Raw genomic sequence first — 288,358 nt, forward strand, 5'->3', positions numbered from 1 at the left:
GGAGAATATGGAATAAATATCTCTCCCAAGAGAAACTCAAGAAGTTTTACCAGAAGGAAGCGTGGCTTCTCAAATGAAGTCTACTGGGTTATAAAAGTCAACATAAAACTTTCTCAGAGATGCAAGATATTTCATGTGAACTGGAGATTGATAAAATTCATATGGTTCATGTTATGGTTTTGGTGTGAGGTTCCCCCTCACCCCACCACCTCAAATAGCTCACATGTGAGACAATGCAAGAAGGTTCAGAGAAGAAATGATTGGGTTGTGAAAGTCTTAACCCAATCAGTGAATTAATCCCTTGGTAGGGATTAACTGAGTAGTAATTGAAGGCAGGTAGGGTGTGACTGGAGGAGGTGGGCACTGGGGCCGTGTCTTTGGGGTATATATTTATATCTGGCCGGTGGAGATTCTCTCTCTCTCTCTCTCTCTCTCTCTCTCTCTCTCTCTGTTTTCTGATCATCACGTGAGCTAACTCCTTCCACCACTTTCTTCTGCCATAGTGCTCGGCCTCATCTCAAGCCCCAAAGATTGGAGCCTCCTATTCATGAACTGAGACCTCTGAAACCATGAGCCCTCAAATAAACTCTTCCCCTCTTCAATTGTGCTGGTTGGGTCTTTTAGTCACAACAGCAAAAAAGCTGACTAAAACAGTCCACAGTTGAGTGCCACATGTGAAATGGTCTATGAAAGATAACTAAGATTTAAACAAAGATTAGGGGAAGATGGGGAATGACAGTAAAGAAACATGGAACAGAAGAGTACAGAGTTTGCAGGAGTGTTGTAGCAGTAGTTGACTAAGATCGTAAACAAAGAGGGAGCTGCACTGGAAAAGTCTTCAAATATTTCTTTGGTAGCAAGAAGAGACACTGAAAAGTTTAAGAAGGGAGTAACATTACTGATATTTGATATAGGAAGGTTAAACTTACCAGTGCACAGAATTCGTCCAGAGGAAACAGGAAACCTATTGCAATGGACGAGGTAACACTTGTGAGCGTCTGAAATACATTGTCAGGATCAAGGAAGATAGAATCAAATATGTTTCTGAAGTTTCAAATCTTTTTCACTAGGAGAATGTTACTGACACTATTAGAATACAAAAAGCAGAGGAAAGAACAGAATTGAACAAAGGGATTGGCAGGAAATTAGCCACATATTATGTGGAGTTAGAGATTTGGTCAAAACCAAGGTATGGTGTTGTGCATTTTACCAATCTCCAAGATTGAAACATTCAGTTAGGATTTTATAACTCTTCTTGTTTCTGGAGATTTCATTAAGTCTTAAGATACAATATTATCTTTCTGTTATTAAGTCCAGCTCACTCCCCTAAATACCAGACCAGTATATCAAGCCACCTCCCCTCTCCTTGAGCATCAAGAGCTTTCAAATTCAACATCTCTAAAACTGAGTTCTAGATCTTCCCCTAAACCCACACCTCTTGTAATCATCCTGGTCTCAACAAACACAAACTCCATTCCTCCAGTTGCTCAGAGGAAAAAAAAAAATGGAGTTATTCTTCACTTTCCTTTTTTCTTTTTCTTCCTTTCTTTTTTTTTTTTTTTTAACTTTCTTTTTTAGTACTTTTAGTGCCCTATATGCTGACACAGAGGCAAAAGAAAATGATGAAACTTCAACATAAAAACTCTTTAGAATTCAATCCCACAATTTTATACATCTACTTTATTCACATGTCAATGAAAAACCACCAACTACTATGAAAACAGAACAACTTATATCACGGATGAAAGTTCATTAAGAACACATTCAGCCAGGTGTGGTGGCATGTGCCTGTAATCCCAGTGGCTCGGAGGTTGAGGCAGGAGGATTGCGAGTTCAAACCCAGTCTCAGCAATTTAGTGAGGCCCTAAGCAACTCAGCGAGACCTCGTCTCTAATAAACTATGAAAAAGGTTGGGAATGTGGCTCAGTGGTTAAGCACCCCTGGGTTCAATTCCTGGTACCAAATGTAAAAGCAAAAACAAAAACAAAACACACACACATCCAACTATAAAAACAATGGCTTCCTTGGTATCTTCACATCCTTCTCTTCTGTGTACTTATATACAATACATCATATCCATAGACAAATACACCCCCATATTTATTCTTCAGTTGTCCATTTTTATACTTTTCTGCCTGATCCAGGGCTATATTTATGTAGCCATCCAGGCAAGCCAAGACCTCTTGATAATGTACTCCAGAATTTAATTTTACCACAACTGGCCATCCAAAACTTTGTTAAGAAGTCAATTGGTGTTTGCTTCTGCAGGGCTCATTTTAACAATCTTGAGAGGCAGGAAACCTGAATTCTAATCCCAGCTGATACTTAGCCAGGTGACTTGAGTAACTCATTATTCCATCTCTCATGGGTCCAGGTTCCTCGTGTCTCTGTAGGGATACAGAGCTATCTCTCCTGGTGCCCCATGAGCCCACCCTCCGTGGGCAATTACAGTCCTTCATTCTTTTTTCTCTAACACAGTACAGATAATCCATTATCATATTCTATTACATATTCTATTGTCTATTCTGATTATTGCATATAAATTGAACAATAAAATATGTGTTTTTTTGTGTCTAGTTTCTTGGCATTTTTTTCAAGGTTCATACCTAGTGTAGCATGTATCAGGAATTTGCTCCTTATTATGGCTGAATAATAGCCCAGTGAACTGATAGAACACATTTTCTTTACCATTCGCCCACTGATGGACATTTGGGTTGCTTCTACATTTTGGCTGTCATGAATAGTGCTGCTATGAACATTCATATGCAACTTTTTGTTTGAACACTTGTTTTCATTTTGAGGGGATATTCACCTCAGAAAGGAATTTCTGGATCATTTAGTAATTCTATGTTTAATTTTTTAGGGAATTGCCAAACTGCTTTCCACAATGGCCAAACAATTTTACAATACTACCACCAATAAATGAAGGTGTACATTTCTTCACAACCATGTCAACATTTATTATTTTTCCTCTTCTTTTCTGTTGTAGCTATTCAAGTATCCTGGTAGGAATAAGACGATACCTTGTGATGTTTTATGTGATATCCTTTTTTTTTTTTTTTTTCCAATTTTTTTTATTTTTATTTATTTTTTTTAATTTTTTTTTATGTTTACATAGGATAATGATGTTTATTTTATTTTTCCCCTCCCCCCCAACCCTCTCAACCCTCTTTTCCCTCTACACAGTCCTTCTTTCCTTCATTCTTACCGCTCTCCTTAGCCTAACTCTAAACCTAACCCTAAACCTAATGCTAGCCCCTCCCACCCCCCATTATATGTCCTCATCCGCTTATCAGCGAGATCATTCGTCCTTTAGTTTTTTGAGATTGGCTTATCTCACTTAGCATGATATTCTCCAGTTTCGACCATTTGCCTACAAATGCCATAATTTTATCATTCTTCATTGCGGAGTAATATTCCAGTGTATAAATATGCCACAGTTTCTTTATCCATTCATCAACTGAAGGGCATCTAGGTTGGTTCCACAATCTGGCTATGGTGAATTGAGCAGCAATGAACATTGATGTGGCTGTATCTCTGTAGTATGCTGATTTTAAGTCCTTTGGGTATAGGCCAAGGAGTGGGATAGCTGGGTCAAATGGTGTTTCCATTCCAAGCTTTCTGAGGAATCTCCACACTGCTTTCCAGAGTGGCTGCACTAATTTGCAACCCCACCAGCAATGTATGAGTGTTCCTTTTTCACCACATCCTCGCCAACACCTATTGTTGCTTGTATTCTTGATAATCGCCATTCTAATTGGGGTGAGATGAAATCTTAGGGTAGTTTTGATTTGCATTTCCCTTATTACTAGGGATGTTGAACATTTTTTCATATATCTGGTGATTACTTGTACATCTTCTTCTGTGAAGTGTCTGTTCATTTCCTTAGCCCATTTGTTGATTGGATTATTTGTATTCTTCGTGTAGAGTTTTTTGAGTTCTTTATAGATTCTGGAAATTAGCGCTCTATCTGAGGTATGGTTGGCAAAGATATTCTCCCACTCTGTAGGCTCTCTCTTCACATTTCTGATAGTTTCCTTTGCTGAGAGAAAGCTTTTTAGTTTGAATCTATCCCAGTTGTTGATTCTTGCTTTTATTTCTTGTGCTATGGGAGTCCTGTTAAGGAAAGTCTGATCCTAAGCCAACAAGTTGAAGATTTGGACCTACTTTTTCTTCTATAAGATGCAGGGTCTCTGATCTGATTCCGAAGTCCTTGATCCATTTTGAGTTGAGTTTTGTGTAGGGTGAGAGATAGGGGTTGAATTTCATTCTATTGCATATAGTTTTCCAGTTTTCCCAGCACCATTTGTTGAAGAGGCTATCTTTTCTCCATTGCATATTGTTGGAACCTTTGTCTAGTGTGAGAAAATTGTATTTATTTGGGTTTGTGTCTGTGTCCTCTATTCTGTACCATTGATCTACCTGTCTATTTTGGTACCAATACCATGCCGTTTTTGTTACTATTGCTTTGTAGTAGAGTTGAAGATCTGGTATTGCAATACCCCCTGCTTCGCTCTTGCTACTGAGGATTGCTTTAGCTATTCTAGGTTTTTTATTCTTCCAGATGAATTTCATAATTGCTTGCTCTATTTCTGCAAGGTACATCATTGGGATTTTAATTGGAATTGCATTGAATCTGTATAGCACTTTAGGTAATATAGCCATTTTGACGATATTAATTCTGCCTATCCAGGAACATGGGAGATCTTTCCATCTTCTAAGGTTTTCTTTAATTTCTTTCCTTAGTGTTCTGTAGTTCTCATTGTAGAGGTCTTTCACCTCTTTTGTGAGATTGATTCCCAAGTATTTTATTTTTTTCGATGCTATTGTGAATGGGGTAGTTTTCCTAATTTCTCTTTCTGAAGATTCATCACTTATGTATAAAAATGCATTGGATTTATGAGCATTGATCTTGTAACCTGCTACTTTACTGAATTCACTTATGAGTTCTAAAAGTTTTCTGGTGGAATTTCCAGTTTCCTCTAAATATATAATCATGTCATCAGCGAACAGGGATAGTTTGAGTTCTTTTTTCCCAATTCGTATCCTTTTAATTTCTTTGGTTTGTCTGATTGCTCTGGCTAGCGTCTCAAGGACGATGTTGAATAGAAGCGGTGAAAGAGGGCATCCCTGCCTTGTTCCAGTTTTTAGGGGGAACGCTTTCAGTTTTTCACCATTTAGAATGATATTAGCCATGGGCTTAGCGTAGATTGCCTTTATAATGTTTAGGAATGTTCCCACTACCTCAATTTTTTCTAGTGTTTTGAGCATGAAGGGATGCTGTATTTTATCAAATGCTTTTTCTACATCTATTGAAATAATCATGTGATTCTTAACTTTAAGTCTGTTGATATGGTGAATGACATTTATTGATTTCCGAATGTTGAACCAACCTTGCATCCCTGGGATAAAACCCACTTGATCGTGGTGCACTATCTTTTTAATATATATTTGTATGCGATTTGCTAAAATTTTGTTGAGAATTTTTGCATCGATGTTCATTAAGGATATTGGTCTGAAATTTTCTTTCCTCGATGTGTCTCTGTCTGGTTTAGGTATCAGGGTGATATTGGCTTCATAGAACGAGTTTGGGAGGGTTCCCTCCTCTTCCATTTCATGGAATAGTTTGAGGAGTATTGGAATGAGCTCTTCTTTAAAGGTTTTGTAGAACTCGGCTGAGAACCCATCTGGTCCTGGACTTTTCTTTGTTGGTAGGCTTTTGATGACCTCTTCTATTTCATTGCTTGAAATTGGTTTATTTAAGTTGTGTATGTCCTCCTCGTTCAGTTTAGGTAGTTCATATGTCTCTAGAAATTTGTTGATGTCTTCGAGGTTTTCTGTTTTGTTGGAGTATAGATTTTCGAAATAGCTTCTAATTATGTTTTGTATTTCACTCGTGTCTGTTGTGATGTTTCCTTGTTCATTCCGAATTTTAGTAATTTGAGTTTTCTCCCTCTTTCTCTTTGTTAGTGTGGCTAAGGGTTTATCAATTTTATTTATTTTTTCAAAGAACCAACTATTTATTTTGTTAATTTTTCCAATTGTTTCTTTTGTTTCGATTTCGTTGATTTCGGCTCTGATTTTAACTATTTCCTGTCTTCTACTACTTTTGGTATTGGTCTGCTCTTCTTTTTCTAGCGCTTTGAGCTGTAGTGTTAAGTCGTTTATTTGTTGATTTCTACTTCTTTTTTTGAATGCACCCCATGAAATAAATCTTCCTCTAAGTACTGCTTTCATAGTGTCCCAGAGATTTTGATATGATGTGTCTTTGTTCTCGTTTACTTCTAAGAATTTTTTTATTTCCCTCCTGATGTCTTCTGTTATCCATTCATCATATAATAGTGTATTATTTAATCTCCAGGTATTGGAGAAGTTTCCGTTTTTTATTCTGTCATTTATTTCTAATTTCAATCCATTATGATCTGAAAGAGTACAAGGTAGTATCTCTATCTTCTTGTATTTGCTAACAGTAGCTTTGTGGCATAAAATATGGTCTATTTTAGACAAGGATCCATGTGCTGCTGAGAAGAAAGTGTATTCGTTCTTTGTTGGATGGTATATTCTATATATGTCCGTTAAGTCTAAATTGCTGATTGTGTTGTTGAGATCTATAGTTTCCTTATTCAATTTTTGTTTGGACGATCTATCCAGTGGTGAGAGAGGTGTGTTAAAATCGCCTAGTATTATTGTGTTGTGGTCTATTTGATTTCTGTAATTGAGAAGGATTTGTTTGACATACGTGGATGAGCCAATGTTCGGGGCATAGATATTTATGATTGTTATGTCTTGCTGATTTATGCTTCCCTTAAGCAGCATGTAATGTCCTTCTTTATCCCTTCTGACTAGTTTTGGTTTGAAGTCCACATTATCTGAGATGAGGATGGATACTCCAGCTTTTTTGCTGTGTCCGTGTGCATGCTATGTTTTTCCCCATCCTTCACCTTTAGTCCATGGGTGTCTCTTTCTATGAGATGAGTCTCTTGCAGGCAGCATATTGTTGGATTTTTCTTTTTAATCCAATCTGCCAGTCTGTGTCTTTTGATTGATGAATTCAGGCCATTAACATTCAGGGTTATTATTGTGATAGGATTTGTATTCCCAGTCAATTGACTCATATTTGTTTTTGACATGATTTGGCTTCTCCTTTATTTGGCTATTCCTTTAGGCTAGTGCCTCCTGTTGCTGATTTGCATCGTTGTTTTTCATCTCTTCCTCATGGAATATTTTGCTGAGAATGTTCTGTAATGCTGGCTTTCTTTTTGTAAATTCCTTTAGCTTTGGTTTATCATGGAAGGATCTTATTTCATCGTCAAATTTGAAGGTAAGTTTTGCTGGGTATAAGATTCTTGGTTGACATCCGTTTTCTTTCAGGGCTTGGTATATGTTGTTCCAGGCCCTTCTAGCTTTTAGGGTCTGGTTTGAAAAATCTGCTGATATTCTTATTGGTTTCCCCCTGAATGTAATTTGATTCTTTTTCTCTTGCGGCCTTTAAAATTCTGTCTTTATTTTGTATGTTAGGTATTTTCATAATAATGTGCCTTGGTGTGGGTCTGTTGTAATTTTGTATGTTTGGAGTCCTATAAGCCTCTTGTACTTGGTTTTCCATTTCATTCTTCATATTTGGGAAATTTTCTGTTATTATTTCATTGAATAGATTGTTCATTCCTTTGGTTTGTTTCTCTAAGCCTTCCTCAATCCCAATAATTCTTAAATTTGGCCTTTTCATGATATCCCATAATTCTTGTAGATTCTGTTCATGATTTCTTACCATCTTTTCTGTTTGGCCAACTTTGCTTTCAAGATTAAATAATTTGTCTTCAATGTCTGAGGTTCTGTCTTCCAGGTGTTCTATCCTATTGGTTATGCTTTCTATGGAGTTTTTAACTTGGTTTATTGTTTCCTTCATTTCAAGGATTTCAGTTTGGTTATTTTTCTGTATCTCTAACTCTTTATTGAAATGATCTCTTGCTTCCCGTATTTGGTCTTTTAACTGTTGATTGGTGCGATCATGTAATGCCTGCATTTGCTCTTTCATCTCCTCCTTCAATGCCTGCATTTGCTCTTTCATCTCCTCATTAGCTTCCCTGATCGTTTTAATTATGTACATTCTGAACTCCCTTTCTGACATTTCTTCTGCTGTGCTGTCATTGGGTTTTATTGATGTAGTATCTAGGTTTGTTTGGCACATTTTCTTCCCTTGTTTTCTCATATTGTCAGTTGTCAGTGGGACCCTGAGATATTGCAGTTTTCTGCTATTGGCTTATCGTGTCCCAGTAGATTTCCAGTGTATCACCTCCCAGCCTTCAGTAGCCTGATTTCTTGGAGGAATCTGATAAAGCAGCTCATCCGAAGAAAACTGCCCCTAGCCCCCTACTGGTTCCACGGTTTGGAACTGGCTCTCTGCGGAAATGCTCTCACTGTGGGCCTGCACCGTGCAGCTGGCCGTGTGGGAAGAGCCCACTGCCGGAGTGTGGAAGGCTACCTTGGGAAGACTCTAGCTGCCCTGTCCGGCTCCAATAAGCCACCTCTATCTGGGCCTGCCACCTGGGCTGAGCTTTACCCAGTGGGCAGACTCACCCGTGGCTCTATTTCAGTCCGAGTCTCTCAATGCCTCCCCCTCTTAACTCCTGGGTTCTGGAGCGACCGGGGGTGCAGTCTCCCTCTAGGCCACCATCTTGGATCGCCCTGTGAAGAGAGCCCGCAGCCGGAGTGGGCAGAGCCGCCTGAAGAGGTCTCTGGCTGCCCTGCCCTGATCCCTGAGGCTGCTTGCAGATCGAGGCTCTCCGCTGGTTCGTTGCTGGAGTACACTGCGCTGCAGCGGCTCCGGGACTCGGAGCCTGCTCTGGTCAGAAAGGCTCTCACTAGCGGGCCAGTTCCGTTCCGAGAACCTGGAGAAGCTGGCTGTGTGGGCGGGGCCCACCGCCGGAGTGCGCAGGGCTGCCTGTGGATGACTCTAGCTGCCCTGCCTGGCTCCAATAAGCCACCTCTATCTGGGCCTGCCACTGGGGCCGAGCTTTACCCAGTGGGCAGACTCACCCGTGGCTCCACTTCAGTCCGAGTCTCTCAATGCCTCCCCTTCTTAACTCCTGGGTTCTGGAGCGACTGGGGGTGCAGTCTCCCTCTAGGCCGCCATCTTGGATCACTGTGATATCCTTAATGTCTAATATTTTCGTGTGCTTGTTGGCCATAGATATATCTTCTTTGGAGATATAGCTATAAAAATACTTTGCCCAAACCGAGTTGTTTGTCAGTCTTGTGGTTGAGTTGTAAGAATTCTTATATATTCCAAATACTAGACTCTTATCAGATATATAAATTTGAAATATTTTCTCCCATTCTTTCCATCATTTTTTTCACTTTCTTGATGGTGTTCCCTGATGCGTGGAATTTTTTAAATTTTGGTGAAATTCAACTTATCTGTTCTACTCTTTTCACTTGTACTTTTGACGTCCATTGTGAAAAGGTTAGAAAGATCTACTCCTATGTTTTCCAACACTTCAACAGTTTTAACTCTTTAATTTTAGTTCTATGATCTCTTTTGAGTTAAATTTTTGTAAATACTGTAAGGTAGAAGTAAAGATGCTATATATTATAAGTAAGCAATTGTGTCTTCCACCAGAATATAAGCTCCACCAAGTCAAAAAAGAATTTGTTTCACTACTCTATTGCTAGTCTGATCAATAGTTACTTGTACATAACAGAGGCACACCATTTGTGAAATGTGTTAATCACTTGGCTAGATAATGTTTCAAAAGAAAAGGTGACTGAGGTGGTATTTAATTAATATACTATTTGTATCATTATTCATAGATCATATTCTACCTCTGGCAACAAATGCTCAATAAATTTCACTACAGTTCTATAGCAATGTCCCATTAAAAAAAAAAAAAAGCCATTTGGCTTTTGTTCTATGATAAGCTAGGACACTATATTTTTTCAAGTTCCTTTTTCTTTACAAATTGAAAAAAAAATCTTAAAATGTGTGGAGTTTACTTTTAAAGAGACTTTCACTAAATTACATCTTGATCATTTTGGAACTTAAAGTCTCCTAAGGGATCAACTGACCAATAACTAAATCAAAACCTGATGAATAGTAATGAAAAAATAATGTAATTTTGGAATTTCGCTCACTGTAGTTTCTTTATTTACTGAATATATGTCAAATACTGTGCCAGACACTAATGACAAAAAGCAAAATATGAGAATAAAAATACACCATCCATTATACCAAACATTGCTATTAGACAATCAAGCACGCAGAGTAACTCACATATGGTGCAAAATGGTCATTCCTGACAGCAGCTAGCATCAGAGACACTGAATTCATTTCCTATGGACATTAAGGAGCACTACCCTCTCCTCCCCTTTTTCTCCAAAATCTCTCCACACTTTATTCTGTCTCTACTCCACACGAATATGAAGTGTTCCTCTACTATGCTTTTGCCATGTAGTTCATCTTTCAGTAAAATTGGAGAAGGCGGAAGACTTCCAGATTCTGGTGGGAAAGATGAAGGGAAAGTATCCTTCCCAGTTCAGTCTCCATGAAAGTAGTTTATAACACAAACCAAATCCTTTACCAGTGAGATTGATTATCTTTGTTGCAGAACTCTTCTGCTATTAATGTTACCAAAATATCTTCTCTTTTCTTTCCCTTCCTAAACTAAGCAAAGAAAAAAGAATCAAAATAGCTCATTCTGGTTGTGAATGACACAGGACCTCTGAAATAGGAACACATGCTCTTTCCTAGAAAAGTAAGTTAAGATATCAGAAAATCAGAAAATCTCATTTTGATAATAATGCCTTTTATTACTAATAGTGTCTGCCATAATAAATGATAAATCAAGCTATAGTTTTTTAACCAAATCAGGGCTGACAATCTGGTGGCACAGGTTCAAAGAGTCATATTAGTTGGTCATAATCCATGTTGGCCCTGATGCATTGGGGACAAGATATAGAAGTTGATAAACATTTTAAATAACCCATGTGTCTAAACTCAGGAGCACAATTTTTGGAGAAGATTTTTCTGGGGTCAATAAGAAACAGAGGATGAAACCAAAACCTTACCAGATGGAACTGACTTTTTAAATTATTACTCCAAATTAAATTTGAGTTTAATGTAAATACCTATAAAAGATCTCATTTACCCCCATTTTCTGAGGAAAACCCCAAGGCAATTTTGTTAGCCCTAGGTAACTAGTTTACTGAGTCAGTGAAAAAGCATCTTGGCTTCTACTTTTGTACACAATGGAGAAATATAATACATTTGGAAACAAAATGGACTCCCACGCAGAGCAATAAAACTAAGCCCTCTTTAATTACCAAAAGCACTATTATCCAAAATCCAAATGAATCCTGAACGTTGATCAATAAAATATAAAGAGCTCCAACTACACAAATGACTAAACTTCCATAGTGGGCAATCTTTTTTTTCAGAATTAAGAAAACAAAAGTGGCACATTAGTTTAATAAAACTAGGTTACTTCTAGGTATTAAGAATCTTGTTCTCTTCTGAACTCAAAAATCACTGTCTCTGAATTTTGCTTTATGTTTAGGCCCATATATGTGTACAGGTATATGGAGAAAACACACATACACACATACTCCTACTCTTACCAAATTATGAAATCATAATTGGTGAAGAATGGGGGGGATAGGTGTACTTTTCTTTAAAAAAGAAAAAAAAACACTAATGTTTTTATGAGGGAGAAACGGGAAAAAATTAATAGCCCTCCCAATCTTTTTTGTATAGTTCTTTTTAAAAATTTTTTCGTTTGCTCTTTTGAGTTATACATGACAATAAAATGTATTTTGACATATCATACATACATACATGGAGTGTAACTTCCATTTTTGTGGTTGTATGTGATGTGGAGTTACACTGGTCTGGTATTCATATGTGAACAGAGGAAAGGTATTTCCGATTCATTCTACTGTCTTTCTGATTCCCATCTCCTCTTCCTTCCCCCTACCCAATACAGTGAACCTCCCCCCAACTGCCTATTGTGAGTCAGCATCTGCATATCAGGGAGAACATTCAGCCTTTGGTTTTTTGGGATTGGTTTATTTCACTTATCATGATAGTCTCCAGTTCCATCCATTTACAAGAAAATACATAATATCATTCTTCTTTATTAGCCCTCCCAATCTTACCAAATAATAGTAACTCTGTCTCCTGTCATTGTAATCCTCTATTTCTGGTAATGGGCAGGCAATTCAAGGTTCGACTCCCTTTCAAGACATTCTTTTTTCTTCCGAAGATGTCAGTGTGAAGAGAAGCTGGCCACACTCCACTTTGGGGAAGCAGGTTGTGGTCCCTATGCTCTTCTTCCTTTTGGAGTCTAATTCCATTAACCTCAAGAAGCCAGCAGCCTCGGCCCTCACTAATGGGCTGTTATTTTACTCACAGTCTATTCTCCCCCAGAAAAGAATTGTGATTTCTCTCGGAAAACTTGTCTGCCCACGTCCTGTTCAGGACCCCTCTTATTTTCTCATGGGAGTTATACATCTCCTGTGGTTTTGCTATGATTCACACTTAATCCAGGATTAAGGGTCTTCTACCAGGTGCCTTGGAGGTGCTGGACCGTGAGAACAGTTTATGTGAATCACTTGACTGAACCAACTCGTGAAGTGGCAAAGGAGTGTGCATCACATGTATGTATAACTCAAAAATGTAACATCAGTGGAGTAGAGTCCAGTATGAGAACACCATACTAGACAGATCCTGATTGTTAAATGTAATGATGATAATAACAAATAGAAGAAAGAGCAACTAAATGATTAAAATCCATGTCATTACTCAAATGTGACTAAATTCTGTTATCCCCAGAAGGATGGACAGAAGAGGGGAATGTTTATTTAAGGATTTCATTGAAAACATTCTTGTATTGGATGAGGAAAATTTAACTGGATAACTTAAGCAAACAGAAAATTTAATGGGAACAGTGTACCTTGAGTTGAAGTCAAAGTGGAGGAGTTTTTTTTCCAGATACTTATGAAAATACAGACAAGCAAGTTACTTTCCTGGACTCCGGCTGCAGGATCTCTTCACGGGGCGATCCAAGATGGTGGCCTAGAGGGAGACTGCACCCCCAGTCGCTCCAGAACCCAGGAGTTAAGAAGGGGAGGCTTTGAGAGACTCGGACTGAAATAGAGCCACGGGTGAGTCTGCCCACTGGGTAAAGCTCAGTCCGGGTGGCAGGCCCAGATAGAGGTGGCTTATCAGAGCCAGGCAGGGCAGCTAGAGTCATCCACAGGCAGCCCTGCGCACTCCGGCGGTGGGCCCCGCCCACACAGCCAGCTTCTCCAGGTTCTCGGAACGGAACTGGCCCACTAGTGAGAGCCTTTAGGACCAGAACAAGCTCCGAGTCCCGGAGCCACTGCAGCGCAGTGTACTCCGGCAACGAACCAGCGGAGAGCCTCGATCTGCAAGCAGCCTCTGGGATCAGGGCAGGGCAGCCAGAGACCTCTTCAGGCGGCTCTGCCCACTCCGGCTGCGGGCTCTCTTCACGGGGCGATCCAAGATGGCGGCCTAGAGGGAGACTGCACCCCCGGTCGCTCCAGAACCCAGGAGTTAAGAAGGGGAGGCATTGAGAGACTCGGACTGAAATAGAGCCACGGGTGAGTCTGCCCACTGGGTAAAGCTCGGTCCGGGTGGCAGGCCCAGATAGAGGTGGCTTATCGGAGCCAGGCAGGGCAGCTAGAGTCATCCACAGGCAGCCCTGCGCACTCCAGCGGTGGGCCCCGCCCACACAGCCAGCTTCTCCAGGTTCTCGGAACGGAACTGGCCCGCTAGTGAGAGCCTTTCTGACCAGAACAAGCTCCGAGTCCCGGAGCCACTGCAGCGCAGCGTACTCCGGCAACGAACCAGCGGAGAGCCTCGATCCGCAAGCAGCCTCTGGGATCAGGGCAGGGCAGCCAGAGACCTCTTCAGGCGGCTCTGCCCACTCTGGCTGCAGGCTCTCTTCACAGGGCGATCCAAGATGGCGGCCTAGAGGGAGACTGCACCCCCAGTCGCTCCAGAACCCTGGAGTTAAGAGGGGGAGGCATTGAGAGACTTGGACTGAAATAGAGCCACAGGTGAGTCTGCCCACTGGGTAAAGCTCAGCCCAGGTGGCAGGCCCAGATAGAGGTGGCTTATTGGAGCCGGACAGGGCAGCTAGAGTCTTCCCAAGGTAGCCTTCCACACTCCGGCAGTGGGCTCTTCCCACACGGCCAGCTGCACGGTGCAGGCCCACAGTGAGAGCATTTCCGCAGAGAGCCAGTTCCAAACCGTGGAACCAGTAGGGGGCTAGGGGCAGTTTTCTTCGGATGAGCTGCTTTATCAGATTCCTCCAAGAAATCAGGCTACTGAAGGCTGGGAGGTGATACACTGGAAATCTACTGGGACACTATAAGCCAATAGCGGAAAACTGCAATATCTCAGGGTCCCACTGACAACTGACAATATGAGAAAACAAGGGTAGAAAATGTCCCAAACAAACCTAGATACTACATCAATAAAACCCAATGACAGCACAGCAGAAGAAATGTCAGAAAGGGAGTTCAGAATGTACGTAATTAAAACGATCAGGGAAGCTAATGAGGAGATGAAAGAGCAAATGCAGGCATTGAAGGAGGAGATGAAAGAGCAAATGCAGGCATTACATGATCGCACCAATCAACAGTTAAAAGACCAAATACGGGAAGCAAGAGATCATTTCAATAAAGAGTTAGAGATACAGAAAAATAACCAAACTGAAATCCTTGAAATGAAGGAAACTATAAACCAAGTTAAAAACTCCATAGAAAGCATAACCAATAGGATAGAACACCTGGAAGACAGAACCTCAGACATTGAAGACAAATTATTTAATCTTGAAAGCAAAGTTGGCCAAACAGAAAAGATGGTAAGAAATCATGAACAGAATCTACAAGAATTATGGGATATCATGAAAAGGCCAAATTTAAGAATTATTGGGATTGAGGAAGGCTTAGAGAAACAAACCAAAGGAATGAACAATCTATTCAATGAAATAATAACAGAAAATTTCCCAAATCTGAAGAATGAAATGGAAAACCAAGTACAAGAGGCTTATAGAACTCCAAACATACAAAATTACAACAGACCCACACCAAGGCACATTATTATGAAAATACCTAACATACAAAATAAAGACAGAATTTTAAAGGCCGCAAGAGAAAAGAATCAAATTACATTCAGAGGGAAACCAATAAGAATATCAGCAGATTTTTCAATCCAGACCCTAAAAGCTAGAAGGGCCTGGAACAACATATACCAAGCCCTGAAAGAAAACGGATGTCAACCAAGAATCTTATACCCAGCAAAACTTACCTTCAAATTTGACGATGAAATAAGATCCTTCCATGATAAACAAAAGCTAAAGGAATTTACAAAAAGAAAGCCAGCATTACAGAACATTCTCAGCAAAATATTCCATGAGGAAGAGATGAAAAACAACGATGCAAATCAGCAACAGGAGGCACTAGCCTAAAGGAATAGCCAAATAAAGGAGAAACCAAATCATGTCAAAAACAAATATGAGTCAATTGACTGGGAATACAAATCATATCACAATAATAACCCTGAATGTTAATGGCCTGAATTCATCAATCAAAAGACACAGACTGGCAGATTGGATTAAAAAGAAAAATCCAACAATATGCTGCCTGCAAGAGACTCATCTCATAGAAAGAGACACCCATAGACTAAAGGTGAATGGATGGGGAAAAACATAGCATGCACACGGACACAGCAAAAAAGCTGGAGTATCCATCCTCATTTCAGATAATGTGGACTTCAAGCCAAAACTAGTCAGAAGGGATAAAAAAGGACATTACATGCTGCTTAAGGGAAGCATAAATCAGCAAGACATAACAATCATAAATATCTATGCCCCGAACATTGGCTCATCCACGTATGTCAAACAAATCCTTCTCAATTACAGAAATCAAATAGACCACAAAACAATAATACTAGGCGATGTTAACACACCTCTCTCACCACTGGATAGATCGTCCAAACATTAATGTCTAATATTTTCGTGTGCTTGTTGGCCATAGATATATCTTCTTTGGAGATATAGCTATAAAAATACTTTGCCCAAACCGAGTTGTTTGTCAGTCTTGTGGTTGAGTTGTAAGAATTCTTATATATTCCAAATACTAGACTCTTATCAGATATATAAATTTGAAATATTTTCTCCCATTCTTTCCATCATTTTTTCACTTTCTTGATGGTGTTCCCTGATGCGTGGAATTTTTTAAATTTTGGTGAAATTCAACTTATCTGTTCTACTCTTTTCACTTGTACTTTTGACGTCCATTGTGAAAAGGTTAGAAAGATCTACTCCTATGTTTTCCAACACTTCAACAGTTTAAACTCTTTAATTTTAGTTCTATGATCTCTTTTGAGTTAAATTTTTGTAAATACTGTAAGGTAGAAGTAAAGATGCTATATATTATAAGTAAGCAATTGTGTCTTCCACCAGAATATAAGCTCCACCAAGTCAAAAAAGAATTTGTTTCACTACTCTATTGCTAGTCTGATCAATAGTTACTTGTACATAACAGAGGCACACCATTTGTGAAATGTGTTAATCACTTGGCTAGATAATGTTTCAAAAGAAAAGGTGACTGAGGTGGTATTTAATTAATATACTATTTGTATCATTATTCATAGATCATATTCTACCTCTGGCAACAAATGCTCAATAATTTCACTACAGTTCTATAGCAATGTCCCATTAAAAAAAAAAAAAAGCCATTTGGCTTTGTTCTATGATAAGCTAGGACACTATATTTTTTCAAGTTCCTTTTTCTTTACAAATTGAAAAAAAAATCTTAAAATGTGTGGAGTTTACTTTTAAGAGACTTTCACTAAATTACATCTTGATCATTTTGGAACTTAAAGTCTCCTAAGGGATCAACTGACCAATAACTAAATCAAAACCTGATGAATAGTAATGAAAAAATAATGTAATTTTGGAATTTCGCTCACTGTAGTTTCTTATTTACTGAATATATGTCAAATACTGTGCCAGACACTAATGACAAAAAGCAAAATATGAGAATAAAAATACACCATCCATTATACCAAACATTGCTATTAGACAATCAAGCACGCAGAGTAACTCACATATGGTGCAAAATGGTCATTCCTGACAGCAGCTAGCATCAGAGACACTGAATTCATTCCTATGGACATTAAGGAGCACTACCCTCTCCTCCCCTTTTTCTCCAAAATCTCTCCACACTTTATTCTGTCTCTACTCCACACGAATATGAAGTGTTCCTCTACTATGCTTTTGCCATGTAGTTCATCTTTCAGTAAAATTGGAGAAGGCGGAAGACTTCCAGATTCTGGTGGGAAAGATGAAGGGAAAGTATCCTTCCCAGTTCAGTCTCCATGAAAGTAGTTTATAACACAAACCAAATCCTTTACCAGTGAGATTGATTATCTTTGTTGCAGAACTCTTCTGCTATTAATGTTACCAAAATATCTTCTCTTTTCTTTCCCTTCCTAAACTAAGCAAAGAAAAAGAATCAAAATAGCTCATTCTGGTTGTGAATGACACAGGACCTCTGAAATAGGAACACATGCTCTTTCCTAGAAAGTAAGTTAAGATATCAGAAAATCAGAAAATCTCATTTTGATAATAATGCCTTTTATTACTAATAGTGTCCTGCCATAATAAATGATAAATCAAGCTATAGTTTTTAAACCAAATCAGGGCTGACAATCTGGTGGCACAGGTTCAAAGAGTCATATTAGTTGGTCATAATCCATGTTGGCCCTGATGCATTGGGGACAAGATATAGAAGTTGATAAACATTTTAAATAACCCATGTGTCTAAACTCAGGAGCACAATTTTTGGAGAAGATTTTTCTGGGGTCAATAAGAACAGAGGATGAAACCAAACCTTACCAGATGGAACTGACTTTTTAAATTATTACTCCAATTAAATTTGAGTTTAATGTAAATACCTATAAAAGATCTCATTTACCCCCATTTTCTGAGGAAAACCCCAAGGCAATTTTGTTAGCCCTAGGAACTAGTTTACTGAGTCAGTGAAAAAGCATCTTGGCTTCTACTTTTGTACACAATGGAGAAATATAATACATTTGGAAACAAAATGGACTCCCACGCAGAGCAATAAAACTAAGCCCTCTTTAATTACCAAAAGCACTATTATCCAAAATCCAAATGAATCCTGAACGTTGATCAATAAAATATAAAGAGCTCCAACTACACAAATGACTAAACTTCCATAGTGGGCAATCTTTTTTTTCAGAATTAAGAAAACAAAAGTGGCACATTAGTTTAATAAAACTAGGTTACTTCTAGGTATTAAGAATCTTGTTCTCTTCTGAACTCAAAAATCACTGTCTCTGAATTTTGCTTTATGTTTAGGCCCATATATGTGTACAGGTATATGGAGAAAACACACATACACACATACTCCTACTCTTACCAAATTATGAAATCATAATTGGTGAAGAATGGGGGGGATAGGTGTACTTTTCTTTAAAAAAGAAAAAAAAACACTAATGTTTTTATGAGGGAGAAACGGGAAAAAATTAATAGCCCTCCCAATCTTTTTTGTATAGTTCTTTTAAAAATTTTTTCGTTTGCTCTTTTGAGTTATACATGACAATAAAATGTATTTTGACATATCATACATACATACATGGAGTGTAACTTCCATTTTTGTGGTTGTATGTGATGTGGAGTTACACTGGTCTGGTATTCATATGTGAACAGAGGAAAGGTATTTCCGATTCATTCTACTGTCTTTCTGATTCCCATCTCCTCTTCCTTCCCCCTACCCAATACAGTGAACCTCCCCCCAACTGCCTATTGTGAGTCAGCATCTGCATATCAGGGAGAACATTCAGCCTTTGGTTTTTTGGGATTGGTTTATTTCACTTATCATGATAGTCTCCAGTTCCATCCATTTACAAGAAAATACATAATATCATTCTTCTTTATTAGCCCTCCCAATCTTACCAAATAATAGTAACTCTGTCTCCTGTCATTGTAATCCTCTATTTCTGGTAAATGGGCAGGCAATTCAAGGTTCGACTCCCTTTCAAGACATTCTTTTTTCTTCCGAAGATGTCAGTGTGAAGAGAAGCTGGCCACACTCCACTTTGGGGAAGCAGGTTGTGGTCCCTATGCTCTTCTTCCTTTTGGAGTCTAATTCCATTAACCTCAAGAAGCCAGCAGCCTCGGCCCTCACTAATGGGCTGTTATTTTACTCACAGTCTATTCTCCCCCAGAAAAGAATTGTGATTTCTCTCGGAAAACTTGTCTGCCCACGTCCTGTTCAGGACCCCTCTTATTTTCTCATGGGAGTTATACATCTCCTGTGGTTTTGCTATGATTCACACTTAATCCAGGATTAAGGGTCTTCTACCAGGTGCCTTGGAGGTGCTGGACCGTGAGAACAGTTTATGTGAATCACTTGACTGAACCAACTCGTGAAGTGGCAAAGGAGTGTGCATCACATGTATGTATAACTCAAAAATGTAACATCAGTGGAGTAGAGTCCAGTATGAGAACACCATACTAGACAGATCCTGATTGTTAAATGTAATGATGATAATAACAAATAGAAGAAAGAGCAACTAAATGATTAAAATCCATGTCATTACTCAAATGTGACTAAATTCTGTTATCCCCAGAAGGATGGACAGAAGAGGGGAATGTTTATTTAAGGATTTCATTGAAAACATTCTTGTATTGGATGAGGAAAATTTAACTGGATAACTTAAGCAAACAGAAAATTTAATGGGAACAGTGTACCTTGAGTTGAAGTCAAAGTGGAGGAGTTTTTTTTCCAGATACTTATGAAAATACAGACAAGCAAGTTACTTTCCTGGACTCCGGCTGCAGGATCTCTTCACGGGGCGATCCAAGATGGTGGCCTAGAGGGAGACTGCACCCCCAGTCGCTCCAGAACCCAGGAGTTAAGAAGGGGAGGCTTTGAGAGACTCGGACTGAAATAGAGCCACGGGTGAGTCTGCCCACTGGGTAAAGCTCAGTCCGGGTGGCAGGCCCAGATAGAGGTGGCTTATCAGAGCCAGGCAGGGCAGCTAGAGTCATCCACAGGCAGCCCTGCGCACTCCGGCGGTGGGCCCCGCCCACACAGCCAGCTTCTCCAGGTTCTCGGAACGGAACTGGCCCACTAGTGAGAGCCTTTAGGACCAGAACAAGCTCCGAGTCCCGGAGCCACTGCAGCGCAGTGTACTCCGGCAACGAACCAGCGGAGAGCCTCGATCTGCAAGCAGCCTCTGGGATCAGGGCAGGGCAGCCAGAGACCTCTTCAGGCGGCTCTGCCCACTCCGGCTGCGGGCTCTCTTCACGGGGCGATCCAAGATGGCGGCCTAGAGGGAGACTGCACCCCAGTCGCTCCAGAACCCAGGAGTTAAGAAGGGGAGGCATTGAGAGACTCGGACTGAAATAGAGCCACGGGTGAGTCTGCCCACTGGGTAAAGCTCGGTCCGGGTGGCAGGCCCAGATAGAGGTGGCTTATCGGAGCCAGGCAGGGCAGCTAGAGTCATCCACAGGCAGCCCTGCGCACTCCAGCGGTGGGCCCCGCCCACACAGCCAGCTTCTCCAGGTTCTCGGAACGGAACTGGCCCGCTAGTGAGAGCCTTTCTGACCAGAACAAGCTCCGAGTCCCGGAGCCACTGCAGCGCAGCGTACTCCGGCAACGAACCAGCGGAGAGCCTCGATCCGCAAGCAGCCTCTGGGATCAGGGCAGGGCAGCCAGAGACCTCTTCAGGCGGCTCTGCCCACTCTGGCTGCAGGCTCTCTTCACAGGGGCGATCCAAGATGGCGGCCTAGAGGGAGACTGCACCCCCAGTCGCTCCAGAACCCATGGAGTTAAGAAGGGGGAGGCATTGAGAGACTCGGACTGAAATAGAGCCACAGGTGAGTCTGCCCACTGGGTAAAGCTCAGCCCGGGTGGCAGGCCCAGATAGAGGTGGCTTATTGGAGCCGGACAGGGCAGCTAGAGTCTTCCCAAGGTAGCCTTCCACACTCCGGCAGTGGGCTCTTCCCACACGGCCAGCTGCACGGTGCAGGCCCACAGTGAGAGCATTTCCGCAGAGAGCCAGTTCCAAACCGTGGAACCAGTAGGGGGCTAGGGGCAGTTTTCTTCGGATGAGCTGCTTTATCAGATTCCTCCAAGACATCAGGCTACTGAAGGCTGGGAGGTGATACACTGGAAATCTACTGGGACACTATAAGCCAATAGCGGAAAACTGCAATATCTCAGGGTCCCACTGACAACTGACCAATATGAGAAAACAAGGGAAGAAAATGTCCCAAACAAACCTAGATACTACATCAATAAAACCCAATGACAGCACAGCAGAAGAAATGTCAGAAAGGGAGTTCAGAATGTACGTAATTAAAACGATCAGGGAAGCTAATGAGGAGATGAAAGAGCAAATGCAGGCATTGAAGGAGGAGATGAAAGAGCAAATGCAGGCATTAAATGATCGCACCAATCAACAGTTAAAAGACCAAATACGGGAAGCAAGAGATCATTTCAATAAAGAGTTAGAGATACTGAAAAAATAACCAAACTGAAATCCTTGAAATGAAGGAAACTATAAACCAAGTTAAAAACTCCATAGAAAGCATAACCAATAGGATAGAACACCTGGAAGACAGAACCTCAGACATTGAAGACAAATTATTTAATCTTGAAAGCAAAGTTGGCCAAACAGAAAAGATGGTAAGAAATCATGAACAGAATCTACAAGAATTATGGGATATCATGAAAAGGCCAAATTTAAGAATTATTGGGATTGAGGAAGGCTTAGAGAAACAAACCAAAGGAATGAACAATCTATTCAATGAAATAATAACAGAAAATTTCCCAAATCTGAAGAATGAAATGGAAAACCAAGTACAAGAGGCTTATAGAACTCCAAACATACAAAATTACAACAGACCCACACCAAGGCACATTATTATGAAAATACCTAACATACAAAATAAAGACAGAATTTTAAAGGCCGCGAGAGAAAAGAATCAAATTACATTCAGAGGGAAACCAATAAGAATATCAGCAGATTTTTCAATCCAGACCCTAAAAGCTAGAAGGGCCTGGAACAACATATACCAAGCCCTGAAAGAAAACGGATGTCAACCAAGAATCTTATACCCAGCAAAACTTACCTTCAAATTTGACGATGAAATAAGATCCTTCCATGATAAACAAAAGCTAAAGGAATTTACAAAAAGAAAGCCAGCATTACAGAACATTCTCAGCAAAATATTCCATGAGGAAGAGATGAAAAACAACGATGCAAATCAGCAACAGGAGGCACTAGCCTAAAGGAATAGCCAAATAAAGGAGAAACCAAATCATGTCAAAAACAAATATGAGTCAATTGACTGGGAATACAAATCATATCACAATAATAACCCTGAATGTTAATGGCCTGAATTCATCAATCAAAAGACACAGACTGGCAGATTGGATTAAAAAGAAAAATCCAACAATATGCTGCCTGCAAGAGACTCATCTCATAGAAAGAGACACCCATAGACTAAAGGTGAAAGGATGGGGAAAAACATAGCATGCACACGGACACAGCAAAAAAGCTGGAGTATCCATCCTCATTCAGATAATGTGGACTTCAAGCCAAAACTAGTCAGAAGGGATAAAGAAGGACATTACATGCTGCTTAAGGGAAGCATAAATCAGCAAGACATAACAATCATAAATATCTATGCCCCGAACATTGGCTCATCCACGTACGTCAAACAAATCCTTCTCAATTACAGAAATCAAATAGACCACAACACAATAATACTAGGCGATGTTAACACACCTCTCTCACCACTGGATAGATCGTCCAAACAAAAATTGAATAAAGAAACTATAGATCTCAACAACACAATCAGCAATTTAGACTTAACGGACATATATAGAATATACCATCCAACAAAGAACGAATACACTTTCTTCTCAGCAGCACATGGATCCTTGCTCTAAAATAGACCATATTTTATGCCACAAAGCTACTGTTAGCAAATACAAGAAGATAGAGATACTACCTTGTACTCTTCAGATCATAATGGATTGAAATTAGAAATAAATGACAGAATAAAAAACGGAAACTTCTCCAATACCTGGAGATTAAATAATACACTATTATATGATGAATGGATAAAAGAAGACATCAGGAGGGAAATAAAAAAATTCTTAGAAGTAAACGAGAACAAAGACACATCATATCAAAATCTCTGGGACACTATGAAAGCAGTACTTAGAGGAAGATTTATTTCATGGGGTGCATTCAAAAAAAGAAGTAGAAATCAACAAATAAACGACTTAACACTACAAGCTCAAAGCGCTAGAAAAAGAAGAGCAGACCAATACCAAAAGTAGTAGAAGACAGGAAATAGTTAAAATCAGAGCCGAAATCAACGAAATCGAAACAAAAGAAACAATTGGAAAAATTAACAAAATAAATAGTTGGTTCTTTGAAAAAATAAATAAAATTGATAAACCCTTAGCCACACTAACAAAGAGAAAGAGGGAGAAAACTCAAATTACTAAAATTCGGAATGAACAAGGAAACATCACAACAGACACGAGTGAAATACAAAACATAATTAGAAGCTATTTCGAAAATCTATACTCCAACAAAACAGAAAACCTCGAAGACATCAACAAATTTCTAGAGACATATGAACTACCTAAACTGAACGAGGAGGACATACACAACTTAAATAAACCAATTTCAAGCAATGAAATAGAAGAGGTCATCAAAAGCCTACCAACAAAGAAAAGTCCAGGACCAGATGGGTTCTCAGCCGAGTTCTACAAAACCTTTAAAGAAGAGCTCATTCCAATACTCCTCAAACTATTCCATGAAATGAAGAGGAGGGAACCCTCCCAAACTCGTTCTATGAAGCCAATATCACCCTGATACCTAAACCAGACAGAGACACATCGAGGAAAGAAAATTTCAGACCAATATCCTTAATGAACATCGATGCAAAAATTCTCAACAAAATTTTAGCAAATCGCATACAAATATATATTAAAAAGATAGTGCACCACGATCAAGTGGGTTTTATCCCAGGGATGCAAGGTTGGTTCAACATTCGGAAATCAATAAATGTCATTCACCATATCAACAGACTTAAAGTTAAGAATCACATGATTATTTCAATAGATGCAGAAAAAGCATTCGATAAAATACAACATCCCTTCATGCTCAAAACACTAGAAAAAATTGGGGTAGTGGGAACATTCCTAAACATTATAAAGGCAATCTACGCTAAGCCCATGGCTAATATCATTCTAAATGGTGAAAAACTGAAAGCTGTTCCCCCTAAAAACTGGAACAAGGCAGGGATGCCCTCTTTCACCGCTTCTATTCAACATCGTCCTTGAGACTCTAGCCAGAGCAATCAGACAAACGAAAGAAATTAAAGGGATACGAATAGGAAAAGAAGAACTCAAACTATCCCTGTTCGCTGATGACATGATTATATATTTAGAAGAACCTGGAAATTCCACCAGAAAACTTTTAGAACTCATAAGTGAATTCAGTAAAGTAGCAGGTTACAAGATCAAATGCTCATAAATCCAATGCATTTTTATACATAAGTGATGAATCTTCAGAAAGAGAAATTAGGAAAACTACCCCATTCACAATAGCATCGAAAAAAATAAAATACTTGGGAATCAATCTCACAAAAGAGGTGAAAGACCTCTACAATGAGAACTACAGAACACTAAAGAAAGAAATTAAAGAAAACCTTAGAATGATGGAAAGATCTCCCATGTTCTGGATAGGCAGAATTAATATCGTCAAAATGGCTATACTACCTAAAGTGCTATACAGATTCAATGCAATTCCAATTAAAATCCCAATGATGTACCTTGCAGAAATAGAGCAAGCAATTATGAAATTCATCTGGAAGAATAAAAAACCTAGAATAGCTAAAGCAATCCTCAGTAGCAAGAGCGAAGCAGGGGGTATTGCAATACCAGATCTTCAACTCTACTACAAAGCAATAGTAACAAAAACGGCATGGTATTGGTACCAAAATAGACAGGTAGATCAATGGTACAGAATAGAGGACATGGACACAAACCCAAATAAATACAATTTTCTCATACTAGACAAAGGTTCCAAGAATATGCAATGGAGAAAAGATAGCCTCTTCAACAAATGGTGCTGGGAAAACTGGAAAACCATATGCAATAGAATGAAATTCAACCCCTATCTCTCACCCTACACAAAACTCAACTCAAAATGGATCAAGGATCTCGGAATCAGACCAGAGACCCTGCATCTTATAGAAGAAAAAGTAGGTCCAAATCTTCAACTTGTTGGCTTAGGATCAGACTTCCTTAACAGGACTCCCATAGCACAAGAAATAAAAGCAAGAATCAACAACTGGGATAGATTCAAACTAAAAAGCTTTCTCTCAGCAAAGGAAACTATCAGAAATGTGAAGAGAGAGCCTACAGAGTGGGAGAATATCTTTGCCAACCATACCTCAGATAGAGCGCTAATTTCCAGAATCTATAAAGAACTCAAAAAACTCTACACGAAGAATACAAATAATCCAATCAACAAATGGGCTAAGGAAATGAACAGACACTTCACAGAAGAAGATGTACAAGTAATCACCAGATATATGAAAAAATGTTCAACATCCCTAGTAATAAGGGAAATGCAAATCAAAACTACCCTAAGATTTCATCTCACCCCAATTAGAATGGCGATTATCAAGAATACAAGCAACAATAGGTGTTGGCGAGGATGTGGTGAAAAAGGAACACTCATACATTGCTGGTGGGGTTGCAAATTAGTGCAGCCACTCTGGAAAGCAGTGTGGAGATTCCTCAGAAAGCTTGGAATGGAAACACCATTTGACCCAGCTATCCCACTCCTTGGCCTATACCCAAAGGACTTAAAATCAGCATACTACAGAGATACAGCCACATCAATGTTCATTGCTACTCAATTCACCATAGCCAGATTGTGGAACCAACCTAGATGCCCTTCAGTTGATGAATGGATAAAGAAACTGTGGCATATTTATACAATGGAATATTACTCAGCCATAAAGAATGATAAAATTATGGCATTTGTAGGCAAATGGTCGAAATTGGAGAATATCATGCTAAGTGAGATAAGCCAATCTCAAAAAACTAAAGGACGAATGATCTCGCTGATAAGCGGATGAGGACATATAATGGGGGGTGGGAGGGGCTAGCATTAGGTTTAGGGTTAGGTTTAGAGTTAGGCTAAGGAGAGCGGTAAGAATGAAGGAAAGAAGGACTGTGTAGAGGGAAAAGAGGGTTGGGAGGGGTGGGGGCGAGGGGAAAAATAAATAAACATCATTACCCTATGTAAACGTAAAAAAAAAATATAAAAAATTTAAAAAGTTAAAAAAAAAAAAAATCCAGGATTAACATTCCTTCTACATTTTCCAACTAAAGACACATGGAAAGTTTTCAAATCTCTTCTAGCACACATTGAAAGAGGGAAACTCATGACATTCACCTCACACCTTTCTTTCCCTAAATATTCCATGCAGCCGCTTCTCTTCTGGGAGGAGTAGGGAGTCATGGATGCCATATTCAGACTTGCAGTTGAGCTGGTCAGAACATCAGGGGCACAAATGAGATAGAATATAATTTGACTCACATCCCTACAGTAGTATATTCACACACAGTGACCCATCCAGTATTCTTCCTAAAGTTCCTAAGAAGAAAGGAGATACAAAGCTGCACAGTTTTTGGCTTCCATCTCTAACACACATAGTTTTCATCACTTTCATCTTTTACAACCACCTTACAGGGCCAAAACCAAAAAGAGTGAATGCAGCCAGGCTTTGAGATACCTGGGTAATATCTTTCCTCCCCCGAGTTCCTTAACATTTCTACTTGTACCTCCAAAATAAAAGGGCTACTCCTTTAATACTTGGCAAAGATTATCACTTATACCATGATTTGTAATGACTATATATTATAGTTTATATTAAGACACTAAGTTTTACTCCCACTATCTAAGGAAAACTTTGAATCCTCAAAAGTCATTTTCTTTCTCAACAAAGCTTCATTTGAATATTCTGGTCTCTTTTTTATTGCTTTTTCTATTTCATTATACATGACAGTGGAATGCATTTTGATTCATTGTACACAAGTGGATTACAACTTTCATTTTTCTGGTTGTACACTATGTAGAGTCATACCATTTATGTAATACATGTACATAGTGTCATGATGTTTGTCTCATCCCACCATCTTTCCTTCTCCCGCACCTAGTGCCCTGTCTCATTTTCCTCCACACAATTCAAATTCCTCCATTCTTCCCTTACCCTCTCCCAACCCACATTATGTATCAACATTCACTTATCAGACAAAACATTCAACCTTAGGTTTTTTTAGATTAGCTTATATCACTTAGCATAATGTTCTCCAACTCCATTCATTTACCTGCAAAATGCCATAATTTTATTCTTCTTTATGGATGAGTAATATTCCATTGTGTATATATACCACATTTTCTTTATCCATTTATCTACTGAAGGGTATCTAGGTTGGTTCCACAATCTAGCTATTGTTAATTGAGCTGCTATAAACATTGTGGCTGCATCACTGTAGTATGCTGATTAAAGTCCTTTGGGTATAAACCGAGGAGTGGGATAGCTGGGTCAAATGATGGGTCCATTCCAAGTTTTCTAAAGGATCTTGATACTGCTTTCCAGAGTGACTGCACCAATTTTCAATGCCACCAGCAATGTATGAGCGTACCTTTTTCCCCACATCCTCGCCAACACCTATTGTTGCTTGTATTCTTGATGATGATCATTCTAATTGGAGTGAGATGAAATCTTAGGGTAGTTTTAATTTGCATTTTTCTAATTACTAGAGATATTGAACATTTTTTCATTTATTCGTTGATCACATATCTTCTTCTGTGAAGTTTCTGCTTAGTTCTTTAGCCAATTTATCGATGGGGTTATTTGCATTTTTGGTGTTTTTTTGAGATCTTTATAAATTCTGGAGATTAGTACTCTATCTGAAGTGTGTGGGGAAGATTTTCTCCCACTCTGTAGGCTCTCTCTTCACATTATTGATTGTTTCCCTTGCTGAGAGAAAGCTTTTTAGTTTGAATCCATTCCATTATTGATTCTTACTTTTATTTCTTGTGCTTTGGGAGTCTTCTCAGGGAAGTCTGGTCCTAAGACGACATTATGAAGATTTGGGTCTACTTTTTTTCTATTTGGTGCAGGGTTTCTGGTCTAATTCCTAGGTCCTTGATCCATTTTGAGTTGAGTTTTGTACAAGATGATAGATAGGGGTTTAATTTCATTTTGCTGCATATGGATTTTCCAGTTTTCCCAACACCATTTGTTGAAAAGGCTATCTTTTCTCCACTGTATGTTTTTGGCACCTTTGTCTAATATGAGATAACTGTATTTATGTGGGTTTGTCTCTGAGTCTTCTATTCTTTACCATTGGTCTACCTATTTTGGTGCCAATACCATGACATTTTTGTTACTATTACCCTGTAGTATAGTTTAAAGTCTGGTACTGTGATACTTCCTGCTTTACTCTTCCTGCTAAGGATTGTTTTGGCTATTCTGGGTCTCTTATTCTTCCAAACGGATTTCATGATTGCTTTCTTTATTTCTATGAGGTATGTCATTGGTATTTTAATTGGAGTTGCATTGAATCTATATAGTGTTTTTGGTAGTATGGCTATTTTGACAATATTAATTCTGCCTGTCCAGGATCATAGGAGATCTTTCCATCTTCTAAGATTTTCTTTAATTTCTTTCTTTAGTGTTCTGTAGTTTTCATTGTAGAGGTCTTTCACCTCTTTTGTGAGATTGATTCCAAAGTTTTTTATTTTATTTTTTTGAGACTATTGTGAATGGAGTAGTTTTCCCAATTTCTCTTTCAGAGGATTCAACACTTATGAATACAAATGCGTTAGATTTTGTGAGTGTTGATTTTTTATTCTGCTACTTTGCTGAATACATTTTTTAGTTCTAGAAGTTTCTGGTGGAATTTTTTTGAGTCCTCTAAATAAAGAATCATGTCATTGGCAAATAGTGATAGTTTGAGTTCTTTTCCTTTTCATATCCCTTAATTTCTTTGGTCTGTCTAATTGCTCTGGCTAGAGATTCAAGGATGATGCTAAATAGAAGTGGTGAAAAAGGGCATCCCTCCCTTGTTCCAGTTTATAGAGGGAATGCTTTCAGTTTTTCTCCATTTAGAATGATGTTGGCCTTGGGCTTAGCATAGATAGTCTTTACAATGTTGAGGTATGTTTCTACTATCCCTATTTTTTCTAGTGTTTGATCATGAAGAGGTGCTGTATTTTATCAAATGCTTTTTCCGCATCTATTGAAATAATTATATGATTCTTAACTTTAATTCTATTTATATGATGAATTACATTTATTGATTTCTGCATGTTAAACCAAACTTGCATCCCTCGGATGAACCCCACTTGATCATGATGCACTATCTTTTTAATATGTATTTGTATGCGATTTGCTAAATTTTTGTTAAGAATTTTTGCATCTATGTTCATCATGGATATTGGTCTGAAGTTTTCTTTCCTTGATGTGTCTTTGTCTACTTTGGTATTAGGGTGATACTAGCTTCATAGAATGAGTTAGAAGGGTTCCCTCTTTTTCTATTCCATGGAATACTTTGAGGAGTATTGATATTAGTTCTTCTCTGAAGGTCTTGTAGAACTTAGCTGAGAATCCATCTGGTCCTGACTTTTCTTAGTTGTTAAGTTTTTGATGGCTTCTTCTATTTCATTGCTTGAAATTGTTCTGTTAAAATTGTGATTGTTCTCCAGATTCAGTTTGTGTGGATCATGTCTCTAGAAGTTTGTTGATATCTTTGAGATTTTCTATTTTGTTGGAGTATAGATTTTCAAAATAGCTTCTAATTATGTTTTGTATTTTAATAGTGTCTGTCATGATATTTCCTTTCATCACAAATTTTAGTAATTTTAGTTTTCTATCTCCTCTTAGACTGGATAAGGGTTTATCAATTTTACTTTTTCAAAGAACCGACTTTTGTTCTGTCAATTTTTTGATTGTTTCTTTTGTTTCAATTCATTCAGCTCTGATTTTAATTATTTCCTGCATTTTACTACTTTTGGTATTGATCTGTTCTTCTTTTTCTAGAGCTTTGAGATGGATTGTTAGGTCATTTATTTGTTGGCTTTTATTCTTTTATTGAATGAAGTCCATGCAATGAATTTTCTTCTTAGTACTGCTTTTATAGTGACCCAGAGATTCTGATACGTTATATTATTGTTCTCATTTACCTCTAAGAATCTTTTTTTATCTCCTCCCTGATGCCTTCTGCTATCCATGCATCATTCAATAGCCTATTATTTAGTTTCCAGGTGTTGGAGTAGTTTCCATTTTTTTATTTTATCATTGATTTCTAATTACAATCCATTGTGATCGAATAGAATACAATGTAGTATCTCTATTTTTTTTGTATTTGCTAAGCATTGTTTGTGGCATAACATATGTTCTATTTTATAGAAAGATCCAGATGCTGCTGAGAAAAAAAGTGTATTCACTCACTGATGGATCAAATATTATATATATATATATCTGTTAAATCTAAATTATCAATTGTATCATTGAGTTCTATTGTTTCTTTGTTCAGTTTTTGTTTGGAAGATCCAAATCCAGTGGTGAGTGAGGTGTGTTAAAGTCACCCAGTATTATTGTGTTGTGGTCTATTTGATTCCTGAAATTGAGAAGGTTCATTTAATGTACATAGATGCTCCATCTTTTGGGCATAAATATTTATGATTGTTATGTTTTGTTGATTTATGTTTCCCTTAAGCACATATAGGGGGAAATGTTCTTCCTTTTCTCTTCTGACTAACTTTGGCTTGAAGTCCACTTTATCTGATATGAGGATGGAAACCCCTTCTTTTTTATTGAGTTCATGTGAATGATGTTTTTGCCCCATTCTTTCATCTTCAGTCTGTGAATGTCTTTTCCTATGAGATGAGACTTTTGAAGGCAGCTTATTGTTGGGTCTTTTTTTTTAAATTCAATCTGCCAGTCTATGTCTTTTGATTAATAAGATTAGGCCATTAACATTCAGGGTTATTATCGAGATGATTTGTATTCCAGTCATTTTGATTTACTTTTGGTTTTTAACTTGACTTGGTTTCTCCTTTGATTGGCTTTCCCCTTAGTGTAGTACCTCCCTTTTCTGACTTACATTGTTGTTTTCATTTCCTCCTCATGGAATATTTTGCTGAAAATGTTCTATAGTGCAAGCTTTCCATATGTAAATTCTTTCAACTTTTGTTTGTCATGGAAGGGTTTTATTTCATCATCAAATCTGAAGGTTAGTTTTGCTGGATATAAGATTCTTGGTTGGCATCTATGTTCTTTCAGAGTTTGAAATATGTTGTCCCAGGCCCTCCTAATTTGTAGGGTCTGGACTGAGAAATCTGCTGATATCTGTACTGGTTTCCCACTACATGTAATCAGATGCTTTTCTCTCACAGCCTTTAAAATTCTATCTTATTTTGTATGCTGGGCTTTTGCACTATAATATGCTTTGGTGTGGACTGTTGTAATTTTGTACATTTGGTGTCCTGTAAGCCTCTTGTATTTGATTTTCCATTTTATTCTTCAGGTTTGGGAAATTTTCTGATATTATTTCTTTTAATAGATTGTGCATTCTTTTGGTTTGTATCTCTGTGCCTTCCTCAATCTCAATAATTCTTAATTTGGTCTTTTCATGATATTCCATAATTATTGGAGGTTTTGTTCATGATTACTTACCATCTTCTCTGTGTGGTTAACTTTATTTTCAAGATTAAATGTTTTGTCTTCATTGTCTGATGTTCTGTCTTCCAAGTGATCTAGTCTGTTGGTGATACTTTCTATTGATCTTTTAATTTGGTTTATTGTTTCCTTCATTTCATGGATTTGTTTAGGTTTTTTTTTTAAGAGTCTCTATCTCAAAAAAAAAAAGGAGTCTCTATCTCTTCATTGAAATGATCTTTTGCTTCCTGCATTTGCTCTTTTAACTGTTTATTGAAGTGATCATTTGATGCCTGCATTTGCTCTCTTATGTTGTGCTCTACTCCGTGGATCATTTTAATTATGAACATTATGAACTGCTTTTCTGACATTTCTTCTACCATGCTGTCAATGGATTCTATTAATATAGTATCCTAGTTTGTTTGGGGGTACTTTCTTCCTTTCTTTTTTTTATCTTATTCATGTATCCTCCCCTCTAACAGTGCAGATTCAAGGTATTACCATTTCCCCCCTATAGGTTTATAGTGTCACTTCAGGTTTCCAATTCCTTGCCTTTTAAGGGGGAGATCAAAATTAAAAGCACCCAATACAAACAATATGCAGTCTTAAACCAAATAACCCCTATTAAAATGTTAACAATATTGTCATAATAAACAGAGATGATGAGTTTGAATATTATCTACAGCACAAACAATAGATTTGTAATAAGGTCTACAATTTATAATGGTGGACAAAGAGGAGGGAAAGGGGTGTAGAACATGTTAATGAGGTAAGAAGTGAGAATACAGAGGTACTAGATCATAGGAAGAGTGAAAGCAGAATCAAAAGATTGTTAGCATGAGAAAAGGGAGAAAGAGACTTCAAGGAAACAGATAAATAAGAGGAAAATAGAGAAAAATAAAGAAATAAAAAATAAAAATAAAACTTCAAAACAAACAAAAATCTACAACTGTAATATACTACTCAAACCTCCCAGTCTTCAGTAACCTGGTACATGAAAGTTACTTGATTTCAAAGATGATGGGGATATGAGAGCAGGAAATGAAAAAAGGAAAAGAAAATGAGTAAAAGAAAACAAAAAGAGGCTTGAAGGAAAATTGAACAACTCTTTATGTTGGAGTTCAATATCTTCTCTGCCTTTCTTCTCTTCGATAAGTGGGGTTTGTCTGGAGTTTTCTGGTAACTCCACCCTCAGAAGGATAACGGTTACTAAGTTGGGAGGATTAGACTTAGAGACAGGACTCCTGGAGGCAGGGTATAGCAATTGTCAATCCCTCTGGAAGACTGCACCCACTTTGGGGGCTCACTTTTATGACACAGGAGACTGGTCTTAGTTCCTTCCCTCACTTGTCTACCCCATAATTCCTGGTCTACAATTTAGTCTCTAAGTTGTATCTCTCCTGTCCCTGCCCTTTCGACTTACCAATCATGAACCTCTCTCCCTGGAAGTTCCAAGGGCTGAGCGCCGGGACCTGTGCACCTATCCTGGAAAGTGGTTCTGTACTGGGCAAATCAGGTCCAGGCATTGAAAGCTGTGTGCTAGCCCCATATCTGCATGTACTAGGCCAGTTGGTGGCCAGGGTATAGTTGGGAGACTGGGGATTGAGGAGTTGGAGGGTCCTGTTGGTTGCTAAATTGGCAGGACCAGGTTCTCAGTGAAGTTGTGGACCAGGCTGATGTCAGGTCCCAACATGTCCTCCTGAGTTGTCTCTGGGATCCCTGTGGGTGCTGGACTGGTTGGCTGTATGAGCCAGGATCAAGATGCCCTCACACCTTTCCCCACCTACTGACCGTTGCAAGTCTCTCTCCTCCTTCTGCAGTAAGATGGTGGCTATGAGCACACTTAGCAGGGATACTGCAGATGCAACCAAGCCTCAAAGGCCCTAGATGATCATCTTTCAGGATCTGCCTGATATCCCTGGATGTAAGTGCCACATCCCAAGTTTGTGGGCACAGCAGCAACTAACCTGTAGGTACCTCGACAATAAGCTTCTAGTCTTAGCAGGTGTCCCAGGATGGAAGCTTCCCTAACTAAAGATGGCGGTGTTTGCATCAGGAATAATCCAAGATGGTGGCAGAGGCATTCCAAGGCATTGGTAGAAGGGGAGCAACAGCATTGTGCTTCAGTTCCCTCAGGGCTGAACCAAGGTCAGCGCTGGAGATATGCATCTCTGGTCTTTTTAATATAACAAAATCATATTTGCAATTTAAGCCTAAAAAATGATTTCTTTCTTTTCTCTGAGTGGTCTGTGTACTGAAGTGTTGGTATAATCATAAATCAGAAAGATTGATGGGATATGAAAAATAAGGCACATATTTTTGAATTAATAATACATGCATACATATTTGGTGATTAAACCCAGGGCCTCATGCATGCTAAGCATATCCTCTAAGACCAAGCTCAACCACAGACTGCCATAGATGTATTTTTAAAAAAATATTTATTGTATCAGACTTTTATATTTTTCATGGTTCAACCTTTTATTGCATTTTTTAAATTTATTTTTATTGTAAAGAAATGGGAAACATCTTGTTTCTCTGTTTGTACATGAAGTAGAGGCATACCATTTGTGTAATCATACATTTACCTAGGGTAATAGTTTTTGATTCATTCTGTTATTTTTTTCCTTCCCTCCCACCCCTCCCACCCCTCTTTTCCCTCTATACAGTCCCTCCTTCCTCCATTCTTGCCCCCCCCCATTATGTGTCATCATTCACTTATCAGTGAGATCATTCTTCCTTTGGTTTTTTGAGATTGGCTTATCTCACTTAGCATGATATTCTCCAGTTTCATCCATTTGCCTGCAAATGCCATAATTTTATTGTTCTTTATGGCTGAGTAATATTCCATTGTATAAATATACCACAATTTCTTTTTCCATTTATCAACCGAAGGGCATCTAGATTGGTTCCACAATCTGGCTATTGTGAATTGAGCAGCTATGCGGTTGTATCTCTATAGTATGCTGATTTTAAGTACTTTGGGTATAGGCCAAGGAGTGGGATAGCTGGGTCAAATGGTGGTTCCATTCCAAGCTTTCTGAGGAATCTCCACACTGCTTTCCAGATTGGCTGCACTAATTTGCAGCCCCACCAGCAATGTATGAGTGTACCTTTTTCCCCACATCCTCGCCAATACCTGTTGTTGCTTGTGTTCTTGATAATCGCCATTCTAATTGGGGTGAGATGGAATTTTAGGGTAGTTTTGATTTGCATTTCTCTTATTACGAAAGTGTATCAGACTTTAAACTTCTTAAGGATATGTCCATGACAAATTGATTTTGGTATAAATCAAAGTATATAGAGTAGGCACCTAATTATCATTTGAGTGAGTCTGTAAATTAAAGTAACATTTTTTTTCTTAAGCAAGTCCAGATTCCAACTCTAATAAAGACTGAGTACAGAAATAAGCTGATCCTCAGTTAAATGCTATAGTGCTGCAATATGTGCTCCAATAAGGAAAGCATTTTCACTGGAAAGGCAAGAGAGAAAAAAATCCATATGAAATCCAAAAGAAGAAAAAGACACTTTGTGATGTTTAATTATATGTGTCAACATGACTGTGTGAAACAATATTCAGATAGTTGGTAAGACATTATTTCTGGGCATGTCTGTGAAGGTGTTTCCAGGAGATACTAGCATTTGAATCAGTGGGCTGAGTCAAGAAGATCTACTCTCACCAAGTGGGTGGGCATCGTTCAATTCATTGAAGGCCCATATAGAACAACAAAAAGGTAGAAGAAAGGTAAATTCATATTCATATTCTCTCTCTCTCTCTCTCTCTCTCTCTCTCTCTCTCTCTCTCTCTCTCTCTCTCTCTCTCTGTCTCTCTCTCTCTCCTGTGATTTCATCTTCTCTTGCCCCCAGATATCAGAGCTCCTATTTTTGGGGACTTTGACCTTGGACTGGGAGAGTTACACCACTATTTCACCTGGTTCTTAGGGCTGCAAACTCAAACTGGATCACACCACTGGTTTTCCTGGTTCTCCAGTGTTCAGATAGCAGATGATGGGATTTTTCAATCTTCATAATCATGTGAGCCAATTCCCATAATTAACTCTCTCATACATATTCTATTGGTTCTGATCATCTGAAGAAGTCTAACTTATCCACACTCATACCTAAGATTTGCTGATTCCAGAGTAAAAGTTAAAAACTGAACAAAACTAAAAAAAAAAAAAAGACAACTATTTGTTCTTTCTCTCATCTTATAGATTCCTAATGTATCTGGCTTTGCAAAAGATCTATGCTCAAGATATAGCTAATAAGAATTCTCTTTTCTTTTCATCAAACACCAAGCTTCTTTCTGCTTTAGGGGATTTTTCAGTTGTAAGTTTTTGCATAGAACTCTGTTACTCATTCTATAGGTCTTTTCCTAAATGTTACCTCCTCCTAGATCCTTCTATAACCATCTGATACAATATAATTCCTTCCTTCTGTCCCCTGACCCCACCATTCTGCTTTATCATTCATTTGAACTGTTTTCACATGGTATAGTTTTTCTCATGTGTGTGTTACTTTTATGCTATGTTTCAACCCTCCCCCAACCACTACGTATATCATTTACTTAACAGTAATATGTCTGTTCCCACAAAAGTCAAATCAAATTAGATCAAAGCCTTAGGAATTAGACTATGAACCTTGCAACTGCTAGAAGAAAAGATAGGGTCAATGCTTCGTCATATTGGTGCAAGCACTGACTTCCTCAACAAGACCCCCAAAGCTCAAGAAATAAAACCAAGAATCAATAAGTGGGATGCCATCAAATTAAAAAGTTTCTGCACAATAAAGGAAACAAGAGTGTAAAGAGAGAGCCTACAGAATGGGAGAAAATCTTTGACAGCTACTCCTCTGACAGGAAATTAATATCCATAATATACAAAGAACTCAAAAAAAAAATAAAAAAGACCTACAAATAACTGGGGACTGGGATCATAGATCAGTGGTAAAGCACATGCCTAGCAAATGTGAGGCACTGAGTTTGATCTTCAGTACCACATAAAAATAAATATAATACAGGTATTGTGTCCATCTAAAAATAAAATAGCAAATAACCCAATCAATAATTGGACAAAAGAACTAAATAAGACATTTTTCAGAAGAAGAAACACAAATGGCCAAGAAATATATGAAAATATGTTAATCATTTCTAGTAATCAGTGAAATTCAAATCCAAACAACACTAATATTTCATCTCACTTCAGACAGAATGGAAATTATCAAGAGCATAAATAATAATAAATGCTGGTGAGGATGTGGGGGACAAGGTACATTTAAACATCATTGGTTGTGTGCAAAGTAGTACAATTGCTCTGGAAAGCAGTATGGCCGATTCCTTGGAACACTAGGAATGGAACCATATGACCCAGCTATCTCACTCCTTGGTATTTACCCAAAAGAACTAAAATCAGCATACTATTGCAATATAGTCACTTCAATAATGTTTATAGCAGCATAATTCACAATAGGCAAATTTGAAATCAAACCAGATTTTTTCAATAGATGAATGGATCAAGTAAATGCAGTGTGTATACCAATAGAATTTTACTCAGCCATAAAAAAGAAGGAAATTATGACATTTGCCAGTAAATAGATGGAGATGGAGAACATCATGCTAAGTGAAATAAGCCAGTCTCAGAAAATCAAGGATCAGATTTTTTTCTCATTTGCAGAATCTAGGAAAAAGTAAAGAATGCAGATGGGGGAATCAGCTATCACAAAGATATAAGGTAGATCAGTGGAGTAAAAGAAGACAAAGAGTGGGAAAGAAGGAGGAATGGAAAAGGGGAGGAAATATGGAATGAATTCAATGAAATCATGTTATATGCATATATGAACATATTATAGGAAATTTTATCTTTATGTATATATAGAAAGTACCCATCAAAAATAAACAAATGAGCCAAAGGAAGATTAGTAGAGGAAGAAGAATAGGGGGAGGGAGGAGGAAAGGGAAAGTTAGGGGGAACAGAGATTGAAAATCATATTCCACACATGTATGATTTTGTCAAAATGAACCCAACTATTATGTGTACATATCGTGCTCTTATTAAAAAGAATTTAAAATTACATCTGTGCCTAATTGTTTCATTCTGTAGAACATGATCATAACAGTATGTATCTCAGAGGGTTATTTGAAAAGTGAAAATGAGATAATACAATTAGGACAGTACCTAGCACATAGTAAACTTGAATAATATTAACTAGTGTTACATGAAAGAATGAATGGATAAACAAGAAGACATTGGACTATCTTCCAAAACCATATGTAGTAAATATTGTACAACACCTTGGTAGCTCCAGGCAATTTCTTTTTGATATCTCAGCTTGGAGTCCAGTCTTGACAAAATGATAAAGAAGACAAACTGAAAATCATTTCATTTGCTGCAATTAAACAGAATTTTCCTCTGCAACGCATAGGATTTGAAATCCATTTCTTCACCCTTTCTCTTGCTAACCCCCATACTTTTGCAGACTTCAAATGTTAATGGTTCTGGTAATGACCTAGATGTTATCCTCCTCCTCACAGAGCTTTCTAGGAATGATGAGTTATGTCAAGAAAGATTACTTGAGGGGATTACATGACTTGTTTCAAGAGATTAAGATGAGAGAAGTTGTAGTAGGACCTTTCAACTGCTCCTTAAACTATAGAACCTAGACACCTGTTCAGAAAGTCAGTCCAGACTAAACTACTTGGAAAATGTGAAAACAATTTATGATAAACTGAAATGTAATGCCTTATCTAAAACTCAACAGAAGCCCTGTCCTAGTGTCTTAATTCAACACACAAAATGCTCCAAAAGTATATCGATTTTGATACAAGATTATTTAGGAAGTTATTATAAAAGTGCTGTAAGCTACCTATTTGGCATCCTGTATGATTTGCTGGAAAAACAAAATGCTGAAAAAAAGATATTCGTTTGTGGTGGTAGAGAGAGAAGAAATTACAGAAAACCATTTATAAAACAGATTTATAATCCTGAATCTATTTAGTCAGGCCAAGATCATAAGGACTTCAATATTGTTCTAAACTCCAGAATTTAGAAATTTTGGCATTTAAACTAAAAAAGAACAGTGCTTAAAATTGGGATAAAAGAACATCTTTGGCTAGAAACAATAGAATGTAAATATAAACAATATTATTTAAAGAAGAGTTTCTTCCTTCAGTGGTAGCCAATAAAATACAGGGGAATGTTGAACAAGTCAAATGTACTAAACTAAAAAACACAAAATAAAGAGTTTTAGTCACAAATTAGGGTAAATTTATATTGATTTATTCTGGACAACAGAACCATTTCATGCTGTCTTTTACTCAATCCATTGATTGCATCATTTTAAGACTACGGAATACAATGTTGTTTAATGTTGTTGATAAAATCTACATATAAACATTAGCTCATCTACTGAAATTCAAGGTCACTTTTCTCCTCTTTCCATTCACATTCTATAAAGCAATTTGTATTCCTAACATTCCTAACTGTAAGGACAGTGGAACTCAGCATAGTGTGAGAAATTAGCATATCCCTCCAGTTGAAGAGCACCCAAAGTGGGAAAAATGAGCTAATTCTGCTCTTTTCCAGCTTAGATACTTAATAAAAGCAAGAATCAATAACTGGGATAGATTCAAACTAAAAAGCTTTCTCTCAGCAAAGGAAACTGTCAGTAATGTGAAGAGAGAGCCTACAGAGTGGAAGAAAATCTTTGCCACTCATACTTCAGATAGAGCACTAATTTCCAGAATCTATAAAGAACTCAAAACACTCTGCACCAAGAATACAAATAACCCAATCAACAAATGGCTAAGGAAATGAACAGACACTTCACAGAAGAAGATCTACAAGCAATCAACAGATATATAAAAAAAATGTTCAACATCTTTAGTAATAAGAGAAATGCAAATCAAAACTACCCTAAGATTCCATCTAACCCCAATTAGAATGGCGATTATCAAGAATACTAGCAACAATAGGTGTTGGCAAGGATGTGAGGAAAAAGGTACACTCATACATTGCTGGTGGGGTTGCAAATTGGTGCAGCCAATCTGGAAAGCAGTGTGGAGATTCCTCAGAAAGCTTGGAATGGAAACACCATTTGACCCAGCTATCCCACTCCTTGGCCTATACCCAAAGGACGTACAATCAGCATACTACAGAGATGCAGCCACATCAATATTAATAGCTGCTCAATTCACAGTAGCCAGATTGTGGAACCAACCTAGATGCCCTTCAATTGATGAATGGATAAAGAAACTGTGGTATATTTATACAATGGAATATTACTCAGCCATAAAGAACAATAAAATTATGGCATTTGCAGGCAAATGGATGAAACTGGAGAATATCATGCTAAGTGAGATAAGCCAATCTCAAAACACCAAAGGAAGAATGATCTTGCTTATAAGCGGATGATGACATATAATGGGAGGGAGGGGGGCAAGAATGGAGGAAGGAGGGACTATATAGAGGGAAAAGACGGGTGGGAGGAATGGGAGGGTAGGGGAAAAATAACGGAATGAATCAAACATCATTACCCTATGTAAATGTGTGATTACACAAATGGTATGCCTCTACTTCATGTACAAACAGAGAAACAACATGTATCCCATTTGTTTACAATAAAAATAAATTTAAAAAAAACAAATCAGAATAAATTAAAATCAATAAAGTGGTTTCTCCCCTAAGGTGACCAACCCCCAAAACACCTGGCCACATTTCTCAAGCACAGAATTCAATATATTCCAAAATATTTTAGCACACATGGATATTTGTTATCCTGTACAATTTTTGGCATGTCAATTAGGTACATTTTTTTTAGAAAACTTCAGTTATCATTTACTAGATAAAATTCAGAGCTTCTATTGTTTTTTCCTATTTCCATTATGCCATCTATACTTCTTACAATGTATATCTATTGTTCCTGTCCCTTTCCAATATCTATTCTCCTCCTTCTAGAAGAGTACCTTGATGTTTCCCAGGGAATCATCTTCCTTCCCATCCCATTCTTGGGATTCAGGTCATTTCGACCTTACTCCTGAATCCAAGAATAGGAATAGCACAGAGTTAAAACATCACATCCCACTGGCAACAAACTGATTTTGGGCATGTGAAGCTGATATGACAAACAGCATATTCCATTTGTCTGAACAGTGTTTGGGTCAAGTATGGGCATAGGACCAGAGCAAGACAATGATGCGCAAGTCTAGAACTTTTAGTGGGTATAATGGAATGGAGAGTCTCGGTCTATTGGACTGTTTACTTTTTTAAGTAACTTTTGTGCTGAGACCCAGCCAGCTTACTCTCTGTGTGAAAAGTTGTCTGAATAAAGTGTCAATGCAGAGAAAATCATAGTCAAATGATAAGCTTTGAATTCTGATGACAGCTTTAAGCTTCTGTTATCTACCTATGCCTCAAGATCTTCTGACAAGTTTTCATATAGATTGTATTAGTCAGCTTTTCGTTGCTGTTATAAAATACCTCAAAAAACAAAAAGAGGAACATAAGGGGGAAAGATTCCTTTCGACACATGCTTTCAGAAGTAGACCAGCTCCATTGCTTTGGGCCTGAAGCAAGGCAGAATATAATTCACCACGGAAGAGGGTGTGGTGGAGGAAAGCAACTCACTTCATTTCTGCCAGCAAACAATAGAGAGGAAGGGACTGGGGAAAAGATATAGTTCCCAAGGGCACACCCTCAAGGACCAACCCATTCCAACTAGATTCCACCTCCTAGTTTCCATCACCCCAGAACCCTAAGAGCTCTCCAATCATTTCCCAAAAGTCCCTCCTCTGAACATACCTGCATTGGGGACCAATGAGCCTTTTGGAACCATTTGAGACACAAACTATAACACAGATATAAGCTAGTAATTCTTTGTTCTTTTCCCTGTTTCAATTTGGTTTATATCACCTAGAACTTAAAAGATTTCTCTCAACATATAGCTCCATTTCTTCTCCAGAATGTTAGAATCTCATGTCACAATATTCAAGCAGATAAAATAAAAAATTATTGAATCATTTCAACAGAAAGTTATCCCAGAGATAACTGAGGACACTAACATAGTGTCCATGAAAGAAGGCTATTACGATCTTTCTGGGTAACAGGACATATATTGGTGACATTAATATAATTAAATAAGTGATCATACATGCCTAAGCAATGCACTTGTTCTTCAAAGATAGGCTTCCTATAAAGTGAACCAGAATAATTCAGTAAATTTCCATTGCATATTGCAATAATTTCCAGATTTAAAGATATAGTTTAGTTAACTCATAATTCACTTATACTTTCAAAACTCTGTTTATTCATCTGTTCATTTACTTAAGAAATATTTATTGGGTACCAATTCTGGGCTAGTCCTTTTGCTACCTGCTGAGGGCATAAATAATATCTACATGGACTAATAATGACTTATTTTGTATCTTGACCCAATGACTTATTTTACTATTCATTGGTACTTACTTTACAAGGTGGATAAGAGAGAAAAGAGAGATGAAAATCTTTTCAGCTAAATGTCATCACTTGTAAATGATTTTACTGGTGGCTGAGTGGAAAAGTACTTTTAAATGAATGAACAATGTGAAATTTGGAGATTATTTGTCATTTCCATTTCCTCCAATTTTCTTCTCATCCATTCTAATAAATCATTGATAATTGGCCATATTACAAGTGGATAGATTTGTCAGAAAGCCAGGTTATGATGTTCATTGTAAGTGTTCAAAAATCGTCACCTATCAAATATTTTTGTCTTCACAGGAATTGAAAGACTACAACTTATAAAATTATCTTTATAATTCAAGTCAAGTGTCCTAATTATTGATGCACAGAGAGGTTTTTGATGATCATAACAAGTTTTACTTTGGGAAATTCAATACAATCAATCTGAGTTTGAAGACGGCATTATAAACTATGGTTCCAAGAATCAAAAATATGAATCTTTGTAACTTTACCCCAAACCATGTGAAGGAGGGAATTATTTAGTAGTAATAGTTGCAATCACTATGTTTTAAAGGCAAAGAGAAAATACTGTAACAAAGCAGGAAAATATTTTTGGTGTGTAGTATAAACACGCAAACAATTATCTTAAAATGTAATCTTCATGTGACTTATTAAAGTAGATTACATTTTATGTGCATTGCAATTTGCACATTATAGAGAGCACTCTATATGCAGCGTTTAACTGTGTGACCAGCCTGACAACCTGCACAACTGAAGATATAAAAAAGAAAAAACCCTCTGCTATCTTTCCTCTAAATGGATGTATTTGGTGTTGATAGTCAGATACAGTTTTCACCTTTATCCCAGCTTGTTTCTGACCCAGTGGGTTAGTGTTAATCACCACTGTAGGCACCAATAATTTCCCCATATGTGGAATTTGATAAGTTAGAGCACCCACTTCAATTCAAGAAGATTCCAGCTGACTATCCAGTTATCGCTATGGACAGCTTCAAGCACATCCATGGCTGGCCTTGTATTCTTAGCTTTATCAAGCGCTTTGCACTTTTTGTCTTTTATCTCTTAATTGAGACCTGACTGCAAGAAATGCCTATCTCTTCAACTGGGTTGCATTAAGTATTAACTTTAACTGCTTTGGGTACTTGAGGTACAGAAGAGGGAAAAAAAAAAAAAAAAGCCTTAAGAAGCTGTGTAGAGTAGAAAATCTTCCCAAATCTCTATTTATAAATTGTGTAAATGCTACAGCAATTTTTTAAAAGTAAATAAATCTTTATCTCTTCTCCAGATTTAGAAAAAAAGTGTTTATGTTACCAACTGGAGGAAAGTTTATGAACCATCCATCATATTTGGCAGTAATAATAATCCTACAATTCTGGCCAAAGAGATAATATTTGGGATGAGCAAATAATTCAGTAACAATAGATGAGAAAGAACTCTGTCTTTATGTTTCTGGAATTTCTATGGACTGGCTCTTTTCTAAAGGATATGGAAATATGTTTTCATTTGAGTAGAGAATACATAAATCCAAGGATTTGCGATAACTTACAAAGGTTCTAAGTCTTGAAATTTTCTAAACAATTCCCATTTATATATATCACCCAATTTGTACTGTTTTCTAAAGTCCTTGAGAGTCCTGTCTGGGCCTTTTCCACCTTTTTATCCCAATTTCCTGCAGATAGTAGACATTCAACTAATGCTTACTGAATTAAATGGCACTCACTTGGGGTCTTTCTCAGCATCTATGAAACCTTCCTACGACTCCTTAATGTGCTTATCTGTGAAAGATGCCAAATTTTGCAATCATAGTGACTCCTATGTAGGGTGCTGTTCCATGATAATACAAAAGTGACACTTGGAAAATATGGGTCATGAACAAAACAATAGATTTAGACAGTAGCACTGACAAAAAGGAAAACTCTGGAGGAAAGGTAACTCACTGATGAGGAGCCTGAATATCACTCATTGAAATAGCACTGTTCCAATTTTATACCAATACCTAAAACTTGATGATAAATGCTTGGTACTACTGTTTAGGTATCCCTTCATTCAAAATATCTTCAGCTATATCTAAGTTTAGACAAGACTCATCTCCCTAAGAATCAGACTCAAGTAGCTCATGAACATCATGACAGATAAAGTTTAAGATAAACTTAAGCAAAGACAATTCAAGAAGTTATATAAAACACATGACTGCAAATAAACTTGCAATAGTTATTAAAAATTAATATTACTAGTAATGAAAATAAATTTTTCCTATTGTGTATAATCACAATTTAAAACTCAGCAAAGGATCATAAATTTGAAAATACCAGAATATGAGGCCAGATGTTCCAACCAGAACTGATGGCTGATTTCTAAGGAGTTATTACTAAGGAACTATCTTGACCTGAGAAAGGGATGAAAAGAACAAAACATCAGGATTCCAAAGACAAACAGAATATTCAGTATAAATGAGATGAAAAGCCATCCTCCATACCTTATATGGCACCAGAGCACCACAGAATGAACAGTTTAATGTTTCACTCACTCACTCATTCATTCATTTCATGAATAACTGAGAACTTTATATATGAAGTCATCAAGGTAGTGAAATGAACATGGTGCCTAGGCTATTCTCAAGGCATAGCTGTCAGAGCATGCTTATATTTAAAATTGAAAATCATTAAAATTTAAACCAAGATAGTTTTATGAACAGTGTTCATTGATGGCAAATAACATGTACTTACTATCGGTAGCACCTAAAATGGAATCTGAATTTTCCAGTAAGTTTTCTAATTCATTTATTGGTCAGATGCAATCATCCTCCCAGTACCCAGCACACCATGCCAAATCTCCACAAGAATTTTAGTGTAACATCACTAACATTTCCTAGTAAAACCTACACTTATTATGAGGATCAATAATACTACTAATAAGGATTTAATATTCTTTTTCTGTAGACTTGGAGAATATGAGAGCAATGCATTTTTCTCTTTGCTTTTAACTTTAAATTCTTAAATTCCCCCTCCCCACTTAAAAGTAAAGACAAAATACTCTCATTTTATTGTTTTCTTATAGGCTCATAAAATTTTAGCTTTGTGTTACTTTTTCAAAGACTCTATTAAACTTGATACATGAGACTAGGAGACGGCCACAAACTCATAAAAATCTTTTCAAGGAAATGCTGCCTAGCAGTAGAAATTGAATGGCAATTTCTAAGAATCAAGCTAATGGCTTAAACTATAGAAAATGTGAAGCCTACTAATAGATAATTTAGGATTTCCCCTCTCCACCCCTGCCCCCACCACCACTGGAGAGAATGAACATGAGCATGAATAAAATTGCACCAAGATCTTATTAATCTTCTGTCTGTAAAAGCTCAATTTTCCTAAGCAGTGGGCTGTGGTCCACATTAAAATCTATGCTTAAAATATTCTCTATACTTCGGAGCTAAAAGTTCTGCACCTTTTGACTATGTGGACACTTGTATTATTGTCAGTTTCAAGAGTTAAATATTCCTGCAGGAATTTGTTACTACGCAGCGGTACATAATGCCTGAAAACCCCCTGCACCAATATTGCTCTCAAATTGGCAGCAAGTGAACAAGGGACATGAAGGATGCTTCAGCACAGTAACCTATCCTTCCTTCTCTCCTGGGAGCCACTTGGCCAGCTTTCATCCTCATAATTATAATAAATTTGACATTTCATAGATAATATTGATTTCTGTATTTTAGCATTTCACCATAGGTGACAGTCTAGCGTCAAGAATGAAATTTCTATTGATCTCCTGCGCATTAATCTCTCATGTGTATGTGATCATTTTATAAGACCTTTTACTGCACATAAATCAATATTTCATATTTCCAGCTATGCCAGAGGAGATGTCATATTTGTAAACTGTGAGTTGACACCTGCAATTCCTTCCTGTTCAGCTTCAACTGTTCAGTAACAGTCGATTCAGGGCTGGGAAAGGATCAAGCTCAAGAAACAAGGTAGATGAAAGGCATGAATGTAGACTAGAGTAATTAGCTTAATGAACAAAGAAGCCGCGTAAGTGAAATAAAGCAAAATGAGGTTTCTTCTAAAAAAAAAAAAATGTTTCTGTGAACATAAGCTTCTATACAACATGTTGGATTTCCATGCTTACAGAGGAGATGATACTAGATTTAAATGCCTGTATTAATAAGGAATATTAAAAAATACTTTTAAATAATATCAGAAAGAACTATCAAATCTTGTTTGATAAGAAGGTCACCAGAATTTCAATGACATTTAACATACAAGCATTTGCTCTTCTTACCCACAACTCCGATAGTGTGCACATGCTGATTAAGTAGTTTACAGGACTGTGCTGTTTCCTTATTTAGCAAGCAATTTACAAAGTAAGGAAATTTTCATATTTATAATTTTCATATTTCAACAATAAGATTCAAATTTTATATGAATATCATGATTAATCAAAACAGAGCAGCCTTTTAAACTGAATGTGATTCTTTGTATAAATTTTATTCCAGAATGGGAGCTAACAATTAGTTTTAACAAGTAAATTTTTCACTCCTAAACAGGGATACTACCCCATTTAGGAAGCTACTAAATTATTTATTTTCCTAGTTTCAATGGCATTTAACAGATTATTATGCATTTGCATGTAATCTTTTAATCTGACAAATTTGTTTGTATGTTATTATTCTCAAAACTATTCCCACCTATTAAGTAATTAGAATATTTTAAGGCTTTTGGAATAAACCCAACCATTGGGCATAAACTGGTCTATTTGGATGTTTATATTTCTATCTGTAAAATCTCCATAAGTATTCTTACACTTTCTGATAGAGGTCATTAAATACAAAAGTCAATTTGGACATGGCCTAATATAAATGAAAAGGTACTGAGGGAAGAATGCTCTTTTGTATAGCATTAACATTTATTCTTTATAAAATTGCTATTCCACATATTTAGAGAAGTTCAGAACTCTAAACCTAGTGCAATAAACATTTCAGAATCTGACAAAGATGCTTTTAATTCAATAAAATGTTTGCTGGTGTAAAAAGAACTACTTTTCCCAGATAAAAGTGGACTTGGAAATGTCCACTTTCTAGCAATTTCCTATAGTCACTATTGACACTCTATTATTTCAAATTATATGTCGTTTCACTAGAAGGAAATGCTTCTCTTGCTTATTTTTTAAAGGCCAATCCTTTTTGCTGGTTTCTGAAACATGTTCATGGCCATAAAATATGTCAGCAAATGACTGTTTTAACATGATGACAGACATATTATCAGAGTGTGACTGACTAGTGTATGAGTGAGTGTATTTCAACAGTTGTGTCAGTTTTTGACTGAAGGAGCACAATTTAAAAAAAAAAGCTAGAATGAATAGTAAGGTGTTACTGAAGAAAAGTCAGCAGGTGAAATATATCTTTACAAATACTTTGGTTTCTTCAAGGGTCAGAAAAAATTAGTAGTGAGCATTAAGCATTATGAAATTTATTTTGCTGGAGAGAAAATTAATATTCCAAAATACTCAGCCATGGGTTCTTGAAACTTTAGAACTTAAACTTTAATATCCAAGTTGACTAGATCTTGTGCCTTCATTTCTACTTAATCAATTTTCATTGTCCGTTTTGACATTTTATTTCTTTTAGGTGAAGATTTCTAAGGCATAAAACCTCAAGGCTTGTATGACCACCTAAATTCCTGGCTAGTGTCTCTTCCTTAAACAGGTAGATAAAAGAACTAGAGATTCATCCTCTTAGTGAAAAACTATTCCTCCAATTTTATGAGCAAAGAAACTGTTAGCTAGACTAAAGTATATGAAGAAATTCTCGCAAATTTATAGAGGGCATTTCTAAAAGAGCGTTGTGATTTTTACTTGATAATTTTACTATTTCTTTCTATTACTTTCCCTCTGCACATTTGTTCGTTGCTTCTGTATTCCAGAATCCAAGACACAAGACTTCATTACAGCTGCTCTCATGCTTCTTCTCCCTATTGCCTGGGTATAACATGTACTATTCTTGGTAGGCCTGGTTTGCTCATCTATTTGGTTCCTATGGCCTGCAAGGATACTTTTACACTCAACTATCCTAGTGCTTTAAGCATTTACTTATATTTATTCATTTTCCATGAGTTGAGAAATCTTATTTTCCATGTCCATTTTCCCAAGACTTGAAGTCTGTGTTTAGTAACCGTTAGCCAAAATCTCTATGGAATAAATGCATGAACAACACAATCAGTGGCACATCAAAGTACGATGCCTTAAAATGAAAGAGGTCATTAATTCAACAACGTGGATTTTAGAAGAATTCACCTCTTTAACAATTCTCTTAACAATACTTTAATCTCCATAATGTCATTTTTCAAGTGAAAATATTCTTAGCAACTAGTATGAGCTCAGTAAATAATCTGGACAGCACAGTACATGGAAGTTTTTAAGTCTTAAATAATATTTTAAAATTTTCAGGTGCTCTGTAAATTCAGTATTTAAAAAATATACATGCTATTAGTGCTTTAGTGTAGGAAAAAAATGAAGATTCTAATGATTACATTTAAATTATATCTTTAAGAATGCATAATTCTAAAATAAGAATGTAGTTTTCTAGATCGTAATATGAAAAGTATCTATTTTCTTCATATTAATTTTCTAAAAAATGATGTTGAATAAACATATTTTTAGAGAAAATTTGGCTTCATATTAAAAATGAACTTCTATTAATTAAAATTTTACAATATATAAATCAAAACTTCAAGTTATACTAAAAGTTTGGAGAGAAAAGTACATAAAGAAATTATTTGAAGACAGATAAATTTCATGACAGAGTTAAAAATACCTAGAAAGTAAGCACAGCTCACAGAATTTCAGATATAAAATCATTTTTTTATTTAAAACCAAATAGTTGCCTCTAATAATTATACATTTAAAGCATTTCACAATCAACCAAATAATTAAATTTTAAAAATAAATGTGATGTCCTAAAATTAAGCAATTAGCATCAATTTCTATTATAAAAATTCCCAAAACATTTCCTACTAGTCATGAGAAATTATCTGCTCAATGACGACATGAACGTTGAAAGAACTGATATTTTCCAATGCCAAATTAGGAAAAATGAAATTAGTATTATGGGAGGCCTCATAATATATGAAAATAGGCATTTCAAAATTTATCTTTGAGAGTACTAAAATTAATTTGGCAGCTTGGATCTCAAGAATTTGATATGTTACAGAAATCAAAATTTCCAGCATCAATGCTATAATTTCATTATAGAATACCTGAAATTTTTTTCACTCCTTCCTATGAAAAGGCATGTATATTGAATAATGGGGTTTAAACATATATAAATATAAAAATATATACACACACACACACACACACATATCCTTTCAAAGATGAGTGGAAGTACATCTATATACTTACTGTGTAACTTTTTTTCTATAGGATTCTTATGGGATATATTTATCCAAATATTTTCCATTTTAATGATCACTTTCAAGGAAATACTAAGGAAAATAATTTGATTCATATTTCCAGGAAATTTTTAAAGTGTTTTAACATTTTAAAAAGTGTTGAAGCATGTTAGAATTAAAAATAATTGATTAAAGGAGTTCAACAGATGTTTTCGTTCTTTTTACCAAAAATAATATGGAAATTTCTTACAGTGCATTATCATAGAAAAAAATGAAAGTGATTCAGTTCCTTCAGTTACTTTATCAAAGCTAAAATTGTGAGTAAAAAGGAACGTTTATTTTTATTATAATCAGAGCACAGTGCAGAATGTTTTTTCATATCTTACTCATAGAATCTTTAAAGAAATTATTGTGTTGATTTTAGTCTCTCGAAATTTGAAAGAAAAAAGCTAGAGAACATGGAGAATTTACCCAAGTAAGGACTGAGCTTAAAAATAATTCTAGAATTTGACAAAGTATTATCATATAAATCCATATGCCAACATTTAAATAAAAGTGAGCATCAATACTAAAGAATGGATTATTAGAAAGAATTGTCATTCTTTTTAAGAATAATAAGAACTGATTTCTTCAGTTTAGCTTACCTTCCTCCTTTTTACTACATTTTCTTAGAAATTTGTTATCTATTCAAGTTCATATTAGAGACCTTACTCTTAAACTTTTGAGGAAAGTTTCAGATGAAGAATTATAAATATATTTATCTCATTTAACAGACCTGCTAAATAAAGTCCCTTCTTGTAAGACCAAAGTTCTAACTAAGAATGTTTTTAAAAAAGTAAAACATGGGGGCGATCCAAGATGGCGGCCTAGAGGGTGACTGCACCCCCAGTCGCTCCAGAACCCAGGAGTTAAGAAGGGGAGGCATTGAGAGACTCGGACTGAAATAGAGTGAGTCTGCCCACTGGGTAAAGCTCAGCCCGGGTGGCAGGCCCAGATAGAGGTGGCTTATCGGAGCCGGGCATGGCAGCTAGAGTCTTCCACAGGCAGCCCTGCGCACTCCAGCGGAGGGTCCCGCCCACACAGCCAGCTTCTCCAGGTTCTCGGAGCAGGCCCCCTAGTGAGAGCCTTTCTGACCAGAAAAAGCTCCAAGTCCCTGAGCCAGCGCAGCGTACTCCCAGAGTACTCCAGCACGCAAGCAGCTTCAGGGACCAGGATAGGGCAGCCAGAGACTTCCCCAAGTAGCCTGGACCCCTGCGGTAGGAGGTGCTTTTCAAGGCTAGCTTCTCGGAGCAGACCGCCCAGTGAGAGGCTTTCTACATAGAGCCAGCCACAAGTCCCCGAACCAACGGAGAGCTTCGATCCGCAAGCAGCCTCTGGGATCAGGGCAGGGCAGCTAGAGACCTCTTCAGGCAGCTCTGCCCACTCCGGCCGCAGGCTCTTTCCAGGGGGCGATCCAAGATTTTGGCCTAGAGGGTGACTGCATCCCCAGTCGCTCCGGAACCCAGGAGTTAAGAAGGGGAGGCATTGAGAGACTCGGACTGAAATAGAGCCACGGGTGAGTCTGCCCACTGGGTAAAGCTTGGCCTGGGTGGCAGGCACAGATAGGGGTGGCTTATCAGAGCAGGGCAGGGCAGTTAGAGTCTTCCCCAGGTAGCCTTCCACACTCTGGCGGTGGGCTCCTCCCACACAGCCAGCTGCACGGTGCAGGCCCCCAGTGAGAGCCTTTCTGCACAGAGCCAGCTCCAAACCCTGGAACCAGTAGGAGGCTAGGGGCAGCTTTCTTCGGATGCACTGCATTATCAAATTGCTCCAAGACATCAGGCTACTGAAGGCTGGGAGGTGATACACTGGAAATCCACCGGGACACTATAAGCCAATAGCGGAAACCTGCAATATCTCAGGGTCCCACTGACAGCTGACCAATATGAGAAAACAAGGGAAGAAAATGTCCCAAACAAACCTAGATACTACAACAATAAAACCCAATGACAGCAAAGCAGAAGAAATGTCAGAAAGGGAGTTCAGAATGTACATAATTAAAATGATCAGGGAAGAAATGAGGAGATGAAAGAGCAAATGCAGGCATTGAAGGAGGAGATGAAAGAGCAAATGCAGGCATTACATGATCGCACCAATCAACAGTTAAAAGACCAAATACGGGAAGCAAGAGATCATTTCAATAAAGAGTTAGAGATACTGAAAAAAAAAGCAAACTGAAATACTTGAAATGAAGGAAACAATAAACCAAGTTAAAAACTCCATAGAAAGCATAACCAATAGGATAGAACACCTGGAAGACAGAACCTCAGACATTGAACACAAATTATTTAATCTTGAAAACAAAGTTGGCCAAACAGAGAAGATGGTAAGAAACCATGAACAGAATCTACAAGAATTATGGGATATCATGAAAAGGCCAAATTTAAGAATTATTGGGTTTGAGGAAGGCTTAGAGAAACAAACCAAAGGAATGAACAATCTATTCAATGAAATAATATCAGAAAATTTCCCAAATCTGAAGAATGAAATGGAAAACCAAGTACAAGAGGCTTATAGAACTCCAAACATACAAAATTACAACACACCCACACCAAGGCACATTATTATGAAAATACCTAACATACAAAATAAAGACAGAATTTTAAAGGCCGCGAGAGAAAAGAATCAAATTACATTCAGAGGGAAACCAATAAGAATATCAGCAGATTTTTCAATCCAGACCCTAAAAGCTAGAAGGGCCTAGAACAACATATACCAAGCCCTGAAAGAAAACGGATGCCAACCAAGAATCGTATACCCAGCAAAACTTACCTTCAAATTTGACAATGAAATAAGATCCTTCCATGATAAACAAAAACTAAAGGAATTTACAAAAAGAAAGCCAGCATTACAGAACATTCTCAGCAAAATATTCCATGAGGAAGAGATGAAAAACAACGATGCAAATCAGCAACAGGAGGCGCTAGCCTAAAGGAATAGCCAAATAAAGGAGAAACCAAATCATGTCAAAAACAAATATGAGTCAATTGACTGGGAATACAAATCCTATCACAATAATAACCCTGAATGTTAATGGCCTGAACTCATCAATCAAAAGACATAGACTGGAAGATTGGATTAAAAAGAAAAATCCAACAATATGCTGCCTGCAAGAGACTCATCTCATAGAAAGAGACACCCATAAACTAAAGGTGAAAGGATGGGGAAAAACATACCATGCACACGGACACAGCAAAAAAGCTGGAGTATCCATCCTCATTTCAGATAATATGGACTTCAAACCAAAACTAGTCAGAAGGGATAAAGAAGGACATTACATGCTGCTTAAGGGAAGCATAAATCAGCAAGACATAACAATCATAAATATCTATACCCCGAACATTGGCTCATTCACGTACGTCAAACAAATCCTTCTCAATTCCAGAAATCAAATAGACCACAACACAATAATACTAGGCAATTTTAACACACCTCTCTCACCACTGGATAGCTCGTCCAAACAAAAATTGAATAAAGAAACTATAGATCTCAACAATACAATCAACAATTTAGACTTAACAGACATATATAGAATATAGCATCCAAAAAAGAATGAATACACTTTCTTCTCAGCAGCACATGGATCCTTCTCTAAAATAGACCATATTTTATGCCACAAAGCTACTGTTAGCAAATACAAGAAGATAGAGATACTACCTTGTACTCTATCAGATCATAATGGATTGAAATTAGAAATAAATGACAGAATAAAAAACAGAAACTTCTCCAATACCTGGAGATTAAATGATACACTATTATATGATGAATGGATAACAGAAGACATCAGGAGGGAAATAAAAAAATTCTTAGAAGTAAACGAGAACAAAGACACATCATATCAAAATCTCTGGGACGCTATGAAAGCAGTACTTAGAGGAAGATTTATTTCATGGGACGCATTCAAAAAAAGAAGTAGAAATCAACAAATAAACGACTTAACACTACAGCTCAAAGCGCTAGAAAAAGAAGAGCAGACCAATATACCAAAAGTAGTAGAAGACAGGAACTAGTTAAAATCAGAGCCGAAATCAACAAAATTGAAACAAAAGAAACAATTGGAAAAATTAACAAAATAAATAGTTGGTTCTTTGAAAAAATCAATAAAATTGATAAACCCTTAGCCACACTAACAAAGAGAAAGAGGGAGAAAACTCAAATTACTAATATTCGGAATGAACAAGGAAACATCACAACAGACACGAGTGAAATACAAAACATAATTAGAAGCTATTTCGAAAATCTATACTCCAACAAAACAGAAAACCTCGAAGACATCAACAAATTTCTAGAGACATATGAACTACCTAAACTGAACGAGGAGGACATACACAACTTAAATAAACCAATTTCAAGCAATGAAATAGAAGAGGTCATCAAAAGCCTACCAACAAAGAAAAGTCCAGGACCAGATGGGTTCTCAGCTGAGTTCTACAAAACCTTTAAATAAGAGCTCATTCCAATACTCCTCAAACTATTCCATGAAATAGAAGAGGAGGGAACCCTCCCAAACTCGTTCTATGAAGCCAATATCACCCTGATACCTAAACCAGACAGAGACACATCGAGGAAAGAAAATTTCAGACCAATATCCTTAATGAACATCGACGCAAAAATTCTCAACAAACTTTTAGCAAATCGCATACAAATATATATTAAAAAGATAGTGCACCACGATCAAGTGGGTTTTATCCCAGGGATGCAAGGTTGGTTCAACATTCGGAAATCAATAAATGTCATTCACCATATCAACAGACTTAAAGTTAAGAATCACATGATTATTTCAATAGATGCAGAAAAAGCATTCGATAAAATACAGCATCCCTTCATGCTCAAAACACTAGAAAAAATTGGGGTAGTGGGAACATTCCTTAACATTATAAAGGCCATCTACGCTAAGCCCATGGCTAATATCATTCTAAATGGTGAAAAACTGAAAGCGTTCCCCCTAAAAACTGGAACAAGGCAGGGATGCCCTCTTTCACCGCTTCTATTCAACATCGTCCTTGAGACTCTAGTCAGAGCAATCAGACAAACGAAAGAAATTAAAGGGATACGAATAGGAAAAGAAGAACTCAAACTATCCCTGTTCGCTGATGACATGATTATATATTTAGAGGAACCTGGAAATTCCACCAGAAAACTTTTAGAACTCATAAGTGAATTCAGTAAAGTAGCAGGTTACAAGATCAATGCTCATAAATCCAATGCATTTTTATACATAAGTGATGAATCTTCAGAAAGAGAAATTAGGAAAACTACCCCATTCACAATAGCATTGAAAAAAATAAAATACTTGGGAATCAATCTCACAAAAGAGGTGAAAGACCTCTACAATGAGAACTACAGAACACTAAAGAAAGAAATTAAAGAAAACCTTAGATGATGGAAAGATCTCCCATGTTCCTGGATAGGCAGAATTAATATCGTCAAAATGGCTATACTACCTAAAGTGCTATACAGATTCAATGCAATTCCAATTAAAATCCCAATGATGTACCTTGCAGAAATAGAGCAAGCAATTATGAAATTCATCTGGAAGAATAAAAACCCTAGAATAGCTAAAGCAATCCTCAGTAGCAAGAGCGAAGCAGGGGTTATTGCAATACCAGATCTTCAACTCTACTACAAAGCAATAGTAACAAAAACGGCATGGTATTGGTACCAAAATAGACAGGTAGATCAATGGTACAGAATAGAGGACATGGACACAAACCCAAATAAATACAATTTTCTCATACTAGACAAAGGTTCCAAGAATATGCAATGGAGAAAAGATAGCCTCTTCAACAAATGGTGCTGGGAAAACTGGAAAACCATATGCAATAGAATGAAATTAAACCCCTATCTCTCACCCTACACAAAACTCAACTCAAAATGGATCAAGGACCTCGGAATCAGACCAGGGACCCTGCATCTTATAGAAGAAAAAGTAGGTCCAAATCTTCAACTTGTTGGCTTAGGATCAGACTTCCTTAACAGGACTCCCATAGCACAAGAAATAAAAGCAAGAATCAACAACTGGGATAGATTCAAACTAAAAAGCTTTCTCTCAGCAAAGGAAACTATCAGCAATGTGAAGAGAGAGCCTACAGAGTGGGCCAACCACTCTGTATGCCAACCATACTTCAGATAGAGCGCTAATTTCCAGAATCTATAAAGAACTCAAAAAACTCTACACGAAGAATACAAATAATCCAATCAACAAATGGGCTAAGGAAATGAACAGACACTTCACAGAAGAAGATGTACAAGCAATCAACAGATATATGAAAAAATGTTCAACATCCCTAGTAATAAGGGAAATGCAAATCAAAACTACCCTAAGATTTCATCTCACCCCAATTAGAATGGCGATTATCAAGAACACAAGCAACAATAGGTGTTGGCGAGGATGTGGTGAAAAAGGAACACTCATACATTGCTGGTGGGGTTGCAAATTAGTGCAGCCACTCTGGAAAGCAGTGTGGAGATTCCTCAGAAAACTTGGAATGGAACCACCATTTGACCCAGCTATCCCACTCCTTGGCCTATACCCAAAGGACTTAAAATCAGCATACTACAGAAATACAGCCACATCAATGTTCATTGCTGCTCAATTCACCATAGCCAGATTGTGGAACCAACCTAGATGCCCTTCAGTTGATGAATGGATAAAGAAACTGTGGCATATATATACAATGGAATATTACTCCGCCATGAAGAATGATAACATTATGGCATTTACAGGCAAATGGATGAAATTGGAGAATATCATGCTAAGTGAGATAAGCCAATCTCAAAACACCAAAGGAAGAATGATCTTGCTGATAAGCGGATGAGGACATATAATGGGGGTGGGAGGGGTTAGCATTAGGTTTAGGGTTAGGGATAAGGAGAGCGGTAAGAATGAAGGAAAGAAGGACTGTATAGAGGGGAAAGAGGGGTGGGAGGGGTGGGGGGGAAGGAAAAATAATAATCAAACATCATTGCCCTATGTAAATGTATGATTACACAAATGGTATGCCTTGACTCTATGTACAAATAGAGAAACAACATGTATCCCATTTGTATACAATTAAAAATAAATAAATAAATATAAAAAAATAGAAAAGATAGCTTAAGTAATTCAATAAGACAATAACAAACAATCCAACCAAAATAAGCAAAAGAAAGGTTATTGAGAAAAAAACTAACAAACTTACAAGACTGATTCACATTTAAATAATAAAAATATAACACTAATTGTTGCCTAACAGATTGACGATTTATTTGTTTTTCTTTGTTTGTTTATAGGTTTTCAAATTTTTCATTTGTTCTTTTTAGATATACAGAGTATATTTTGACATGTTATATATATATGGAGTATGATTCATTCTAATTAGGATTGACTATTTCTAATTTATTTACAATTAGCATGTGGGAAAACAGGACTCCCATATTCTGCTGGGAACATCACCTTTTATGAGTAATTTAGGGATCTATCTCAAAATTCAAAATCTCTATACTGCTGGACTGAGGAAATCTACTATGAGAACTTGCAACACACATATGAAAATTTACACACATACTCACGTACACCCGCATACACACACACACACACACACACACACACAATTATAGCAATTAATTTGGTAAAATCAACCACCAAAGACAATTACAGTGTCAAACAATCAAATGTGGTATATGCACAATGAAATATTCTTCAATTGTTCTCTTAAGAATCACACTGAGAAACAATTTTGTAAACTTGTATTGCTTATAACAATTATTTCCAAATAAATTTTAAAATCCACTTAAATAAAGTATCTGGTTTACAAAAAAAAAAATGATAACTCTTGGTAAAGTAAACAAAGAAGTCTTTTCAGAGAAGTGTAACTTTGAGATTTCTGGGGAGACAGAGGGAGTTTTTCAATTTTTACCTTTTCTTTTCTGAACTGTTTTTAGTTTTTTAAATGTTTGGTTATTATTTTTAATAGTATTTAATAAAGCAATAGATTATTTGACCAGATATTATAGTTTTTCTCTCATCTTTTTAAATTTGTCTAAAACTTTTATAATCTAAAATATTTTATACACATATACACACACACAAAGAATAATTGAGATCCCAAATGATATACATATAGTCAAACATTTAATTTAATAAAATCATGCATATATGATAAAATCATGTGTATGAGCATATTGACATCCCTGAATCATGTACCAACAGATGGTGAGTTTATTAAAAAGCATCATCACAAAGTTACCTGATTTTCACATTTAAAAATGCCTATAACTGACATGTCCATTTCTCTATTAATATTTAGGTCAATATTGGCCACCCCTGATCCCTGACTGGAGAGGCACTACAGCACAGTGAGCAGAGAATGCAGATCTAGAACTAAATTATCTGGGTATGGATCAAATTTCTGCCCTTTACTAGATATGGGACGTTGGACAAGTCACCTAGTTTCTCTGTAGTTTGGGTTCTCTTCTGTAAAATGAAGAACATTTCCTACCTCTAGCTTTGTGTTATGAACATAACATGAGTTAGTATAAGTAAAACCCTTAGAGGAGTAAATTGCTATATAAAGATTAACTAAAATAGCATTCTTTCCAGACATTCCCCCTAAAACTCTCATAGTTGTTTCTTGAGTCTAACTCAGCCAATTCTTATTATCTATGGAGATTCTAGTTAGTCATGCAAAGGAACCTATTTTCTCAGCTTTGCTTCTGTCACTATGCCAGAGTATCACCATCAAATATGGGCAAAGAGAACCTAGAACAAAAATGGGTTTTTTTGGGTAAATATTTGTCAATATGTCAAGCATTCTAAGTAACAAGAATACAATAGTGAACACTACCCCACCCTCATGAAACTTACATTTTATTGACCAAGGTTATGTTCAACATTCCAAATTTATTAGTGTAAAAGTGAGTTCATAATAGAATTACTTTATATTAGGTAGAGGGGAGTGAAGGGAGGAGAAGGGGTATGGGGGAAAGAGTGAAACAGACATTATTACCACAGGTACATATATGACTGCATGACTGATGTGATCCTGCAATATGTATAATCAGAAAAATGAGAACTTGCACTCTATTTATGTATGATCTATCAAAATATATAAATGCATTCTACTGTCATGTACAACTAATTAGAACAAATAAAATAAAAAGATTTTAAAAACAAATTTATAAGATAATGAAAAATTATTTTAAAAGTGAGTTCACAGGGTAAGTTGATTTTTCTCAAAACATTTTTATTTTTGAATGCTCGTGAAATGAGAATAAACAGAAAGAAGCACCATACAGTTTTCTGAAAACTCTTCACCAGAATAATGCCTTATCTTGCTTTAATTTCTGTCGAAAGTTTTTCCTATTTCAAAACCAGGAAAAGAATATTACACGTACAACTGTATATATTTATGTACCATGGATGATAAAATGTAGGGTCACCATAATGTGTTAACTGAAATTGCTTATGCAAGAAAAAAGTGAACAAACTTGGCTTTTACATTTTTTATTTTAATTAGAATTCAAATTTAAATCCTCTAACTCTACATTTTCACTCACAAGAATCACCTTAAGAAACAAAAACACTGATATGCCTGTGTTACTGATTTTAAGTCCTTTGAATATAAACCAAGGAGTGGGATAACTGGGTCAAAAGGTGGGTCCATTCCAAGTTTTCTGAGGAATCTCCACACTGCTTTCCAGAGTGGCTGCACCAATTTACAACTCCATCAGCAATGTAAAAGTGTGCCTTTTTCCCCACATCCACGCCAACATCTATAATTGTTTGTGTTCTTGATAATAGTCATTTTAATTGGAGTAAGATGAAATCTTAGAGTTGTTTTGATTTGCATTTCTCTAATTACTAGAGATGTTGAACACTTTTTCATATATTTATTAATTACCCATGTGTCTTCTTCTGTAAAGTGTCTGTCCAGTTCCTTGGCCCATTTATTGATTGGGTTCTTTGTATTTTTGGTGTAAAATTTTGTAAGTTCTTTATAAATTTTGGAGATAAGTGCTCTATCTGAAGTGTGTGTGGAAAGATTTTCTCCCACTCTGTAGGCTCTGTCTTCATGTTCTTGATAATATCCTTTGCTGAGAAAAAGCTTTCACACATGAATGGATAAAGTAACTGTGGTAAATATACATAATGAAATATTATTCAGCCTTAAAGAATGATAACATTATGGCATTTGCAACTAAATGGATGGAATTGGAGAATACCATGCTAAGTGAAATAAGCCAATCCCAAAAAAACCAAAGGCCGAATGTTTTCCCTGATAAGTAGAGAACAATATATAATGGAGGTGGGGGGTGTGGAGAGTGAGAGAAGAATGGAGGAACTTTAGATTAAGTAGAAGGAATTGAGAGGGAGGGGGGGTATGAAAAATGGTGGAATGAGACAGACACCGTTACCCTATGTACATGTATGATTACATGAATGGTATGAATCTACATCATGTACAACCATAGGAATGAGATGATGTACCCCATTTGTTTACAATGAATCAAAATGCAGTCTGTAAAAAATTTTAAAATAAATAAATAATAAATTTTTTTTAAAAAGAAAAGAAACAAAAACACTTAAAAGTGCCCACATACCAATGTAAAAATTTAACTAAGGAAATATTTTGTCCCAAATTATGAAAGTCTTAAACTTGAGCACAAATGTATATACAGAGTTTTTCCCCCAAGAAAAGTAAGCATATTTCATTCTGTCCATGGAAGATATCCTTGAAAAACTGATTGCACAAGCCTATGATATAATTTTGCAAAATTTAAGAAAGCAATGCTGAGCAGCAAACCCACCAGTGCAAATCTAACCCAAACTGTTTCCTAATTTCATCATCGTAAAACAATGAAGAATACAAAACATCAATGCATAGCTATCTTTAATCAAGTTTTCATTCCTTGGAAAGAAAAGTTTAGGTTCCATAAGAGAAAATCCTAGCAATGGAATTGAAAAGTCTGCCTATTTGCTAAATTGGAAATTCTTTTTGAACTTAATCAGATAGAGATCACTCATGTACTGACACACCCTGAAATCTTTTCCCAAGTGAAGTTACATTTCTAATTCAAAAGAGGGGAAAGCACAAAACTTCATTTATCTGTCAAATGGTGTGCTATGTTGTGATTCAGTACACCCTCCTGCCTCAAAAGGGAGATACTTCAACAAGCATTGTCTATCGAACACCCACTACATAGTAAATATGATACTACATATAGGAGAGTGTAAACACACGTGAGCCTTACCCTCCAGCAGCCTGCAGTACTATGGAATAAAATGTAAAGACATTAAGAAGGCCTCATTACAAACTCTGTTGGAGGCAATGAAAATAATAAATGTGAGGGAGGAGTCTCACTTCACATTTAGTGGTGAGGGAAAGTGTTTAGGAGGAGTGTTTGATGATTACACCAGAAAGGAAATGAAGAATGCAGCACACTAGAGGCCCAGAGCATATGTGAAGTCCTGGGGTTGGGAAATGATCTGACTTTTTTGTGGCACTAAAAGACTGAAGGTTGAAACTTAGTGAGAAATGACAAGAAGAATTCCAGATAAATGTGTGAAGAAAAAACTAGGAGCAATTATTTTCAGATCTTTGAGGCCATGTGTTTCAATTGCAGGAATAACATTTTCAAATTTATGATATGAAACAACCAAAACATCAGAAGGCGTTTGGATGAGGGCAAAAGTTGAAGAAAGGAGACAATTTGAAAATGATGCCAGCAATGCACAAAAATGCTACCAGAGTCTTGCTTATCATACTAACAACTTAAGACACTAGTTGCTCTTATGCCAGTCATAGAAATAAAATTAAATTTCTCTTTAGAAACCCTGTTCAGAATTGTTATGAACAATAAGACCTGCATCACTGTCTGACCATAATTCAAGTATGTTAGGATTTATACAGTTTGGATGGGATGGCATAGGAATTAATTGACATCAGTAATTCTTTCATATGGAAGATATGTCTTTTTAAAATCAAATAACTAATTTAGAAATTAATTTTTAAACACAAATCATTTAAAAATCACTCATGTGTCCATGGTCTCAGCTACTATAGGAGGTGGAACATTTACTTAAATTCATCATAGCTCCCACCTATCAATACTTGACACATAAAAAAGTGAAAGCCAGAGAGATTGTTTAAATCTTTTCAGAATGCAGTTTTCTGCTAACCCACCAACTAAGTGGTGATTTTGACTTTGTCCATGCACTAAACATTTGCACTCACCATTTTGCCAAGCTCTTGTTCGTGTTCTCCCATTATAACATGCAACTGATCTTGGGCTGGTTTGAGATTAACTTCTTGCTGTGGGCTAGCTACAGACAAAAAGATAACCAAAATGATATGAAAGGACGTACCCTATGGAGAAACAAGACCTTCCTCAGGATACATACAGAGTTGGGTTTTATGTCATCTTTGTACATAGATCTACTCTCATAGAGAATCAGTTCTGACTTTTGTACTAAGGACCTAATGAACTAAGGATTATTACAAATTCTGTTATTTGGAAAGCACACAGTCTTGTGAAAATAAAATCCTCCCAAATTTTTTTTTTTTTTAAAAAGGGACAAAAACACACAACTATCATCCCTTCATGGAGCCCTTCCCAAGATAATATGAATGACTTGAATTTCCATGCTAAAATTAAGGTACATAAAATTTTAGAAATATTAAATTCACAGATATGTGTGAACTCTTCAATCTCCTCTTCACTGAGATCTGCTTGTACTTTGTGTTAGAAACACCTATTTCTAGGCTCAAAGAGAATCAAGCAGACAACAAACAAGAAAGTGATTCTTCTTCCATTTTGCCATTAAGGGAAGGCTACCACATTGAAAGGATTCTTGAACATCTCAGGCTTCCAGAGACAAAGTGACCAAGATGGTGAAAATGTCTAACCAAGATCACATTTCTGAAATTTTACCATTTTACAGAACTTGCTGAACATTACATTTTATGTTATCCATTTATTCAAATAAGTTGATCAAGGCCTACCTGCTATATACCAGGCAATTCATCTCATTCCATGTAGAAACAGATTCTATCATATACCCATGTGCTTGTTACATGGTGAGGATTCATTAAAGATGTCTGCTCTGTGGTGATGATGGCTGTAGTTAGAATTTTCTAATCTATTGATTGTCCTTGGCCTACCACTTTTAGTGGCACCATCCACATGGCCTCATGGCTCTTCAATCTTCAGAGAATTTGCTACATCAAACTTCCCCAAACCACCACTAAATCACTGATTAAATACTGAACCATTTCTTGACTGGGCGTATAGCTCAGTGGCAGAGCACTTCCCTACCATGTGTCGGGCCCTGGGTTCAACCTCTAGTGTCATTAAAAAGTCTTAAATAAATAAATAAATATTAAACCATCTTTTCATCTTTTACTGCCATTTCCTATTTCCCACGAGTTATTTTTCTCCAGTAACCAACAAAAATCAAAGTTTCTTTCTTCCCTACTCAGCTTTCAGGCAGTAAGTTCTCTCTACCCACTACCATATAAAGACTTGCTAAGAGGTATCTCAGTGTCTATGACCATGGCAAGCATAGCAGATGTAGCTGCAAAACTAAACACTAAATTTGAATACCTCAGTTTTTACATCCAACCCACTTCACATGTTTCATTATCTACAAGACTCCAGGAACATTACATATTGCTTCTGTGTTACCCAGTTTTTTGTCTTTGTGACCAAAATATCTGATAAGAACAACCTAGAGAAAGAAGAGTTTATTTGGGGCTCATGGTTTCAGAGTTTCATTCCATGCCCAGACAATGCTATTGTTCTGGGCCTTGGGTTGGGACAGAACATCATGCTGGAAGGGCATGGCAAAGGAAAGCTGCCACCTCTAGGCGGCCAGGAAGAATGTGACAGTGTGTGTGCAAGAAGCCAGGGATAAGATATTATCTCCAAAGCCGGGCTCCCCATTACTTTCCACCTGTCAACAGTTACCACCCAGTAGTTCTTTCAAATTTGTTATCCGTAAAATGGTTTAATCCACCGATGCAGTTTCAGCTCTCATAATCTAATCATTTCACCTCTGAACATTCCTGCATTACCTAACATAGTTTTTTGGAGGACATTAAAGATCCAAACCAAGACAGTGGTTAATCAGGAACATGAGCTCCATCCAAAAGGTGAGTCATTTCCACCTAATTATTTATGTGAAGGAATGAGGACTCAGTTTTGATAAATTTCTGTTTTTCCAAGATAATCTGCAAATCTTGATTTTATGTAAAATCTTGCAATGTTACATGTTGACTCATTCAAAACAAAAAATTTATGCTAACTACCAGGTCTTCTCAGCAATTAAGTTCCCCATCATTATAATGTATGATGAGGTAGATAATGATGATTTCTAGAGGACACAAAGTACAAATATATAAAAGCAGAATTTGATTAAAAAACAAGATAAACCACAATATGCTTTCCATACTAAAATACCCTAAGAAAGTTTCAGCCTGTAATAGATTTGCCCTAATTAAGAAATATGATTTTCTTATGAACTCTGTGAATAGTTTGGCAAGTAAACATTCTCAAAAATGCTCACTGTGCTCAAACCCTTGAGATAGAGATTAAAAGATCTTAGCATATGGTAACAATCATTCACTCATTCATTTGACAAATGCTATGTGTCAGCCATTTTGTTTGACACTGGCAATAAGTGAGATACACTTGAGGCTTGCAGTTAGTGGGTGAGGGAGGTAAATCAACAGGCAGCTATGTGACACTTACCGGGTGCTTTCAAACAGGAGCAGGCAGTATGCTATGGAAGTAGAAAAGGAGTTCATAACCAAGCTTGGAAGTTGAGGATGGAGGAAAAGTCAGGAATGTTCCTTGCAGAAGTGTCTCTTTGTAAAAAGATAAATATTAATTGACTAAGTGTGTGTGTGTGAAGACTGAGCATCTATAAAGACACAGCAACTGGAGAGAGCATAATACTTCCAACAAATTAAGAAATAGCAAGCAGAAATCAGATCACTATAAGAAAGAGGAAAATAGAACCCAACACACACACACACACACACACACACACACAAACACACACACATACTTCACACACACACAAAATAGTAGCTTAAAACAACTCAACATTTTGACTTACTTTTGAAATAAGTAGTAGCTCTAATATACTTGAATTAATTAACCATGAGATATGAAGAATCTTTTTCCAAACCAATACTCAGGCAACCACATATTATAGAGTTAAGACAATACAAACAGCAGATTTTTCAGAGATTCCTGAAACCAAGTACCCGCTTCTCATGTATACAGTGTAGTAAAAAATATTCACCTTTTTAGTGATGCTTTGTATAGAAGTGCAGCATTTCGTTGAAAATGGACCATAATTTATATCATCAAGGAGGGCCTACACTCATCCTTATAAACCTTCATCTCCCCTTAATCAAACGTCTCAAAAATCCAAATTCCCCAATGGAAACTCATATAACTATGGTGGCTGGCTATATCTGGTTCTACTTTCTTTCTTCAGATAGTCTACAAAATCCTCCTCTCATCACTATAGGCAGAGAAAAGTGAAAGGCAATCATTCTTTTCTCCAATGGAGAAAATGATGTCAGAAATATAAAGATGCTATGGAAACATGGTTAGACAATACTGCAGAGGACTTGGATGCTGGTGTTCTGGAGAGGTAGGAAGAACAAGAATAACTAGCTAGATGCTGGGAAAGATAGCCAGGAAAGTAGTAAGAGGAGAAATGAAGAGCAAGTCTAGGTGGAACTGTGATGTGCAGTTGATTATAAGCAGTGATTTATATACCAGAATGTATCCATTAAGAGACTTTTTGCATATAAAGCCCAATTTAAACTGGCATAAGCAAAATAATTTATTGGTTCACATAACTGAAAGACTCAAGGGGGTATACTGGGCTTCAAACATAGCAGAAGTTCAGAAGTTCAAGCGATGCCATTGAAACCAAGTTCTCTTTTCACTACTCAGCGGCCGTCTAGTTTTCTGGTTTCAATCTATGGGCACAGCATGATGACTTTTGACAGCTTCAGACTTTCCCTGGTGGTAGAAAGATATTTAACTTTGATAGGAAAAAAGTAAGATTCTATCACATGATTTTCAGCAAACAATTCATTGTGTTTCACTGGCTCTGATTAGGTGCCGTCTGCAAATCTAAAGCAATCATTGGGACTAGAGGAAACGGATGGTCAGGTTACATCTCAGAGTGACCACAGCCAAGTGGGCTGGCAATGGAGAAAGAGAAGGACTGCTCAAAAGATGGTGAGGCCAGGAAGAATACCACCTTGAGTTTCACTGGTGTACAAGTAGAGTCTATACTCAGAAGGTACTCAGATGTAGGAATCATTAGAAAGAGAAAACTGGGGGGAAATGTCCTTTATCTGCAAAGTTATAAAATAGTAATAAACAATACTACAAAATTTCACAGACTTACCTCCAGGTCAGAGCATCAGCCTTTCATTTATACAGACCTCCTAATACTCATTATGCTATATCTGGCTTCACAGACAAGCATCAAGAGTTATTGAAACAAAACATATGTTGAACATTTCTCTGAAGTAGTATCTCTTCACCTGTGGATTATGTAATGGAAACAAAATAGTTTCAATGATCAATTAAATCACAAGTTGAAGTGGAAGAAAGAAATGAAACTAAAAGAATTATGCACTTTGTTTGGATAAGTGATGAGATAACTGAAGTACAGTCCTAGCAAAATCTAAATCATAAAACACATGAGAGCAAATGTAGATTTAGTAGGTAGAAAACATGGTGTTTGTTGAAAAACTGTAGGTAGCATAAGACAAGAAGTTCAAAGTCACTCTAATTTGAACAACTAGAGATGTTGTTGTTGGTAGAGATGAATTCAAAACTAGTGAGACAAGACATATCCTTTGATACTGGACTCCATTAAATTTAAAGCAAAATGAAGAGAAGTTATAGTTACTTCAGTCATAATAAATAAAAGGGACTCATAAAAAGCTCAAACGATAGTAAATCTGAAACCTAAATAAAGCCCAAAACATTTATTTTAAATTAGGAATTAATCACTGAATAAAAGTGATATGAGTAGAGCTTTAAGCATTTGAAAGATAGTACTCGTGCCCTCTGATCTCATGTCCAACAATGTTCTTTGTCATTATCTCCCTAGGCAGAATAATTCATTATAAAATAACCTCAATGGTAAGAAAGCACTTTTCTAAGGGGTTTAGGGTGTAGCTAAGTGATAGAGCATTTGCCTAGTATGAATGATACCCTGGGCTTGATCCCCGGCACTACAAAAGAAAAAAACAGAAAAAAGAAAAAAATGTAAAGAATTACTGCATACTTCCTTCTTACCTTTTAAAATAATTAAATGCACTAAAAGGGGAGGGGATCATGAACTAAAATCAATTTCCATGTATGTATGAGTTTGCCAGGATGGACCCAACAATTGTGTATAACTATGAAGCTCTAATAAAAAAAAAAAAAGTAGGAAATTTCTGATTATTTTCCTCAGAGCCTAAGATATCCAAGTGACTTACTTAGACAAATATATTTTTAAAATGAAAACCATATGAATCCAACAATAAAAATGACTTGTAATAAGTAAAAAAAGAAAAGAGAGAGAAAGAAAAGAAAAAGAATAATCTCTATGTGATCCAACCAACACAGATAGAACAGAGATATGGCCATGCCTCTTACGAACTCTGTACTGGATATTGTTTTATAACCAGCATTCATTTTTTTTTTTTTTTACTTTTTTTTTTTAAGCTCCTCGTATGTTCTTTCTTCCCTGTATTTCTGAACTAAAATCCGAAAAGAATTCAATTTTCAGAATCTTTTGCCAGGAGGGTTCAAAAATACATAATCTTCCATGTGCTCAGTTGGATAATATCCATCCCTTCCCCCCCTCCAAGATATTCAGTTTCTAATCCCTGGATGCTACCTTATATGACAATAGGCACTTTTTCCAATAGTAAATTAAGATTAGTGAGGTGAGAATTCTGGATTATCCAGGTTGACCCCAAATGTAGTTTATTCATATACTTATAAAAGAAAAGCAGAGGGACAGTTAAACAGAGGGAGAAAAAGCAGTGTGATGATAGAAACAGGAAGAGGAAGATGGTGACACATTACAGGGCTCTGAAGAAAGAGAAGGGATATTCTCCAGGGGCTGGAAAATGAAATGAAACAAATTGGCCCCAACAATCTCTGGAGCAGTTATGGCCCTGCCAAAACTTTGATCACATCCTAGTGGAACTCATTTCATACTTTGATTTTCAGAACTTCATAGTCCTGGAATAATGTTTATAGTTCATAATCATTTGTTTTTTGTTTGTTTGTTTTAAGCCACCAAGTGTGTGGTGATTTGTTATAGCAGCCACAAGAAACTAATACACCCTCTGTCAATTAGGGGCTGTCACATAAAATTTGGAAGTTGGAAGTGAATTCAAGTTATTTTTATTCTTCCAGCAGTTATGTACAGGCACAGGGAATTTTGCAATAGTTTCTAGGTTTTCTCCTGTGACTCACCCCCCTTCCATGCTGAGGGCATCTAAGTACTTTTGTGGACAAATCTTCCCTGCAGGCTTCTCTCCTACATCCAGACCTTTGAATTTCAAGAGAAAGGGGACCTCTGGCCTCAAACCAGCCATCTTGAGAAACCAGACATGAATTTCTGCAGCATGTACAAACTTCTCACACAGAGTAAGTTCCTCGCTTCTCCTTCTTCATACAGGTAAACGCAAACCTGGTTTGAAATTTTTGCAAAAGGGTAAATGGGAGTCTTACCTTTTCTTAATCCTTCTTAGCTCTTTCAACTCATAATGTGGAAGTAAAGAACCTGGAGTTTGTGAGGTTTACTCAGGAAATAATAGAAATGCACTAACACACCAATGCATTCATAGATATATTGGAGAAATGTGTATGACCTTTAATGCCTGGAAAGATTTTTGCCGAAGTCAAGGTCATCTAGAATTTCTTTCTTTAAAGTATTTCATACAGGTAATCTTGTTCTCCTCCTCTTTCCTTAACCTTTGCGAGACTTCACTATTTGGGTCATCTTTCTTAAGTGCTTGTCTCTTCCTTCAAGTTCCTAGAGAGGTAAGTGCATACATTGGTATGGGATAACTGAAATACCAGCATATTTCTCATTTCCTGAAGCCTAGGCAGAACTTTCCTTGACTTCCACCAAACCCCCACCTCTTCCAACTGATTTTAAGCTCTTAGATTTAAATCCTTCCTGTTTGAAATCCTTAGACCACTTGCTGTCTTCCTGATCAAACCTTGACAGACACCATTCATGTTCTAATCATCCAGCGGCTTACTTAGAATGAATCTAAAACATTTTGTTTCCAAAAGCTTTATAAGTTTATTTCTATATAATGAGAATTAAGAGGAACTAAATATTTTCCAAAGCTATATAATTAAATGTGCATTGAATTTTTTTTCTTTATTCCCTCATTCATTCAACAAATATTTAGGGAGCACCAACTCTGTGGGATATGCAATACACAAATTAGAAATAATGAGAAAGTTACATGTGATTCCTACCAACACAGTGTTGAGAGCACAGGGCATGAAAGGCTAAGACAGAGGCAATTGAATAGGATATGACATTTCATGAAAGGCTAAATACAAAGTGCTACAGAAGTCTACAAACAGCAGAATCAGAGAGTACTTCCTGGAGTACATCTATTCTAACATTAAGAGCATTATGTGTATCACTAAGGTATTATATGGACAAGGGAAGAAGGACTAATCCTTTCCTCCCTGACCTGCCACATCCACTCTTAATCCATCCATCTACATCTCTGAATTCTCACATGACTCAAGTAATCACCCTTTGCTTTCTGTACTTACACAGAAAATTCCACAGCAGACCAAAGAATATATTATTGAAATATGAATATTTCTCCATTTATGAGTTCCTGAAATAAAGATCTGGAAAGCAAGTACAATCATTTACAGGGATGGTTTAGCATAAAGCAAGGGACACCCCAAATGTGTAAACTTTATGCTCTTGCTGCTGCTGTTGTTTGAATTTTATTATTGGTTGGCACAGGATATTTCAGATTTCTGACACCAAATATCTTTATTCAGAATTTGCAATTTACCACAGTCCCTTGCCTTTCCTTTTGTTTAGAATGAGTACTTTGCACATCTACTTCATTTATCAGGCCTTTCAAAGAATTTCCTTATGTATCCTAGGATAAATGAAAGAGTACACACTAACATCAAATTAACCTATAAATGAGCATTTATTTCATGTGTAATCTTGGAAAAAGCACCTAAATTATCTGAGAATTTTTTCATGTTAAAGTGAATATAACATCTGCCTTGCATAGAAATGGTGCTATGAATTGCCCAGCTTGAGAACTGGCAGGTTTGCCCCTTCCTTCCTTCCTTCTTTCCTTCCTTCCTTCCTTCCTTCCTTCCTTCCTTCCTTCTTTCCTTTCTTCCTTCCTTCCTTTTTCTCTCTTTTTCTTTTCTTTCTTTGCTTTTTTTGCATATAGTACAAAATGTAATCATTATGTGGCATCATCTTATTTATATACTAAAACATGTTCCAAGACTTCAGATTTAAAACAATCCATCAAGTAGATCAAACAAGTCAACAACTCAGTCCTCTACTTCTCCCTCATCCCCCTTCATAGAAAAGTCTTCTTCTATAACATGTTCCTCTTTTTCCAATTATTAATGGTGAAAGAAAAGAATTCTTCCCAGTTAGGTCAGTAAACCTATTTCCCACTTCAAGTATTAAGTCAAGTTCCAAATAATACTAGCATTATATCAAAGTAATGGACAAAATAATCTATATCATAAAAAGTGAAATTAGAATTAATTTTCAAAGAAAAATATTTAAGTGATATTAGTTCTTACATTCTTACTGACTACTAGGAATGAGAAGAACTGTTCTCAAATCATCTGATGGATTGGTCCCCAAAGAAGCCATAATAGTTAATTCGATCAATAGGAAAATATTCGAGGAACTAGGTTAACGTGTCCAATGAAAGGAACATGGATCTCTGAAAAGAGGAGTAGGAAGAGAGGAAGGCAGAGGACACCAAATCACAAAACCATCTGTGCTGTCCACTGAAAAAATCATACATTGACTACAGAAATCAGTGGATTAATTCACTGTGTGACATTGAAGAGACACTTGCCTATGTTCCAAGGTCTGAAAAATAAAATACAACATGAGTGAGTCATCAGGAAAGGCACCAAGTACTCCAGGAGTTTGCTGATAATACTGAAAATAACAATCTGCATTTTCATAACCGACCATGTTTCAGAAGCATTTTCCTTACCAGATTTCAAGAACCTAAGGGGCAAGAATCGTCCCTCGTCAAACTTTGTGTCCTGACAGACATCCTAGAATAATGTTTTAATCAAAGTGTGCATAAGTAAAAGGAAATGGAACAAAGATTCAGAGACAATTGCATGACTCATAGCACATCATCAGTAAGTGACATAAAGTTTGTCAATTGTTCATGTATTTACGGCTTACTGATACAATGGAAGCAAGTTAAAAACACCACAACTCTTCAGTGTTGTGATAATTTTTTTGCAATGTGAGGCTGAGGGAAAAGAAGCTTGTTGAGTTCTTCAAATGCGCTTCTTTTTCTACTCAGTTCAACATGAAACATTCATCTCCTAAAATGAGTCAGAAAGTCCAGATGAACAATCAGCACCTTTTCTCCCCAGCTTAAAATCATTAAATTGTTTCCAATTTAGGAAAGGAGGTATAGATGCCAGGTTTTCATACAACTTTGACACTCTAGTTTACCACCATAATTTATTACTTTGAAAATGCATGGATTTTCAGGGCAGTGAAACTACTCTGTATACTATAATGGTAAATATATGTCCTTCTAAATCTGTCAAACCCATAGAAAGTACAAGACCAAAAGTGAAACCCAATGTAAACTATAGACGCTGAGTGTTAATGATGTGTCAGAGTGTGTTCATCAGTTGCAGCAAAAGAACCTCTTTGATGAAGGTGTAATAATGGGGGAGGCCATGAATACGTGTGGATGGGGAGGTATATGAGAAATCTCTCTACCTTCTGCTCAGTTTTGCTGTGAATCTAAAACTCCTCTAAATCTGCTTGAAAAAAAATAGGAAGTGATCCTAGTAAAAATTTATTGTTGTTACACACACACATATATATATGATGTGTGTGTGTGATTTATGTGATTATCTTTTTAATATGATTTAATGTGATTTTTCTCCTTTCCTATGGCAAGAATTCCTAGAAAGCAGAAACTTTCATATATTTATCTTCATTTTTTCATCTCTTAGCATGGTGTCTGACATATAGAAAATATTCAAGGTACATTACATTGGATGGGTGAGTAGGAAGATGAATAACAGGATATTCATAGATAAGCCGTGACAATGACAGGTACTTAGAAATATCCTGTAATTAAGAAAAATGACATGGTCTTAAGTTCCCAAGCTAACTTTCCTGCTCAAAGTATGGAATTCCTAAGGGATTTTCTTTATTTGGAAGATGGAGGGGTTTCTGATGTCCAGAGTAACCCACACCTTATAGCCAGAGTACAAACTAAATACCAGAACTTAAAGCACCAAAATGAAAGACGTAAGATAGAATGTGTACCATCTGTGCAAAAGAATGAGAAAGCAGTAAAGCACTGTTATCAAGGTTAAGTTCAAAGTAATGCAATTAAAAATTCCAAGTATAAATTCATTAGGAGCTCTGAGTTGGGGAGCCAACGTCATTCAAGCTGCCTTCATCAAAAGTCCTTATCAAAAATCTTACTTCCAGAGCTGGGAATATAGCTCAGTTGGTAGAGCACTTTCCTTGCATGCACAAGGCCCTGGGTTCAATCCCTAGCACCACCAAAAAAAAAAAAAAAAAAACCCGAAATCAACTCTTATTTCCCATGAAAAAAGCCCTTTTGTGTGTTGCTTTAATAATTGTCCTTATATGGGAGACACATGGTTTAGTTTCTATTTCAGATTTGGAAAAAGTCTCCCTAGAAGAATTAAGTTGATAGGAAACTAAATGCTCAACATCCTAGGTGTAAAAAGAATATCTGTAAATAAATGAACCCCTTAGATCTGATGAAATAAAATGGCAACATCAAACTTCAGACTTTCTTAAGCACGAAACTATCAAATCTTACCAGAGACTGTGTGTGTCTTCACATAAACTTAAATATTCTGTCACATGGTCACCACCCCTAACCAACGTGTAGTTGTCAGATCCATCCTGCTTAATCTTGTTAGCTAATTACAGTTAGGTACTACAGACAATGAGGGAAGGAAATTATTCTAAAGAGCTAATCAAACTATAAAAGCCACATGCCATTAAAAATGCAAAATGAACACATAAATACCTATTCTTAGAGTTGGAAAATTGTTCTAAAGATAGTCATTTCTTTGCTTCACATTTCAAACAAATAGTACTGTGACCATAGCAAGATCAGTAAAGAGATGTCTGTGACTGTAACAAATAACGTGAAACCATCCTTTTCTTCCTCATATGGAATGTATTGTGGAATAAGAGAACTATTTGAATGAATTTATTTCATATCAACTCGCAATGTATTTTTCCTTCCTTGAGAATACTACTATTCTATCCAGAAACTTTTTAGGAGTTCATCATTGTTTGTTGTTACAGAGTCATATTTTTAAGAATTATTTTCTCTTAATTTTGAACATAATCACTTTTCATCTTATTTCAATGATTGAAATATGTTCTTCTGATCGTAAATGTGGCTCAGGAAAATGACTGACCTTTTCAAACAAAATTTATAATTTTAAAATGTAAAACTTAACATTCTTTAGTAATCCAATATTAAAATACATTTAGGTTGATCTATAAAATGCTACGATTTCAACTATCCTTTTTTGAATGTGCAATAGAGAAACATTAACAATGCGTGTGGTTTAGAAAAATTCATTTATATAGCCGTTTGCCATGTCATGATATATTTTAAACAAAAGAGGTACAGACAAAGGTATTGATTTTAGAGACTTAACTAAATAAACAGTATGTAAATTGTGTCTTTTTCTATAAAATTAGATCAGGACACACATATTACACTGCCTTTTTCTATAAGAATGACAGCTATTGAATTTGGCAGACATTGGAATTTGGTTAAAGAGTTACAGACCTTTGATCTTTGGATTACAATTAAATGAAACCATTGTAAAAGGACAGTAGTGGGCCAGCCAATTTCTCAAGCACACTGCGACATCAGCCAGGAGGCGTTATCGCTCAGTGCTGTCTAAAACTGGGCCCTGCATTTGATTTTGTTTCTAAGTCCCATGTCTTCTGGTGATGACGAGGGTGGCAATGATGTCCTCATTAGTATGCATAGGAACATGCTGAGAGCATAGTTTGGTGATTTTCCTGTTTAGTTTTGACCACACATCAATGCTGATCTATTGCACTTCCAAGTAATAATGTAATATCATGGAAGCACTTGATTCATATCGTGTTCTCTCTCTCTATTTCTCCTCTCTATCTCTCCACACATACTTTTTTAAAGACCCTATGTGACACTATTTTTAGAAGGAATATAGAGAAAAACTAAATCTCAGATTCAAGTTCACTGAAATTTTAAGGAAAAGACACATAAAATATAAACTCAAGGTTAAAAATGCTCCAGCTCCTTCCTAATTTGTGGGAAATTTGGCATTGATTTTGGTTTTTCCTTTTCTTTTTCCTCTCTCTCTCTTTCTCTCTTACACTTTCTTAGTCAACTTGGCCATTAATAAATTGATGTTCACTGTAATACCCAAGAGAACCATTCCCTTCAAGTCTGCTTTTTACACTAAATTCTTCAAGTTATAAATAATGCCATCTCATTGCAATGACCATATTTGACCATCACTTTTAAAAAAGAGATTTCTGATAACCTTTTGAATAAGAGAAATGCTTGGTCCCCAAGTTCCCTATTAATGCATTTTCTTCTTATACAATTATTACTAATTCTAACAAGAATTGCCCTTATAAACTTCCAACAGTGACTTAGCAAGTTTTCTTAATTTAAAATTATGCATTCATAGCAACAAATAGGCAAGTTAGATCTCTCTTAGGCCTTTTTATCCAGCCCACCAGATCTGTGTTCTTTTTTTTAAAAACCTTCTTTGTTATGTCATTCTGCAGACAGAGCTCAGGCTGTTTCCTGTCACCCACTGGAGCAAACTGCTCAACAGAAAGCACAGTTGGACAGCCCTTAATTAGTGCTACTTGGGATAGTCAGTGTGTGAGCCTGTGTCAGCATCTCACTTAAACAGGAATAGAGCAGTGAGGATCAGCTGACAGTTTGAAATGCAGGACACCAGGTCTTTCACTTCCACCTACAGTCATACAATGCGTGCTGCACGCCTGTGAATGTTATGAGAAATGTTGGAAATAATGTTCTCTATGTAAATTGGAGTCAAATTATTCCATCACATTTTACAGGGTGTTTATTTCTTTTAGTTATCCAGGTACATGCTCCTCAATCAGACTCTAGTGTGCAAAAATAAATAAAATGAATCTCAAAATCACTTTACTGGTGATTATTTTTATAAAATTTACTAGACCCAGCATAATTTTTAACACTTTTGAAAGAACAGAGAATAGCCATTTTTAATTTGTTCAGAGGAAAAATAGAATATATTTTATATAAACTCAAGTGAAGTTGAATTTTACTTTGAATTGGTATTAAATGTGTTAAAAATAATTTCCGATCACTACAATTTTAAAAGCATATCTAAAATTTAAAAATAGAAACAAAATTATATACTGGAAGTTTACATTAGTAACATATTTAGCCAAAATTCGAGTTGGGGAGATGCTTTACAAACTTAAACTTTTTATATCACATGAACATAAAGGAAGATGCCTAGCTTGGTAGATCTGTTGCAAGATGAAAACCTGAACATGGACCTCTATGACCTACTTGCACCCCTAAAGTCAAGGTAACAAGCTATTGTGATATCATATTGCAATTCTGTCTCTACAGTCAAAAACGAAATGAGAATCCAGAGTTTGGTTCAGCTCTGAGGTGGTGGGATTTCCTTTGTTATAGGGCAGACAGTGTTTAGTCTGGGTAAAAAACAAGATCAATATATTCTAAACCTGTAACTTATTATAAACATAACCTCCCCCAAAAGTGTCTTAAATTAATATTTTTCTAGTGACTAAAGAGTCCCCTTAGGTTTAATGTGAAGGGAGCCTACAATGTGTGTTTTCAGAGAGTAAACAGCTACCACATCTTTTTTCTCTCTCTCTTTTTTGTCATTTATCTGGAAAGTAGGTACTGTACTTGATGTGGTAGACATCTTTAGAAACTGTTTTTGCTTTTCGTTTTGCAATTCAGAGGAAGGGTGGTGTTTCAGGGCTGGTGGCAGCACAGCCTTCTTTATAAGGATGAATGAAGATGAAAAGCAGGACAAATAGAAGCGAATGAGACACTGCTTTATGTGATTCATGATAGCTTGCCGTCAGCCTGTTAGCCTCTGCCTGGCTCTCCTCTCCGAGAGAATAATGGATAGTTACGATGTGTATAGTGACATTGTCAAACCATCAGGAATTGCTGATTATAGTGCTAAATATTGATCTCTGCTTCACATGTGTCAAAATTCTTTCTTCCCTTAATTAGAACTTCCCTAAGCACCATACAAGAACAAACTGAATATATCAGATCTCTGTGAAAGGGAGTGTGATACCAGCATATAATTGTGACCTCTTGTCTTCTCCTTTTCTCTTGAGTTCTGAGATGACTTGGGCTGTCTCTCCTGCCCTTCCCACTACATGTGATCATCATGCTCATTTTTCCCAGTCTAACCATAGGAAGATTTCTCCGAACCTCTGCTTTTCATCATTCTGAACCACTAGGGTAGTAGTCAGATGGCAGTGAGTCTTAGAGTGCCAGAAGGTGCCTTTTTCTATTTGTTTGTTTCATGGTACACCGCACCAGGCAATGACCTGTGGCAACAATGTCATACAAAACGGAGACAGGTTCACCCAATCAAAGGGAGGTTTAAAATTAATACGGATCCCTTCATTTCTTCATGCGAGATCTGGGAAGGGCAATTTCAGGGTGCCATAGGCTTCCTCGATATCAGTCACATTCACTTAAAAATTATTTTAAGAAACTTTTGCTATGGAAATAATTCCTTTTGGTTCCAAATTCTACCACAAAGTGAAGCAGAGTAAAGCTCCCTACTAATTTGATATTACCATTCAATCAACTTCCATATTCTGTACTCTAGCACTAATGTAATATAATGAAAGGTTGTGATATATGGTTTCAATTTGCACTACAAACTGAGAACTTAACTCATTTATCTTGGTTTACCTGTAATATATTGTTATTTTTTAATCATGACACCATGGTACATTTGCCTTTAGTTTGATGTGCTTGATAAAATCAATATTTCATTAAAAGATTTTCAAAAATTGTTTGTTTCAACCACAGAGGCAGAACAATTTGGCAGCCAGTTTCTCAGAAGCCACATGTTCCCTGACTGTGCATGAATATATCTCCATATTCACTCACCACCCCCACCAATAACTTGTGTGGGAGAATCTTGATCTGCAGTTACCTCCCTGGTAAATTCACACAGTCCTTATTCATAATACGTAGTTCTGAGGGGCTATAAATAGCAAATTTCAATTTTGACCTTTTCATGATAAATCTGGAAGAGGATGATGAAGGGAAGGCTATTAAGCTTCCCCACTTTTTTTTTTTTTTTTTTTTTAACAATTCAAGCTGGATTCTCTGTCCCCATACAGAGAAAGCTCCAAGTGTCCTGCATGAATGCATGAATGCAGGTCTCTTCCCAGAGCTGCCCAAGTCACCTGGCTACATTGCACTACAGGTGATCTGTGTCAGTGGTAATGATCAGGATAGCAAAGTGCAGAGAACTAAACTTTAAATTGGTCTGAAAAACTTCAAACTGCAATGGAAAGGTGCCAGCACTTCAAACATCCTGGTGAACAATCATGACACCAAATGCTTGTTTTAATGTGGCATAGTTTGCAAGTAGAACTACTTACATGAGAAGTGTTAACTAATGGCAACCGTCGACTTTTTCTTCTCTAGCATAGAGCTGTGGGAAGAAAAATGATCATTGGGCTGCCTACTTAAAACACACATTGCCCATTTTCTTGAAGCTATTCAGCTCACAGAAATAACGCTTTTGCGTGTTTTCTCCTACATGTTACACATAAAATATATATTTATCACTATAAATCAATATCTAGCTCACTTCACAGGCTACATTTATGCCCTTTAGAGATAAATGTAGACTATGATAACTGAAGCTGTCTCTGAATCGACATTTAACTAATATATAAATACAAGGAATGTGATGAAATATAAACTTATATTTGTAGATTCAAAGAATTTGTTCCATAAGATAATAAAAGAAGAAAATGGCTCATGATGTAACTATACATAATTATTGAATTATGTCCATTCTACTTTAAGATGACATAAATTTTGTAAAGATCAAAAAAATTGATGACTAGTATCAGTACATTGACAACTACATATAAAGCTTTCCATCAAAAGCAGTTATAGGTTGAAATGATTAAATTGCCTTCTCCTTCAGTAATAATTAGATGGTAGAGGATTTGCAAGAGCAGGTGTACATAACACTTTATTAGCCAATAGCATATAAGGATTTCTGGCTTTTCCTTAATATCATCACAACAATGTGTCACCCAAAATCTGGAATAAATTAGTCATTCTTCTATATATAAGAAATATTCATGACAATTCACAGCTGAGACAGATAGGATATGACCAATAAAAACCTACTACTCTTTAGTACTTATATCCTTCCCATGATTCTTAACCAAAAGAAGTAATAAATAAGTGGCACATATGAATAGTACCTTTAAATAAGCAAGTGAGCCTTCTTCAGCAACAAGCAACATTCTCTGGATATCAAAAATAATAAGTGGTTTTGCAGCAATGCGGCATGGAAACACGAGGGTATAAGATATACTGTACTTTAAGCTCTGTTTGATGAATCTGAGCACAGTTCCTGGGGGATAGATTACTTTAAACCATGCTCTTTTACTTTCTAATCCTGACTTGATTTGATTTGTACTTTAATACAGCTGCCTGGCAATTCAACAGCAAATAGAGACTATTTATGTAATCAGATTGTAAGTAGTGGGACAAGAAGAAACTCTCTAGAACCTTTTTGGAAAATAGTTTGTTGTACTTTTTATTTATTGAACAGCAGGGCTCCGGGCTTTCCAGTGCTCATTATAATTGGTTTTCTGCTTGAACTTTCAAAAACTGTCATGTCAATACTCAAACAGAATTTTTTTGCTTACTATATGGCTATGGGCTCTATTTTCTCATGTGCAACTTGACAAAGTTCTTGTAATACCTTAGAGGCAAAGTTCTAGAGTTTCTTTTGCTATTTATGAAAAGGCATCTGAGGTCTGTAGTGTATTCTCTACTCCTACTCTCCTTTTGCAATTAAATGCCTAAAACGAAGACATTGTTCCCATTGGAGACAACCTTTACCTATTCATAAGTCTCTATTGTTCTGTGGGAGGAGTTTCTCTGCTTCTGTTTTACCATCCAACAATATGCTCTTAATTCCACTACCCCAAGGCATGCCACTTGGAAGTAAGGTGGTTTTTCCACTGATATGTTCAGAATCACTATTTATATTCCAGTTACCATTGGATAAAGAATTTCCTCTCGCTAAAGATTTACTTTCTATTCTACTGCCAAAGTACAAATATAAATTTCATATTCTCCAAACCTTTCCTTTCAGAAACCCTAAAAATCCAACCAATCATTATGCACAACAAGAACCTCAAGTGAATTTAAGACAAAGTACCACATGTGTCCAAGTTGAAAATAAAATGTTAATTAAACTCTAGCCCTGAAAAGAACCTCTTTTGAGCAACACGAATATTTGTATTTTCAAAGATCATATTCTATTTTATAACTCGAGATAGATCACTTTTGCACCGCAAGATGATTTATAATTTTCTGTGGACAGAGCAGAGACAATTGAAGGAAAAAATATTAATACTAGAAATTAGTGCTTATATTTCATTTCCTACTCTTTTTAATTTCTACCTGGTTAAAGCAATCATCTCTTTGGAACTATGCAATGAGTGGGTATTTTCTCTGTATGTTAAAAATGCAGTACTAAAAATAAAGATCATTTAATAACATCAAAATATTAGTAGCAACTGTTATCTATAAAAGAAATCTTTGCTTCAACTGGGATGGTAGAGCACATTAGTTCTATAGAATTTTAGGTAGAAGTTGACTCCTTTCAATGTTGTGGTTGATTATTTGGTGTTCTTAACTGAAAAGAGACATGGTGCTATGAAGTTAAAACTGTGTATTTGATTTGATTTCATTTTATTACCATTCTAATTTTTCTGTAGTGAAGGCTAAATGTGATTATGAAGTGAAAAACAGTTTTTCACTCAAACCAACCCAGGTGCTGTACTTTCAAATCCAAGTATTCACTGACAAAGCAACCATCCACAGCACAAGTTTGGCTTTCAATTCAAAGAAATACATCTGCAAGGAAAAATAATATATCATTGAAATGCAGTAGCTGTTGATCAAATTTGCAATCACATTCTCAGGTCCAATCCTTATGAAACTGGCTGGATGAGGCAAGCTGCCAGTCACCTTCAGAACACATTTTGCACATTTATCTATATAGGAAAAAAAGGAGCACCTCTGGGGCTAGGTAAATCCTTATGCAGTGTGGAATTGTAGGTTCTATCTATTACCATACATTTAGAACTTCTCATGTTCAGCATCCCGAAAAATATTTCCAAAACGTTTATGGGAATGAGAATGTAACTAAGAATGAAAAGATAGTTCAACATAATGAGAGTGTGACTGGAAATGAAAAATGCTTTTAAAGTTCAAGAAATGGAAAAATACCTTACAATACTGACTTGAAACAATAATAGATGCAGAAGCTCTTGCTGGACTCTATTATTTATTTCAAATATTTAACTGCAGTGGATTTGTATATTTATACAATCATATCTGTGAGGGTAGTCATGTTTAACCACAGTATGACTTGCAGCTTGATCCTGGAAATATAAGTTTGCCGTGCTATAGTACAGGTTTAAGGTGACCATCAGAATCAAATAAAAATATGAAATCCATTAAATTCTTAGGGTAAAACTCATTCTCTGAATCTCAAATAGGAAATTGCTTGTGTGTGGCAGCTTTTTGCTTTCATAATTTTATGTCAATGCTGTTCCTTGTGTAATAAATATATAATTTCTATTGTATGCACACTGCAAATATCTAAATTTTTGGAAAATACATTGAAAGGCATATATACATGTTTTTATATATGTCTGCAATGATGAATATATGGAAACTAAAAAAAATGTGTTTTTTTGGTTATAAGAGAAGAATTTGTTTTGTTTTCCTTGTGGAATATGCTCATCTCTTTTAAGGAACTGAATTACTGTTCCATTCTATTACCTATTGTTTTATCAGACAGAGGATCTAGACTGGTATGTTTGTTTGATCACACAGAACAACTGGCAGAGATTCACTCCCCTTCTATGCTACACTCACAAGACAGATCTGATTCTGTGGCTTTAGCTCCCAAAACTACATTGAGGCTACTCTTTTAGCCAACTTGGAAATTTATATACTATACACCAACCCTCCTTTAATATCCTCTCTCTCTTTCCTCTGGGCATTTATTGCTGTTCTTTCTAGTTCAGTAACCAGTGAGCAGAAGGTTCATTAAAACTAATTGAATTGGAAACTTGTCTGCCCTGGGAAATGTTAACTCTTTGTTGTTATCTGTAGGAAATTCCTTTTGTTATGTTCCTTTGAGTTGAATTATCGGATCTTAATATTACAAACACTGTGTTAAAAGCAATTTCCATCTTTTTGATGGTCCAGACAACAAGTTTCAGGGAAATGTCCTTATATCAAATTGAATTTTACCAAAATAAAAGCAGCATTATATTCAATGACATTAATAGCGATATTGCACACAGTTGAAAAACCAGAATGATGTTGCCTATTAACTCTTTTAGTTCTCTAGTCACTGCTACACTGACTGGAAATTTCTTTTAAATAGAGAGGTTTCTATTATGCCTCTTTCTCACTTGGTAAAACAAATAACACAACTGCAGGTTAGTAAGTCAATGTTAGTGGAATATGGATTATCAAAGAACATCAATCCTGCAATTGCTGCCATTCTACCCATTTGAACAAATGTCAAAATGAAAGGATTATAATTATTCTTAATGATATAGGGAACTACACTTTACCTTGTCATTTGTAATCATTTGGAAATTGTGCTGAAAAAATTTTGAAATAAGGGTTTAGGAGACTGTGTGTGTTCTAGAATTGTTTAGAGCAAGGAAATATTGACGAAATTGAAAACATTTGATAATAGTCGCTGTGGTAGATTTTTGCCAGCTTTAAAAATCGATTGAAAATAACAGGCAACCCACTGTTGCTAATAAAAGTAAATATTTATGACTGATTTGACTGTGCTTCAATACCAGTCAATCACTTTCTAAAGGATCTTTGCAATTCATTAACCTCTTTTTACTGGTCTTGTCCCTGTTGGTATTAGCCATTAAAAAAGAATAAGGGAGGGGGTTTTGATTTTTCTGTTCTCATCATTCATAGCTTATTTGTTCTTTCCCTTCATTCCCATACATTGCCACTAAATTGATTGTCTATTTAGTCATATGAATGATAAAGTGGCAGTGCCAACAAGATGGAAAGCCTCCATTAATTTCTGAGGAAGGTGAGTTCCTTTGCTTCAACCACAGAGGAACTCTTAAACCAAACCTACTTCTTTTAGTGTCCTCTATCACTAGTAATTCTCGTGACAGAGTCCATGTAAGCATCTGACTTCCCTTTTAAACGTCTCCCTCGGTGAACTTTTAGAAAACAGATATTAATTCACATCATCTCAAAATCATCTGTTGTTCTGTGCTTTCAGCCTAGCCACAATCTTTATGTACCAAAAAACAACAGCTGCAAGTTTTGTTTAAATAACCTGAAAAGCAATGCTTAATATGCATGTTTTTAAATATGTTACAAAATTCTACTCATTCAGTAATCAGCACCCTCAAAGGTAAATCTTTCATGAAGCAAGAGTCAGCTTCCTTTATTAAAACAGTTTTTTAGAGCCTTTCTATGATGCAGTTTTAGATTTCTGAAATCTGTGTTTTAAAATACTTTATTATACATTGTACTTTACTGGTGTTTCCTTTTTACATCTTAAAATATTCATAAAATCATAACCATCTAAAATTATGTATAGCAACTGTGTTTCCTTACAGAGGTATTCTGTGATGTATTACAGTGGTACTTTAAGTTGCTTTAATTGCCTTTGTAAGTACATATTTTCTCACTGAATAACAGACTGAACAGACATGTAAAACCTGCATAACTTACCAGTATGTATAAGTTAAAGCTACCTCTGGGTAGCCTCAAATTATAATCCTCCATGGAGATAGGTTTTTTAACGCTTTCCATGGTAGGTGTGTTTCCTCTTCCTTGTTCTCCCTGTTCTCTGCTTATAATCATAGCCATCATTTATTGAGCTATAAAATCGTGTTGTGCAGCAGGCAGTGTTTTTAAACAACAAGAATAATCTTACATAATAAATTTTCTTATTTAGTCCTCCCATTGACTCTATGAAGTACATTCTATTATAATTGCAATTTCTCTAATGGGGAAACTGAGGCTGTTAGAGGTTAAGTAATTTGTACTGAATTTGCACAACAATCTGAAGCCAGATTCCACATTCTCCATGCTATACCTCACCTCAGTTGGATCATTCAACAGGGTCTCCCCTGTAGAATAAATACTTGCAAATTTGCCTACCTTCCCCCACCTTAGATCATGATATGCCCTTTGAACCCAAGTATGCCTTCACTTGACATTTTGCTTCTTAGTGAGGGCTTTTGAATCACCAGACTGTGCATATGCTACAGGGACAAATTTTTTTCCACATTTTTTATTAGTGCAATATAATTGTACACATTAATGTGATTTGTTCTTACATATTTTTACATGCTCACAATATAACAATGTAATTTGGCCAATATCACCAATCAGCACTTCCCCTCTCCCTCCTGACCTCCCACTTCCTGGTCCCTTTTCCCTACTGATCTTCCTTTGATTTTTAGGAGATTCACACCCACTTTTCTTTTTCTTTCTCCTCTCTTGCTTCTGTATATGAGAGAAAACATATGACCCTTAACCTTCTGAGTTTGACATTTCATTTAGCATGATGGGCTCTATCTAGTTCCATCCATTTTCCTGCCAATGACATAATCTCATTTTTCTTTACGGCTGAATAAAACTCCACTGTGTATATATACCACATTTTCTTTATCCATTCATCCTAGGCTGGTTCCATGATTTGGGTATTGTGAATTATGCTACTGTAAATGTGGATATGCACATATCACTCTATATGATGACTTTAATTTTTCAGGATAAATTTTGAAAAGTGATATAGTGTTTGGTCATATGGTATTCCATGCCTAGTCTTTTGAGGAACCTCTGTACTAATTTCCATAGCGGTTGTACTAATCTAAAGTCTCACTGATAGTGTAAAAATGTTATTTTACTCCAGCATTTATTATTATTTGTATTCTTGATGACTGCCATTCTGATTGTTGTGAGATGAAATCTCAGTGGCATTTTGATTTTCATTTCCCTAATTGCTAATGATGATGAGCATTTCTCATGTATTTGTTGGCCATTTGTATTTCTTCTTTTAAGAAGTGTCTGTTCATTCATTTGCTCATTTATTAATTGAACTGGTTTTAATTCACTTGTCCATTTATTAGTTGAGTTGGTTTTGTTGGTGTAAAATTTTCGAGCACTTTATATAATATAGATATTAATCCTCTGTCACAAGAGTAGATAGCAAAGATTTCCTCCCTTTCTGTGGATTCTCTTTTCACATTCCTAATTGTTTCCTTTGCTGTGCAGAAGATTTTTAGTTCAATTCCATCCCGTTTATTAACTCTTGGCATTATTTCCTGAGCTTAAGGGGTCCTATTGAGAATGTCATTGCCTGTGCCTAAAAGTTGAATTGTTGACCCTACGTTTTCTTCTAGGAGCTGTGTAGTTTCTGGTCTAATTCTGAGGTATTTGATTCATTTCAAGTTGATTTTTAATGCAGAAAGGTAAGGGTCTAATTTCATTCTTCTATATATGGATAACTAATTGTCCCAATGCCATTTGTTAAAATGGATATCTTTTCTCCAATGTATGTTTTTGGCACCTTTATCAAGGATCAGATGACTATAGGGGTGTGGATTTGTCTCTGTCTTTTCTATTCTGAGCCATTGGTCTATATGTCTGTTTTTATGCCAGTACCATGCAGTTTTTGTTACCATAGCTCTATAGTATAATATGAAGTCAGGTATTGTGATGCCCCCAGCATTGATTTTGTTTGTTTGTTTGTCTGGTTTAAAATTGTTTTGACTATTCTGGATCTTTTATTCTTCCAAATGAATTTTATGACTTTTTCTAATTCCATGAAGAATGTTATTGGTATTTTAATGAGGATTGCATTGAATCTGTATTTTGGCTTTTGGTAGTATGGCCTTTTTAACAATATTAATTCTGCTATCCATGAATATGGGAGGTCTTTCCAACTTCTTTTGTCAATGCTCTATATTTATCATTATAGAGATCTTTCACCTTCTTGTTAGGTGAAAACCTAGGTTTTTGTTTTTGTTTTTTTAAGGCAATTGTGAATGGAATTGGTTTCCTAATTTATTTCTCAGCAGATATGTTGTTGATATATGGGACAGTTATTGATGTTTGTATGTTGATTTTGTAACCTGCTACTTTGCCAAATTTGTTTATTAGGTCTAGCAGTCATTTGGTGGAGATTTTTGGATCTTTTCAGTAGAGGATCATATCATCTGCAAACAGAGCCTTTCCTATCTTAATCCCTTTTATTTCTTTCTCTTGACTCATTGCTCTGGTTAGAATCTCTACAACTATATTAAATAGAAGTGGTGAAAGTGTGTCTTGTACAGGGACAGAGTCTAATGATTTCAATTTCTGAGTTTTTTTTTTTTTTTTTCTTTTGTAAGAGCTCCAGGCACTATCCCAGAAAGCAATGTTACAGAAGTTCATTTTGCAGAAGCACATGTATACATGTAAGCAACGCACAGATAGGAAGTGATGAGTGTCTCACAGCCAGCAAAAGTATTAGCAATTGGAAGTCGGGTCCTTGCACCTACTCCTGCTACCTTCAGTCTGGGTGTGGTCCATGCTGTAAGACCTGATCTACTAGTACCACTTTTTTTTTTCTCTAAAAAGGAATTCTACACTTTTGATTTCACCCACACTGGCATCTTCACCTACCATGTGTACCAAGATTTCTCACAACTTCATCTTCAGCCTATGGAGGATTAGCACAATGAAGTGAACTAGAAATGGAAATAGGCTTAGTTTTTTAATCTTAAGTGGTAAAATTTCATCATTAGCAGTCCCAAGTTTGAAAACCTCCTTTCCATAGACTGGCATTTAAATTCACCTCTTCTGCTGTCCTCAATAAAGGATGCACATTGAACAATGTATTTTCTTGTTTCTACTGGAGGACCTCAAGTTCCTAAGTACAGCATTAGATCTAGCAATGACTCTATACACATAACAAGATATTGAGAAGAAGAGGATAACTTCAGAAGAACAATATGAATCTCAGTAACATAGGCACATCCAATTAGTGGTGGGAATGGAAAGAGGGAAGCTTTCTTGCTCACAGATCATGAACCTTAAGTCCATGGTCTGTTTTTGACAGGCTTAATTTTTTTCTCATTGTATGCACTTATCTTTCAAATATTATCAATTCCATAAAAAAGAAGTATTACTTCCTTACAGATGGGTTCTTAAAATAAGTATCAAATTACTCAAAAGATGAGACTCACAAATATGTACATATAAGGAGAAAAGAGTTCTACCATGAAATTACAAATTCAGAACCATGGGACCTTAGGGAAGAGAGAAGCACACTATGAGGAAGTAGAGTGATGTGAGAGATCTCAGTGTTCTGGCTCTCAACTAGGGATTATAATGTCTACCCACAGCTTATGAGGGTTATTTCCTTTAAAAAAAAAAAGTATTTTAAATGAATATAAAATAATCATTGAAATATAAAGAATCACATATTCAAATGATAATTTAATGTTTCCTTTATTATTTCTCATCATTTTAAGAATGTTTTCAATTATTTACTGAAAATACTTTAACGTTTTAAAAATTACTAATTTTTGGCAACTAAGAAAATATGTAATAAGTTCACAAAATTATGCTAATATTTATTTTAGCACCAAAATATTTTATTGGAAAATATATCTATTTTCCCATGTTTTATCTAAAAGAGTATCAATTCTTCAACATTAGAAATCTATCTTCTCTTTGATAAAGTTGATAAAATAAACTTGAGAAGACTAATTTAGCAGGTAGTAAAATATTTACATTTGAAATGAGGATGAATGGAAAAGAAGCCCAAAATAGTGATATAAATATGTTCACAGTAAAAAAATCTCACTGAGGTTACCTATTCATACAATTTCCTGTGCTAATGGTTAGATAGAAAAGCTGGGGTTCATTTGGCAAATGGAAACCTCTTGGGAACTGTTCTGCATCAAGCGCAATTATGAAAAATGTTGAGGCCATGATAATAGCTGTATTGAGCAAGATTTACAACCCTTCAGGATTCCTAGGTCAGATGCCCCTGCCTCTAGGTCTACTGTGCTGGCCTGAGAAGACGTACCCACATGCTTATCCCAAAATGATAGTAACCTTGATTTTCACGGAAGTCTCCTTTACACTTCTCTCCCGTGTTCCACAGTACTGGAATCACTAAAGTCTCATTAATATTGGTTTGCAGACTGATCATACTCTTACTCCTTTTTAAAGATGCAACATTATTTAAGTAGAAGCCTATTTTTAGTTTCATAGCTTAAATTTTTGAAAATACTGGCAAATAATTACTAAGTGGAAAAAATGAATAATAGGAGATGACATATACTTAAAGATACTTAATGATCTTGAAATAGACCTACATTGACACTTGAATATCTGAAAATGATTATTGGTATCAAATTGCAGTTTTTACCATCTACATGTGAAAACAATTAGCTGAGATATCCCCACCAAAGTTAGTCACTAACTCTGATGACTTATATTGAAATCACCAAGAAGATTTAAAAATACATCCTTAGGGAAGTCATCTAACCTCCTTAAATCGTAGTTTCCTTCCCTGAAAATGAAAAGGTTGAAGGATTTGATCTCTTTAAATCCCTCACAATCCCGAACACTTTGACATAAGTTTCCACAAAGCGGAAAGGAGGACAACTTGAGCTACCAAGGGGGCAGGTAAAAAGGGAGGACTGGAAAGGTCACAGAGACAAAATTCACAATTTGGTGCTAAGACATGGCCTGGTAAGCAGTGCTGAGAACTGGTAAATGTTCTGAGTTTATCTTCAAGATTAGGAAACAGAGTCAATCAAAAGGATTAATTTTTGTAAGTTTGAAGACCCCTCAAGAGAGGCAGGAAATTCAACCCACTGATCTTAAGACCCCCCATTGCCCTGTGATGGTATCTGTCTCAGATGAGGGGCCAACTCCGACCTTTTGTGGACAAATCTTCCCTGCATGCTTCTCTCCACATCCAGACCTTTGAATTTCAGGAGAAAGGGGACCTCTGGCCTGAAACCAGCCATCTTGAGAAACCAGACATGAATTTCTGCAGCATGCACAAACTTCTCACACAAAGAGTAAGCTCCTCACTTCTGCCTCTTTATACATGGTAAAGGCAAACCTGGTTTGAAATTTTTGCAAAAGGGTAAATGGGAGTCTTACTTTTTCTTAATCCTTCTTAGCTCTTTCAACTCATAATGTGGAAGTAAAGAACCTGGAGTTTGTGAGGTTTACTAAGGAAGTAATAGAAATGCACTAACACATCAATGCATCCATAGATATATTGGAGAAATGTGTATGACCTTTAATGCCTGGAAAGATTTTTGCCAAAGTCAAGGTCATCCAGAATTTCTTTCTTTAAAGTATTTCATACAGGTAATCTTGTTCTCCTCCTCTTTCCTTAACCTTCAAGAGACTTTGCTATTTGGATCATCCTTCTTTAGTGTTTGTCTCTTCCTTCAAATTCGTAGAGAGGAAAGTATGGACATTGCAATAAAAATTCACATGCAGGAGATTTCTTGTTTAATCGACCTTGGTGGGTTCTAGATAAAGTCCTCTCTCTCTTTAATATATTGCCAATTTCTCATTCTTAATGAATAGGTACAATTATTGTATAATTAAAAAGGAGAATTTTTAGTTTTTTCTTTCATATTCTATTACAGGGAAGAATTATCAATATTTATTAAATGTTAAGGTTGTAAAAGGCCTGAAATATCATAAATTATAACTTTAATTTTCAGATGAGACAAAATTCAGAGAAGTTAACTGACACCCAAGGTTGCTAATGAAGACTCCATCCTTTGACTCTGTCTGTTCTGTTCTGTTATGGTAAAATGCCCAATTTGAGATGACAGCATGAATTGCCAAAGGTAATTAGGACCATGCTCCTCTTGGTTTAGCAAAGAAGTAAGGTATAGTTAGTGTGCAGTTTCCTTAGCACCCTTTGCAATTTCCTTAGTGCCCTTTTCTGTTTTCAGGCAAGACTTAGCTAACTGGATGAGCTGATAAAGACCTGAGTAGAAGACACGCGAACAAACATTACAGAAGGACACATCAAGGCTAACATTCCCCAAACGCAACTCTCCCTAGAGATCTTCACTTTAAAAGGTGTATTTAATTGTGGGAATTCAGTCACAGTGAGAACCAATAGGGTAGAGATCTTTGAGGTAAGCAATGCTTTAGGATTCTTCCAACCACCTCCTGTAACTCAGAATTTGTTCCATCTTTGTGTGAGACTTACCAGTACACAGTCTCAACTGCTTTGCCAACCAGAGCCAGGTTAAACAAAATAATCAAAATCAATATTGTCAATGCTAGTACATAAATTGTGACTGCCTGCAGCTAAATGGCTAGAAACAAAACTTAACTGACATTCTATTAGCCATAGTGCATGCTTCCAAAGTGCCAATGATCTGTGGCATACAATGGATTGCTATTCATGAGTCCAGTCCTCTCATTTTTCCTTTTGTAGCTACAATTACTTTCCTTCATTTGTTAAGACAAGAAGTGTACATTAATTTCCCAAACTTTACTGAGCTCAGTGATAGGTCCTGCAGGACAGCTTTGAATGACACAGACAATACATTTGATATATCTGTTATAAGGGGAAATTTCAGGATAATGAGAAAGCTGTATTATAGGAAGATAAAATTATGGTGAAATCAAGAAAGCCACATTTAAACTGAAACTTTGAAAGAATTAATAAGCATTAATAAGTCATTAAGCTGGAGGAAAAGTGTTCTAGAAAAATGGAACAGCAAATGCAAGAGCCCAGAAGCCAAAGGAAATGTATTAAGGTTAAAGAAATACAAAATGTCAGTATGACTAAAATAGTAAGAATAGCAATTAAAATACTGTGAATTATGACTACTCAGGATAAATATTTTTAAGAAAGAAAGGGACACATATGTACAATTAGAATCAACTCTGTTGGGTATATAAAGTCCCAGAGGGACGAGTGCACAGATGTTGGTGCTACCAGAGGGCCTAGGTGAGTACCTTGAGTTAGCAGAGTTACACAGCTCATCCCTACTTCAGCTTGCCCTGGCTAAACCCCTCAGCTCCCTGGGAAGACTTCCTCCCCTCTTCCTGCAATGACCAACTGGATCAAGTCTTGCCAGACTGCAGGACTTCAGAGGAACAAGCCACATCTCTGTCAAACCAGGCCATCAGTCTGTGAGCCCTCTGCCTGACTGTCCTCTCTACCTCTCTTTTCTACAAATAATCACGGAGATCAGATTAGCACAAGTCTAACTAAGAACCAGAATGCTAATCTTTGTTTCTTGCTGGCAATCTTTACAAGTATTTCTATGGAAATACTCTCTCTCACTTAACTTGATAAAGAATAACTTTCTTCTCTCTCCTTTGCAAAGAGGTAGGGAAATTCAACTCTTCCTCAAATAAATGAATAATTCCTTTTCCATAGATTTCACTTGTACCCTGATCCCTGTCCCCTTGCTTCTGTCTTCCCACTCTTCCGAGTCTTCTGCTCATAAATTAGGAAAGCATCACAACATATACAATCCATAGAAGTCTAAGAAAGTTCTGCTTACAGAAATAGGTTTCCTTCCTACCACCATTTTCCACTGGTTTGTTACTGAAAGATGAATTTATCAAATGTGTGCCCTTAAATCTTCCACTCTGTACCCAACAATAGACTGCCCCTTTAAGATCTCTTGCATCAGGGCCCACAGAGATCAATGCCCATCCATTTTAAAGCAATCTTGATTCCAGAAGACATTGACCCCTGGAATTAGTTTCCTTTTTAACACCCCTTCTTCTGCCCCCTCATTTGCCTCAGATGTTTCCTGACTTTGATGTGTCTTCAGGATTCCAATTCTGGTATCCATGCCATTCTGCTCCTGGTGTCTTCTATCCTGACAGCCTGTAATTGAACTTGACTTAACCCTCCAACTTTCTCCTGCCTCCCAGGCTTCATGTTGATCTCTTTTCCTGATGCTGGTCCCCAGAATATCTCTGGTTTATACCTCAGTGTTACAGATTTCTGATATTCATCTTCAGAATTAGAATCCGAGAACATTTCTAGAATGTCTGAAACCCTATTATTCTGTATTTTTCATAACACCTTATGATTGAAATAAAAATGAGTAACCATAATAATAAACAGCAAGTCATTCTTTCTGATAGAATGTTCTATTAACCATTGAGAGGTTTTTCTATTATAAAAACATATAATAATAAATGCATGATTTGTTACATTTTGAAACTATATATATATTATAAAATTCAGCAACATAGATATGATCTCTAAATGACATAAACATTTGATAACTGAAGGTATTAAAACAAATCATTAGTACAAAAATAGCAATTACAACTGGGCTCAGTAGTACACACCTGTAATGTCAGCGGCTCAGGAGGCTGAGGCAGGAGAATCTTGAGTTCAAAGTCAGCCTCAGCAAAAGCAAGGTGCTAAGTAACTCAGTGAGATCCTGTCTTTAAATAACATACAGAACATGACTGGGGATGTGGCTTAGTGGCCTAGTGCCCCTGAGTTCAATCCCTGGCACCCCCAAAAATATATATCAATTAAAGAAAGATTAAAGACTTGAAAAAAATACCAAAAAATTTTAATTAAAAGTTGTCACTCTTAAAATTTTAAATCCACAAAGCATAAATTTCCCTATCCAATTGTCTTGACCTTTCCTGCCTGACAAATATTCCAGATGCAGAAAAGCTTTATTCCTTTTACATTGATTTGTGAAAAATACATTGGAGTTTGGTGACAGGATACAAGTTACTTCATCTGAACTAATCCCTTTTTTAATAATGAAACTATTTTGTCTGCCTCCTTTCATTTTAATTTTGCTATGGAAATTGATATTGCTTTTGCTAATTTAGATTTTAGCTTGGTTTTTTGACTTCTTCTCTGAGTACTGAATTTACTTCTTTGTAAAACTTTTTTTCTTTTTTTGTTAATACACTTACAAAGAATCATAGCCTCTGGAAAATATTCCTATACTGGAAAACTCCAGTGAACATGAATGTTTTTGATCAAAATAAGGTACCATTCAGATCTAGCAAAGTTAGCAGCCCTACACAGAATTATATTTGAAATTTGCCAACCTGAAAAGTTGTTTTTCTTCTAAAACTTGTTTTCTCTTGCAACACCATTCATAGGACTTGTATAAAATATACTATGTGGATAAGTTTTTAATATCTATTTTATTGGAAAATGGTTCAGCATCAGCTGTAGACTGGCAACAACTACAACTACTGCCTGATTACCTGGTGACCACTTCTCTCCTCCTTGCTTCTATTCTGGATTCTGGGCATGTGACTAACTTTCGATTCCCCTGTCAGTATTTCTTCCTCCTGCTTTCAACTTGGCATCAGTGTATTTCTTCAAACCAATGACATCTTGATTGATAAGCTTTATTTCCCACAGAAAGTTTATAATGCTTTTTCCCATTTTCCTGAATTCCTAATGGATTTTCCTCAATTTTCATGATTCAAAAAAGAAATTGCTCTGAAATGTCAGGAAGGAATCCCTACATGGACATTCTAGGTCTTGCTATGGCATAGCACTTAACCAATGCATGCCTAAAGTTAAGTGATAAAATATAAAGTTTTGTTTCCTAGCAGCTGGAATCTGATAGGCAGGTATGTCTATAGATGTATATAAATATAAACACACGCAAATCAGGAAAAAATGTTGGACATAAAAAGGTGGCTCCCAAACATTTTCATGTGATGGGACACACAGAAAGTGTTCACATACATAGTACACAGTGGGTGTGCAGAGGAGGCTACCTTGTCCTCTCCATCCCAACTCCTATTCAGCTTCCCTCTGGCTGAGGAAAGCAAAATCTTAGCACACTGCAGGTCACCTCAGCCATGTGACATGATTGTTTCCCCTGCTGGTAAGGCATGATATTAACAGAGCCAAGTGAACAAACTAGGATGGGCAGGAACCAAACTCCCAGAACCCAAAAGAGGAAAGGTAATGATTTCTCAGGGAGTAACTCTGACCCAATCCATCCATTTGCTCAGTCACCAAAATATATATTATTCAGTCATAATGGATTGCAGGACTTTTTATTTTGTTTCATTCTGTTGTTGTTGTTGTTGTTACTATGGTTTGGGGAATTGCACATAAATTCATATTTTTGTTAATACTTTATGATGTTGATAAACCGTACCTGTATGCTCAATAGTCAAGAGATGTTGGTCAGACTTCACTGCCAGAGGAAGCATTTGAGAAATAAATGAGTGGCCTAAAACTTGGGGTTATAACTGGCTGCAGGTATGGGTATGAAGGGTAGGAGCTGGCCCATGATTCTTTTCCATTGTCTCTCTGTTCCTACTCTGAAGCACATTAGAGTTCAAACTGATGTCACTCTATTCCAAGAACATGAAGCTCAAAGAACAGTTCTCTTCAGGTAATCACTTCTGTTTGCAGATGAATTGGCTTAACCAACTGGTCAGATCAGCTCTTTGGCAGTACACACAGCTCCCCGTCAGACCCTGAGGTGTGCTTTGTGGAATTTATGTGGCAGGAACAAGTTCTCAAGAGATGATTCACTAGCAGGGAAACCCAATGACTTGGTAGCACCATACACTTGTAAAGAAAATCCTTCAAAATAAGTTAATATTTTACTAAATAGCAGTTCTCCACTCTGGCTATACTTGAGAATTTCTGGGGAGTTTTAACACTGGTGCCTGGGTCCATATCATCCTATTCTATAGAGATTCTGGTTTAATTAATTTGGGAGAAGGACAAGGCTATCACTCTGCAAGTACTCCAAGTGATTCTATTCTATATCCAAGTTTATGAAAAATCACAAAAAAGACACTGATTTTTGGTATTCCCTAGATTGGTACACATATAACGAGAGCATTTTGCTTTTCGTTTGGTTCACAGAAATATATTTGGTTAGAAGTACTAATATGACTCATGTAATTAATGTATGTCACAACAATCCTATAATGATTCTGCTTGTTCCCTCAAGAAACTAACAATCTAAAGAATACCATTTTCTCAGTGGCAAGCTGTAGGCAATAATAGTCTCCAAAACTAATGATATTTAAAATAGATTTTAAAATTTCTGACCAGCAAGTTTTCTAAGATCTTGGAGTACATTACGAAAAGAGTCCAAGGAAACTTCTCTCCCTGAATTGTGGAAAATAAGCTACAGATAACTTTTTCTGATCAAGATTTGAGGGCAGGTCCACCTGAAGAACAAAGATAGGCAAAGTTCAAATATGCAGCACTTCCCAACATGATTGACCACAGGAGCTTTTTTCCCCTGCAATATCCCAAAAGCTGACCTGCAGGTGTCCAGAGAAAAGTGTCAAGTCCATGGCTGTGGATAAATTGCCAGACATCTTTATTTCTCCAATTAAGATGTCCTCGCCCTTCAGGTAGCAGAGCCCCTGAAGTTAGGTTCTGTGTAGAACACCAGGAACTGTTTAACAACTTAAAATGACTCAAGCAATCTTGTGCAAAAACAGTCCTTATCTCTCACAAATTCAAGCAAAAGCAGCTGATACAAGTGTAAGGGAAATTTATGGAAAAAAACGTAAGTGAGAAAGATATGCTTATCAGTTTTCTGCCTACGTATTGATGGAGAGAAGTCTTGGGTTGACTGGCCACAAAAACAGAAGGAATATTAAAATTTTGGGGGTGGATATAAGAACTTTTGGAAAAGAATTTTAAAAGTTCCAGAATGGCACCATAGGCTTAAGGAATAAGAGATGAAATTTCACTCCAGAATTAAGCAAATAGCAGTACTGGTGTTTCTGATCTTATACTTTCTTTGAAAATAAAACTTTATTGACATATTTAAGGATTCTGTATTACACAAATGCCTTTGAGAGAGAGAATCCCAGATCCTAAGCATCATGTCTGCAGGGCCAGGGTAAGCTCACATATTTTAGATTACAGCATGTACTACAGAAGCAGGAGGAAGACTTGGGAGGCACAAACTTTAATATGTCATGTGAAGAGTATGGAGAGGTGTAGTCAGGTAGTCCAAAGTTGGGTGAAGTCTGGTCCTGAGGTCCACACTGGGAGGATCAAGGCCCAAACTTGATCAACCTATGGATTCTCATTAGCACTAAGCACCAAGCACAAATTCAAATTTCAAGCAAAAATATTACTTTGGAGTTGCAAAGAAAGACAAGAAAGTTATACAAATTGAAAATTTTCTGCCTCAAACATGAATTTACTAAATAGTTCATTTCTGAACTTTGGTGCTACAAGGAAGAAAGAATTAATTTCTCTGAATCATTTCATATCATGCTTTGATAATTCTCATGAACCCACCCTTTTGGCATGTATATTATACAGTCAAGCTGTTAATGTCCCTTTCTGGTGTCTAGAAGAATTATGATTAAGTGTAGAAACCCAAGATATCTTGATTTAATACAATTCTTTTCAATTTAAAGGAAATATCCACAGAGTCAAGTGGAAATGGAAGTCATCATGTGTCAAATCTATTTATGAGGCTAAAAATGCCACTCAAATTTGGGTTCTTAAGATGCCAATACATAAAACTTTGATAATGACAAATGCCTCCCTCTTACATTGTCATAGAAGCATGAAAATTAAGGATATAAATGCATATATATATATATATAAATACATATAATTTTCCTTCAGGTTTTTAAAAATAATTATTAAAAAGAAAACTAAAAACTATTTTTAAAGCAGCAGTCAAGGATTCTAAAGGAAACTAAAAACAAAAGTCTTCTCTATTTCCAACAACATACATCTTTATATGTCAAAAGGAAGAGAAAAGATAATTTTCCTTGCATATATTCCTCTCCAAAGTTAAGCAGTGGAGATGGTCAGTTCAGTTACAGAAACCTTAATAAAATGTGTTATCTCAATATTCCTTGATCTATCTGGAATTGTGTAGAAGTACCAGGCTCATAAGTTCAGGGTTGGACTTTTTTGCTCAACAGGTTCAAACTTACAAGTGAGAAGAATAGGGACCCTGTAGAGGACCCAAGTTCTCAAAAAATGGGAGAAGTCTGTTCAATCAAGGCCTCTTTCTCTTTCCACTACCAACCTGCTCTTAGTTTTGATAGAACTATGATTACCAAAATACATAGCATATTTTGAAGTAAATTAAGTCCATGTTGTAAATCTCTCATGCATGCTTTCTTCTCAAACATTTGCCTGAGAAATTATACTACTACAGCAAAGTTACATTAGAAATTAGAAATGCACTGGTGTCACATTTCTAAATGACAATGTTTTAAAAGATGTCTTTTAATTTTATTTTGTCCATCATTAATTTTTATAGCATCATTCATCTGAGGGGTAAAAGTCTTCAATATTCTAACTTTTAGCCTTATGACACCACTTTTCTGTATGATGCTCTCACTTCTTTGAAATAATGAAATCTGTTTTATTCAGCTTTACATAATGAACTAAGCCCAAGAAAGTGCTTTGTACATAATCAATAATAAATATAACCTCTAAAATATCTATCGTTAATGAGCATTTGTGTTAGCATGGGTTCTCCAAGAACAGATACCAAAATGCAAAAAAAAAAATTGTATTAGGAGAATTACCTGTGACGGAACTTGACAAGGGAACTGGAAAGGCAGGGAGAGTCTTCAGATCACAATGCAAGTCTGTGGTCTCCACGTGAAAGAGAAGGAAAGTTGAGTGAAAGTGCCCTAATTGACCATAAAGTACAAGCAAGTTTCAAAAGTGCTGTGAAGGTGTCTTTGAGCGAAAGTAACCTCACAGAGGAGGACCCTGTCTTCCCGGAATGGTCCTGCCTTAGTGCTCCTGTTGCACCTGCACACAGCTTCATTGCTAAAGTGTTGGTGGATTTCACAGAGACTGATGCCATTGCTCAGTCATACTTCCTATGCCTGAAAATTGAATTCTCATGGCTGCTGCTGTGGCCTGAATGTTTGTGCCCCTGGAAAATTCATATGCTAAACTCCTAAAGCCCAAAGTAGTGATATTAATGACTGAGATCCTTTGGGGATTGATTAATTCATGTGGGCAGAGCCCTATGAATGGGATCCTCCTTTTAAAAGAGGTCTCAGAGAATTCCCTTCCCTTCAGAGAAATGCCTTCTCAATATGTGAGAAGATGGCTGTCTATTAACCAGAAAGCAGACTGGCATCAGATATAGAATCTTCCAGCACCTTGATCTTGGACTTTTCAGCCTCTAGAACCATGAAAATTAAATTGTTGTTACTTATAAGCCATACAGTATTTGGTATTTTGTTAAAGTAGCCCAAACAGATAGTCACTCTAGTACTATCATGTGGTAAGCCCGAAATCATGTAGTTCATGCACACATGTTATTTGGCATTATGACACCCATTTAAGGTGGTATGATCATCCCCCTTCAACTATGAAGAAATACATATTTAGCAAGGTTTACTAACTTTCCCAAATGAAAGCAAATATGGAATAGAACCAGAATTCAATTCCAGGTACATCTCAATCTAAAGTTTATTTATAAAATAAATGAATGAATGCATTTGTTGAATGCATTTGTTGAATGTTCAAGGGGAGTCCCTTATATGTAGGGAAATTTTTAAAAGATGAGAACATTTAGATCTTTTTAAATGAGTCACAGAGAGGTAAACCATGAAGTCATTCAACTAATGTAATAAAATATATTTTTAAGTGTCGATAGACCTCTATTTTATTCATTTATTTTTATGTGGTCTGAGGATTGAGCCCAGTGCTTCACACTTGCTAAGCAAGTGCTCTACCACTGAGCCATAACCCCAACTCAACAACAATTCTGACAGCACCTTGACCTTGGCTTTCCAGCCTCCAGAACTGTGAGAAAATAAATTTCTGTTATTTAAGTCATCCAGTTTGTGGCAACAAAATATATTTTTAAAAAACAGATTTACTGTCTATATTTTGTCTACTAAATTCCAAAGTTTTTGTGTAGTTTGAGGGTTTTTTAAATGTCTATATAGCCATTTTTTATGAAGGAAAGTGGAAGTCTACCTCCCAAGAAGCTCAACTTTGTTCACGGTTTCAGTTCTACTTATAAAACTGAATAATTAAAATGATATGCAAATTCACCTGTGTACTTCAAGAGAGGAAGAGTTCCTTACAATATGACCTATATTTGTTCAGCTCCATGGAAACCATTTCATTCCATTATCCACACACAATTTACATAAAACGAAGGGGGAAAAGGTAAAAGATGTGAAGTGGCACAACCTGAAAGGAAACAATAGGTAGCACTTATTACTGAGCAGTGGAGGGAAACCCAGAGGTATTTGCTAAGGCTGTGCATGTGCAAAACCTGTCCATCTGTAATTAAGAATCTGTTCCTGATAGCATGAAATACAGTGAACGGGAAAATCCACACTTCCCTTTCCACGACAGACACCTGGACACCCCAGGTCTCCTTTATCAAGTTGCTGAATCTTCTTTAATAAAAAGTAAGCTGGGTCAAACCACAAAATAATAGTCAGTAATAACAATAACAAGAATACTTGCACACACAAAACCACATCATTTAACTTTTACTTATTCCACCAAAATAAAGTGGGAAAGTATGATAATCCAAATGTCTCAGGCTCAACCTTGCTGCTTTTGGAAATACTGTGAGTACATGAAGAAAAGTCAGAATCATTGCTTGAATTAGTCACTTACTTCAATTCTTCCCCTTTTTTTGCCTTAGAAATCTAGTCATTCCACAAATAGATTGCCAGCCAGTACTCAGGAAGGTAAACCAAGGCTGCAACCCTCCCCCTGCCATATTTGATTAGCCTATGAGTACTGATTGCATAACATCTCTTTATTTTAAAAAATGATTCTCTGCACTTTTTTTTCAAAGTTTACAGTTCTGAAGCATGAGCAAGTTCTGTCCTCTTTCTGAATAAGGAAAATAGTTCTTACAGTGGAATAGAAAGAACATGTATACCTGACCTTGAGAATGTTTGCTCTGTGTATATATTCCACTTGAAGTAAAATGGTCCTGGATTTGGGTATCACTGAATTGAGAAACACAGGCACACAGTGCCCTTATAGTAAAGCTGATTTAGCTCTGACACTTCCCTATTTGCCAAGCCAAAGCTGTTGCACAAATCACACAGTCTGTGAAGAGGAAAGGGGAGAAACTGCTTCGTCCAGTTTTTCTGCCTCAGGGCTGAATCAGATACACCTCAGCTTCAACTGTAAACCTCTCCCAGGATGTGAACTCCTAACCGTGACATCAGCAACCTTGTCTAGGACAAGTACATTTCCAAAGAGTGACAGCTTAAGGCAAACACTCCAACCCATTTACCAAAAGCATAGTGAATTAAATAGTTCACGTAATTTAGTTCAAAAAGGAATTCCTTTCCAAGCTAGATGTCTAGTTTTGTGTGGTTAGGAAATTTGTTGGATAAGAGAGTGCAAAAGTTATTGAAATAATAATGACTATTGTATTTTAGTTGACCTCCATAAGCACCTGCTTTTGAAATAAACAGTGCAATGAAGGTTCTACGTGTCTATAAACATTTTCTAGTTTTTGGATCAGTAGATTTCTAAATGCCAAGAAAGGAGGTAGTTACCAAAACCATAATTCACTTTACCTAGTAGAAAATTTATCTGATTATAATCTGAGTATTATTCATGACTTTTGTCATTGTTAATTCTCGTTTAAAGAGAATAATCATCTCTGCTTTGGTTTTCATTTCAGATAAAGGCAACCACCCTAACTGGAGGCAAGAAATGTTTCGTTTTATAATTTAAATAGTTACTATAGCAATAAAATGGTATTACAGTGGAAGGCAAATAGTAAGGAAACTTATCAATCCAAGCTGATAAACGCTGAGAATCTGTACCAAAATGACATCAATTCCAAATGAAATTCTATAACCAATGATTTTAAAAAGTATATCTCTGCAGAATTGCATCCACTGCTCCACACGAATGCGGACAGCAAACAGTCCCAGTCAACTCAGATTTTGTTTTCCTGATTTCACGGTGGGTTAGTTAATCTCCTAAGGACACTTAAGAAGTATTATTCCTCCTACTGTAGCAAGAAAGCATGACTTCAATGCCAAGTTGAGGGTTTTTCAATTGCACCCAGTGTATAGAGGAAGTCCATTGAAAGTTTTTATGTGAAACAATAATTTAGGAATCTAATTAGGCAATGGTGTGAAAAATAAATTTGACGGTAACATATGCAAGGCAGAAAGATCTTTTTAAAAACTAGTAAAATAGTATCAATTTTAATTAAGAATGCACCAAGAAAGGTGAAGAAAGTAAGGAGAGGCAAAGGGAGTGACCTTTTGAAAACTTGACACATGACTGGATATGGGCTAAGGGAATCCAGAGCATGGGAGGTTTGGTGAGAAAGGGAAGAAGCTGTATTTTTCTTTGAAACATACTGCATTTAAAAATAAGATTTTCAGCCAGAAGTTATCAGCATAGGGCAGAATTTCCAATAAGATAAAAAGTGCAGCAAGAACATCATCACTAGTCATCCAATTAAAGAGGTGGGCATGGCTGAGGATGCCAACATGGAGAAGGAGAAGGACTGGTCACAAGCAAGGAATGAACCTTGAAAAACACCTACATTTTGAAAGTTAGAAAAGAAAAAGGAATTCAAGAATGAAGTAGAATGGTTGAAAAAGTAAGTTAAAACTGAAGATGGTACTGTCAAAAACTTGTAATAGAGTAAGGAATTATTGAGATGTGAGGTATTTAAAAGTTCAAAATGTCAAGACAAGAATGAGAAAGAAAGCAAAGTAACTTGGAAAAGTTAGCTTAGAAGATTTGGAATAATTTTTCATACCCCATCCTATATAGACTAGGAAATGACGAATGAAAGCAGAAGTTAAAATAACAGATAGACCAACACTGACAATGAAGACACAAAGAAGGGGAACTTATTCTTTAGAGCCAAGAAAAGTGGGAGGAAGGATAGAAATTTCAAGGGAATAAAATTGGGGAGCGTGAGGAAGAATGTCCAAAGTAATCTGCAGAGGAATCAAAGGCAGGGAAAGCACAGAGCAGGGGCTGGAATCTCAAAACATGTGAGACTTTGGAATAAACAATAGAAATTATAAATAAATATATTTAACTGGGTGCTTTTATATCACTATTTTTTCTCACTATTAACATTTTCCCCCATGACTCTCTTTCAACCACTTAAGATTCTAGTTGCTTGCAAATCGTGGAATAATTAATATCTTGAATAATAAGCTAACCAACGAAAACTTACACTCTTAAACTGTGGCCTCACTTGTGCCCATTCTTCTTCTGTAAATTAATAAATTAAAGACACTATCCAACAACTATATTTTCAAGTAAAGAAAAACTTAGGTCTTTATTTCTTGCTTTAATTAAAATTACCACCAGGATTTCAGGAAAGTCAGGGCTAAAACTTAGAAAAAAGTGCCTTGGGAAATTACATTTGGCCCCTTTCAACTGCTTCTACCATGTCAAACTCTATTGTAGTACAATATATACCATTGTTTTCTTGTCCTAAATTGTCACATCCTGTTGCGCTGCACGAGTTTGTAAGTGCCAAGTTACACCCTGAAGAGGGATATTTTCCAATGGTGGGTCTGTGGCACAGTTTCTTAATAAGAATCTTAGTTCCAGATGAAAGAACAGAGCTGGGAAGCAGACTTCTACAGCAAGCATTGCCAAAGAGAACACACGAAATGGAATAGAGGTGATTTCAAAGTTTTAGCACCTGATTATATAAGCAAATGTGATATGAATCTTTCTTTGGAAATAGATGAGGAACTCACTTTCAGCTTTAGTTGATAGTCTCCTATAACCTACCTGATAAAATACTCAGAAAGACAAGTTCCATTAACATCTAAAAACAATTTTTATGTCTTCATAGGAACTTGTGGAATGAAAAGTTAAGCTCCAGTCAACAGTGAACAGGTAAACAAAGAACTAATAGTTCCAAAACTTTTCTAATATAATGATTAAAGGATAAAACACTCATTACAAGTCTAAATAAGGAGAAATATTCATTGCTGGAAATTTCTGGAAGTCAGAATTTCATGGGAACAACTCACTTCTTTGAGTTCCTTGTAATTCATTGAAGTTTCTTTCTTCAAACTTCACTGTAATTAGAAAACACCACCACCTTTCTCATCATTCCTAAGGCAGTTGAAAATCAGCATATATTGCTTGAAAATTTTACCTACTGTATATTTATACCTGTGTAAGTTATGTGGAGGGTAGAAACAATGTCTGGCTCAGTTGTAGGCATATTATACATACTTAATTAATATTTATTGAGTTTCAAAAATTAAAAAAAATCAAGATTCAAATAATCAAATTGGAAAACAAAGAAATCCATCAAATCACTGAGGATCCTCAGGATTATCCAATTTCTTTTTTTCTGAAAGGAATGAACTTTCTGAAATAATGGATATATTAGTTCAACTCAATTTCATCTCAATGTATGTCATATATATACTAGGAAAGTAGAAAAGAATTACCTATCTGACTAGGTCTTGACTTTCTCCCTCCCCCCGCCCCCAGCTCTCTCTCTCTCTCTCTTTTCCCATCTCCCCATCCCTCTCCTCTCCTTCTCTCCTCTCCTTGTTAGAAATTTTCAGGGACAAGTAGACTAAAACTCCTCAGAGATGATCCATGCTAGTATTTTATTGTCACGGTGTTTGAATTCTTTAATCAAACTGCATTAAAAATCTACTCACTCTAATAGTTGTATAAGTATTATACTTTAATTTTCCATGGGGAATAATTTACATCTTCATCTTTAAAAAACAAAACTCATTTATATAACAAGAGATGTTTACCAGTTAAATTTCCAAAGATCTTTTAATCTCCTTTGGAGGGCCTATTTCCCTTCCCTGTAATGATTTTTGTTGTTTTTCTCTAGGCTAGTATTGGTTTCTCCACATACCTTTAAAAATGTAGTAGTTAAGACCAAACATTCTCAAAGTAAAATTTTAACCAACCTGAGAGTGCCACATTGCACACTTTTGAGAGCTTCCTCAGGATTTTGGTGACCTTGACTAAGCCTGTGACCTATAGGTGACTCTGTCCCCTAACAGTTAAAAAAAAAATGAGAGTAATGAATGATCCAAAGACAGAGCTGTTCTTCCACCAAGTACAACACAAGTATACCACAAGTATAACAAGCTAGCAGCAAGGGTTCATAGGTTTTTGAGCTATGGGAAAATTACAGGTTTTAGTTTCTTGAAATGTGTGTCAGAGCTCACTAGTAGTCCACCAAAATATGAGGGTTTTTTCCCCCCTTCCATAACAAGATTATAGCTGGGCACAAGATTAGACCACATTTCTCAGCCCTTTCAAAATTGAATGTGGCTACATGACTTGGTTCTTTGCAAAGGAACAGGAATCAAAGAGATGTCTGCTGTTTTTGAATCTGAGCTTGAAAGAGAATGAGCACACCTCTTCTTCACCATCATTCATATTCTGTTGCTGAATGCAAATGGCAATGAGGATATTTCCCCCTGAAGACATCTAGTAACAATAGATATTTTTGATTTCCACAAGTGGAGGATGCTACTGGCATCTAGTAAATACATCCTACAGAACAGTCTTCCAAAACAAATAATGCCAATGATGCCAAGGTTAAGAAATACTACTGTGGGATGACAAAGCTCTGATAATATTGAATAAGCCCAGACGCCTGGATGACTGAAAAGGATAGCAATACCCTGGCTACCTGAACATTGCCCAGGACCATTGGTGGAGTTAGATAGAAGTTTCTACTATGCTGACCTTAAAAAAAAATGTGAGTTCATGTGTTATCAAAATCCAACCTACCGAAGTAGAGAGGCCAAATAACACACAATTTTCAATGTATGAATTATCTTGAGCATCTACATATGTATCTCTCCATCAACACATCTCTCATACCTTTTATCTTGTTATGCCTTCACTGGGTATGTTAGCATTTTTAATTATTTTTCATGTCTTCTTGTGTTTACTTATGTGTAGTAGTCTTATTTAAGTTTTGTTAGGATATATTGCTCAGAGTTAAACAAAGCTCCAAGGGGCTGAGACCAGCCCCTCTAATGTAACATGATATATACAGATCTTAGTATTATGCCTGGTACAAAGTTAAACTTAAAATATTTATTTAGTGAATAAATGAATTGCAGAAAATAATGTCTGAATAAAGGAAAACAGGCCATGACTTCAGTATGGAACCGTTTCTAGAAGGTCAGCTAAAAGTGATTAAGTAATCATCTTCTAAATACAACACTGCAGTTAAATGAGTCATTCTAGAATTTTGCCTTGAAGTAACCTCATACTCACCAGATTTTACTCTGTAGCATCTACCTTCTTGTTTTTGAAAACTTAGACATTAAATAATAATATTATCTGGTCCCATTATTAGAAAAACACCATTTGTCCTATTTCGAAGAGATATGTTACAACTTCTTAGAAATGGAATTGTAATCTTAAATAAGACCATAAATCTCCATTCTTTCAAATTAGGAGGCAATTCTAAACAAAATTTAATATTTCATAATGAGCATCCTTTTCTGGCTCTAAACAAGGGTTCTTACCTATAATAAAAAAGAAAAGAAAGAATTTTTAAGTAGTTTTTGTTTTTCGTTACTTTCTGAAGACCTTTCAAAGGCAATTAAGAGACACGCCTATGCCTGGTGATTGATGGCAGGTGCAACATGCAGTTAACTGTAGGATAAAGCAAACACCTGGACCAGCACTATGCACACAAGAGGCCTCAGTGAATAGAGTAGTGTGTTTAGATAATGATTGCTGGAGAACAGTGTACCAGTGTGTTCATTCCTGGGAAGGACATGCTATCAATTTGTTTTATGTTAGGGAAAAAGTAATTTAGTTGTTGTTTCTTCTTCACAGAGACTCTTACCTTCATTAAACTTAGAGATTTTTGTACTTTCTCCATTCCAATCCAAAAAGAGACAGTAAAATTCACCAAGTTACTGGAGGAAAACAAGTAGGCACAGAAAATTCGAAGGAAAAAAAAAAAATCTAGTGGCTCAGAACTGAATAGAAGCTAAAGTGTAAACTCCTTAGCTTGTCCTTCAAGATCTTCTACCATTAGACTCCACCCTACCTTGGCTGGATTCACTTCAACCAAATTTTCAATAGAACTGAACTTCTCTATACTGTCTTCCAACGACAATGCACCACATCATTTGCTCAAGCTGTTCTAAAATTAGAAAGGCCCCTCTTCTCTACTTTACCTATTGAAAGCCCACACGTTCTTCAAAAGTAAACTCAAAGGCTACCTCCCCGTGCCAACAAAATCTCAACCAAAGCTTGGAGCTTTCTCTCCTTTCTCTGAAGTCCTGTAGCAATTAAGCATGTCTTGTTTTGTCACATATATTGAATTGCCATCTTCAAGATTGTTATCTTAAGTAGCACACTAAAATGCTACTTGATTTAGCTTCTCCTGGTGTGTATTTTGTCCCTTCAATTAGAATAACTTGTGAGAGAACAATTTGTGTGCTACCCTGTTCTTTATAGCAGATATATAGAGAAATGCCCTCAATAAATATTTAGAAATTTTATTGAAATTAAAACTGAGAATATATCAAAGGGCATTCCTTAGGCTGATGCATCTTAAGAATAATACAATTGAAAGACTGTGCTCTTAAACAAATTAAAACCCCAACTAAGGACTATAAGTACTATTACTATTGCTACAATTTGATTTTACTAATATGTTCTTGGTATACTCCTTTATTGATAAAAATTACACGTCAAAAAGGCATGTTATGACCTTAAGTAGATAATTTGGTGTGACTCTCATAGTGTTTGTTTAACCAAGTTGGTGCAATGCCCAGTAGAACAATCAGGATGCTGTGGAGCCTTAGGACTTGTTAACTGATCTGGTGCTGTGCTAACCTGGGCTGACCTTTGTTCCCAAGTGCTCCACGCCCGCAAAAGTTCAACTGAGTCCTCTCCACAGCCCCAGTAAGCAAAAGTTGCTTTTAAATGAAAAAGTTTCTCACACTTTACGTGAGTCATATAGTGTTCTGAACCATGGCCCTTATAAGCCAAAAGATTTTTCAACAGATATTAAAATTGAAAAGAAAGATTGCATTCAAGTTCACATGCCAGTGACCCACACTTAACTCTGAGTTTCATGTTAGATCATTGGATGATATGGTACTTGATTTTCTCATATCCTCAGAAGAGATCTTCTTAATAAGGCATTGAGGAAAATATAATACTATACAAGCACCATCATTTAATATTTATATTTTTCAATTTCTTCACAGACCAAATATTATAAATCTATGACTTGTAATCAGGAACTAATATAAAGAAAAATTTCCCTGAGTATTTCACTCAATAAGTAACTCCAATTCAAAATAAATAAAATTCATAGTAGAATACATCCATTTCAAAATATATTTACTTTAGGGGCTTTCTATAGTCAGGTTTTTTTAAAAATAAGTTTGTGCCTTTTTATTATTCTGATAATGGAAGTTTACCTATTTATGAGTCTAGGAGCCTTCACTGAATTGTGACTATACAAATTTAAATCGCATAATCCTCTCTCAAGAACACAGAAATGTCGAGGGTAGAAAGATATTATATTAATGCCACAGCAGTCTGCTCTGCCTTGCTCCACCCCCACAGCAAGCAGTCTCTGAACGTGACTCTACAAACTGCACAAGAGTAGACAGTCAGACATAACTGGCAACTTCTAAAGAAAGGGAAATCAGGGATTAGTACACCTCCGGCTATTGCTCAATTGTATCACAGGAGAAAGCAAATTTGCATGTTTCCAAAGTAAACTCCAAGAGTCACTGCTGCCCTCCCCCTCTGTTGCACACACAGACCCGTGATCTGGAGAGGAGACCGAGTACCTGCCACGTGAAGCTGGAAGGGGGCCAGCACTAACCCTTCCGGGAGCACATGAAGGAGTCCAAGGCCATCAGTGCAATCAAAACCAGACCAGACTTTCTCACAAAGAAAGAAAATGTGAAGCTGTGCTGCTCTCTTTTTTAATACAGATATCCCTTACAATAACCCCTTATAATTAACCTCAAACTACATTAAAATATACATGTTAATTTAAATGAGGTTATTTTCAAGCTAAAATATCAGATGGAGGCAGGGATAGGTGAATCCACAGAGTTCGAATTCATCTTTGGTAAACCAGAGAGGAAGAAGTTCGGAAGTCATCTATTGGTGTGGAGATCATGACTTTTCAGGACCACTTGTATAGAGACAGAATGAAAGGGACAAAACCAATTTAGGTCCCAGGTATTTCACACCAAGTCTACAAACTGGGGATCGAGTTGCTGTGGGTACCCTCTTTGTGAAGAAGCAGTTTTCTTTTAAATATTCTTGACCTTCTCCTAAATCCACACAAACTGCAAAATCCCATGGGTAATAAGATGTATGTATTTTCCAAAGAACTATCTCTTAAATTTTTTATTATCTGGTCCTTTTGAAAAACTGATAAAGCTGAAAACACTACTCAACAGAAAAAAAGAAAAATCATACATGTGTGCACACACCAATCTTTCTTCTATTTATATTGGTTCAAATCTCAACACTCCACATGGAACATGTAGGTCCAGGAAACCAGGTGAAGAATCAGTACATTCAGGGGTGATGGGGATGGAAAACAAAGACCACAACAGAATTACCAACCATGAACAGAGTTATTTCCTTGAAGGGACTGAAGACTTTAGAGTACCTTAAGTTTTCTCCATTTTGCATTTTCCCTTTTAACTTCCTCATCTCCTCATGTGAAGGTTGCAGGCTCAGATACTGAACTCTCCAGCAACCTCCCACACCACACCTTTCATCTGCCAGAGGAGGTCACTATGCAGCTAAGTGTTCACTTACAAAAATAAAACACACCTCTTTTCTTTTCCATAACTGGGCCCAGAAGAATTACTTTAAAATGCATTTTCCACGCTATAAAGTGTGTCTTAACAAAATACAATAAACTCAACAGCAATGTGATTACTGTACTTGTAAAACAGTTGGTGTTTCAGCAATATGCCCCTAAAAAAAGTATGCTTGGAAAAATGGATTCTGTTTCAACAGTTAAAAGGACATAATTATTTTTCTGCTGCATAACAATTTTTAAATGTTAATGAGTTAAAATACAGTACCAAAACAGCTCCCATGCAATAATACTGCATATCATTTGGCTGCCTGGTTCTTCTCCTTTGTTTTCCTGTCTGTGGTCAAATAATATACACTATCCTGGAAGAACACAATTACCAGGTAACTACATCACGACAATCACATGGGACAGCTTGCTCTTCCATAAATTTTCTCTGAGTTTACATATACTAGATTTTCTGTCTCAGCCCTATGGACATTTTGGATCAGATAAGTCTTTGTGTGGGGCTGCACTGTGCAATATTGAACTTGCCATCATCCCGGGACTCTGCCCACCACAGAGCAGCAACATCCTCACCTACACCCAAGCCATAGCAATCAAGACTTCTCCAGACAGTGTTCAATGTCCTCGGGGTTGGGGGACAGGGTGTCCCCATTGGAGACTCACTAACATACACTGCAGTAATAAGAAAGGAATGACTGGTAAGGCCAAGGACACTGTATCTCTGTATCTAAATAATCAACTAGATGATGAAGGCTAATTTTGCAAATTAGATAATGAGCAATGTCAACAGCATGACTATCAAAAGTTACCATGTTCATCAAGAAAAAAGTAATTGATTTGCATCTTCAGTGTTTTCACAAAGTTAATAAGAGCAACTAAAATCTCATGAATTGCTTCTATTTATTATTCAACAAGTGCCTAAGAGCCTGGAATATGCCAGGCACTGTACTAGAAGCTGTGTCTCAGACCAAAAAGGAGACACATTCCTACCTTAATGGACCCTCATGCCAGTAGGAAAGTCCAGTAAGAAAAAGGCAATTGTGGTCTGTGGTAAGTACTGCTATGGGGAAAGCAGCTGGGAACACTTGACTGACCTAAAGGACTGAAAGAAATTTCTAGAAGAATTACATTCAAGTTGGGACTTAAAACATGAATAGAAATGAGGTAGATGAAAGAGTATACAAAAATGACTAAGAAGCTGGAACAGCCTGAGAGCTGCAGCAGAGAGATGAAAAAGCAGAGTATTCTTGGGACCATAAATAGTAGAGTAGAGACAAAGTGAAGTAAATGAGGGACATATGTAAAGAAGAAAGGTGGGAGGGGAAACAGAAGTCAAAGCATAACAGAACCATACTAATGAAGAGTTTGAGACTAACTGCAATGAAAACTTACTAAATAGTTTCAAGATAGAGAGTAAAATTACTAGACTTTTGCAAGAAGATCACTCTAACTATAGTGGGAGTGTTCTCTAGAGAGAAAGAATTAATTGGAAGTTGGGGGGCGCACATGCATATGCACATGCATTTGATAAATGTATATACATGTATTCATATGTGTATGAGAGAGAGATTATAAAGAGTAGACTCACACACTATGACAAAACCCAAAATCTGCAAAGGTGAATCAGTAAGCTGGAGACTGAGGAGAGCCACTAGTTCCAGCAGTTCCAGTGTATTAGCAGTCAAAAAGGATTTTCTCTTACTCATAGAAAGGTTGGCATTTTGACCTACTCCAACATTTAACTGACAGTATGAGGCCCACCCACGTTAGTAAGTCTTACTTTCTAAATTTACAATTTATTCAGTCTACTGACTTGAATATTAAATGTTAAATCTTATCTACTTTACTCAGTTTACCTACTTTACTCCATCTGCCAACTTATATGTTAATCTCATCCAAAAACTTCTTCACAAATATCTGGGCATTCTGTGGCACAATCAACTTGACATATAAATTTAAAAATCAAAGTGGTGAATGTGAAGGACTGAGTCCAGGGAGAATATAAGAAAAGTTGGTGTGGTGAACAAGGCAAGAATTTTTCTGACCTAAACAGAAATTCCACCCTAAAATGTTTTAATAGAAGTTATAGCCTGGCACATAGTAGGAACTTGATGAATATAGTTAATATTTGTCAAATTATTGAATGAAGATGGGGCATGAAATTAAAACCATTTTCAAAGAATTTATTTAATTTAAAACGTGGGGAAATAATCCCATATGCATAGGACAACACACAATTTCATCAGACCTATTCAAATTAAAAAGGATTTAATGGTATTCCAAAGTGTTCAGTTCATGTCTAGCTCTGTTAACAGTCGATCCTGGTGAGGGTGCAAGGAAACACACTCTCATGTATTCTTGAATGAATTTCTCATGTCAATCTGGCAACATTAAAAACATTGCAACTGTTTCTACCCTTTGGCTCAGGAACTCTTTAAGTTTCTATCATAAGGACTGTTCATTGCAATGAAAAATTGAAAGCTGCTTAATTTCTAACACAGAAAAAAGCACTAATTACTCTCTACCATGTAAAATCTTGTTTTCAATGTCAGTTTAGTGAAAAAGGCAATGCTTTAAAATGTTAACAACTTAAAATACAAAACTTTCTATGTGATGTAATCCTAAGTGCTCATCCATTTCTCTTCAGTATTACTACAGTGAGACTACAAGTTAAAGCTGTATACAAAAAAAGGAAACTCATCTGAATTTATAAAAATACATATTTATGTACATTTTTAAAGGTAATTTTTCTTGTTTTTTTTTTTTTTCCACTGAAATTGTTCAAATTCTCTCAGGTAAATAGCCACTTTGTAAATATTTTTAAAGAAAATGACTAAATGAGGGGATACACTAAATTGCAAATAACCAGATGTCTATACATTAACTGTAAACTCCCTTTGGCTCGCAATAGGAGAAAGGAACAAGTTTCTGAAGACTGTCTTTTCACTGAAACCATGCAAATCCTTACTGTTTTGAAAGAACATTAAGAACTTGGTTTGGGAACGGCAGCATCATTTATCAGGATTTTTGATTCATGGAGTCACATAACCAGTTCAATTAGTTTTCAGAGTTCCACAGAACTGTGAAGGGCCTCAGAGGCCTTGCATTCTGGTCTCCATCCCCAAGATGAACAGCTGGGTATGTATGTGTGCGTGGAGAGGCAAGCACAGGACCTCCTTTCATAAGTGTTTCCAGTACTTAAGGACCTCCTTTGTCAATTCTTACTTCAATTGCTTCAAGTTCAGTCCATTCCTTCTTGTCTGGCCTTCATAAAGTATAGAGCAGCTGGGTTCCATTCTTCTTATATAATCCTTCAAACACTTTCAGAGAGTTTTTTGTTCATCCATTCATTCCCAACCTCATGCCCTGTGAAGTTATTTTTAACCTCATAGGTCCAATATGGTATTTTCCCCACCAATGTGGTTTATGTCCTGTGTCTTAATTTTCATCTCCTCCTGGAAGTTTTCCCCAATTATGAGGCTGATATGGAATTCATGCTGATATGGAATTAAGCACTGATTCTTAAAAAAAAAAAAAAAAAAAAAAAGTCAGTCCTGGAAGTTGATTACAGTTGGGAATAGTTAACCCTATCATATTTATTCCTTAGAATACACTTTTTTAAAGGCAATGAATAAAATACCTTTAACATGCTTGATCATTCGCCCAATGGAGTGCTAACAGAGAATCCCTAGATGAAAATGTACTCGAGCTGTGTTAACTTTTTTCATTGAATTACTGCTTAATTACCCTAAACAGGGTTTTCACATAAACTAAAAACTGTGCCACAGGTTAGGGTTATTATCATTTTTCTCTCACCCATTAGAAGGACCTAGTTCTTTGAGGGTCCTCAATCAATTCATAAATTTATTGAAGGGACCTACCTTACGTAGAGGAGAAATGATCTGATAGCAGTCTTTTGAAAGCAAACCTAACATTTATGGCTCATGCAGTTAGACACAAATGGCAGGAGAGTAACAAGGATGGGGTAAGCCGATGCCATGCAGTAGTACAATAACCAAAGTGCCCAGTAGTCCCAGAGATATGAAGAAGAAACTCTAGACTTCTCAGTAACCATGTTACTGGAATGCTGGTTAGAACATAAAGAAGATATTTCTTCCCCCTTTGGTGTTGTTTGATGCTTTAACTGTCAGGGCTAAATGATAAAATAAAGTGCTATTCAAAAGGCAACTGATAAAAATTAAAAAATAAAAGGCAACTGATAGGAATGGTTTCATGTCTCTCTTTTCTCTCTTAAACACACACACACAGGGCTGGGGATATAGCTCAGTTGGTAAAGTGCTTGCCTCACAAGTACAAGGCCCTGGGTTCAATCCCCAGCACCGCAAAAAAGAAAACAAAAAAACACACCAAACAAAATACTCCCACAATCATGTGCACACACACTTCCAAGATAAACAGTGGATTGCTCTTTACACCAAACCAAGGTCAGTCAAAAAGATTAATCACCACTGCCAGCAGAGATTATCCTCAAACTGCAGCAAAGAATTAAAATAAAACTGGAAGCTCTTTAAATTATGAATTGGGTGATGATTAAAAGAAGCACCCTAAGAAGTATAAGTTTAATTTATCTATGTTTTTAAACTGTTGGTTAAATTGCATTTATAATCAGTTGCCAAGAAGTCCTCTAGATAAATAGATAGATGATATTCATATCATTAATAAAATTTTTAAATTAAAAAAGACATAGTTATCCACAAACAAATAAGTAAACCTCCACTTTCTAAATAGATTCAAATATTGAAACTGTTTTTCAAATTGCATGTTTAAACTCTGCTCGTTCTAGGTCATAAAACATTAATTATAGTTGGTACAAAGTACATTTAATTGTAGTTAATTGTGAAAGTAAAATGAGCTAACTGCTTATATAAAAATTTCACACATTTCTTCTACCATAGTCAATATAACATCAGTTTGCAAACATAAAACTGTAAAGTAAAATATTCTGTCTAAGTGGGAACACACCAAAAGGTATACCGGGAGAACAGAAACTTAAAGAGGTCAAAGATTCTCCAGGGCTACCAGAAAGATCACAGTCTGTAGATTGGAGACTCAAAGAAAGCAAGAGCCAAAAGCTTTTCCATACAATGCCATCGCCCAAAAGCTTTCAGACACTGCCCTCACAAGGAGTGACCAGTGCAGACTTGTTGACCACAGAATGCCTGGTGATCACCAAAGCAATGTATTTAACTAAATGAAGCTTACTAAAATGGATGACATGTTTATGTTTTAATCAAACCTTATAAAGGCTTTTCTTTAAAACCTAGATTAGGTAGACATTTCTATAGTCCTCTTTGGATAAGTATTTTCTTTTTTTCAACCTGTTTTCTCTCTCTCTCTCTCTCTCTCTCTCTCTCTCTCTCTCTCTCTCTCTCTTTGACAGGTATGATCCACAAAGGACCAAATGAGAATAGCATTTCATAGATAAGGAATCATATTCCTTTCATCAAACCATCAAACACCTCATCTCTTGACATTACTTTCAACTGGGTAAACATGGGGGACAGTACTGCTGAACTGATTTCAACTTTAGCTGGACAATTGCAGTTCTCCTGCTTGGTTTCTACAGAAAAGTAATTCTGCCATCATTGAAGTTTTAAAATGTTGAGCAGGGAGGGGGATACTCTTATCAAATGGGACATTTTATATCAATAAATATTTATTAAACTAATGATCCTCACAGAGTAGTATCTCCTTTCTTTGAGCAAATGATTGTAACTTATAAGACATGACACAATATTTTAATCACCTTAATTACATTCAGTTTTTTCCTAATTCTTATGCTTTATTTCATTCCAAAAGATATTCACACCATCACCTTATTTAATTTCGCATCTTTTATCAGGCATTTGACAAAAGCAAAACATCTTTGTGCAATTCATGTCTTTTCAAATGCTAGTGACTAATAAACAAATTTCATTATTATTTAATGCTGCTTCAATGCTTCAAGTGTATTTACATTTTCACCATTTTATCTATTGCATATTATAGTGGTTAAAATAATCACATGTGTGTCATGGTTATATTTTGAACGATTGCATGAACACCAACCCTATGAAAGGAAGAGAAAGGTATGCCTGGTTTTGTTTGTTGCACATTCCAGCCAAGACACTGTTAGTCACAGTTCCGACTACACTTCTAACACAAGGAGGTGGGTCCAACAAAAAGAATGTGTTAACATTTGGAAATGAAAAGACAACACCCCACAGCAGCAGGTGAAGAATGAGAAAGAGAGCAATGCCCTCCATGGTCAGGAGATGTGGGGTGAGCAGAGCTGTAGCCATGCACCTGCTGCTTCAGCAGCTACCGTGTGGGGACCACTTGCCACAGCCATGACAGTAAAAGGATGGGAGTCCAGCAGAAGTTCTTTTGACATTTCAAATCCAAGACTCTGGATAGGAAAAGTACCATCAATTAGTGAATTCTTTAATGAGTCACAAATTCATTTGTTTTCCACTCCAACTGATTTGGGAAGTGCTCAGATTATATTCATAAATCGTAGTCATGGCATGACATCTCACTAGGTGGAGTTTGGGTGAAGAAAAATGTCATAAGTAGATTGGCATGAGGAAAGAAAAATCCCTACTAGAGATCTAGCAAAACCAAATCCACATTTCCTTATGCATAACACAATGTGTACAGGACCTTCTACAATGGACATGGGTTGAAATTTTTGATCCATTTCTCCCACTTTGAAACACTTTAGAATGCCATTGACATAATTTGCCCTTGAAAGGTTCATATTTTAAATGTTACCAGAAATATTAATATTATTAGAAATATTTAAAATATGACATCTTAGGATATTTGTACATGAATATCTTTTTAGTAGAAACACTAAGATGTGATGTAATCATTCACCATAGTCTTTATTTTCTCTGCACTCCCATTTTCTTGCTGTTACCCTTACCGTAGTCTCCCATGGTAGCATCCCTGAACTTTTAAAAAGTTCAGTGGTATAGTTTGGATATGGAATATCCACCAAGGCCCAAGTATTAAAGGCTCAGTTGGTCCCCAGCTTAGCACCATTGAGCAGTGAGGGCAAGGGGGAGTCTTCTGGTCACTGGGGCATGCCCTTAAGGAAGACAGTGGGACCCCAGACTCTCCTCTTCCTTTCTATTTCACAGTTGGGCCTTGAAATGGGCAGTATTTTGCTCTGCCACATGCTCTCGCCATGACGTGCTGCCTTGCCACAAGAATAAAAGCAGTGGAAACTGAAACCAAAACTCTGAGATGAGCTAAACCTTTTCTCTTTATAAATTCATTATCTCAAGTTTTGTTACATGAATGGAAATCTGACTAACGCAGTCAACTGTCTTCAAATGGTGCTGTATCTTTAGTGATCATTCACTATGAATTCGGTGAACTCAAAATATATATGAAAATAGTTACTTGACCCAAACACGCACACACACACACATTTAAAAGACCTGCATATCTTGTTATTCACTTTCTGCACATTCAAAGACAGTATGCTGAGGAATAACATGGATAATTCATTCTAAATAATTCAGTTCAAAACAAGACCAAAGCCCTCTCTAAGATATCTAATTGCCTGCATAATTACTGCATAACCTGTTCTTTTTTAAAATCACAAAGTTGATCCAAAGTCAACAGGGCACTGGCACCTAAGGAGTTAATTAGTGTAAATGCAAGGGTACACCCTGAGACTTCTTCTCTGGGGTTGGTTTTATGCTGAAAGAAACCAAAATTGCACACACCCATTTTTCATGAAAACGCCTCTCTTCCATTCAATTTGAAATGTTCTTATTTTTAAAGACATGGAACTAATCACATATTTGGGCATCTCAGATATGCAGGACAAATGGGTTGTTTATGTTCTAAAGAAATTCACTTAGTGACTTTCATAGTAATCTGACCCACTAAATATGTGATTTCTTAAATGATTCTAAGATCACAAAAAGTAGAATATAAATATTCTTACTTTATTGATTTTCACTCTAGCACTGTGAAATTCAAGCCAGAGTAACCAGATTGAAATAGGAAAGAAATAATCCATGAATACATAAAATCTCAGTCACATGAAAACTATTTTAAAAAAAAAACAAAGTTATTTCAGGTATTTCATAAAAAAATAGACATGGATAATGGATAGTAATTAAAAATGGTAACTGAAAATTAAGTGAATTTACAAATAAATAGGCATACCATATGACATGCCCACAGACTGTTTTTAGCTGATTATGACCAAGAAGGAACTTGCTGAGTGGCACAGAAAAGTAAGCTGGGCCCAGGATCTAAAAAAGTTGTCTCCTCTTTTCTCTTGGAATAAAGGAAAAAAAGAAGAGAAAGGGAGGGAAGGACAGATGCAAGGACTGAGGAGGGAGGGAGGAGAAGTGAGAGAGAAAGACAAGGAAAGAAAGAGAAAGAGAAAAAAACAAAAAGAAGGGAAGAAAGAAAGAGAGAGAGAGAGAGAGAAAGAAAAAGAAAGAAAGAAAGAAAGAAAGAAAGAAAGAAAGAAAGAAAGAAAGAAAGAAAGAAAGAAAGAAAGAAAGAAAGAAAAGAAATGAAAGAAAGGAAGGAAGGGACGGAGGGAGGGAGGGAGGAAGGAAGGGAGGGGAGGGAATAAGAGAGGGAGAAAGGAGGGAAGGGAGGAAAGAAAGGCTGCTGCTACATACTTTGCTCAAAATGAAAATTATTTCTGTGCAAGCTGATTTTTAAGAAAAGAATAGCTTCATGAGGTGTGTGGGCATGTGCATGGGTGTGTGTGCGTGCGCTTGTGCATGTGTGTTCCTCTACTCCTTCTTTACACTTGTACTACAAAAGGGCCCCTTCTATTCATTTCAAAGGGTGGGTTCCACCCCAAAACCCTGTATCCCAAAACCAAGATTTGATTTTTTTTCCCTTGAATATAGTATAGAACCCTGTAGCTATTGAATCTGTATGTGAAAAGAATGTTTTTCCAAAATTTATTAATCTATTAACTAAAATAACTGCTCACTGTTGGCTTATACACTCCATGAGGGGACGGCCTCTGAACATTAGTGCTAAGCATCAACAGACTATCCCACGCCCAGTCATCAAAGAAGCACATCCAAAAGACAAGGTGCAGGTCTGTCCTTTGAAACTCAATAGTTATTTAGGCAAAAGGAATAATAATAATAATAATAATGCTTTCTTAACAACTAGGCCAACGTTCCCTCCATAATAACCTATTTAGCCTATAACATAATTTAATGTAGAATGCGTTGGATTTTTAATCCAGAGAGTAGCAGATACAAGTGATGATAACAGAAAAACAGGAAAGGAAGCTTCCTTACAAATTAGAAGAAGGGCCCATGCCCCACAAAATTTTGAAATAAATAAAATCCCCCTGCTGACATCTTTTGTTGTTCCTTTCCAGCCAAGACTTCGTTGGTTTATCCTGTTCAGAGTTTTCTCAGTTTTAGGAAACTTTAGGTTTATATCTTTCACCAAATTGGGGAAATTTTCAGCCATTATTTTTTCTGATACTTTTCCAGCCCCACATTCTTTTTCCTCAGAAATTGTGGCAACATGAAGTTTACCTCTTTTGTTGCATTTTCAATGTGCCTGAGGATTTTTCACTTTTTTCCCCAAGGATTTCCTCTCTGAAGTTCAGATTGGGTAATTTTTTTTTCATTGTTTTTTTAATCTTCAAGATCCTGGTTCTTTCTTCTGTCCTCCTCATTCTGCTCTTGAGCTCTGTCTTGTAGTGCTTTTCTTCTTTTCAGACTTTTCTTTTCCTTGACTTCAGAACTTACAGAATATTCTGAAGGCCTAATATTTCCACAAAGAATCCTAGAGTCAGAGGGGGAAAGGGGATGATCAGCTCAAATCATTCATTTTTCTTTGTGCTTGTGAAATATTTCTAAGAAAGAAACTTTTCAAAAATGTGAACTGTCTACAGAACAGAGTAGGGAAGTAACTCTTATAATTTTTTTCTTTCTTTTTCTCCTTCCTTCCCTTTTTCTTTCATTCTTTCCAGAAGTAGATGGCCACAAGGAAAGAAACTGAAGAAAAATACATTGTTGAACTTAAAGTAAAAAAATAAAATAAAAATAATGATAGTGATGAAAAAAGAGGGAAAAAATGGCTAAAGGAAGAAGAAAGAAAATATTTTCTCTTATTTTTTATTTTTCATCTCTAATTTGGGTTTCTGGGTGTGTTGCTATTTTATTTACTTGACTCCTAGACTTTAATTGTCTCCACCTATAATTTCTTCAGTGACCTGTATTTATTCAGAGTCCAAGGACATATAAGGAAATTAAATAAAAGGAAAAAATAAACTTGTATACACAGTAGGTATGCAGAATGTCTCATAAATCAAAGCAAATCATCAGGATCCCATTTTTACTCATTTTTTTCTGAAATGAAAGACCTTCCTTTTTGTATAAAATACATAAAGAAATAAAGATGTAAATTTTCATGAAGATGGAAATGAAAACTACCCTAATCATTATACATTGAGTAAATGTATCATATTACTACACTGAACCCCATAAATATATACAATTAAAGTAATTTTTAAAAGTAAATTAAGATGATCTACTCTAGAAAAATTACAGTATTAACTTGGAAAAATGCACAGTTATTTCATTTTACATTATTGAATGGAGAGCACGAAATTATTAGCTTTCAAATGTTTTTCTGCAAATGCTTCTAGCAGAGTTCCAAAATTAGGAAGACCAGGCAAAAGAGAATCAGGTTGACCTTTACTTTTATTTTTCTTCCAAAACAATTATTTATTCTTTAAACCCTAATTTGTCGGGAAGAAAACCAGATAGAGGACAAAGTGGAAGCAGTATTGGTAAAATCTATGGAAGCACAGCTGCACTTTGCACAGCTCAGTTTGTAACTCTTGGAACATGTAACAGAACCAATCACACAATTATCAGTATATTTTTTAAAACCCATATACCATGACAAATTAAATGTCACTACCACGAATGCATATCATTTACAGCAACATCACAAGAAGCGTGCCATGATGCCCAGACAATTGCCGGCAGCCCAATACCATCTTCTTCCCTAACTATACCCTCTCTGTTGTGTATCCACTTTGTATATCAACTACTAGGAAATTATATAATCCCATGAAAAAGAATTATACTGCATTATCAAGAAAGAGAAAAGCATCATATCTTCACCAAGTAAACAAAAACATCGTTTAAAAAAAGCTTTAAAACAGACACGGTGGCACAAGCCTATAATCCCAGGACTTGGAAGGTTGAAGCAGGAGGATCGTGAGTTCAAAGCCAGTCTCAGTAACAGCAAACAAGATGTTTCATCCAGCGCTTAAATTTAGGAGAAATGGCATCCTATTGTGCTAACTGACCTATTTCTGTATCTCAGAGAGAATCTGGTCCAACCTGTGATTTTTACAGATGAGGAGGCAGAAATGATTTTCCACCAATGTCCAGAAGCTTTCCTAAAGACAGAGATAAATAGAATCTTCTTTGATGTACTAAAACATCAGTGCATTTCAAGAACAGTCCTTGAGCAGTCTTCTGCTTTGCAAGAATTGTACAATCCAAGGCTTCAAAAGACACATTCTTCCAAATCCTTAAGAGAAAGAATGTTGGGAAATGATTTAACTTCCTAGTGTCCAACTACTAATTGTGTGGTCTTGGACAGTTCATCAACCATCCCAACCTCAATTTCTTCATTTTACATTAGAAAAATAATACATGATTTTTAGAAGGGTCATGAAGATAAAATTACAATAATAACTAATTTACAGAATACATTCTGAATGAGGTCTACATTGTGGGTAGGGCTGCCACTAGACATATTCAACAATTCCACCTCCAGGAATTTATTCTACTGGTATACTGGCATATGTGTAAAATAACATGTGCACATGTTATTCTCCATTGTATTGTTTGTAGTAGCCAAAGTTTGGAAATCAAGTATCCATTGACAGTGGACAGGTTAAGTAAATATGATACTATACAATAAGATTTTTGAAGTAATTTTTAAATGTTATCATATATTCATATGAAATAGTCAGAAAGATAGAACGATAAATGACACATGAGATAGAAGGATGGATAGATAGATAGGTATGCTTTATGTGCATGGAATGTTTATTGAAGAAAATTAACTAATATATTTGTCCCTCTGAAAAAGAGAATTGAGCAGTTGGAAACGGGGACAGAAAGAAGAGTTACTTTTTATGGTATACTTCTCTTATTTTTTGCACTTTGTGTAAAATATATACTGCATATTCAAAGAAAAATACATAAACTTTGATAACTTTAATTATTGAGGAAACTGCTGTAAAAGTATAAGATCACTTTTTTTTTCATGTGTTTGTTTTTGTGTTTTTGTTAGGCATTTTATAATAGATTTAAAGGGTAGGAGTAGCTAATTAAGGTCATGCTTTCAAAGAATAATTAAAAACATTAAAACCAGCACCAACAGTGATATTAATATTTTATACTGAAACTGTCAACTTGATTGACTGAATACAATTATAAAAGAAGTTGACTGCACAGCTAGCCACTGTGTAATGCTTGTTTATACTAGTTATTTTCAAAGAACTGAGAATGTGAATATATAAAATCCTGGCTGCTTGGGCAAGGTGAGGGAGGCTTTTCCTAAACATACACATACATAAACATAAATACATACGACATATGCACATATTCATGTATGTGAGAGCCTGAAATTCATCCCACTCAGTCACTGAGAATTACTGATTTACAATAAGTATGTGCCAAATTTAAATGCCATAGGAAGCTAAATACAAATACTAATTGAATAATTCTGTAGTTTATTTAAACAAAATTAAAATCGTAGTTACTTTAAATTTAGCGTTTTGTCGGTTGTTTTTTGCTCCACAAAACATTTATGATCATTTCATCCTTCTGCTTCTGCTTCTTGGCACTAATAGGTGGTGGGAGGCATCACCTTCTAACAGTTGTCAGTCACAACTCAATCCTAGAAAGCTGTATGTAGACAAACTGGTAAACGGAAAAAAAAGACTGACTAGCGAAGCAATGGCAGGGTGTCTGACGAGTGTTATCAGTAATCGTGAGAAGGGAATGGCAAAGATTCTTCTGTGACATTTTATGTTCTGTTGGTGTATGTAACAGAACGGGGGAAAAATAGAACTGACTGAAATCACCTAATGCTGCAAAGAATGAGCATAATTTCTGGAGTAGATGGCCTTTTGTTTAGCAAAACACTTTGACAGGGTACTGAGGTTTCATTGCTGAGTCTCCCAGGCCTAGTTTGGAAAAAGACCGAACAAGGACCTATCTTAGTTGCTTTACATTTAAGAAAGAAAAAAAGAAGAAGAAGAAGGATGAGGAGGAAGAGGAAGAGGAGGAGGAGAAGGAGGAAAGGGAGGATATAGGAGGAGGGGGAAAGGGGAGGAAGAGGGGGAAAGAAGAAAAAAGAGGGGAGGACAATCTTTGGGTGTGTGTGTGTGTATAAGTCCTTAAATTAAACTGACAGGAGACATGCAAATATTAACAATGGATTTTAGGGAAAATTTTCGTCCTCCTGGTACATGACACATCCAGGTAGACAATGAATATTTGTTGATTTGAAGAAGTACCTGATTGATGGGTGATAATATTTCTTTTTTTTTATTGTAAACAAATGGGATACATGTTGTTTCCCTGTTTGTACGTGGAGTCAAGGCATACCATTTACATAGGATAATGTTGTTTGATTCATTCTGTTATTTTTTTCCCTCCCCCCCACCCCTCCAACCCCTCCTTTCCCTCTATACAGACCTTCCTTGGGGAGGACAATCTTGAAGAAGCAAACGGAGACTACCAACATGGAGGCCAGAGAAATAGAGCAAGACCTGTATAAAAGGCAAAGAACACAAAATTATTTTTATATGTATTCCTATTTTCAATTCAAACATATACGAAAGTAGAAAATATAGTACACATGAGCCCAGTTGAACTCCTAGCCCAGACTAACCAAGTTACCAATTTTCTCCTCTTCTACTTTTTGTTCCTTCCTCCACTCTTTTGTAAAAAAGTTTTACAACAAATTCCATTTGATCTATAAGTATCTTAGCATTTATCACTGACAGAGGAAACACAACCACAGTACCATTATCAAACCCAACAAAATTAATATTACTTCCTTAATATTATCTAATTTCTGAGGTCAGTTAATTATGAGTTTCTCAAAAAGATAGTTTTTTTTAACAGCTCATCAGGATCCAAGAGAGTTTTGTAATGAACTGCATGCTATGTAGTCTTAGGCTTCTTATCTAGATAAAAGTCCTTTCCTGCATTTCTTTCCATTCATGCAATTGTTTCATTCATAATCCATTTCTTTGTATGTCATTTGTCCAGTAGAATTGTCCACTTTCTGAATTTCATTGTTTATATCTTTACAATGTTCTTTAAATCACTTTCTTTTATTGCCAGTATTTTCCATAAATTTATAGATATAGGGACTTGATTAGATTGAGGGTCAGGTATTTTAGTGTTTATTTAATTAAACTTAGTTTCTAGGTGATAAATAAAAACGAAAATTGTACGTATTGATGTTTACATAAATATATACATTGTGTAATGATTAAAACAAGGTAAACATATCTATTAAGGAGCTGAAATTCTTCATATACAACTTTTTAGGTAGGGATGGCATAAACCCATCCTTGAAACTTGACTGAAACTTATGGGGCAAAAAGAGCTAGATGTTGAGAGACCCTCAGAAGAGGTAAGGTGAGCATAAAGAAGGGGCAGCAGATGACAAGTCCTCCAGGGTGTAGGCATGAGATGGCCACCCTTCCCTTTGTTTATGCTGGAAGAATTAACCTTAGGTGGGTATGCAGCAGTAAAAGAAGAGAATAGACAAAAGTAACTTCTTGGTGAAATATATAATATGCTTACCAATAATAATTCATCTCAAGCACCTGCAAAAAAAGAAAAGAAAAATTTCCCTTTACACTCTCCATCTCTTTGATGATCAGTAAAAACAAATATAAAAAGTTTTCATGCATATTTGAATGCTCTAGATGCACTAAAGCAAAAAATCAGTCTTTGAAGACCCCATCTGGGTAGTAGTTTGATTCTGGAATTTTGTTTTGCATGAATATGTAGATCACAAATGGGTTTCTTTAATTACCACCTGTATCACTTTTTTAATGGTTACATGAAAATCCTCATATTTAAAATTATACCAGGCTATTACTTCTATTTATGTAAATAAACCTGGTCTCCAGATCTAGCAACCTTACCTAATATTTGAAATTAATTTTTAAAAATGCATATTTATGCATCTCACATTATTTTCATGAAATGTTTCATCAAAAGGAAGACAAAAAACCAAGCATACCAGTCTACTGGCAGTGACAGATACTAGATATTAGAGCGGCATATAGAAAAATCTCTTTCATTGCAAACACTCTGAATGACATCCAAATCAAGATAAATATCAGATGGATCTGAATTTTTTTAAAAGGCCTGAAACCCATTAAGTGAACAGAAATGTTTTCTTGCAGTAGGTAAAAAAAAAGAAAAAAGAAAGAAAGAACAAGAGAAAGAGAAATATAAAACTGCATGGAAAAAGAATAATCTAATAAGACAGGTTAGAAATTCTTGGGCTCAGTATTTTATTACAAACAAAATGAGTTCTTCTGCCTACTTAATAGATATATTAATTGGGAAATCTCTCCAATAGCAAACTATAGCTGAACAATTCTCAATTACTCAGTCATAAAGAATAGTTCAAAGATGTGGTGTAATATAGAGGTTTTTACTTTTGGCTCAATATTAATTTCTAATTGAGATTTTACCTCACCAACTTCAACCTGTTTATTGATCCTTGAACATATCTCACCCAGGGGCAAGGAATGGCCAATATATTTTATTCTGTGTATATGTTTGTATTTTGAGATTTTTTTAATGCTTTCTATTGAAGTATAACATTTAAAAGTGTCCAGATCATAAGTGTACAGTTTCATGAATGTTCACAGAGTAAATAGGACTATCAGCTTTAGCCCAGCTCTGTGAATGGAATACCAGTTAGCATTCTATCCTGTCTCATAACTCTACCCACAATTCCCTATTTCTCAAGGTAATCAACATTTTGACTTCATTCACTGTACCCTGTTTCTCCTACTTTTGAACTCCATATAAGTGGAAGTCCACAATGGGGTTCTCTTGTGTCTGGCCTCTTTCACTCATGCTGTGAACTCACCACTGGGTGTCCTATGTTTGAGGTGCATTCACTCTTATTGCACTCTCATGGCTACAGTGTACAAGTGTCTCCATTCTAGAATGGGGCACACCTCAGTAGTTTTATCATTGTGCCTTTACAAATAATGTTGCCATAGCATTGTATATATGTCTTTTGATAATGATCTACACATATGTTTTGGCCATATGCCTAGGACTGGATTATTTATGTCCAATAATCAGCTTTAATTGATACTGATTTAGAGTTTTCTACAATAATCAGACCACTCTACACCCTCACCTCAATGTATTATAGTTATAGAATAAGATACTGTTAATACTTGCTTTCAGGTGTGGGCTTTTCTTTTTCCATTGCTTTGATTTCAAATTTAACCATTCTTCTGGATGTAATGTGGTACATCACTGTGCTTTTAATCTCTATTTTTCTGAAAGTTACTGAGGTAAAGCTGGTGTTTTGGATAGTCTCTTTTGTGAAGTGCCTATTCACATTATTTTCCCATTCTTCTAATGTATTCTTTGTTTTTTTCTTATTAATTTATAGGAGCTTTTGGTCCTTTGCTGGATATATTCATTGCAAGTACAAATTTCACTCTATGGGGTGTTTTCTCAATATCTTCCAGATCTGAGACTTTTAAATTCATATTGTAATGCCACATGCACAATCAAGAGTTTATTTTTCCAAGAAAACAGAGGTACACACAAAGAGGAAGCATGACCTAGGCATGTTGAGAAGACAAAATAAGATTTTATTAGGAATATATATGCCATTTGACCTTAACATATCTGTTTTCTCATTTCAAGGGTGGTGATGTGTAGTCATTTTTTTACAGAATCTTATATAGTGTTAAACTACCTAAAATAGCTAAATAAAAAGGTAGTGGGAGAGATTAATATATTAATTTGTAATGCCAAAATCTTGTGAAAATAGACTAAGGCTCATCTTTTAAGCTTATGCACCTTGGCCTATCTTTCTGTAGAACTCTCCCTCATAAACTCAGCACTAGTAGAAATTTTGTTGAAATCTCTCACAGGAAACAATTACCCCCAACACAGGATGGCAGGCAAGAGCGCAGTGAAGAAGCAGAGCAATTCACCTGACTTCACATTCTTTCGGGAGCAAATTGTATATGGAGAATGTTAATCAACTCACTGGTGGCAATATTGATCAAAATCAAAATATTCAAAGAAAATATGGCACCTTGGTTTTTGTATGGTTGAGTGGAAAGATGTGGTGTGATACAAAGGGGAAAGGGGCTGACTTTGACATCTTTGGCATTAGGCCAATTAGAGTTTCAATCTCAAGAACTTATGTTTTCACTGGTAAGTCTAGGAAATTTCTTTACCTTTCCTAACCTCCCTTTTTTATTCAAATGGAGTTAATATTTACAGGGCTTTGTAAAAATTAAAGATGATTAATTTATAGTTCCTGATACATACAAACTCAATAATAAATAAAGTCTCAAATAAAGACTGTGTAGAACAGCCTTCCTTGTAGGTGTGCCATGGGCCTGCATTCTGGGCAGCAGTTTGCTAGAAATGGTGTGTGCATCATCCAGAAGTAGCTTCAAGGGAGTGAATGAACCCTTTCTTCTTTTCTTTCTTCCTTCTCACTGGAAGGTGGTTAAAAGTGACCAGAGCTACCTCTAACAATAAAGTGAAGCTTCATGTTAAAGGGAGGCGACAAAACAGAAGGAGCCTGGGGCCCTGATCCTGTGGAGAGTTATATCATCTCAGAGTCACCCATATTCACATGGAAAGAAACAAATGTCTGTTTATAAGTCACTGGGGTTTTCTGTTACTTTCAACTGAGCTTAATCCTAAATAGTATATATTATGGACTGCACGGAGTCCCCCAAAATTCATGTGCTTAAGCTTAAGCTTAAGCTTAAACCAAATTGTGATATATTTAAAGATAGGACCTTTTAAAGTTTAAATGAGGCTGTAAGGATGGGACCATCATCCAATAAGACCCGTGTCCCTATGAAAAGAAGAAAAGACACTAGACAGCTGCCTCCACACGCACACAGAGGAAAGGCCATGTGAGAAAGCAGCCATCTACAAGTCAGAAAGACTTCACCCAAAACTAACTCTGCTAACATAATGGTCTTGACTTTCCAGTCTCTAGAACTGTGAGAAAATAAATTCCTTCTGTTTATGGCACCCATTCTCTGGTAGGTTGCTATAACATCCCTGAAAGATTAATAGAGTACAATAGTAAAGATCCATAACATCTTGGGCTTCATATGCCATGTTAAGGAATTAAGATGTTACTAAAGAAAAAGTATGGAGCAAGAGAGAGAAAAGTGATCAAAGTGTGATAAGTAAAAGTGATCAAAGAAAAGTGTTGCACTTACAATATTTCAATCATAACTTTCAAAAAAAAATATCTATTTACTATATCTAATCTGTCAAATACTGACTTATTATATCTCATTTAATCCTCACACCAATACTGTGAGGTATTCTTACAGCCATGCTGCAGATTAGAAATTCAAGTACAAAAGAGTTAAGTAAACGCCTTTCAAGACTGCATAGCTAACAACTACCAAGTCAACAGAGATCTTAGAACACACTCCAAAGCCTTTTAATTTTAACACACTGTGTAAAGCACGACTATGAAAGACATTATTGTTGGATATAAAAAATAACACATTTCTGTCTTTAGAAAGTAAAGTTGAATTGAAAGTGAGTGCAATTCTCCAGATAATTGAGTCGATTAAGAAAATACTAATTGAAATAAAAAGGGTAGCTGCTCCAATTCTTTTAAAATAATCTCAAACCCTATGCTCTTAAGGGTATTTTAAGTGTTTTATGCCTTAAAAAAAGGACAAGTAACTTTAAATTGACACTTCATATTAAGCTTATGTGCATTTCAGAATCAAATTAATTCACTTTTATATAATTGACATGAAAACAAATGACTTTAATAATGGTAGGCAAATAATAGGCCACCAAATAATATCTGATTGCTTTCACTTCCATTGTTCTGTAAAATTAGCTGAGATAAAAACCTATGTTATATTTTCTACTATTTTCAAAAAAAACTATTGCAAAAACTGATAATGTTTACATTCAAAAAATGCAGAAACTAAGGAAATGCAGGAAGAAGAAAATCCATATTCCCATTGTCCAGTGAAAACACTAATGAAAATTTGATGGTTTTACAGAGAGGGTTTGTTGTTCTTTTCACTTTACCATTTTTTGTTTTGCCTTTTTAATTTAATTCAATAAGGAATATATTCACTTTAGAATATTCCAAAAGCCCAAAATCACTTAAACACATCTCACTTCTTTCTTTCAATAGATACCCCACTCGTCAGAGAACCACTTTTAGGAATTTACTACCCATCATTCTAGAAAATGAACACACACTAGTGAAGGAAGGGTTAGCTGAAAGGTAGAGTGAGAACATCAGTAAATCTTTCCTCTCCATAAAATCAATAACAACCTAGGTAGTGTTTCTTCAGGAAAAACTGTTGAAACTCAGTAAGAACAGTCAGGTTTATAACATTGTAACTTGACTTATTCCTGCCATCCTCTCCCAATTCGCTGTAACCTTGAAAATTAGTAGCTTCACAACCACAATGAATGTGTACATGAGAAGGCTTGCAGGTCACTAGAGAAGGCACAAATTGGGGTGCTTCTCAAAAAGTACCATCCCCACTACATTATCTAAAATCCATGGAAAATCCTCATTTACATTGCATTTTTACTACCTAAAGCTGGTTCTGAAGAATACCTCAATGCTAGGGCATTTGTTGAAAACAACCAGTGACAATTGTTCCCCATCATAGCTGCCTGAAGAAATAATACAAAGAGTAAAAAAAAAACCTGACCAAAATTCTTAAAGGAAGATCAGGAGGTGTCCATGGGAGTTTTTGAAAAGTCACAAAACATTCCTGATGGTTATAAGGCCACATCTACTCAAATGCCAAAACAATACCTAGGAAGACCACAATCTTAGGATTCTCTTGTGAAAAAGAATCTATAGACTGTACATTTGAAAAAAATGTTTAAAAAATTGTCTCATGCAATTATTTAGGAAGGATTTTACCTCAGTATTGCTGTAGTCAAGGCTGCAGGCAGCATCAACTCTTCCCTGGATCTTTAGTATAACTGGTCTGGTCTGCAGATTTCAGATTTGTCTGAAACTCCTTCTACCCTGGGGGATCTCAGTCTTCTCCTAATAGTCATCAACAAATTGAATGAGCCCTGTTCAAATCTGCTTTACTCAAAGTCTAAAGATCTAAGTGATAATCTTACTTACAAAATACCTTCAAAACAACAGACTGATGTTTGCTCAAACAACTGGGTACCAAAGTTTAGCAAAGTTGCCATGTAAGATTAACCATTGCAGCTACACTTTCTCACCTTCAACTAATATTGAGGCTGTGTACAAACAAAGAATAAAAACTAAAGCAGAATTATCAACTGCTGGAGAGTAAAAGGGGTACACACACACACACACAGTTATTTCAAAAGGGTATGTGCTAGGGTTGTGGCTCAGTGGCAGAGTACTTGCCTACCATGTGTAAGGCCTACATATAAATAAAATAAATAAATAAATAAAGATCCATCAACAACTGAATAAATATTAAAAAAAAATAGAAAAGGGGTAGAAGACTTATTGTTCTAGGGTATTTAAGGAAATCTCTGATTAATCATTAGGCAACCACTAAATTAATCAATCAGGTATTTCCACAGTCATACACTATGGAAATAAAGGCTTTACAAAAATTGTCCAAGAATGCCACTAAACAAACAACGAAAAATAAATAAAAAGCAAAGGTCAGGCCTAGGATTTGTTTTGTGGCCATATCACTGCTTCTAGCACTGACACCACGGTTGCATCACAAAATGATCTTGCTGCTAGAGCCAGACGTGAGCAAGACAGAAGCTCCAAGCATTGTCTATCTTCTCCAAATTAAAGTCTCACATACATGCATCCAATCAGCCCACTTAGGTCATGTGCCTACGGTCCTGAAAATTTGAGTTCTGACTCATATCAGGGACACTACTCAAAATATTAAAATTTCCCCCAAGCATACAAAAGAATGGTGATCACATATAAAGCAAATGTCTACAAGATATTTTCAGCAAAATAGTCACCCAATTTTTCTTTTCTTTCAAATTTTTCTGCTGAGAAAGATTAGTAGAGGAGAGGAAAGGGAACAGGAGAAGACAGGAAGAGAGGGAAAGAGGAAAGACTGGGGATTGAATTAGAGCAAATTATATTCCACACTTTCATAATTATGTCAAAGTGAATCATAATGTTATGTGCAACTAAAAAGAATCAATAAAAAATTCTGCTTATTTTAAATTAATATGTTGTATCTACACTAAAATCTCTATAGAATATAAAACTGAGAAACATAATTCAGATATGTCAATTTCATCAGAATTCAAAAACAAGGAGCATGGATTCTGAAGCCAGACTGCCCCTGCTTGAATTCTAGCTTTATCTCTTACTAGCAGTTTGAATTGTGCAAATTAATTGTCTCTGACTCATGGATAAAATGGAAATAGTTAAATGCCTACTTCATAGGATTGTCTTGTGCATCTAATAAACAACAGCAGGACTAAAATAAACACTTTGTGTTTTAGAGATTTTTTTTTCCAGTCTTCTTCCCCAAGGTATTCTTTGTCCTGCTTGAAATTTTTTCCATTTACTTCTACCCTTAACTTCTGCCCTTAGCCAGTTTTCAGTCTAAGCTGTCAAATTCTGTTCTATTTCACAACTCTGCACCTTAGACATTTGCTTCTGATGCGGAACTCTGTTAAATGCTATCTGAAATGATTTGTAAACTGTGACTTGATTGTTCAATACAGCAGTACAAATATATTACATTTTAATTGTAGTACAAATATACTACAAATACATTATACCATTTTGCAATGAGATTTTGAAGTACATGTTGAGAAGTGAATATTAGAACCCTCTTTTTAGATTTCAGGAAAATGAAGCTCAAAGAGTTTGACTTCCATAGTTTTGATAATTTTGCTGCTGTACCAAATTACTACTAACTTCGTGACTTAACCCTGATTTATTCTTACAGTGCTGGAAGTAAGAAGTCCAAAACAGATGTTGAACTAAAGCAAGATGTTGGTAGCACGAGGTTCCTTCTGCAGACTCTTGGAAAGAATCCATTTCTTGAGGCCACCCAATTTGCTTGTCTTGAAACCACCTTCTTTCATCTTCTAAGCCAGCAACAGTGAATCAAGTCCACCTCACCTGCCATTCCCCCAGTTATCTCATTCTGTTTCCCTCTGCCACTTGTCAGAACCCTAGTGATATCCTTGGACCTACAGGATAATCTGAGATAATCTTCCTATGTCAAGGACAGCTGATTTGTTACCTTATCTGCAACCTTAATTCCTCTTTACCATGTAAGGTAACATCTTCACAGGTTTCAGGAAGTAGGATATGCCTGTGACTGTTTCTTAGAATTTGTTTTTCTGGCTATTGGCTTTTCTCTCTCTCTCTCTCTCTCTCTCTCTCTCTCTCTCTCTCTCTCTCTCTCTCTCTCTCTCTCCCTCTCTCTCTTTCTCTCTTTCTCATTCTCCCCACACAAACACCCCTCACCTTACATTTGCCCAGTCACAGTTCATTCTACTACTTAAGCTTATCATAGACTAGGCCACTCCAAACTGTGTAACAAAATTTGGTTTGATCAAGCTATGATATTAAAAATATTCTCAGTAACTGTCTAGATCGGAATGGAATTAATCCCCTAATGGCCATACTCTGATTCTAATGATTCAGTGTCCCAGAAGACTTATACCTTCTGTTTTAATCAGCATTTTTGCTGCTTTGACCAAAAAGACCTGACAAGAACGATTTTAAGGAGGACAAGTTTACTTGGGGCTCACGGTTTAAAAGGTCTCAGTCCATAAACAGCCAGCTCCATTCCTTGGGACACAAGGTGAGTCAGAACATCATGGCAGCAGAGTGTAGTAGAGGAAAGAAGTTGGGAAAATGGCCCCCAGAAAGCAAAGGGAGAGTTCTGCCCAAGACAAGAACAAAATATAAATCTAAAAGGCAAGCCCCGAGGGATCCACCTCTTCTATCCACACCCTACCTGCCTATAGCTACCACTTAGTTAATCCCTTTCAGGGGATTAATTCACTGATTGGCTCTCATAACGTAGTCATTTCACCTCTAAACCTTCTTGCATCATCTCACACATAAGCTTTTGCAGGACACCTCACATCTAAACCATAACACCTTCCAATGAGCCATATCTCCTCTCTAGTACCTGAAGAGTTCCCCCAAAACTGAAAGAAAGTTTGGGTTCTGCAACTCAATTTATCCTACTTATATCTCTGGCCTAAAGATAATGATTCTCAGAATAACTACACTGCATGAAATACTGAATCATTCAGGTAAATATCAAGTCTTATTCATCTACTCCCTTTGCAATTAGTATAAGCCTTTGCGTAAGATGGGTACTCAAAAGAATTTATTAAATGAATAAAGAAACATCTCCTTAAAATAACAAAATCATATTTAATATTTACTTAGCTCCTTTATTTAGAAAAGTTTTAAATAGGAACAATTTATTTTATATCCATATTTTACTTAAACTGCATGGTATGTCTAATGTATGAAATTGGAAGAAATGGGCAAATTTATTTAAATTTATTTTAAAGTAATATTCCACTACCTTCAATAACTCCAATATGGGACACAGAACAAGGTTTACAAAATATTGACTGTAAAATTCATGCTTTTCAACTCCTCCTCAAATCTAATCCAGGCCAAAAGAAATTTATTTAATTGTACTTGAATTTATAAATAGATTTTAACTCAAGGATATTTTCTTAGCTAAACCTTAGTGTTCCTTTATTTTTTATTCCACCATGAATCTGAATTTTATTTTCCAAATAATGCAATTATAATATTTAAAAATTCAGTGTTATAAACCAATGTATTTATTAATTATGAAATTTTCAGATATTGGATTTGGCCAGTAGTGAATATTTTGAAAAGCAGGACTTTTGTAATATCATCATGCAATAAGTTGCTTACTCAAGGTTAACCATAATGACAAAATTGTCAGCCCATCCTCACATGACAATTGAATAGAGACCTGCAAAACATACCAAAGCATCACATTTTTTCTTATTATAAATATTCTTAGACTTATCAATTGTTATACAACACCATCAACTAGGACCCTTATTAACCAATAGCACAAGGCTTAATTCTGAACTGCTTCGATTTCTCATTTTACATTAAATCCACTGTTATTGGTATGTGAATACAATTCCATTTTCATTCTTCATTATATCTTTTGTGTGAAAATTTAAATATTATTCATAATTTACTTGATTAAATTGTTATATTTCTTCTGCCAAAAAAAAAAATACTTGATAATACAAAACAAATAAATCTGCAAACATCACCCTTAGATTTCATTCTAAATAAAGATGAGATAACTGCAAAGAGTAGGTAGATAAAGATGAATATTCTTTGCTTTTACCAAAAGTTGTAAATTTTAATTGCTTAAGTTATCATAAGTTGTTGGTCTTGGAAAACTCATTAGATACAGCTTTACCCAATTTCATGTACACTGCAACATATTGGAAATATTTAAATGACAGTATAAAGATTTGTTTCAGGGAATTCAAAGTCCAGCTGAATCTCTAATAAATATCTTTTTAAAATATTATCATATAGAAAATAAGAAAGTTACATCACAAAAATGATAAATATTTTGCATTTCATATGATTAACCATTTTTTTCTTGATTCTAAGAGATGAGTAAAATATTGATAATTATGGAAACTAGATGGTGAATAAATGAGATTTATTAAACTAGTCTATTTTATGTATGTTTAAAATTTTATAATAAAAAGTTTATACAAAAAGTAATGAAGTTAGCAGATGACAGTGATTGAAATATCTGGTCTGAGAAGAGATGTTTAGTAAGTGTCAATGACAGTTCATTGATTCTCATCTGAATCAGAAAGCAAATTTTTATGTGCACAGCTTACAGGACATTTATCTTTGGCAAAGGATTGGTGGATGACAAGGGGAAATATCAATCCTGTAAATCAGAGAATTTGTGCTGAAGTAACTAAAAGAAAACAAAAATCTCTTAGTATCATACAGTCCAAATTAGCAAAGTAAGTGGCCAACTTCCATTAAATAAGGTAGGTATATTCTATGATAAAAGCAAAGAAAATGGTAGAAGGGAGGAAAGATGTCAGGATTCAGAGAAGGACTTGGAATCAGGAAGCTGAACGAATACAGAATCTGTGATGCAGGTAGGAAAACCATACCCCATGTGAACACAGAAGCTGAGAGTCATGAACAAAGCACAAAAGTTCCAGGGTAGACACTGATAACTGTCTTGAGGTAATTTCAGCACCCCATCTCCAGCACCTTTTCTTCCTTCTTCTACTGCAAATGGGGAGAAATTCATCATTGAGACTATTCAATTCCCTAAGCCAAGAACATCAGAGTATTTTGACAGAGTGAGTATGTGGCCCACACACTCTAGATGTACTTACTAACTAGATGTACTCTGCCTGTGACAGAGAATAGCAGTATTTACTTACTATTACTACAGTTGACTGAAATGAGAACATAATTATTAATCAGTCCTTCATCAGTTAGATTACATGAAAATCCTCAAAGAAGAAAATAGGTCTGATGTATAACCTCATGGAATTTAAATTTTACCAATAACGTTTGATGATTTAAATGCAGTTTCCATGTCAAAAAAAGTTGGAGCATTATAGTTAGTTACTTTTATCACCATTTTTTCCTATATTTTAGGCATGGAATTTTAAAGAATAATTGTAGAAAATGAGATCTCTCATCTTATCTTTTCATTTTTTTTAAATTAGCACAAAATAGACTGAAAAAAGAATGGAAACTATTTTTCAACCTGTTCGTTTGTGCAGCAATTAAGCAGTTTAATGGTGATGTGATGATGGAGCAGAGAACAGAATGGTTGCCATACAAAGGATGTGCCTTTTGTTATTAGAAGAGTTCAAAAAGAGGTTTAATAACCATTTATTAGGTTGCATTGTGTGCTATTTTTCCTAGCTCTAAATATTGAATGTCTACTATATCTAAAAATCACTACACTAGGTAAAACAATAAATTCTGACCATTTACCTTGTAGCCTCAAATGTTTACTGAATGATTTGAGATAGTAAAAGGAATGAATGCTCTAAGTGGACAGTTGGACTTACTGGATTCAAAATACTTGTCATTCACATCAGAATCCCTTGCAGAGTTCTTTTTAAATTTTAAAATGCCAGGAACACTACAGAAAGTCTGATTCAATAAATCTAAGATGGAATCAGGTACTCTTTATTTTTAAAAGGCTCCCCAAAATTATTCATGACCAGTTTTGTCAAGCACTGGACTTAATGACCTCTCAAGTCTTTTACTCCAAGATTATCTCCTCAATTTCCATTTCCATAAGGATGTACTTGATAAAATTTGCTACAGCTTGATTTCTGGTGATAAATATTTCTTAATTGCATTTTCAAGGAGGTAGTTCTTTTAGTTAAATTGGGCAACCTGAGTTCTACACTGATTAAATCTTTGGGTTACAGGTAAGATGATTTTTCCATTTACAAAAAGAATCATGGACCAAGCATTGCTCTGAGATCAAAATTCAAGAAGTCACTCAATTAAAATAAGATCATGATCTTATAATGATGCTACTTCTTATTTTCATGTTATTTTTATTTATGGAAGTGCATTAGTAAGGGAATTATGATCACATCTATACACTGATGGACAAAGAGACAAACATTTCCACTACATAGTTTGAGCAACTAAGACATGGTAAAGTGTACAGTTGAACAGGATTCTGGCCCCATACAATGCATTAATAACCATATTCATCTCCTATTGCACTACAACAAATTACTACACATTTATTGACTTAAAACTAAGTCTATCTAGGTTAGAAATCTAACAAGTCTCAATGAGTTTAAGCCAGGGCTGGGGATGTAGTTCAGTTGGTAAAGTGCTTACCTTGCAAGCACAAGGCCCTGGGTTCAATCCCCAGCACTACAAAAAAGAAAAAAAAAATGAGACAACTTAAGCCAGATCTTCAACAAGAATGCATTCTTTCTAGATGTTCTAGGGCAGGACAATTTCCTTACCTTTTCCTGCTTCTAGAGGCCACCCATGTTTATTGGATCTTGAACCCCCTCCCTCTGCCTTCAATGCCTCCAACCTCCCACCTCTCTGGCTATGCTTTTCTTGCTGAGCCTCCTTCTGACCCAGTCAGGCAAGGTCCCCTGCTGTTAAAGGCATATGTAATTACATCAAGCCAACCTGGATAACGCAGGAAAGTTTTCCATCCTGATATCTTTGTCTTAATCACATCTGCAATGTCCCTTTTGCAATACAAGATAACATAGCCACAGGTTCCAGGAATTAAGACTTTGGGCTCTTTAAGAGACCAATATTGTTTACAGCAATGTCCAAATGGGAGGCATTCTTCTATAAGTTTCTCCAAGTTCAGACTGTATCACCCATACCATCTATTATCTAGATGAAATAAACATTTTTGACTGGCATTAAGTATACATACACTTTATTGAATGGATTTTTCAGTGCCTAGTTAGCTGATTAAAGTCTTTTCTCACTTATGTTTATATTCTGGACCACATCACTTACCAGTTGATAAATAAGGAAACTACTACTCTATAAGATACTAACCTACCTTCAAAGAGCTTCACAAATTAGCCATAAGTGTATGGATTCTTGGAGTTGTGTAGACATTGTAAAGTGTAAACCACACAATTATAAATAGATGTATGTCAAATTTAAAGATTCTTGCTCCTTCTATTGTGTGTTCCCAAAATTGAATTGTAATCATTTAATTTAGGGTAACCACTTGTTTTCTAATTTCTTATACCTACATATGCCTATATCAATATGAACTAATTTTGGTTTCATCTAAGTTCACTTGACTTTCTTGCCATATCTCTGAATTCCGTCATGCTATAGGACACTTATTTCTAACTCATAATATTACAAATTAAAAGATTATCTTAATGTAATAAACTGACAACATAATGCCTATATAAGTCTTTATTCCCACCTTTGCTGTTCTTAAGGAGAACCATTTTGGATCAAAACATCTCTTCATGAAAACTACATCTTTTCTAGGAAACAGCTGCCAATTTTTAGCCTGTTGTGAATTATAAGAACTAATTCTGAAATCATCTTGAAATCAAAGTATAGAATGGAAGTTTGCCAGATGCTTCTCTCAAGAAGAGCATTGTCTCTTTACTCAAGCTCATTAATTACCATGGGCTATTATTCCTAATTGACCCAAGTTTATTCAAAGCTACCCCATTACCTCTGAGATTTCATTAATCTGACATTGTGAAGTCAGTCAACATCCTTAAAAAGCCAAACAGAGAAAACAGTCAGTGCTGATATCTTCTCATAAACTCAAACAATCTCAAAAAAAGAAGATTGTCTACTCTGGTTTCTCTTTAACTATGGCACCAATTCTGAGCCATCCTTCTTTTAAGAGACCTTCATTTAGATAGTAAGTCCTACTAGTCCCCTCACTGAAACTCAGTCCTGCATTTCTGTCCTCATATTCCTCCTATATTTCCCATCTTGCTGCATCACCAATTCCTCCATTCCTCTCTCTTTTATTTTCTGATTCACTGTTCATTACCAAATTGCTTCTTTCTTTTCTGACTTAGTCGCACCTCCTCCTACTGAAGATCTGCTTTATTCTGTGATTAATAAAACAACAAATGTGAACATTTATTAAGAATCTATTGTTTGCCCCAGGATGAACCTGGATCTAAATTCAAGTCTGAGTTCTCATCTAGAGAAGAAGCCAGGGTTTGAACCCAGATCTATGTGATTTCAAGACCTGCACTCCTATCTCCCAACTCGGGTTTCTCATTATAAAAGTCCTGTGTTGATAGGTACTTCCTGTATGGACATGTGCAGATCAATAGAAATCTCCTGTCTCACACTCACAAAACTAAATTTTAAAAAGGATAGAAGCTTCAAGCTGATATATATCTCTTGGCATGTGCTGCACAAGAAAGACATGCCACCACTTGGATGGTATTCTTGCCAAACGTGTTTCACTTGTATTTAACAATGAAGAAACAATCAGACTATCTGATTTTGACATTCAACATAACAATAGCCTGGACTTTTTTTAAAAAAAAAAAGTCAATATCACAAAAGACAAAGAAAAAAAAGAAAGAAAGGTGAGAGGACTATTCTAAATCAGGGGTTAGCAAATTATGGGCCAAATTATGTGCTAAATCCAGCCTGCAGCCTGTTTTTGTACAGAGCACAAGCTAAGAATGGTTTTTATATTTTAAAATTGTTGGGGAAAAATCTAAAGAAGAATAATATTTTGTGAATCATGAATTTTATATGAAATTCAAATTTCAGAGTCCATAAATAAAGTTTTATTGGCCCACAGTCACATTCATTCATTTACATATTGTCTGTGGCTCCTTTCGCTCTACAATAGCAGAGCTGAGTAGTTGCAACAGAGACCATATGTGGCCCACAAAGACTAAAATATTTACTTACTATGGAGCCTTTACACAAAAAGTTTGCCAACCCCTTCCCAGTTTAAAGGAGACTACAGAAACATAACTTGATCCTTGATTGACTCAAGGATAAGAGGGAAAAAACAGTATTTGAACAACTGAGAAATGTTCATTATAGGTTACATATCAGATTAGTAACATTGAATCAGTGTAAAATTTCTCTGGTCCTGTGCTTGTGTAGGAGAATTTACTGGTTCTCAGAAAATAAGATACTGAAATATTAGGGAAGCAGTTTCATGAAGTCTACGATACACTTTCAAATGCTTCAGGGAAACACTGTGTGTGTTGGGTTGTACACATGGAAAGAAAAAAGCAAATGTGAAAATGTTAACCACTAGTGAGTGTAGGTAAAGAGCATTAGTTTTCTATTGTACTGCTTTTTATGTACCCCATTTGTGTACAATGAATCAAAATGCATTCTGTAAAAATAAAAATTTTTTTTTTAAAAACTTCTTGTTGAAGTTCACATCTTTCAAAGTAAAAAGTTGAGAGATAAAAAGTATTAAGAGAAAACAAAAAGGTTCAATAGTTTTTTTTAATCATCATTTCCTTTTGGGTATTTATTTTTCAGAATATATTAGCTCACTTAAGAAAATGGTGATAATAAAATGAAGTTCCCCAGATCAGCCAAGTAACCTAGGAACTACCCTTAATTCCTCTCTTTCCCTTCCCTTATGGAACCCACCTAAAAATATATCCAGAAACTGATCCTCTCCACTGCCACCACCTAAGTCTAACCCACCATCATCCCTTACTTCAAGCTACAATAGTCTGACAGGTCTCTTCCTTCTTTCCTCACAGAGCTATTTCTTAATCTATGATATTTTAATAATATAAATAAAATTATTTGACGTTTCTGTTTCAAACACCTTAGGACTTCACAGCACATATAAATAAAATCCAAAATTCTATGCACAACCTAAGAGACCTGACAACATGGCCCTTGCTTATTTCCCTAGCTCATCTCCAACCACTCTCTGTCCTAAATGCATAAGATATTTTCTGATTTCAGAATCTCTACACTCTCTGTTACTCCTGCCTCTTCCCAAATTTTTCATGTCCCAAATTTTCATATCATATCAAATCTGTATTCTGCCCAGATTTGCCTCCCAAGAAAGATTGTTTTGACCACCCTATCTAAAATAACCAGAACACCTCCTACCAGTGACTCTCTATTTCTTTTAAGTTGATTTACTTAACTTACTTAAGAACTAACTTAGAACAATGACAGTAAACAATTTATGTCAGTTTACATGCTTCTTACCTCTTGTCATCCTCTTCTGGCACATAAGAATGTAAACTCCAAGAGGGAGAGAATTTTTAACTCCCTTATTGTCATATTATTACATAACCATATATTTGTTGAATGAATGCTCAATGAATTAATTCATTAATGAATATTTATTGAATACCTACTTTATGAAAGACAGAATGAGTAAAACAAGGACACGTTGCCATCATGGAGCCTACATTCTGTCAAGGCACAACATTCTAGAGTACATGGAGGGGGGATACAAATGCATTCCTATAATATTGGACAAGGGTCCAGGTCCCTGTTCAAAACTATCAGTAGTCGAAATATGCTCATTACAGCTCCATTAATGACTAACCTCAGCATTAAACACATGGGAGCAATTTAAAATGGAATGAGGGTTGCAGATTGGAAAGAGGAATTGGGAGGCCCAGAGAAAACAATGCTGGAATTGAAGGGCATGAGAGGTTATATTTTTTGGCAATTTGGAAATTGTGGAAATATAATGGAATTAGCTGGTGCTGGGAAGGGCCACTGGTATGATGTGGGGGCTGCTTCATGGGGGCTAAGGGTCCCAGTAGTTCTGAATAAAAAAGGATATATTCTATCTGTCCCTAAGTCTCCCGTCATGGGGAGATGAATTCAAGTTGAATTTACCCAAGTCCAATGTACTATAACTACTGGGTGTTAAAAGGCTCAGGCTGGCATCCCCATCCTCATTCAGCTACCATTCAAATGACTGAACCTTCTCATCCTAAGCAAAGACACCAACCTACCTTTCCTATTTCAATAATAATGCTTCTCTCCAATATGTGAACCCCAAGATTCTTGGACCTTACTCTTCCTACCTTACCTCCCAACCTCTCACATAGCTTTCTTCTCCACTTCCCTGGTCTGTTCAATGACAACAATCCCATCAATTTGTGTCTTGGACAACAGGACTCTTTAAGACATCAAGACCTTCTATAACACCTCCACTGAAGAGAAGCCCCTCAAGGTTGATTTGTATCTTACCCCAAGCCTTCACTCCACTCTCACCCAGCAGTCACATAACAAAGAGTTTCTTCTGGCCCAAAACCTATACCGCCACTAGAAGCAAGAAGTTTAGAGAAGCTGAACAAACAGATGAAGTATCTATCTATACCTTTTTTTTTTTTTTTTTTTTTTTTTTTTTTTTTTTTGTCCGGGGGGCTGGTACTGGATATTGAACCCAGGGGTGCTTAACCACCAAATCACATCCCCAGACCTTTTTTTTTTTTTTTTTTTTTTTCTTTTTAAATTTGCTTAGAGCCTAGCTAAATTGAAGAGGCTGGCCTTGAACTTGCAATCCTCCTGCCTCAGCCTCTGGAGCCACTAAGATTACAGGTGTGCCCCACTGCACCCAGCATATCTATACCTTTTATTACATGCCTTACAAAAACCTTATTTGATCTATTCACAACAACCCTCTGACACAAGTATCACAACTCCCATACTTATCTAGGAAGTAACTAAAATTCAGAATAGTTGAACTGAAATGTAAATCTAGAGTCCGTCTTAAAAATAAAATAGATATTCTGTAAACCTTAGAAGAAAAAAAACAACAAAAATGGAATTTTTGTTGTTTAAAAGAAAGATTAATTTTTAGTCATTGAATATGTTACAATTTGTGCCAGAATTTAGCCCTCTCTTGTTTTTAGTCTCCATAGCTGTTTGCTCATACAATTGAAAGCAAAATAGAGAAACCATTATCAGAGATTTTAAAAGCTCAGTGTTGAATTTAGAAAATGGTAAACTGGCAAAATAATGTAATGCTTACAGACTAACATTTTGCAATAACTTAGAACATGATGCTCACTAAATTCCAACATAGACTACTAATAATAAATCATTGTTTATATTTAGAAATATAATGAGTAAATGAATGAATGGATATCAGATACTAAATATTATTTTTAATAGAAGTATTACTCTATCATATAGGGAAAATAGCAAATTATAGTCTATTACGTATTAGCAAGAGATTGCAGACACTATTCTTTGGACCAGATGGGAAAATACAGAGTGAATATCACAGTTTCATGTCTATGCAACTGATTTCATAGATAGACTTAAAAAATGCAGATCCAAAAAAAAATGCAGATTCCTAGACCCTACCTCTATCACCAAAATAGAAACTTTTTATGTCTTGATGTCTTTATCCACCTCTGATATTCATAGAACTCTACACTTGCATAAATTCTGTCTGGATCCAGACTTAATCTGCCACAAGCATTAGGATATTTGATAACTGGCTTTTTGGAGAAATCAATTAATACAGATTGAGGAAAACTTATGTTGTACACACATTCAGAAAGTATGCAATAGATACTGATTCCTTCCAGTAGAGTTGTAAGCACTATATAAAATGCTCAAAACAAGCATCAAATAATGCAATAAAATAGCCATAAAAGTGGAAATTTTTGCTAATAGTAGAACTTATTTTGGATAAAGCCAATTAATCAAATTAAAAATGGGAATTTTTTAATATTGTATCTTTCCTTGTGGTGACTTTACTCTGCTTACAATTTATAATAGAGGCATTACTAATAATACAAGCATTCAATTCTCTAATTTTCATAATCCTTTCTTTTAATATTTACACTTATGAAAAATTTATTATGTACCTGGAAAATGTTCTGCATGTATTTCCTTAGTAAACCCACAAATAATCATATCAGTAAAAAATTTTATGTTTATTTTATTAATAATGAGACTTCATCTATAAAGTTAACTATGGGGATGTAATAAGACATCTTAAATGTTTTACACTATTGTATAGTCTATAAATCTTTAAATTTCTTTTTAATTACCATATAAAGGACTAGAATTTGGATTTATGCAAGAAAAAAATAATACTAATATGCATGCATATACATACAAAAACAGATCATTAGATAGGTACTTTATATAACTGTGTGATTGTGTATTTGTATGTGTTCTATATAAAGTAGAAAATCTATATGAACTAATTTTATGTTTCACAAATAAGGTCACGGTTTCTCCCAGAATATGAGTACATAATTGGTTTGCACTTGTAATAAATATTTCTCTTTCCTTTGCTTTTCTCTATTAAAAAATGTGAAATATACTTGAGAATATTTTTAGGAAGAAGGAATTTATGTGACATTCATTTAGTCAACATTCACATTCTTCAACTCTATCTTATCAACATGAAGTGATGTTTCTCCTATATTATGAACTCTGAGCCTTTTCATAAATATTAAAATTTTCTATAGTTTTTGTCATAACTCTGATATCTCATTTCTCATCTCAACAAATCTAATTTTGATTTGTCAAATGTCCATTTTCTTGACCTTTATGGTTTTATATTTGATACTTACTATAATACCAATAGTCCCCAGGTCTGTCATCCTGAATCATTTTTGTAACTTTGATCCCATATCTTCTGTTTTGTTCTTAAAATCATGCAACTTTAAATAATTTTATTAATTTTATGGTATATTGAGAGTTTTAAGTGAATCTATAATGATTCAATGTTAGTGTCTCAAAACCAAAATTGAAAATTGCTATTTCAGTCATATTATTAATCAGAAATATTTCATAATATCAACTTGGTCATACACACTTTTTCTTTTTAAAAAATGTATTCCAAAGTTCCCTTTGCTGGTTGACACACTTATGTTACTTAATTTTTCAAAGTTCTAAGAGATTGGATGCCCTGCAGAGCAACAATAGACCCAAGATCCACAGATGAAAGTTTTTTGCATTGATGCTCCATTGGTGCCATATTAAAATCAGTTGTGGATACAATATATTTAATTTTTTTCTGCAATAGTTCCCTGCTCATTTTAAGCTTTTCTAATTTACCTAATTCTTTAATTTTCCACATTCTCTCTTTTTTATGATCTTCAGGGACAGGGTTAATATATTTTAAATTATTATATCCGATTAAATAAAAGAATGAATACATTCATTTATTTTTTAATGATGCACAAACCTTGCCTTTCTCCTGAGTTAACTGGTGAATATTTCCTCCTCAGGATAGCCAGTGAAATAAGAACAGAAATGAGAGCAGTCTACCTATATGTAAACTAATAAGTATTGAAAAAGCAAAGGTCCAAAGTCAGTAAAAGAAAAGGTACAAGGTGGAGACATGTTTCCTTGTCAGCAATATGTAGTTTAAAGAAAACAAACCCAAAAACAATTTCTATGAGAAACTGATTATTTTTATTAAAATGAAAGTCTTACACTGTTTCTGATTATCATGTCAATATCTCCCACTTTTTAGGCTGAGATTTTTTTGATTAACTGATTATAATCAACTTTGCATTAATTTATTCCACATTCTCCAAAGTCAGCTAAAGACTACTGCATTCAAAACCACCACTTTCATTCCATCCTCAGGTGATTTCAGATCTGATGATGGGATGACTAGACACTCAATATTCACCAGCTTCCAACTTATTTATCATACTTGGTTCATTTCCGAGGACTAAAGGCCTGAGTCATTAAAAATTATATGCCCCATTTAAGCAGGTTTTCTGCATACTTTACTTAGGGAAAAATGTCAAAGGCATTTTCCCCCATATAAGAAGATGCTTTTTTATGATTTATCAACATTTATACCTGGTATAATGTGAAGGGATACCTCTCAGCCTCACACTAGTGCTGCATGATCCCTGAAAACAGTAAACTTGAGTAATAAAGGCATCCCAAAGCACTGTATCCCTCTCATTTCCATGCACTTACTCTCAGGGGGGGAAAAAAACCCCAGTTTTAAATTCTTTTTACCACCTTATTTTTTTAATTCATTCTAAATAGTTATACACGATAGCAAAATGCATTTTGACACACAGTGTACACAAATGGAGCACAACTTATTCCTCTGGCTGTACACAATGAAGAGTCACACCCGTCATGCAATCATACATGTACACAAGTAATGATGTCTGTCTCATTTCACCATCCTTCCTACCCCCACACCCCCTTCCCCCCCTGCTCCCCCTCTGCCCAATCTAAAGTTCCTCCATTCTTCCCTAACCACCTCCCATTATGGATCATCATCATATCAGAGAGAACATTCTGATATGAAAACCAAGAGAAAACTTTGGTTTTTTAGGATCATCAGTCTATATATTTTAACTTGCTTTCCTTAAATATACAAATCTGAACATTCCTCCTTCAGGGTAAATTTAGTCATCTAATTGTTCCAAAATAACAAATAAATTTTTATTTGTTCTTTTTAGGTATACACAGCAGTAGAACCATGTATACATATTATATATAAATAATACTCCATGTATAACTTATTCTAATTAGGATCTCATTCTTATAGTTATACTTGATGTGGAGTTTCACTGGTCATGCATTCATATGCGCACACAGGAAAGTTTTGTCCAATTCATCCTATTGTCTTCCCTATTTCCATCTCCTCTCCCTTCCCTTCTCCCCTTTTGTCTACTCCAGTGAACTTCTATTCTCTGCCCCACTTCTTATGTGTCAAGATCCAGATATCAGAGAGAATATTTGACCTCAAAATAACAAATAATTTATAACTCTATTTTACTGCTGTTGTAAGAAGCGTATAAAATTAAAATATATGGTTTCTAATACAGTTCAAGTAAATGGCTATTTTTAAATATGTTTCTGGATTAAGATTATTCAAGAGGAAAAAGTAGATGCCAATAAAATTCCAACAAATGAAATGACACCTTGAACATAAAAGTACATTTAAGACAACTCTAATCTGCACAAAAAAAATTTGTAAGAGTTATTATTATTATTATTGTCCTCATTTTATAGATGGGGAAACTAAGATAAATAACAACCATTAAAACATGTATCAAAGATATTCCCACTGTGCTAGTCTTAGTAAGCTGTGGACATAGCCTTCATCATTAAAGCTTAGGGCTTCATTTCTGTGTTATTTCCTATCATTCTCTATTACTTTATATTGGAAACTTTTGTATTTTTTATTTCTTAATTGCTACATTAATAGTCTCATGTTTTCTTATGCATTTCTTCAAAGTAATTGCTTTAATATTTTTCTTACCCTCTGCAATTACATGTTCTTCAAGGGTAGGAATTTGTTTTTACTACAAAAGGCATTTTATGTTTCTTAATTCTTAACCTGGGGCATGTTTAAATTGGAAATGTGGATCTTTTTTTTTTTTTTTTTTTTTTTACATTTACATAGGGTAATGATGTTTATTTAATTTTTCCCTCCCCCCACCCCTCCCACCCCTCTTTTCCCTCTACACAGTCCTTCTTTCCTTCATTCTTACCGCTCTCCTTAGCCTAACTCTAAACCTAACCCTAAACCTAATGCTAGCCCCTCCCACCCCCCATTATATGTCCTCATTCGCTTATCAGCGAGATCATTCGTCCTTTAGTTTTTTGAGATTGGCTTATCTCACTTAGCATGATATTCTCCAATTTCGACCATTTGCCTACAAATGCCATAATTTTATCATTCTTCATTGCGGAGTAATATTCCATTGTATAAATATGCCACAGTTTCTTTATCCATTCATCAACTGAAGGGCATCTAGGTTGGTTCCACAATCTGGCTATGGTGAATTGAGCAGCAATGGACATTGATGTGGCTGTATCTCTGTAGTATGCTGATTTTAAGTCCTTTGGGTATAGGCCAAGGAGTGGGATAGCTGGGTCAAATGGTGTTTCCATTCCAAGCTTTCTGAGGAATCTCCACACTGCTTTCCAGAGTGGCTGCACTAATTTGCAACCCCACCAGCAATGTATGAGTGTTCCTTTTTCACCACATCCTCGCCAACACCTATTGTTGCTTGTGTTCTTGATAATTGCCATTCTAATTGGGGTGAGATGGAATCTTAGGGTAGTTTTGATTTGCATTTCCCTTATTACTAGGGATGTTGAACATTTTTTCATATATCTGTTGATTACTTGTACATCTTCTTCTGTGAAGTGTTTGTTCATTTCCTTAGCCCATTTGTTGATTGGATTATTTGTATTCTTCGTGTAGAGTTTTTTGAGTTCTTTATAGATTCTGGAAATTAGCGCTCTATCTGAAGTATGGTTGGCAAAGATATTCTCCCACTCTGTAGGCTCTCTCTTCACATTTCTGATAGTTTCCTTTGCTGAGAGAAAGCTTTTAAGTTTGAATCTATTCCAGTTGTTGATTCTTGCTTTTATTTCTTGTGCTATGGGAGTCCTGTTAAGGAAATCTGATCCTGAGCCAACAAGTTGAAGATTTGGACCTACTTTTTCTTCTATAAGATGCAGGGTCTCTGGTCTGATTCCGAGGTCCTTGATCCATTTTGAGTTGAGTTTTGTGTAGGGTGAGAGATAGGGGTTTAATTTCATTCTATTGCATATGGTTTTCCAGTTTTCCCAGCACCATTTGTTGAAGAGGCTATCTTTTCTCCATTGCATATTCTTGGAAACTTTGTCTAGTATGAGAAAATTGTATTTATTTGGGTTTGTGTCCATGTCCTCTATTCTGTACCATTGATCTACCTGTCTATTTTGGTACCAATACCATGCCGTTTTTGTTACTATTGCTTTGTAGTAGAGTTGAAGATCTGGTATTGCAATACCCCCTGCTTCGCTCTTGCTACTGAGGATTGCTTTAGCTATTCTAGGTTTTTTATTCTTCCAGATGAATTTCATAATTGCTTGCTCTATTTCTGCAAGATACATCATTGGGATTTTAATTGGAATTGCATTGAATCTGTATAGCACTTTAGGTAGTATAGCCATTTTGATGATATTAATTCTGCCTATCCAGGAACATGGGAGATCTTTCCATCTTCTAAGGTTTTCTTGAATTTCTTTCTTTAGTGTTCTGTAGTTCTCATTGTAGAGGTCTTTCACCTCTTTTGTGAGATTGATTCCCAAGTATTTTATTTTTTTCGATGCTATTGTGAATGGGGTAGTTTTCCTAATTTCTCTTTCTGAAGATTCATCACTTATGTATAAAAATGCATTGGATTTATGAGCATTGATCTTGTAACCTGCTACTTTACTGAATTCACTTATGAGTTCTAAAAGTTTTCTGGTGGAATTTCCAGGTTCCTCTAAATATATAATCATGTCATCAGCGAACAGGGATAGTTTGAGTTCTTCTTTTCCTATTCGTATCCCTTTAATTTCTTTCGTTTGTCTGATTGCTCTGGCTAGAGTCTCAAGGACGATGTTGAATAGAAGCGGTGAAAGAGGGCATCCCTGTCTTGTTCCAGTTTTTAGGGGGAACGCTTTCAGTTTTTCACCATTTAGAATGATATTAGCCATGGGCTTAGCGTAGATTGCCTTTATAATGTTTAGGAATGTTCCCACTACCCCAATTTTTTCTAGTGTTTTGAGCATGAAGGGATGCTGTATTTTATCAAATGCTTTTTCTGCATCTATTGAAATAATCATGTGATTCTTAACTTTAAGTCTGTTGATATGGTGAATGACATTTATTGATTTCCGAATGTTGAACCAACCTTGCATCCCTGGGATAAAACCCACTTGATTGTGGTGCACTATCTTTTTAATATATATTTGTATGCGATTTGCTAAAATTTTGTTGAGAATTTTTGCATCGATATTCTATAAGGATATTGGTCTGAAATTTTCTTTCCTCGATGTGTCTCTGTCTGGTTTAGGTATCAGGGTGATATTGGCTTCATAGAACGAGTTTGGTAGGGTTCCCTCCTCTCCTATTTCATGGAATAGTTTGAGAAGTATTGTAATGAGCTCTTCTTTAAAGGTTTTGTAGAACTCGGCTGAGAACCCATCTGGTCTTGGACTTTTCTTTGCTGGTAGGCTTTTGATGACCTCTTCTATTTCATTGCTTGATATTGGTTTATTTAAGTTGTGTATGTCCTCCTCGTTCAGTTTAGGTAATTTATATGTCTCTAGAAATTTGTTGATGTCTTCGAGGTTTTCTGTTTTGTTGGAGTATAGATTTTCGAAATAGCTTCTAATTATGTTTTGTATTTCACTCGTGTCTGTTGTGATGTTTCCTTGTTCATTCCGAATTTTAGTAATTTGAGTTTTCTCCCTCTTTCTCTTTGTTAGTGTGGCTAAGGGTTTATCAATTTTATTTATTTTTTCAAAGAACCAACTATTTATTTTGTTAATTTTTCCAACTGTTTCTTTTGTTTCGATTTCGTTGATTTCGGCTCTGATTTTAACTATTTCCTGTCTTCTACTACTTTTGGTATTGGTCTGCTCTTCTTTTTCTAGTGCTTTGAGCTGTAGTGTTAAGTCGTTTATTTGTTGATTTCTACTTCTTTTTTTGAATGCACCCCATGAAATAAATCTTCCTCTAAGTACTGCTTTCATAGTGTCCCAGAGATTTTGATATGATGTGTCTTTGTTCTCGTTTACTTCTAAGAATTTTTTTATTTCCCTCCTGATGTCTTCTGTTATCCATTCATCATATAATAGTGTATCATTTAATCTCCAGGTATTGGAGAAGTTTCTGTTTTTTATTCTGTCATTTATTTCTAATTTCAATCCATTATGATCTGATAGAGTACAAGGTAGTATCTCTATCTTCTTGTATTTGCTAACAGTAGCTTTGTGGCATAAAATGTGGTCTATTTTAGAGAAGGATCCATGTGCTGCTGAGAAGAAAGTGTATTCGTTCTTTGTTGGATGGTATATTCTATATATGTCGGTTAAGTCTAAATTGCTGATTGTGTTGTTGAGATCTATAGTTTCTTTATTCAATTTTTGTTTGGACGATCTATCCAGTGGTGAGAGAGGTGTGTTAAAATCGCCTAGTATTATTGTGTTGTGGTCTATTTGAATTCTGTAATTGAGAAGGATTTGTTTGACGTACGTGGATGAGCCAATGTTCGGGGCATAGATATTTATGATTGTTATGTCTTGCTGATTTATGCTTCCCTTAAGCAGCATGTAATGTCCTTCTTTATCTCTTCTGATTAGTTTTGGTTTGAAGTCCACATTATCTGAGATGAGGATGGATACTCCAGCTTTTTTGCTGTGTCCGTGTGCATGGTATGTTTTTCCCCATCCTTTCACCTTTAGTCTATGGGTGTCTCTTTCTATGAGGTGAGTCTCTTGCAGGCAGCATATTGTTGGATTTTTCTTTTTAATCCAATCTGCCAGTCTATGTCTTTTGATTGATGAGTTCAGGCCATTAACATTCAGGGTTATTATTGTGATATGATTTGTATTCCCAGTCAATTGACTCATATTTGTTTTTGACATGATTTGGTTTCTCCTTTATTTGGCTATTCCTTTAGGCTAGCGCCTCCTGTTGCTGATTTGCATCGTTGTTTTTCATCTCTTCCTCATGGAATATTTTGCTGAGAATGTTCTGTAATGCTGGCTTTCTTTTTGTAAATTCCTTTAGCTTTTGTTTATCATGGAAGGATCTTATTTCATCGTCAAATTTGAAGGTAAGTTTTGCTGGGTATAAGATTCTTGGTTGGCATCGTTTTCTTTCAGGGCTTGGTATATGTTGTTCCAGGCCCTTCTAGCTTTTAGGGTCTGGATTGAAAAATCTGCTGATATTCTTATTGGTTTCCCTCTGAATGTAATTTGATTCTTTTCTCTCGCGGCCTTTAAAATTCTGTCTTTATTTTGTATGTTAGGTATTTTCATAATAATGTGCCTTGGTGTGGGTCTGTTGTAATTTTGTATGTTTGGAGTTCTATAAGCCTCTTGTACTTGGTTTTCCATTTCATTCTTCATATTTGGGAAATTTTCTGTTATTATTTCATTGAATAGATTGTTCATTCCTTTGGTTTGTTTCTCTAAGCCTTCCTCAATCCCAATAATTCTTAAATTTGGCCTTTTCATGATATCCCATAATTCTTGTAGATTCTGTTCATGATTTCTTACCATCTTTTCTGTTTGGCCAACTTTGCTTTCAAGATTAAATAATTTGTCTTCAATGTCTGAGGTTCTGTCTTCCAGGTGTTCTATCCTATTGGTTATGCTTTCTATGGAGTTTTTAACTTGGTTTATTGTTTCCTTCATTTCAAGGATTTCAGTTTGGTTTTTTTTTCAGTATCTCTAACTCTTTATTGAAATGATCTCTTGCTTCCCGTATTTGGTCTTTTAACTGTTGATTGGTGCGATCATTTAATGCCTGCATTTGCTCTTTCATCTCCTCCTTCAATGCCTGCATTTGCTCTTTCATCTCCTCATTAGCTTCCCTGATCGTTTTAATTACGTACATTCTGAACTCCCTTTCTGACATTTCTTCTGCTGTGCTGTCATTGGGTTTTATTGATGTAGTATCTAGGTTTGTTTGGGACATTTTCTTCCCTTGTTTTCTCATATTGGTCAGTTGTCAGTGGGACCCTGAGATATTGCAGTTTTCCGCTACTGGCTTATAATGTCCCGGTAGATTTCCAGTGTATCACCTCCCAGCCTTCAGTAGCCTGATGTCTTGGAGGAATCTGATAAAGCAGCTCATCCGAAGAAAACTGCCCCTAGCCCCCTACTTGTTCCATGGTTTGGAACTGGCTCTGTGCGGAAATGCTCTCACTGTGGGCCTGCACCGTGCAGCTGGCCGTGTGGGAGGAGCCCACTGCCGGAGTGTGGAAGGCTACCTTGGGAAGACTCTAGCTGCCCTGCCCGGCTCCAATAAGCCACCTCTATCTGGGCCTGCCACCCGGGCCGAGCTTTACCCAGTGGGCAGACTCACCCGTGGCTCTATTTCAGTCCGAGTCTCTCAATGCCTCCCCTTCTTACCACCTGGGTTCTGGAGTGACTGGGGGTGCAGTCTCCCTCTAGGCCGCCATCTTGGATCGCAGGAAATGTGGATCTTGATACAACTCTGTGCTCAATATCTCCATCTTATATTTCCACATTCTCACCTCAGTTAAAAACAACTACTATAGTTATTCATATCATGGAATATATCATAAAGTTTATGAGTACATATCAACATATTTATTCCAATTGTAAACAATTTACTAGATGAAATTATGACTCTATTACTGTGTATGTATTATAGAAAGCCTCAAGTTAGAAGCAAAAATTTGACAAGGAAGATTTCCTATTAAAATTCCTTATTTCCCCAAAAAATAAATTCATAAAGAGCACAACATAATGTTCTTAAAAAAAAAAAAAAAAAAAGAATAGCAATAGAGGCAGTGAGAAGATGACATGTCACATCTCATTATGCCACCTGGTCACAGGGCATGACATGGCAGGTCAGTTCCCTCTAGGGAGATGTGGCACCTGCTAAATGAAATGGTTTTGTTAGATTGCTCTCTGTGAACATCATCTTAACAGACATACTTCTTCTAACAAGGACTTTATCCTTGTATAATGTCCATCCCCAAAGCTGACCCTCATCCAGTTCAACAGGACCAAGTCCAACAGGACCCAGTCTTCCCTCTGGCAAGGCTGCAGCTTCAGAAGCAGAGCTTGCACTCTCGTTGGCCTGTTTCTCCTCCGACCCACTCAGAAAAGCAGTGGAGTTCATCACTGAGAATGGCGGCATTAGATTGGATAAAAGTTTAGGAATACTTAGCAACTAAAAGATGTTTGCGACAGAATTTCCCTGCCCAATGCAATGCTATTTTTAGTTAATATACTCCAAACAATGTATTTCATAACAAAACATTTGGTAAACATTTTACTTTTCTTCCTACTTAAAGGGGTGGGGCAGATAATTAAGTACAGTGCCATGTGTTAGGAAAGCCTATATAAACATATAGTCTGATGCTTGTTCATCTTTATTACAATTCATGGAAACATGGGAATTTCAAGGAACCTATTAAATGGCACATGATTAAAAAATAAATAAAAGTGAGACATATGTACAAATATATTCAGAAAACAAATACACACAGGAAATATTCAAATTGCAACTGTTTCTAAGATTTCTCATATATGTACATGCAATTTAATTTCATTTTGTCTTCTATCAATCACTGGCAGACACAAAAATGGGAAAATGCAAGTTAACATGTACTGAGTTCCTCCTGGGTGACCCTCAACTTCATATATCAGTTTTCAAAGAAAACTTGATAGGGTACATAGGTGTTCCTGAATTTTTTTAGATGAGGAAGTAGGCCACAAGATTACTATAGCACAATGATGACAAAAAGAATTTAAAATGTATATCAACCCAAATCTTAAAAAGAAAATTGTACTGTATAATTTGTTAGTAAAGAAAGCAGATTGTCATTGTTCAATTTTTAGCACACAGGACTTAATCTAGCTTTCATTGTACCTGTTTGCATCAGAGATATGTGAAACGATACTCTACATATTCTGCATATATTATCTAATTTAATCTTCCCAAAAACCCATGAGGTAGATACTATTATCATTACCACCCTTTTGAACTGACAGAGAAAATGAGGAACTGAGAGATAAGTGTGGATATCTAAGATTAGAAGCTATAGAATAACAGAGCAGAACTTTGAACCCAGAGAGTCCAAGGTCTATGTCATTCTATCCTATAAACTCTCACTGAAGATCTGAGAAACCAGATTTGAAGAAACGTGTAGTAGGCCTGCCAAGAGGGAATGTGCATCTAATCTTGACTTCACCACTAATTAGCTGAAGACCTTGCAGAAGTCACTTAATATCTCTGGGCTTCACTCTCTTCTGCAATAAGATGTTGTACTTAAAAGTGACAAAGATTACCAAGGAAGGGGCCACTGAGGAAGAGAAAAACAGATTCTTAGATAAATCTGTAGGTATCACCTGTATTTAAAGGGTGTCCATGTTTCAATATCTTCTTAATTTACCTTTTTGAGAATACAGATCGTGGTTTCTAAGTTACCATTCTGGGTCCAGAGTGTACACTTGGGCCTCAATACCTACTGAATCTATCTACTAAATCAAACTCAAATATCTCCTATTGATGTACAAGTTCCTCCATAACACCTGTTTACAGAACTTCATTTTTCCTACTTTCTCAAGTCAACTTTTCCACTTCAGTTATTGTTGGTCTTCCATGTATGCCTGGTTCATTCTCACTTCCTTGACCTCTTCATAAGAATCATTTCCTTTTCCTCTCTATCTCTTCCAAATCTTGGCCTTATTCAATACACTTCTCAAACTCATACTTCCAGTGCTAGGGAGTGATATTGGCCAAATTGTATTCTTGTATTGTCTGCATGTATGAATATGTAACAACAAATTCCATCTTTACATACTGCTATAATGCACCAATAAAAAATGTGGAAAGAGAAAAATAAAATTAAAAAGTTTTTAGATCTTAAAACAAAGTTTTCCCCACTGAACTTTACTTGATAAGTCCTGAAGAATCCTTCCAATTAAGCACAATTCACTTTCACAGAGTTTCAGTCTAGATCATCCAGAATCTTTTATTCTGATCTAACTTGCAATTTCTGCTTGTTTTATTTTCTTACCAACAACATGAACTCTAAAGCCACAATATTATTTCCTCCATATTTACCTTCTTTACTCAATCATTTAATGTATACAAAGATAAATGTAATAAATACATATTGACTTGTCCATTGACTTCTGATATGAATAGTACACAAATACCTTGTATGCCAAATTATCATTTCTAGAGAATTCACTAAAAATGCCAAAATTAAATTGTTCATAGAGGAATTTTATCTTATTTTAGATTAAGATTTTGAATATTGGGAATTTAAAATAGAATTAAGTGGAAAAATGATGTTTCCCAATGGACATCTAGGTAATGAGTATTTCACCAAGTGAACAATCCCTTGAACTGTTGAAGTAATGCAGAACAGGAGAAATGGCCATCTGGGCTCACATCTTAGCTCAGCCACCAAAACAGATTGTTATTTGAGTCAGGTTATTTAATATGTTTCCTTATTGGTGAAATGTGAATAATAGAAACAACTAAGAGTTGTGATGTGATTTAAATGATAAAAAAATAAATGAAATATTTCATGCCTGGCTTCTGTCAATATATAAGTAAATGGTCTATATCTGCATTGTGGTGATGATTAGAAAATTGCACATGTCAATACTCATCAAATAAGACACTTAAATTTTATTGTATGTGAACACCTTAATAAATCTGACTGCAAAAAATAATGATATTTTAAAATGAATTTGGGGAAACAAGGCAGCCAGAGTCACAACCACAGTCATATCGTAGATTCCACCTACTGAAGACAACACTTTCCATGCAACTGAGCTCAGGATCACTGATGGTACTGCTTGAGTTGCCATGTTATTAGAGTAAATTCCCATCTTTCCCTATTTCTCTGAATCACTAACTCCAAATTCAATCCCAAATGAATGCAGATTGACTGAACTAGAACGCATGCAATATCACAGTGCAAGGGACTTTGGGAAATAAGGCATCCTTGCCCATGAGTTTGCTTAATAGAAAACTGGTTGAAACTCAAATGAAGACTTCTCAAATATTAAAAAAGGGCAAAATCTTTTAAATTAATTCAAAAAATGTAAACATCAATATGACATTGAAGAAGATATATAAATGGCAATACCATTCCCCCAAAGTTAAATGTTTGAAAATATTTAGTATTCAATATCTAGTAATCAATATAAATTAAAATTACAGCATTTTAAACATAAACTTGGCAAATTGACATTTTAAATTTGTTTTTTCAGAGTACTAGAGAGTGAACCCAGGGTCTCACTTATGCTATACAAGATTCTACAACTAAGCTACACTTCAGTCCTTGATTTTTTATGTGTGAAGTTTTGGGGAAATGAGTACCTTAATAGACAGATGAAAATATACATTCTATTATAATATTTCCTGGGATATTTGCCAATATCTAGTACAAGTTTCAGAATTTTCATATTTTTGTTCAAGAAATTTCACTTCTAGAAATTGAACATAATAAAATACTTTTAAAACTGCACAAAGATGGGCTGGGGATATAGCTCAGTTGGTAGAGTGCTTGCCTAGCATGCACAAGGCCCTGGGTTCAATCCCCAGCACCACCAAAAAAAAAAAAAAAAAAAAAAAAACTGCACAAAGATATGTATACACATATGTTACTTTCAATGGCAAAATCTCAGGAAAATTATCAAAGTTTGCTAATAGACTGTTGATTATGTTATTTATATGACAATCTTCATACTGTGGAATATTAATTATATAAAATGTGTTATAACCAATACTATTAGATATGGAAAGATGTACACTCCATTTAGTGAGATAAAGTTCATCAAATATGTATGTATCATAATGAACTATATCCATTTACATGAAAAAATACTGTAACTCTACATATGAAATTTAAGAATGGCTTTACTAAATGGTGATATCAATAAGTACTTTAGTTATTAGTCATCTCTTTAATTCTGAAAACTATTTAACAAATGTGTTCTTTCTATTGAGAAAAACAACAAATATGTTTTGAAATTAGAAGTTGCTCTCTCAGTCTACAAAGATTTCTTTCCCTCAACTCATTTCCCATAATCATCATGTTATCTATCATCTCTCTATATATCCAAGTCAATTTTGAAGCTATTTCCACCAGTCACTTCTTTAAGTGTCGAATTTCATGTTTACTACCTGTGGCAAATTCTATTTCTTTTTATTTGTGTTTAAATATCTTCTTTTAAACACCAAATGAAGCTTGTACAAGAAAGGAATTAACATTTATTGAACACCTACTATGTGCCAGAAACTATTTAAATCCCATTCACATATGTTAGTTCATTTGCATTTGGTCTGGTTCTAATTACACATAACTTCCATAATTTGACAGGCATCAATCATTTTTCATTTTAGCTTGCATATTGCCAGACAGATGAGAGTATATATTTTTAGTTGTCCTCAGATGGCAGCACTTATATTCTCTTGATTCAGATCAGGTGCCCTTTTCTGGACCTTCTCTAGCTATTCCTCTGATTGCAAAATTCTACATATTGTTCTTCCAACTCTAGATCTATGATAATGCCCAGAAATTGCTGACATTTCACAAAGCAGATTTATTTCCTGTAAGAGAATCTACTCTTGGAAATCTCTTAAGAAACCCCCAGTTCATGAAAATAAAATTATTGGTAATATATTTCATCTATGCATTTTAAGTACAAATTAAAACTTGCCAGCTAATGACACCAACAAAGGCTTCCACAGCAAAGTATCCCTCAGTTTCTATTTTCAACAAAGTGTCTACCTTTTAGAAGATGATCTTATTCTTTCTCTGTCTCTTTTCTGGATAACAAGTCAGGTGATATTCTAGCCCAAATTGAGCTGGAATCCCCAAGCAATATAATTTTCATTAAGCAAAACTATTTCTGGAGTAAGGAGAAATCTGAAGATGGAAACTGAAAACTAAATCTGTTCTTTTAGTTTAGCAATGTCATAAATCTGTATTGATGTTCTGCTGAAAAGTAACCTGAAACCATGTTCACCTTCCCTTCTCTTTCATTCTCTCCTCTTTCCTCTCTCCTCTCTCCGTCTCTCTGGCTAAACAATATAAGGTCATTACAGCATCTAACTTAAAAACCTCCTTGAAAACATAATTGTGCAAATGATAGTAGAGTCACAGAATGACCCTCGTAACCTTATGGAGCAAATCCCTCTATAAGATCATCCTAAAAAATCCCAGTTTCTAGTCTTTAGGAACTAATGAGCTAAGGAAATTTGATAACTAACACAATACTTTATATTTCAGTTTTAAAGCTTTATTACTGCAATGAAAATGGGTACTGCTCCATAGAGCCAAACCCAAAAAGAGCTCCAAATGAAGCTAATGAAAATTATGGGACAGACCAGGAGGAAATCAAGCAGAAGTCCTAAAATAAATCAAATACTCTATAAAGCCATACATGAATGCCAATGTCTATGAACAGGATTACCATATGCCTTACAGCCCAATCATGTTATATGAGGCTTTTACTGTAAAATTCATGGAAACTAATTGATCCTCAAGGTTTTAAAGGATTAGAGTACATCTTGTCAAAACTCTACCATGTTTTTAAGACTCCTCTTCAGCATAACCATCCAGAGGCCAACTGGCTTCTGCTTAAACTTGTCCAGTGATGGAAAGCTTATTAATGTCTGAGACAGACTAGTTCAGCTCCATGAAGCTCAAATGACTAGGAAGTTCTTAAAAAGTTACTAAATTAAGAATCCACTACTTTAGTCTTTCTGTATCTTCCCTCTAAGAAGATGGAACATCTGGGGGTTTCCTAAAAATATATGCATTTTTTTCCTGAAATTTCTTAAAATACATTTATATTGCCTGAGTGTGTGCACATATATGTGCATTTTTTGCATCAAATGTCAAAACATTTTTACTCTCTATATGATATAAGTATTCATCAGAGTTACAAAAGGGTCTAGGATTTATAAAAGTTAAGAATCTGTTGTGAGGGATAATAGAAGAAATCTAAATTTTACTGTCTGAGAGATATTTCAAGACAAAAATCATACAGCTGTGAGTCTTCTTTTTTTAGGCCAACCATATCTAATTCCTTAACCTGTTTCTCTTTTTAGTAGTTTATTGATCTCATTATATTTCTTCAATATGTTAAATGTCATCTGTAAAGTATGTCTCCCAAACTAGGAACAACACTTGGTTTCTATAACTCAAGTAGAGCAAGCTTCTCACTCCCTGCTTTTCTGGATATTCTACTGCTATTAATCAAGACAAAGTCTCACTGTTTCTGGTAGTTGGGCAATTGCTGTCTGTAGGGCCAGACATCACCCTATACAATTTATATTAAGGATCCAAGAAAAGGGGACAGACAATAAATAGCCTAGCCAGCAGAGCTCTTCATTTCCCTGCTCGATGCATAGCCAGGATCAGGAAAGTCCTGAGGAGTGGAGTTGATACACAGCTCTCTCCATGGGTAGAAAGACAATCTTACTATACCTGAAAGTCACAGAAGGTCTCAAGGTACCTGATCGATACTATCTGATAATATCAAAACGCCAGGTTACATCTGTCAGTAGTCTGTCTCTACACGGCACTTAAGCAAAAATTAAATAAAGGCATATATAGATACATAAATAAAATTATCCCTTCCATTTCACAGACTTAATACTTCCTTACCAGAATCTTTGCTAGAGAACAGAAGAAAGGAGGCTAATAATTCTTACTGTTCTTTTGTATTCAGGAGGGAAAATGAAGTAAAAGAGATGCACCCAGAGGGACAGGTCACCTGAGGAGGGAGCAATTCTTCTGACTCCTCACCCTTGAACTCCCCACCCCTAAAAATTGCTGACAGATTGATCTGTGTCCAAGATTACATTATGCTATAACTTGGTAGTGGGCAGTGTTGCCATTCTTTAAAAGTAAGCTCTCAGAGTAAAAGAGAGGACAGACACCGTCAAAGCTCAATATGTGAATGTAGGGAAATGTCACATAACACGCATTAATTTATGCAATTAATTTTTAATAATAATAATAATAAATAATCTAAAAGTAATGCTTCCACCTTTCTTTCTTAGATGAGGCAGCACCTGCTAATGAAATGAAGGGTGACTGTCATGCCTTCTCTTCCACTCCATGTACTTGCATAGGTAAACAGACTTGATGTCCTTCTGGCACAGCTGGAGTTGCCAAATTTAGCAAATTAAAAGGCAGAACTGCTAGTTGTTTTAATATAATATAAGTAACACATCATTTTTGTATGATCATGCCCCTTGCAATATTTGAGACTTACTTATACTAGAAAAGTATTTACTATTTATCTGATATTAAAATGTAACTGGCCAGTTAAATTGTATTTTGTATTTTATCTGATAACCACATAACCATCTAGCTCTTTTCTACTCTCACTCTTTCCCTCTCTTTCTGTCCCTCTCTTCTTCCTTCACCCCAATCTCTTTCTTTTTCTCCAACATATACATCATAGCTTCAAGACCCTACGATTTGGACTGCTATAAAAAGAGTCTGAGAAATCCTAATTTCAAGCCTAAGTCTGTTCTCCAAACCATCTTTAAGCAGAGCTGTGCTCTTAGAGTGGTGATAGAGAAATCATTATTCAATTATTTTAAACAAACTTTGTTTTCCATTTGACTAAGCTATGATATAGTTCCTCAGCCATGATACAGTTCCCTGGTCAAGAGACCCGAGGGAAGAAGAGAGCAACAAGAAAAGATCCATGTTTGTTGAGTTTCTAATTCAGTGCCAACCAGTGTTAGCAACACCTTATTCCTTGGACTATCACACTTACCTGGTAGAATGCAAATGGTACAGTACTCTGGAAAATAGTATGATGACTTCTTATGAATCTATGTGCTCACCATATGATGCAGCAATCTCACTCTAGAAAGTAAATTGATATGAAAACTGATGTTTACACAAAAACCCACCCACAAATATTTGTAACACCTCTGTTCTATTCATATTAATCCCAAATGTTCTTCACCAGGTGACGAATAAACAAACAGTGGCACTCCCATAAAATGAAACACTACTGAGCAGTAAGAAGAAATCATACTTGATTGCCCCTTAGAATCTGCAGAGTATTGGTTCCAGGACTCCCTGTGGTTCCAATATCTGAAGATGCTCAAATTTCTTATATAAACTGATGTAGTACTCATATACAGGCCATACACACCCTCCCATACACATAACTCATCATATGAGTTACTAGGTGTATGATGTCCAGAAAAAATATGACAGTGGACTACCACTACATAGAAGTGTGGTTCCTAGGAGTTACAGGTGGGAACAGAGAAGATCCCAAAGGAGAGTGTGAGGGAATGTTGTGAGGTTAGAGACCTGTTCTGTATCCTGAATGTGGTGGTGGTTATAGGTATCTTTCATGTTTCAAAACCAATGGAACTGTCAACCAAAATGATCATCAATTTGACTTTAAAGTTTTTCTCGGAGGGAAAAATAAGCCCCTATCTTGAACCCCTGACAAATGCCCCCCCCAAAAAAAGAGTACAGAGAACTACTATCCTTAAATTAAACCCTGTGTAACTACATTTAAACCTGCTTCATCTTATCCCTGGTTTTTACATTTTCCCCTCCTAAATAATTGAATATATGGATCTTGGTGGAGCTATCTTTAGCCACTGTACATAAACAGCTACTTTTTACAGATATAGGAATACAATCTTGATTAAATTTAAAGTGATGCAGTTTAAGAGTGGAAAGTACCATCATGTCAGCCTCTAATGAACACAGCCTCCTATGATTCAAAATAAAATTCTATGATATGACACTGTTACTACAATGGCACTACAGATGAAGCTTCAGGTTCCTAAGGTATATATTTGATATGGAACCTCAGTGCAATGCCATCAATGAGAGTTTGAGCTCCTGCTCCTGAGATGACACCCTCATTTTCAGACTTTTTTCTGAATGATACTATATAAGTCTACAAAACACAGTCTGAGTTATAAACCAAATCTGAGGAAATATAATATAGATGGGTTATGTGTACACAAAAGGAAAGCAAAGCCCTATGAACAATCCTTCAAGTTATCAGCACAAAGGCATCAATTTTTATTTTAAAAAGTGGAAAAGAGGGTAACAGATTCAACATGGACTTCTGTCAAAGCAACTATTCAGTTCTAGGATGCTCCGCCAGCTGTCTGGCTGTGTGAGAAACCCACATCCATGGCTTGCTGGTTACAGAGCTGGGAAAGGAGTCAGAACTGAAGCCTCATTGCCATAGGAACAAACTTCTGCATTTTTCTTCTCCTCATAAAACTATACATGAGAACTGCTAATAAGTTTCACATTTCTTGGCTTTATAAGAGAAAAATCTTAAGATGTGTATAACTTGGCAGGGTTCTTCAGGTTTGGAAGCTTGATGGAGTTTTCAGAGCATTTCTGCAGGATGTAGCCTTCTTATTCAATAAAAAAAAAAAAGGAAAAGAGATGATATGAGAAGAAAAGTTTCATAGGTTTAAAACTTTAGTGAAAATAAAAAGATATTTTTTAAAAAAAAAACATCTTAAACAGAGGGCTGTACAGTCACATCTATTTATTGGATTCCTTGTCATATGCACTCCTTCAAGATGTTTAATCATACTGTGCCTAGTAATCCATCTTTCCTTATCACTTCTAAGTATTAAAACAATCTGTTTCAATAAAGATAGTCAATTATTTTGTTTTTGATGAAACAATGATGTATTAGCACCTATCTTGTGCCATGACAGAAATGGTGCTAGGCATTGATGAATTGACAGGTGCTTGTTTTCAAAGACAGAGTCCTTGTTTTATAGGCATTCAGTCTGGTAGAGAAGACAATTTGGTCAGGGAGACATCCAATCCAAATTACAATAAGGCATATGCAACTGGAATCTGTGCCACCAGCAGACATTCATGAGGACTAATTAACCCTACCAAGAAGCAGAGACTGGAGAGAAAGAGGGCATTCTCCCATGAGGTTAACAACTGAGTTTCTGAATTGACCAAGCAAGCGCTGACCAGATGGACACTGAGGAAAAATTATTTTCAAAGATGAGACTGTGGAATGATCAGGTTAAACAAGAAACAATTCACAGATTTAGTAATCAGGAATCAGGTAGATAGTTGTATTGCCAGGAGTATAATGGCTTCCAATATAGTAACACTTCATGAACTAAAACAATGAAAAGTCTCCATCTTAGCTACATGTAAGTATAAAATAAACTCAAAATAAAATGGATTTCTTGCAGACTGTAAGCAATTGCCATGAATCTTTCTTCTCTATGGTATTTGAAACTTGTGGGATATTGGCTAGAAAAACAAATCTCTGATTGATTACATATCATCAACAAAACAGTGCAAGTGCAATAATCCCAATAATTATCATTTGTTAAAAAGTTAAAGAATTTTTACAGTTCTTCTATATCAACTTTTCTGTGTTCCTCATTCCTCCACTGAAAGTGATTATCTTTTGCAAACACAGTATATTACTATATTGTTGATTAATACACTGTGAGTTTAATTGAGAATTTTTTTCACTATAACTCTTGTTGTTATTTCACTTTGAATGAATTTATATCAAATACTTCTATCCTCACTAGCCTAGAAATTAGAAAAGTGCAAAGATTTATGACCAACTCATCTATGAATTTTGAATATGGATTTTCTACAAGCTACAGGATTGATTAGATAACTATGATTAAATGACAAAGAAAAAAAATAAATGCTAGAAGTAATAAATTCCATTTATAATTTCATAGTAAACAAATGCCCTAATCATTAGTTTAAGTTGCGATAGGTTAATATATAAGAATAGATGTATCTGATATTATCAAACTGTATGTTGGGAATGGTAAGGCCACTATTCTGGCAATTCTCACTAACTGATGAATTTGGGTTTATTATAAAAGGCTAAATTGTCAAGAGATGCATTCCTAAGAAACTCCTCACACTTAAGCTTCAGAGAAGTTTTCAGTACCAGATATCAAAGAAGCAAAAAATGCTTTGAGTCTGAGATTTAATTAACTAATTATTATTAAATTTGCTAGAAAGAATTTGTGCCACCCTTATCTTATAATGATGAAGCTAAAATGGCAAAAGCTAGAAGGAATTTCAGGATTTTCATTATGTTGTCTATTCAACAATCTCTGGCATATCGCTACTCACAAATTAATACACTCCTTAAGAGTCCTCCTCTCCTGCCAGGATGAAGGCTACCTTAAGTTGAAAGCTATACTCAGTATGAATTTGCAAAATTTGAGTTATAAGAACATGAGCTATTTCACTATTTTTATGTAATATCATTGAACAGTTATAATATCTCATTTAGGGTAATTAGTTTTAACATCAACATTATTTTGATAAAATAGTACATAACTTTTCTATATTATACTGCATGAAAATTCTACTTTTATAGTATTTACTTCCTTGTTTACACAAAACCTTCAGAGTAGCAGTTAATATATTCATGCCAGGGCTACTTTGATCATCTGTCTAAAACAACATTGAAACAGCAGAATTTTTTTTAAATTTGGCAACCACTTAATATTCTCTCATTCTGTGCACAACTCACACAATGGAATACAGCTGTTCACTTAGTGCCTCAGCTTACCAAAGAAAATTATGTAAACTGCACTATTTATCCTTTCCTCTGTGTACTCAGAGAGAAAAGACATCCCAGCTTTGACTTTGCATCAGTCACTACCACACAAAGGCATGATTACAGAACTTGGGAGGAAACTGCCAATTATACCATTACACACAAAACTTTCAACAGAAAAAAATAATAACTCTAGCAAACAGACTTACGAAAATATCTGTCCGTTTGTTCAATTTAGTTAAACTAATCATTGAAATATTAATAAACTGCTATTAGGATAATACAATTTAGGACTTGCCAAAGGAACTGAACAACATATATAAGTCTATAAGTTACAAGCACACACAATATCAACATGCAGGACATATTTGTAAGTTACTTTGCAATCTAGAAGGATTAAAATGTAGCATAACAAATGCTGAATTTATTCCCCATATGTTTTAAATTAATAATGGGATTTGCAGGCTGACAAAACTGAAAAAGTCTAACCAAGTAATTCAGTTTCTTCATTCAATTCTTCCCTTTTTAATCTAGACCAACTTGACAAATAAGAGTGTGACGTTTGATTTGGTCTGTGTTACTTTGGGCCTTCTTGTAGTAAATTCATTATAGACTTTCCACCTTACTTAGCATTCTCTCTGGGCTTGCATAGTTCTCTGTGTGTGACTCTGTAGCAACTCCCCAACTCTGACTGCTGTCCCTTATCTACTCCTCTCTCCCCACTGGGTTCTGCCTTCCTGAGGACAGGAATGAGCAAGTCGTTCTTGACTTTGCATCCCCAAGGCCTAGGACTGTGCCTGAAACATAGAATTTGCTCAATAAATATTTGGTAAGTGAATAAAACAACCAACTCGAGTGGAGATAAAGTTCAATATAATGTGAATTAATATTAACAACTTGTCCTTTGCCCTTTTCCTTCTCCTTTCCCTCCACCTCCCCATCTCTCTGCCCCTCCTCTTTTCTTATACTTTCTTTGTCTCCCACCAAAATGTTGTATATAATAACAATTACTTAAATGGTAAAGAAGATAGCCAGTGTCTAGTACACATCCAGCAGTATAGCATATTCTCAATAAGTACTTACTGAATAAAGGAAAGAGGAAGCCAAGGGGAGAGAGGAAGGGTAAGAATGAACACATCTTTAGAGATGATATGTTTTTAAGTCTTATCAGCATGTAAAGAAAGGTTATTACCTTGCCCTTTCCCCCTTTGTACTTAATGAAGTTATTATCAAGTTGGGACAAAACACCTCATATTCACAAAGCAACCTGATTGTTGTTTGATTGTAGCACTGCTGGTAGTCAAGCATTTCTATTAATATAAAAATGTGCACAAGGACTATGGACATCTCTAGTTTTTCCTCTATAAATCCCCCTTTCTTCAAATTTTCTGAATATTAAATATGATTTAAATGAAAGAGATAAAGTTCACATTGAGAAAGATTAACCCTGGGCTTCCAGATTGCAGCCCATTTCTCTGACTAAGGATTAAGTAAATATACTCCTTGTCTATCTGCCTTTCAGTTTGTAGGGAAATCAATTACACCTAATGATGCTTGAAACCCCGAGAGTGTAAAAAAAGTCAAACCCACACCCTCCCGTCCACTTCAGGTGGGAACAAAATAAACAGCATGTGGAATCTGCATTATGGGTTCAGTTTAATTCAATCAATGTCTGAATATTTGTTTAATTCAATCGATGTCTGAATATTTGTTTCCTAGATGTTTGTTAAATATTTGCATGGGAGAATCAGGTTAATTAATGCATAAAAGTAGTCTGACTTCAGAGTGACTTTTAGTATAATTAGGAAAAGGGAAAAGCTAGAAATGTTGGCTCTTTATGGAAGTCAATTTCTCTTCTGTGCAGACCAAATAACAGGAAAGAGACAGAATTTTTGGTACAGAAGATGTGTGAAATTTTCTGTGTTGCTATGATTAATTTGTCTAGTCTAAACTAGATATTAATACATTTCTGTGATTGTTTAGATGCACTCTTTAAAAATCAATTTCACTGTTGAAGTTGTCATTTTCATTAAAATATTTTATAATTGTATATAATTGAATTAGATGATATTGGCAACTGTTTTTTATGTAGTTTTAGGAGAAGTCTATACAGGCAACATACTTCATTTGAGAATTTTAGAGATTCATTTGGGTTAAGCATTATCCTTTGATTTAAAATGCAAACAAATGGAATAAAACTTTAATCTGCTAATCCATAAAAATTATAAATCACAAGACTGGAAGCAATCCTTGACATCATCTATTCACATCTCTACTCTATAGAGATTTTGTGTCTGCTGATACCCCTGGTTAATATATTAAAAATTGTAAAGAGTAGTGCAGGATGAAGATTGAGAAGGTCACTGGTTGAAGACAGAGTTCCTCATTTTCATCACTGTTAGTAGAACCAACCATTCCACTTAGTTAATGCTGCCATGTATCTTGACATAGTAACAAAAAAAGATGGATTCCAAAGACAAATAAAACCACTGTCTTTGGATATATATATAACTTAGGCAAGAGTTTTCATCTTCACAGATTTAGTTCCTTATTATAAATCCAGGAAAAATAAGATTTACTTTTAATGCATTGCTTTGAAGAGAAAATAAAGTAAAATTTTGTGATGTGTTAGTTTATTCCTTTATTTTTCTCTTTTAAACCTGTCTAAAACAGCTGGTGTCAGACTTTACATGAGAACAGCCTCTTTTTTCTAAGTCAAGCCAAATTCATCAACAACCATATTAATGGCAACTCATGGTAGCACTTTTGAGGGTGTTGAAATTCGACTCAATTTTATAAAACTTGAGTTTTCAAAAAGAACTAAACTCACAAAATTATAAAGAACTGCTAATATGTATGCTCCATGAGGGTAAAGATCTTAATTTTCTTCATAATTATATACCTGACACCTACAGAACTGCCCAGTACCTAACAGGAGTGACTAAATAATCTCTGGATAAATGGATAAATGAATATCTTTCTATTTCCCTACATGCTATGGGGAGACTTTAAAAGGAAAGCAAAGAATATCATAGCTAGCAGTAAGTTTATTTTTATGTAGACATGCAAAAGTTACTGCTAGCCATGAAAATTTTCAAGGAAAAGAATGAATAACTGCCAATATTTGCTTTGTGCCTACAAGTGCCAAGTGATTTATGAACCTTGCTTCTACTGCCCACAGTACCTCTGAATACATGGATTCAGTGTCTCCATGCTAACATGAAGACACCAAGGTGCTAAGACTTTAGTAACTTCCCTTATGGATGAATACTGGTTGTTGTAACTAAAACTTAAACCTAAACTTGACTCACAACTCCATATTCTTTTTTACTGTACCATGGTCCCTCAAACTTCCTAAACAGAAAAAAAAATTAACAAACTCAAATGCAGAGTTGGAGTGGGAAAATAGGAATAATAGAAGATGGTTTCACTAAAAGGAACATAAATGTTTCTGTTTAGAAAGCTAACATAAGTCTAGGAAAATGTTTCAGAAATAAAATAATGAACACTCATGCTACATCCCAGATTTTCCTGGTCTTAACTTGAGTGTATCTTTCTATTTACAATATATTTAAGAGGTTACTGAGTTCACACACATTCATGATCATACCAAGCAGAAAAAAAAAAAATTTGACTAGCAAATGCTGGTATATTTTCAGATTTCCATGGTTATAACCAGTTTCAAAAAACTCCACATTAACTCAGTGGTAGTCATTTCTGGAAAAGACAACTGATGATTCAGTAAATTAATAATTATGTAAGATAGGAAGCTAAACTAGAAAGTGTGTATTGGCAGCCCCTAATGTAACTTGTAGATGTGAGAGAAATGTTGGGTGAGTTCATGTGGGTTGAATGTGTGGAGAAAGTCACACTGCACCCCAGGGAGGAAAAGGCTAAGTGTAACTAAATTAAAGTTTATTAGATTGATCAGACAATATACTAATAAGTAACCTACTTCCCAAGTCACACTGCCTAACCTGATTGAAAGGGACATGGCTGACAACCGCAAATGAGTTTTAGATACTTGATGCATGGACACAGAACAGATTTGGGCAGATCCACACCAAACCAAACTACATCAACCCAATGTTGAAGTTATGTTAATTTTATCTGGATCAGATACACAGAACCCAATGTGATAAGTACACAACAGTGTGATACATCCATTTTGATAACAAAAAAGAAAATATGTTGTTGTTTTGTTCTGTATAAGTCAATTACAGTGGTTTGACAACCACTGTCTGGTGAAGTTGTAAAGAGTGCAAAACTGAAGAGAGGTAAACAATATCAATGAACTTGGAAAACTGGAAATGAAAATTGAGTATAAAATTGATGAAACCTATTCAAAGCCCAGCACCCTTTCCAAACTAAAAGGTAATTCTAATACTTCCAAGGTTACACTCACTTAGAACTTTGAAAGGTAATTACTTAACTCATACCCCTTCCCCTCAAAAATAATTTGCAAATATTTATATGAAAATGTAAACAAAGAGAAATGAATAGAAACCTATTTCTAATTTCATAAGATAGCTAAACCTCAGTGAATAAACTGGAATATTGGTATCTATTGTGTTTGTTAGAAGTGTCAGATGTCTACTAAGGCTATCTTTTTTAAATAGTTTGTAAAAGTATAATTTATGGACAAAGAAGTACACTCATTAAACTTGTATGATTTCCTTACTTTTACAAAATTTGTGGATTTATGTAATTCTCACCATAATCCAGTATTAGGACATTTCTATTGCCCTAAAAAGATCCTTCGGGTTCATTTATTTTCAAATTCTGTTCCATGCTTACCCCCAGGCAAGCACTGATCTACTTCCTGTCTCTGTAGACTACCTTTTCTGAAATTTTTATTTAAACAGAATCAAGTAAAATATTGTCTTTTGTGTTTGACTTCTTTCACAGAGCATCACAATTTTGAGGTACTCATGTACCATATGTCAGTACTTTGTTCCTTTTTGTGACTGAAGAGTATTCCATTGCATGGCTACATCACATTTTATCTTTTCAGCATCTAATGGACATTTGGATTGTCTCCAGTTTGGGGTTCCTATGAATAATGTTCTTAATGGCATTTGTTTACATGAATCTTATGTGAAAATATGTTTGCATTTTCTTGGGTAATACTAGGAGTATTCTTATCAAGAAATATGGTAAATTTATCTTTAACTTTTTTTTAAATTCCAATTTTTTTCCAAAGTATTTATACCACTTTATATTCCCACAAGAGATGTATGTTCAAATTTCTCCCTGTTCTCATATATAAACACTATGTTTTTTTATTGCACTTACACTAATATATATAGTAGTATCTCATTGCAATCATAAAGTAATGATTTTGAGTATCTTCTTATTTACTTATTACCTTTTGTATATATTATTTGGAGAATACGTTCAAATATTCTACCATTTTTGTTTGGATTGTCTGTCTTATTTTGGGGTTGTTGAAGTTCCTTATGTATTTTGGATGCAAATATTTTATCATATTATTTTGAAACTATTTTCTAGCAGTTTGTTCCTTGTCTTCATTTTCCTAAAGTTTCTTTGGAAAAAAACAAGTATTTTATTTTTATAAAGTCCAATTTATCACTGTTTCTTTTATTAGTGTATTCTTGGTTCATATGTAAGAAATGTTTGCCTAACCAAAGTCATGAAGATTTTCTCTTTTGTTCTCTTCTAGAAGTCATTATCATGTTAACTTGTACATTTAAGCCTATGATCCATTTTTTTAAATTATTTATTTATGTATTTATTTATTACAGGCTGCATTTTGATTCATTGATTTCGTATATGATGTAAAACAAACACATTTGGTTTTGCATACGGATATGTCATTGTTCCAGCATGATTATCAGAAAGTCTCCTTTCTCCATTGAATTGCCTTGGCACTTTTGTTTAAGAAAAAAGAAATCAATTAACCAAGAAGAAATACAATGGCCAACAATTACATGAAAAAATACTTAATATCATTAGCATTTAGCGAAATGCAAATCAAAACAACACTGAGATTTCATCTCAAACCAGTCAGAATGATAGTCATCAAGAATACAAATAATAGAGGCTAGGGTTGTGGCTCAGTGGTACAGCGTTTGCCTGGCACATGTGAGTCACCAAGTTCAATCCTCAGCACTATATTAAATAAATAAATAAATAAAGGTATTGTGAAAAAAATAATACAAATAATAATAAATCCTGAACAGGATGTGGAGAAAAAGGAACACTTTTACACAATCGGTGGGATTGTAAATTAGTACGATCACTATGGAAATCAGGATGAAGTTTCCTCAGAAAAACATGAATGGAACCACCATATGATCAGCTATATAATTTCTGGGTATTTATCCCAAAGAATTAAAGTCCTCATACTATAGTGATACATGCATACCCGTGTTTATAGCAGCACAATTGACAATAGTCAAAAGTATGGAACCAGCCTATGTGCCTGTCAATGGATGAAGGGATAAAGAAAATGTGGTATATATACAAAACAGGGTACTATTTAGTCCTAAGGAAAAATGAAGTTATGTCATTTGCAGGAAAATGAATGGAACTAAAGACCATTACGTTAAGCAAAATAAGCCAAACTCAGAATGTCAAGTGTCATATGTTTTCTCTCATTTGTGTAAACTGGAGAGGAAAAAAGAAAACAAGGTGGGGGCAAGGATCTCATGAAAAGCAAAAGGAGATCAGTAGAGGAAAGGGACCAGGGGGTAAGAGGTAGGAGGGAAGGGGGTGCTAGGGAGTGATATTAGCCAAATTATATTGTTACATTGTGTACATGTACACATATGTAACAACAAATCCCTTTAATATGTACAATGATAATGCATGTATAAAAAACGCAAAACACCAATAAAAAATGAGAAAATATTTTCTACATACAGGATCATGCTGCTGTTTTTGGTTTGGGTTTGGTTTTCTTTTCTATGATTTCACTTATTCTGTGGAATCTTTTCTCCCTCTATAGTGTAGGAACTGATGTCTCTGCTCAGTTTTTAACCTGGTTTCTCAGGGGTGACCCTGACTCTGCATAGCAGTCAATTTGTACTTGATAGAGAATGTGTTCAAGCATCTTGAGCTAATGAGCCTTTCACTCTTTGCTACAGGATGTGTGTGTGACTTGTAGAGCACCTTTTAAGTCTCTCCTGACTTTTAATTTCTACTAGGTTCTCCAGGTTCTTTCCTGCTGAAGTGTGTACACAGCTTCCCAGTCAGGGAAGGCAGGGAGCTTCTGTTGCCCCTGAATTGTTGTTCCATTTACAGAATCTCCCTATGCAGTATTTCACATATCAACTGGTCTGCTTTCTTCCCTAAATAAGGTCAGAGCTTTAGCCTAGGAGAGTTTAGGTTTTCTTCTTCCACTTTCTTCCAGGTTTGCTATTTTTACTGACACCAACACTGGGTTTAGGTTTCTTACCCACCACTCCAATTTACTATGCTCACCAGACTTCAGGACAATAGAGAGAGGCAGGAAAGGAAACAGCTCCAGTCAAGAAGACAAATTCCGACTGATCTCACCTAACATTAGGCAGTTTTTATGAATAAGTATTTCCAATTGGTTGTTTACCTTTGGCTAGCTTCTAGAGGTTGTTTTTGACAATTTTACCCAGTTTTACAGTTGGTTTTGAAGGTTTAGAGAGGTCCTGTCAACCTCCATTCTCCTTCACTAAAAGGCCTCTATATCTCATTTTTACTTCTTCTGTAAAACTCCCTGCTTTATTTGCTGGAATAATCTGAGCATGTTTAATGATTTGCATTTTTCCCTTCATTTTTTTTGTTCATTGATATTATACCTTTTTATATCCTGAAGGTATTCTCTTTTTTCCCATTTTATATTTGTCAAATTTCTTCCTTTTAAACTACTTAGATTTTAGAAACAGTTTGCTTTTAGACTATTACTTCATATACAGGAATATATACATAGCTATTTGCTTCTTTGAAAGAAAAAATTGATAAAGTAGCAATATTTAACCTTTTAGAAACTTGTATACATGTTCTTATCATTTGTGTGTGTATTACCAGAAATTGAATCAAGGGCCACTTAACCACTGAACTACATCCCCAGACCTTTTTATGTTTTATTTTGAGACAGTGTCTCACTAAGTTGCTTAGGTTCTCACTAAGTCCCTGAAGCTGGCTTTGAACTTTTGATCCTCCTGCTTCAGCCTCCCAAACCACTGGAATTACAGGTGTGTGCCACAGCACCCAACATGTTCTTATCATTTTGAAAAGATATTTGATAATCATCATATTAGAAAAAATGGTGACAAACTCAAAGGAGCAATTGAAGGGCTTTTCATGGAGCCATTCTTTACAAAGTCTTAAGATAGCAGTTCTCAAGAGGGAGCAACCATTTTCCACCATGGTCAACTTGGCAAAGTCAGGGGATATTTTTGGTTGTCACTGGAGGAAGTGCCACTGGCTTCTAGTGGAGAAAGGCAAAGGATGGTACTAAACATCTTACACTACACAAGAGTGCCCTTGATAAAGAACTACCCCAACAAAACATCAGGAGCACCAAGTTTGAGAAATGATCATTGAAGAAAACCAGCAAAGGATGATAAATCTCCTAGGGAACCATAAAAAGTCTACTACCTTTAGGTCCAAAGGATGAAAGTAAGGGAATTATTACTAAACCCAGTTGGAACCATAATGCAGAGAGACAGGCTGATTCAGGTTTTAGAGGAATTAAGTTTATACATTTTGGAGAATTCTCTTTGTGGGGGTATTAAAGATGGTGGAATGAGACAGACATCATTCATCATTACCCTATGTACATAGATGATTATATGAATGGTATGAATCTATACCGTGCACAACCATAGAAATGAAAATTTGTACCCCATTTGTGTAAAATGAATCAAAATGCAGTCTGTAAAAAAATAAAAATAAAAAATAGAAAAAGAACACAAAATTATAAATATAAAATTAAGTATGAAGATAAATATTCCAAAATTAAAATTATAAATGTTTAAAATTTAACAACTACCACCAAACCCAGAACAATAGTATACTATTTTACCAATTGACTAACAAACTCAGCTTTGGAATATGTTTTTCTGATACTTCTTGTATATTCTGACTGCTTCCTTGAATAAAATTTTACTATGTCATTTTCTGTACAAAGAAAAGAAAAATAAGTCAACATGATGAATTTAAATTTGTTTTTCAGCATTGAGCATTTAGAAAGTTATTTAGAGTTTCACAATTCATATTGTTAATGTCATGCAATCTTTTTGTTTTTAAGTCAAATTTGGAAAAACTTCTATCAAATTTTTCACATATAAGCTGTAAGCTTATAAGACATTTCTAGTTTTCTAGAATAGTGACTAATATTAAATACTCTTTCAAGTGACAGTAGTCATTAACCAGTTTGTCCTAACTGTCCTCATTATAGTATCTAGTGAGCTTTATATTATCTTCATCAATGTCAGTAATTCATGTCAAAGCACCAACAAATTTATATCTTTCTACAATGTGTCTGTATGATTCATTTGTTTCTTCATTAAATTATCAAACAACTCAAGAACCAGTTCATTCTTTCTATTCATAATTTATCTCTTCCTGTTAATGAATTACAGTTTTGGGTATCTCAGAAAAAAATTGCTTTATTTTTCAATCAAAATAGTTTATATTGATTCAATCATTCAGATTATCACTTTGCTTTATATTTTGTTAAGTTCATAATTTAAATTTTTGCTCAGGTTTTTTAATAAATGTAGTAAGTTCCTCTCATATTCATACTAACCAGGAATCCCCAATTTCGAACTTGATATATTGAAATATCTAAATATTTTTTTCACTATATGTTTCTCAAATTCAAAGTCTTTTTTTTTTCTTTAATGAAAACATTACCATGTGAGCACATTGCTGGAGCTGCTTCCTGTACCTTGGGGGACATGTAAGGGTCTCTAAAGTTAAAGTTTTATTCATCTCCTGGAAATCCCCCTCTAAATGAAATTAATACCAAATATCAGTCCAGCAGGGAAGAAGCCAGGGAAATAAATACTTCATACTTTCTTTATTGCTAGTACCTCTCATTGACCAAAGTCAACCTTCAGTCAGAGGGTAAAAGACATTGAATGACACAGTCAGTCAAAGTTGACCTCCTGGGTCATAAAGCCAGGCCAAGTATTAAAGAGCAGATGTGGAAATGCAAATGAAGAATTAAAAGTCCAGTTAATTGTATCTGAATAATTATTATCTTGTAAAACTTCTATTTTACAGCGTTTATACCTTGTTTTGGTTTCTGTGCTTGTGTTCAGACAGAGTAAAAGCAAAATAAAGAACAAAGTTGGTGCTTGCTCATAAAGATCACTTCCTCAAGAAGTACCTGCTAGCCTACGTATTCCTGTGAATACTGAAAAATCTTGGTTCAGCAAAGCATGTTCACCCTCTAATACATTCACATATCATAATCATTTTGAAAGCTTCAACACATGTCTTCTAATGGTGTCACTCTATATAATGAGATATGCAAATTAGAATGTTATAGAGAGTCTTAATTGCATTATATCATTCAGAGTTGTAAATGTTCAGCTAGTTACAGCCCAGGTAGGGCAATCAGAAGAAGAAAAGAAAAAAAAAGAAATATTCTTTTGACTGTTTGACCCAAAAATGAAACAGACTTACACTGCTAATGGGCATATTAATATGCTCCTCAGACATCTATTGTAACAGTGGGTTAACATGGATGGCCTCCAGAGATGTATGAGCATTTCCTTATAAATGCTTTATGAACCCTGGATCCAATATTTTGGGGTCCCTAGCCACTATTTCATATATTGTTTTAAAGCTTATTATAAATCCTAAAGGAATTTTAAAAAGAAAAACTTAAATCAAATATGGCTTGTCAGATAAAGAGTAGGAGAAAGTATAAGCATAACTTCTATAGAGGAAATGTATTTCCTCTCATACACTTTCCATGTAACTAAAAAACTTCCATAATGTTATTTTCCAAACTCTAAATTCTGACATGATTTGGCAAGAGATGAAAATGGAACCTGGGAACCTTTCTTTATCTGAAAATAAGTGGCTTCTTTCATGTATTACCAACTTCTATGCAAACAAGAAATCTTTAGCAGCTTGTTCTACAAGGCCATAGTCATATGCAAATTCATTTTCATCTCTCCATCTCTGCTATGCATAGTTCTATGCATACAAGATGAGATTGAAATACATAATGTCCCTTCTTCATTTGAAAATCACTATACATCCTCTCCAATAGTCACCTTGACTCCCTTCTTTCACTCCCACATGGATCCCTTCTTCATTTAAAAGTTATTCTCATCCTCTCCAAAACCCCCAATTCCCTTCTACCATCAAATCCTCATCACAGCCACCCCCTGCCACTATTATTAACCTGCTTACCAAGAAAACACTTCCTGGGGCCATTATTTTTCAGAGTTGTCTTTGTCTTGCTTTATTAGAGCAGTTTCTTGGACACTCTGCCTTCAATCCCTTACAGATCTATTTAATCATGTTGGAATTAATGAAATTCAAGGCAGAAAATCACAATTTTCCCTAAGACAATCCAGTTCTATCATTTGATTCTTGGGGAAAAGCATGATTTATTCACTTACCTAATGAACAGTGACACTTGGGTGTTTCACCACTATGTCACATTGAAGGCCTTCAAAATGATCTGATCAGTTCACCAAAAGAGGACACCTACATTGAGTTCATATTTCTGCCAATAGCATTATTTTTCTTGTCGACTTTTTTAACTTGTTTGCTTCTCCCACTTATTCACTCTCTATAGCAAATTAACCCACAAGTTATATTGTATTTTTACCTTAAATGTTTCTTACATTCCATTCTCTTCCCTGTCATTCCCTTTCAACACCATTGCACTTGCCATTTCATACCTAGTTTATTGCATGAACTTCATAAAGTACTTCCATTAAATCTATTCTGTAAATTGCTTCCAAATCAATATTCTAAAAATACAATTTTGTTGTGCCACTCCTCTTCCAAAAGCCTTCTATGGATATTTAATAACTAAAAACAATAATTCAAACTCCTCAGTTGGAAAACCTTACAGTTGACAAAAGATCCATCCAGTGTCACAACTTCCTTATTCTCCCAACATCCCAGCACTGGTGTGGTCATTCTCTTCCAGGGATGAGTCAGAGTGCAACAAAGAGTGTACTCAAATTCAGAGGATGATGTTCAGAGGCAAGATCAAGGTCAAAGACACCAAAATTTAGCTTTAAGTTCAATGCTGATATACTAGCAAGTAGATCATAATCAAAAGACAGTTTTTAAGCAGTTCATAAGAAATTTCCTTTAACATGAGGTCATTCCTTATTGTCTTTAAGAATCCAAGAGCAAAATAAGATGTCCCAAATATAACCTTCAAATCTTTGCTTTCTCATACTACCCAGTCAATCCTTCCTTTTCACTCTGGGCACTAGTCATTCTACCCTGAAGTGTACCAGAACCACCTACAAGATTTGTTAAAACAGATGTATAGCTGAGTGCAGTGATGCACACCTGTAATCCCAGTTACCTGAAAAACCAAGGCAAGAGGATCACAGGTTCAAGGCCAGGCTTGGCAAGTTAACAGAACTCTGCCTCAAAATAAAAATAAAATTGACTAGGAATATAGTTCAGTGGTAGAGAGCCTCTGGATTCAACTCCTAGCATCACATAAACTAAATACATTAATAAATTAGTAAATAAATAAATAAATGAATTTTTAAACAGAGTTGGAGTTGTAGCTTATGGGTAGAGTGGTTGCCTACCAAGAGCAAAGCCCTAGGTTTACTCCCCAGTGCTACAGAAAAAAAAAAAAATGCAAAAATTTATAAGATTCACTCCCAGGTTCACATTCAGTTGGTCAAAGACTGTTCTAGCAAGTTCTAGGAAGGCTGAAGAAACTAGTCTAGGGACCACACTTTCAGAATAAGAGCCTAGGTAAAGAAATACCCCATACTGTTTCTTAAATATAAACACATATTTTCAACCCCCATTGAGAAGGGGCACTCCACTTCAATCAACATATGAGCTTACTTAAACTTACATGAAGCTCTCCTACCCCTCTGCTTACATCTTTATTGTCTACACCTATAACACTGTGTTTTGTTCTGACCGAGAGAGAAAGTTAGTTCTTTGAAAATAGACTTGGTAGCATTGGATCATAATCTTGCCTCCTTGGATTCTAGTCCTACTTCCAACTGTATGACTTTAAGCAAATAATTTAAGCTTTCAAGGTCTCTTTGCTCATTTGTAAAACAAGGATACTAATATACCTTTGTGCAAATATATCAACATTTTCTTAGTTTTTCCAACTCTGGTAGTTACTTTCCAGTTATAGTTTTTTGTTTTTTCTTTTTTTTTTTTTTTGCAGTGCTGGAGATTGAACCCAGGGCCTTGTGCTTGCAAGGCAAGCACTCTACCAACTGAGCTATATCCCCAGCCCTCCAGTTATAGTTTATTTGTACTATGATACTACCATTTAGTTCTTTCCCTGCCTTCCCAACTCTGAAGGCCAGTGTGATTATTGAACACTTTTTTCTAATGGGCTCATACAAACTTTAGTCAGAACATGTCCAATAATAAAAGACCCTGATTCTCATCAAAGATAACCCTTTCATTTGAGCTCATTGTCAGAAATCACATCTTCAGTAGATCATAAATCAGGTTTAGTTCACTTTTCCAGATTCCAACTTCTAAGAAGATTTTTATTGGAGTTAAAAAATTGCCAACCTGGTGTGAATTGGTGTAGGTAGTGGGAAAAAGGAGGTATTTTAGCTAAGGGGCAAAAAAAAACAGCACCACATAGAAACTCTTATTTTAAAATATCAATTCAATCATCACTTTGTCCATTACTATATCTTTATTTCTCTAAGGTTTAAAAGTCAGTGGCATGGAATTACACTGAATGAAAAAGCTCACCATCAAAGGTTATATATTGTATGATTCCATTTATACAGCACTTGAAATGATTAAAGTATAGATATGAGAAACAGATTAATGGTTGCCAAGGGTGAGGGAAAGGGATGGTGATGGGGAGGCTGCTATTAAAACCTTGTGGTGATGTAATCTTCCTGTATTTTGACTGTGTGGTGGTCCCACAAATCTACATATAGTAATACAGTAATATGCAAATGTGTGCATGTAAAATTGGTACAATCTGAGTAAGGTCAGTAGACTGTATCAATGTCAGTTTTCCAGTCATGCTGTGACACTATAGTTATGCAAATTGTTACCCTTGGGGGAAACAAGGAAAAGGATTCATGGAATATCTTGGTATCATTTTGTACAATAGCATGTGAATCTACAATAAGCTCAAAAGTATAAATTAGAAAACACAAAAACACAGCAGCATAGAGGGGTGGTGGTATTCTTTGACTTTAGACTGTCACTTTTATGAGGCCCAGTTTAGAGAGGAAAATCCACTGGGAACAGCATCTGAATATTCCTAGATATGGTTAGAATTCCTGGAAAAGAAGGAAACTTATGAAGAAGCAAAGAGATGTGTCCACTGTGTCACATTGCCACTATGTCACACTGACTCTATACCTAAATGTTAAAGTTTCAGAAATCAAAACATTTTTGGATGGTACTAAGGTAACACTGTCTTACATACTACTATGTGGATCTAATACATTGTCTTTATGTTAGTCATCCAAGAAAAATTTATTGTGCACCTACTGTGCACTAAGATCACTGACTACTTTTTCTTCTACTTTCCACTTAGCATTAAGAAGTTTAAAAGAGTAGTTTTAGGGGCCCTATAATCTCACCCTCTTAATTTATGGAACCCAAAACAGAGATTTAGAGAGGATAAATCTTTCACTGAAGGTACATCAAGTACTTTGGGCACATTGTATATACTCTATTATTTAGTTTTAATCATTTCAGTAATACAAAATGTCCTCCCTTCCTCTTTGTTTCTACTCATCAATGCACATAGCAACTGACCCTGACACCATGATCCATCTTCCACCTTAAAACATGACCACAGAATGGGATCTTAATTAGAATAAGTTATACTCCATATATGTGTAACGTACCCAAATACACTCTACTGTCATGTATATCTAAAAAGAACAAATTAAAAAAAAAAAAAAAGTGAGTCTTCCAAAACCTGTGTAGGTCAAAGGCATCAGAGTTTCTAGCTGATCCACAAGCCTGTTCTTAATCGTAATGTGTGAATTATGCCTACAATATAACTTACTTTTCCTGTGTTTCTGATTTTATTCCAGCAAGGGAAAGAACAAGATGGTGAGAATGAGAGAATAAGAAAGATAGAAGAGAAATCAAGAGAGAGAAAAATCTTAAAATATCAAAGGAAAAGAACTGGAGAAAGTTCTAAAATAGAGGCAGGCCAAGGGTACACCTGGAAAAGTAAGTTTCTCTTGTCCTATTCCCATAGCATTCTACTCAGTCAGAAGACGTCGACAAAGGTGTTAGTTGTTGAAATTTAATTAATGATGACTATCTTGCACTTTCAAAGGAAATTTCTTGGGGCATATTATAAACAAAAACTAAAGCATACTTGATACAGAAGTTCAGGCTGTTCTGATGCATGTGGAGGCTCATCCTTGCACTCATGTCTTCAACCTAATTTGGTTATAAAGGGTATATAAGGAATGTGTCTTGAAAATCTATTGCTTAATGAAAAAAACAAGATGTTTAAGAACCATGGCATTATAATTAATATTCTGTGCATCAAACAGCCTGGGTAGGGCACAGAAAGCTTGCTTTTCTGTGCTTTATAACATCTGGAACTTCAGCTGGTTGGCTTTAATGACTATGGGTTTCTGGAACACCCAGTTGGTACTACACATCTGGGTTTCAACTTTTTTTTATTTTTATTATTATAGTATACAAATGGGATACATGTTGTTTCTCTATTTGTACATGGAGTCAAGGCATACCATTTGTGTAATCATAAATTTACATAGGGCAATGATGTTTGATTCATTATTTTTTTCCCTTCCCCCCCACCCCTCCCACCCCTCTTTTCCCTCTATACAGTCCTTCCTTCCTCCATTCTTACCACCCTCCTTATCCCTAACCCTAAACCTAACCCTAACCCTAACGCTAACCCCTCCCACCCCCCATTATATGTCCTCATCCACTTATCAGCAAGATCATTCGTCCTTTAGTTTTTTGAGATTGGCTTATGTCACTTAGCATGATATTCTCCAATTTCATCCATTTGCCTGCAAATGCCATAATTTTATCATTCTTCATTGCGGAGTAATATTCCATTGTATATATATGCCACAGTTTCTTTATCCATTCATCAACTGAAGGGCATCTAGGTTGGTTCCACAATCTGGCTATGAATTGAGCAGCCATGAACATTGATGTGGCTGTATCTCTGTAGTATGCTGATTTGAAGTCCTTTGGGTATAAGGCCAAGGAGTGGGATAGCTGGGTCAAATGGTGGTTCCATTCCAAACTTTCTGAGGAATCTCCATACTGCTTTCCAGAGTGGCTGCACTAATTTGCAACCCCACCAGCAATGTATGAGTGTACCTTTTTCCCCACATCCTCACCAACACCTATTGTTGCTTGTGTTCTTGATAATTGCCATTCTAATTGGGGTGAGATGGAATCTTAGGGTAGTTTTGATTTGCATTTCCCTTATTACTAGGGATGTTGAACATTTTTTCATATATCTGTTGATTGCTTGTACATCTTCTTCTGTGAAGTGTCTGTTCATTTCCTTAGCCCATTTGTTGATTGGATTATTTGTATTCTTCGTGTACAGTTTTTTGAGTTCTTTATAGATTCTGGAAATTAGTGCTCTATCTGAAGTATGAGTGGCAAAGATATTCTCCCACTCTGTAGGCTCTCTCTTCACATTTCTGAGAGTTTCCTTTGCTGAGAGAAAGCTTTTTAGTTTGAATCTATCCCGGTTGTTGATTCTTGCTTTTATTTCTTGTGCTATGGGAGTCCTGTTAAGGAAGTCTGATCCTAAGCCAACAAGTTGAAGGTTTGGACCTACCTTTTCTTCTATAAGATGCAGGGTCTCTGGTCTGATTCCAAGGTCCTTGATCCATTTTGAGTTGAGTTTTGTGTAGGGTGAGAGATAGGGGTTTAATTTCATTCTGTTGCATATGGATTTCCAATTCTCCCACCACCATTTGTTGAAGAGGCTATCTTTTCTCCATTGCATATTTTTGGACCCTTTGTCTAGTAAGAGAAAATTGTATTTATTTGGGTTTGTGTCCATGTCCTCTATTCTGTACCATTGATCTACCTGTCTATTTTGGTACCAATACCATGCCGTTTTTGTTACTATTGCTTTATAATAGAGTTGAAGATCTGGTATTGCGATACCCCGTGCTTCGCTCTTTCTACTGAGGATTGCTTTAACTATTTTGGGTTTTTTATTCTTCCAGATAAATTTCATAATTGCTTGCTCTATTTCTGCAAGGTATATCATTGGGATTTTATTTGGAATTGCATTGAATCTGTATAGCACTTTAGGTAGTATGGCCATTTGACAATATTAATTCTGCCTATCCAAGAACATGGGAGATCTTTCCATCTTCTAAGGTTTTCTTTAATTTCTTTCTTTAGGTTCTGTAGTTCTCATTGTAGAGGTCTTTCACCTCTTTGTGAGATTGATTCCCAAGTATTTTATTTTTTTCGATGCTATTGTGAATGGGGTAGTTTTCCTAATTTCTCTTTGTGAAGATTCATCACTTATGTATAAAAATGCATTGGATATACGAGCATTGATCTTGTAACCTGCTACTTTACTGAATTCACTTATGAGTTCTAAAAGTTTTCTGGTGGAATTTCCAGGTTCCTCTAAATATATATTCTCAACTTCTTAAATTGTCATCTTTGAGGGCTGAATTGTATAAAATAGTTCCTTCACTCACATGCCTGATATTTAGACTGTAAACACTGAAGCAACTAGAGTGTACCTATATATCTCTCTCCACATATTCTTTCTGCATGGCAAGCTTAGGTTTCCTTACAACATGGTTGTCCAGGGTTAACTTTAAGCATTTTTGAATAGCCACAACTGCATCCTCTTCTACATGCATTTACAAAGTTGTCACATGATCCTTTAAACGCGTACCTTTTTTTAGTTTGTTTTATATTATGTTGTGCCTCTTTTTATTAACATCATATTAAACCCTACTCATACAGTCTAAACGTCTACATCCCCATAAAATTTACAAGTTGAAACCTAATCCCCAATGCAATAACATTGAGAGGGCTGGAAATGTAGCTCAGTGGTAGAGTGTTTGCCTAACATACAGGAAGCCCTAAGTTCAATCCCCAGTACCTTAAAAATATTATACATATAAGTATACATATATATACACAATTATACACACACATCTATATAAATACATATATGTAATTATGTAAGTCATTAGGTGATTAGGTAATGAGGTCAGAGCCTTCATGAATGGGATTAGTGACTATTTAAAAGGTCTGAAGGTGCTTATTTGCCATTTTAGGCATGTGAGGATACAGAAAGAGTGTCACCTTTGAGCCCTCAGCAGGTACTGAATCTGCCGGTACCTTGATCATGGACTTCACAGCTTCTAGATCGATGAGCAATAAATTTTTCTTGTTTACATTACACAATTTTAGGTGTCTTTATAGCATCCCGAACAGATTAATATACTTACTTTGCATTAAATCCTAAAACCAGTTCAGACAAATAGTAATATCATAGTAAATATCTGAAAAACATTAGGCAGCACACCTATGAAAGGTTCAGGATACCCCAGCTGAGAAGCACTGGAACAGTTGGTGCATTTAAATCAGTAATTGAAAGGGGTTCGATGGTTTTGCAAGATCCTACATAAGTAATCTGAAGTGAATTAGTAAAAGCAAAATGTATTTCCCAGATAAAATGCTAAGTTAAGTCATGTTTGCAAATAAGAATGCAGGAAAAAAGTGGTTTTCCCAGAATGGACAGTAGAGAAAATTACCTAGAAGATGTCATTTGCACCAATTTGCCCCTCAAAGGACCAACCACCCTTCAGCTGAGCCCTGATGGGATGTCAAGTGCAAGTCAGCACTGGTGTTATCCTCCATGGGAGGTGTGCATGGTTCTATGGCTCTGGTCTTCCTCTTAAATACTCACTTATCCCATGTGCTATCCCCATAGTTTTTCAAACATGTTCAAAAGACAGCTAAACTATTTGACAAACTAATGCATGTGAGTGTGATAGTCCATTCCACAAGATTACTACTTCCATAGGAAGATCAGCGTTTGCTTTTGAGTGATTGTCTAGAATGTCTGTCTCATCTCAAAGGAATTATTATTCTGGTAGAAATGTCAGGCAACATACTAAGTCTGTAGGAACAGTCTGATGATAAATTCATGATGGAGATAGTATATTGGTTAAGAGCAATGGCTCGGTTCCCAGTCAGTAGGGCTTAAATCCCAGCTTCAACACTTGGTGTGTGACTTTGGACATGTTACTTAACTCTCCATGCTTCAGTTTCCTCATCTATATAATGGAGAATATAAAACTACCCCCTTCACAGTGTTGTTTTGATGATCAAATGAGTTAATCCTTGTGAAGATGCCCTCTTTGCAGTATTCTTTTTTTCCGACATTCATTGGAAATCTTTTACTTTTTTAATTTTTTTTATTTGTTCTAATTAGTTGTACATGACAATAGAGTGCATTTGTGCATTTTGACAGTATTCTTTATATCAATTATAGTTGCAAATAATTATTCATTTGTAACTGACTTGTCCCTAAAAGGTTTACACATGCCAAATAAATAAATAAGACCTGATATATGTAAACCAACTCTATATTTATGAAGTTACCTTTTTAGGAATAGTAAACAAAGCAAATAACTCCTGAACAAAGAGTAACAATGATTTTCATCCACAACTACTATCAATTTAAATCATATTTTAAAGACTCAACACTGAGAAATTACAGTTACCAGTAAGGAGGAAGAAAAAAAATCACCTAAACATCCAAAAATGTGGATTCCCTCTTTGGTTACCTGCATTTCCCACTATATTATATTTTCAGAATGAGCGAGGATTGTGACTTTCTTTTTCATTTTAGTTTCCAGTGCTAGCATATTACCTGACACATACTAAGTATTCAAAATATTTTTTAATGAATTAGCACTAAAGGTCTTAAGTAGCAATGTGGATTGTGAAAAGCAATTAACTTATATTTGCCTCAATCATTTCATTTATGAGTTGATTTTGAATATACTTATTCTCTACATCAAATTATATTAAGTTCTAAAATGTGTTTTAGGCCCACCCCAAACAAAGGACATGTCAAGCCCATATCAAGTCCACATAACTTATAAGTGAGAAAAGTGTTGTACCCCTTGTTAAGATTTCATATACACCCAAATACAATAAGCATTTTTAAGAAGTTCTGTACCCTTCAGTTGTTTATAAAAACTATAATCTCATATTTTTTTCTTTTCCTAGAAAGGTGAAGTGAATATGCCTTCTCCTGAGGTTCCCCTAACACAATGTGCATCATACTTCTGTGCTAACACTGCTCATAAGATGATGTCTATTGATTTTCATGAATTCCACAGTGGATTTAGGATTGGACAAAGTGACTTAAGTGACAGTGTCTGTCTTTTTTTTTTTTTTAGACAGGGTCTTACTACTGTCCCAAACTCCTGGCCTCAAGTGATCCTCCTGCCTCCTGCCTCAGTCTCCTTAGTAACTGGAAATACAGATGATCACAGCACATAGTTTATTTCTTTCATCTTTGACTCCTACATGGTATCTAGTACACAGAAGAAACTTCATGACTATCATTTAATTCACTCATACCTTATTTTCTATATAAATTTCCTCTTGTGTCATGTTTGACCACAGAGACAGTCATCTTTACCTAAGTCACTGTCATCCCATAAGAATGGTAGTGACTCTTGGTATTCTATATCAATGTCTTCCCTGCCCTCCAGATAAGGTTAGCACTGTCTCCAGGGTCTTGTGTGATCCATTTCTATTTCTGTCTTCAGATCCATTTCTTGCCATTCTGTACCTCACAGTGTCCCTCAAGCTTTGAGTGAGTTGCATTTTATGATTTGGCTAACCAGAAATTCTTTGAGAAGATAAAAAAGAAAAATTTCAAGTCTCCAGCTAAGCTACTATTCAAAAAAGTAATTGTCGGTATTAAATTTTTTGTCCTGTGGGAATCAATAAGGAAGAACGCAGGTTACCTAACAAGGGCTTCAATGATGGCTCTTTTCTCTGATTTTTGATTGTTAAGTTCTAAACATGATATTATCTTGTCCTTGAATTGTAATTTATTTTGATTAGAGATTGATTCTTTCCTCAGTAAATATTTCTAACCTTGAAATAGATCATGGACAACTACAAATACATGATTTTTTAAACAATAGGCATTACATTTGTTTTTACCATAAGCTTTCAATAAAACATAAGTTGCATGATTTTCATAGTTGTACTTGTATCTTTCTAACCATAGTTTAGTGCTTTATGCACCTCCATGCAATAATAACTGATGCAGTTACTGTTTTAAAGGATGAAATCCTTACTTCTGTTGAATCTATTGTGTTGTACAATTCTTTGAAAGACAAATATTTATTTTTAACATAGGCTACGTTTTCGCATGCATCAACATTTATGTCTCTTCCTCTTATATAAAATATCATTGTTTCAACAGACTAATATTTTCTCTTCTTGGGGCAATGTGTTTTACTTTTTTTCTTTCAAAAAGACTGAACATTTATATTACCCTGCTTGAAAATGAAGAATGGTATAAAGTGGGCACTTCTTGATAAGTAAATAAATAACATGGGAGTAATAGTAATTTTTTTTCTAACACTCACCAATTTTTTGCTTACTCTTATAAAACTTCAAAGGAACAATCACGACATGCAAAAGTAAAACAGAAACCACACTCCATGAGCTTCGATCTAGAGTAGAATTCATAGCCTTCAAGTGGACTATGTGATATGGTACTTCAACATGTGACCTGGACACACAGAAGCTGACTTAAAACATGACACATCATCATCACTTCATCACTTCGTGGTTCTGAGTCACCTTTTGCATAAGAGTTGTCAGCAGCAGAATACATGACAAACCTGATTGTGAACTTTGAGACAAGCTGAAAGGTGATACAGAGAACTGTGAATGGACTGCTGCTTAAAAAATAAACCAGGCAGCATGAGGACATTCTTGAAGCATGACATGGTATTAGGAAGCAATTTGTGATGAGAGGAAATAATACCAACACTCTTGAAAACCCTTGCCTTCTCTACACACCCCATTTAGGAAGAATGGGTTTTTATACATGAACCATTATTGAAAGAACTTGCATTCTTTCCAGCAGTACATATTTTTAGTTTAAATATGATTCCTTTTTAAATGAGCAATTTCTTTTTCTTTTTATAAATTTTCAAGGATGTTACAAATTAAAGTCCTCACATACTGTTTACTCTTCCACAGTGATATAAAAAAAACAAAAGCTTATTCATTCATGTGGAAAAAATGAAAACTCTGATCTGTTGACTCACAAGTATCGTAGCTTATTGTCTGCTTCTCTCTTCTTACTAATCAAAACTAATTTCCAGTCATTCCTTGTGACTTTCATAGTCAAAAGTTATTGAGACAATTTGATATATTTTCTTTGTCCTCTGTACTCTGTATTCTGCAATCTTTAAGAAAGGTAAAAAGCATTAGAAATATTTAATAAGTGGCACACATTTTTTATTAATACAGCATAAAATATTCAGAAATAAAATATTTTGAAACCACTTCTCAAGTTAAGATGTTCAAATTTTTCAGTGATTACAGGAGTACAAAATATTCTGAAGCCACAGGATTAAAATTAGAGGTGGCTCAGAAAACTATCTACAGATTTAATGTTATTCCTATCAAGATCCCTATGGCATTTCTTGTAGAAATAGAAAAAAAAAATTTAGAATTTATGTTGAATCAAAAAAATACTCTAAATAGTCAAAACATTCTTGAGAAAGAATAAAAACTAGGGGTATCACCTATATATCCACATATATATTACAAAGCAATAGCAATTAAAGCAGTGTGGTACTGGCATAAAGATAGACACAAGGGCCAAAGGAAGAGAATAGAGATCACAAAAATAAAACCACACATATATGGTCAACTGATGTTCAACAGAGTTCCAAGAATGTGCAATGGGGAAAGCACAGTCCCTTCAACAAATGTTGTTGTGAAAACTGGATATTCACATGCAAAAAAAATTAATGCACTCTTGCACCATATGCAAATTATTAGCTCAAAATAAATTAATGGTTTAAATGTAATTCCTGAAATTGCAAAACTTCTGAAAGAATACTTCTGTAGAAACCTTCATGACTTTGGTCTTGTTCAATGATTTAATGGAAATAACCTTAAAAGTATAGACAAAAATACACAAGTAGGACTAGACCAAACTAAATGCCTTCTGAGTAACAAAGGAAATAATTGACAGACTTAAAAGGCAATCTACAGAATGGAAGAATATATTGCAGCCATATAGCAGATAATATATTAATTTCAAAAATAAATAAGGAACTCATCTAAGTCAACAGCAAAGAAACTAATAGCCCAATTTAAAATTGGCTAAAATCACAAATAAAAATTTCTCCAAAGAGAACAACCAACTGATCAACAGGTTTATAAAAAGGTGCTTGACATAACAAGGAAAGATAAATTAAAACTACCGTGAGATGTCACTTCCCACCTTGGGAGACTATACATCATATGGTAAACCTTAGGTTATAAAACCAAGAGGAGGTTACTCAAGTTTCTAATAATTGTAATGCATCTGTAATATCTATTGTACCCACCCTAAAGCTCAATGCTAGAACCTCAGAATCAAATTATATTCTTCTCTTTCTCTTTGTCTCTCATAGACAGTCCATTTCTGAGTTACTTTCATGCTTCCTAAAAACATCTCTGGAATCCATTCTTCTTAATACTTCACTACCACTGCCTTAATTCTTTTCTCTGTGTATCTACAACATCCTAAATTTCTCCATGTGTCAAATCAACCTCTCACCCACAATTTATCTTCCATGTATAATCAGAGTGATCTTTTTAAATGTCCAATTTAAAAAAATAATGAATACATTAAAAGTCCAATTAAATATTTTTGTCCCTCAGTTGGAGTTTCATTAATTGCTGCCTATTGGCAAAAATATAAAATAAATTCCTATATATGACTTTCAGAATCCAGTCTAAATAACAGTTCAACCACATCTATCAGTACTCCCTCCCTTGAGATTCACAGGCCAGCATTTCCCAGAAAACCCCAGGCCTTCTCATATCTACATGCCTTTAATTTTATATTTCCTTCTTTTCTTAGAAGCAAATGCCTACATTCTTCGCAAAAAAAGAACATTACCCTAAGCATTCAGTGATATTTCATCCCAAAACCTGGTTTATAAGCCCCCATTAGAGTTCTTACCATATTGTGGTGGATGTGTCTGTACTCAGGTATGTCTCCCTTACTAAACTGTGAGACTTGAGAGCAGTGACTATTGATGTGTTCTTCTTGTCGTCACAGTATCCTTGCACTCTAACACAGAGAACTGATAGTCAAGATTGTTCAAATAAATGAGGGCATAAGAGGCTGTTCACACCAAACAACATTATAAACCACCATACAATCACAAAATTAATAAGTGAAAAGAGACTAATTGAAATAGAAAGTAATGGTATTCTCAGAAACTAATGGGACAGTAGTAATAGAAGTAATAATAACAGTAGTTTACTGAAGATTAATTAGTAGTTAGACATTATTGCAAGCATTTTATGCATTTAAATCCTACAAAACCTCATGAAAGATGCTATTTTATTTTATTTACAGATGAGGAGAAACTGGGGCATAGATGGGATAGGTACACTGCCCATGGTAACATAGCTAGAAATTGGCAAAATTTGATAAATGTAAGTAAACAGTTGACTCCTAATAATTGCTAACTTATTTCAGTGCTCACGAGAAGTGCCAGGATGCCCATTCTATTTTACATGTGATACAATGTATTGAATTCTTGAATTATAGAATAATTATTTTATTGCATTTAGTCAGCTTTCACATTCAGATCCAAATTTTTGGAACAATTTGATTTCTAAAACTACCATTCTACTGAAACCTGCTTCTTTCCTGCATATTTCTAAAATAAGCATCTTCCACAAATGGGGATATAGCTGAAGGTAGAGCACATGTTTAACATGTGTGAGCCCTGAGTTCAGTTTCCAGCACCCAAATAAATAAATACTAAAATATGCTATTTTCAACAAGGTGCTTAATCTAATTCCTGAAGTGCTCCTGAAATCAATAAAATATGTTCAGTGCAGGCCATATAGCCCACCTGGTAGAGTGCCTGCCTCTCATGCTGGAGGCCCCGGTTGGAATCCCCAGCACTGTGGGATTGTAGAAATAACAAATAAAATATGTTGATCTTTCCCTTAAAAACTCCAAGTTAAAAAAACCAAGGGGGACAAGATAGGAATTCAGTATCTGGCACCCACCTACAAAAAATTCAGAGCTTTAAGACAAGGGTTCTTCCTATGGATCATGCCAACAATTCCTAATTCCACATGCCCCCAGGTCCTAGACTTTCAAAGGAAGTTTGGTGTATTTAGAATGATGCAAAAGTGGGCACTGTGATTGTCTGCTTGTTATATGTATCTACGTGACTTAGTTAGTTTCAAACAACAAACTTTGAGGCTATAAAGACGTAAGTTTTAGTTTAATTGCTAAACAAATGTTTTGCTTCTCTTTGGCTAGGTATGACATTATTTATGCCCTCATTAGTGTAGGAACAGTTCAGTATCTTTGTAAGTAATTATGCATCAAATACCTCAAGCATTTTCCCTATATGGTGCACATTATTTTCTCCTATGCCCATAAACTGTCTTTATTTTCTTATTCTTCACAGACACATAATAATTATAATATTTAGGGAGCACACTATGGTTATATGATGCAACTATACAATGTTCAGTGATCAAATAAGTGTAATTAACATTTCCTTCTTAAACACTTATCATTTCTTTGAGTTGGGAAGCTTCAAAATTCTCTCTTCTAGTTTTTGATAAAATACATAATAAATTATTGTGAACTGTAGTCATCCCCCTATGCTGCAGAGCCCTAGAATATACTCCTCCGGTGTAATCATATTGCAGTACCCATATCCAACCTACCTCTGTCCATTTTTGCTATACCCTACCAGCCCCAGTGAACACTCTTCTCTCTACTTCACTGAAGTCAATTTTTTTAGCATGACTTTAAAACATAAGTCATTATTTATAAATCTACAAAGAAAGTGTTAAGCAACAAAACTCACCATTGTCAAAAACTCTCATATTTGTACCAACTTAAAGGCTTCTTATTCCTTGGAAAAAAATCAATGGAAGTTATTCACATATGTTAAAGAATCATCTCAAAAAACTACTTTTTCTATAAATAAATACATTTTGTATAAGTAAGCCAAATGTACATAATGTAATTTAGCTATACTTGGCATCCTAAAACACTTGGGAGAGTATTCACTAAATCATTCACGGAATGCTATAATATTCTGTCACTGTATCATAATATTTTATATGCAAAATATGCCCTTCCTAAAGTGGGCCTAAAAACAGTCATTTCTGAGACATTTATCTGGAATATAAATGTGTTAATGTATTACAGGGTAAAACACTTGAGTGCCTAAGGATTTTCACTCAGTCCCAGAAATTTATCAAAGACTAATCTTTTCTTCCTTTTAATAGAATATTCGAAATAGTTAGCATCTGAATATTAAAGTCTTCTTAAAAGTTTTTGCAAATCACCATTTCATGATACATTACCCTTCATTGAACCGAGACACTGTCTTTTACATTCAAGGGAAGCAAAACAAGATTGGTCAATAGAAAGAAAGATAACCTTAGTCAACCTTGTGCAACCATGTTAAGCCTTATCATTTCACAATTCAATAAAGAAGTGCTTAGTTTTTTAAGAAGGTAACCAATATTAACTGCCTCCAAAATTAATCTAATTCATAAAGTAGATAATATAGACATTGCAAGAGTTACAGTATAGTTAATAAGAATGCTCTTGTACACAAAGAAAATTCAAAAACTGGGCAATGAGGTAACAAATTTGAAAGAATCTAGACAACTCATTCATGAAATCCCATTGCCTAATTCTTAGTATTTCTAATATGACCTCTCAGCCCTGGTAATATGTGCTTAATTCTTTCAAAAGACAGATGAAAAGGAACCACAAACAGCAGACTAAGAAAAAAAATAATTGCATAATTATTTGAGGAAATTTTGTGGTTTAAAAACCTGAGCTCAAAATAATTTAGAGATTAAGTTGCATAAAAGGAATAATATGAGAGGTGATAGGTTAGAACTAAGATTCCACACAAAAGCCATGGCAAGACTAAAGTATAAAAGGACACTATTTATAAAAGTTCAATATCATTTGCAACAAATTCTTGATTATTGAATAAATTGGAATAACAAATAGATATTGCAATTGAACCTAGGTATAGGCCCTCCATGTAGAACAATCCCAAAATTCAACATTCCTGTAAATGATCAGAAGCATTAAAATGTTTGGAATAAATCAATCATAAAAGTGAAAACAAAAGCAACCACTCCTTTATTCACATAGATATTTTTAATTCACAAATAGAGCAGAAATGATTCGTTAGAATAGTTTATCTCTAGTGTTACAAGAAAAAGTCAATGATAGAGTCTTTGACTTTTTTGCAAAAATAAGGTCATTTTCCCACCAAATTATTAGTATGTTAACAAAACAAAGCATTTTAATGATTATAAACATTTGCTTATAATTTGTTTGTATAATCTCTTCTCTATCATGTTTTAAAGCAAAAATGATTATATTAAGTCTCTAGGCTGAGGAGCTTGCTAAAATTAAAAATTACAAAGTGAAAGAATCTACTGAAATCTTGCAGTCTTCTGTATTTAATGAAATTGTCTAGTAAATATAGTTAATTGAGTTAAACTGATTATTTTTAACAAACAATAACAATAAAGAAAAAAACAAGTGAGTTCTCCTGCAGCAGAGTCAAAGGGTACCATGCAAGCACTTTGTTTGCAATCTTGGAACTAAAATTATATGGGGAGTTTTGGTATTAAACACATCCAGCAGAAATTTAAAGGTAGAACAAATAGTACCAATTGAGTATAATTGGCCATAAGCTGTAATGTACTGGCTATACCCAATGACAGATTCCTAAAAAAGTAAAGACAAATGTTAGGACTTTCTTTCTTTCTTTCTTTTTTTCTTTCTTTCTTCCTTCCTTCCTTCCTTCCTTCCTTCCTTCCTTCCTTCCTTCCTTCCTTCCTTCCTTCCTTCCAATAAGCAAAGGAAATCTACAAGAGTTCAGATATCAATGTGCACTATACAGCTTAAGAGAAAATATCTGTGTGCACCCCCAACGTGACACCTCACTGGTAGAAGCTTAAATGATATGTACAGGAAATATCAGTTCAGATAAAGACAGACTACAAGTCAGTACTATCATGGAATCATACATTGGACCCTTTCCAGAAATAATTACACACAGCCTTCTGCAGCGTGCACGCCCTGGAAGGCTGCATATGTTGGCTTCTCAGCAGCCTGACAGCAGGCAGTTTCCAATTGCATGGAGAATGGAGAGCTCAAGTTAATGAGATTCTCTTTCTGCATCTCTCTACCTCACGTGCTGCATCTTCTAGCAAAAGAAAATCACTCTTCTACTAAAGCAGAAAAAGCATATGTGCCTTTGTTTCACTTAAACTTTTCTCTTTTTATCATTAGTGTTTTAAAATACATTTATATTCCTCATTGACACTGGAAGGAATCATTTCCTTTGCTTGGATTCTACAGCAGAATGCTTTGTAACATCTTTTCCTCAGTTTTGTGCTTATTATAACATTATAGCAGCCACTTAATTCCATTCATTATTCTTCTTTCTAAAATGAACCATATTCAAAGAGGCAGGACAGAAAAAAATAGAAATAAATCAAAGTTCATTTTCATAGTGAACTTTGTCCCATCAACATCATTATGAGGAGAACAGTTTCACAAAAGGAATATTTTATTAAAGGAAAACATTAAAATCCTCTTGTTACATTGACCAAGCTAAGATAGCCTATTATAGAGTATATGGTCATAACATTAAAAATGTTATGAGTATATATGGTCCAGTGCCCCTGGCACTGTGGCTCAGTGGTTAAGTGCCTCTGGGTTCAATCCCTAGTACCAAAATAAAAAAAAAAATTAAAAAAAAGAAAAACCCACATAGACTTTTTTGCTATAATTTTACACAGAATATTTCTATGTAATTTTTTGCTCTAACCTTCACTTCATGCATTAGCATTTTATAAATATTTCTTTTGCACTCATACTCTGCATTTCAAATATGTTATGCTGAAACATGGATATATTTGCTTTCATCTTTCTCAGCTAAGTGCTTTATTTTCTCTATGTATGTCTGACCTCTGCGCCACAGTATTTCTCCAATGGCACAAAGTTCTCCACTTAGTACCATTCGTGAGTGTAATTAATATGATCTTTACTCATTATAAGGGTTATTACTAGTAATGTTAAATAAAAACCTTATGACAGCAACCCCCCTCCCCCCCGAATCACCCCACACAAGTCAGCTTATTGCCAGATAAGAGTTCATTTCATCTATGGTCTTTCAACCAATTTTCAGCACTTGTGACAGCGCTCATGTCAATCTGAATAAGTTTCAAATAAACAGGTTTCATGTTTCTTTTAGTCACCAGTTTTGTAACTTGATCAAAGGGTTGTAAAGTTTGCTGTGATTCAGTCTTTATTTTTGGAAGTTACTGTTATTAGTTAGAGGGGAAAAAAATGATTAGACTGCTCATAGTACTAGAAGATTGATTTTTCTAAGTGAAAGCCATAGGAACAAAGACTTTTTAAAAATAATAAGCATTCATTGTAAAATCATATATGTTTAATAATATGCCTACTTCCCATATTTATGTTCCTGTTTCACTAAGTTATCATCAGAATTTATGAATATGTCTACATTATGCAAGTATTTGTATTCAAGTTACGGAAAAGAAAAAATGCTTATTTACAGCTCTTGTTTATAATAACTTGCCTTTTCTATCCTATACTGCTATTTGCAATCTAATGAATGATGTGTTTCTCACCCACACCAACTTTCCTATAATCATCAAATTCCAAAGCTATTTTACATTATGCAACATTGGAATGCTTATTTTGAATACATGTTAAGGGAAATTAACTCAAAGAAAGACAAGCACTGATTTTTTTTTCTTGCTTTTCAGTTAAGTACAGACAAGAAATGTAATGAATGAATCAACAGTACATATTTTGATGAAAGCAATATTGGGCATACAAAACACTGCTCATTCAAGAAGAGCCTTGCATTTTTCTTAACTCATAACATTGAAAATGAGATTCACAATCTTGTTAGTGTCAGACTATAATCATTCACATTACTCTACAAATCAAAATAATACTTTTATAAAAGAACAGCACTGCACCTTCAATGTTAAATTTTTATGTCATTTTATGTTTTATGAATGAAATGTTGCTTAGAAGATTCACAAAGGGATATGAAAGAGTTTTTGTTAGTCAAGAAGAGAACTCAGGAGGATACTCATAGATAGTACATACAAGTTGGTCTCTTGATACTATTTGAGTTGCAAGAAGAGACATTAAATACTTCTGCTCACTGAAAGTAAACTTATGGTATTCTGGTCAAACCCCGAAACACAATTGCCATGTGTGTCCTTGAGGTAATGTGTTTGTCTCTAGGGACAGGGCACAATGGAAAGAGCACATAAAACTTCTGCTCCAGAAGAAAAACAGCCCTGACACCTAGACAGAGACAGTTGCCCCTCTGTTCTCCCACCTGGAGGTACACTGCTGTTCTGGCATGTGACAACACATAGAGATTAAAAACAGGAGAAATATCTGGGACAAAAAAATGTCAAAGCCTTAGAGTCAGTTACAGTCTTAAAGAGCACAACATCTAAAGGGAAGTCACATTATTCGGAACATGGATTTTAAAAGAGGGAAAGGTAATTAGTAGCATACTGGTTCTGAAATACAAAACTTTCAGTCAAATCTATCATGAAACAAGGTTGAATAGACATGGAACAGACATTGTGCAGCAGTTGGGTTTATTACACAAGGTAAAATGTGGTAGCAAAAGAATTCAGTCAAAGTTTCTGCCCTTTCCAGCACTCAGAAAAACAAATGCTAGTCCTTTTGGTAGACTGGTATTCATACATTTGAAAAATGCTTCACCCAAGATTAGTTTTGAACTCACTTATTGAGTTCGACCTGGAGAAATAGTTTAGAGTAGTATACGGAGGAAGATGACCACAGTGTCAGACTCTTAATCAGTGAATGCTGTTGAAATCCCTGATTTGACATAAATTTAAGTTTTCTTACAATCCACTTGCCTCAAGGCCCCTAGATTTCTCATTTCAATTAGCAATTCTCTACTAGGGATTCTTTTACCCCTTTCAAAAATAAATGGTAAAGGAAAATTTTAATGCTGCTCAGACTGATTTCAAACCTCTATTCACTACAACAAATTCTGGTGCACAAATTCCTTGGCTCTGAGAGCATAATCATTCCACTGAATTGCTTTTTTTCCCTTATTTGCTAATCCAGAACCATAATAAGTTTGAGATATTTGAGCATGCATCAAGTGCATTTGATTATCTATTGCTTATTTAAAAACTGAAAATCTATCTTTTCTTCATGAAGATCTATTTTCATACTCACACCATAAAAAGCAGTAATAGCCTGATGCATTAAAACATTATTAGCATAAATAACAAAAAACAGTCATCCAATAAGCAGACTTGTAGACTCCAAATGTAAACACCAAAAGCTGCATTTTAGTAAGAAAATATGCACCATTGGGGGAAAATGCAAGACAGACAGAGCAGCACACCATACATAAATGTCAAACATGTCAAAAACACTCATGAATACCAACATCTCCCACCACACCACAACCAATTTTAAAGGTTATTTAGGGCTAACACATCTGCAAGTGCAGATTTTACAGCAGCAGACTTTATTTTTCTCAAATATATGAAAAATAAGTCACCGACGTGTCAATTGTTTCCAGTGTTTCCACACTCATGGCTCATGTAGAAAATTCTGCCCAGCACAGCTTAGGGCAGGACAGTTACACAGAACACAGACTCATGACTTTGAACAGATTCATTACAGAGTTCTGGAAGCTTGCTTTTAACTGTATCAATTCAGAATGCAAAAGGATAATTAGGCAAAAGACCAAGAAAGCAAATGTGGCTATCTTCATTCCACAAAAATAAAAACCCCTCTTAGGGTCTCTTATTCAACTTTTAAGAACTTTGTTTCAGAAAAGCAATTTCAGAACATGTCACAAGGCTTCCTTGTCCCTGAGTCACTGATGGTGAATTATCTCTAGATAACTGCAGACAAGTAAGTTTTATAAACCAAGAAGCATAACACATGCAGAACACACTTATCCTATTCCTAGCCTTCAGATAAGTGAAGCTAAATTAAATGTCAAGACGAACAAAATCTATAGTGTAAGCAAATAGCTGACCTAAATCCACCATATTTTGTTTGTCAAGTATGTATATTCTAATAAATTTTGTAATATAATAATACTATTTTTGTCACCCTTTGACCACTCCACATCAGATGCACAGACTTCTGAAGAAATATTATTTTCTGCTTGACTCTCTAAACAAAATCTATTTATACCATTTGGTACACTGTGCCAGCAGCTTTAAGAAAATGTTAGTAAACTATTGAACAGTGTAGGCCACAAAGACAGGAAAGGTAGAGGAAGAAGTAAATGACTCAAGCATAGCATCTTTCCAGTTTTACTATCAGGACTGTGAATATAGTAAATTAGCTTACTAATGTACAATTTTGTTTTTCTGATAGGAAACATAGAAGTTGACTGAAAATCAAATGTTTAATATAAGGAAATTCAAATAACTTGAGGATGAAAAACATTGTTCCTCTTTACTACCGTTAAGTGACTTCCTCAGTGACATAAACATGCACAGCAATCATTCTCATTCTTTTCTTGGGCAGCAAAGCAAGCAACTAAGAACTCCTTCACACATTAATTTTGAAAAGTAATTTTTAAAAAGTCCTTCTTTAAAATCCCAGAGAGAAGAACTATCTACTATTATCACCATCCCACTATGACTTCATGTCCATGATCCCTTCCAAAAGTCTGAACACACCTGAAAACATAACCACAACTCTCAACAGGTAAGAAAACTCCTTGTCAGTTGCTACAGAAGCAGTGGAGAATAGATCAATTCGTGTGGGCCAATAATGCTAAAGCAAGGGCTTGGAATTGCATGTCTTGGCTCTGAATTTGAAGTCCAAAGATTCCACTTAATTATAGTCCAAGATATTTGAAAGTAACTTTGAGCATCATCTCATCTGTAAAATGGAAATAATAATGCCAACCTCAGAGTTGGTATTCAAAAGGATTACATGATATGAAAGTTGACTTTGCAACATGTGGTATATATGGTAGGTACAGTTATTATTGGTGGAGGAACCTCACAAACCATAGAAGGTGGTCTCTGCCTCATGGCCCTGCCTTTCACAATGACCCAGGTCTTTAATGGAGTCTATGTCACCCCTGCCTAGAAATTGCAGCACTTTTTAGCAAACAAGTCCTTTAGCTAGAATGGGTTGACAAGGAATGAAACTTTCATTCCAATGATTTGTTCCTTTTAATTTTTTTTTATATTTCTAGACTTTATTTTCTTCCATTGAATGTTTACATTCAATTCCAAATATAATGCTAGCAAGTAGGCTGTCATTGAATTGACAACCTGGTATTCAAAATGACATTGAAATACAAAAGCCAAGAAATATTCAGAATAATCTTGAAGAAGTTTAGAGGAATTGCAATAGTAGATATAATGATATGAAGTCCTTTTAATTTCTTTATCACAGACTTGAAGCCTGTGTAGTCCTCATTAACCCAGAGCTTCAAACTGAAAGTCACACTTGCTTTAAATAATCCTAGGATGACCTTCTTACCAAGCTTTCATCTCATACCTGCCCACCTACCTCCAGCATTCTTCATGTGGCCTTTGTTCACTTACATTTGTCTTTTTTCCTCCCTTCTTTAAACTCATCCACATTACTGGTGGCATCCTGGCATCCCGTGTTTCTAGGACATTTTATCCTCTTCTTCACATCTCTATTTGCATTCAACTATAGCATTCTGATTAAATAAATTGCCTAAATCACCTCATCCATCTTTATCTCTACCCATTTCTCAGCAAAAGCTTATGCTTCCTTCCTCATGCTTGGGCATAGCATATACAAGAAAGGGCTAGGCATACAGTGAGAAGAAATGGGATAGTCACTCCTCTTCCTTCTCTCTGGCTTCCTTCATGTCCACTGTCTTCCCCAGGACAGGTTGCCCTTCTGCTGATGGAAGCCCAGGTGGCTCTCAGCAGATTACAGGCCAGAGAATAAAGAGATGGGAAAGTCTGTTGGGTGAGAAGAGAGGTTGGGGGGGAAGGGAGAGAGACAGAGAGGGAGAGAGAGGGGGGGGGCAGAGAAAGGAAGAAAGGAAGGAAGGAAGGAAGAGAGAGAGAGAGAGAGAGAGAAATAAAAGACAAAATAAGAGAAACACCACAACAAGCAGTTGCTGCCCAAGAAAAGAATGAAAATGCTGTCTATTTTTATGTTACTGAGAAAGTCATATTAAAAGGTAAAGAGGAAGGATGTTTTTCATCAATCTGTTTGAAGAAAGAGAAATGGTCACAAAACCACTTTGCTGAGATTCCAGATCAGCACCCCTCAGTAGAGGTAGTCCCACCCTTCAGTAAAGGTAGTCCTTTTGCTTCCCACAGTCTTATCCATCAACAGTGGTTGTCAGACTTTTTTTTTTTAAAGACCCACACTTAAATATAGTTCATATTTTGACCCAAGAGAAGTTTCAGCAAGCAATGCTTGGACTTTTTGTACTTTTTCCTACTCTGCAAAGCACTCATCATTTCTATTCTGTTATTCTTTTTATTTCTGGGGAAGAAAATTCTGATAGCAACCCCTTATAATAACTTTGAAAACCACAGATGGGTCAGGACCCTCAGTTTCAAAAACATTGGCCTACTTACAGCTTGAAGAGTCCTTTCACCCCTTATACCATCCCCTTCTCAATTTTTCAATTTAATTTGAGGTTATCAACACAATCCTCTCGACACAGCTTCCAGAGCCAGGAAATCATAGCAGGCTCAGTCCCTCTGGAAGTCACTCTCATACCTTCCCTGCGAAAGAGTTCTCACGATTGCAGCAGCCCTTCAGAGACTCTTTGGTGCCCAAGGGAAGTCTCTAGCAGAAACCTGGACACCGTGTCTGTTAGGACATGTGGGACTTGTCCTAGAAATCCTACTTTATCTAAACACACGTTTAGGTGGAAATAAGAAGAAACAGGAGTGGAGAGAATAACTGAGGGAAGAAGAAACGCGGAGAAGAGCGTTGAAACCGTTGTCTCCTAGGATCCGAGTGCCTGCTCCGCACTGAATCCAGTTCAACTGAACACGCGACAAACAGCTCAGCCAAGCCAAGAAGAGGGCAGCAAGCAGTCCGCAGTCTGCCTCTTGCAGAGCGGAGGGAAAGCGCCCGAAAGTAAGCGGAGAGGCTTATTGGCGGCCCCGTACGCCCTCCAGGCACAGCCTTGGTCTGGCCACTTGACTTGTGGTTCACTTCGGGGTGCGAGCCTAGGGCTCATTACATGTGTTTCAAGGAGATTTGGAGGTGGGGAGGGAACGCGCGCGATCACTACAGAGCTGCAGGTCGTAGGCACAAGTGTGGAGTACGCGTGTGGCATGGGTGTGTGTACCCCTTTCCCAGCATTTCACAAGGTGCGGACGCGCCTGACGATGCGGTCAGGACGTCTCTCGCCTGCCGCTTTGTGCGCCCCAACAACTAGAAAAAGAATTTCCCCCAGTGTCGATTGGGATGCCGCCCCAACCGGGTTGAACGTTCGGGTAGACCCGAGAATGGCTCCGGATGGGTGGGTGCAGGGAGAAGTCGGGAGCGCTCCTGGCCGCTGGTACTTGCGCCCAGATGCGCCTGACCTGACCAAGCAGTGACTAGAAAGCCTGTTCTGGTCTCCGCCCTAGGAAATGTGGAACAGCTGGGAAAGACGCGGGGAGCATCTGGGGAGGGCAAGGAACAAACAGTTAACCCGGGCGAGTCCGTACTAATTACTCCAAGTCTCTCTCCGCAAAGTCTACCCGTGCTACATTCGGAGTCAAACTCTCTCCAAAACGCAGTGGCCAGAGCAGGAGCGCTTGCGTCTCCACTTCCTCGCGTGCGGGACACATGTCATTTCCAGTCACCCCAGAGGCTCAACATTAGATGAAGTCGGGAGGGGCACCCTAGTGAGAAAGCACAGGCGGGGAATAAGCGGCTAGCTCCCTGCTGTCCCGACTTCTTTCGCCACTATCTGCCAGGGCCCAGAGCGCACCTATAAGCCAGGGACAAGGGGTACAGCTCTTCTCAGAGCGCCTCCAGCTGGGGTGGGGCTCTGCTTTCCAGAGCAACAACAGCCCCAAGAGACTAACGCCCTCCGACGGAAGTTGGACTTTTTCTAAGGAAAGGCACAGACGCGGAGGAAAAACGTGTGGCCCCCGCAGTCGCTCCCAATTGTGTTCAGGAAACATACTAAGGGAAAATGACTTTAAATAATAGACAGCCTCGCCATCCTAAACAGTTATGTATAATACTTAATTTTGATTTCTAGTAAAATTTAAAGTAAAAATAAAAAGCGGACTTTCATGTGTTCGTTTTATTATTAAAAACGAATTATTTAAAAATGATAAACAATTTGGAATTCATATCTTGATTTACCAATAAAGTCAGCCAGTATGACCGAACCTTACTGAAAACGTGATTGCTCGATCTACACAGAACCTTTACCAAAATCTGTTGCAACCAGGTGCGCTTTTTTCGGTCACAGCTGTGACCAATGGGGAGCAGAGGTTGACTGGTCGTTGACCGGAACCCCCATATCATGGCAACTCAGTAAGACTACAAAATCGAGTCAAATCCCGGCCCTTGAGGTGCCCCGGAAGTTTGAATTGCAGAGAAATTCCCGGGAGCGCCCAAGAAGCTAGAGTTCATATTCTCAGATAGCGGGACGGGTGGGGGCGGCGGGGGGACTATCCTCAAAGCCCTCGTGGAGGAGCTTGTAATAGAAACACTCATTCCCAGACCTATATTCAATCCTTAACATCAGACTGGAAAAAAAAAAAAAAAGTTTTAAAATATGAAGGACTAGATACCCCCCCCCCTTCTTCTTCCGCTTTGAGGGAACCTGTCTCCATTTTTTTCTGTGGATTAGGGGATAATGTCCTTGAGACAAGCTCCTCTCCCACCAAGGGAGGCGAGGCCGGGCGGGAGAGACCCTCAGCCCTTACTCTCCACAGTCACCTCCGCGCTGCCGCGTGGCGGATGAAAGAGGAAGCGGACGTGTGCGTGGAGCCAGGCTGGGAAGTGGTGGTGCAAAGATGCGCAACACGCTAAGCTTGGAAGTGTTCTGGGGTGCTTCCCTATATAGGACCTGGTGAGAAGGAAATAATATCCTATACTGGAAAATTCTGTGATGAAATTATGACGAATCAATAAAACTTTTCCCTCGCAGACCTGTTTTATTTTAGAAGTTTTATTTCTTCATTGCTGACGCCTAGTTTTCAAATATAATTAGATAATTGGATATTAGCATTGACGCACTAGCACTGGCAAACCAAAGAAATTTTTAAGGCAAGTGAAATTGAACTTTTAAGTGACATTCTAAAATTGGCAAGAATAGCTATCTCTCTTTGTTGAGCTCCTTACACACAGAGGCCCGGTAAGACTTAGGGAAAGGGATACCCAAACTCTCTAGGAATGAAGTGGGGCACCAGAAGAAATACACAATATAAGATCCTTGGGTGCTGCTGTCTCTGTAGGATGCTATCAGCTCCCTGGGCCGCGCATACCTCTTGCATTAGAATCAAGACCGGAGATTCAAACACACTCATCTTCCCGCCATCACCCAAAAAAAAAAAAAAAAAAAAAACCGGAAGCGCGAACGAGGGTCCGAAGAGCACCCAGAGTGACTGACTGCTACAGTAACCTGGGCGGCAGAAAGGAGAGAAACATCAGGCGATAGAACTGCTCACTTGTGCTTTGAATTAAGGGCATCTCTCCATAAAGTCAGGGCGTTCTAGGCAATTACTTAAAGTGGGACTACATATGAAAATTTAAAATTTCACCTTCTATCAGAGCTGAGAATGTATGTCCATGATTCTCTAACATGACCATGTATTTTCCATTTCTGGAACTCTACACAATAATTGAAACTCTTAAGGAGTCAGGGGAGAGGATATGAATCCCCCATAATAAAGTTTTAATCTCTTTCTAAAGAAGTCTCACGCTACATTAGACTTTGACAATGCAGCGTTGCCTGTGGCTTTTCCTGAGCTTTATTCCTAAAAAGCCTAGGACCGGAAAAGTCCTCAGCTGCGCAAACCTCAGAAGATGCAAGAGAAATGCAAGTGAAGATCTTTACCCCATAACTGGTTGCGCACTCGGGAGTTGGAAAGCGACTCTGAAGCACAAAAGGTACTACACACTTTGCAACTTAGGATTCATAACTGATTGTACGTCGAGCAGGTGCAGTTCGTATGCGGGCATGGGAGAGCTTCATCCCTCCCTCCTTTCACCCTAAATTCTCAAAAGGCTAACTGCGCGACATCCCATTGGCCTGGGGTGATGTACCTAGGCTTACTCGGAAGAGCAATCCACGGAGTTGTTTCTGGGTTCAACTGCCAGGGATTCTGTGACGGAATGTAATTGTCTCTAGGCTGCAGACACCTGGATCATGAGTGCTGACGGTTCTGCAAACTACCAGCAGTTTCTGCAGAGCTTTTGCTATCTGCTTATTAGTTTGTGGCTTTGGTTGGACATAAGATGTGAAAATAAAATGAAATGACCATCCTCATATTTTCAAGAAAGCCAGAATATTGGGCATTTCGTTATTATGTGATCTCTTATGTGGGCACCCTCTCTTGCTCCTCAAGTTACCTGGAGAGAAACGCGTTGTGTAAAATAACTTTAAATTACCACCGACACCTGCCTTCTTTTAAACAATTCTTTTAAAAAGAAAAGTGGGGGAGAGGCGAAGGAAAAATAACAACCTGAGAACTCTTGTGGCAATTTACTGTTCTAGCTCTGCATTTTAAAAACAGTAACGCTCTTTGTAAATTTCAGCGACCTGGAGGCCATCTGTAATTCACCAGGGTCAGCGAAATAGATGGACCCCATCTTGCTCTTTCTATGAATTCGCAACTGACCTACAGCAAAACTCGAGACCCCGAGCGCCGGAGGATAAGGTCGCTGAGAGGAAGTTCAGCGGCTAAGTCAGCGACCATGGCATCCTTTCTTTGCTGAAAGTTGGTGCTGGGTAGAATCCTAGAGGCCCTGTTATAGTTTGCTTACACAAGACCCAGGACCTGACAAACATTAGATTTATTATTTTTCTGAGAGACTTATAAGATGGAATTATTTATTCTAAAACTGCAAAATGAACCTCATCACTATTCACTGAAGAAGGAAAAGAGTTGTAAGAAATATCTCTACTGAGTTCAACTCTGTGCAACAGATTGACCCTAGGCCCAAAGGGCCTGAAATACTCAGCTCTTCCCCCAGGATCCATACCAACAGTTAGCAATATGCAGAGGAATTGGGAAAATCAGAGAAAATATACAGGAGTTTTAAAATCTGTGTACTTCCAAACACTGCCCAAGCCAAGAACAAAACTTCCAACCTTATAAAAGTTCAAAAGCTTTTTGATCTCCTGAACTTCTCTTCTTAAAGTTACATTTATTTGCAAAAGTAAAAGAAGATAGATATTCTAAACAGATTCTGATAAATGTAGGTCACCAGACTGGAAAATTCTGCTTAAAGAAAAACATTGTACTTAATTCTCTAGATAATTAGTACAACTACCCATTTGCCAAAATAGAGCTAGGTTGTCAATTGGAATTCAGATGTCAAATAACTATCATATCCCAATTAATCTCCAACTGTGCCTATTGTATAATGTTGTTTAGTCATCATTTTCTTTCTGAGCCAAAAAGAAGACAAAGTTCTGTTCATTTACATGGTTTATTGTTGTAAACATTAAAATTGTCTTTCTCAAAGAAAGAATTTATCAGAAAAAAAAACCAGAGTCTCTAACTGTCATACACCATAGAAAAAAAGGCAGTGACTCATATCATGTGCCATACTAGAAATATACAAAGAAAAATTCTACAGAATATGGCAATATTAAAATTCTTACTCAAACAAAATAATATATTAACTGACAATTTTAGACATTTTTAAAAAACAAAAAAATTCAAAGTGCTCAGTAATTTCCAGGGAGTTATGTATATTATAAGCACTCTGGAAACAGTCAAAAGCTGCTGCATGCAAGTTTTGTTTAGCTTTAGACAACAAAATAATCAAGATATAAACTTTCTTTTATCAACATCAACAGTACATACAACACTTACAAACAAGGAATGTTGGACGGTGTTACAAACACTATGTGTCCCTTTTGTCAGGATTTTCCGATGTGTTAATACTTGTGCCCACCTATTTTACAATTGAGAAAATGTTTAAGCTCAGATAACTACCAATCTTTATAAAATCTAACAGACTACATAGTGTCTGAAATACTATTTATATAATATAGACATTACTGAAGTAGCAAGTGCCTATAACATTTCAACCTAGAATCAACATGCTTGTCCCTTTTTATGTAATTATTTTCTTTTTTTTTGCAAACACACTTATTTTTAGAATTTGTAATATTTATTCATAAATAGGCACAAAATAATTTAAAAAGCCAAACTGCATTGGGTAAATTTACAAGCCTTTGCCTTCTTCAACTCATGCCACCCACGCAACATTTAGTTTTACTATATATTACAGCTTTCTTTACAGCAGAAAACTTTGAAGTCTTGTTAAAGGGCAATACTTGTGGGTCCCCATAAGATAGGTGTGTGTGTGTGTGTGTGTGTGTGTGTGTGTGATGTTTGTCTTAACTGCAACAACCAACCATGGCCAAACATTTCCCATCATACATGAACAATCTTTCTTCTGAACATTAAATTGATCTTTAACTGATAATAAAAAGTTTATACCACTTTATTGTGTGTAGTCCGTGTTCTAAATCCAGGATGCCCCGGAGCCAAAATGCCCTTTCAGGTTCTGCCTGCAGGTTAGGAAATAGCAACAGTTTTTGTTTGTTTTCTTTAGGAATTGAGGGGCTGGGAATTTTACAGAAGGGGGGAAAGCTTGAGCTGAAACAGCCCAGAGGGCTATCTCTGCCCATGTGACTAGCCCCCTCTGGACAGTTTGAGTTTTCTTTCCAGTTCCTTATAAGTGCATGGGAGAAGATCTTAGAATGGTAAAGTGTCCAGGAAAAGTTTGTCAATTATTGCTGGCGGTGGTACCAAGTCTTCCAATTTCAGGTAGAAAATGCGTTGTAGACCCTGTGTACAAAGGGTACGGAGTTCTGGGAGCTTCCCCAACAGTTTGGACAGATAGTTGGGGCGGTTCAACCCCCCATTATTGAAAGTCACATGGTCTTTGAGACAATTTACAATTTTGTTTTGCAGTTCTTCCACTCTCTTGGGTTCCTTGAGCCCATGTCTCTCTGTAGAAAAACAATAAAAAACAAACAAACAAACAAAGGCACAAGGTAGTTAGTTAGCTGGCAGGACCAGAAACAATGTGCAACAAGGGAAAGTCAGTGCATCCTGTTGGGCAGTTCTGGAGGGAACGTGTCCTGCACCTGCAGTACTGACCTGTAACCATAGCCAGGGCAGCAATGCAGGAGAAGGCAGAAATGTCGATGTTCATATTCTGCAAGTTGGAGGAGAATTCAACAATGGAATCAATCCATTCCCCAAAGCCACGCACGCATTGCAACCTGTGCAAGACCACCCCATTGCAAAAGATGAGTTTACCCTCCACTGGGTTGGACCTGCAATTAATACCAAAGAGAGAGGGGAGAAAAAGAGAGAGAGAAAAGCTAAACAACTAATTACTTGAAGAGCAATAAATGAGGGATTTAAGAGGCACCTAATTACTGAAGAGTTAATAAAATGTAGACCAGTGGACCTTGAAAGGGTTTAATTTCATAACAATCAAGAACGCCCCCTATCCCACCTCCACTTCATTCCATTCACCCAAGGTTTCTGGGCTTATGCTCCTTCCCTTCTCCATTTGTTTTCTATCTTTTCTTTTTCCCTCTTTCATTTCCTCTTCTGTCCTTTCCCCTTTTTCCTCTTTTCTATTCCTTTCCCTCCCTTTCTTTTACTTTCTTGATTCTTCTCCCAGCCACCCTGGATCACCTCTTCCCTTATTACCTGTATGCTAATCGAAGGACAAACAGTTCTAAGAAAGCTGATTCAAAAAGCAGATCCTGGTCAGCTTTGGGCAGATCAGCAAAACCCGGGATCTTCTCCGCCCAGCCCCTGATGATCTCCATGGAGCCAGTCAGGAGATCATAGAACTGCTGTATATGCTGGGTGTCATCTCCACTCATCTGATAGTCAGGGTTCGCCTGGAACTGGAATTTCATTTTAAAAAGCACTTAATGAGGTTCTCTAAAATATATAACCCGTGAAATTGCTAACCCCGTTTCTAGTAGGGGAGCCAGGTTTTTATAACAATTAAACCTCTCTCTGACCAGTAAGGAAATTAGATGTTCCGGGGCAATTAATTCAATTAGGGACGGTGCTATGAGGTCGCTGCTTTAAATATGTAAATTACCATTTCCATACAGACTAAATACAGTGCCAGCCAGCCCTGGGAAACGCTCACTCTTATCTCCACAAAACAATTGACACGTTAGTATTCATGCTAGTCCCAGAGTGGGTCTCGAGCTAGACGCCCTTTGCAAATCTTAATAATATTGCAGTCGCTTCTAGGTTTGCCCAACATACTTCCTCCAATTAAAGCTCTCACATATTTCACAGCTGGAGTAAAAGAGGAATTTGACCACTTGATCCCTGACCCTGGTGCCATTCCTTATACCCCTTTCTTTTCATTCCCTAGCCCCCAGGCAGGTTCCACATCCTTCACCCAGGCAGTGGCAGAAAGGATGAGAATTACAACATCTGTATGGAGAATTGAGGATAAAGTAGACATGGGGAGATTTTGTGCGGCCTCAGGTTTTTGCCTTAAAGGGCATTGGTATATACAGTGGTCAAGGAGTACGGGGCGGGGGGAGTGGGGCTTCACAGGGATTCGACCATTCGGTCATGGACTCTCCTCTTTCCTCTGTTGGATTCTCTTGTCTACACTTCTGTTACCGAAGTGTCTCCTGTGGCCCCGCCCAGAGTTGTGAGGCACATCACTTGTTAGCCTCCTTTACCCCTTGGGTCTGAGGGTTAGTGCTGGGTGTGGGAAGGGGATCCTGCCCATCTGTTGGTTTGTCCACATGATACCCCCCCGCCAACTTCTTACCCTGGAATAGTCCAGGCTGGTCATAGCCGGGTTGGAGTCGACATGGGCCCTGACGAGGGCACTGATCAGACTCACCGGGGGCGAGGGGGGAGAGGGCTCCTGTGGGCTCTTCGGTTTCGAGGGTAAACGACCTCTCCGGCCTTTTAAACTGTCCGTGCGAACAACTGCAAAAGAAGAGCCCTGTTAGCGCCACTCCCCGAGCCCAGGCCCAGCTACCACCTGGGCTCCTCCCTCGGGAAGGCCGCAGTCATGGGGCGCCGGGCCCAGCTGCCCCGGGTCCCCTCTGCTTGTAAAACCTTTACTGACGAGAAGCATAAACAATGTGAGGATATTTTATATTTTCCTCCAACTGGGTCGTATAGTTAAAGGCTAGAAGGGCCTGGCAGCTTTCTCTAGAGGAGGCTGAGCAAGCAGGCAGCTGCAAGATCTTGGAGGCCAGACTGAGGCAGGGCAGGGGGGAGGGGAACTGGAGACCCTTCCATCCAGGAAGTGGAAAGTAGGACTGGGGTACCGGTAGCTGGGTTTCAAGGGCGCACACTGAAGGGTGGAGTTTGCGGTGACCTACCTTCTTTGACCATCCCAACAGCCAGGCACTTTTGAAATCGGCAATATTGACAACGATTCCGGCGCCGTTTGTCCACTGGGCAGTTTTATTTGCTAAACACACATATTTCGCGTTTTTTTGCACTGTGCGCTGCAAAAGGAAACAACGTAGGCCGAAAATTACTTTTTTTTTACCTTGAAAATACAGCAACCCGGAGACAATATTGAATGGCTTGGGTCTACACTCCCTCCCCACAAACAAGCACAAACACACAATTCCTTTTAATTTTTTTCCTTTTTCTTTTCTATTTCTTTTCTTTTTCCTCCCCCAGGGTATTAACAGAAGAAAATTGATAGCGTTAACATTTGAGCTAACCTTGCCGCTCCTTGCTGTGTTTTATATGCCAAGAGAAGGAGAAGGAGACGCTCAGTAAATACAAATCCGTGGGCATTCATATTATTTACATTCCTTGGAGACCTTCTCTATTTAAAATGATAAGATTATTCAATCAGGATGGCGAAATAAAGAGATCACTTAATTTGACCATAGGGAATTCTGTTCCACTTGGTTAGCTCAGACACGGTTCTCTGTCCTAACCAATTTCAATCTGAACAGGGTAGACAGCTCCTAGCACATGCAAATGACCCTCTTCTAACTCAGGCTCCAGCAACTTCGGCGGGGGCCCGCCGGGTCGGCTGGTTGCGGGGGATGCGACCCTGGGTCTACTTTTCTTTCTGCGTCCCTTACTCAGATAACCCGAAGCAACCCCCTCCACCACCGCTAGCCTTGGGAGGCTGCAAGGCAGCCTAGGCTGGTGGGGGAGACTTTTGTGGTCCCGGGCGAGCTGGGGCCGGGTTGCCGGAACCAAAGCGAAGGGCACAGTTCAGAGTCCCGGGCACTACCGAGACCCTCCCAGCCTCTTCTGCCCCACCTTGCTCACCTTAAAGAAGCCTTTACAGCCCTCACAAGTGCGCACGCCGTAGTGCTGGCAAGCCGCATTGTCGCCACACACCGCACACAGCCCCTCGTTGGAGGGGGAGCCCCGCGACGGCGGCGAGGGCACTTGTGTGTCAAGCAGCTGAGACGCGTGGCCGATCTGCAGGCCCGGGAAGCCCATAGAAGCCGGCTTGCGAATGGGGTTGGGCACAGCGAAGGTCTGCCCGTCCACCACGTGGTGGCTGCCCGCGGGCTCCGGGTTCATGGGGACGTGCAGGGGCCCGTCGAAGCGCATCTGGCAGCTAGACACCGGAGTGCCTGGGGGCGACTGCTTAAAGGAGAAGAGCGAGAGACGGGAGACGGGCGTTTTCCTCTGCTCGATCATGTGTGTAGTGGCTACGTAGTTCTGGTGGAAGTTGTGGAGAGACCCCGGGTCATCCCACATGGGGCTGTGTTGCACCTGGAAGCCCGGGGTGGTGGGTGTCGGAGGCGAGGAGGGCTTGTAGTAAACCGACCCGGAGTGCGGCATCATCTCCTCAGACTGGGGGGGCAGGTGGCTGTGTTGCTGGTAGTTGTGCATCTGAATGTCTTCTACCTTAATGGAGGACTGCTGTCCGGACAGGGGCATTTGGTACAAGCAAGGTGGCTTGACGTCGTAGCCTGTGCTGTAGTTGTCCATAAAGGTACTGAAGCTGGGGAGAGAAGTGGTGGCAGTGATTTCAGTGTTGGTGAGGTCCATGCTAAACTTGACAAACTCTGGAGTTAAGAAATCGGAGCTGTATTCTCCCGAAGAGTGGTAACTGTAGCTCTGAGAAGCAGGGCTGGCTCCTTGAGGCGAGGACCCATACTGCGCCTGAACACAAGGCATGGCTGGAAATGAAACAGGGTGATACACACTCAGCCTGGTCAACTGAACACTTTCTCCCGGGCTCGGGTACACCTGGAGCTACACCGGCAGCCCACGGCGATCAGAGAGCCGGTAGGTGCGCAAGAGGAGGAAGGGCGAGAGAGGTCGAATGCTGCAGAGCAACAGTGCAAAGTATGAAAAGACTATACAAACAAAGACCCAGAGCTAGAAAGCTATTGAGGGTCCGCACTCCCGGATATTTCCAAATGCCTACTCCCCGCCCCCTTCACCCCCAACCCCAACCAATCCCGCTCTGAAGAGGCTCTTCTCTGAAGCTCTGGTTCAGCAAGCTTTCTAGAAATGACCATCTAGAAATAAAGTTGAATTGCACAATAAGAAAGTTATTTTCTGTAACCTTAAGTTACAGGGTTTGCCTGAGAAAAATCGTGTCGTGCTGTTTGTTGATGGCTAGGGAACTCAGGAAAGGTAATGAAAGAAATAAAGTTCACTAACCTTCAGCCGAGTTACTGGTGTTTTCGAGGAAATTAAAGGTGGACAGTGTCGTAATTCAATGAAGGACAGATTCCAAGGTATTTAGAAAAGCAATGGGGAGTCCAGCCTGTCGGATCTCCTTCCTAAAATACAGACACAGGAAGTTTCAGAGTGTCTTCCCAACAGAGATTTGACTGGGCATATGCAGACTCACCAGGTAGGCCCTTTTATGTCTCATTGGAAATTAGGGTGTAGTCTTTACCAAACAGCAGTTAAAATGGATGTATAAAAGACATGGCTGGAAACAAGAGATAATGCCACCCATTGCACTGTGTAAATCCTTGCAGAGAAAGGATCCTGAAGGAGGAAAGGTATTCCATGAACTTATTTAACACTTGTGATGTAATGAATTGGCCCCTTTGCTAGAGTGTGGGTGGAGGGATCATTTACATTTTAACTTTTTTTCAGACCTGAATAAGAAGACTAGAATTTAAGAGAAAGTACACAGTTAGAATCTACTTTTTTTTTTTTTTTTTTTTTCTCCTGGTGAAATAGGCTATTATTTTCAGGGGGAGGAAGAGAAGTCAAGAACATAAAATGAGAAAACAGTTCCTTCTTCTTCTCACAAAATCTTAGCAAGGCCTGGACATACAAGAAGGCAATTTGAATGGAAGCATCTGGGTTTCTTAAGTGCTTTTAATAGAGCACTGAGAAACATACAAGTGAATTGGTATTCACTTTTCCAGAAAACTTGGCTTTCAACATCTTTAATGACCAAGGGGTGGGAAGAGGGGACTATGTTCTCATGAACATCTTGGGTCAACTGCAGAGGAAGGGAAATACTGTTTGTAGGATATTGCACCAGTGTTAGAAGCACTTCTCAGCATACCAAGCTGAACACCTTCTCCACAATGCTTTCCACAATCTGTCTACTTGCTGGAATAAGGCATTCTTGTGTCCTAGTAATTTTTGGATGTTTTCACTTGGAAGGCATCCTAGAGCATAGACAATCTTATAATGAACAAGAAAGCTAAACATCATCAACTCTTGCTCTCTCTCTTCCCCCATAATCTTGGGGGGGGGGGGTGGGCAGAAGATGGCAGGAAGAAGAGGCTAACCAGAAAAAATAGGACACTTTTGACCCCCCCCCCAACACTTGGAGATATGTCTATGCTGAATATTAACCCTCTAGTAACTTCACAGTTTCATAACTGTACTCCACATATTCATCCCCCTTCTCTCTCTCTCTCTCTCTCCACCACCCCCTCCCTCTCTCTCTTTCTCCCTCTCCCCCCGCCTCTCTTTCTCTCTCATATACCCAAGGACCCAAGGACTTCACATGTCAAAACCAGAAATTTCAGGCAACTTAGTAACAGGACACTATGAACACCACCCTTATTCAACAATACCCGGGAAACATCCGCACCCTGGCCAGCTGCGGTGACACAGTTCCCAAGCAACGCATAAACTGAAGAACTTTCTCTCCCTGTCAGTTTGCAGTTTCCCTCGTATACACAGGACTTGGAGTCTCGGTATCAGAAGGCCACAATCAATTCTGACCTAAGAACAAACTTAGCACATGTTTCCGCAGGCAAATCCGCAGCTCCCCAAAGTGTGGAGGCTCTTTTACACGTCCACCAATGAGGAGTCTGGAAGTCTCTGTTGGGAGCCAACTCCCCCCTAATGTCAAAACCGGAGTTCAAAATAAAGCCCCTCGTAGCTACGCGCACCCACTACCCACTCTCCCGCCCCACTCATGCTTCACGTCTGGCGCCCACTTTCAGAGAACCTTCCCACCTATGTGGAAAGAGAAGACGTACAAAAGAAAGATAAAAAGAACTCGAGCTGCACCGGCTGCACCTACTCACTTAGGAGTTCTCTGCGTCTTTCTTCATTCATTCAACTCTGCCGAAGTGCAGTTTCCTCTGGGAACCCGAGTGCCCGGGTCAGGGAGGGGTGGGCGAGCAGAGCGAACGGAGCCGAGACACCGCAATCCGGCAGGCAGCAGAGGTAGGCGGCCGGCGGGGCAGACTAGCAGGACCGCGGAGCCTTGCGCGAGCCGCCGGGCGGACTGGCCCTGGCCGCCAATGTGCCTTTGTTTATGTGGCTCGCGCTGCCGCTGCCAACATGCACCTAAAGTCTCCGCGCGTCAGCGCGCGTCAGCGGCCCGCTACCCAATCGCGGAGCCGCCGCACTCCCCGGACTCCTGGCCCGCGCTGGCTTTGGTATATTTCCGACCTGACGTCACGAGCAGGGCTGATTTTAAGGTGGGAACCGTTCTGCGTTCACCTTGGTAGCCCGCTTGGGTGGGATTTTTTTTTTTTTTTCCGAAAGAGGTGTGACCTCTCCACCCAGCTCTGCGAAGCCCTCAACGCAGCTACACATCACCTTCCCCCAAGCCTCCGAGACCTCGCGGCTTCTCGGACACTCACACATGGGGAGGGTACAACAAAAGCATGGGTGGAAGAGAACGCTGGCGTGGAGCAGGTAGCCTGCACCTGAAACGGCACGGGACGGGGTGTGCCTAGCAGCGCCCTAACCTCACCTACCCACCATCATCACACAGGCACCGTGGCGGAAGTGCATACAGATCTGTCCCATGACACAAGACACTCAGAGGGCTCAGGCTGGGTGGGATTTCCCTAGCCCGGTGCATTCCTCTTTTCTCCCTTCTCCTATTCTTGTTCTCCTTTGGCACTTACCTTCTCAGATTCATCTCTCTCTCTCTCTCTCTCTCTCTCTCACACACACACACACACACACACACACACATACTGGCGCTAAAAGGGAATAAGGATAGGGCCTATTTTTCTTCTTTCTTTCTTTGCAGTGCCTATGTTGGAGGGAGGACGTGATGTGTGAAGGAGTGAGGAAGGGGAGGGGGGAGACAATGACCTAGCCCTTCAGGGACTCCAAAAGTGAGAGTGAAGTGTTGCCTGTTTTTCTTTTGCAGACAATGCAACCAAGCAGTAAGCAACAGGTGAGTCTTGTGCAGAAAGGATCCCACCTTCTGCCAACTATAATACTTTCGACACTCCCCAGTGCCCACCAACTTGTATTCCTTCCAGGAGTTTTAGAGAAACAAATCAACCTGCTTTGAAACACAAGGGCTATCACAGCCGTGATCTGAGTAAAGAAGAAAAGACAAGGGGAGCAGAGAGGTGGGGGGAATCAGTGTATACGCAAAACGTAAGGTGTATGCCTACAGCCGTCCTCCGAGAGGAGTGCTGGCGGGATGTGGAAACGCGATCTCAGCCCCGCGGTATCCCAGTCACCCTCTACCCTGCTTTGTAAAACAATCCGTCCTCCATGCCGCCAAAAGCGTAGGGAGCTTTCTAGCAAAGGAATCGCCGCTTCTTCAGGGAGCGAGTCGTCCTGCTGAACTGGGTGGGCCTTCTTGGGATTCTCCGATGAGGTGGAAGAGGCTAGGAGAGAGTTCGGAGGTGCTCCCTTTTTTGTGCCCGCAGACCAAATACCAGCTTCCCCTCCTCTTTTGGCGTGGCTCTCTTCCAGGCTACCAGGGTCCCTTTGCAACTCGCCCCCCCCGACCCCCCCGTAGCTCCCAAGTTGGTGAGCTCAGCATGGGCGGAAAGAATCGTGGAACTATCCAAATTCCGGGACTGCTCATCCCTAATCTGCACCTCCGCCTTTGCCGGCTCCTCGCCGACCCCTTCTCCCCTGTGGATGGAGAGTCGTTGCCACGAGGTGCTCTGTGGCTGCCCAGGAAAGCTGCGGACTCTTCTGCATTGCAGCCTCAGGGAAACCTACGTGACCACCTTAAGTTTCCCCCAGATGTTGTGGCTGCTTCTACCGCTGTCGCGGCCGCTGTTGCTCAGCGGTGCCCTAGTGGGTGCGAACAACAACAACAACAACAAAAAAAAAAAACAGGAAGTGTGTGTGTGTGTGTGTGTGTGTGTGTGTGTGTGTGTGTGTGCGCGCGCGCGCGCGCGCGCACGAGCGCGTGCGTGTGTAGAGGGATGTTGTGGTGGCGGGCCTGGGTGTGTAAGAGGGTCGAGAGGGGGAAGGGTGAAGAAAAGCTTATTAGTATGAGTTCTGTAGCGTCAGCGCCCCGTGGGCAGAAGCGATTCCACGCGAACGAAAGGGAAAAAGTGAGAGTTTGGAAAGCAGGGGAGAAGGAAGGGGGTGGGGGTGGCGGTGACGCAGGGGCGCAGGCATTGACGCACCCGCCAGGCTCTGCCCAAAATAGCAGCAACTCCGGCTCAGAGGCGCCCTCCCGGGTTCCCTTCCCTTCCCTTCCCTTCCGCGAGAGAGCAGGGTGCGGCCAAGGGGAGCTTTCCTTGATCCCTGCGGTAGGCCAGGTTCCCGGCAGCTATTTTCAGGCAGTCGGAAACTCAAGCGCAGCCACACTAGGGTGGCAGTTATTATTTTTTAATATAGTCCCCAGGAAAGCGGGGGACAGGAGAACTTTAAGGTTTTAATCGCAACCCTTCAAACACAAATATTCACATATAAGTAGATTCGTTCCCTCTGCACGACCTTTCTTCATCGTTGCCATTAAAAACATACAATTTAGACTGGCTTGAGTCTGGGGACAATTTGAAGATTTCTCTCCCAGAGAGCGGAAAAGTGTACTAGAGTTATTTAAAGTGAGATCAACTGAAGCCAAGCATGGCAATATGATAAACTATTTAACAGCAACCTGTCGAGTATGGCTTCTTCATAACACAGCCTTTGCTCAAGTGTTAATGCAACCAAGATACAAAGGCCGTTGTCACAGTAGCTTATTACAAGAATTATTAGTGGAGAATGGAGTAAATATTAGCTAAATGTAGTAAAATGAGAGAAAAAGGAAACTTCTCCCCTCCGTATGTGTAAGAGTTTTTCCTCTCCTCTTTAAATTCTTATTCAGGTTCCTGGGAAGCATTATTATTTATTAGGAAGACACACCGGATGTGAGAATGATAAACTTGCTTAAACTAATTATTGAATGAGCTACTTCTTGAGTTGGGGTTTTGGATAGGGCTAGGATATGCTCAGGGTGAAAAATACCCAGGACACACAAAAGAAAGTTCATAGAAGGGCGCTCAAAACTCCAGACGAGTATTTCCTCCAGGAGATTCTGATGGAACCAAGTCTCAGGAGCACCGCCAATGTGTGTAATTGACTGATCCTGTCAGTAGGGGCCTGACTCCACAATGTTCTAGAGAATATCTCACATGCGCACACACACAAAATTAGCTATTTACTACTTAGATTAAGCCTGAGGAAAGAATGCTGCAGTCCCAAATATTCACATTGTGCTGGAATTCACACACAACTACAAACCTTTGATTCTTTTCTATTTCCTCCAAAAGGGAAACAGTTTAACACATGGGATTAGGTTCACAATAGATTTTCTTTATTTCCTCTTGCCCATGTTTAACTCACTGTTGGTCACAGGGGAAAAAAATCAAATGGTAATAAAATCTCTCATTTTATCACCAACCAGTTCAAATTGGCATATAGTTTGGAAAAATGAAAGCATGTTTTAAAATCCTATGATTATATGTTTAAAGAAATTATAGTTTAGAAGAGGATTCCTGTGGGTGTATTTGCTGGTACATAAGAGAATGCTTTTGTGCATAGAGGTTTAATTACACATATAATGGAATCAAAATGTAGAATTGAACAACCTTTCAGAAAATGTTAAAACGATGCTTTAGGCTAAAAGAAACTGAAATTCTGCATTTATATGACTACAAACTTCTGGATTCTTATACATAAATAGTTCAAATAAAGTATTTTATAACTCAATTAAAAGAACAATAACGTTTTTTAAAATCGGAATCCAGCATCTGATATAACTTTAAATTACTGCTATATATAAATGTGTAAATTTATCCTACAATGAAGGTCTAATTTCTTAATAATTTAAAATAGATGGGAGAAAAATTGACCCTACCCATAAATACATCTTTTGGAAACCAACTAAAATAAACTATAACTATTAATAAATACAATTTTATGATCTCAGAAAAGCATTTTGGAAGGTAGTTATAGTATGTTTTATGATATTAACAAATATTAAGCAGAATATATTAGCATATTTATGGAAAACATTTTCATTAAAATTAATATAAATACTACATACACTCACATCTAAACTATTTTATTTTTTGCATGGCTAAGCAGATTATACTTAATAAAATTGAGCTTTTGGTATAATTTAGAAAGCAAACATGGATGTAATCCCATAGGATTTTCTATCTTAATGCATGGGAAAGAGGCCTCTGGGGATTTATTTCACTATTCTCCCCCAAATGAATTCATAGTAGTCCTTACAATGCAGTCATAGTGAAACAGACATACCTGTTATGTCATAAGAGTTAAGACAACTTTGAGATATTGTATAATAAAATGACAGTGGAACTTAATTTAATCACTAAATGAGATACATATTATATTTAGACAAATTTTCAATTCACAGCATTTGTTGCCATTCAGCAGGCAGTTTTACATTAGTGATAGAAGAAAATTTCACTTTGAAAAAAAATCTGCTTTTAAAAATAATTTTTAAATATTAAAGGGAGTTTTTTTGTTTTGTTTTGCCATTTCCTTTGCACTGAAAGGATATTTATCAACCAAAGTGTTCCTTTCCATAGGATGCTCATAGAATAAGTCAGTTACTTTCTTGATAGTCTCATTTTGGATAGTTGTAGCTTTTATTCAGATTTACTCAGTCCATTTTTCACCCAAAAGCAGTAAATGCAAAAACTCTAAAATATATTTCTTACTTTGATTCAGAACTCAGTTCTAGAAATATGTAAAGATGTACAGGAATAAATAGCACTCTTTTCTAGAAGGATCTACTTGTAAATTAAAATTATAAAACTGAACATATGGTAAGCCTCATGCCACTCAAAAAGTATTTTGCATAATAAAAATCCTTCATTTTTTTGGTAATATTTGATTCGCAGTGGCCATCTCCTAAATATTTGGTTTTAAATTAACCACTTAATATTTTCTCATGTAACAATTCCTTTTTTATTAGGCAAAGAAGGATAACTTTGGTTTTATATTTCATTACTACTTTCAGTAAAATGTACAAATTCCTAAAAGATATTTTAAAGATTCTGAAAACAAGTTGCAATACATTAAGAAAATATCAAAACACTTGAAATTCTAACAGTAGCTAATAACATTGGCAACCCTAGCAGTAATGGATATCATTTCTTTACGTAGATAAAATATATCACTTTACAATTGTTTTTGTATGTAAATCACATACATGTTCTAATTTCAGTGATAAAATAACCACTTTTTATTGTTTCCTCAAACTAACTGGTGGATAGAAACCTCTCAGTTTAATGAAAAATTAAAATAAGCTATTTATATTTTATAACAAAGACATCTATGCCCTTTTCCTCTTCTTAATTCTGCAATTATCAAACCTACAATTTTAACACTACAAAAGTAACTTATAGCAAGGACCCTTATAGTGATAAGTAATAAATCTAATTACCATATCCTTTGAATAGATGTAATATAAATTTCATTGCTCACTTAAAAGTTCTAAAGTTAACAGCATAAACTTGAAGTTGAGTAATTAAGTAATCCTTATATAGACACTTATTAAAGTATTTATACATATTATCTTAAATCTACATCTATCATTTTGCCAATTAAAATTAGGACTTTAATTGCAATTAAGTAATTTAATTGCCAATTGAACAGCAAAATTGCTAAGTGACTAATTTTAATGCCTATTTTAATTACCAATCATGACTGGGGAGGGAGCTAATCAAGTTACATCAAGCAGTACCAGAGTAATGATGTGAGGAAAAAAAAAAAAAAAAAAAAAAAAGAACAAACATTCAGGACTACATGCTTTAAAAAAAGAAACATAAATTAAATAAATGCAAACACAATCTTATAAATGTATAAAATACTGTATTTCAATATCTGAATACAGAACAGGAAAGAGAACAAGATTAATTAAGGAGCTCCTGTCAATCTTCAGTCAAAGTAAGGACAATCAAAGTCAAATTTTTATGTGATATTTACATGGCACTCATACTAAATCAGATAAAAACAAAGCTGCATAGAGCCGAGAAAGACTGTTTTCTGCTTGGCTGGTTAATATTTACAGATTGACAGTTTAAAAAAATTAATGAAATGCTTTTAAAAGAGAACTAAGTTTCCAATGCAACAACGTGGGCTTTGAATTTGAAGAGCAAACAGGACAAGTGTAATGGGACTATTCTCTTTTCTGATGACTCTCCTCAAAACCACAAACTTAAAAGAATTCTGTCAGAGGCCTAATCCTTATTCATACCTTGTCCTGTATTTCTTTAAGAAAAAACAAAACCTGAACTATCTTAAAGATTTTAAATTTATTAATGAGTAAAACTAAGCAGCAGCTAGGATTATATCACAATTAAAATTATTTGGCATGGGGAATATACCTAATTCTAACAGTCTGCTTAATTTTTAGTTAGAATAAACAATTTTGCTCAGGATAAAGGCCCTAAATCAGCAGATGGCAGAAACACTGCTGAAAATCTTCTTGGTCAACACATTTTCAAAAGTTTTCCTACCCAAATAAATTCTTAGATTAATAATATCAAGAACTATATAAAAGGAGCAAGTGAAGTTCAGGGCTCAAAAAATACGAAGTGATTCCCTAATAGACAATAACAATTCTGGTAATTTCTGGCTATAAGATTCACCTTGGCAACCAACCACCTCATTTAACAATGGACATCCATCAAATCTTCATTTAAAATAAAACTCCTGCTGCAAGATACATATCTTGTTTTTGCTGCCATACAGGTATACTAAAAATATATATGGCTTATGTCTACAAAGGGCCTGAAATTATTCATGAAATATATGTAATGTTACACCTTGAGACAGCAAATAGTGCTGCTTGGGATTTTATTTACTAATGGACTTGAATAGTGAAATGAAGCACAGCAGGATTTTTGGCCTGGCTTTTGAGGGAGGAACAATTTTAATAATCACTGAACTTGACAAAGGGCTGTGGTATCTGTCCATGACAATAACAGCTTTATAAGGCAAGTTCTATGTGACTGATTCAAAGACACACTCAATGTCTAGTCACAAGTCTTGGAGATGGAGTCATTTTTGACAAGCTAACCACTGATCACGATTAAAACTCATTGAGTACTGATGTTCCACAGAGAGACAAAACCTCAGTTATTAAAAGATTACCAAAAACACCAGATAAGAAGATTATCAGAACCTAGGTGTATCTTAAATTATCCTGAGTTAGGTTTATCTTGATTAACTTGGGTACATCTTATTTTGCATTGTATAAGAGTCTTTGCTATATACATACACAAAAGATTTCACTGGGTAATTATCAAAACGACTGAACTAACTCAAACACTACATAATAAATCATTAACCATTACAAAAGGGTGAAAAAAAGCAGCATCTTTTAATTTCAAAATGATATATAGACAATTTTTTTAGAATGTTAACACTTTCTGAAACATGACTAAAAATAAATACCTTTTTAGACTGTTCATGTCTCTTTTATGTATTTTGATAAGTCTGTATAGTCTATCAGTTCATATGAATATGGTTTACATATTGCTGGGAGCAAAAACTTTTTAGTGGCTCTAGCTTTCAGATATCCCTTAATAGATAAAAGTAGTTTTAAAAAATTGTCTTTTACTTTTGTAGCAACTTTTTGCTTTTCGTTCAGTGTGATATATATCTATCTTAGTGAATGAAAAATAAGGGAAATAATAAAAGACAACCATGCTTATTGTCTGAGATTAGAGACAATCTATTAAAACATTTAATTAATCACCAAGATATTTAAAAATTAAATGTGAAATATTACTGAATCATTCCACTAGGATCTAAACAGCAACTTCCATTTGCTTTCACTGACATGTTGGGAGGAGAACACAAAAAAACACCACATTCATGATTCGAGCCAAATGTACAGTGAGTGCATAGGGGGTAGGTGTATAGAAACTGGTTTGCCAAGGAGGAAAACTTAGATTCTTGTATTTCGTGGTTTCTAGGAACAGTTTTCCTTAAGTTAATTTCCAAAGTTTAGGAATAGTTGAAGTTTTTAAATGGAGAATTTCAACAAGCTAATGAATGGATTTAGAAGTAATACTGAAACAAATAGAACAACTCCCTAGAGTTTTTTGATTTTCTTCTTTTAGAAGGTGTTCCTAAAGATTGCTAACTTTTAATTAACTCACTTTGGAAGTCATATTTTCCCCATCCTCCTCGATTAGTCAGTTGATTGGCAATTTTCAAGACAACAGTTTTGTTAAACTTCATAAATTTTGCATCGTCTAGAAGTGGGAGGGGGGAAACAGGAGGCAATACAGAAACAGATTTTACAGCCAAAATGATTTGACAGGGCCTCTCAAACTAAAAATAGATGTTATGGAATTTGAAATGTAGCTCTCTAACTCAATTTATACCACAGAAATTGTGAGATGCTATCTTCCTGTTGTTATAACATATCAGGTCAAGGGATATAAATTGTACCAGGTAATTCATTTTGCTGTTCAGAGAGTCATTAAGTTCCTCCCAGAATATATGTGATTGATATCCCTGGAGGTGAAAGGCTAAAGGAACCATATGGCAACATGTTGCATTCCGTATGCTATCTGCCCATCCGTGCTTAAGCTGCCATTAGCAACATCTGTACCTTACGGAAATCCAGCTGCGCGGAAGACTGCTGAAGGAGTTGTACTGGGGGGGTGGGGGGTGGGGGGAATCTAGTTTAGCGCCATTAACTTGAGACTTTGTGTCTTTCTACCAGGACGAATGGAAGCTTTCACAATTAGACGAGACGACACAAATGCTTTATTAAAGTTTAATTTTGAACTCCCAATTAGCGAAAGTGCATTACAAATCGATTGCAATTTCCTAGAAGGTACGGCAAGTTCTCGGCCTGCCTGCCACGTGCGAGGGGCTCCAGAGCAAGCTTTCCCAGATCCCGGCAGTTGAAAGGGGATGGTTCAGAGCTGGTCTCCGCATCCCAGGAAGTCCCTAAAATCCTTGTCAGCCCCTTCTTTCGCAGGGAGGGGGCATCCAAGTACTGAACCCACCCGAGATGGGAGCTGAAGCGTGGGGGGACGACGACTGGTCCACACAGCGTTGTGGGGAGGGAACAGGAGGGAGTGGACCGGGGAGTGACCGCGGGAGGCGAGCAGGAAGTGGGGGGGGGGGTCTCTATTCTGTTGGCCTCTAGGGAGGAGCCTCATCTAGTCAGTCAGGCGGGAGAAGTTTCTCTTTCGCTCTTCGCGCAACGTACCCAGATTGGCTTCCTGCGAGCAGGAGGCGGAGGAGGGGGAAGAGAGGAGTCCCGGAAGGGCTGCCCGGCGTTCTCATCCACCCCCTGCTCCCCTCCCCTCGCCCCAAACAAAGCATCCCCACTCTAGATCCAGGATACGTTACCTGCCCGGCGCTCCCGGCCCCTCCGTCACTGCGTCCCCAGCTGGGCGCGCCCGGTGTGGGTCCCGCTTCCCGGGCGCACAAAGTGGCTGCCCGGGGCGGGACAGATCCCCCACTTTCTTCAAGTTGGGGCAGGGAGAAGAGAGGAAAGCAGGGGAAGTGGAAGCGGAGGCTGGGGCAAGGGAACTTACAGATAAAAAGTGGGGGTGGGGAGCCCGCGGGGCCCGGGTCCTGGCCGGGGGCGGAAGAGGCCGGTTACCTTTGGGGGGGGTCGTGGCCCGGAGGGAGGGAGGTCAGGGAGCGGCCGCCCGCCTCCCTCCCCCGGCCCCTGGTGGCGGCGGCAGCTGCACACACAGAAGCCCATTGTCGCCGGTACCCGGCGCGCACCCCGCGGACTCGGCCTGGCGGCCAAGCGCGTCAGCGGCCCCGTCAGCCAGGCCGGGCTCCGTGACGCGTTCCCGCCTGCTCTATAAATAGCCCGCCGCCGGGCTGCCGGGCGGCTTTCCAGTGACGCCGGGGCGGGCGCGGGAGGAGGAGGGCGAAAGGAAACAATAAAACTGCCGGCCCGCCTGCCGCAGAAGCCTCCGCCACCCTCCCGGGCCGCCCGCGGTCTTCCCGGCCGCGCTCCCTTTTGCTCGCCCACGTCCGCCCGGCGAGGAGCGGTGCTCGCGGGTGGGAAGGAGCAAGCCGAGCCAGCGTCCTCCATCCTGCCCGAACCCTGGGGGCCCGGGCCCGAGAGAAGATTGTTCACAGGCCGGGGTAACGGGGAGGGAAGGTGGCGACGACTTTAGTGAAGGGGTCGCTGTGTTCCTCTCAAGTTGACTTGCATCTTGATGCTTTGAAGCTCCCCTACACCCATTCTAGTACAGGTCGGATGTGTTTTTGTGGTAGTAAGTTCTCGATGGGGGAAAAAAAAAAAAAAAGAAAGAAATCTTCCACCTTAAATGTAAGCAGGATGTAGTTTTTTCGGGGGGGAGATCAGGCCCATGTTAACTGTTTTAATTGGAGGTACTGTATGAGGATGTCCTGGAGAAGCAGCGTGGCGTGGGTTCCAGGGCTCATGCCCTTAACTCCAGTGCATTTTCTAAGTCCTTTTGGCCTTGAATATAGTATAGGTTTTGAACATAGCATATTTAATTTACCTAATGTCTGTAATCTTTCAACGTTCCAGACTTTAATCAAGACTGCCATTTAAAAAGGGACTGTCTCTAAAGTTCAATATTTTTGTGGCCACTTCTACTAACTTGGGCCTCAGGCATTTTGTCACTAACCCTGAGACCTGTCCTAACCATTAAGGTGACCATATACAACAGGAAGTAATCAGTTTTCCTGGGAGTATCAGTTAATAGACGATTAAGACTATTGCGTCCTGAACAAAAGGTCTCAGACTTATGAACACCATACTTCGTGGGGTGCTGATATATAGAAAATAAGCAAGTGCAAGTAAAGTGTCGAAGTGACCTGGTGTGGATAGAGGGTGTTAGAAGGACTAAGGAAATGGTTCATAATCTACAGTCACAGCAAAACGGTATAATGGAAGATTCACTGGACAGGGAGTTGGAAGACCAGAAAATTGAGTTTTAATTATGTCTTCATTGTACTTTTCAATGTCACCTTGCCGTAATCAGTTTGTCCCTGCCCCACTTTTCTCATCTTTAAAATTAAGAACTGATGTTTCCTTTTCTTCACTAAAGTTCTAGGAAGATAAAGGATATCATTGTGTTCAGGTACAAAGTTTCATCAAACCAATGTGAGCACCCTTTGTCTCGTAGGAAAAGGGTAACAAGTGTGGAATGATTCCATCTTCAGACCTTTTTAAGTTTTGCACAAATTTTTCAAAACGTGAAAATAAATTAGATCACTTTGTAAAAAAGAATGAATTAGTGTATCATTAAAAATAAGAAAAAAATAGTTGTCACTATTGCTTCATTTACATGAGAGCAGACATATTTGCAGTCTAATGATGTCATAGATCTTTTCCAACATCACTTTCTCTTGTGAAAAATGGTTTACAGATTGCAAAATACAGTAGGACCACTGCAATTTTGTCCACATTTCTGGTTGGTGTGGTCTTTAAGAGGAATTTTTCATTTGAAGGACACTAAATTGTTCTCAATAGTGGCAGTTCTGAGACCCAGGAAAGTCTTTTGATTGAGCTTCCTGAGACAGTCAGAATATGTCTTATTCTCCTTCAGGTTGGTGAAGGAAGAAAACATAAAAGTGGTAGAAACAAGTTTAGAGCCAAAACATTTGCTTCACATAGATACCATCAAAGTGTGATCACAACTAAAAGTTAACCAATATTTTTTAAGTTCCAAAAGCACATCTGTCTCTTTTTCCCCACAAAATGTTTGATATCTCTAATTTAATCTTACCTCAAGGTTCTTTCTTCTGCTTCTTATTAAGAGGTATTTTTCTTTCACTGCCATTTTTCAGAAACATCCAGCTTCTCACAAAATTTTAAATTAAAGCTCTTTTACTTACTTCTTTTACCTTTTTCACATGATCTATTTCAATCTCTATTACCATTGCCCTTACAAAATTTAATAGAATGAAAACTAGCATATCCTGGTTAAATTCGAGACAATGCCCAATTTTAGAGGGGAGGAGAAAAGACATAGTTCTAAAGTCTGTAGAGGTACAGTAAAACAATCGTTTCCTCAAAAAAAAAGATGCTGAAATTTGTGAAAAAGAAAAAAGGGGAGGGGAGTGAAAATATGGAAAATCTTTTATTTGGATCTCCTTGATAGCATAAAGCTTGTTACAATTTTCCTAACATAGTGAATATTTTAGAATGTGGACTTTCCCCAATATTTCCCAAGTTTTTATCTGCCTGAGGTTAAATCCACCAAAAGACTCCTCCATAGTCACTGTATTGAAGAATTTATTAGAGAAACTACTGTGCACTCTTGCCTTATTACTCAGTTAATCCTGAGCTATATTTCAAAAGTGGTGCCAGCCAGGTTGAGGCTTTAAAGGAATGAGCACAAATATTTGCCATATCCTGTGCAGTATAGTTTTGGTGATTGAAATGAAAATTCATTTTGGGAAATATCACTGAAGTTATAGTATAAGCAAATCTTAGCAACCTTCAAATGGATAAATAGAAGGTTAACAAGAAAAGTGATGAAGATTCTCAGTATTCCAAATGAAAGAAAAGGGACAACTCTGGTTGAGAGCATGGAACTTGATTCATTTAAAAGTCTGGGTGTGGTGGCACATGCTTGTAATCCCAGTGGCTGAGGCAGTGAAACAACACAAGCTCAAAGCCCGACACAGCAACTTAATACAGCCCTAAGTAACTTAGCAAGACCCTATCCCCAGATTTTTTAAAAATAAATAAAAAGGGCTGGCATGTAGGTCAGTGGTTAAGAGCTCCTGAGTTAAGTTCCCAGTTCAAAACAAACAAATAAAAAAACAATACCAAGAAATTTGGGCAGGCAATGTTCTTAAAAATAAGTTTAGGGGCTGCATTGTAGTTCAGTGGTAGAGCATTTGCCTAGCATGTGTGAGGCACCGGGTTTGATCCTCAGCACCACATAAAACGAATAAATAAAATAAAGGTATAAAAAAGTAACATTTTTTTAAAATAAGCAAAATTTTAGGACTCCCAATACCAGCTCAAAATATGAGCTGATAGGTTGTCTTGATTTTAATGGTTCAGTCCTTCAAATACCCCATTGATAGAAGCCATTGAAAATAACTTTGTTGTTCTAGTATAAATAAACGCTCAACCTCAGATTTATAACAATAAATGTTTTAAAATACTTTGTGAGAGTTCAGCATCACAGACCCACTTGCCCTTAAATCCATTCCTGGCTCTTCTTTTCCCTCCTATGGTTTATATCACAGGACTGTCCATCCTGGAAAGCTGCACATTTCCAAGGCTTTCTTGTGAACTGGCTGCCAGCTGGGTGTGATCAATGGGAAGCGTGAGCAGAAAAGTGAACTGAAGGATGGAAAAACCAGTGTTCCCTCCCCCTCCCCCAGGCTTCAGCTCCTGCCAAATGACCCTTGACCCCTGACTCTGTGCTCCAGTAGCATAGCCCCTTCCCTTTATCCCTCCAGCTTAGAAGCTGTAATGGCTTCATCCTTCTGAAAAATCACAGTTCTCCTTTTGGTTTCTCAGCTCTCCAGTTACCTGTTTTTCAAATTACTTGAATTAAATCATCCCTGTGTTAAATACTTAGAGCAGTCCCATCAAGAGTTGGATAATACACATAGAAAATCCAATTGTTCTTTGAATTTCTTTCTAGAAATTCCTTTTTAAATGTGCTAAAGGTACTAATAAGTGGTGCAGCCCCTGGAAAAGTAGAAACGATACATTTAAAAAAATCTATCTTCCCCAATCAAAAATTATAAACACAAAATATATTACTTTACTGATGTTATAATAGGGAAAATCCTTAACTGAGACTAAGACATAAATTCTATGCTAATAAGGGTAGCACATAATACCTGTCAAGGCTTAATTTACATAACACATTTCTGTGAAGCCCACTCAATCACCAGCTTGTTTGCCAGTGATCTCTGCCTCCTCAGATCTTAAAATGGAGAGAGGAAGAAAAGAACTTTCTGTATTACTAAACCGAAATATCATTATGTATGCGAATCCTTGGAATAATATTTTGAAATCTAAATTATGTCTGTATTTTTTTCTCCCTATATTTTCTGCTGTTGCTTCTCTCTTCCCTCTCAACTCCTATAAGATCTCCTGCTAATTTTTCATTGTCCCAGGAAGAAGTCAAATAAAGGCAAATAGGGTCTGGGACTGGGGCTCAGTAGTGCATTTGCCTAGCATGTGTGAGGCACTGGGTTTGATCCTCAGCACCACATAAAAATAAGTAAACAAAATAAAGGTATTGTATCTATCTTCAACTAAAAATTTTTTAAAAAGGCAAATAAGAATAGCCTATGAATATTTCTGACTTTGTTTGTGTAAAATCATAAATTCTCAGGGAACAGGGTCCTGAGACACAGGCTAACTATCCTGAAGAAGCTTTAAAGAGGAAAGGATCTCCTCAAATCTGCAAAGAGGATCTTGTTGGCATATACAAGGGGAGAGAGAAACTGGGAGAGAAACCAGGAGCTGAGAGCCCATCCCTGAAGGAATAGCCAAAGGTGTCCCATGAGGTCATACTTTTAGCAAGTAGGTGTGTCACGGGAGATGAATCATCACACAAATACTACCTAGACCTCACTCATTTGTACCAGAGATTATACTAGTTCTTTTTTCCATTGACCAGTCTTCATCCCAGGTAGACAGAGTGACTAATCAGGATTGTTTAAGAGCTACCAGAAATGATCTCTCTTGTTTAGTTCTCTGTAGTTGAACATGGAAAAACAAACTGGAAGAACAAGAGTCTGCTGGAGAAGAGAGCCAACACAGGAAAGTGGATCCAAGATAGAGAGAAAAGGAAGAACAGAGTGCTGAAGACATTTGAACTTCCATCTAGGTATTACAAGGCTCCCCAGATACATGGGTAAATTTGCTTTCTTTTATCTGAAGTCAGTTTGGATTGAATTTTCTGTCATTTGAACGGGAAAGCACTTTTATTGACACACTTAGCCTTGTTATCCATTCAAAGCCTCAGTAAGCTGGGCTGTAGTAAGTACAAGAACTTACCTGTAAACCACTATCAATGTATTATGCTTACTGTTACTAGACAAGGGAAGGGGATATTTAATATAATTACATATGTGACATGTCAAAATGAAATGGAAGTGCCCACCTTTTGTTAAACTTCTAAGGAGAATGAAAAACCTTTTGCCATAGAGATAGTAAACCATACCATCACCACTATAGAAAATTTGATGATTAGAACTGGAGATAAGATATATAATAGCTTTTGTTCCCTCTATACCTCCTACCTCTTTATTTCTGTGCCCTCACCTCCAATCTCAGTCCTTGTCAGCTAATAGTAGTTCCTCAAATTGCCCATGCTAAACTAATTGGTACCAGAAATAGCCCTCTCCTTAAGTGAAATGAATTTGCCACACTCTCCAAACTTCAAGACCCAGCTCAGGGCTCAGCCTCTGTAAAGTTTTACCTGGTACTAACATATCTGCTCCTCATACCTCCACCCTATATACTCTAAAATGAAGTACTCATGGTACACTCTGTACATGGTTCTATTGTGGCCTGTATACTGGGTTTTTGTTTCGTTTTGTTTCTGAAACTCTCTTGCTATTAGTCTGAGTTCCACAAGGGCAGGAATTCTCTCCAAGTCATTTTGGAATTTTTAGGGGCCTGCTCATTGAACTATCAATTTGTTAGTAGTGATAATAAGTAATTGAATAAATGATGTTAATGAATGTAGAAGCAGAAAGATTCATACAACTTTGAAGCTGGGTGCTTGTAGTTCACCTAAGCCTTGTGAATTAGAATATATACCCCTATAGCAAGAATAGAAAAATTATAAATTCTGAGACAATAAAATTTTTAATTTTATGAAAACTTGTCAGATGATAGTATTCTGTACTTCATCCTTGAACAAATATAGGAATATAGTTAGAATATGTTAGACTTATTCTTTAATTTGGCTAATTTCCTTACCTTAAGTTAAAGACTTTCTTTCTATTCCCTTAATTTTATTTCCCATGCATATCTGAATACTTCTCAGATTTATATAATATTTGTGATTTCATAGGATTTTATTATAGCTAAAACCAAAACTTGAGTTCAAATATTAAATGAATTAAAATACTTTAAATAGCCAAGATAAGTATATCTGGAAAACTGAATCTCTAACCACATTGTACAAGCATATACACAAATGCACACACATTCATATTCACACTTAAAAATCCAATGATTTCAACATCTTTGTATAGAAAGAAAGTTACTGTCATTTGAAAATGTTACTGTAATAAATGTTATTCCTTATAAAACTGCAGGAACCTGGAATGCTTAGAAGCAGGAGGATGAACAAAGTGGAAGTCAGTAATAATACTGCATGAAAATGCACCCAGTTATCACAATTTGCAGTTGACTCCAAACAAATTGTGTTATAGTTGGAGAACTATTTCTCCTCCTTAATGTGAATTGTCTTTGATAATCATTATTTGCCCTTGGGATATAAGGATGTATAGAATTCAATGGATGATCAAGGAGAATGAGGTAGCAAATCTTTACTGCTACTCATGGGCAAGAATTAAAATCTAAAACTCTACAGGGATTGTGCCATTAGAGTTTTCCTTTGATATTATTTTAGTTGCCAAATACAGACTTTAGAAAGATATTGGTAAAAATACCTTAAGGGCTGCACTGGTTGGGAAAGAAGGATGGTCCCTCTTTGACTACCGTGAGATGAGTATAAGGAAATGAAGACACATACTATAGAGGTATGAGAGGAAAGTAAAACAGGGAAGCAAGATCAGGAATTGGGGTATGATTTTAAGGGGATCTTTGTGAAATTTTAGGCTCTTATTGCTCTATTCCTTTCAACTATTGGGAAGATTTTATTTAGTGAACGGTTTTTAGTGGCATAGAGAAGTGTAACCGTCATGTCGCAGCTCTCCGAGGCCCTGTGCTGCAGTCATGACATCCTACCAGTGAGTAGCAGTAAAACAAGTGGCAGCCTGAGGGAGGAGCAAGAAGGAGAATGTGGGCCTCGCATGAACTATGGACATGAAGATAGCTCAGGATCAACACAAGAAGGGAAACAGCAACAAAAAGCACCAGAACTCCCTGTCGATTCTACCTTCAAACACCATTCCCCCTGGTAAAAATGTGGCTATTTCTTCCCTCTTTTAACTTCCATAATTTCTTTCTTGAACTTCAGCAACAGCGCCTATGTTATATCCTATCACGAGACACTCCTTGCTTGGCTCTGGGCACACCCCATACCTTTGCGGTAGTCGTCTTTCTACAGAGTGATGGCTCATGTCCTTCCCCGGTGCTCTACCCACGCGGCCTGTGGAAACTTTCCTACCTCTTTAGTATCCTCAGGATTTCCACTGAAAGCTGCTCCTTCCATTTGGAGATTTAGGTATGCAAAGCTAGTGGTTGGGGCCTTTTGTAGACCCATTAAAATATGTCATTTTGTTCTGTTAAGAAATGCCACTAAAGTCATTTGTCATGCTAAGAGGATTCCATTTAAAGATTTACCCATTTAAAGATTACCCAAGCTTTCAATATTGAGACAGATGGCACCACAGTAGAAGCAGTGATGTCCTTGAAAAGCTGTGGGTTTTGTTTGGAAAAGTAAATGTTCATATAGCGATCAATTAGTTTTGTGTAATGTGGGTCTTTAACAATTCTATAATTCCCTCAAACATTTCTAGAAGAATCTGGGCTGGGAGAGATGTCAACATAGTATATGATATAAAGCCTGGAGAGGCCCCTGAAAGGTCCATGGAGGGGAATTTTTAGATACAAATGAGCTTGTTCTGGCACCTTAGTTGTGGAATTCCTGGGCAAGGCTCTTCACTTCTACACCTCAGCAGTATCATGTAATATCAGGGGCTTTATGGCATAAATGATCCACTTCATTTCCTGAAAGTTAGATTTATAAAACATTTTCAAAAGTCTTCTATGAAGTTAAGTTCATGCCCAGATTTCTAGTATGCATAATGACTGAGGTTTATAAATCCATTGAAGAGAAAATAAAAACCTGAAAATACCCTCCTCTTTACATACCAGTAAGATATAGCATTGCAAAGGGACCTGGCATAGCATTGAAATCCAGTAAAAAATTCCTATTACCCCTCTCTTTTCATATGCCTGCTCTATCTTGACGGAATGAATAGCATAAAGCTAGTATACAGAGTCTTCTCATCTCTATTATAGAGAAATCCATTACAAATGCCTTCATACATATCATTGACAGGGGCTGGGAATGTTGCTCAGTGATAGAGCACTTGTCCAGTACATATAAGGCCCTGGGTTCAATCCCCAGCACCACAAAAAAAAAAAAAAAAAAAAAAATGCTCATTGGCATAAAATTGCTCCTATATCAACAATGACTTTATAATGCATTCAACTTTGGTATTTAGTTTATTGCCTTACATTCAAAAGCTCTTCACCCACTGCTGCCCACATATGCTGACAACTGTTCTGATCCCAGCAGGAGTAACAGATTTTATTTCTTAAGCATTGCAGAACTACAACTAGAGTGTTATTATTAGATGAAAGATCTCATACTGGCTTTTCAATGGAGGAAAAAGGAAGAATTGAGATGAAAATAATCTAAGCTATATAAAAATGCCCCACATTTTCAAAACTGTAATTTAATTTGATTTTCAAAGGTAGCATATGTAAATGCTCAAAATTCAAAAAGGTATAAAATTGCATAGAGAGAATGATTTTTGTTGTATCTTTGTTCTCCTACTACCAAGTTCTTTTCAGGTTAAATTAATTGTATAAAACATTTGTATTTTCTCACAAAGATAGTTTATAATATGCAGGCAAATGGGAGCACACATCCATGTATGAGTGTTTATTGTCTATTTTCTCTTAACAACTATTCCTGGCAGTAGATTTGCATCAGTACATAGCTTTTTAACTTTTTTTGGTTGCATACTATTCCATAACAAGGATATGCATAATTTACCTAACCAATACCAAGTACATATGTGTTTCAAATCTTGTGATAGGACAAAGATATTCCTGCACCCTTATCACTTTGCCTATGGGAAGATATTTCTTTAGACTAAACTATTATGATTGGAATTTCTCAGTTAACATTATGTTCTATAATTTTTTGGGGGGGATGTGATTCTTACATTTTTGAATTGTAAAAATTCAAAAGGAACTAAAGGATAAACTTTGAAAAGCAAATCTTCCTCATACTTCTTTTGCTCAACTGTACACCTTCTTTCCCCAAGAGCTAATTACCATTTCTTGTGTATACTTTTAGAGATTTTACACACAAGTACATATATGCATGTGAGTGTTCACACCAGAAGTTCAGGTCATTTAGTTAGGTAGATTTGTATTTTCTTTTGCATTGTAGCCTACAGGAATCAGAAAGCACTTGCCACGATGCTGGATGGAAGGATTTAGAGTAAACATTTGACAGAAGAACATACTCTTATAGCCTCATACATTATGGTCATTTCAGTCAATAATATAAATTCTATCAATTTTCTCTATCTACATCTATTCTATATAGAGAGAAGGGAGGCCAGGGATAAATAGGCCTGCACTGTCCTCAACCAAAATTTTTCTAACAAGATCCAGTCTAGAGATTTTGTTGGGTAAGCTAGTGAGTAACAGTCAGCAAGTGATGCTATCCTCCTTCATCCAGGGGTTCTCTTCCCCTTTGTCTAGTGTTGATCTCCTGCTTCCTCCCACCATGTAATCCTCTTTTTCTTAGTGTTCTTTCCCCCAAGCCCCAACTATTCTCTCTCAAAATATACTTTTCAATAACCTCGGGGTGTTTGGGAGATAAATTTTTTGAGATCTTGCTTTTTGTTTCATAAATTTATAGGCATTGCTCTCATCTTATTGTTAAATCCAATTCTATTGTGACTTCTGACCCAAGTATTTCCTCTGGAAACTTTCATGTCCTCTTGGTCCCCAGTGTCCTAAAAAAATTTCCAGTTACATTTCTTGGTGTGATTTTTTATTTTCATCCATTGTGTTGAGTGATTACTGTTGACAGTTTGGGGGAATTTTCTAAAGTTGCTTCCCTGGTGATTTCCTTCTTTATACCTTCTTGTTTCTCTTGTTCTGAAACTTTGTATAATTTTGAATAATGCACATTCTGGACTTTTTCTTCTATTTCCTTATTTTTTTTTTCCTCTCTTTTTCATCTCATTTTGGTTTTGCTCTAGTTTCTGAAAAAAATTAAACTTTATTTTTCTTCTTGTGGTACTGGACACTGAACTCAGAGGCCCTCTACCACTGAACCACACTCCCAGCCCTTTTTGTCTTGTTTTGAGACAGGATCTCCCTAAGTTGCTGAGGCTGACCTCAAACTTAGATCCTCCTGTCTCAGCCTCCAGTGTCACAGGGATTATAGGTATGTGCCACTCTACCAACTGAGCTATATCCCCAACCCAGAAGTTAACATTTTAATAATTTTCAGGGTCAAAATTCAATGGCATTAAGTGCACTCACATTATGAGCAAGCACCACCACCATCTCTTAAATTTCATACTCTGTACCCATGAATCAAAAACTCCCCACTCCCTGTTTGGTCAGCTCCTGGCAACCAAAACATTTTATCTTCTGTCTCTATGACTTTGGCTACTATTTAGGTACCTCAAGTGAAATCCTACCACATCTGTCCTTCTGTAACTGGTTATTTCAATAAGCATAATGTCTTCAGGATTCATCCATGTTGTAAACTATTTTGAAAACTGCTTCCTTTTGTTTTTTTTTGTTTTTGTTTTTGTTTTTTTTTGCCGTACTGGGGATTGAACCCAAGGCCTCGTGCTTGCAAAGCAAGCACTCTATCAACTGAGCTATCTCCCCAGCCCAAACTGCTTCCTTTTTAACATCTGGTGTAGGTATTCACCATGTTTTGTTTATTCAGTCATGTGCTGATGGACACTTGGGTTACCTCTACATTTTGGTTATTATAAGCTATGCTGCTATGAACAATGGTGTATTTTGTGCCTTTTTAATTTATATTTTTCATTAATAAATGAATTTAATTTATTAATTTTACTTAATAAATATTTATTTTTGTGTCTTTATATTTATATGTTTTATATATTTTGTTGTTAAGAGCTCTAGTCTTCTTTGTTTCATTTTTATGAGTTTTTTCTTTTTTCAAGGTTGTAATATCTTTTTTTAATTATCTGCAGTAGATAAGGATATGAATATGTGTGTGCTTAATGTAAAATAAATAAAATTTATTTCCCCCTGCATGGTATCCATTTCCTCAAGTAGCATTTGATTTTTCGTTTTGGTATCTCTTTTCCATGTTAAGGGTTTTTTTCAGATTTCTTGTAATCCTTGCTGAATATATTTTATGATTTTATGTTATTTGGATGGTGCTGGGGTTCAAATTCAGGACCTCCTGCTTTCTAAGCACACATTCTACTTCTGAGCAATGCCACCAACTCTAACTTTTTGCTCTTGATTAAGAGTGAAAGGATGAAAATCTAATTGGGAGCTTGGAATATGTATGGGGTTCAGTGACCTTGAGCTTCACTACAAAGTGCCCTAGGAAGACTATTGGGCATCCTTGTTAGCAGTACTTTATGTTTTTCTACTTGGGTTAGTACAATTATCCAAGAAAAGTCCACTCTCTCTCTCATGGAGGTAGAGATATAAGTGACCTGGAGTCTGACTATAGGAAGGGGAGGAGGTGGTGTGTGTTTTCAATAGACTATTTAGGTCTTCAGCTCTGCCTAGCCTTCTTCAGTCCAGAAGCAACACTGCACTTTTCTCTAGAAAATAAGACCTCAGATTTATATCCAAGTGGGGAGAGTCAGTTTTTCACCAGTGCGAAGTTGAGGAGGAGATGAACAAAATGACTGCTTCTCAATCAGTTTCCACCCGCCCCTTATTTTAGCACTGACCTTTCCTCCTTTACTTTCCACCCCAGAATTATCCAATGATACCATTACTTGAATCCTTTCAGGATTCTGTTGTATTGTGGTATTGTCTCAGTTTTCCCTATTACTAGCTTAGTTTTTACTCTCTGGGGTCAGCAAAAGCAGTTAGAGTTCATCCATCTATTTTCCAGTTTTCAAAAGCGTGTTGCTCTTTTGCCTATCTTCTTCCTCATCTTTTGCGCCTTTAAGACCATGTCTTCAAGATGGATTTAAAGGAATTCTTAACTGTGTTAACAGTTCATGTGCATGTCCAGTCCTTACTTTAACCCTAGACCGAGCATATTTAATGCTTTGGGGAAAGAGAAAAAATATTCTTGAGTCACTAAACTTCCAAAATATTTGAGGATTTAAAATGTAGTTTTGTCATTATGTTCATATTGCCTTAGTAAAAAATTCTCCAGTTTCTTCATTTGAAGGTAATTTAGGCCTACATCATACGAAGTGCCTATTTTGAAAAGGGAGCTTTAACAAAAGTTAAACCTATTTTTAAAATATCAATAATGTGGGATTGGGGATGTAGTTCAGTGGTAGGGCACTTGCCTAGCATACATGAGGCCCTGGGTTTCAGCCCCAGTACTGCTAAATAAATCAAAGTAATGTGAAATTTGCCTATAGATACTTTATTAGAAGGAAATGTTATTGAGAAAATTATTTATGCATGATATAGTTTAAAGTAAAAATGATTTGTGTTGTTTGGGTCTCCACTTATCAAAAAAGGGCTCTTCTAAGTGGTCTTTTCACAGAAATTTCACATATATTCTTTAAGGTCATTTGTTGCAACTAATCAAATTCAAGTACTATTGCAATAATCAAATGAATCCTCAAGAAAAAATAAACTTAAAAATAAAAATGGCACCTGGTTATTACCCAGATATATCTGTTCCCTCTGCTTCATTTTAGTCATAGCTATTTAATTTCCTGAAACAAAAAACAAACAGATTTTTCACTAATGTCAGTGCTGCAGAGCTAGCATAGGACAGAAGAGCCAGCTGTACTCGATTTCATCTTATGCATCATCAACAAAATTGGCAGCTAAGTTCTGATTTCAGAGCCTTTATGGTTAATGATGATGTACAAGCTGTGCTTGATTTTCAGATACAAGACTGATCTTACTTTGCTGACAGAAAAGTCTATTTTTGATTTGTAAATTGGGCAAATTTGATGCAAAATTATTGATGTAGGATAAACGCACATCATGAAGATAATATTTTTAGACTCACATCTCTAACCCTAAAACCACTTACGTTTATTATTATTATTATAATCATCATCATCCTTATAATTATTAACATTATGATGATGGAAACTAAGCATTTAACTAAAATTGCAGTTAAGTTTTTTGAATGAGTCATGTATCCACAAGTAGTATACTAACTTACGAATGTGATTGCAATGGAAAGGAGCAACAGAACTAGTTAGCAATTGATTCGGGGTATAGCATTCCTGTTCTGGGTATAATGCTAATTTAGTATCATGTTGCAAGGGACCATGGGTAAAATCTGACATTCTGTAAAGAATGGTAGAACAAATAGATTTAAAAGAGGGAAATACTTCTTCCTTGATCATAATCTCTTATACAATAGTAATATCTCAGTCATTTCCCAAGGTAACTACTATCTTTTTTTTAATTCATATAAATAAATTTGATCCAGCTTATTAATGATGTACCACTGAATATTTTTTAGAGGAAGCAATACTAACCTTGCATTCGAAGCTATATAAATTTGAAGCTATAAAAATCTGTGTTAAATATTCTTTCATCTTGTCCCCATTGAGAGCTCTCATCACAGACACCCATGATGCCTGCTGGTTTCCTGAAGGCAGTACTTCTCATCTACCTCCTGCTCAGGTTTGCTGCCCCTTTATTCCATACTCCTTAGTCCTTAATCCTTCAAAATTTACCTGGCATTTGTCCCATTCTTTTAAAATTTTGCAAGGACATGCATGTTAACAGCCTGTAAATGTTTATTTTTAAAATATGTTATCCTTCTAGGAGTAGAGATTTGCATTTTTAAGAAGAATTCTTGAAGACCTATTGCCAGTAGTTGAAATGTCACATCTTCTGTCTGTCAAGAGTGGCAAAAATCCATATCCTACAATAACCAGCTTTTACTTATTGATTCTACCCAGCTTAAAATATGTGTTTCTGAAGCATAATGAGATAGAGATTAGGATCAAGGGCTTTGCAGTCAGACAGACCTAGTTTTGAAACTCAACTCTGCTACTTACTAGCTGTTAGTCATGATTTACTTATCTTTAGGATGGTGTAATGGTACCCAGCTCATAGAATTGTTCTGAGAAGTAAATTAAAATGTAAAATGATTACTGTAATGTTGAATAACCTTAAAGTTCCAATACTTATGAACTGATATTATTTATGTAACTGATATTGTGTAATTCAAACATTCTTTCTGAATTATTGATTTTCTTTCATCTCAACTATGGGTCCTATATATTTACACATATAGCAATATTTGCATCCTATGCAAGAGAAATGTAAGCCTAAGAAAACTGAGGATATGTAAGGCATCCAGCCTTGTTTGATTTTGTTTTCCCAGCAGTGCAGTGCATGAGAATTTGTATATAGTAATTGCTAGATGAATGTCAAGCTTTATTTAATCCACCAAGAAATGTCTTTGATGATAATATATATTTCCTGTAAGGTAGGAGTAGCTTAAATAGGACAAGATACATTTGTATACTATGATATTTCAATTCGATTATACGGTTTATTGCGTTTTTCTTCAGTTAAAATCAAATGAAGTATTCTCTTAAATGACAAACCCATCTCTTTTGTCACTTGCATCACAGAAACCCCACAAGTTATAAACAATAACCCCATAATCCAGGGCTCTATTTTCTATCAAGAAGCACCTTCAGATTACTGGAAAAGTGTACCAGTTATACTCTATGGGATAACTAAAACATTTGAAGAATTTTTTAAAATAATATCAACAAAATAGCAGCATTTATGATGTTTGGTCCAATTCTGTAGGGTACAATGAGTGCTGTGGGAGTTGAAAATCTTTGAGAAACAGAGCTGAAAAACCTGTTCAAATGTAACTGTTCAAGAACCAATATCCAAGAGATAATCTCCAGGCATAGGGTTTCCTTACCATTTGCAGTGAGTTCAATCCAGGAATCTTCTGAAGTTGTTTCTACAGACTGAGTTCACACTGCTGTCATAATGAGTGATGAGTGAGTGATTTTAAGTGTGTCTGATGCAAAACACCAGGCACTCAAATAGACAATTTGGTGTCTAACAAAATTTAACAGGCTGCTTGATTGGAAGATGTAGAATCAGTTTTGAACATTAGAGAAACCTGAATTAATTGACTTCATGATTCGGTTTTGGGAATATAGACACGAGCGGACGGAGAATATCTTGCATGTTCCCATATTTACCAGTGCTTACAACTTCTTTCATTAGGAACTCAAAGTGTTTCTGCTTTACCCTTCACCACTGAGTTTCAGTCAATTTACTGGAGTCAACAACAGCTGAGCAGCCTGGAAAACAGGTGGTCCCAAGCAGCTAAATCCATGTGAGAGCTGCTCACTATCCTGTATTATACTGAGACCACTCAAAAGCAGAGATCCTCAGAGAAACTACCACTCTTTATCTCCTTTCACAGCAGCTCCCTGTCAGTCTTCTCTCATTCTTGACTGTCACATCTGAGTGTAGCAGAGGTTTGGTAACTTCACATCTTCCATGTTAAACTATCTTGCTTCTTGAGGCAAGACTCAGACACTCCTGTTTTGACCCACGTTTCTACTTCCCACTATACCCATCATCAGAAGGGCAAATTCTCTTTATTATTGGTTCTGCTTATTCCTCAGGGGCCAAATTCTGCCCACTACCTGTTTTGGTAGATAAAAGTTAATTCCTTTGCCTATTGCTTTCACACTAAAAAGGCAGAGTTGAGTTGCTGCCAAGATTAACGTGTACTATCTGGCCTTACAAAAGAAGTCTGCTGACCCACAGTCTACATATTTGTTCTCATTCTAATCTGTGCATTTGCTCATCTGACCTACCGTCCCAAGCTCTTTTACTCTGCTATATAGAGCTAACAGTTCATTGTCAACAAATCTGTCTGCATTCTCAATTTCATCTCTGACTGTTTCCTTCGCTTTCTTATTCTAGTTAAAACCAGGCTGTGCTCTGTTGAAATCGCTTCTGTTGTAGTCATGGGCAGTGACCTACCTATCTATAGACCTGGCTCTGGGATGGGTGGTCTTGTTCACTATTGCCACTGCTGAACCTTTTCATCCTTTGACACCCACAGTTCTGTGGATGTTTACGCCTGCAGACTTTGTTACCCATTGTCCCTTCCTTGTTGTTATCATCTAAAGATCTTGGTTACCTTCATTGTTCAATAACTTTAGCACCTGGCTCATTGTGTTTATATTACTTTGCTGTATTCTTAATGATTTCCTTTCTGCTGATTTCAGTATCCACACAGATAATACATCTAATATCTTGAATTCTCAGGTTTCAGATCTCCTTCCCTTACATTAGAATGATGATATTCTCCACTCATCCTCAGCCCCCAACTCTTATGGTTATACTTCTGACCTGGTGATCATCAACTGGTCCATCATCTTTAAAATATTGAAATCAAGCATGTAGAGACATGTTTAAGTAGCCCTAAGATGGCGGCTGGCATTGGGCCAAGAGGTGGCACATAATTAGTGTTAACACGGTGTGATCTCTCATGACCTTTTGCCTGATTGGTTAATGTCTCCTCTGCGCTAGTGGTCAACAGATGTTCCTCATTCTTTCTTGATTGGTACCGTGGCGCATGCTCCAACCATGCTACTTAATCCTAAGCTGATTGGCAACTTTAGTGTATATAAGACATTCTCTTCACCTGGGAGGAGATCACAGAACGGAGAACTAAGAACATACCGCAGGTCGCAGGCCTTACACCTTACGCCGCACCCCGCACCTCCAAGAAGCGACCCACCTCTAAGAAGCAGTAGACCTTTGATAAGTGTAGCCTCTCTGAAAGCGTAGCACTTCTAAAAATAAGCAAAGCCTCTCTTCCTCTCAAAGCCTCTCTTCCTCTAAGCAAAGCCTCTCTTCCTCTATAAACTAGCAAACAAGCAAGCAAGCAAGGAAGTAGCCCAGATAAAGATAATAAAAGTAGTTCATTCCCAGTCCACCTCTGATAAATTCCCGCGGGATTGTTGCTGCGGGCGGCAACACAAGCAAGCCATTCTCTGACTACTGTCTCCTATCCTACTAGTATGCCAATGCAAGTACATCTACCCAGGCAAAATCTTGACTTCATTAAGGCTTTTCAAGATGTTGACTATGACCATAGCACTATCATTCCATACTTTGAGTTCTCCCCTTCCTCCTCTACCACCTTAAATTCTGTGATACGTTTTTGAGCTTCTCTTCGATGACACACTTTACCCTCGTTTTTACTTGGTGAAGTGGCAGTTCTATTACACGTAATTTTCCCCATACAGCAACACAATTGGACGTTGATGAAGATGCACAAATCGTGCTTGTCGATGTCACTTTAAATTGGGGTTGTGCATCTCAAATGGTCGTCAAGTGCAATCATCACTTCCATAGGACTTTTCCAGTCCAACTTTCCAAAATGATAATTTCATATAATATCTTTTCTCCTTAAATCCCTTAACCTCTTTTACTTTCCAAAATCCCAGTTTATAACCTTGTTCCATAAATTGTTGAGAAAATCACATACCTCAACAATTAGGGTACCTAATACCTACCTCTATAGATACCCATTACACCTGTTTCCTGCCTACCTTCATTTATCATACAGCAAGCATTTCTGCATTGGTACAACCCTCTGGTTTAATCCTGGATTCCCCACCTCCCACCCACCTTTCCAGGCCTGGTTTTTTCAATTATCTGTCTACTTGCCCTTGAATCATCCCTTTTTTCCTCAATCACCCCCACTGGCACAAACCACTTCTAGTACTTTCTTTCTTAAACATACACACACTCCCCAGCAACTAAGAGAATATTTGTGATACCAATAAAGCAGCAAAAAGATCCTCACTTCACTTGACATCTTGCTTCAGAGTTATCTTGGATATCAACTTAAAAGGTGTTTGTCTATCCATTTGAAGTAGCCACCCAATTACTCTTTATTATGTCATTTGCAGTTTCCACATTACATTTATCTCTCTCCTACATGTCCATATGTTGATGTTTGTTTACAGTTTTTCTGCCCTCTGTCACATTACATAAACTCTGTGAAAGCAACTATCATCTGTCATTTCTCTTCTGTATTCTGAGCACATATGACAGACATAGAAGGCCCTCAATAATGATATTTGAATGATTAAGTGCATGAGTTATTTCTTTTTTTCTTGTCTACTATTAGACCATAGGGTTCTCAAAGGTAAGGACTTTGTGTCTTTTATGTCTTTGTAGTTGGTTCTTGTTAAACACTTGTTGCATGAGTGAATGAATCATTGCTATAAATGAGCAATAACCTAAAGATAAAAGTTATTAACATGATGTTCCACTTTTAAAATTTGCATTGGCACTTTTTGCTTTATAAAACACAAAATGATTTCTTTTAGGATTATACTAATACCTTCTAAAGTAGTGCTAATTTGTGTGACTTATCCATATGCATCAAAATTAATTTTTCTAACTTTAACTAGGGCTTATAAATAAATAAGTATACATATATGTATGTAGATGGATGGCTATATATATACCTACCCACACATATATAAAACATATGTTAGTCCTGTTCTAAGGATCTGCCAAATTTTCTTGGTAAGACTTGCCAATTGCAATCATGTGACAGGATGACAGTTCTCTTCTCTGGGAGAAGTCCAGACTTCCAGTGTCTGGGACAGAAATAATATAGACCAAGAAACATATATAGCTGATGATGGATGATTTTTGGCTTCTATAATGTGAGGTTTGGTTGTCTTATTGGGAGGCTATGAAAATCATTAGACCAGAAATTATTTTTACTTCCACTCAGCTGAAAGAAGTTTTCCTTCCTCTATTTCTGTAGGCAGGCATACTGCAAAGACAATTTGCCTGGGTCAATATGGATTTATACTAAACTCTATCACTCAATGATAGCATGAGATCTTTTTGCCAGGGTAGCTGCCTTATTTTTATTGGCATAGTAAGTATGTGTCCAAATATACCCAATTATAGATGCTTTCCTGTTACCAATAATATGGTAATGCTTAAGAGTGAGGATTTTTTTACTCTCAGGCAGAACCAATTCTGAGATAACAGGGACTCTTCTATGATTGCACTTATGCATACAGAGGAGATAACAGTGGCTTTAACGAATTGGGATTCAATGCCTCAGTGGCATCAAGGCTGCCATCTATGCAGTTTTGTTGGCCTCACCATCAAAGTCAGATTAAAGTTTCAGCACAAAAGTGTTCCAACTCACTCATTCTAGCAAAAAGTGTCCAAATGCAGGACGCAGGAGGTGTATGGACAAGTGAGTTTCTTTTTTGTGCAATCTCCTCTTATCAAGGGGAGAAAACCTTTTCTAGCAACCCTCCAACAGACCTGTCTTCACATCTTATTGGCTACAAATTTGTCCCATGACAGTTCCTAGACCAGTTCTTAGAGCTACCATTCCTGAGAGCTAGAGATCCATGTCTGATTTGAAAGGACAGAAGGGGGATGAGCTTTTGCACTGGCAAGGAATAGAATCTGCCACAGTGCACTACCAAACAAGCTTGTGAGGTTTCATGGAAGAGATCATGCTTATGTTGAACCCTGAATTCATGTAGAAGTTGGCCAGGTGTTAGCATTTGAACAGTTTGAAATGTAGAAAGAGCTGCTTTCACAAATATATAGAACAAGAACTGCAGATAACTAGTTAGAGCTGAGCATTCTGTATGTAAAGAACAGATAGAGGAAAAATTGCAGAGGTCAGCTGGGGCCAAGTCCTGAGGGCGATGTGGAAACAGGGAGTCAAGTTCTCATACATGCTGGCATTCTTTCTGCAGTTGTCATTAGGAACAAATAAATACCTGCCTTGACTTTCCTGCTACATATAATTGAAAAAATCTAGATGTTTCAAAGTCAATGATGTCATCTCTTTAAAGTGAAAAGTAAAGAGATCATGGCTTATGTATTTTTGCTGCCTCTTTTCCTCCCTCTTTTCTCCCTCTCTCCCTTTTCCTATCTAAACTTTGTAAGGGGACTTTTCAATTTCTAGTTTTGAAACCCTAGAATATTTTCTAGCTACACATTCCCTACTAAAAACTTGGGAGAAAAGCTGAGGTCTGGGAGTAAAACCAGTCCTGCACCCTGGTCATTGTTATTTGGGCCAAGGAATCACTACCTGAGCCAAAATCTGCCCTGATGCAATGTGCCTTATTTAATAATGACAAACTCACATAATCAGATCTTTTCACTGTGGAATGGTTAACAGGGAAAGAGATGAATGCAGAAATATCAGTAGTAGAAGCAAAGTACAGAGAGGAGTTAGGAGTAAGGGGAGAAAGACAGAGCTAGAGAATAAAAGAGAAAGATGGAATGAGAACAACAGCTAAGTTCTAGAAATTTACACAGGAAGTCTTTGATCTTGGAAATTGGGAGAAAAAAGATCATAGAAAATGTCAACTTTCAAACAACACTTTAGTGCCCTGGACCACATAATTATCATTATCATCAGCCCACAAGAATCATGGAACCTATTCTCTCTATTTGCTGTGAATGTGTGGTAAATAGCTCAGAGAGAAGCCTTCCTTTCTTCCCTGGATATTTCTGAAAAAGAAATGAATATTCAAAATGGAAAGAAATGAGGTAATAAGAGAAAGAGAAGTACTATTTAATTATCAGAACTGAGGGCCAGAAAAGATGACTCATGAATCTGCCACAGTATGGAGGGGAGTCGAGTACAACTAGGAGCAGATTGGACAACAGAGAAGAAACTTCTGGAGACAATAAGTCAAAGAGATATGGTATCTCAGAGGCACATCTCATATCTCCTAGAGTAGCAGTTCTCTACCTTGGTTATTGGTCAGAATTATGCAGAGTGCTTTGGAAAATCTATGTTCCCTGACCTTACTCCCATCCTGTGAATCAGAATATGACTTGTTATGCCACTGGTCTGGCACCCACATGTGAGGAGCTTCAGCTGTCCATAGGAACATGTCCCTATAATGATGGTGGTAGTCCTTTCTTAAGAAGGACCATCATGTTCCCAGACCATGGCCATTTAATCTTTCATTATAATGTTCTTCCTTTTATAAAATTGTTGTAATAAATCATCACAATTTTTGTTCCTTTAATGTTCTTACATGGCAAAATAAAAATTGGCATAACTAGTGTTAGATTTAAGACCTTGGGTAATTCTTCCCAATCACTAGTTTCCTGACTTAAAAATGAGAGTAAGATGAAATGACATAGCATGTGTGGTATGTCCCATTCATAAAAAAACATTCAGAATGCTGTCTCTCTACCTTATCAGGTAAAATACTTTGGTTGGCAAAGTTTACCTCCTCCTGCTTAAACAATAAAAGTGATTCATTGTTTCAGTTAAGTAAAATATCTAGATCTTTTGCTGGGTATCAGGTCTTATGCAAATAGGATTCTGGCTCTTTTTCCTATGATTCTTTCTGTTCTATTATTCTCTGTCATCTGTTTTTGCATGTGAGGTAGCTTCTCAAGGAGATTTCCAGGAGAAGCGTTCCACATACTGAGTACTACGGTTTGGATGTGGTTTGAATGTGTCCCCCAGGGTTTCCTGTGTTGGGAGCTTTTTCCTCAGTGTGGCAGTGTTGGGAAGTGGCATGGAAAGTTTTAAGAGGTAGGGTCTAATGGGAAGTAATCAGGTCACTGAGGGCACTGCCCTTGGTAGGAATCTATGTAGTCCTCATGGGACCGTGGTTAGCTCTTGCAAGAGGATTTTTATGGATAGAGCAAAACTCACTCCTTCCTTCTTTCTGGCTTCCTTTCTTACCATGTGTTTCCTTTCTCTCTCTCTTACCCTCATATACTGTGGCCCCCATGAGACCATCCACCATTAGGCCTTCTCCAGAATCAAGAGGATGACAGACCCAAGCCCTTAAGCCTCCAAAACTTTGGGCTAAAAAAACCTCTTTTCCAACCAAGTATGGTGGCAAATGCCTGGAATCCCAGCAGCTCAGGAGGCTGAGCCAGGAGGATTATAAATTCAAAACTAGCCTCAGCAACTTAGCAAGGCCCTAAGCAACTTAGTGAGACCCTGTCTCAAAATAAAAAATGAGAAGGGTTGGGGACTGTGGCTCAGTGGTTAAGCACCCCTGAGTTCAATCCCTGGTACAAAACAAAAACAAAAACAAAAATGAAACCCTCTTTTCCTTATAATGTATTCAGTCTCAAGCATTTCATTGTAGCAGCAGAAAATGAACTAATTCAGTGAAAGAAAATATTGTTCCCTCAGCCAGGAACACTAAAGAGGTGAAACTATTACTGAGCCCATGAGTAGAGCCAGGGAAAGCCATGAAGTGGTTGGCTCAGGCCTGGGTCAGACTGCTCCTGAACTCATGGCTCATGCTAAGGGAAATGGGATTGCCTTCAGTAAACACACCAGGACTCATCCCTGAAGCTAGATATGCCATAAATACCCTCAAAGCCACAGAACTGCATGTAATGGCAGGAGAAAAATTGAAGTTGTAGGAATTACCACAACTCCCTCATAGCCTTGCTCACAAATATACTTCTTACTGTTTACCTGCATATAGCAGCCACTTTACATATCCTTACTATCTGTTATAAAGTGTTTGGGTTAAATTCAAAGAAGCTGCAAATATTGTCATTTTTTAAAATGTTATGTTTTTATGTGATATTTAGAAGTACAAAATATTAGGCTCAGTGGTGCACACCTCTAATCCCCATGAGCCAGGAGGCTGAGGCAGGAGAATGACAAGTTCAAGATCAGGCTGGGCAACTTAGTAAGACCCTGTCTCAACAAAAAAGAAGTAGTAGTAGTTAGGATGTAGTTCAGTGGTAGAACGTCCCTGGGTTCAATCCCCACTACCAAAATAACAATAACAACAAAAATCAGAAGGGCAAAAAGTCTCATCTCCCACCAAAGAGGATAGCCATTAATTAAAATTTAATGTTTTATTATTGTTATCTCTCCACCGTGTGTATATAAATGTTAAATGCATAATTTTGTATGCTTATATTTTATTTTAGATGGAGCTTTGAACTACTATAGGTTTTTCTTCATTATAAGAGAAATATTTGGTTAAGTTTTAAAGGTAGAAAAATATAGATGCATGAAACAAAAAAGGAAAGAAGCAAAGAAAGAGGAAGAAAGGAAGAAAAGAAGGAAGGAAGCAGGGAGGTAGCAAACTTGAGATAGCATCTCTGTTCTTCAGTATGCATCACATAATTGTTTTAGGTAGTTGTGGGAAAGTTATTTATACTTGTGTTTTAAGCACAATTAACAAACAAATGTTCATTTGTCTTAGATGACAGATAATATCTACCGCTGGATGGTTTATTAGTCTTTTCCAATTAAAAAAATGACTCAGGTAATCAATATGAGTTTTAAAGATGTGGAAACTCATAACTCAAGTTTCTTAGCAATAAAAATGACCCTCTGTTGCTATACATTGCTCTATTTATAGATGGGAAAAGAAAGGGGATATAATAATTCTTTCAGTGTGGCTCACAAGTGTGTAAATAGTTTGGCCAATTGTTATTTTAATTTTTTTTATTGAAATAGTATATGCCTATGCTACAGCCTGAATGTTTGTGTCCCCATCAATTCATGTGTTGACATCTTAACCCCATCATGGTGGTATTAGAAAGTGGGCCTTGGAAGGTGATTAGGTCATAAGCATGATACCCTCATGAATTGTATTGGGACCATTAAAAAAGTGACCTTGAAGAGCAGCTCATCCTTCCACCTTGTGAGGACACGGCACATTCCTGCCTTCTATGTACCAGGAAGCGAGACTCCAGCTGACACTGGGTGTGCCAGAGTCTTGACTTTGGACTTCCCAGACTCTGTTAGAAATGTATTTCTGTTGCTTATAAGCCACAGCCCATGTCAGTTTGTTACAGCAATGTAAACAGACTAAGAGTGTACAAGTTTAAAAGACAAGTACGGTACAATCATCCTTTGCTCTGTCTTTCCTAGTGGATCCTCTTAGTCCATCTCTCCAGAGCTCACCACTTTGAGTTCTTGCAGCTATGTTTTCTATGATGCATTATTATGTTTCTTAACCATTTTAGTGCCATTTACAGAGTTATTGATTTTAGATATTACTTGTAGCCTCCCAACTCTCAAAGAGGAATTTTAACACGTATGATAACATATTAATACATTTCCGAAGGTAGGGGAAAATATGGAACAATGACATGACCACGGGTTCTTTGAATGAAATATATACAGTCCCGTTTAATGATCTGTCCTAATTAAAAACTGTCTTAATTTTTAAATCAGATTTTCTGGGTATTCACAACTAGAATTGTAAATTAAAGGTCTGTAAGAAGTTGTATTACTTAATTGTCTGGAAATGTCCTACTTTACCATCTGAGTAAATCTATTTGTAACTACTCTCATCTTTATAACAGAATATCAAAGCCATAAAGGCTTTACCCTTTTTGTAGGAACTGACATGCATGTGGGGTTTCAGCTTCTATTATTGAGAGTGAACATTGTTATAGTCAAACTTGGTCATTTTACAGGCAAAAACAAAAAATAATACAAGCAAACAACACCCTCAACAACCAGAACTATTTTGATTGATTTAATTAGCATTTAAACTTTTTCATTTTTTTCCCCACTTTGGTGAAATCACCTATTCAAACTAAAAGCATTGTTTTGTTTCTTCCTTATGCTGTTGTAACCGGGTGTCATTTTTACAGGGTAAAAGGAAATATTAGGCATTATCCATTTCCACATTTGCAGTGCCAAACCCAATAATCAGTTTGGGCTTGAGCTGAGCTGGGGTGAACTGCAGGTTGTGTGCATTTATATTGGAGCCTGCATTTAAGAAATGAGTTACAACAGTCTAATTCCCAACACTATATATTCTTCTGGGCTTCCCAGAATAGACAGTGTTGCAGGCGCTAGAGGTGGACTCCCCTCTGGAGGCATGGTTTGTAATTGAACATATACAGGATATTTTCCTTTGATAGATTTACTGCCCATGCAGATTAACTAAGGAATGTTAAAGAAGTTGTCAGCTGAGTGACATCTTGAGAGTTTGAGATCAGCACTAGGATTCCTTTGTGAAGCTGTATTGAATCAATAGGTGAAATCATGTATGCAAATTCTGGAGACAAGTTCCTATCAGTAGCTTAAATATTTCAATAACCATCAAGTGAACTTGTAAGCAGGAATATCCAATGTGATAACTGGGTCATTTCTAGCAGAACTGAACTTCTTTACCTAACCAAAACAAGGTCAATGAAGAATTGATCATCCTGAATTTACACTCTGGCTATTTGTTTTAGCTTCTGGTCTTGCCAAACGTCTGTGAAAAATCTGGCTAGAGTTTAAGACTGTCTTCCTGGTAGGTGGGAGCAATACTCCTTCCCTCTCCCTTACTGTATCCCACAAATATCTCCAATAGTTTCCACTTTGTCACATTAAAATTCCAGGATCATGATGGCTCAGATTTGTCAAAATCATTTGAAAAGATTTCATTCAAATCCTAAACTCTTCATGAAATAGATTTCAAAACTGCATATAATCACAACAGCTATTAGGTCATACCTAGCAATGAGCAGTGAAATTCATGGTAAGATCACAAGTGTTCTTAAATTACTGTAGGGTCTTCTTTAAACTACTTTCAAAGTCGATGAGAAAGCAAAGGGTGGCAGTTAATTTATAGAAATTAAACAGAAGCAAAGGAGCTAATGGGAAACTATGTCAAAAGAAAAAGATTAATGGGATTAACTCTTGACAGGGTCCATTGATGTTGATGTAAAGCTAGGAATTATGGCTATACTGTCTCCATTTGTCTGGGAACGAGATTGCTTCAGTAGCACAGGCACACTAAGATAACTTTTGACTAGCTATTGACCCCAGTGTCCACATTCACATGGGATTGACTTGTAGATGAAGCCCCCCTAAATAGGATGGCCACTGCAACAGTTCCGGAGAGGACCAACTAAGGTCAAAAACGCCACCTTCATGAAGGAGGAGTTGAATACCTGATTGGCAAAGAATACAGAAGGTGGTCCTCAGTTCTCCTAGTAAACATCAAACAGTAATAAATTTGGAGACAGTGTTGACTTCTTTGCATTCTCTGGAGACGGCTCACTCTCTTGAGAGTATGCTGGGCTTAAGTCTCACTTTGCTTTTACTTCCACCTCACTTTCACTTATAATAAAGTTCTCTTGCATGATTTTTGTGTCTGACCTCAAATTTTCTTTCATCAGAACACAAGAACCAAGTTTGGAGTTTCAGTGTCCTGCTTTGCTGGACACAGTCACAGAAGAATAGATAAATATATCCCACTATAAGATTACTTCTTTATGGGCAAACAGAAATTCAAGACAAGACATACCTTTTTGAAAAACAAGAAATGAAATAAGCAAGCCAGTTGAGTAGTCCACGCCTATATAAGCCTCGCAGCTTAGGAGGCTGAGGCAGGAGGATGGGAAGTTCAAAGTCAGACTCACAGATTTAGTGAGGCCTTAAGCATTTTAGTGAGACCCCCATCTCAAAATAAATAAAAAATGGGGTGGGGATGTGGCTCAGTGTCTGAACACCCCTGGGTTCCATTTCTGGTACCAAAAGAAAAAGAAACAAACAAATAGACAAGAATTCAAGGCCAAAAATAAAAAAAATCAGGAAATTAAAATTCTCCCCCAGAGTATTCTGTGTCCTGGGAATTTCATATGTGTAGCTTCAAAGTCCTATGGTATCTGTATTCCTAGTATTTTATTTTATTTTATTTTATTTTATTTTATTTAGTGAGTTATATGGAAATAGCTAATATGGTATTACTTCTAAGAACCAAACACTGTTTAAAGGGATTTGCATATATTTACTACTTTATCTTCATTTACTTTTGTTATTCCTATTTAGGAATGTAAGCATACAGAGATTACTAACCTTCTCAAAATTGCACAGGGAGGAAGTTGAATTAAGATCCAATTTCAGACAGGCTAGTTCTAGCATCACAGTACTTAATCCACATAATAATGCCCCTGAAAATTTTAGTTTGCTGCAAAAATTCTTAATTTGCTACACATTTATCAAATCCTTTGATTTTAGAATTTCCTGTGTGGGAGGGGAATGCACAGGAGAACTGCTCAAAAATGTTAGAATCAAATGTTATTCTGCTGTATTCATTTTTAAAAATCTTTTTCTGTCCTTGTGAGTACAAAGAAATGTGTCTTTACCCAGATACACACCAAAGTGCGTGTTCCAGAAATGGATTTAAACTCCAAATCTTTGATGATTATAGATAAGAGGCATGAAGAACCTAATCTAAACAAAATGATTTGAGCTAAACACAAAGCTCAAATTAATTGTGCAACCTAGAAATGCTCTCTGAAAGGCTAAATCTTTGGATTTTTATACTATTTGGAAGAGGACTGGGTTCTGTTAATAGGACAGACTTCATGCAACATATGTTAAGAAAAAATTTGGAAGCACTTAAAAAATACAAGCTTGGAAGCTCAATCTTGCAAAAAAGGAAAAAAATCCTTAAAATATTTTGGAGCTTTTAGAAGAAAGTCAATATTAAAATTAGTACAGAACATAGAGAAAGGGCTTTATGAGTTGAGGGACTGTTGTTTTTCTAAATGTCAGCATGGAAACCCAAACAGAGGTGAGTTAGGTCCCTGGAAAGACTGACGGGAAAGCTGAGTGTTAAGTTTTGTGACGTGGTTGATGGCAACCAAAAATTGTCAAGTTCATGATGACAAAGTATTTCCTGGAACTAGGGGCTGATTCAAGACATATAAACAAGGACAATGTTGTAGGGTCATGTTAAAAACCAAGAGGGGATCTGATATAAGCCAATATTGCCAATGGTTTGAACAAGGTTCCAGGACAGAGCTCTTTGGGATTAGAAAATCATTCAGAGACAGTTTGAGTCAAGTTTTATACTAAATTCAAACCCATTGTATATATCAGAAGAAAATAACCAACTTTAAATATACTGCATTCTGCTTTTATTTTAACAGGAGGAAAGAAACTAATTTAAAAGCATAATTTTTACTCTGCTTTCATTAAATGTCATGATTTTGAAAATATAATACTTGGCTACTAACAGAGACTTGAACTTCCTTCATCATTACCTTAGAGTCTTGCCCTGAACATCATATTTAATTAAGTACTAAACTTTAATTAAAGATAACTTCCTCTCAAGGTGCGATCACCCCACACTGTGGAAATCAGAAAAGTGTGCTCTTGTTCAAAGTTACGAGACCTCTTTGGGCCTTAGTTTACTCATCTGTAAAAGAGAAGAACTGATCTAAGCCCTCTATAAGAGTACATGGGGAATTAATTTTTGTTGTTGCTTTTACCATCATAATCAAACTTCAGTACTGTTGATGTGACTTCTCCCTAGAGTAGGTATGAGTTCCAATAGAAAAGAAGTGAGGATTAGGGCCATGTGTGTGTGCGCATGTGCGTGTGTGTATCTGTGGGTGAGTGTTGACACACAATGCTAATATCTATCTAGATATAGATATTACACTCATTAATACATATGGTGGTTAAGAAATGTGCCACACTGTAAACTAAATAAGAAAGCCTCTCTGTGAAGACCAGGAAAAAAAAAAAAATCTTACCTACTTCCCCAATGTACTCTCCAGAAAAAGCACTTTGCAAAATATCGACACCACCAGCCTAAATAGAGTGGTGACTCTCTGAAGCTTTTACTGTTTCTGGCTCACACCTTACCTTTCATGGGAACAATTAAGTGTTTTTGTTTAAAAGTCTCTCCCCTCTAATTAAACAGAGATGGAGCTGAGTCAACAATGGAGTTCTGGAAGCAGGCAAACTGAAATGTCAATAAGCTATTGAAAGACACACTCTGTCCAAAGATATTAGGAAGTTGCATTGATCCTGAATTCTTAAGAACAGAGCAAGACCTTTAGAGGAGAAAACAGGCCTTAGGGAGCTGAGGAACTTTCTGATGAGCCTCATCTTGAGTCCTTCCCCTTACAAATTTGGTCTGATTTAGAGGCTAGGAAGAGAAGGCTAGTCAGGTTTTCCGGGAGGAGGAAGATTCCTCACTCCTCTGTCTTTACAGCAATGAGATTTTCTCTATAGTGCCTCATAACCTTTTTGCAAAATACAGGAGATTTGTTTAGTAAGAGGCTACTAGTGCTTAAAAGCAGATAAACTGGGTATCTTGGAGTGATTTGTCTTTTACCTATCTTTCTTCTTGAGGTGTAGGTAGGGAACACTATATACATTGACACAGAGCATTCTCAGCCTCCACAAAAGTTTTACTCAACTAAATAGATCCCAAATTTAATTATGTTGGTTGCTCAACTTTGTAAACATATTATAAACCATTGAACTGTATGCTTTATCTATTTATTTTATTCTTATGGTACTGGGGATTGAACCCAGGGCCTTGCAAATGCTAGGCAAGCCCTCCAACACTAAACTACATCCCCAACTCATTTTATAAAATTTTGAAACAGGGTATCCTTAAGTTCCTAAGGCTGGCCTTGAATGTCAATCCTCCTACTTTAGCCTCCCCAGTTGTTGGAGTTACAGACATTCATCACTGTGCCTGGTTAAACTACATACTTTAAATCACTGAGTCATATGATGTGAGGATGCTATTTCAACCGATTTGTTTGTAAAAAAAGTTAGAATGTGTAGAAGTCAACTATGACATCTGTTTAAAATACAGGTTTTTGAGTGCCAGACCAAAGGGCAGAATCTCTAGGAATCAGGTATAAAAACATACATTAAAAAAAAAAAAACCCTCAGATAATTCTGACTAGATGGCCTATACTTTTAAATATCAAAACAAGATTATGTACAATATTTCCTCTAAAGCAACAAAAGAAACCCCACAAAATTTCAAAATAATCAGTAAATAAATCATCATACTTCAGAAGTTATAACTTAACCTAATTCCTAAATCTGCAGTACGAATGTGAATATTATAGGTATAATAGGAACCACAAGAAAAAATTCTTTGCTAGAATTATTTCATGAGTCCCTTTGCATAAGAATTTACATCAGTATTTAACAGGTTGCAAAGAAATTTCCCATATATTTTCTTACTGGGTCCTTACAAGAACCTTGTGGACATACAAAATACACACATCTACAGATGTGAAGGCAGAGATTCAGCAAGGTTAAATGTCTTGCCCAACACACCCAAATTGTAATTGAACAGTTTGGAGACCAAGTCTTCTGTCTCCTGGTTCAGCACTCTTCACTGTTTAACTCTGTCTAAAAATGCTTCTTCAGATTGTACCAGCATGGCCCGCTGCTAACCTTTAGAAGGTATTGTTTGGTCACACTTAGGAAGTTCTATCGTTAATGGTCCTAGAAAATTGCACCTTTAAAAAAATTTCTTTTGCAACACAAAAAGAAAATGCATGATTTGATGCATTTTCTTGAAATTGTCTATAATACCTTTGTCTAAAAACCCACATTCATATGTCAGTGGGGAGGAGCATACATGAGTGTGTGTTTGTGTGTATGTTGAGAAGAGACATATTGCATCTCTGTGTTTGTGGAGAGAAAGGTGGAACATTATTCTAATGTAGAAAAGCTATAGTAACATTTCTTCTCTTAATTTGTCTTTAACAGTAAAGAATAGGAACAATAGCCAAGGAAATATTGAGAAGGAATATTCCATTATGATGCAGTTGTAATGATGCATTTATTATTTTGCATGCGATCTGTTAAAAGAAACTAACATTTACTAGATAATTACCATTCTGCAAATTTTCTTCCCTCTCATCACCAAACTCCTTTAAGTTTCCTTCAAGAGGTGGCTCCCTACCTGTTCCTTCCAGACCCCGCCATCTTCTTGAGTGTATTAGATTAATAGGGTGGTGTCCCAGGCTTCTAAATTCCTTGATTTTTCTCATCATTATTAACCTGCATGTTTACTCTATTTTAGGTATCCACTCCCAGTTCCATATTGTCATCCTGAACACCTCCATATTTGAAATATTAATTCAAATTTCCTGCTGACCTCAGCTCTCTGATTTGACCTCAAAAAATTCTCCAAGCATCTGGTCAACACATTCCTATTTCCTTTCAAGAAAGTATTAATTCCAATGTTCATCTCTTCAATCATATACTTACCAATTCTCGCATTTCCTGGCCCCATTATTCCTTTGCCACAGGTCCTTTACAGAATCTCAATCCAGGCAATTTGATGACCCTATTCCTCTGTGTTTATATGGGATCAGTGGCTTTCTGAATTCCTTCTTTGATCCTCATCTGGTTCTTAAAGCTGCCTGGAAATCCTTCCAGCCCCTTTAGATGTTGTCCATGTTCTTCAAATCTTTAAACACAAAAGCTTGGTCTGAAGCCCAGTTACATAATCTGTCTGTCTGTCTGTCTGTCTATCTATCTATCTCTGTCCCCCTCCCTTTCTCCCTCCCTGTCTCTCCTTTCTTCCTGTCTCCAAAGCTATCATCTAAATATCTACCTAAGCTCTCCTTTGGTAGAGAAGAATACATTCCAAATTGAACAAAATAAAAATAGTATTAGGGACCACTTATAAAGTTCACTTTTTTCCTCATATTTTCTCTTCTGTTGCTATTTTATTGAATGATCCCACACTATATGTAATTGTTTAAGACAGTAAACTGGAATCACCTAGCTGCCACCTCTTTCTCTCATAATTTCAATTTCCAATATATTCTTAAATCAGTCAATACTTGGTGGATTAATATTATAAATGTTTTGCATTAATAAAGCTGTATAGTGTTCTTAAAGCATATTGTTATTGTATATCATCATTTTATGATTATATGTAATTTTGTACAGTCATGGAATTTTTCCAAAATTCTGCACATTTATCTAAATGTTCTTGAGTGCAAAGAAATTTTTATTATTATTTATTTCTTTTGGTATATGAGCAGAAAACAATTTCCCAAGTAAAGGTAAAGAGATTGTTATAGTGGTATTCTTGTATAGTCAAGAGTATATGAAATATGAACATTTTGGATGCCAGTTAACATTTATATCCAGTTTCCTACTTTCTAGGGAGTTTGCTACATAATAAAAAATCCTTAGAATCAAATTAGAGCAGCACAGGGTACAACTTTTTGAGTTATTTCTTTCTTTTCTTTTTTCTTTCTTTTTTTTGGGGGGTGGTACTGATGATTGTGGATCCAGGGGTGCTTTACCACAGAGCTACATTCCCACACCTTTTTATTTTTAATTTTGAGACAGAATCTCAGTAGGTTGCTCAGGGCCTCACTAAGTTGCTGAGGCTGTCCTCAAACTTGTGATCCTCCTATATCAGCCTCCTGAGGGCTGGGATTACCAGCATGGACTAACATGTCCAGAATTTGAGTTAAATCTTTGAATCAAAAAGAAAAGCTATAGTAACATTTCTTCTCTTAATTTGCCTTTAACAGTAAAGAATAGGAACAGAAGCCAAGGAAATATTGAGAAAGAATATTCCATTATGATGCAGTTGTCTTTATCTTCCTTTCCCTTTTGGTGTTAAGTTAGCAAGAAGGAGGAGGAGAAGAAGGAGAAGGAGGAGGAGGAGGAGGGGGAAAAATGCACATCCTTTCTTTACCAAGGATTAATAAAAAAAAAAAAAAAAAAAATCACTGTATGCCAATCAGCTTTTCTGGGCTCAGTCTTGTTGACAGTGGTCAGAGATCCCTCACCTTGTATTATAAAACTGACAGGACTGCTTCTCATCAAGGTATGCCTTTTTGGGTCAATCAGGCAACATATGCCCATATGCTTACTTTTTCCCAGACAGAATCAAGAAAATCATTTTTTTTATTAATTGGAATTTAGGATCTTTTATCAGAAATAGAGATCCCAAATAAAGTGGTTAAACTCTCCCAGAAAAGACCAGATGCAGATAGCTCTGGGCTGTCATGGTAGTTCCACTGCTATTTAGGATCCTTGCTGCTCCCACCTATCCAGATAAGATCTTTCTGAACTTCAACCCTTACTTTGCAGCTAGAGTTAGCAGTGAAATTAAATTCTGACTATTGGGATGTGAGGGGAAATGATGTTCACATCTTCTAGGATATGTCCTTACAGGAAGATATACCTCTTCCTCCACAATACTGCTAAAGAGAATAAAAATTACTTCTTGTGGCCATAGGTACAGCTGAAAGTCTATTATCATAGAAAGGATGAACAGATGTTGTTGGCAAGTAGCATTTTGGATGGGGGGTCAGGTACAGGTGATTGAAACCAGAGATACTTTACCAATGAGCTACATCCCCAGCTCTTTTTATTTTGAGACAGGGCCTCACAAAGTTGCTGAGACTGGCCTTGCATTTGCGATCCTTCTGCCTCAGCCTCCTGAGTCCCTGGAATTATAAGTGTGTTGCCACTGAACCAGGCATAAGTAGCATCCTTTAGAATGATCTTAGAATGCATTTCTTTAGACTTACACTAATGATTCAGCGTTAGGGTTAGATTTAAGGGTGAGATAACCTTGGTTTGAGGTTTACTTTCAACTTCTCTACCTTTGTGAACTTGGACAAGTTACAGTGTATTTGAGCGTTTTGTTTCTTCTTTTAATACACCAAGCACAGTTCCACTGTATAAACTGTCCTGTTGTATTGCACTCTCCATTGTGTTCCCCTGTGCTTAGTTTAGTACCTTAAACATGGTTAGTACTCCCTATTCCTGGTCATGGTTATCGTCTATACCAACTATTTGCTCCTTTCCTTCTACACTCACAGGAAACCACTGTCTTTTCTCCTTCACTATTCTTTTTCAATGGATCACCTTTTTGTTTTTTCACATAAGTAACAGTCTGTATGAGTAACTTCTCACTGTCACATGAACCCCATTCTACTGCTAACACAGTCCATTCCCTTACATGCACCCTTTTACACTTTATTCAAATACAATTTGCATATTATAAAATTCACCCATTTTAACTGCACAATTAGGGGATTTTAGTTAAGTTTACTAAGTTGTGTGACCATCACATAATCCATTTTAGAGTATCTTCTTTACCCCAGTAGAATTCCACATGCTCATTTACCTTTAAACACCCTCTTTACCAATCTCCCACATGAAATTATAAACCAGTATGTATTAAATGCCTACTGAGAATCCAGTAGTATTTGAAGCTAAGGGAAAATTATATAGAATAAGATTTAATATCTAATCTTGGGGACAAGCTATTTGACAAAATAAGGCCTCAATAAGAGACCACCTTAAGAAAATATGTAACCTATATCCAGCTTTTGGAAATGAGCTCATACTACAAGATGACAGAAATTCCTCTGGTTGAACAAAACATATAAAGTTGGAAAAATCTTTCATATCTCATAAACACAGCTACCGTTTCCTTCTTTTAGTCTTAAAACACCCTGCCTTAAACTAACTGACCATTAATCGTTTCCAGATGTATGAGCTTTTTGCAGCATCTCTTTCCTCTTAAATGTCATTTCAAATATGTACCTTTTCTCTTCTAATCTATTTGTAACCAGAATTTAAATTATAAACTTTAAACTTTCTAAGTAAGATTTAACTTACTATTAAGTAAATACTTCTAATTCTAAATGCAAATTATGATCACTGTAATTTTTCTCTTTGGGGTATTTAAAGAAAAGAGTAATGTTTATTAACTTTCTCTGAATTAAATGTAACTAGTAGCTTTTTTGGCCCTCCGGTGTTATTAATGATAATTAACTGTGGTGATGAAGAATTGCTAATGGTTATGACCCTGAGGAGCAAAATAATGTATTTCAAAAAACTGCTTGTTCCTTTAGGTATTGAGTAAAGCAATCCAGTCCTTCTTTTTTTTTTTTTTTTTTTTTTAAATCCAGGAAGCAACAAGCACTGGGCATTTCCATGTACCAAGTACAGATCACACTCCTCCTACCCATTTCCTCATCCCTTCTTGAGACTTTCTAGCTGCCAGAAGCTAGCAGGGTCACTCTCCTAAGAAATTCATTCATATAATATGAATGTGAGGTGGGAGAGACAGAATATGTGGATAAGAAATGCTTGTTTTTAGCACTTGAACACCTGCCTACACAAGTTTCATTTTATATGAAGGAAAACAGGGAAGAGAAGTTGGAATGAGTCAGCTTCTTTCATCCTTGAGCAACACCAATTCCAGAGTGTGGGGGGCTGTGGCAATGAGCCTTCCACTTTCAGAATCATGGCAACCTGCGGCGTTCACACACTAAGTGAAGAACTTAAGAAAGTGTGCATGTGAATGCAGTGATTCTCTGCCTTGGCTGCATGTTAAGAATTACCTGGAAGCCTTTCAAAATCTCATGCCCAAGCTACCTCTGACCCATGAAATCCATATACATAGAGATGGGATCCATGAATCAGTATTTTTCTTTTAGATCTTACCAAGTACTCCTAATGTACAGTCATTGAGAACCACTGGTCTAGTAATAAGCATCTTTCATTGACATGTAAATTGCTCTCAGATGTTGGTTCTTATTCTTAGCTGCCCACTGAAATCATTTGAGAGTTTAAAAAGATACTGATGTTGTGGAAAAGGAAAGAGATTGATCAATGGTAAAAATGATCAGTTATAAGATGAACGAGTTCTGGGGATCTAACGCATAGCTTGGGACTTGATGGACATTTTAATTAACTTGATTGTGATAATCATTACCCAATGTACATATGTATCACAACATCAAATTATGTATTGAATCCTTATTTTTCAATTAAGTATATTTTTAAAAGAATACCAATGCCTGGACTCACCCCTAGAGAATCTGATTTAATAACTACAGGTTTGGATTCAAACAAGCATCACCATTTTTCAACGCTCCACCCTGTGATCCCAATGTGCAGTCAGGAATAAAAACAACTGTCTGGACTGGGAATAAACACCTTAGTTTGTAGCCAGGCTCTGGGGGAAGGGTACTCAACCCTGTTGGACCAAAAGAACAAAGACTTGAAGCAAAATATGTGCAAGTAATGTCAGAAATAAATGTCATCTCCTTGAAAAGGGGGTCTTGTGTCAATCCTTGTGGATAATGTGTGTGTGTGTGTGTGTGTGTGTGTGTTTGGGGGGTTAAGGCAGGCCAATGAAATTACTTCATATCCTTGACTGGCTTTAGAACTCAGCCTCATTTTCTTTATCAGCTGCACTTTCATAGGCCTTGATTTTGTGGAATTGGAGGATATTGCGTTTAAGAGGTACCTTCTCTGGGTTTAGCTCTGAAACTTCAGGATTGCCTGAGAAAGAAGTCCCAGAAAGGCAAGGCCTCAGGTAATGGAGAAATAAGCCATTATGTGAGGAAGGGGATTCTACAGGGAATATCAAAACAAGATCACCAGAAGTAAAACATGCTTACTTCACAATTATTACATAATATCGTTGTAATTTGCACTGGTGAAAACCCTGGGTTGGAGAAATGGTTGCCCAAGTTTTGATTCAGAATCAACTGAAGATGTTCATATTCTAGTGCCTCAGGAGGAAATGCAACATGATTGGAGATTCTCAGGCTTCAAGCAGAGTTCCTTAGTGACTGTCCTCTAATGTTTTTTGTTTGTTTTGGGGACATTCTGTATTATAGTTGAATTAGATCAGCATGTGGCTTGTTCTAGTTTAAAACAAAATCTGATTATGAGCCATTATTTCTTTAAAGTTCTGTAAGCAAACACAGTCATTTACTTTTTGTCCAGCAGTTGATTAAGAAGTTTGTGGTTTACCCAGAGTGCTTTAGAAACTTCTGCTTTCTGCTGTAGCTTTTGGAGGTCTGACCATTTTACTCATCCAGGCTGTTCTGCACAACTGAAGGGGGTGGAAACTCTAGGCCTTCAATGTGCCTACATTTTGGGGTTTGCTTTATGGGTCAGCAGGAAGTGATAAGCTTCAGCATCCCCATTCCCCACACCCATATACACCAACTCTCTCTCCTGTTGCCATCAGTATCTTGAGACTTATACCACCCACCCTCCTTCACCTCTTGGGGTGATATCAGTTTAAATTGCACCTGGAAGAGTCAAACACACCCTATTACACTGTACTGCAAGTTAATCTCATCTAATGACCTAGCCTTCGAACACAAGAAAAGAGATAATTTTCTAGTGGACAGTTCTCTAGAGGGGTAGATATCTAACTTTGGAGCTGGGGTGCAATTAGAGGTTAGGGAGGACTGAGTATTTTAAAGGATGTATTCAGTGACTTACATTTATATCATCATGTATCAATTAGCCAGTAGGCCGAAGATGGACATATGAAACGAAGAGAAAAATCCATATCTTGAGCAAGCTCCTGGCCTTGATCTTATCAAGGATATATGATCAAGCTACAAAGCGGGTAGCAGTGTCATTTTCTTTCATTTTGAGCCTCACGTAAATGAAGAGCAAATTGCAAAAAAAAAAAAAAAAAAAAAAAAAAAAAAAAAAAAAAAATCTGCAAGAGTTGGGTGTAACTCCCACATGATCAGTCTATGGAGAGGTGATGTGAATTGATCGTTTTCCTGAAATACAAATATTTTTCAGGAGGGAGAAGGACGTGTTCAGGTAAATCCATAAACTTTTCGTGTGGAAAGAGAATATCTCCACTGATCTGCTTTAGGAACAAGTTTCCTTCGGTACTAGGAGTGATGCTTACAGTGCGTCTGGTGTACCCGGCGCAGCTCAGGGTGAGGGTCTGGATGGGGGTTGGGATTCTAACCTTCCAGCTAAAGCCCGAAACCGCACACAGAGCTGCTTCCCGGATCTCCGGCGCTTGCGCAGTAAGCCCGCGGTGTCGGACTCGGGCAGAAACTCTGGGCTGCAAAGTTCCGCCCTTCTGGCGGCTCAGCGCAGCAGGCGGTCGGCAGGAGTTCAAGGAGTCGACCTGGTTGAGTACCAGAATGAGGATTAAGGTTTTGGTGTGGCTGGTTGCACGAGTTTTCATGAACAACGAGAGCATCTGAAGACAGGAATGGGAACAGGAAGAATGCATTTCACACACATCGACTGGAATAAACTCCAAGAAATTTTCCTACCATAATCTGACTAGAGCTAAGCCAACCGAATGACTACCTATATTACAGGCTTGCTTCACGGCTGGGGGATGTAGCTCAGTGGTAGAGCGCGCGCTTCGCATGTGTGAGGTCCCGGGTTCAATCCCCGGCATCTCCAAACAGCCGGTGTGGCTTTTTGTTTTTAATATTCCTTACTGAAACGTCTTGTACTGCTTACATTTAGGGTACCCAAGAACAATCAAAAGTGCAAAAAAAAATTGGCAAAGCGCCCTTTTGGTTGCTGGAAGTAAAGATAAAAAGGGAAATTAGCGTAACGTTGTGGTTCCTTTCTTACTCAACGCAAATATTTAGAACTGGTACCGAACTTCTAGGTGCTTGAAACAAGACAAGAGAAAAAAAAGCTTGCATTGGCCGGGAATCGAACCCGGGCCTCCCGCGTGGCAGGCGAGAATTCTACCACTGAACCACCAATGCCCACGTTATCTAGGTTGCTTTCCATACTATACCAGGAGATATTTTTAATGTAAGAATTTAGTATTTATGTATTAAAGATTAGAGGAAGCAATAGCAATAGCATTCTTAGGATCATACTAACTTCTTCTGTTGAATATTATCATGTTTTTTTCTGATACTGTTCTTGGTGAAGGAGGCAAGTTTACATGATTACCTTATTTTTAGACACTTAGATCACTTACAACTCCTTTCCCTTTTCCTTACTTTTATTATTTTATCTGTTCAGACAAATACCTGGTGGAAATTTGTTACTTAGGAGTAGGGATCAGGGAACAGGAATTTGGACAGTAACTTAAATTACAGCGTTTTACTGCAAGTACCATGCCTCTGGTTACAGAGAACTTTGAACATTTGTGACTCCATCTAACCAAGTGACCTGAATGTTCTAAACTACTCGATTTTTCACTTGTGAATGACAATCTCCAGACCTCTCTTAACTCTGATATTATGTGACACTTTATTCTCGGTTTCCATAAAAAGTGAAATTGTCAATGATACAATAAAGATCTACAAGGAAGAAAAATTAAAGTGAAGGAAATGAATTTATGAAAATTACTCTAAAGATAACATGGAAGGGCCTGTATTTAAGCATCATTGGTTCTTTACTTCTGGGAGGGAAATTCCCAACAATTTCCATAATCTTTGGCCAAGAAGGATTCTGAAAAAAATAAGGGAAAAGAACATCTAACATAAGGCAGTTACTATATGCTATGCTGTGTAAGTATATTGCACACAAACTTCAACTCAATGAGATAAGTATTACAATCACAAAGAAACTGGATCCTTAGAGGCAAGATAGGAACTCATGTAATATTAGGTTCAATGTCTGTGTGCTTAACAACTGCCCGGTATTGCCTATAACAGAAAAAAAAAAAAAAAAAATCACTTCATATTTGCACCTGAAATATTTCACTGTAACTCTGGACATTATGTATTAAGAATACATTGGAGTTAGGGAGAGGTCATAAAAGGTTACTGAAATAATGTAATAATTTCTACATTAAGATTTATTTCTAAACGGAGCAGAGTGGCACTTGCCTGTAATCCCAGTAACTGAGGCAGGAGGATTGTAAATTCCAGGGCAGCCTCAGCAATTTAGCTACACCTTGTCTCAAAGAATTAAAAGGACTGGTGGGGATGGGAACAGGGGAATGGGGATTTATTTCTAAGGACTTTTTGTTCTGTAAGTACAGAGCAAACTTTAAAGACAAATACATTACAGAATTTCAAAGACTTAAAAGATATATGAGGGATTAGGGAATCAGGAAATCTGAACTAAGATCTTAGCTAATCTAAAAAGGAACAAGGTTACATCATTTATTTTATTTTATTTTTTTCAAAATAAGAAAAATGGAGGAGAATTGTGACTTTAAAATCCCACTGAGAAGGAATCTAACTTGCCAGAGTTACCTCAAGGCCATTGGCTCCTAAGGCCACACTTCTTTGCCCTGCCCCCTCAATTCCACCTCCCTAATTATTTGCATTTGTTTATTTGGGTTACAAGCTGGGAGTGGAGTTTATTGGTTGAACACATACTTACCAAACATTAGATCCTGGGGTCAATCCCCAGCAAAACAACAAAACTCTGAAAAGTCCTTAACTAAATGACCTAAAATTCTTTAGAGTTCCAGAATGTTATGATTTAAAATGAAAAACAATATAAAAGAACTTCAGGTAATGAAAGACACTGACAAAAGTTTAAAAGAAGTGAAAGGAATCAAATAAGAAGTGTAGTCTTAAAGGCAACATTATTAGAGCCATACCTAAAGATCATTTTATTTTCTTCCTTACTACAAGTCCAGTTGAGTGTACCTAGGTCCAGGGATAACCGTAGTGCCCTAAACCAGTTATTCCATTTTCTTTCCTGAAAATTGATCTGGGGTAGGTTTAGTGAGCAGAAGTACTGTCAGGAAGATGCTTCTGGGAAAGACAGTGGGGAGATCTCTTTGTCTTTTCCTTTTTTTTTTTTTTTTTTTTTTCAGTGTAGCACTGCCTTAAGAACACAGTAGAATTAACCAGACATAACTTTGAATATCCTTGTATTCTAATTCACCACCACCAGGGTAACTTTGCATCACATACAACCACAAGAATAGGATCCTAATTAGAATAAGTTATACTTCATGTATGTATAATATGCCAAAATACATTCTACTGCCACATATATCTAAAAAGAACAAGCAAATAAACAAATAAAGAAGACCTAGGTTTGGAGCTGAGCAAGTACCCTGTGACTTAAAAGGCCACTGAGGATGACCCAGCAGCAAACTAGTCACTGCACCATCCTGAGAGTTTCTCCATCCAGATTGTTAGTTAGACACACTACTCAAAGGTCTTTACTGTGTAAGGGCCTCCCCATGGAGTGTTTTGTTTCCTGCACCCAAAAGTGTTGGAGAGGTAGGAGCATGTGTGTATGTGTGTTTAAGAAGGGAATTTCTAGAAGTGGTTTATGACAATAGGAGCAATTAAGAAGAGAAGTAATGATTCCTGAGCAAGCAAACAGATAATTGAGAAACTTGAGAAGATGAGGGGTAAGGAATCCAGGAGGAAAGGAGAAATGCTGTGATAAACAATGATTTTGTTATCAGTGTGATCAAGTTTCAAAAGCTCACACTTTTGAATGGCCAGTGGTGCCTCTGGGTGGTACCTTGGGGGAAGGGGCATGCACACACACTAACAGTTCCCAAGTTGTCTCCATTCCCATGCTCCCATAAAATATCCCTGTTGAGACTGGCAGAGAGGAAAAAGGCACAGGAATGCCATGAAATGTTACATCCTTGTCTGTCATAGACAGTCCTGGTCACTGTGATGCTTGAGTGGGGCAGGCTGGTGTTTATAAGTTGCATCTTAACACCTTGGAACATTTTCTAAAGGCACTAAGTCCCTGACTGGCGTTGTCTCATTGCGGAAATGTGGCCAGGTTTATATCATCTGAAGAAAGTAAACCATTAAGAAGTAGAAATAGTTCATATAATACGTAGTCGCCAAAGCATTGCACTTTTTTTTTTTTTTTTTAAACTTCTGAGTGATTGTATTGATTTAATACACACAGCTTATTTCTGTCCCAGGTTACAAACTAGCCCTGGGGAAATGGTGGAGCCTGTCATTTGGATTGCCCTTTACTGGCTGGGAATTAAATCATTACTTATTCCATTTTAGAATCACAAGTAGTACCCCAAGGCCTACTTTCCTGAGGATTGAAATCGAGGCATGGAAATGAAGAATCCAGGTATAATTCTCAGATGCATGCAGATGTTGAGAATGAAGCAATTTTTCCTGGAAAACTGTCGCTGTGATATCATCTGTTCATGCTTTCTTGTCCTCAAGCATGTCTAATTAGTCAACAAGTCTGAATTCCCCCTTTTACAATGGCATTGAATCTTGTTTTTCCTCCTTATGCCGATCTCTCCCAACTAGTGCAGACAATTATCAGCTTATTTCCTTCACCAGCTGGGAAACCTCTGATTTCCTTTGCCATCCTGCATACTGTTACCTGTTGAATTGTCTCCCTTCTGCACTCTAATTCTTCCCCCTCTTTCCCCTTTCCTGTTTCCTTGGTCTTTTTGAATACAATTATTCCTTTATTGCTATTTCAAAAATGGAATTAATTTCAAGTCTATTCAGAGTCCTAAGGATGGAGGAAATGTGGGTGTGAATTTTCACCCTTCTCTGGATACCCATCTCAGAGCCTCATTTATTCAGACAGTAGATCTGTGCCATTTGCTTTTGCCTCCCTCTCCATGGCTCTCTTCTTCCCCAAGTATCCATTGCAGCATTGTTCCTGCTAGCAAAAATAGGAACAGAACTGGTGTGGTGGTGTGCACCTGTAATCCTAGGCAGGGGCATTGTGAGTTAAAAAAAAAAAAAAAAAAAAAGAAAGAAAGAAACATCTTTAATGTCCTCTGCTAAGAAACTGACTCAGTAATTATGTTACCTCCATGAAATGGACTTTCCCACCATTTTCATGCATCTTACAGTTATAACTGTAATCTTCATTTCCATGCCTTGATTCTAATCTTCAAGAAGCTCAGCCTTGGGACACTACTTGTGATTGTGAGATGGAAAAAAAATAATGTACCAATTCCTAGCCCATAAAGGACAATTAAAAATGAACATAGAACCCTTACAAAGGAAGAGGCAGAGGCAACTCTATGTGTGCCTAGAAGGAAACTTTTTTCAAGATATATTTTTCTGGAAAAAAAAAAAAAGGCTGTGATGATGACACTGTGTAATATTATGTACCACTTTTCTTTAAAAATAAAATGAAATATTTGTGTTTATGTAGAAATATCTGTGAAGGGAAACATAGGAAACTGATAACAATGACTACCTCTAGGAAAGGAAACAGGCATGAGGTTGGGGTGGGGATGAAGATTTATTATTCATGCATGCTCTCTCATCCCTTTTAATTTGTGAATGATATGCATGAGTTACTTACAAAATACATAAGATAAGGAAAATATTATATATCTCTATCTCTATCTATCTATCTATCTATCTATCTATCTATCTATCTATCTATCTACTTGAAGAGATGGCCCTACAGCTTCAGTTTACTATGGGTTTTGCAAATTATGTGATCCACCCTGACTAGATTCTCCAGTCTCCCTAAATCCTAATCCTGTTTTACATACATTCCTACATCCTGGCTGCTCTCTCTCATGTACAAAACATAACCTACTCATTCCTCTGATGATGATTTTCTTCCTTCTTACAAAATATTTCCCCTTCTTCTCCATGCATCTTCCAAAAGGTAATTTCAACTTTATCTCCCTCTGGAAAACCTTACTCAATTACTGAAAGCACTTTTTTTTTTTTTTTTTCCTGTCAGGCTCTAAATCTCTGCCTCTTCCACCCTGAATCCCATAGCTTATCAGTTCTGATTCTACCCCTAAAATTCCTTCAATATTATTTGATTTTTTTAAAAAATGTTCTCAAGGCCTCAGTTTCCTTGAATGAATACTAAAATGAAAGTATTGTTTTAGAACATTCAGTTTCTTCTCAGCACTAATAACCTATGGAGTTTTTATGTTGCTTTGAAATAAGATGAGTTTGAGGTTGTATAGAAAGTAATCAAATTTGAGATATATTGAAAATATGTAGTGCTAAGAGATTTTAGCAAGGTGAGAAAAAAGATTTGGATGAAGGAGACATTTTCTCATTTAATTTTATAAAAGGTATCCAAGAAATTTACGTTTTAAGAAAAGAGTTATCACTTTATACCTACAAGAGTGAACAATACAATAGATAAAACTTGATAATGCCAAGTGTGGGCAGGGACATGGGGACATTTGACTCTCCTGTATTGTTGGTGAGTATGGGTTCAGCCATTTGGGAGAACAGCTGATACCACTGGGAAAAATCAAGTTTATGTGTCAACAATGGTTTAATATCTCTATTTGGGTGTTTATTGTAAATAATTTCTTATACAGAGCAATAAAGAAATGTATGAGGATGTTCATTGTACAACTTACTTGTGGAAGCAATTGCAGTATCCTTTAGAAGAGTGAACAAATGAGTCATGATATTGTCTACCATCAACTAAGGTATATCCCAGAGCGATAAGCGGACTCCTCAAAACATGGTACCTAGTAAATAATATAAGCTACAAAGTGAATTTTGATATGTTTGAATTTATTCACACAAAACAATATGTATTTTGTAAAGTCACTTATTAAAAAAAGAATGTATGTTAAACACAATATGAGGATGACTTATGGCAAGGAAAAGGAAATGGAATCTAGATATGAGAATAAAAGTGAATAAGCATAAAAAATACCAAAGAGGCTTTGACTTCAAGTTAATAATGAATAGAGGAGTGTGATTAACACTTTGCGTGTGATTTACCACAGCAGAAGAAAAGTGATAAAAATTAAAACATATATAAAAATGCAAACAGCACAGAAAGGTATCTACAGTGAACATATCCTTTCATTCTAATATCCTTTTCTTCCCCCTTTCCTAGATCCAAGTACTAAAATTATCTGTCATTCATAATCTCTGGTTTAGCCCATCTCTACATCTCCCTTTCAGCACCCACAGATCTGTCCTTCCTGTGCTAACCACAGAGCACTCTGGCAGGGACATAGAAGAACTTTTTCAATCCTCTAACGATGGGCCTTGTGTACTAGAGTGTTTCTCATTTCCTGACTAATTTTTAGGGCATTTTTATGTTAACAAAACTTGTTTGTGTGTTCTAAGTTTCAGCAATATTTCTAGGCCCTGTACTATTAATATTTAACTCTTAAATATTTGCTATTTGCGTTTTTTTTTTTACAATTGTTCATATCTTCCTAGTATATTGTCCTTGTGATCAGAGAAACTTTAGTCTAATTATTTCGTTTGTTTGCCTGATTGCTTTTCCATATTTCTTAGTACGATACTGATGTTAAGTCTGTGCTTATAGTTGGTCAACACTGGTAATTAAATATGCACAGTAATCTATCAATAATCATCAATATATGTTAATAATAATCAATTTATTCAGTAACCATCTGAAGTTAGGAGGGAGACATGAAACAGGTTCTCTGACACAGCTCACATGAAGAACCACTGCTGGAAACACCTCAGTCTTAGACTCCTGACCTCTAGAACCAAGATAACGCATTTCTGCTATCATGTCATTAGCAAGCTAATACTTCAGATTATCAGGAAGAAGAAATTTAAGTACTTAGGACACTACACTCTCACAGTTTTGATGGGAAAGAGAATACTATATTTGTTTATTAATAACATTAGTTCTTAACTTGGTAAGTTCCTATAAATTAAGCAACACAAAACCAGTCCTGCAGGGCGCAGTGGTGCTAAACTCATAATCCCAGCAGCTCAGAAGGCAGAGGCAGGAGGATGGAGAGTTCAAAGCCAGCCTCAGCAAAAGCAAGGTGCTAAGCAACTCAGTGAGACCCTGTCTCCAAATAAAATACAAAAATAGTGCTAGGGCTAGGGCTCAGTGGTCTAGTGCCCCTAAATTCAATCCCTGGTACTCCACTCCAAAAAAAAATAGGCCAAATCATATTCTGACACCAAAAGTGAAGAAAGAAGAGAGAATTCAGCATCAATAGTTAGAAGAATGTGCTGAATTCTATAAATAAATTCTCTGAAGATAATATCCAGGCTACCAGAAACTTAATTTAAGGAAAATAATTTAAATTATTTCATAATGTACTAATTCTCTAAATGGGTTATGATGCAGCTTTTTAAGGATGGCTTACAGTTGACTAATTTTTACTATCACTTTTAAAAAGAGCCTTTCTGATGTCCAGTATCACAAAAGTAAATAAATACATAATATTTGAAAAATGAAAAATAAAAAATTGCCTTTTGTTTTGAATAAGTTTCTATAATAATTCTTAATCTAAATATTTATAATTATATTTTCATGGTTATTTTTAGCGACTAGAAGTCTTAAAAATAATAAATGGTTATGAAGGTTTGCAGACATAAGCATAACACAAACTGAGGAGTACAAGAAACTTCAGGGAGGTAATGAAATATTTTTATTTCCACCATCAATCTTGTACATATTGTTGCAAAATCTGTATATTTGTTTTGGCACATGCTTTGTTTATTAATCATCTTAGCTTTGTGAATTTTCTGATGTGCTACTAAATATAAAGTGTTTGTTTATAAATGTAGCCCAACTTTCCACAAACCTCATCAGTTGTGCATACACAGAGGCATACTCACATTCACACACATACACAGATAGTTAAATCTCTCCTCCAAAAAAAGAAACGCCTATAGTGGATGTGTGTGCCTGAGGCAGGGAGTTAGACATCCCTGACTAAATCTTTTTTTGGTTTGTTTCTCTTTTTTTGAAGTAGTGGGGATTCGATGCAGGGCATCCAACAAGCTAGGCAAGTGCTCTACTGTTGAGCTACTTCCCCAACCAGCCCTGAGTATACTTTTCTGTATAGATTTGTATTTTGAAACATTTAAAAATATTAGAATAACATTTAATAAACAGTGTTGAGAAAGCAAATCCTAATATTTGAATATAAACAGAAACAAAAGTGCCCAATGATATATTAAAATATAACCCCACATACACACACAAAAAGGCACAATTAACATTTGAACACTGTACAGTATTTTGACTACTTGGTTGATTTGTTTTAAGAGAAAAATTGCAAAGGAATCTTTAACTTTTATATGATAGGTATGCCATTAGTTGTAGTATTGGTGTATTGATTGTGAAATTATTTTATGTCCACCTTAGAATAAAGCAACATGGATGTTTTATGGTACTACATTTCTTACTTTGGAGAAGGAGATAAAAAAATGTAGAGGTTGGGTAGGGTTTAGGGATGTAGCTCAATCATAGACTGTGTGCCTTGCATGTGCAAAGTTCTGGGTTCAATCTCAACACCAGGAAAAAAAAATGATGAATATGAGGACAAACTCTGTGTTGCTGAATTTAAATGGTAATTTGTCACTACAAAATCATGACTAAGAAGTGTATTGCTAATACAATGGGTGAATTCAGTTCTTTGAGTCATTTGTAAATTCCTTTTTCATCCAGGATATGATTCATCCTAGCAGTGAAGGTGTGATGAGTGAATAAGACACCCTTATGGAAACTTTGAGGTTTAACTTTGGTTGAAACATTAACACTTTTTTTTCCCACTCCTTTCCTTTTATTTACTTATTTTAATTTATTATTATTATTTAATTCATTGTACACAAATGAGGTACAACTTTACTTTCTCTAGTTGTTTCACTCCTTTTCTATAAGGTGCTGCACTGCAAAGTCATATGCCATTTGATTTTATTTTGTTCCTTAGCATTCATGACCACCTTATCTTGATTTTATGCTTAAAAGGTTAATATTGCTATTAGTTACTTAGAGACCTCTTCACTCTTCCCCTTTCCTCTATTGCACATATATACAATATTTACCCAAAAAGGATATTGCACTGGTGAAAGGAATATTACATTTGGTCAATTAACTGAATATCTGGCAGACAAATTATTTCCAATTTAATGTGGTATTTTCCCCATATCTCAGACTAATTCTACATAGTGAAATCAAAATATTAGCATTTAGTGAAGAAACTAGACTTTGTTCAACTTGAACAGCAAAATAATTACCATAAACTAGAATATTTCTGGTTAATAGATGAGAAAACAGGGCTTAAATGGCTCACTTATAATCTCTGAAAAGTTAAGTAGAAGGTTGGAATTAGGACTCCAGAGTTCATACTCTTGGCAAGTGGTCTATGCACCATAATAGATTTATTTTGTACTTGATTTGTACAATTTTCTAGTCATGTCAGTACTAATACACTAAATAAAGCAACAGTGACAATTTCTAGCCATTTTTTCCCTTAACACCAAATAGCTGGAAGACATCAAGCTAATAGATGACTTCTACTATGACATTAGAGGTCATTAAACCTAAAGTTGTTCTTCAGAAGGGTAAGAAATTCCATAATTGCCATATTCTGATTCTAAGACCCTATATTATAAACCAATATATATTATAAAAACAGGATTTAAAATGTTCAAATTATTGATAACATTCTTCCTACAGAATCCTTCAGGGCTTTAGGAATGTCATGCCTATCCAGAAGAGTCAAGTTCACTTAGATAGGAAGTTGTTTCCTTGACTTAGTTTACCCTCCTTCAAGTGCTTGCCCAAGTCAGTTGAGAACATCACTAACCACACAAAACTTGTACTTGCAGCCTTGGATAACAGAGGTAGGATGTCTGTCAGCCTTAGAAGGGGTCTACAGACAACTAACTGTAATGAAAAACTTGTGGCATGGTATAATGGGGAAGAATACAGGATTGGGTTGGGTGCCAGGGTTTAATCCTGTATCCATTTCTAACTCTGACTGTGAACTTGGACAAGGTATTTAACCTCTCTGCCTCAGTTTCCTCCTTGATAAAATGGGCATAAAATTATATCTATCTCCTAGGGTTATTGTGATAGTTAAATGGGCTAATGCCTATCAACCTCTTTCACATTATCTGCCACATAATAAGCTTCACTCCATAAAATGTTGGCTGTTAAGATAGTAGATGAGAACCAATACAGTATTGTAAAACCTACTTATAGCTAGTATAAAGATGAGTAACATGTTATGAGGACAAGTAAATATAAAAACCAAGAAAAGAAACTACCTGGATACCAAAATAAATTTTTGTGAGCTTTCAAAAATGGCAATTCTTCATTTTATCAAAGATATTTCATAATCTTTGTGTATTCTTTTGGTAAACTATCTTAGTAGGGGTGATGTCAGAAGTAATAGCTATACTAGCCCTTTATATTTGTAGTGTATTCATGCTTACAAACTTTTAACAAGCATTTTGCTTTGCAACAACTCAGTGTGGTAGGCAGCATTTTCTTATTTTACTAGTGAAGGAACTGAGGCTTAGAAAAATAAAGGTAATATTTTAGAGACAGAAGAGAGACTCAAACTGAGGCTTCTACAATTCGAAATTCCCAACTTTCTTCTATGAGAATGTAGAGAACATGGATAAAGTTATGTATAAGCTCAACACAGCAAATGAATCAGCAAAATGATTCCATTTGATATAATTTGCTTCAAAAATGTAGTCACTTCTGCTTAATTATTATTATTATTTTTTGATGGTGCTGAGGATGAAACCCAGGACCTCATGTATCCTAGGCAAGTGCTCTACCACTGAACTGCATATATATCTCCAGCCCCCAGCTTTAATAATTTTAATGTTAAATTAAAAAGAATTTGATGCAAATGCACAAATCACTTGGGGACAATGTTTGATTTTCTTTATAATAAAGCATAAATTCTTGGTGTCATTCTTGCTGCTACATTTCCAAGTTTTAATACAAATACAGAGAACATATATTCTCATTTGGATATTCTAAGTGAAATTGCTTTCAGAACTGATGTTTTAAAGGAGAATACCTTAGTTAAAAATAAATAACATACAATTGACTACCAAACTCTGGCTTTTGCTCTTCAAATTTCTTATAAACTGAAAGTTAAACCTAACAATTCTGTGATAATTGATGCTGAAGCAAAAGGAAGGAGAATCAATGTGAGGTCAAACATTCACATTAAAATTTAAAGAATAGGTCTATTATCTGAAAATATTCATAATGATTTCTACAGATATATCTAAATGTGTTTCTATCCTAAGAACTATATGGATCCTGAATAGCTTATATATTCACATGTTTTATGGAAAAGGTATGAACCAAATGATCTCAAGTTACTTTCTAGTTCTGTAGCTCTGACATTTCAATGGCTTTAGCAGCATCATATTATTGGTGAACTTTATTAAAAAAAGAAATCAACTTTTTACATTCAAAGTGGATGAGTTCTAAGAAATTTTTCAAAGGTTATTTAATACTAGCATTGCTTTAATGAGTACTTATTTTTTAAATGATTATGACGTCAATGTCATTTACACTTTAAAGATGGAGGATGTCATACATATGCTAAGTAACAATGACAATCCTACAAAGAATGAATAAGCGTTTAATACATGTTACTAAATAAGATCATAAAGGTATTATATACTAACTACATTCAGAAATTATATTATTATGTTAATGTAATATTTCCTCTTTATATGATATAATAACAACATGTGCTATTATGTAACTGTGGAAGAGAAGAACAAGTAGAGTTTAATCTAACACTTTACTTTTCACTAATTATTTTAAATATTTTATTGAGGACTTCTATATTTCAGACACTCTTCTGGGCATTGATGATACATCTGTGAAGAAAACACAAAAATCCTTGCCCTAGTGGCACTAACATTTTAAGGTGGAGAGATTGACAATAGACATGATAAGTGTGATAAAATTTATAGTATGGTAAATGGGATAAGTGCTGTGGAGATACAATAAGCCAAAGACAAACAACACTGGGGAGCGACTCAAATTGCAAATAAGGCGGTGAAGAAAGGCCTCGCTGAGGAAGTGACAATTTAGTGAAACTTGCCAAATGGGGAAAGTATTTTAGGCAAGAAAAATAAAATGCAAAATCCAAAACCCTAGACTGGCAGATGCTTTTTAAAGAAATAGCAAGGAGGAGCCAGTCAAGGGGGCACAAGACTGTGATCCCAGTGGCTCAGGAGGCTGAGGAAAGAGGATTGCGTGTTCAAAACCAGCCTTAGCAAAAGTAAGGCTCTAAGCAAATCAGAGAGACCCTGTCTCTAAGTAAAATACAAAATAGGACTGGGGATGTGGCTCAGTGGTCTATTGTCCCTGAGTTCAATCTCTGGTACCCGCCCCCACAAAAAAAAAGAAAAGAAAAAGAAAAAAGAGAAAAGAAAAGAAATACCAAGAAGGCTCTGTGGTTGGAATGAAATGAAAGCCAGGGGAAGTGATGGGAGATGAGATGAGGGGGAAAGTGGGGGAAGGAAATGGCCATGATAAGGACTTTGGCTTTTGCTTTGAATGATATGAGAAGGCATTGGAGAGTTTTGAACTGAAGAATGGCCCAATTTTACTTGACTAGATACTCTGGATACTGAGTTGAGAATAGAGTGAATAGGGCAAGAAAAGAAACAAGTCAAATCAATGTGATTTTAACAATACATGCAAAAGGTAATACAGGTGGGGGCTGAGTTATGGTAGCAGTGATGAGTAGACTCTGAATATATTTTGCATTTAGAGCCCAATGTGGGATGACTCCAAAGTTGAGGATAATTGATGCCCAAAGAGGCTGTATCTTGACCAAAGCAGCCTGTCATTCACAGGGCTGACATTGGATCGTAGGTCTTTTTGCAATCAATTTTTTACTTTACCAAATAATATCATTTATATAAGGGTTGACATAATAACTCTTTTGAGATCACACTGAAAAATGAAAAAACAGTACTTAACTGAAAGTGTTGGGATTCATGATTTAAAACTAAATGTGAATATTTCATTTTCCGTTAATTATCTTTATTACTTCATCTTATAGTTCATGCTGTTTTTTTCCTGTTATACTGGTCAGGATAAACATGAATTGATTTTTCCCTGTTTATCCAAGTGGTTAATAGCTGACTCTATTCCTTCATTTATTCATTATTTTAAATATGATTCTTGAGTGCCTGTCAAGGTTCCAGGTCTTGGGGATTAGGAATTGTGACTGCACTTAAACTTGACCTTGACTGTCTTCAGGCACATAGGTCATGCGCTCCTTTGTGTTCCTGTGGCACTGACACGCACCTCTCTTAACAAGAACTGTGTTGTTTGTTAAACTGCCTGGTTCCCTCATGAAATTTTAAGCAATTTGAGCTTGGGATTTACTCTTATTTATCTTTGTATTTTCAGAAACTAGCAAAAAGCCTTTCATGTACTAGATATTCTTTGAAGGGTAAATTGATAGATTTTACTCCAAAGAATCTGGCCAGGGACCACTTTCTGTTGTTTTTTTTTTTTTCCTTTGAATTCATTTTTTTGCAAGACGAGTGATCAATAAAAAAGGACCACTGAAAAGTTAATATTTTTTAATTAAAACCTGTCATTTAGGTAAACTGAGATTTTTGTATAAAATATAGGCATATAACAGGCAATGAAAATTGTGATAGACCTGATGAATGGGGCAAAATCTTAATAAATTGGTGATTTGTGTGTGTGCATGTGTGTGTGTGTGTGTGTGTGTGTGTGTGTGTGTGAACATAAAATAACAAATCTGCTTTAAGGAAATAATAGTTTATTCTGAGTCAAATACAAGTGAGCATAGGCTAAGGAACACAGGTTCAAATGACCCTGAATGACATGCTCCTCTATGGAAGATGTTACATATACTTTTATAGCCACAGAACAAATGTCATAATACATTCACCATACACATTAGTGACGTTTGGCAGGTGGGGTACAGAAAAGCAAGTAAATATTTCCTGTAGGTTTCAGATGTGATAGTATTTTAGCTTTAGAGCTGGTGGAGGCTAGAGGCCTATTAAGTTTAGTGATACTTTCTGAGAGTACTGCCTAATAATCATGAGGATGTTAGATCATATGCAGAAATTAAAAGTAAATGGCCATTAAGGGGGTTAATGTACCCAAGATAATTTTGGCTCTTAACCAGTAACATCCCAACGTCCTCAAATTTTGAAACATTTTTGTTTTTCTTTAAATATTGTTTTTTTCTATTTGTCTGTTTTGTTTATTTTTGAGACAGTCTCTTGCTATGTTGCTGGGCTCAAATTATCTTCCTTTTACAGCCTCCACAGTAGATGGGACTACAGACTACAGGTGTATACCACTGTGCCCAGCAATCTCCTTAAATTTTTATTTAAGTATTTCCCTAAAAGGCTAATATAATGAAATTTGTTACTCAATAAGGTGTATTTCTACCAATTTTGTATGTTAAAATATCAACTAGGAATGCTAAATAAAAGTTTCATGATTCCCCCTATTTGCTTTTAGTTTCAGCTGCATAATTTTACAATTTAAAAGGTTGATCAATAAAAAGTGACATGAGATATAAAACTGGAACTAGTTTTATTTCATTTAGCATCTATTGATCATATTTTGAACTGTTTAAATCTTTCTTTCTGCAACCTCCCATAAAGTCATTTATACCTAGAAAAGAATTAGAAATTGATATATAAGCAGAAGAAGATAACTAGAGAAATATTAATAGATCATTTAGATCTCATTTTTCCTCATTGTATTTCCTAGAATGTTGGTGAAGGAATCTTTATGCAACAATTCTATCCTTTGGAAAAATTTCCACCTGTATTATTGAAGTGATGCTGGAAAGAATTTGAGACACAAGGTTCCTTGCTGCATATTCTCAGTATCTAGTACTATGGGCTTCTAGGATGCCCCAAAAACAAATGGGCCCAACTTCTTTTCATGATAATTTTCTTGGTGATGCATTTACTCACAGACTTTGACAGATACCCTATAGAACAGTGTTTATTCAAATTTAACCTGTCTGCAGTCATCCAGGAAACTTGTTTAATTGCAGATTCAGATAGTACATCTCTGGTAAGGTTTGATGAGGACTGAATCTTTTTTGTTGTTTATGGTAATAATAATAATATAATATAATATAATTATTATTATTATTAGGTACTCAGGAATTGAACCCAGAGGTGCTTTACCACTGAGCCACATCCCAGTCCTTTTAATCTTTTAATTTTTTAAATTTTGAGACAGGATCTTGCTAAGTTAGTTAAGGTTTTGCTAAGTTGCTGAGGCTGGCCTCAAACTTGTCATCCTCCTGAGTCAGTTTCTCTGAGTTGCTGTCATTACAGGAGGGTGCTACCACACCTGCTGTGGTGAGGTTTGAGATTCTAATAAGCTCCCAGGTGATGTTTTTGTTACTTATACCGCTCCCTTTGAATAGCGGGAGTCTAGAGCAAACCAGAATCTTTGCAGGTATCATTTACTGTTAGGAATAGGTCTTCTTCCTCCCCTCCGTCCCTCTTACCCTCCCTTCCTCCCTTCCTTCCTTTCTTCCGTCCTTTAAAAAATTTTTTTTTTCTCTGTTGGCAATTAACTCAGGGCCTTTTGCATGCCAGGCAAAAGTTCTACCACTGAGCTATACCCTCAACTCCAGAATAAATATTTTATACAATCAATCACTCTTGGATCTTTTTTATATACATTTCATTAAAATCACAAACAAAATCTTTGCTTTAGGTAGCTTGTAGTTCTGTACTTTTCCTAGAAGGAGAGAGAAGGTTGAGTACTTTTGGAAGAATGGACTAGCAGATCACAGTGGTTTGCCTTACTTGGAAATTCTGTTTAGTGTATGAATTGTGAAAATATGCATGTTAGCTCTCCAAGTTCTCAAACTGTTTACAGTCGCTAGAGAGTTGAAAGAAATATCACCTCAACTCTTTTGTGTCCTTTTTCTTCCATTACTTCCAGAGTTCTCTTTTGAAACTACTAATCCTTATAATCTATTTATTCCAAAAGTCCACTTAGACTGTGAACTAGACATTACCTGAAGGTAATGAACTCCTTTTGATGTTTTTCCCTGATTTTTCTTCCTACCTCTTTTCTATTTATCCTTCCATAGCCAGCTCAGATACTTCCTTCTCCTGAAATCTTTCCTTGGGAAAGATAGTAGTAAGTGTTAAAAAGTTTTTAAAAATTTTCACCATCTTTAAATCAACAGCTCTACTAAAAGGATATTTCATTAATAACCAATTTGACAAGGATACAAAGATATTTGACACAATGCCATCCACAATATAGACTGGAATCTGTTTTTGCAAGTCCTTGAGTAGGCTTTGGTTGAAAAAATGAGGGTATATCTTTCCATTAAAGTGTCATGTAGCTAGCAAAATGATGATATTTATCCACATGTATTGTCATAGAATGGTGTTCTCAATATTTGGTTAAGAGAAAAACTATTTGCAGACTATTACATTAATAATAGCAATCATATTAAAAATGAATGTCCCTTATCAGAAAATGTGAAATATAAAATCCAAAACATTTTAAGCACCAACATGATGATGAAAGTGGAAAATTGTATACCTGACCTCATGTGACAAGTTTTAGTCAAAGCACAGGTGCACTAAAAATATTATATAAAATTACCTTGGGTCAATATGAATAAAGTATTTATGAAACAGAAATGAATCTCATATTTGGGTCCCATCCCCCCAGTATCTCATTTAGATATATGCAGATATTCCAAAATCTAAAAAAATCTGAAATCTGAAACACTTTTGGTCCCAAGCATAGTGAATAAGGGATTCTCAACCTCTATCATATTTATCTCACTGATGTGATCTAAGAGGTTAGAATGGAGAGGACTTAGTAAACATTTATTCGATGGATATGTATGTTGAGTGCTTTATATGTGCCAAGGATTGTTCTAAGAATTGTACTTCTTTCATTTCATTTATCTTTAGACAGTCTATTGAGGCAGAAATGTATTACAGATGAGGATACTGATGTTCAGAGAAATTAAGCAGTTTGCCCAAAGTCACGAAAAGTCATTAAATGGCAAGAGTTGGGTTAGGAGGATGATTCAGAGTCCATCTTCACATATATATGTAAAGTTGTGCATATATCATAGAAAACATTTTAACAATGTTTATAGTAAGCTATTAACCATGGTTAAATGTCACTCATGTGGTAGAATTATATTTTTTTTCCATTTTTTAAATCTATATGTCTTTATGTTTCCAAAATGAACACATTGTTTCTTTAATAAAATACCTGCAAGGAAAATGTTCTTGGTTGCTGTTACTTGTCACCATCTCCATTGACAAAAAGGCCTTTATGGCATTTTTCTTTCTGTAAGGGAATGAATCATTCCCTTTGTCCTACTATCTCAAAACCCTGTCCCACAACTGCTGTTTGTTCTTTTTCTTCTTTTATGGTAATGATTGTTTCAATGTTGTTTTTTTTTCCAACTTGAGTTAATTGGAGACTCTATTTTATTCATTTTTATATTTTTGGAGTTATGCAGTACCTGCAGCACCGGACATATACACAAAGAGATTAATCCAATGAAACTAGAACCTTAAAGTCATAAAATCAGCTTCTCTTTCCATTTTTCTCTGCCTCTCTTCTTGTGTAGAAGAGATGTCTGTTTGTTCTTAGGCTGTGCCATGGCAGAGTCAGTCTCCACTGCCCTTTATCCCCTACCGTTAAAAGCAGTAGCCACTAAACGTAAAAAATCAAAACAAAGCACTTTCCCATCTCCCCAGTGGCGTGAGAGCAGTGAAGCCCAAATAATGCTTAGTTACCAAAAGCCCCGCCAGGTGGCTAATCGAAAGGGTATTGATTTTAGCTAGTAAATAGCCCTTAATATAGTTGGAACCTGGGTTGAATATGCAGCCTGGTAATTAGCTAATAAAACAAACAAGAGCTGGAGAGAAGGTGGCGCAGTTGGATAAGCGGCGGCCTGTCATCCAGGAAGCTTGCCTGGGTCTAATACCTTCTCACACGAGGGGCGTACTTCAGGACTCCACACTTAGTGTTTTCAGCCATTAAATGAGGAAAAAAACTATAAACCTATGATAGGGTGTGAGATATAACTAAAAGCAGTTGTAAATGTTTTGCAAATATTGCATGTACTAGAAATACTTCCTGAAGACACAGATGTTGTGATTTAATAATCTTAAGTGGTGAAGTTTAATAACTATTTTAGATCATTAGGATAATGTTTAGTGCCCTAGGATAATTATTAAACAATTTTCAATTTGTTAAATCTCTGATAGTCAGACAAATACATAGCTGAGTTATTCTCATATTATCCTCCAACTGCTCAATGACACAGAAAAGTCACAGGCCAGTTGCCAGGAGAGAGGAACAGAGGGACAGAGGGAAAGAGGGAGAAAGCAAGCTATCCAGATATCACTTTAAGAAAGGAAGAAAATCAGGAATGGAGGCTCAGAAGGCTAAGGAATAAGGAAACAGATTAATGCAAACAACAACAACAACAACAAAAAACAAAAAACAAAACAAAACAAAAAAACCCAACCAACCTCGAAATGGAAATTTGAAGCCTAGAGGTGAACTTCAGCATCCAAATGTATTATATCAGAACTGCACAGAGGTTTTTTTTGTTGTTGTTGTTGTTTTTTATTTTTAAGATTTCGCTGCTAATATTTCCTTAAAGCCCAAAATTGTCTTACGTGAAAACTCTGGATTTTCAGTTTATTTAGTATTTGAGAACATTGGGTTTAATTCTCCCATGACAATGATGGACAAGAGCTTTGTAGAGGCTGCCCTTTAATTTATGCTACAAGTTTTGATTAAGGAATCCTTAAAACTAAAACTTACAAAGAAAAATAAATGTATATTGATCTAACTCCAGATTCAATAATTGCTAATATTTTGCCATATTTATTATAAGATGAAATACCTGTATCTATATATTTATACTTTTGCTGAACCATATCAAAGTGGATATATTACTTCATCCCTAAAGCTAAGGACAATTTCCTATATAACTAATGTAGTATTATCACACTGAAAAAAATCAATTGTTCTTCCCTAATGACAGTTTTACTCAGTTCATATTCAAATTGCCATACTGTCCCTGTATTAGTCCATTTTTCATTGCTATAAGGAAACATCTGAGGCAGGAAAACTTTAAAAAGAAAAGATGTTTATTTAGCTCATAGTTTTAGTTGCTGAAAGTCCAAACAACAGGTGCAGGCTCTGGTGAGGGCCTCCTTTTAACTGTTTACCTCATTGTGCATGGTGATGCAGAATGAAGGGGTTACATCTCAAAACAGGGTTCCAGAAAGATGGGGGGGATCAGACTCAGGTTTCTGTAACAAGGCTTTCTCCAGGGTCCCAAGAGAAATACCCTAATCCTTTCAGAAGGCATATGCCTAACTGAGTTAAGACACAGTATGCCACGCCTCTTAAGGTATCACACTCCCTCCCAGTGCTGCCACCCTGGGGACCAAGTTCACAACATATAAATCTTGGGGAATAAACCACATTCAAGTCATAGAATTCCTCAATGTGTCTTTTACATTCATTTTCTTTTCAAGCTGAGATTCAATTAAAACAATTGTAACCAGTTAGGTCATGTAAGTCATTTTTATTCTAGATCCTCCTCCTCCCTTTTTATTCTTCTGTAACCTTGTCTTGTCCAAGGGAAGGAGTCAGTTTTTCTGTGAACTAAAACTGAAATGTAAAGACCTGATTAATCCAGGTCTAATATTATGGCAAAAACAATTCAGTAGTCATGCTGGGGACTTCACATCATGTAACAGGAGGCATGTAATGTTTTGCTTGTCCTAGCTAGCTGGTCCCCCTCAGTTTGATCTCTAGGTAGTGGGCCAACCCTGTAGAATGTGACATATTTCCCCACAGACTCTGCCACTCCTTATTTGTTTCATACTTACTTAACAAACTCATTTTATCCTACTCTGGAGGCAGACATGAGCCTTGACGTGTAGCACATGCTTCAGTATGGGGTGAGTAATGAAAGCATATGCCCCTGGACAGAATTACAGTGCCTGGTGCATGGGTACACTCAGCAAATACCACTGAATGACTGGAATTAGAAATTACCCAAAAGGAAGAAATATCCAGAAGGAAGTAGTCTGGGAGGAAAATTTGGTAATTCATGTTTCTGATCTATGGACAGCCTGGAGAAGTCTCTTATCCTTACATGTGTGGAACAGAGTGTACAGCTCCAGGGATTGGTTTCTTGTTTCAACTGGACAGAGATATACAGTCCCAATAGAGAAATTAGAACAGGAAGTTAGGAAGTAAGAATTAATTTACAATTCTGCAAAGTCAAGGTTTTTTTTTTTTTTTTTAAATCTGGGCCTTATATCCAGGAAGGGCCCTGAAGCAGACTGGGTCTTTCATAGGCAGATATTGAGATAGGAGATGACATGCAAATTACTAATTAGGGTTAACACGTATGCAAGAAAGAGGACAAAAATGGGATTCGGCAGAGGGAGAAGTGGGATCGGGATGGGGTCCCAACAAAGCCTTGATCAACCCCTAAGGGAGTTCTAGAGTCTACACATCCCATCAGATTTATTTCCCAATTATTTAGCTCTGTCTTCATACCCCAGCCTCATTCTATCACAGGATGAGGACTGGCCCAGCAAAGGAGTGACTACGAATGAGGTAACTTTCTGCAGTCTAGGCAAATTCTGAAGAAACTGGCAGAAGATGCTTCTAGCAGGTGAAGAAATAAGCCCCTTGTGAAGAACTGGAGTGGTAATCTGTTTACTACAGACCCTACGTTTAAGTTTTTGTTTTTATATCTTTATGAGGGTATTGGGATAATTTTGCAGTATTCCTTCTGATAAGCATCTGCTAATTGTTAACATTCAAAGTATACTATGATTTTTTTCAACCTTGTTTTAGCATTTCTTTACTTACTAGGAAGCTCAAAATATATAAAATAAAATGGTCTAGGGTTTGGGGGTGTAGTGGTAGAGCTCTTGCCCCACAGGGATTAAATTCCCAGCAACACGTACACGCACAAGTGCATGCACACACAGACACACACACGCACACACAGACACACACACACACACACACACACAGCCCAGTCATCTTTCAAATTTTACAAGACTGGTGTTGCTTGGATGTCCCACAGGGTAGAAAATTGATCCATTTGCATGGTTGTAAATTGCTTTGTCATTCTGAATATAAAACACCGTAAAAATGTCAGTGACGTATGAAAGGCCTAGCTCTAGAACGGAAGATGAGAATCACTGCCAAGGGGAAACAAATAGAGGTAGCTGTATTAGTTTCCTGTTGCTGCTGTAACATAATTGACACAAACATAGTGGTATAAACAATAACAATTTGTTGGCTCACAGTTCTGAAGGCCAGAAGTCCAAAATCAGTATCACTAGGCTGAAATTAAGGGGTTGGCAGGGCTGCACTTCCCTTAGGAGTCTTAAGTGAGGATCTATTTTGTGTTTCTGTTTGCTTCTATGACTTCTGGCATTTTCTGTTTGTGTTTGCATTTCTCTAGTCTGTTCATACATGTTCGCACTGTCTTTTTCTCTTGTCTATATGCGATTTCCCTAATACTTTTTTAAAGAATATATATGACTGCATTTAGAGCCTACACTGAAAATTCAGGATAATTTTTCCATGTCAAGATATGTAATCACATCTGCAAAATCCATTTTCCCCCATGTAAATTAACAGGATCCAGGATTTAGGATGTGATTATCTTTTGGGAGGCCATTATTCAACTTATCATACTGTGGTTTTTAAGTCGTTGATTTAACTTTTATTAGTCTGTGATTTCATCTGACACAAGATTAGGAACAAAAATTGTGTCTAGGGAAAAAGTAAAATTTTAATCTGCATTACTTTAAGATTCACTTTAGGAAGGTCTTCGTGAGGGCAGGACTTTTGTTCTATTTCAAAATTCTAAGAGAATCAGGTTGATAGTGAAGAGCACATGCTCAAGAAAAATTGTCTTGCTCAACATTTGGTTATTGAAATATTTTTAGAACACATGTTACTCTAAATTTGCCAGAAAAAATTTTAGGTGCCACGACACCAATTTCTAGCTTCTTATGGCATGTCAAGTCATTTCAGTTCTCAGAAACTTGGATAGGGTTAAAAGGTAGGCACAAAATGAATAGAATTATTTATTTCCAGTGTGGTATAAAGAATTTTTAAGACAGATTTTCTATTACATTTTTAAAAATTTCTCCTTAACAGATATCACATTGAGCCATTCCTTTCTTCTGTTTTATGCCCTCCTATAGAGTTCTTTCGAAAATGAACTTCAGTTTGTAACCCAGGGGAAACAAGAAAAATCCTCTACTGTTCTTTAGGTTTTGTATAGTGATTTTGCTGGTAGAAGGGGCATGAAGAAGATTTGGTTTTGAAGCCAAGGTATTTGCTGAGGAAATAATACCTGCTACTGCTGGCCTCTTCTCCCTCAGTGTAAAAGGCATCTTCCTGGACTGACAGAAACTAGGTTAATACATGTTTCGAGGCTGCTGAATTAAGAAACCACATCCTCATTGTAAAGTTGATCACTGTACAGAGATAAATCTTGTCCAATTTTATTATTGTTCTATTTTTACTGTTCAGATTCATTAATTATTTTAAATGGCCTTGTAACATTAAAATTAGTGGTCTAGTTTATTTTAAGCATTTACTGCTGAGATTTAAACACTCTCCAAGTTACGTAACAGCTACTTCAATGCAGAACTAAGCAAACATCCAATTTCTTGGGCTGTTTGTCCTGGACTCAGTTACCTCTTACATAGGGATGATAAACTAGCTTTCCTCTGAACCCAATTCTCCATTTCATTTTGGCTCCCACATCAGAACCTAATACTTATTCATGTTCTCTGAATGGGTTCTTAGGACATTTCTGCTTACCCATAACCTTCCTGCTGCTGTTAAATAGGAGGCTATGTTCCAGAGACAATATTATTAAGTTTGCACCACTACAGTTTGCAAAAGCTTGTTATCAGTGCTGTCCTGTCCCAGGAAAAAGTGGGTGCTAGTCTAGGAAAGAAGTACGCATTTCTTTTACCTTCAAGACCTTTAAATCTAAGTTTCTTTGTGCCACTTTATATTGATGCTTTAAACGTTTATTTTAAGAATACTTTCCCAGATTCTTATAAACCAGGAATAAAACTTAAAGTACCCATTTAAAATATATTTAGTATTTTTATTTCATCTTTTCAAGGATCATATATTTTCATCTCATTTCTGATCCTAACTCTGAGAATCGCTGACATGGGAAGATTTTCTGTTGGATATTTTTAGCTGTCTATAACTCTGCTGTTAAGAATCTACATAGTAAGGGCTAGGAATGTAGCTCAGTGGTAGAGCACTTGCCTAGTAGGTGGGAAGTGCTGAGTTCAGTCCCCAGTATCCCCAAAACAAAATAAACAAAAAGGAACTCATGTAATGAATTTGGGGGAGAACTACTATGTTTAGTTTTTGGTTAATTTCTTAGTGTTTGCAACTACTGTTGACAATGGATAAGATTATAGATATATATAGTACTTCTTAATTTCTGAAAGTACTTAAAATGCAACAAACTTAAAGAATAAAACAGAAAAGGAAGTGAACATTTAAAGCTCAGAACAAAGAGTCTTGGCAGAATATTATTCCAAGAGCTGCAATGTCCATGGTTTAGGGAAGGGAACTGACTTTCCTAATACTTTTATTGACAACCTATATGCCAGGTGTTTTACATGTATTATCCCTTTCAGTTTTTGGCTATTTACTTGCTATGTTGTCTTGGGTATATTATTTGTAGTTCTGTACCTCAGTTTTCTTATTTGTCAAAACCAAGCCAACCTTCTGCCCACCCCCCAACACACCAAAACAAAACAAAACAAAACAACAACAACAAAAAAAAAACCAAAAAAGACAACAACAACTCAGAGTTGTTTTGAGGTATAAAAATTACATATCTTGTTAGGATATATAACCTGACACAAGGCAAACACTATGCAAATGTTTACTACTAACAACCCTCACTGATGAGGATACTGAGGTTCTGGGAGGATAAAGAACCAGATCACAAGTTGGTGAATGGATAGGAGGATGCCTTTGAAGCCCACACAATGTTCTTGATACCAAGCAGTTTCTCTTTGTAGTATTGGCTCTTCGTTTACCTAACCCTGTAATCTTAGATATGCCTTGGTTTCTGAGCCTTGGTTTCACCATTTGTAAAATAAAAGTGTGGAGGTTTATAACATTTATGCTCCCATTCATTTCTAATATTCTTTATTTTTTATTATGATCGTCAGTGACCAACGAATTTGTTTGACTATGGGGAAATTTTGCATATCTTTAGAAATAATCAGGGACTAAAATATTTGACACTAGTTATGTGGTAGATGGCAATTAAAAGTGCATAATAGAATCATCAATGAAACGTAGAGAAAACCTGAAAGATACCTTTAGTTTTATTTACTTTTGGTTACTTGCTTTTAGTTGACTTAAGAAAAAAATCACTTGTTTTGGAGGTCATGCAGCTAAGCAATATACTATCAGTCTCCCACTAGTTTTATAATAGGTTATGTATAGGTTATGATGTATAGGTTTTGATGATAACAGTTGCCTAGGTTACTTTTCAGGGACATGAAACTCACTTTTGTTGAGACCTCCAACTTTTCTTGTGCCTGCACAGATATCTGAGGGGTGGTGACTTTTTACCTCATAAAAATGAAGACTCCATTCTAATATCCCCATTTTCTGAACATGCATCCCATGAAGACCCATGAGGTTTCCTGGGTTTTGTTTTGTCTGTTTTGGCTTACAGAATTTATATAGTATTTTAGAGAGATGAAGCAGAGTTCTCAGTACACAGTTTGTATACAAAATTGTAGATTCTAAGCAGGCATTTATCAAGATGAGAACATAAATGAATGGCTTTTAGGGAAATTAAGTACCCTGGGAATAGCCATTCTAAATATGTAAATAAATTCATTGTATCTTTATTGAGCATCTACTATTACCATGCACTGTGTGAGGAACTAATGAGTTCCACAAAACATGGCAGTTTATGTATTCAATGCACTAAGATTCTAAGGAAGGTAAAAGCCAACAAACAAAAAATTATACAATGTAATGAGAGCAACATGATAAGATATATATATCAGGATATTGTGTCAATTGCAGTACAAACACAAGATATATATATATATATATATATATATATATATATATATATATGGAATAACTTCAGGAAATACACTTTTTAAAAATTAATCTACCCTAAACACACAGAAGACCCAAGAAATTCATGCAAGCACAGAGCATCGATTATTTCACCTCCAATCACCTTTTCCCATGCTTCAGGGCACCTGCCTTTTCATCTTCTTTGGTGTGTGTGTATGTTTCTGAAAATAGAAATCAGGGACATTTACCATAGAGCTACATCCCAGTGCTATTTTTTGAATTTTTAATTTTGGGACAAGGTCTTGCTAAATTGCTGAGAAGGGCCTCAAACTTGTGATCCTCCTACTTTAGCCTGTCCAATTGCTAGGATTATAGGCATGTACCACTGTGCCTAGTCAATCCTACTCCTTTATCTCATAAATTTCTCCAAACACCTGAGGAGGTGGATTTGAGACTCAGGTCTCCCCATCCATGCTTTGTCACCTCATGAAGAAACTCTTTTGCAAAACTTGATGTTTCAGAGATTGACATACTGCATGGTGGACAAAATGGGCCAGGTTCAATAACATCAGTGGGTTCCTCTGTGTTTGGCAAGTTCCACCAGCAGCAGCTGGGGTTCAGATTTCTTTGTAGCAGGTGGCAACACTTCAGACTGGGGAAGGAAAGAACTTCTTGCTCATTTTGTTGTGCTGGAGTGTAAGCAATAACTTAAATTCACCTGAAAATACTACAAAGACAAGATAAGTGAATGGTGAGCAATCAGGCTTTGGTAAGACAGGAAGGAATAAAAAGGAGAAAACTTCAGTTTTTTGTAGTAATGTGAGGGTGAATACCCATGACTGTTCAGAATTTTCTTGGGCATACAAGAAAAGAGTTAGGTGGCACCAAAGTTATCTGATACTGGCAATCTGAAAGACAGTAAACATAGTTTCCTTCCAAGTGCTTAGTCATGCTTATGATGGCAAGGAGAAATATTTCAGACTAACTTCCCTGAAGTCTTGCAATATTGTTCCTGCTGAAATAATTAATTCATGTTTGTAAATGTGGTTATGAACAATGTTTCCATCCCTTGCCCCCCGCCCCCACTGTTTTCCCTTTATTATCCCTAAACCTGTTTTCATTTGGCTTGCTTTAATATCATGAGTAAAAAGAAGCTGTAGTGTCTAGAGAGAAGGGTTTTTGTTTTAAATATTATTTGTGGAATAATAATTCTGAAGAGCAATTCCTACATTAACAAATACACCCCTCCTCCCTATGAAATTATTAAAATAATGAAAAGAAATTGCTTAGACATGGGGAATTGTGCTCCAGTTAGGTACTCCAATCAATAACCAAACTCTTCCACTGGAATTCATGTCACAATAAGGGTAAGATATGGGGGCAGAGACATGAAGGCTGAAAGCTGCTTCAGGTCCTCAAACAGTATCCTTAAAAATGTTTTAAAGCATTACATATTAGGCTAAAAGGAAAAATGTGTTTTTATATTTTATTCCAATTAGAAAATATTGATGGAGTAAATACAGAATACTACTTTTATAAGTTTCTACGGGGTCTTAAAGCAAAAGTGTCATAAACCTCCATAGTTAAAAATTAGTGTTTCATTTTTAAAACATTAACATTTTTATATGCTCTAAACAAATTATGCTCTGGATAATTACTAGCCAGCAATGTTTTTATCCAGTAAATGAAAGTATCTCCCATATAACAATTTCCTATGTATTTTATTTTATTCAAGGCAATAGTTGAGGTCAGATGTGTATATGGAAAGTGGGGGAATGCACAGCAGAGATGTGTGATTTTGAAAATAAAACTTTAGTGTCAATTGCAAGCTGATCAGATTAACTTCCTGTCTCTTCTCCTTTACCAGTTCACAATACACATCTTTTTTCTTCTGTGATCTTCTCGATTCCCACTGGATGTCTTACTCCCCTTCTGCTTTCCTTTGTTTCTTCAGGCCCTTACTTTAGCAAGTAAAATCATGTCCAAAGCTTTTGACTTTATCTCCTCCTATATCCAAGTCAGATGAGAACATCCCTATGGGTTTTGTAGCGAGCAAAGTGATGAGGACTTGTGGGACAACAGACACAGGAGGGCCTGGAACCAATAATTCACATAAGCATTCATTTCAATCAGTAAACATTTAAAACATCTACTACAGGCCCTGGGCTAGGCACCATAGTAAAAAGGTGGAATAAGAGATGGTTTCCATTTTCCAAGCACCGAATTGTTCTGGGAGAATGAGTGGGAAAGAAATCTAGAACTGGCACCAGTTTATTTCTTTGTTGAGTAACCTATTGAACTAGATAAAGGTTTGAGATTTGAAAAAACAAATGTGAAAAGCATTATTGTATTACAAGGGCTCTCAACTTTGGCCGCTCATCATAATAACCCAGGGAAACTTATAAACAGTTGTTCTCAAACTTTAGTGTGCAAGAATATATTGTTAAATCTGATCATTAAGCCAGTCCCAGAGTTTATGAATCAGGTAGTCTGAAGTCAAACAGAGAATTTGCATTTCTAGCAAGTTCTCAGATGATGCTGATGCTGAAGTGTCCCAAAGCTATACTTTTGATGGCCACAGTTTTTAATTATAAGGATTTTGAGGTCTTGCCTCCAGACTCATCCAGTGCGTGTAAGGATGGAAATCTGGCATTTATCATTTTTGGTCCCTTAATTTTGATGTAGGTCTAAGGCTGAGAACCAGTGTTCCACTGTATAGAGAATGGTTGTTTGCTGAAGTTTCTGAGTTAGGGACTCAATGAATCAACACATTCCTGTGGATCAACTGTAGGAATTTGCAGTGTTTAAGCATCTTAAATAAGTGACTTAATTAATATTTGATTTAAAAGGCAACACTACAAAACCCTGAGAGTGTTCAAACCAATTTGGATGCCTCAGTTCGGATGATCTTTCAGACTATTCCCTGGGTACTTTCCAATGCCACCTGAAAAACATTAGAGTACAGCTCCCAGAGGTCTTCCGTGGAAAAGTCTTAAAAGAGGTGGGGTCCATTAGAACCCCATCTGCGCTCTCCTTGGGCATGTCTACTCCTCAAAGTTCCAACAAGTGAGCTGGGCATGCTCAGTGGGCAGGGTCGGTTTGGGAGGGTTCAAAGTGGGAAGCCTGCTGCTCAGCTGCGGTGGCTTGCCTCCTCCCCCCACCTGTACGAGGCTGGGCCGGAGGAGCCTGTGCTCAGCATCCCACCCCCTGGTGACTGGGCTTGGTCTTCTCTGCGGGTCCCCACGCTGACATTCAGGCAGGGGGTCCGGAGGCCTGGCCCTCCTCCCGTGCGCGCGGCTGGGGACAGCTCGGGTGAGGGTTTTGGGCTCTGACGGTGGGGTCCCAGGGGTCCACCCGCTTCCTAGACGCGTTTCTAGGCCCAGGGAAGCCTGCCTACCGGGCGGTGCGGAGTAGGGGAAGCCAGATCTGGGGGCGGGCGACGAGAAAGCAGGTAAGCCAGCTCTGCCTGCAGAGCTGCAGACGAGTGTCTCCCCTCTCCCGGGCAGATGGCATGGGTGGCCCGCGCGGGGAGGGCACAGGA

The 288,358-nt window shown here is 36.6% G+C and overlaps 2 protein-coding genes, 3 non-coding genes and 1 pseudogene across 5 annotated transcripts in view; 3 read left to right on the forward strand and 3 right to left on the reverse strand.

Moving 5' to 3' along the window:
* Window positions 1–2,033: 2,033 nt before the first annotated feature.
* On the reverse strand, window positions 2,034–151,604 carry LOC124979468 (U6 snRNA-associated Sm-like protein LSm6; annotated as a pseudogene).
* A 3,364-nt stretch (window positions 151,605–154,968) lies between these two features.
* Window positions 154,969–155,041, forward strand: Trnaa-agc (transfer RNA alanine (anticodon AGC)). The gene has a single exon. It is a non-coding gene; the product is annotated as a tRNA-Ala (tRNA).
* Window positions 155,042–203,386: 48,345 nt separating this feature from the next.
* Window positions 203,387–221,159, reverse strand: Nr4a2 (nuclear receptor subfamily 4 group A member 2). Its single transcript, XM_047545727.1, is given in 9 exon segments — window positions 203,387–204,711; window positions 204,863–205,041; window positions 205,427–205,629; window positions 206,529–206,692; window positions 207,094–207,180; window positions 207,183–207,222; window positions 208,013–208,878; window positions 209,369–209,490; window positions 220,745–221,159. Coding segments are annotated over 7 exon segments (1,794 nt in total). The 5' UTR covers window positions 208,877–208,878; window positions 209,369–209,490; window positions 220,745–221,159; the 3' UTR covers window positions 203,387–204,454.
* Window positions 221,160–259,377: 38,218 nt separating this feature from the next.
* Window positions 259,378–259,449, forward strand: Trnaa-cgc (transfer RNA alanine (anticodon CGC)). Its single transcript has one exon. It is a non-coding gene; the product is annotated as a tRNA-Ala (tRNA).
* A 246-nt stretch (window positions 259,450–259,695) lies between these two features.
* Window positions 259,696–259,766, reverse strand: Trnag-gcc (transfer RNA glycine (anticodon GCC)). Its single transcript has one exon. It is a non-coding gene; the product is annotated as a tRNA-Gly (tRNA).
* A 28,235-nt stretch (window positions 259,767–288,001) lies between these two features.
* Gpd2 (glycerol-3-phosphate dehydrogenase 2) overlaps window positions 288,002–288,358 on the forward strand; it is a 132,701-nt gene continuing 132,344 nt past the window's right edge. The window contains exon 1 of the mRNA XM_047545441.1: window positions 288,002–288,129. The gene's annotated coding sequence lies outside the window, so the exon portion shown is untranslated. The remainder of the gene's footprint in view (window positions 288,130–288,358) is intronic.

The sequence above is a fragment of the Sciurus carolinensis genome, chromosome 3 (assembly GCF_902686445.1).
Source record: "Sciurus carolinensis chromosome 3, mSciCar1.2, whole genome shotgun sequence".
Lineage (NCBI taxonomy): Eukaryota > Metazoa > Chordata > Mammalia > Rodentia > Sciuridae > Sciurus > Sciurus carolinensis.